We start from the raw sequence: 288358 nt of genomic DNA on the forward strand, positions 1-288358 counted from the left end.
TCTTTTACAAGTTAATAAATTTTTCTTCTATTTTCAAAATGTGGTTCCTTGCTAATTTCTAGATTGATCCATAACTCCTCCATCTGAAGAAACATTAATTCACATCACATTAAAAACCAAACCAGTGACAATCTCAGAAATGATGGTTGGCAAAAGAGATGGAAGTGCAAGAGTAAACAGGCTCTCCGTTGGATTCCTTAAGTTGAAAATACTTGGCTGGTATGAGCTGAAGCATATACCAATAAACAGCATAATTTAATAGATAAATGTTGTGTGGTAATGTTAAGTTTTTTTTTGTTTTTCTGATTCGATTAGGCAATCTTCTCAGAACAAGGAATTTATTGCGAGCCTTATGGACATGCATCTTTCTTTGTCGGTGTACTTTCATGGGGACCATGACGACAGCACTTTCCAGCATATTACAACAAAGTGGATTTATAACAAGGAATTTCACTTTAGTAATGATGATGACATCTTCCAAATCCACGTGTTTCCTACTATCATTGGAAGGTTGCCTAATTTAATCAAGTAGATTTGAAGACGGATTATTTATTGAGGAAGTGTAGTGTTAGATGTTATAGCTAACTTTGAGTACTCCATTTGGACAATTTATTTTTGTTTTGGGTTACTTTTCTTATCAAAGTTATCATTTTGGTTTTTGGTAACTATGCACTGGGATCTACTATGTATGCAAGGGTTAAAACTGATCAATTTTTAGTGTTGACACATGCATTCTTAGAGATGTTTCAATAATAGTGCACTACAATTTCAAATATTGTCAATAATTATGAATAAATAATTATAGGCAATATAATTAAAATATTAATTTGCAAAATATAAACTTAGAAACTTTTTTAAGTTGACATTATTGTTAATTTATAATTTTTTTCTTCAAATTTTATATTATTTGATAAAACATAGCAATTTAGAAACTTTCCATATGAAATTTTTGTAGATAGGTGGATAAAGAATAAAGGGTGCTCCTTCTATATTGGTGATTTTCATCTCGCAAAAATTGGTTGAAAAATTGAATTGAATTTTATTTATGATCAAATAAGTTAAAAAGTGTTACATGTTGTAAGTAAAATTTTTAGATCAATTAATTTTTTATTTGTAAATTGTGTAATACACATTTCTTAATTAAAAAATATATAATTAAAATTTCTTACAATAGAAGATAGTTCTAGAACACTTGAGAAAATAATTAAAATTAACATTGTGATATAGAATTAGATAAATTAATTTAAACAATATTTAGCTTTTTATTTAAAAGAATCAAATTATAATTATGTAACATCAATTTTTTTATTAAATAAATAGTATTACTGAATTAGTATGTATAAATTAATTTTCAATTTAAAATATATCTAATTAAGAATTTCAAATGTAGTGTACATTATATTTATATTTGACTTTTCTTAAATCTTTAATTAATTTAATATCCTTTATGTTCAATTATTATTGTCGATCAAGATCCTTAAAGAGATGAATAATTTAAGTTTTTTTTTTTTGAAAATATATGTACAAATGTTAGTGTTTCTACATCTAAATTTAAATGTGCATTCTAATATTATATTTTGCATTTCACTTGATTTTTTATATTAATTCATCATGAATGATATTAGACTATTATTGACAAATGAAAGAATTCTACAAATTATATATTAAAAATTTGGAACTTTAAAAATAAATATTCTCATTAATATGTAGAAATGTTTTGTATTAATAGAAGTAGCATAACAAGGGTGTTTGTTCTTACAAAAATAGCAAAAAGGTCAATTACAACAATTAAGAACACTGAAGCAACACATTTAGTAACATACCTCAAAAGTAGTTAGCCAATTCACCAACAATGTGGAGAGGAGAAAGAAGGATTGAAGTATGATTACTCCTACATTGAGAGATAACCATCTATGCAATACTACTACTAGAATCACCACCACAAGGGGGATAAATTGGTGGAATATTCTTTGGGAGTTTGTTAGCACGAGTGTTGAAAAGGTTGTGCATCGTTAGCTAAGGGTTGGAGTAGAAGTTGAGTAATAGACTAAGGAGATTCCTCACAACTAGAGGGGGCACCACTAGCAACAAGAGGCTGAGTAGGGTCCATCATGTTTTAGGAGGCCAAATCAACAATATGAGCATCATCTCGAGGCAAGTCCTCATTAACATCATTGGAGAAAATATTAGAGGCCAGGAGAACCATGAGAACCATGTCCTTGAGAACAGGCATAAACATTTCAATGTCAAACAAGATGCTTATAAAGGTAGATAGAATCATGGTAGTGTTAGAAAGTAAAGTCCACCAAGATAACTGAGAGGGTGGGGGATGGGAGGGGTAAACATTTATTAACCTTATTAATTCTTAACCATGTGATCAATATAACTAGCAACCATAAGAAGATACACATACATAATAACACTAGATATGTTAACTAGGGAAACCCTCGATCAAAGGGAAAACCTCGGTGAGGATGGTACACAAAAAATGGTGTACTAATGTAAAAGTTTTTTGTAAGAGGATGGACTCTATTAGGAGTCAATGAAATACATTTAGTACATATCAGTCCCTGTTTGGAGGCTTTGAATCCCTATTAGGAGATTCCAACTCTGCTAAGAGTTGTAGAAGGCATAAGGATGCACTGTCTAAACAACTTTAGGGGCAAGACCATCAAACTAACTATCTAACTGATCTCTATTCCAACTCTACTAGGAGTTGTAGAAGGCAAAAGGATGCATTGTCTAAACAGTTTCAGGGGCAAGACCACTGAACTATCTGTCCAACTGATCTTTGTATTATTCCTTGCAGAATAATAGAAATGAAATAACTCAAACTCCTCTGTCCTCTTAACCAGACCAATCCTCTCATGATCTCAATACCAAGTCTTCTAACTTCACATCCAATAATCCCTTGGATTGCTTACATGCATTTAGCAACTTTGCATATCACTTTTACAATTCACACTTGCACAATCATTCACATCACTTGCTTGCTTCACCACAAGGAAAATAACCTTCCTTTATTCCATATCCTCAAAATAATTCCTTGAGTTGGCCTTGAGGCTTTCCCAATTAATTATAATAGGACCTCATAAAGATATTACAATCATTTTACAATCACACAACACTTATGGCTCACAATCTTTGCAACTTTTCACACGTGTGACCTCTAACCTTGTGCACTTGCTGACATCATCATCAAACTATATATTGTTACTATCTAACTTTTCTCATAGCGATTCTATCCCTGTTAAAAGATACAATCCAAACATCAGAAACCACTTCTCAGGTACTCTGTCTACACATTGTCCTCTGTAATTCTTGAATAACTCTTGCATGTCTTTAACTTTCTGCACTCGCACTTGTCTACTTCATAAGACATAATGTAGAACACATTCTCAACTATGCTTGACCTCAACCTCAATACACGGTCTGTACAACCTCTTTCTTTGTCTAGTACTATGTTAGTTTTTATAGAAATAATGCTATGTTGACATCAATGACAAACATAGTCATGAATGAAACATGTCAATCATGCTAACAATCTCTCTAATGCTTAGGATACTCCCCTAAGGGAATACCATCAATATTCCTGCTAACAATCTCCCCCTTTGTCATTGATTGCAACATAGATGAAAAACATCTAAGTTCCAAGAATACCAAATCCAACTTTGCTATTGATGTTGTTGTTCTCTTATTTTTAAATCATCTTTATCAATCAAAACTGAAACTCAAAGGGACACTTCTCCACCAATGCTTCCTCATTCTTAGGATCAACATTAGTTATTCACACTCTAACTCATAGAAACAACTCTCCATCTGTGCTTTCTCATTCTTACATGCATGGAAACTAGTTGTTCACACTTCTACCTCATTGATATAACTCAATGTTTTTCCCTATTGACATCAATCTATCCATGAACAATTGTCCCCCATACATACATCTCCCACATACTACCATAAGATTTTTTTCATATATAATTCTCTCCCATTGACATCAATGAAAAAGGCTTCATTATGTCAATCATCTGCTCCAATTCTTCAACTAACTCACGTATCCAAAGACATTGTTTCATACTGGCTACCAAGAGTCATTGATGACTTTTCTCATCACAAATACTCCCCAATATAGGAAGCATCAATATTCAGTCCAAATAAATGATAATTTTGTATACCACTAGATTGATGTACTTTTTGCATCATCTATTCAGAAGTAGGTAGGGGCATGACCCCAAGCATACCTCACAATTACTCAAACATATCTTTAGGCAATGACTTCGTAAAGATACCTACAATCTACTCTTTTGTATTAACATATTCCAATCTGATTTCTTTCTCTACAACTTTCTCTCTCAAAACATGATACTTAATGGATATATGCTTAGTCTTAGAACACAACACAAGATTCTTAGACATACTTATTGTACTTGTGTTATCACAATATATGATAATAGGTTCTAAAAATTGTATCCCAATATCCTTCAACATCTTCTTCATCTACATGATTTGATTACAATTGTTTGTTGTTGCTACATACTCTGCTTTTGTTGTACTTTGTGAGATACAATTGTGTTTCTTGCTTAGCAAAGAAACCAATCTTCCTCCAAGAAAAAATGCTCCACCACTAGTGCTTTTTCCATCATCCATATTGCCTGCTCAATTCACATCAATATATGCATACAAAGTAAAATCACTTGATCTGCCATACTATGAACCAAAATTAGGTGCACCCTTCAAATATCTGAATATCCTCTTTACTATTGCATAATGCACTTCTCTAGCATTTGCTTGAAATCTTGCTACTATACCAACTACATTTTCTATATCTGGTTTAGTTTGGGTCATCTATTACAAACCTCCAATCATGGACTTGTGCTTCTTTTGCTCAATTGTGAGTGTCTCATCTTTTCTAGATAATTTGTGACCAATTATCATATGTGTACCAATAGGCTTACAACTTTCCAAGCCAAATATTTTCAATAAGTCTTTCAAATACTTAGTCTGTGATAGGAAGATACCATCACTGTTCTACATAACTGTAGACCTAAGAAATATTTCATCTCACCAATCATACTCATTTTGAATTCATTCTTCATTTCACCAACAAATTTGTCACTTTCTTCATCATTACCTCCAATGATTATGTCATCCACAAATATCACAATAATCAACAATCCATTCTCAATTTCTTTCAAATACATATTACTATCTGCTATACCTTTAGCAGATCCCAATTTTTCCAAATACTTGTCCAATCTCACATACCAGGTTCTAGGTGCTTGCTTAAACCCATACAATGCTCCCTTCAATCTACATACCATGCCATTTTCTTCTCTTAATAGAAATCCTTCAGGCTGCTCAATGTAGACTTCTTCATCAAGTTCTCAATTTAGAAGTGCTAACTTTACACCCATTTGATACACTTTGAACTTCTAACTTGTTGCATAAGCCAAGAACATTCTTACTACTTCAATTCTGGCAATAGGGGAAAATCTCTCTTCATAATCTATACCTTCTTGCTATGAATATCCTCTATATACCAATCTTGCTTTATTTCTCACCTCACCTTGTTCATTCATCTTGTTTTTGAAAACCCACTTAGTTCCTATAACATTCTTGTCTTTGGGTCTAGGAACCAATTCCCATGTCTCATTCTTCACAATTTGATCTAGTTCTTCCTTCATTGCTTGAACCCAATGATCATCCTTGCATGCCTCATCTTCATTTTTTGGTTCAACTTGAGAAATTAAACACAATTCTTAATGTACTTTGTTTCTTGCCATAACTCCTTTTTCTTTGCTTCCACTAGGAACAACTTTAAGAAACCCCTCTTGCAAAAATGCCTAAAATGCTGATGAATCCAATATTTTATGGGGGAGAAAATTTTCATGTGACGACAATTTTTTATTCCATGTAGGGAAATAAGATATTATATGTTGGCAATTTTTTTCTTGCCCTAACAAAAATCATTTTAAAGCGGCGAATCATTTTTTTTCTTGCCAAAAATGAGTTTGTAATGTCAGAGGTGAATTACTTATTTTGTAAGAAAATGAATAATAATGGTCTTGGCTAATCTTTAGTTGTAAACTAAAAAAGTATTTAACCTGTAAGCAAATTTTCCAAGTGTATTGGCTAGTGACCTTTAAGGCTTTATGGTTGCCAAGTGTACTGACTAGTGCACTATCTATTACTAATAACATTAGTGTCACCATTACCAACTTGTGTACCATCACTTTTGCATTGTCAATACATTAGTTTTATTGACCATTGATTAATTAGAGATCAACAACAAAAGATGCATTTTGGGGCTAGTTGCTTGAAAAGACCTAGAGCCGCATGAAATTTTTCAGAATGGAGATACATTGAAAGTTTGGCATAAAATCATTAACTAGAATGTAGTGAACATCATATCAAGATTAAAGTCATAAATGTGGTACTGATAGTTACAATTAATACATTCCATTTAAAGCCAGCTTGGCAGGCACCCCAACTGTCCAACATTAATGTGAGTACATTTCCCACACTTGAAAATGAATAGGAATACAAAAAAAATGATATGAAAGATCACCAAAAATTTAATTTTAAAGAGTCTCTTCAATTCCTCTTTCACTATCATTTCTCAAATTCTTAATTCGGTTTGTAGTGTAGTGCCTCACGTGTTTGCATTTTGTACCTTGTTATGTTTTTGATTCGAGAGCTACTTTGATACTCATGGTGGATGAAATTCGAGATGACATGATGGTCATATGTTATATTTTTATTATAAATAGAATAGATGTTAGATGCTATGTTGTTCAATTTGATCATATCTACATGATGATGCTTATTGATGTGACATGATGCTTTATGATGATATCTGGTTATTTTGTATTTAGACATATACTCTGTTTATGACTATATGAGGGACTTATTGGATTCTGGATACTATGATTTGATGCTACATATATTTACTTTATTCTTTCTTTGAGATTTTTTATGATGCAATGAGTGATGTAAATAGATTATTTTAATATAATTAAATTAATGGTTAATTACGCGATTTAATGCATTTATCACTTCAACTACATTATTATATGCAATTGCACTTGATCGTATTGTTTAGTGTGTATGATTTATATCCTTGGTAGCGACACATGGAGTTAGTGATTTGACTGTTCATACCTAGCCAATGTTGTCCCTGTGTGGCTGACGGATCTCATTTAATCATTTAATTAAACCTTCTAGTGATTTCATAAATCCAAACTTATTTACATTGTGTGATTAGACCCTTGAGCATGTTTGTGCATTTAGAGGTTCGCATTTGTCGCAAAATTTATTAAGGAATATTTCAATTTAATAGTTGATGGGAATTATATATTTGATTTAAGTATTGTAATTCTTGGCAACTTTGCCAAAGTTGAATTCCATTTAATTGGAATTACTCGATTTTGTCTGGGTTGAGAAAGGGCTTTTTTAATCGGCCAGTTAATTTCTTGATATTATATTTCACTTTTAAAAGTGGATATATATTCCAAAAGGGAATTATTTCCTTCACTTCTCACTTGTGGAATAGAAATTTGGAGAGAAAATTCCAAAATCCTCTCAGAAGGTTTTACTATTTTATTCATTGTAGGAGTTACGGGTGTGGGATCATTGTGAAGTTAAGCTCGTTAGATCCGACTCGGGGAGAACTTCGTTTGTCGAAACTTTTGGCAATGGCAACGAAGTGATTATTTTATTGCATGTGTTTCTATTTTAACCCTTTTGGCTGTGAGATATGACCCTCCCATTTTATTTCTTTCGCTTTGTTTTGGAGTCTATTTCTTGTAGTAAACTATTTGGAGGTAGAGAACTAGTGTCCCCCTTCGTTTCTTTATGCTAACTATACTCCATTGGATGCGTATGAGAGTTTGAAGCCTGTTGGGCTTGGGGTTTATGGGTTTCAAGCCATTCTGCTAGCCAATTTTGCATACAGACTCCAAACCCAAATTTTATTTGATAACAGTAACTTTTGTACCCAATGGCATAATGGGTTTTAATTTTATGGTTCTCAACATTTTGATTTTTTCCTCAGTTTGCATGTCACCTAGCTTTCTTAGGTTTTCTTGGCATTGAAGTTGGTTGTGGATTTAGATTATTTGTAGGGATATCTATCCAACTAGAGATGTATTTTATTGCATTGAGAATCATGCCGAATCTGTACTCCCAGCTACGTGCTCAATTGAGTGATTTGATACTTGGTATTTTATTTGTTTCTCCTCCAACCCTTGTTGTTTGTGATCATCATGTAGTTGGTGTGCCCACACACAAGGACATGAGCATGCACTCATCAGGTTCTTGCAAGACCCAAACTCCCGGTTGCTTTCAGTTGATTTATGTTCATTGAGGTTTGGTTGGGAAACTGCATTGCCTATAAGCACTCATCATGTGATAAGCATGAGTATGTAGGGTAGACCAGTGGAGGGGCATCTCTCGTAACCCTAGTTTGTGTTCTAGACAAGGTTAATGTGAAGAAGTTTTTAAATAAGTGATAACTAAATGAATAAATGGGTAATAAAATTAAGATAAAAAAATGTTAAATACATGTACTATTTGATCTAAGGGTATGAGTCTATAATAGTAAAGTATATCATGCAATACTAGAAAGTGTCGTATGGTAATTGCAAGAAGTATCATGCTATAGTGGAAAAGTATTGCCTGGTAGTATTGTATAGTATCGTACGATACTAGAAAGTATCGCTTGATCTCTGTGCAAAAAATTGCTTGGGTAAACAACAGGTATCTCTAGACTTTTTGGTTGAGATTTGAACATTGTTTTGGATACCTTATTGGATTGTGCCTCTTCTTAGGTCTTGACAAGTCAGAGACTATGGGTTTCTTGTTTGTTTAACTTTCATAGTTGGTTATTGAACACACTAATAACTAGTGACGCTTGGAGATTGTTGGTTGCTTGGATTGCTTGGTTAAGTCTTCTGTTGTGATATTTTGATCTATTGAATGTTGATACAATTAAATCCATTCTTGTCACTTTAAAAAAATATTGGCTATTATTTATCCTTGTTCTAAGGACCTCTGGGAGGGGCATTACATCTGGTATCAGAGCCCATGTTGCAACATTGGGATCTCTATGTTATGCTCCCTCTATGATATTATTTTGATTACGCATAAATGGTATCTTATTTTGGCTTATGCTATGATAGTTATGTTTGTTATGTATGACTCTGACTCTTGTCTTGTTGTTCCCTTAGAGATGCATCCTGCACGTAGACCTGGTGGTCAGAGGAATAACCAAAAAAAAATGATGAAGAAAAATACCATGAGGAGGAATGCCAGGATGGGGGGAAGGATAGGGTAATAACAATCAGGTTGTTATTGAGGCATTAGTTCCTTTGTTACAAGATCTTATAGCTCAGTTGAGACCTCGAGTCGAGGATAATAAGATAAATCCATGGATAGAAATAACAATTACATGCAAATATAAACAATAATAGAAAATAATAGATTGCACAGAAGAGAACACAAGACACCAAGATTTAACGTGGTTCACCCAATCCTTAGGCTAAGTCCACCAAACAACAAGTCCAATATTATTATGATCCAATGATTACAATCTAATTACAATCTATAACCCCTTACACCTCAATACCACCCCAAGAAGCAATTTTTGCATCACCCACAATAAAACAATCCCTAACCCTATGCCCTTTTATACAAGTATTTTTTTTGCTTTAGGGTTAAAATTAGTTACAACATATTGGCCATAAAATGCCAATAAAATAGCCCCCCCACCCCCAAAAAAATTCTTGGGGGCTTCGCCCTGAACCCTTAATAGCCATGGCCTAATGATCCTAGTTGTATTGGGGGCTACTGCCCCCAAACCCCTGCTTGGGGCCCAATCCGGTCCCAAACCCTACCAAGGAATTATGGAGTATGTATAGTACTTCCTTGATCAGTCACCACAATCTAGCAATCTCCCACTTGGGGACTGACTAGGCTCCACACTAAACAACAATCTCCCACTTGGAGACTAATCCTGTAGCTATGTCACTACTCCATGAGGCTCCCACTAGATCAAACCACCCTAGACTATGGTGTTCTTTTAGTCATGTTTAGTCTAGAAGACCAAGCGAAGTTGAAGAGAAGTTCAACTTCTCCTTTGTTACTACCTTTGTAAACATATCTACTAGATTGTCATTTGTATGTATCTTGTCTAGCTTTAACTATCCATCATCCAAAATTGACTAAATGAAATGGTATTGCAACTGAATGTGTTTTCTCTTTGAATGTAGAGCATAATTATTTGCAAGAAGAATGACAGTATGAAAATCTATAAACAAATAATAATCCCTTTGAGGGTCTCCCAATTCTTCGAAGAAAAATTGAAGCCATATTATCTCCTTGGCTACCTTTGTAGTAGCAACATACTTTCCCTCTATAATGGATAAAGAATTAACATTTTTTAACCTAGAAACCTAGCTCACGAGTACCCTACCAACAATAAATACATAACCTATAGTGGTCTACCTAGTATCAATATCCCCTACCAAATTTGAATCAACATATCCCTATAAATTAGTAGTAGAGCCCCTAAAGTATAAATACTCACTGGATGTTCCTCTCAAATATTTGAGAATCCATTTGACTACATTTCAATTCTCAGTTCCTGGATGACTCATATACCTACTAATGACTCCCACTGCATGTGCAATATCTAGCCTTGTACATACCATAGCATACATCAAGCTTCCTATAGTTGAAGCATGAGGTACCTTGGACATCTTATCCTCATCTTCTTGTGTCTTGGGACACATCTCCTTAGTCAACTTCAAATGACCAGGTAAAGGTGTTCTGATAGCTTTAACATTTTCTAAAGAGAAATGTTGCAACACCTTTGCAATATAATCAGCCTGAGATAAAGTCAAATTCTTGTTCTTCCTATCTCTGCATATCTTCGTACCAAGGATTTGTTTGGCTGCCCCTAAATTCTTCATAGCAAATGCATGTGTGAACTAGCATTTCAACCCCTTAATGTGATCCATATTAGACCTAGCTAAGAGAATATCATCAACATATAAACATAAATAATGTAGCTATCATCATCCAACCTCTTAAAATAAACACAATGATCTGAATGACACCTAGTATATCCATGCTCATGCAAAAAATTGTCAAATTTTAGATACCATTGCCGAGGTGCTTGCTTCAAGCCATATAAACTTTTCTTTAATCTACACACTAAGTTCTCCTTACCTTTGACCTCAAATCCTTGTGGATGAGCCATACATATCTCTTCATCTAAATCACCATGAAGGAAGGTTGTTTTAACATTAAGCTACTCCAAATGCAGTTCTTCAATAGCCACAATATTTAAAACAATATGGATAGAAGTCATTTTAACAACAAGAGAGAATATCTCATAAAAATCAATGCCTTTTTTCTATGAAAATCCTTTTACAACTAACCTAGCTTTAAATATTTTCTTACCTCCATCCTCTTCTTTTAACATGTAAAACCACTTATTTTGTAAAACCCTTTTACCTGCAAGCAACTTGCATAAATCCCATGTCTTATTTTTTAGCAAAGAGTCTATTTCATCTTTCATTGCAGACTCCCACTAAATCTTAGTATCCACTTGCATAGCTTCATCACAACATTTAGGTTTACCAACATCAGTTAGTAAAATAGAATACAAAGAGGGATAAAATATTTCTAGAGGTCTACTTAGCCTAGTTGACCATCTAATATTCACTGGTGTGTGTGGTATTTGTTTTTGTGGTTGTTGCACATCATCAAGAATTGCTAGAACATCATCTTTTAGAGTATCATCCAACACTACATAATCATCTTCTTTCTTGTCATGTTGTTGCAACAAATATTTTTACAACACTTTCTCATTGAATATGACAACCTTGCTTTTTACAATTTTATGATTTTCAAAATTTGAAAGGCTATAACCAAATTTATCAATGATATATCCAAAAAATACACATTTCTTTGACTTAGCTTGCATCTTGGTTCTATTTTTCAAAATCTATATGAGGAAATACTTCACAATCGAAGGTTTTGAGAAAAGAATAACTCACCTTCTTACCAGTCCATGCTTCATTTGGAATACACAACCCAAAGGAGTAGAGGGACCTCTATTAATCAAATATACAATAGTATTGATAGCCTTCATCTACATGTTTAAGGACAACCCAACATGCAACCTTACACTCCTTGTACACTCCATCATAGTCCTATTCATGTGTTCAGCTAGTCTATTTTCTTATGGAGTCCTTGGAATAGTTTTTTGTCTACAAATACCATTAGTAGAGCAATAATCCTCAAATTCATGACTACAATACTCACCACCATTATCAAATCTAAGACATTTTAATTTCTTACCAGTCTCATTCTCAACCAAGCATTTCCATTTCTTAAAAATTTGAAATACATCAGATTTATGTCTAAGGAAATAAATCATACTTTTCTAATTTCATCATCAATAAATGTAACATAATCATGAGAGCCATCAAGGGAAGATACTTGAGCTAGTCCCCATACATCTGTATGCACAAGCTCTAATTCCTCACTTTTAGTTTCCTTCCCAGTCTTCACAACACTTGCTCTCTTTTATTTTCCATACACATAACTTTCACAGAAATTCATATTAACACATTTTAGACCTATTAAAACTTTATTGAAATGAAGTACTTTCATACCTTTCTCACTCATGTGCCCAAGTTTGTTGTGCCATAATGCTATATCAGAATCTATATTATCTATTTGTTCTCCCTACTCAATTGCAACAACTGTTCCTGAACATTCGTTTTTTCCTAAAACAATTAAAGTAGAAGGAACAATATGACCTGCAAAAAGATATAAGGTGCCTACTTTCACACCTTTCTCTATTACAAGGGAACCTTTTGAAAGCTTCCAATTTTTATCATTACAGGTAACTACACAACGCTAATAATCGAGTTTCCCTATTGAAATTAAATTCCTACTCAGCCTTAGAACATGTCTTACCTCATGTAGTAGCCAATGATTCCAATTCTGCAACTTAATCTTAACTTTTCACTTTCCAACAATCTAATAGAGTTCATTATCGCCCAAATAAACAAGCCCAAAATCCCCTTGAAAATAATCAATGAAATAACCCCTATGAGGTGTAGCATGAAATGAAGCACTAGAATCTAAAACCCATGAATCATCAACACTTTCTAAAGACAGAAGCAAATCATCCTCTTTGGATTTGTTACTTACCACATTTGTCTCTTTATCTCCGTCTTTCTTTTCTCCTTCATTTTTTATTCGAGTCCAACAATCTTTCTTTTTATGCCCTGGTTTTCCACAGTACTAGTAGTCATTTGGTCCTCTCAATTAAGACCTCTTCCCTTTTGACTTTCATCTTGATTTTCCACGATTTTTGGAATTATTTCCTCTCTCACTCATTCTACCTTGACTTTGTGCATTCAAAAAAATTCTAGATGTAGGTCCACTTGAGGTTTTCCTATGAGTTTTCTCACTCAAAATAACATCGATCACATCATCATATTTTAGAGTATTAGATCCAAAAATGGAATTACTCACAACCATTACCAAGCCATTCCAACTTTTAGGCAAAGAGCACAAAATCAAGAGAGCCCTAATTTTGTCATCAAAATTAATACCCACAAAAGATAACTGATTAGTAACCATATTAAACTCATTTAAATGATCTAGAATAGATCCACCTTCTACCATTTTCATATTAAATAAATTCTTCATAAAAAATACCTTGTTTGAAGTGGAGGGGTTTTCATACAATTTTGCCAGGGTTTCCATCAAATCTTCTGTCGTCTTTTCTTTTGTAATATTAAATTCCATTGATGGTGCCAGGCATATTCAAATGCTTCAAAGTGCCTTTCTATCTAAAATATCCTAGTCCTCATTTGTCATAGATCCTTGATTCTTGGTTTTTCCTTCCAATGAATTCCATAAATCATTCTAATAAAGATAGTCTTCCATTTGCATCTTGCATAATTGAAAGTTCTACCCATTAAACTTGTCAACCCTTAGCTTACCCTCGTCTACCAGCACTCCCACTCAACCATGAGACTCCCACTCAATCGTGAAATTTTTCTACAGAGAATAACTAAAAAATAACCTCGCTCTGATACCACCTTTTAGGATAAAACCACATATAGAAATAACAATTACATGAAAATATAAATAATAATAGAAAATAATAGATCACATAGAAGAGAACATAAGACAACAAGATTTAATGTGGTTTACCCAATCCTTGGGCTACATCCACCAAACAACTAGACCAATATTATTACGATCCAGTGATTTCAACTTGATTACAATCTGTAATCCCTTATAGCTCAATACTGCTGCAAGAAGCAATTTTTGCATCATCCACAATAAAACAATCCCTAACTCTAAGCACTTTTATACAAGTATTTTTTTTTCTTTAGGGTTAAAATTAGTTACAACATATTGGCCATAAAATGTCAATAAAATAGCCCCCCAATTTTTTTTTTGCTTCCACCGAGGAATTATGGAGTATGTACAATACTTCCTTGATCAATCACCATAATCTAATAGAGGAAATTGACATGATCTTTTCCAGGAGGAGGGATCTCACCATAGAGACTCCCAAATGTTAGAGCATGGAGGTGGAGAAGCGCATGGCAATGAATGTGAGTATTCTTGCACACCACCTGGTGGTGAAGGTTACCTTAGCAGAGGCCATGGTTCTGATGATGGAGATTCCATCCAAATGGATATGATGAGAGACCTTCAGAGGTCTAAACTACTATTGTTTGATGGCCTAGAAGGAGGTCTCAAGGTTGAGACGCGATTACTGGAAATGGGATGTTACTTCTCATTACATCCTTATGAAAGAAACATGAATGCCCATTGTGTGATTTCATAATTGAGAGACCATGGATATGTATGGTGGGATATGGAGAGTGAGAAGCTCCTGATCAATATAAAAAATCTCGCCTTAGAGATCTTTGAGGAGAGGTTTAGGGAGGAATTTCTTTCTCCAAAATACCTAGAGGCTTCAGCTGATGAGTTCCATGACCTCAAATAGGGGAACATGTTAGGGGAATAGTATGAGAGGTGGTTCTTTAGGCTAAGAAAGTACTCAAGCTACCATTATGATGAGGTGCTCCTTACATAACATTTTTTTAGAGGTCTGAGAGACTCTATTATTGGTGATGTCTGTCTTCACCAACCTAGGACACTTGCATTCTCTATAGAGAGGAAAGAATTATTGTAAGCAGTGTGGCTAGGGGGTTCAATGTTAGATTAGACTCTTAGATCCATCGTACACAATCCATAGGATAGAGTGTACCACCCCCTTAGACATAGTCCATAGGGTAGGGCCAAGCCTAGTTAGCACCTTCTCAAGGTGGTCGTAATCACCAAGGTCGACAATGTTGTCCATATCAGCCTAAGGGTGGATAGAGTTCAGGTACCACAAGAGGAAAGGGGCATGAGAAAAGTAGAGGTCAACAGTATTAGCAAAGTCATCCATCTCAAGGTAATCAACAGGGCTCTAGTAGAGGGGGTGCACCATATTTTAGTACTTCCCAGGGAGGATGTGGATCTGGTTCCAATTTCATAGGAGCATGTTTTTCTTGTGGTCATCTTTACCATAAGTTAGGGAAGTTCCCTCTAAAGAAATCTTCAAGACCTAGTAGAGGTGTGGCCATGTCTGAATGTACTGTGGGTGATACCTACAGATCCCACCAAGTTTTTGTGATAGTTGAAAATTGTCAAGCTGAGCACCAGTGTACCATAGTAAAGGTTATAGGTATGTTGCATGGTAATTCCTTTATAGTATTAATGGATTCAAGTGCATCAAATTATTTTAATTCACCTTTCCTTCTTCAACAATGTGGGTTAGTGCTTGCACAATAGGTTGATAGGTGGCAAGTTGAGCTAGCTATAGGTTCTAAGGTGATTGTGGATTTTGTAGTTAGTGGCTGTGTGTTGGACTTGGGCACCTTCACCACCATAATTGATGTTCATATCCCACTCTTAGGGTCTTATGAAATTGTGTTGGGTATGGATTGGTTAGCTGCCCATCAAGTGAATATAGATTGCCAACATAAGTTGGTACAATATGTGGATGACACATGTCGACAGGTGGAGCTTGTAGGGGTCTAGAGACCAGTTTCACTTCAGTTGACCTTAGTTAAGCAACTAAAGTGGAGTGTGCAACATGGATGTCAAATGTTTGTGGTCACTATTAGTGAACTCAATGAGGCTAAGAGCCATGAGGTGATGCTGGATGATCACCCACTCCTTCATGAGTATGGATACATATTCTCTGATGAGATAATGGGTATGCTATTGGAACATGACATTGACTTTCGTATTGATCCCATTCCAAGAGCATAGCCTATTTCACAAGCTCATTATCATATGACTACTCAGTAGTTGATTGAGCTTAGATTATAGTTGAAGGAATTATTGGCCAAGGGTAACATTCATCCTAGTGTATCCCCATGGGGTACACCAATCATCTTTTCAAAGAAGAAAGATGGGTCATTACATTTATGCATTGATTACCAACAACTAAGTAAGGTGACGATGAAGAATCGATATCCCTTGCCTATGATTGATGAGTTTTTTGACCAGATGAAGGGAGCAAGAGTGTTCTCAAAAATTGATCTTAAGTTAGGATACCATCGACTTTCGATTCATGAGGCTAACATTCATTAGATAGCTTTTCATATGTGCTATGGGTATTATGAATTTATGGTTGTACCCTTTGGGTTAACTAATGCACCATTGGTGTTTGTGATTTTGATGAATGGAGTATTTTTCATGTACCTTGATTGATGTGTCCTAATTTTCTAAGATGACATATTGATCTATTCCAAGACTATCGAAGAGCATGAGGTCCATTTATGCTAGGTGCTATTGTGCTTATGAGACCATTAGTTGTATGGAAACCTAGCTAAATGTGGATTCTTCTAGTTGGAGGTGAAGTATTTGGGGCATATGATCATAGGTGAAGGTATTGCAATGGATTTGGAGAAAATCTGAGCTATCATGAATTGATTGACACCCACTAATGTTTCTGAGGTTTTTAGTTTCATGGGGTTGGCAGGTTACTACTATCAATTTTTGAAGGACTTCTCACGAGTGGCTCATCCTATCACTTCTCTTCAGTAGAAAGAGAAGAAACATGTTTGGTTAGATCAATACAAGTTAACATTTAAGGCTCTAAAGTAGCAATTGACTGATATGCCAATCCTTGTTATGTCTAATCCTGTAGGTAACTTTATGGTTTGCATAGATGTATTGTTGGAGGGTGTGGGTGTAGTGTTGATGCAAGATGGTCATGTGATAGCATATGATTCTATAAAACTCAAGGACCATGAGCTTAACTACCCCACTCATGATGTGGAATTTGCAGCAATTGTGCATGAACTTGTGCACTAGAGACATTTCCTTTTGGGATAGAGGTTTGAGCTGCATAGTGATCGTCGTAGCTTGTAGTATATCTTTACTCAACCAAAGATGAATGCACAAAAACATCATTGGATGGAGTTTCTGTGTGAATATGATTTTGATGTCCGCTACATCAAAGGGAAAGAGAATGTCATTGCAGATGCCTTGAGTAGGAGATGACATGAGATATCCATTTTTTCATTGGGAGTAGATTTATGGGGCCGCATCTTGGAGGTATTACCTAGTGACATATGGTATCAGGAAGTAAGGTTAGAAATTGAGTCTAGATGTACCCTTGAGGGGAGGTTTGCAGGTTATTCCTTAGAGTTTGGTGGACTGTTATGATGCTTGGGGCACATTTATGTCCCAACGTCTAGTGATGTTGGAAGCACATCATACACCATATTCTGTACATTTCAGCATTAAGAAGATGCATTCCTACCTTAGAAAATTGTACTTTTGGGTAGGGATGAGGTGCAATGTTTCTAATTTTGTTGCTTGATGTCTTGAGTGCAAGAGAGTGAAGGTAGAGCATTAGCATCTGACAAGCCTTTTGCAGCCACAAACCATTCTAGAGTGGAAGTGGGATGCTATATCTATTGATTTTATCATAGGGTTGCCTATGTCATCATAAAAAAATGATTGTATCATGGTGACGGTGAAAAATTTGTCCAAGGTAGCACATTTTTTTCCCATGAGAGCATCCTACACAACTTCTTCTGTAGCACATATTTTCTTGGAGAACATTGTTTGATTGCACAAAATCCCTCATTAGATTATATCAGATAGAGATCCAAAGATTATGTCATCACTGTGGATATATCTCTAGTATGCTTTAGGCACACAACTCAATTTTGGTTCAACATATCACCCAGAGATTGATGGTCAAACAAAATGAGTGAACTAGGTTCTGGAAGACATGATTCACATGTATGTGATGGATAGGTAGGTGAAGTGGGAGGACTATATGTACCTTGTTAATTTTTACTATAATAACGGTTACCATAGTTCTCTTGGCATGCCACCTTTTCAAGTTTTGTTTGGTAGACCATGTCATACCCCTTTGAGTTGGGATTATTTGGAGGACCAAGTAATTTTAGGTCCAAAGATGCTTCAAGATATGGAGCAATGTGTTGTTCATATTAGAGAGAATTTGGTTACTTCTCAAGACAGAAAGAAGAAATACAAATGCCCATAGGTTGGACCATCACTTTTCAATTGGTGACCAAGTGTTTTTGAGAGTACATCCACAAACGAGCCCCATCCGTTATGGGAAAGGCTCTAAGATGGCACCATGTTTTGTCAAAAAATTTGAGATCCTTGAGAAAATTAGTCCTATTGCTTATTGACTAGTATTGCCACCTAGCCTATTGTGTATCCATGATGTTATCCATATTTATGTTTTGAGGTAGTATATTTTTGATGTGATCCATGTAATTTATTGTGATGCTTTGTAGGTTGAGGATAGGAAAATTTCTTTAGAGCCCATTCGTATCCTTCAGCATTAGAGGCTCACCCTCAGAGGTTGGGATCTAGAGAAGGTAAGGTCCATTGGATCCAAATAATGAGACTTTTGGTACTTGGAAAGATGCTACATGGTCGAGAGATTTGTACCCTTATCTTTTTGCAGGCTTCTAGGAGTAATCCTATGCCTAGTGGGGGAAGATGTAGTGCCTCCTATGTTTGCATTCTGTACCTTGCTATATTTTGAATTTGAGAGATACTTTGATACTCATGTTGGATGACATTTCAAAATGACCTAATGGTCAGATACTATATTTTGATTTCCAGTATCATAGATGTTAGTGTAGAACAAGAATTAGTATGCAAAGAACATTAACAAATAAAGTAAACATTCACAAACCAAAAACTAAATTCACATATATGCTTAGACAAAGAAAGAGAACAAGAAGTGCAAACCTCACAAGAGAAAACACTCCATGCTTTCTTGATTCTGTAGATGTGTCCTTTTGCTGTGGATGTATGCTCAAGATGCTCAAAAGCTGCTTCAATGGAGATGGGTAATGGCAAATTGGTAGCTTTGTGAGCTCTCAATTTGGCATTATAAGGGTATGGTTGATGGCTTTGGTTCTCAAAATAGCATGGTAACTTTAGTTCAAAGATTGCTGATGAAATGGCTTGGGATGGGATTCAATTTATAGGCTAAGGGGTAGAGGGATGGAGGGCTTAGATGCAAGGATGGATGAAGGCTTAAGGAGGGCTAGGATGCACTCAAAGGAGAGCACATGGATTGTGCTTGTTTAGCACCAATGAGAAGGTGACACTTGTCACAAGGAGGATGAGTGTGAGAGGGTAGGGTAAAGGGTTGGTTAAAGTCATGATGAGTGGGGTTGAGTATGTAAGAGGAATGTAAGAGGAATGAGTGTGGAAGAGGGAAGAGTGTGGAAGATGGGTGTAAGCGTCATGAGTGGGCTTGTAAGAGTCTTTTATGTTTTGTAAGAGCACTCATGACTTAGTGGTTGGGTTTTTTGAGGGGAGACTTTGGTTTGGATTAGGAAAGTCTTAAACTTGTTTAAGGAATGTGACAACATTAGGGGGTGGATTAGGCTTGGGTTTAGGATTAGATTAGGGATGTTAGAGATGTGCAAGTGGATGGCATTAATGAGGGTGGGTGAGTTAGTGGCTAAGCTTGGTTAGTATGGGTGGATGGGGTGGATTAGGCTAAATGGAGGATTAGAGATAGGTTAGGGGTTTTTGAATTTGAGGATTTCATTTATCAAATAGATTTATTTAATAAATGGGGATTTTTGGAATTAGATAGGAGAAAAGGATTTAATTGATAAATAATAGATTATTTGATTTATCAATTAGGTCTATAGATGATTAATTAAATTAATCAACTAGGGGATGACAAAGGATTAATTAAATAGAAATTTAATTAATAATGCCTTTTTAGAGATGGCTAAATTAGATTACCAAAGCAATGTAATCAAATTTAGGTGTCTACAATTAGATGCTATGCTGTTTAGTTTGATGATATATGCATGATGATGCTTATTGATGTGACATGATGCTTTATGATGATATCTGGTTAGTTTGTATTCATACATATATTCTATTTATGATAATATGATGGACTTATTGGATTCTAGATACTATGATTTGATGCTATGTATATTTACTTCATTCTTTCTTTGATATGTTTAATGATGTAGTGAGTGATGTAAATAGATTATTTTGATGTAATTAAATAAATGGTTAATTATGTGATTTAATGCATTTATCACTTTGGCTATATTAGTATATGCAATTGCACTTATTCGTGTTGTTTAGTGTGGAGGATTGATATCCTCGACAGTGGCATAGGGAGTTAGTGATTTGGCTATTCATACCCAGCCAATGTCATCCTGTATGGTCAACATATCCCATTTAATTGTTTAATTAAACTCTCTAGTGATTTAATAAATCTAGACTTATTTGCATTATATGATTATACCCATAAACATGTCTGTGCATTTAGAGGTTTAAATTTGTCATGAAATTTATTAAGGAATATTTCAATTTAATAGTTTATGGGAATTTTATATTTGATTTAAATATTTTAATTCTTGATAGCTTTGCCGAATTCGAATTCCATTTAATTGTAATTATCTAATTTTGTCTAGGTTGAGAAAGGGTTATTTTAGTGGGCCAGTTAATTTCCAAATATTATATTTCACTTTTACAAGTGGATATATATTCCAAAACGGAATTATTCCCCTCACTTCTCACTTTTGGAATTGAAATTTGGAGAGAAAATTCCAATATTTGGAGAGCATATAGACTCTAAACCCAATTTTTATTTGATATTATTTGCTTTTGTACCTAATGGCATAATGGGTTTTAATTTTGTGGCTTTTGCCTCGATTTACATGTTGCCTAGCTTTCTTGGGTTTTCTTGGAACTAAAGTTGGTCATGGATTCAGATTATCCATAGGGATATCTATTTGACCCAAGATGTATTTTATTTCATTGGGATTCATGTGAAATTGATACTCCCATCTACGTGCTCAGTTGGGTGATTTGATACTTGGTATTTAATTTGTTTCTCATCGAGCCCTTATTTTTTATGATCACTATGTTGTTGGTGTGCCCACACATGACCACATGAACATGCACTTGTCGAGTTGTTGTGAGACTCAAACCCCTAGTTTCTTTCAATTGATTTATGTTCATTAGGGTTGGGTTGGAAAATTGCATTCCCTATGGGCACTCGTCATCTGATGAGCATTGGTATGTAGGATAGACCAATAGAGAGGCTTCTCTTGTAACCTCGGGTCATGTACCCAACAAGGTTAATGTGAATAATTTTCTAAATAAGTGATAACTAAATGAATAAACGGGTAATAAAACTAAGATAATAAAATTTTAAATACTTGTACAATTTGATCTGAGGGTATGAGTCTATATGATTTGATCTGAGGACACAATATGATGGCTTCCCAAGGGAGTGTTTCTATACAATGTTTAGCTTGGGCTCCATGATGCCAAGCAATCTACTCTCCACCAAATTCCCTACATAGTAGACTCATAGAGTGTCTAACAAGGACCTATTGTATTGTATTCTCTCATGATCTAGGTTTTAGTCCTCTGTACTATTTGGTGTGAGCATTAGCCATGGATGACTATTTTGTATCTGTTTGAGTTCGGATCACTATCTCCATTAGCATGATGGGAGTGGGCCTACAGTTTCCATGTGATCGGGAGGCATAACTACCTTTACCACAGCTAGGGACTAATGTACAGAGTTGGCCTTCCTCCATGTTCAGTTCTGGAGTTAGATGCTCACATGGTTCTCTGCATTTATTGGAGTACGGTTCCATGTGGTTTATGTTATTTTAGTTTATTGAGATAGTTGATTTATGCACATGTATATTCACTAAAATGTTTGATTCTGCATGATTATGTTAGATGTTAGAATTTATTGATCTCCTTATGTTTCCAAGTGTTTACTCCTCGAATATTGTGGATCTGGTACTCCCTAGTTTGGAGGTTCTAACTCTTTCCCCCTTCTCATTTTTCATCAGGTTGTTTCTTTGCTAACCTAGGTGACATAATTTCAACATTGGGTGATACTTAAAAAGTATCACATGAGAAAAGAAGTATCGTGCAATACTGGAAAGTATTGCACAAAAGTAGTGAGTTCTATTGTACGACATTGGTAAAGTATCACATGGTAACAATAAAGTATATTGTGTGATAATGGAAAGTATTACATGGTAGTTGTAAGAAGTATTACACAATACTGGAAAAGTATCACTTGGTAGTATTGTACAGTATCATACAATATTGGAAACTATCACTTGATTTATGTGCAAAATCCTTCTCGAGTAAACATAAGGTATCTCCATACTTTTCAGTTGAGATTTGAAGGATGTTTTGGATACCCTACTAGGTTGCACCTCTTCCCATGAGGTCTTGAAAACTCAAAGACTATGGGTTTCTTGTTTGTTTAACTTTCATAGTTGGTTATTGAATGCCTTAATAAGTAGTGACACTTGGAGATCGTTGGTTTCATGGATTGCTTGGTCAAGTCTTCCATTGGGATCTTTTGATCAGTTGCATGTTCATGTCATTAAATTCATGCTTGTCTCTTTAAAAAAAAATTGGTTATTATTTATCTTTGTTCCAAGGATATCTGGGCAGGGCATTACATCTAGATTTTCTTATTTTATAGAGTTGCATAGTTTCTTAGGTTTGTAATTGCCATGGATACACCAATTCAGTTGAAATGCACCACAATGGGCCTACAAAATTCCTTTTTGGACATGATACTTGAGGATGTCCTAGCAATAGTTTGCAAGGAAGATGCCATAGGTCCCTTTTTATGCTATTCATGGTCCTCGCCTATGAATTCTTGAGAAATGAGAAGAGGTACCACGTGTCCACATATATTATCTCCCACTTCCTCGCATCTCTTCTTGACCACAAATGAAATCAAGTAGACATTTTGATGCTTTTGCGTAATATTTTTAAGGAAACATTTTAAAAAGATGATGTCAAAATTCTTGTATTGGCTGAGTAGGTATTGGGGTCAGGCATTGGCATCCATTTTGTAGATAGAAAATAAACCTTGTGTTGGGAGCAAGGCATAAGGAGCATTATACAAAAGCATCCCTTCTTGCTCGACATGAATAAACACTAGTAGACTCATCATCAGAAGTGGACGCAGCTTGGGAGAGACTTTTTGCAGAAGTGGTTTTTGTTGGACAACGTTAGCGACACTAACTTCACATGGTTGCATGAGATCAGTGACATTATCATATCCAAGAAATTCCTCATGGAGGGCTTGAATACCTTTTTGATTGAAGGCTTCAAGTCCTCAACTTTCTCTCTATTCCCTATTCCATGTTCCTTGTTCCTCGTTTCCTATTTCCTTGACCCTTTCCCTTTGGGAAAAAAATGTTTTAAAGAGATATTTTTTTGAAAAAATAATAAATTATAAGTAGTTACTTCAAATTGGGCCTTGCCCTTGAATCCAAAGTATGAAATAGTAAATTCAGGTTGATTTAATTAGCTATTTTGGATATCTATTTTATGAATATGAACATTGTACAATCTCAAATATAATCAATGAAAAAAAATAGTTTTTGGCTTCTCAATTCGTTATTTCTGTTAGTCTGCAACTTTGTTTTTGGCTTCTCAATGCACTATTCAAATGTTAGTTTGCAACTCCGTTATAAAAAAATAACTATTACAAAGTTAGAAATAGAAAAAGAGTTTCAACAATCCCTTTATGGTTTCATATTTGATTCATTATTTATAGTAAATAATTATTCAATTGAAAATTATCCAATGAAAAGTTGTAATATGTATAATGTATATGTATGGCCTGTAAATTTCAAAACCTATAAATTTTGATAATATATGAACACAGGGGCTAGGGTCATGCAAGTTATATAATAATAATAATTAGTTATTGTAATTTGTGTTTTTGTAGTTAATAGTTATAATAGTGTTAATTATAATTAATTTATTTAAAAATATTAAATAAATACAAAAATAGTTAGTTAAAGATAAACTTATGATCCATGTTGTAGGGTAAAACTGAGGTTCAATTTGATGGTATATTTTATAGATATGAATGAATAAAAAATACCCTAAGAATGTCAATCCAAGATTCATAAACTCGTGAGAGATATAACGACTGTTTGCTCAAGGGATGAAAATAATAAATCAAGAGGTTTATGAATGCAAATTACTGCTTACTAATAAATTAAACTATCCAAATTACCACATATCTAATATTACTACTACAAATGGTTCTAATCTAAAGTTTAGGTTCTCATTAACACACTTCTAAACAATTAATCATCAAGCACAATGTTTTTATGAATGCTATTGCAAAGCTTTGTCTGATTAAGAGTTGAAATCTACTTTGATTGTGACAGGAGATTTAGTGGCAAAAGGAGGTTGTTTACAACAAACTAGTTCTAGGTACAAAATGAGATAGGAAGTATGATAAATGGTGATGGGAGGTTGTTCAATAAATGAATGGATGCATTAGGAAGAATGTAGTAGAAATTATTCTATAATAGATAAGGGTTTGGTATTTTATGCAGCAATAGAATAATGATATATAACAAGTTGAATAGATAAAAATGATGCAACCAATTACTTCATTGGACAATTAAATACTTGATTAAAAATAACAAGCATTCCATGGATTTTAATTAAAAAACATATATGCAATAAACTTCCTAATAGGTACATACAATCAATCAATAAAGAAATGTACACATTCGATTCAATCTGGAATAAACTTCAAACACAGATAAGCAATCAATATGTAAAAGCATACAACGCAATACAACTTGAAATAATCTCACCAAGCTTCCCAAGAGGGGGCCCTTCCTTTGGTCCATGTGGTGAGAATTGTTCTAATGCCGACTGCTAAAAAGACTTCACTTTTTTTAATGCCAAGAATTTTAGAGATAGTTTAAACAAAGTCTTTCATATATCATATGCATATTGTCTTACAATCTTAATATTTGTTTATATAGATTCCCATTTGTTTAACTAACTAATAAATGAGCTTTTAATGGCCGATGACCTTTACCCTAACTATGCATAAGCAACAATTTGGTTTGGCCCCTGGCCTTAAGTCTTTAACAAAATATAACCAATCATGAAGTCTTTATCCATTCTATTCAATCATTTACAAAATGATTTACTCAAAATGAAATAACAAAACAACAACTCCCAGCTATTCATTGCTTCACGTGATTAGTCCATGTTCATCCGTCCATTATTTGTAGTTCCTGTAGCAGAATAAATCAAGATGTATCATTATTTCTGCATTAACCATCCACTCTTCAGGAAATATTTCATACCTTAAAAATTTATTTAATGCATTATATTCATTAATGATTAATGTCATACTAAGGATTAGGATAGACAATTTATTTAATACAAGTATGTATGACATTAATCATACATGAATATAATCATTAATGAATATAATCATTAATATTCATACATGAATATTAGTATGACATTAATCATTAATGAATATAATGCATTAAATAAATATAGAAGATTAACAAGAACACCATATCATAAGTGTAACATAAGGTGGAAATGGTGGGCAAATACATACTTGTAGCATCCTTCATAGGTGATGTAATTGATCAAGAATTTAGCAACAACATCCCATGACACTGGTAGAGATTTTTGTGCCACTCTTTGCCCTTGGACATTCTCAACCGACTCATCCCACTGAAGAAACTACTTCTTATGGGTCTTTAAATCTGTAACCCTTAATGATAGATTGGGAAAGAAATGATCACCAATTTGGGGTAGTTGGTGACCTTTGCAATAGTCTGCAAATTCACAGGAAATTGTAGTCCTTGAACCATAGCATTAGCTCCTTGAAATCTCATAGCAAACTCTGTAGCTATGGTAGTATCAAACCCACAGAGACATTCAAACAACTTCATCCATCCACAATGGGAAAAGATTTTTAATGCTTCTTCATCAACATTCAACTTATCCAATGAGTTTGGTTCAAAATGAAGGTGTTTACCCCCTATGGTGACAAGCGAAAAAGTTCAAAGAAAATTTAACATAGTGGGAAACATGAAGGCAAGCAATAGTGAAAATGATAGGAAGTGCAAATGGTTCAGCAAAAAAAATAGAATAAATGGGGATGGTACCATCAAAAGCGATAATTATGGCAAAGTGATCTCAATTAATATTAGGACCCCAAAAAAAGGACTTGTAAACGAAATGACTTAGCACAAAACCCATAAATGATAATAATGGCAAGGGGATCATAATTAATATTGTGACCCAAAAGGACTCATTGATTCTAAACAAGTTTAATATGAAGAAGTGCTTCTTGACATAACTCATTAAGGGGGTGGAGTTGTGTTATGTGTTCCTTTTGAGCATTAGAGAGACTCAATCCGAGTTTAAGTACAGTTCAAAGATTCTTAATCTCAAACTCAATAGGAAGTACAACATTCTTACCATAAACCATTTCATAAGGGATCAAGCTAGTGGTGGTCTTCCACGTGGTGCGATAGGCCCACACAACTTCAGGAAGCTATGTGGCCCAATCACGCTTATGAAGTGCAAAAATTTTAGTAAGAATATTATCTAGTTCTTTATTAGTTACTTTGACTTGTCCATTGACTTGAGGATTATAAGATGACAATTTTCTGTGGAAAATATCATATTCTTTGATTAATGCAGCAATAAGGTCTGAAGTGAACTAGGGTTCTTGATTAATAGTGATCTCACGGGGAACACCAAAGTGAGTAAAGATCTTAGAATATAGGAATTCAAAAACTTTGGTATCTTGAGCATGCTTAAGCACAACCACCTCAACCCATTTTGTGACATAGTTTGTACAAACAAGAATATATTCCTTGTTTTTAGAAGGTGGGTTGATAGGTCCAATGAAATTGAGACCCCATTTTTCAAAAGATTCAATAGAGAGCTGAGGGTGAAGTGGCATTTCATCTGATTGTGTAGGATGACCCATGCACTGACACTAGTCACAATGTTGAACATAATTCTTGCAATCCTTATGGAGCATAGGCCAATAATAACCTATAATAAGAATCTTTTGAGTAGTTTGTTGAGCAACAAAGTGTTTGCCACAAGGTTTAGTGTGATAGGCATAGAGAATATCAAAGACATCTTCCTCAGGAATACATCAACGCATGATGTTATCGATGCCAATATAGAATAAAAGACCATTGATCCAAGTATATTGTCCATTGAGGCCCACCAACTTATAGTGCTCACAAGGAGAGAAGTGTGGCAGAAAATTGCATGTAACCAAATAATTAGCAATGTCATCATACCATGGACTTTTGGTAGAAATTACAAAGAGGTGTTAACCAGGGAATGAATCATCAAGAGGAACAACTTCATTATCAGGTTGCTGTAACTGAGACAAGAAATCTAAAACCACATTTTCTCGACTAGGCTTATCAAGTATAGTAACATCAAATTCTTGTAACAAAAGCAACCACCTAATAACCCTACCAGTTACTTTAGGTTTATTCATCAAAAATTTAATTTCTAAGTGATCAGTATGAACAAACACTTTATAACTAGTAATGTAGTGCCAAAATTTATTACTAGCATAAACAATACCTAAAAATTCTTTTTTAGTTACCGTATAATTTACCTTAGCACCAGTGAAGTTCTTGCTAACATAGTAGATTGAATAGAAGAGGTTGTCTTCCTTTTTCCAAGTAATTCTCCCATTGAAAAATTAGAAGCATTGATGTGAATATGGAATGGTAATTCCCAATTAGGACCTCTAAGAATAGGAGTAGTTACCAGCTTGGTCTTAATAGTTTCAAAGGATTCTTGACACTTAGGGGTTCTAGTGAAAATAACATCTTTAACTAATAGAGAAAACAAAGGAGAATCAATCTTACAAAAGTTTTGAATAAATCTCCTGTAATACCCAACATGACCAAGGAAACTTCATTCATCTTTTTGGGTTGAAGGTATGGGGAGGTCTTGAATTATTTGGACCTTTTTGGGATCAACTTGTATACCTTTTGAGGAGATCAAGTGACCTAAAACAATTCCCTCTATCATCAACATATGACATTTCTCATGGCTTAGAGACAAATTAGTGTTGATACATCACTTAAGCACTTTCTTTAAGTTATCTTTAGCTTCATCAAAGGTATTTCCACGAATAGTAAAATCATCCATATAAACTTCTACACAATCATTAACTAGATCAGAAAAGATGCTTAATACTACACGTTGGAATGTAGCAGGGGCATTACATAACCCAAAAGGGAGAACATTGTATGTGAAGGTTCCCTATGGACAAGTAAAGGTAGTCTTGTCCTGATCTTCTAGGGTGATATGGATTTGATTGTACCCAATGAATCCATTGAAGAAAGAGAAGAATCATTTTCTTGCAAGTATATCCAAAACTTGATCAATAAAGGGTAATGGAAAATGATCCTTCTTAGTTGCCTTATTTAAAGCTCGATAATCAACACAAATAATCCACTTACCATTTTTATTTGGAACAAAAACCAAAGGAGATACCCACCTACTATCTAAAATTGGATAAATGAAACCAACATTCAAGAGTTTTTGGAGTTCTTCTTTGATGATATCACGTAAAGTAGAATTGAGTCTGCATTGTGATTGTCGGACTAGGCAACTTCCTTCTTCTATGTAAATGTGATGGGTAAAAGTATCAGGATGAATAGCTCACATGTCTTGATATTCCCATGCAAATGCATCTATATGTTCTTTAAGCACACTTATGAGATCTTTAACCTGAGCTAGTGTTAACTGTGGATTAATATTGATGGTAGGCCCAGATAGAATCTCCATTGGTTCTGACAAAGTAGGAGCGCTAAGGAGGGGCCTTGATGATGTTTCCAATTTTTCTAAAGACAATAATAGACTATACAAACATTGATGTGGCAAAAGTTGATGTAATGTGAGGAAGTATTAAATAGACTGAGGATTTCCAACTAAAGAAAAATTCCCAAAAGGATGGTCAATAGTAGCATGAGAATGGAAAACCATAGTTTCTAGGATATCATTAGATTCATACCTATTTTAAAGGAAGTTTACTAAAATGGCCTCATCAGTTGGGTCTTTGTTGTGGTGTCCAAACACATGCCCCATTCCTCAATAGGAATGGGGACCCCCTACTTTTTTCGACTCATAGACTCATAGTTCGAGAGTCGGGAGAAGAAATTTGATTATAGTTAGAGTGTTAGGAAATTAGAAAAACAATTTTTTTTTTATAAAATTAGAATAAAAAATTTAAAAATAAATAAATAAACAAATAAATATATAAAAGAGCCAATGTACAAGCGTGCACGCTCGGGCAGAATATGCGCCGAGGCGCGCCACGCATCTGGCCTGGCGCAGGGGGCCTATAAAACCCCCTTCCCTCCTTGACGTTTCATACTTTTTCTTTGTTTTGTTTTGACTCCAGTGGCATTTTCAACCAATAACACAAGGTAAGCCCAACGCAATTTGCACCCATGCCCACCATAATTTCTTCTGTGTGATGTAACCTAGGCCCACACGTGCCTTGTCTTCTACAGCTGCTCACGCTTTTGCGCTGCATGCCTTATCTTGACCAATCACACGCTTTCACACTATGTGCCTTATCATTTGTCGACGCCACTCTAAACCTTATTTGTGCGCTTGTGCATCACTACCGGTGCCGCATGCTGCACATCCAAAGCACCATGTGTGCCTGACAATGGTGCTACGTGCCTCCTATTTCTGGCATCGCATGCCTCATAAAAATTGTTGCATGCTTCCTCTAAGCATGGTGCCGTGCACCCTCCAATTGTGTTGTGCCGCAATGTGCATTGACAACTTGTGTCGCGCACTCGAACAAATCAACACCTCGTTCTCACAACCTTTCCATTGCCCACATCCTGTTAGCACTACGTGCACCTAGCCTCAGCACCGTCGTGTGCCCCATGAGTACAAGGCACCATGCACCATAAACCTTTTGCCATGCATGCTCATCTCGCCTCTACCCATGGCACCAAAACCTCTGCAGTGCCCTCGTACCCTCACATATTTTAATTTTCAAAAAAAATTAAAAAAAATTAAAAAAACAATTTTTTTTTTATAAAATTTTAAAAAATAAAATAAAATAAAATACCTAAAGGGGAGATTTTTTTTTCCTTCATGCATATTTTAGTTTAATAGTTTTTACTTCTTATCTTTTGACAAATAAACATTTTCCTCATTATGTGTAGGTGATTAAATGGCATCCACATCTGGAGTAGCATCCAAACCGGTAGTCTTCAAGTTCCAAGGCATACCATTCAAATCAAGATTTCACGATGATTATGCCAAGATCCGAGATACTGATTTAGAGCACACTAACTTAGGGGAATTCTTGAAAACCTATAATAAACCAACCAAGAGATTAGATCTGGTATCCTCCTTGATACGTTCTGGGTTGGTGAACACAACATCACATCCCATATTAGTGCAATTAGTAGAACTAGTAATGACATTGGTGCAACATTTTGTTTCTGATGAGAGAGTGGTGAAGAGTGTGATAGGAGAAGTGGTCCTTGATCTTCAACCTAACAACATTGAGAGGGTATTCCACCTCCCAAGAGAGGATCAATTCATTAGGATCTCCTATGAATCGGCAAAGAGATGGTATAGGGAACATACGAAGCAGGCGACAGATATTATATAGTCATCTTATCTCATTGAGAGACCTCCTCAAGGAAGGATAATAGGCAAATAGATATGACTCGGGGATATATGAAGGAGGATATTGGTTACTCCATCATCGTTTTGAGTAGAGTCATGGGTTTATTTGTAGCAGGTAACCTCAATACCTTCATGATCAACTTTATAGAGACCATCAAAACATCAAAGATACCATTGAACTGGGCCACCACACTAAGTGAAAACTTGTGTGAGCATTTGAGGACGGTGAAGGACAAGAAGAAGTTTTATATGATGTCTTACATAGTATACCTACTTGCAACAAGGGCAACAGATTATCCCAGATTGTATAGAAAGGGCAACATGCAGGATCCCAATGCCTGGCCTTACATAGTCTACCCTCAACTGGTGAAGAAGAAACTATCTACTCAAAGCAAGGAATATAAAATTGTGAATGATGTGTTCATTTTTGCGATCATTATATTCATTGAAGGAGATTATGGAAAGAGGCTATCTGATGAAGCAAAAACATAGATAACAACTCTCGGGGCCTATTTCATTCAGTTTAAGATGTTTACATACCTGCAAGTAGGTGATGCCACTATCAACCCCAAGAAACTCCCCAGATATCTGAGTGACAAGCTGGTGCTATTGGAGATTTCCCGACAGATTGAATCTACATATGAAAGGGTGAAGAGACAAAGAAGACCTTGTTGGACATGGCCTCTCATCATTGGACCATACTAGGTAAAGTAGAAGCAAGATATTCTAACTTCTGAATGGGAATGGGAGAATTATTCCCTTGAGGAGTACAATTCCCCTAGGATACATTTTGATAATGTTGGGAAAGTAGAGAGTATGGCTGGAAAAGAGTTTCATCATGAAGATGCTATTGAAGATCATTGGATGAATGCGAAAAATGACTATGATATTTGCATAAAAGATTATTGTAAGATGACTTTGTATTTGGAAGAGAAGACCCTCAATCTCAATATTCCAAAGAAAATAAGGCAACAAGATTCTAAGGAGCTATTGGACCCCCTGTTCAACTTAGAAAAAATCAGAGAAAGACCCATTATGAATGCATAAGTTGACAGGGAGGAGGGCGATGATATTGATCATTGGGCAAGACATGTGGTTAGAATGATGAAGGAATGGATCAAGCATCCTTTTCCATTTGATCCCATACCTGACACTGCAGTCTTCCATGCTCAAGCCTGACCTGAGAAAGGTAGAGGAAGGAAAGTTACAGTTCCTATTGTTGCGCTCCAATCTCCCATCAGGCCAGAGAGAGTATACCAACTTGACCACCCAGTTGGATACTATCATCCTCTAGAGAGGATAGGAAAGAATAAAAGGAAGAGGACTTCCCTGCAAAGAATTCAAGTAGAACAGGGTGAAGTGCAAGCACCTTCCCAGCAACAAGAAGAAGATGTGCAAGGATTTGAGGATATCATAGCAACTCAAGTCCAGGATAATCCTCCACTGCCTCATTTTGTGCCTTCCCAATCTGAAGAGGAAGAGAGTCAACAAGTTTCTATGCCTCCTCCGCAAGAACAACCAATATCCCTTTTCGCCTCCACAAAACAAAAGAAGATTAAGATCTGAATGAAGAAAAGGCAAAAGGTGACTAAGAGAATGGTTCCTTTTCCTTTTGTTCTTGAAACTATCCCAGAAGAAAAAGAGGAAGAAAAAGATGAGAGAGATGAAGAGGAAGAAGTGCCCTTACAAAGAAGAACTCGACTAGCTAGAGCCATGGAGAAAGAAAGGAGGAGTACCTCGAGCATATCACCATCCACTCAAGCAAGACCCTTACAAGTCTCTTCTTCAGAAGATGAAGTGCAACATTGGGTAGATGAGAAAAGTGAAGAAGGGGACGATGTATTTAAAATGTTTGATTTTGATTTCATGCCTATGGGAACGATGTTAATTGATGGCAAGATTAGGCATACTCCTACAAGCCAATCTCAATAGGAAGGCTAGATGTAGATACCACCCAACACACAAGGTCTCGATCCTACTCACCCATCTTCACCACAAGCTATGGTGGTAGATAAAGGTTTGGTTACTCCTCTGCTTCCAAGATTAGAAGAACACGTTTGAAAGGAACCATCGCAAGAGGAGCAACTAGAACAAAGGGCAACTGATGAAGCATCAAAGGAGGGACAAATAGTCAAATATTCTCAATCAACTCCCCAAGACACTAAGGTGCAAGCTGTTGGATCCACTAAGACTAAGCAAACAGAAGGAGAGCCCTCACAGATAGAAACAACTCTGAGAAGGAGTGATAAGGAAAATAAAGTTGTAGAACATACTCCCTCATCTTCAATAAGAAGACCTTTGACTAAACATACTCCAAGGTGGCTGCAAAAATAAGTGATAAGAAGCTCCAAACCCAGATTCCATGCCTCAGAGGAAGACATTTATGAGATTGCAGAAATTTTGAATAAACTTGAGTCCTTGGCATGTGAGGCAATACCATTGGCATTTGTTACAAGTACACAGAATAGCCCGGAGTTGTTTGCATAGGTATTTTTTCCTCCTAGAGATACAAACATAGAAAGCCTTGGTCTGAAGGATTATGGATTGAAAAATGTCATGTTGGGAAAACCCACACAGGATGCATCCCGATTAATGGTGACCATGGGAATTAAGGAAATCATGAAGAACATGGGGGAGGATGAGATGGAAATCCAAGCACTTCAAAGGCAAGTTGAGATCCTAAAGCGATATTTGGCCAAAGTCATTGGTCCTCTTGATCCTGAGTGCCCTAAGGAGACTTTGAATACTGCTCTTAGAGAAGGGGGAGTAGTCCATATGGATCCATTTTTGAGATCCTGTCAGCAATGGCAGGAGAGTTTTGAGGAAAAAGGAGTCATGATTATCATAGAAAACCTAAAGATGCTACATGCTACACAAGAAAATGTGAATAAAATGGTGGTCATTTTGAAGCAAGACTTCAACATTATTGACGAAGTACGAGCCTGGAGCAAAGATTTACAAACTCTACAAGCCATAAAAGGAAAAAGGTACCGAGTTTTGATTGATGTATATACGGGAGATGAATTAGATATGATTGATGACTAGATAAAAAAGATAGCAGATAGAAATAAGGTAATGGAAACATTGCATGATGAAATTCATCAGCTCAATGATCAGGCTCGAGACCAAATTTTGGAAGCAGAGAGGCACTATAGTGATGCCTGTTTGGATATTTTTGAAGATGAGGAATGCGAGAGATTGCTACCTGTAGATATAGTAGTGGAGAATTTCAAGAAGATTTTTGTGGAAGTTGATGATGAGGAGGACATCCGACAAGCCTTCAAAACTGAGGAAGCATTGTTAGAATTGGATACCAAACTTGGGGATTTTGGAGATATTTGAATTGAGGTAGACAATTATAGATGAAAGGTCAAGGACAAATATGAGGCTTTGGATTTTTTGGATGTGGCCAAAATCACTAAGATTATAGAGAAATTCAAGGGCAAACATCCAAACATACCTTTGGGATAAAGAAGAACAAAACCTAGATGCCAAAATTTTAGTTTTGACACTTAGTGAAATTTTGAGATTTTGACCCTGTCAAGGTCCATAACTTCGTAGGTACATTGGTCCACAACTTTGCAGCTCTGGAATTCTAGAGGTATGCTGACAGTTAACTACTAGTTCCAAAAATGGAGCTTTCCATGCATCAAAAATGCATTTTGATGACAGTTTAACTCTGACTAATGCCTTGTGAAGGATCAGTGTCTAATTTTGGCATCTCCAGACACTTCCACTTCAACTCAGAGCTTTCACATGCTTTTCTCTCATAATTTCTTTGTTTTTTGACATGTAAAGGCTCATGCATCTGATTAATGAATATAAAATGGATGTAGTCCTACTAAGCACCAGTTAGAAAGGTAGTTTGTATATAATTAGTTTGTTTTATTAGTTTTAAAGCATCTTATTGCATGAAGATATCTCTCACTCTCAACACAAATTGAGGAGATGATTTCTTATAAATACCTTATTGTAATATGTAATTAGGGCAGTCGTTATTTTTCAATAAGATTATGCTTTTGGTGCTCGCATAACTTAATGTGTCATTATTTTGTGAATTTTGTTCATGAGCCAAAGGTTCATTATGTTGTTTTTGGTTGTGAAATCTTTTAGTTCTAGTGTTTGCTATATATTTATGAATTCTACTAATGTATCGAGCTCGAGGAGAAATCACCAAATTGTGCCTGTATAATTCTTTGTCTCGCATGAGCGCACTTTTTGTGGCCTTGCGATTTGATCAAGAGTGAAACATCATTCAGTTATTGAAAGTTCCCATCGATGATTGCATCAATGGAATCTAGGAAGCGTTGCTCCTATTGTCATTGGTTACCTACCGATTTTTCAAATGCTTAACTTGCAACATGTTGTTTTCTATAGTTTATGTCTGTTAGGATTTCAATTTCAAGTTATTTTCTTTTAGTTCTTGTTATTTTATTTATTAATCACCCTTGTTAGAATAGGATTTCATACTAGTTGCACGATTATATTGCATTAAAAAAAAAACATAAAATATAAAAAACATAGTTTTTTTTTAGTGTTATTTTGAAACAACATGCATATTCTTCATTTCTTCCAAAGTTAGAACAAACCAGCAAAGGCCTCCTTGTGAACAATTACATTTATCTTTAATTGAGCATATCTTAGTGTGTCATAAGACAACCCAGAACCTTGGAGTTGATTCACAAAGATCGACTTTTCAAGAAGAGGAATTTGCAAGAATTCCTGCCATTTAGCATTGTGTAAAACGACAACTCAACATAAGTGGCGCTAGAAGGAGGGCCAACTTTTTTGATATTCAGGATAAGAGAAATTTTTTGCCAAAGTTTCAAAATTCTTCACTTTCTTGCAAATTTAGAATTTTTTTGAGTCTGTCAGAAATTTAGGTCCACAGATTCGTAGGTCTGCAGCTACGCAGATCTGCAGGTCCATAGCTACGCAGCTCCACAGATCCGCAGATCCATAGCTCCATAGAATTTTGTGGTGTGTTTCTTTTTGTGAGAAAATGTGCTTTTGTAGAAGTGTGCTTTTTCCAGCATTGATGCAAATTGGAGGATTTTGATCCAGAGTCCCCATTTTAGCGAGCGTTAAGATCCTCACCAACTACACATGAATTCTTTGAACTTACCCATTTTCACAAAACACATAGTGATAAAGGAATCTGGCGAATCCAATGACTTCCTTTTGATCTTTCATCATCTTCTATAGTTGCACCACCACAACCACCACTGCTAGGTCTGCCAAATCCTCCAATGGCCTTTTTTGCAAATGTTGTAGACTCACCCATCAACTTGAGAGGTGCACTTCATGACCTTCCCAAGAATCCTGAGAAGTTTTTCCCAAGGTTCATTTATGGAGAAGCACGAATTGATGAAGATCACATCAAAGTACTCAAAGAAATTTGCAATCGAAAGCAGATTGCCAATGAGGATGTGGTTCTTCATTTATTCCCTTACTCTTTAGGGGAAATTGCCTTCAGTTGGTACGTTAATCTGCCACCTAGATGCATTGGAGATTGGGACACCTTCAAAGAATTGTTTTTAGAACAATTCAAAACTTTCATCAATCCGGCTGTGATACATCAACATGTCATATTTATCAAAAAGGACCTAGCCGAGAAAGTTTCATGCTTTAACCATCGCTTTCATATGGCATACCGCAAGTTAGAAATGCCATACACTATACCAAAACTAGCTACTATCCAGATTTATTTTAATGCGATGGACCATCTTACAAATATCTTTCTAAGAAGACTTCCTACAACAAATATTGATACATTGGATAAAGACTTCACGGAAGTGATCACCTTCACCAAACAAGCCAATCCTAATGGAGGACAATTGATACTTCCCGCACAAGCTATTATAACAACATCGACATACCCAGCCGTGACACCCATGGTGCCTAGCCAATTCATACCCATGAATCTAGTTCCACTACAATAGATGCCCACTCCACAAAATCTGACTTTGACATATCCAGGATATGAACCCCTGAAAGCTGCTTTCTTTGAACAAAAGATAGTAGCTCCAGCTAAGGTAGACAACAGTTTTGCCTCCGAGTTGGGCTAGATGAAAAAGACTATGTCACAAATGAATAATGAGCTGACTTGCTTAAGGTTGTCACAAGGAAAAAATAACAACTTTCAAAGAAATAATGTTGGTCCTTACAAAAACAACAATTACAATCAGAATTACAACTAGAATTTTCCTAGAAATAGTAACAATATAGGAAACAATAATGGGGGAAACAACTTTAACAATGGCTTCCAAAGATAGAACTGACAGTGGAACACGCATCTGAATAATGGAAGCATTCCTGCAGATAACAAAAACAACAATGTTCAATATGCTGATATCAATCAATATGATGACAGTCAAAATACCCCAAACAGTAATGGTTCATGCTATAATGGAAATCAAGACATGATTCATAATCAACAAGAAAATGATAATGTCCCTCTTATGCAGTTTAATGCTATGCTATTAGATTCTTACAAGTCCACATAGAACACATCGGTTGGACAACCAACTAGTGAGGAATTCTCTTTTCCATTTAGCCAAGAACTAGATATTCAACATGATGAGATGTTAGCTTTTTGCAATAATAATCAAAACACCTACAATTTGTGAAACATAAAAGAACCTTTGACAGATGGGATTCCTCCAAGACTACAACTGACTCCTCCCAATCTGTGAGCGAGTAATAATCCGGTGCTAGTCAGGCCCCCATATAGAGGACAACTAAATCTGAATCAAATAACGCTTCCTAGAATCTTGAAAAATCTAGCATGGTCTATTGAGAAATATAATGTAGTAGAAGATTTGAAATGAACTAAGACCAACATATCTATGTTTGACATGTTGCAAAACTGTCCTCAACAATGGGAAGCATTAATGAAGACCTTGGATGATACAAAGGTACCTCAAAACACAAATACTATTTCTCAAAAAGTAGTACCTCAATAGGTCAACACTTCAAAAGCAATGCTGACTATGTTTAAGGACAAGGTTGAGGTGCCTCCATTTCTACTAAGTATCAAAATATATGGGAAAAATCTTCACAATTGCCTAATCGATTCAGGAGCCTCGTGTAATGTGATGCCACTATCGATAGCACAAAGGTTGGGAGTAAATCCCTAGCCTTCCAATCGAATAGTAATACAACTAGATAAGAATGAGGTGAAAGTGATTGATGTGCTGAAAGATGTCCACATATAGTTGATAGTCAACCCTAGGATTCAAGATGGTATTGATATACATGTGGTTGATATACCTAAGATGTATGGATTACTACTAAGCAGGGAATGGACAAAATGCCTAAGAGGATGGTTCTCTACAAACTTCACTCAGTTATGGTTACCGTGGAAAGGGTTGAACAACCAAATCAAGATAGATGCAGAACCAAAGTTGAAAACTATGATTACTTAATTTAATGCTCCTAATGAAGTAGCATTCTTGCAATCAGATCTAGGTTCTTATAAAGTGATGGCTTTCTCAACCAAAATATCGGATGATCAAAAGTCCAAGGTTTCATTTCTAAGGCAAGAAGTTGTAATGTAGTTTGTAGACAACATGGTGGCTAATCTACAATGTTTAGGAGAGGAAGCTAACCCTACTATCCTACTTCTCCCAGGATTTTGTCAATTGCATAAAGTTAGCCATTCAGAGTTCAAATTTTCATCATGCTAAGAAGAAGTTGCTAAGGTACTGACACAAATGATGGAAGCCAAGAATGATAACATGCTAAAAGATGAACCCACGAAAGATTAAGCCCCTGTAAATCTGTTGAAAAAATTGAAGAAGAAATCAAAGACTTGAATGCATCATACAGTGATACCTCTTTAGATGGTGGAGGTTTGTCTTCTCCTCCACTAGGGATGATCAAAATGAAAAGGATAAGATGGTACATGAAAGGGAAAGGATGGAATTTAGCAGTTGTTCATCCAATAGCCAAGGTGGATGAAATCAAGGAATTGATAGGGGAAATCAAAGATAAGCAAGAAAAACATGCACTCCAGTATCAAAGAGTGACAATGGAAAATCAATAAGTCCACCCTGAGAAAGATTAAAGTGGGTACCTAAGAGAAAATATTTTCAAGCCCAAGTAGAGGAGAAGATGAGAAAAAATAAACACAAAGTTAGAAAACCAAAGGAATGCCCGATATGGACACTTCACTTTGATGGTTCCAGATGCAAATCAGGAGCTGGCACGGGTATTGAGTTGGTCAATCCTAAAGGTAAGTCTTTCTATGCTGCATATTGATTATTGTTCAGATGCAATAATAATGCTACAAAATACGAAGCATTGATTTGGGGACTCCTTTTCACTTTGGAAATGGGGGTTAAAGCTCTCATCATCGAGGGAGATTCTCAGTTAGTGGTGAGACAAGTAAAATCGTTATACTCCTACAATGATAAGAGGCTACTCACATACAAGAAAAGAGTATGGGATTTAATGGATGATTTTGAAGCTTTGAAAGTGAGATCTATTCTGAGAAGGAAAAACATGGTAGCAGATGCTCTAGCTATTTCAACTAGCACCTTACAACTAGTCAAAAGAACCAAATTGAAAATATTTTTTAGTTGAATTGATTGTTGTTCCATCCATTTCAAATAATATCATGGACTTCCAAGTCTTTTAGGATGATCAACATATACTCAAATTTATCATGAGCAGTGGCCACTTTAAAGGGAAAGACATTGATGACATGTCAGATGACAAACTTGAGAATGATGAAATCGAAGATGAGGATGAGATTCTAAATTTAAAGACTGACACTATTCCTAAGGGGATGGTTGAGTTGGAGCACATTTTTGACCATGACGAATCAACACTTAATAAGAGAACAACCAAAGAAAAAGGAATAGAGGAATGCGACTCATACAATTTGGGCACTGAAGGTGATCCTAAAATGGTAAGGGTCAAGAAAGCATGCACTCAACAAGAAAGAGAAGATATGCTTAAATTATTCTCAGAGTATAAAGATGTCATTGCATGGAGCTATGAAGAGTTAAAAACTTATGATCCCAAGATTATGACACATGACATTTTGTTGAAACCAGATGCAAAGCCTTTTTGTCAAAGGAAAAGACCTGTCAATCCTATCATCGAACCATTGGTAATGAAAGAAGTTCAAAAAATTCTCGACGCCAAGATCATTTTCCCTATTCGTCATTCCACATGGGTGGCCAATTTGGTACTTGTATGGAAGAAGACTAGAGAAATTTGTCTTTGTGTTGACTTTCACAACCTCAAACTAGCATCTCAAAAGGAAAATCATCCTTTACCTTCACTATATGAGGTCCTACAAATCGTAAATGGTTCAAAAATGATGTGCTTCTTGGATGGATACTCAGGATAATATTAGATAATGGTTAACGAAGAAGACAGACTAAAGACAACATTCACAACTAAATGGGGAACTTTCGCCTACAGAAGAATGCCTTTTGGGCTGATTAATGTAGGGGATACATTTTAATGAGCCATGGATGAAGCTTTTAAGGGATTGATAAATAGATGTATAGTCATCTATATGGATGACTTGATAGTCTTTTCAAAAGATCGAAGCACTCACATTGCAAATTTGAAACAAGTATTCAATAGATGTCACAAGTATGACATATCTCTCAATCCTAAGAAGTGTTCCTCTGGAGTCACTAAAGGAAAGCTCTTGGGTCACATCATTTCTAAAGAAGGGATCTCCATTGATCTTGATAGAATCAAATCTATTCTAAATCTATCACCTCCCCACAGTTCAAGTCTTTCTTTGGGGAGATTAATTTTTTCTGAAAGTTCATAAGTGGATTTGCAGAAATAGTCCATCCCCTCAACAAATTAATCAAAAAGGGGGCTAAGACAGAATGGTTTCCAAAAATTAAGAATTCATTCAAGGATATCAAAGTGGCCATTTCTATGGCCCTAGCACTAGTTAGTCCAAATTATGGGTTACCTTTCAAAATATATTCTTTTGCCTCAGAACATTCATGTGTTGGGATCCTTACACAAAAGAAAGAAAAGGAAGATGAAAGGCCCATTTCTTTTATGAGTTGTCCTCTTAAAATGCTTAGTTGAAATACTCTAACCTTGATAAACAATCCTTTACGTTAATCAAGGCAGTGAAGAAGTTTTGTCACTATATACTCAGAAGTAAAGTGTATGCAATAGTACCTAATCTAGCAGTAAAGATGCTTTTGATGCAAAATGAGCTTGGTGAAAGGAGAGGCAAATGGATGGCAATACTTCAAGAATTTTATCTAGAGATTCAACCTATGTGATTGGTTTGAGGACAAGGATTGTCTAAAATGATAGCTAACAACCAGGATGGAAATAAAAAGGAATTCAAGTTTGACAATGAAACTAATGACAAAGATCAAATGAAAAGGATTGTAATATCTCAAGTTGACATTGACCAGGGTGTGGTGAGAGATATTTGGTACTAAGACATCATTTATTACCTCCTATAGAATCAGTATCCCAGTTGGATGAATAGCTCGCAGCGTAGAGGACTCAAAATGAAATGTGAGTCTTATATGCTATGTGATAGAAAGTTGTACAAAAGGAATTATGAAGGGATATATATGAAGTTCTTAGGTTGTGAGGAAGCCAAGGAAGTCTTAGAACATTTTCAAAACAAGTATGGTACAGGACATGGTTTGACAAAAGCAACTGCTCACATGATTCTAAGATCAGGCTATTTTTGACCCTTGATATTTAAAGTCACCTTCGAGCATGTATGTTCTTGCCATATTTTTTAGACCAGTTCCAATAGAGAAAGGAATCCAGTGATGCCTTTACAGCTTGTATTTGAGATATGCCCCTTCGCAAAGTGGGGGCTAGATTTTATTGGTCCAGTCAACCCACCATCATCAATGGGACACACATTCATTCTCACAGCCATAGATTATTGTACGAGATGGACGAAAGTAGACACCTTCAGGAATTGTACTGCTAAGGTGGTGACTAACTTCTTAGAGGAACATATTGTCACTAGGTTCGAGATGCCATTTTCCTTGGTATGCGATAATGGGTCTACTGTTGCATTAGCATTCTTGACCTAATGGGCTTTTGAAAATCAAGTCATTATCAAGTTTTCTTCGAATTACTAGCCACAGGGAAATGGGGTAACAAAATCCACAAATAAGAACTTGATTACGGTTATAAAATGATTGTTGGAGGAAAACCCTAGAGATTGGCATACGAAACTTAAATATGCTCTATGGATAGATCGAGTAAGGATCAAGAATGCTTTGGGAACTTCTCCATACTTGCTTGTCTACAGAAAAGAACTAGTATATCCACTCAACGTTAGAGTTCTTGTTTTGAAGTTCATGAGTGGATATGCTCAAGATGCTGACAAAGTACAGATCAGACTGATGAATCTTTTAGAAATGGATGAGAAGCAGACAGCTGCACTAGAACACATGGATAAACATCAAGCTATCATCAAGAGGTGGTTGGACAAGAGGGCCACAATAAAATCCTTCAACATTTTTGACCTTATTCTACTTTGGGATAAGGCAAAAGAAAAACTGGGTAGCCATACCAAGTTTCAACACTTGTGGATGGGCCTGTATTAGATTGTGGAAATTCTTGATGAAAATACTTTTAGGCTAAGTTCCTTACAGGGGGAATTTCTACCTTTGCCCGTAAATGGGAAATTTCTAAAACATTATTTTGAAGCCTAAAAAAAAAAAAAAAAAATTTAGTTAGATTTTATTTCTGCATCTAGGTTAGATTTTCATTCCTACAAGTTTGTTTATTCCTGCAAGTGTGTTCCCTTTCAGTTGTGTGTTTTCTTTAGTTGTGTATTTGCTTTAGTTGTGTGTTTTCTTTCAATTGTGTCTTTTGTTTTCAAAGTTGTGTCAGTCTTAGGGGGTAAGGTGTACTTGATATTTTTCTCAAGATTTTACTAACCACTCTTTGGTTTCCAATTTTTAGGAAGAGGTATTTCTTTGTCAGAATATTTGGACGATTGTGTATATTATACCAACCGAGCAATGGACATTTCTTATGGAAATAAGCAATTTTCAATCAGGAAATTAGAACTCTAGACCAGCAAGTTCTCAACACTTTGAAAATTTTAAAATTTGATCATTTTTGGTGTTGTTGAATTCAAGTCAAAGATGACGAGAGATGATCCAAACTTCAAATGGTTCAAATAGGAGGAGTCTCCTTGAAAGGTTCCTAAGATCATTGATTGGTGTGAGAGTTTCTAAAAAGTTCTAAAAGAAGAATGCAAGGGATGTTCACAAGAGATCAAATCCAAGAAATGACACTGATGTCCTAACTACATAGTCTAAGTGTAGTCAAGATACATAAGATAAAAAAAAAAAGAGAATACGGTGTTAAGATTGAAAGATTTCAAAGATCTGAAATGGTTAAAGATACATTCTCAAAATAGAGTATCTTATATTTAAACTATTGCTCCATCAAAAGTAACATTATGAATGACATGGAGCAATTATTCAAATTGCCAAAAAATTAAAAGAACGTGACATTCCACCAAGAGCCCTCAAACTGATTCTCTCATCTGGTCAAGTGATTGATTAGATCCCAAATGAATGAGCTAAGAGAAGTGGACAATTTTTTTCAAGTTATCAGAAAACTTTGGTAAACTACATCCTAAAACATTAAAGGGAATTAATACACATTGCACACACTAAGCTTGAAGATTTCAAGTTCTAAAATTTTGACAGTGAAGTCATTCAAAATAAGCTCGAGATGTTCAAAGTTTGGTTGGTTTTTTGACACATATTGGAGATATGTTTGTTGATGAAAAAATTCCTTCATCATTTCTTCCTTTTTTGGGGGCTATTTGTTGTGGTGTCCACAACACACACCCCATTCCTTAATAGGAATGGGGACCCCCTACTTTTTTTGACTCCTGGACTCATAGTTCGAGAGTTGAGAGAAGAAATTTGATTATAGTTAGAGTGTTAATGTCAAAAAATTAGAAAAACACTATTTTTTAAAATAAAATTAGAAAAAACAAAAAAAATGAAAATAATAAATAAATAAATAAATATATATATAAAAAGAGCCAATACGCAGGCGCGTACACGAGCATAATGTGCGGCTTGGTGCAGGGGGCCTATAAACCCCCTTCCCTCCTCGATGTTTCATACTTTTTCTTTTTTTTTTTTGACTCCAATGGTGTTTTCAACCAACTACACAAGGTAAGCCCAGGACAATTTGTGCTCACGCCCACCACAATTTCTTGTGTGTAGCGTAACCTGTACCCACACGTGCCTTTTTCTTCTAGGGCCGCTCATGCTTTTGTGTTGTACGCCTTATCTTGACTGGCCACATGCTTTTGCATTGCATGCCTTGTCATTTGCTGACACCACTCTAAACCTTATCTGTGCACTCGTGTGCCACTATCGGTGCCGTGCACTACACATCCAAAGCACCTTGCGCTCCTGATAATGGCACTGTGTGCCTCTTATTTCTTGTGTTGTGTGCCTCATAAAACTTGATGTGTGCTTCCTATGAGCACAGTGTCATGTTCCCTCCAATCGCACTGCATCACCATGCGCCCCAACAACTTGTGTCACATGCCCAAACAAATCGGCGCTGCGTATTTGCAACCTTTCCATCGCCCACGTCCTATTAGCACCGTGCGCACTCAACACCACCTTGTGCCCCATGAGTACACAGGCCATGCGCCACAAATCTTTTTCCATGCGTGCCCATCTCGCCTTCGCCCATGGTGCTCTGCGCTTGCGACACCAAAACCTCCGTAGGGCCCTCGTACCCTCGAACATATTTTAATTTTCAAAAAAAAAAATTTTAAAAAATTTTAAATTTTAAAAAATAAAAAATAATAAAATACCTAAAGGGGACATTTTTTTTTCCTTTATGCATATTTTAGTTTAATAGTTTTTACTTCTTATCTTTCGACTAATAAACATTTTCCTCATTGTCTGCAAGTGATTAAATGGCATCCACATCTAGAGTAGCACCAAAATTGGTAGTCTTCAAGTTCCAAGGCGTACCATCCAAATCAAGATTTCATGATGATTATGCCGAGATCCGAGATATTGATTTAGGGCACACTGACTTAGGAGAATTCCTAAAAACCTTTAATAAACCAATCAAGAGATTAGATCTGGTATCCTCCTTGATACATTCCAGGTTGGTGAATGCATCACATCCCATATCAGTGCAATCAACAGAACTAGTAATGACATTGGCACAACATTTTGTTTCTAATGAGAGAGTGGTGAAAAGTGTGACATGAGAAGTGGTCCTTGATCTTTGACCCAACAACATTGAGAGGGTCTTCCACCTCCTAAGAGTGGATCAATTCATTAGGCTCTCCTACGAATTAGTAGAGAGATGGTATAGGGAACATATAAAGCAGGTGACATATATTATACAATCATCTTATCTCATTGAGAGACCTCCTCAAGGAAGGATAACATGCAAAGTGGATATAACTCGGGGATATATGAAGGAGGATATTGGTTGCTCTGTCATCCTTTTGAGTAGAGTCATGGGTTTATCTGCAGCAGGTCACTTCAATACCTTCACGATCAACTTTATTAAGACCATCAAAACATCAAAGATACCATTGGACTGGGCCACCACACTAAGTGAAAACTTGTGTGAGCAATTAAGGATGGTGAAGGACAAGAAGAAGTTTTATATGATGTCTTACATAGTATACTTGCTTGTAACAAGGGCAACAAATTATCCTAGATTGTATAGAAAGGGCAACATGTAGGATCCCAATGCCTGGCCTTACATAGTCTACCCTCAACTGGTGAAGAAGAAACTATCTGCTCAAAGCAAGGAATATAGAATCGTGAATAATGTGTTCATTTTTGCGATCATTTGATTCATTGAAGGAGATTATGGAAAGAGGCTATCTGATGAAGAAAAAGCACAAATAACAACTCTCAGGGCCTATTTCATTCAGTTTAAGATATTTACATACCTACGGGAAGGTGGTGCCACTATCAACCCCAAGAAACTCCCCAGATATTTGAGTGAGAAGCTGGTGCTATTGGAGATTTTCTGATAGATTAAATCTACATATGAAAGGGTTAAGAGACAAAGAAGACCTTATTGGACATGGCCTCTCATCATTGGACCATACTAGGAAAAGTGGAAGCAAGACATTCTAACTTTTGAATGGGAATGGGAGAATTATCCCCTTGAGGAGTACAATTCCCCTAGGATGCATTTTGATAATGTTAGGAAAGTAGAGAGTATGGCTGGAAAAGAGTTTCATCATGAAGATGCTATTGAAGATCATTGGATGAATGTGAAAAATGACTACGATATCTGCATACGAGATTATTGTAGGATGACTTTGTATCTGGCAGAGAAGATGCTCAATCTCAATATTCCAAAGGAAATAAGGCAACAAGATTCTAAGGAGGTATTGGACCCCTGTTCAACTTAGACAAAATTAGAGAAAGACACATTATGAATGCATAAGTTGACAGGAAGAAGGACAATGATATTGATCATCGAGATAGACATGTGGTTAGAATGATGAAGGAATGGATCAAGCAACCTTTTCCACTTGATCTCATATGTGACACTATAGTCTTCCATGCTCAAGCCCGCCCTGGGAAAGGTAGAGGAAGGAAAGTTACAATTCCTACTTTTACGCTCCAATCTCCCATCAGGCTAGAGATAGTTTACCAACTTGACCACCTAGTTGGATACTATCATCCTCTAGAGAGGACAGGAATGAATAAAAGGAAGAGGACTTCCCCATAAAGAATTCAAGTAGAACAGGGTGAAGTGCAAGCACCTTCCCAGCAACAAGAAGAAGATGTGCAAGGATTTGAGGATATCGAAACAACTCAAGTCCAAGATAATCCTCCACTACCTCCTTTTGTGCCTTCCCAATCTGAAGAGGAAGAGAGTCAACAAGTTTCTATGCCTCCTCCACAAGAACAACCAGTATCTCCTTTTGCCTCCACAAAACAAAAGAAGATTAAGATCTGAATGAAGAAAAGGTAAAAGGTGACTAAGAGAATGGTGCCTTTTCCTTCTGTTCCTGAAACCATCCTAGAAGAAGAAGAGGAAGAAGAAGAGGACATAGATGAAGAGGAAGAAGTGCCCTTACAAAGAAGAACTCAACTAGCTAGAGCCATGGAGAAAGAAAGGAGGAGTACCTTGAGCATATCACCATCCACTCAGGAAAGACCCTTACAAGCCTCTTCTTCAGAAGATGAAATGTAATAGTGGGTAGATGAGAAAAATGATGAAGGGGACGATGTATTTAAAATGTCTGATTTTGACTTCATGCCTATGGGAATGATGTTAATTGATGGCAATATTAGGCATACTCCTACAAGCCAATCTCAACAAGAAGGCTGGATTCAAATACCACTTGACACACAAGGTCCCGATCCTTCTCACCCATCTTCACCACAAGCTATGCTGGTAGATAAAGGTTTAGTTACTCCTCTGTTTCCAAGATTATAAGAACAAGTTCAAAAGGAACTATCACAAGAGGAGCAACTAGAACAAAGGGCAATAGATGACGCATCAAAGGAGGGAACAATAGTTAAATATTCTCAATCACTTCCCCAAGACACTAAGGTGCAAGCTTCCAGATCCATTGAGACTGAGCAAATAGAAGGACAACCCTCATAGATAGAAACAACTCCAAGGAGGAGTGATAACGTGAAGAAATTTGTAAAACATACTCCTTGATCTTAAATAAGAAGACCTCCGACTGAACACACTCCAATGTGGCTGCAAAAGTAAGTGATAAGAAGCTCCAAACCCAGATTCCAAGCCTTGTAGAAAGACATTTATGATATTGTGGAAATTTTGACTAAACTTGAGTCCCCGACATGTGAGGTAATACCATTGGCATTTGTTAGAAGTACATGAAATAGCTCAGAGTTGCTTGCATAGGTAGCTATTCCTCTTGGAGATACAAATGTAGAAAGCCTTGATCCGAAGGATTATGGATTTAAAAATGTCATGTTGGGAAAACCAACACAGGATGCATCCCAATTAATGGTGACCATGGGAATTAATTAAATCATGAAGAACATGGGGGAGTATGAGATGGAAATCTAAGCACTTTGAAGGCAAGTTGAGATCCTAAAGGGATATTTGGCCGAAGTCGTTGGTCCTCTTGATCCTGAGCGCCCTGAGGAGACCTTGAATACTGCTCTTAGAGAAGGGGGAGTAGTCCATATGGATCCATTTTTAAGAGCCTATCAACAATGGCAGGAGAGTTTTGAGGAAAAATGAGTCATGATTATCACACCAAACCTAAAGATGCTGCACGCTACATAAGAAAATGGGAATAAAATGGTGGCAATTTTGAAGTAGGACTTCAACATTATTGATGAAGTACAAGCCTTGAGCAAAGATTTATAGACTCTACAAGCCATAAAGGGACAAAGGTACCAAGTTTTGATTGATGTATATATAGGAGATGAATTAGATATGATTGATGACTGGATAGAAAAGATAGAAGATAGCAATAAGGTAATGGAAACATTACATGATGAAATTCATTGGCTCAACGATCAGGCTCGAGATCAAATTTTGGAAGCAGAGAGGCACTATAGTGATGCCTGTTTCGATATTTTTGAAGATGAGAAATGCGAGAGATTGCTACCTGTATATATAGTAGTGGAGAATTTTAAGAAGATTTTTATGGAAGTTGATGATGAGGAGGACATCTGACATGCCTTCAAAACTGAGGAAGCATTGTTAGAATTGGATACTAAACTTGGGGATTTTTCTGATACCTGAATTGAGGTAGACAATTATAGATGAAAGGTTAAGGAAAAATATGAGGCTTTGGATTTTTTGGATGCAACCAAAATTATTGAGATTATAGATAAATTCAAGGGCAAACATCCAAACATACGTTTGGGATGAAGAAGAACAAAACCTAGATGCCAGAATTTTAGTTTTGACACTTAGTGAAATTTTGAGATTTTGACCCTATCAAGGTCCACAACTATGTAGCTCTGTAGGTTTGCAGCTTCGCAGCTTTGTAATTTCAGAGGTGCGCCGCTACTTAACTGCTAGTTCCAAAAATAGAGCTTTCCATGCATCAGAAACACATTCTGACGATAGTTTAACTTTGAATAACACCCTATGAAGGATCAACTTCTAATTTTGGCATCTCCAGACACTTCCACTTTGACTCGGAGCTTTCACATGCTTTTCTATCATTTTTTTTTTTTTTTTTGACATGTAAAGGCTCATGCATCTGATTAATGAATATAAAATGGATGGAGTCCTACTAAGCACCAATTAGATAGGTAGTTTGTATATAATTAGTTTGTTTTATTGGTTTAAAAGCATCTTATTGCATGAAGATATCTCTCACTCTCAAAAAAAATTGAGGAGATGACTTCTTATAAATACCCTATTGTAATATGTAATTAGGGCCACCTTTATTTTTCAATAAGATTATGCTTTTGGTGCTCGCATTTGGAGTGTAGTTATTCTTGCCTGAATGTGTCATTGTTTTGTGAACTTTGTTCATGAGATTGTGATTGAGCCAAAGGTTTATTGTGTTGTTTTTGGTTGTACAATCTTTTAGTTTTGGTGTTTGCTACAGATTTACAAATTTTGCTAACATACCGAGCTCAAGGAGAAATCACCAAATTGTGGCTGCATAATTCTGTCTCGCATGAGCACACTTTTCGTGGCCTTGTAATTTGATCAAGAGTGAAATATCATTCAGTTATTGAAAGTTCCCATCGATGATTGCATCAATGAAATCTAGGAAGCACTGCTCCTATTTTCATTGGTTACCTACCGGTTTCTTCGAAAGATTAACTCGCAGCGTGTTGTTTTCTATAGTTTATGGCCGTTAGGATTTCAATTTCAAGTTATTTGCTTTCAAATTCAAGTTATTGACTTTTAGTTCTAGTTATTTTATTTATTAACCCCCTTGTTAGAATAGGATTTCATACTAGTTGCACGATTAGATTGCATTAAAAGAAAAATAGAAAATACAAAAACATAGCTTTTTTTCTAGTGTTATTTTGAAACGACTTGCATATTCTTCATTTCTTTCAAAGTTAGAATGAACCAAAAAAGGCCTCCTTGTGAACAATCACATTTATCTTCAATTGAGCAAATTTTAGTGCATCGTAAGACAACCCGAAACCTTGGAGTTGATTCACAAAGATTGGCTTTTCAAGAGAGGAATTCACAAAAATTCTTGCCATTTAGCATCATGTAAAATGATAGCTCAACAGTCTTCAAAATATTGTACTTTCTTGATGGTAAGGATTAGAACATAGTCATCAAAATCACTACCAACCCATGTTGGGTCTTTGGTGTCTAATAGTGGTTGAGCAGGAGGATATAAGGTCAACTCTTTTGTTTGTTCACCATTGGAAATAATCATGTTACCTAACCAAAAATTAATGTGGGCATTGGCTGCTACTAATCAAGGTCTTCCAAGAATGAGAGGATATCCCCCCTACTTAGCTTTGGGCTTTAGGATCATAAAATTAGTTGGATAATCCCAACTATCAATGGAAAGAATGACATCTTCTATAACCCCTCTAGTTTGACTAAGGATCGATCAACCATTTGAAGTACCATAGGAGTAGGTCTAAGTCCATCCAAGGATAATTTTATTTTTGTTTCATTGGTCATTATGTTTATAGTATAACCTAAATCTACAAGTGTATTAGGAATAACAATTGTACCAATACTTGCCTGGATGACAGGACTACCAGGATCTGCATATTTTGGAATGCTGACATTTCCCAACATTAAGTCTGCTAATTGTCCAATAACTTGGATAGTCTTCGGATCCTTCTTTTTCTTTGATCAAGTACTTAATTCCCATATCTTCTTATTGTAAACTAGAACACCCTTAAGAGCTTGTAAAAGAATATTTTTGATGTTAACATTGCACAATTTATTTAAAATATCAAATTCTAAGTGTGTTGGGTATTTAGGCTCTGGTTTAGGAATGAACTAGTTAGGAAACAAAGGCTCTTTTTCTAACTCTTCTTTAGGTTCATCATGGACCTCTGTAATAGTAGGTCCTTTTAGTGCCTTCCCAAATCTAAGGTGTACACCATCCAACTCAACCATGTTAACAAGATGGGTAGGAAAATTAACCATCTCACTATGATAAAGCAGTTGAGGGGGCTAATTGTTAGGATTTGGATTTGGTTGAGTTGGCATGAATGTAGGTTTAGGTAGTTATGGTGGATTTGAAGAAGATGGAGGTATGGGGGAAATAAATTGTTGAGGTAGTTGGTAGGGGCTTATCAGTGGTGGTGGAGGAAATGATTGTTGTGGAAGATAACGTTATATATAAGGTTGTGGCCTCCATGCTTGATGCTATGGTTGTGTATTAGGTTGAAACTTTTGGGACCATTGCTAATAAGGTTAGGGTTGTTGATGACCTCCAACCATAGAACTTGGTTAGAGAATTTCTGAGGTGGTTTGGAAAAATATTCACTGGAGAACCCTCTAGGTAAAAATTGGTGTCATGGAGCTATATAGTAAATTGGTTCTTTGGTATATTCCATAGGAATCATCCCTTTAGGGAAGGGTTGTAGCATCTAAGCCTTGCTAGCTTTCTCAAGTGATGCTACATGAGTTCAATTATAAGGAAAATCTTCTAGTCCATGCTTCTTATGACAAGTTGGGCAATATACTGCCAAGGTCTTTTTAGCTTCCTCATGTTTCCTGTGAGAATACAAAATGTTAATTTATTTTCCCATATGATATAATAAGTTAGTTTTAAGATATTCAAGTAAATTACCAATTTCATGCTTGGAGATACCTGATGCATTACCCATAGTGGAAAACTTACTTGAGTTCTCGTGAATAGATTGATGAGACCATGAATAGTTCCTATATATATCACAAATATCTTGAAAGGAAATTTTAGAAATATCACATTTACCATTAAAATTTAAGGCATCCATGGTTTCATCATGAATCCCTCTTAAGAAAAGAATCTTGATGGTGTCTAAAGTTAAATCATGACGCCTTAAGCATTGTAAGCTAAAGGCATAACATTTCAAGAAGTCTTCAACTAAATCTTCTTCTCATTGAGTCATGCCAAAGATTTCATCCCATACTTCCTTGGTCTTACAGTACTCCTGATATTTTGCTAGAAAATAATATTTCATTTGGTTCCATGTTCTAATGACCCTAAGACTCATAAACCATCATAATGCAACATCTTTCAAGGTAGTTGGAAAGAGCTTGAGTTTTGTGCATCACTTTGATAATCATAACTATTAAAAAGGACATCAAATTCAAATAAGAACATATCAAGATCCTCAGAGCTTGACCCTCTAAATATGGGAAGTGTTGAGTGAGGGATATTTTTTATAGGGGCATTATCCTTAGGAAGTTGAATAGGAAACTCAAATGTTGTATTGTGTTGAACAATTGCATTCCCATTGTTTCTAGCATCATTTCTTCCTACATTATTAGTTTTGATATTGTTAGCCATGACTTATTCCAAAAATTTGGTTGCCCAAGGTGTATAATATGTTTTAAAGGGTTGTTCCAAAGATTTTGGAGGCTTACTACACTTAATTTTGTATGACTTTGTGAATTGTTCAGAAATTTTAGAAGTTGTAGTAGGAGAGGTGAATTGAGAAGATGGTTGGATTCTAACTTCATTCTTTGGTTTGATTTCAATGGTTGATGTATTTTTCTCTTTTTGTGGTTTTTGAATTTTTGAACTACCTATTGATTCTTTCTTAACAAATCTACCTTGACTATTTGTAAGCCTATTCATGCATCTAAATGATTTATTGCAGTAGAAACCAAAGGAATTATCCTAAGCAAGGTCGACAATTGCTCAAGACTTCTTAAGGGCTCACTATTCCTATCTTGACCTATTATAATTTCACACCTTTAATATCTCTCCCCGACAATAGTGCCAAAAATGTAGGGTAAAATTGAGGTTCAATTTGATGGTATATTTATAGATATGATTGAATCAAAAATACCCTAAGAGTGTCAATTTGGGATTCATAAACTCATGAGAGATATAACAACTATTTGCTCAAGGGATGAAAATAATAAATCAAGAGGTTTATGAATGCAAATTACTACTTGCTAATAAATTAAACTATCCCAATTACCACACATCTAAGATTATACCGCAAAAGGATTCTAATCTAAAGTTTAGGTTCTCATTAACACACTTCTAAAAAATTAATCATCAAGCATAATGTTTTTATTAATGCTATTACAAAGATTTGTCTGATTAAGACTTGATTTGATTAAGAGTTGAAATCTACTTTGATTGCAATAGGAGATTTAGTGGCGGCAGGAGGTTGCTTACAACAAACTGGTTCTAGGTACAGAGTGCAACAAGAAGTATTATAAATTGTGACAAGAGGTTGTTCAATAAATGAATGGATATGGTAGGAAGAATGAAATAGAAAGTATTCTATAATAGATGAGGGTTTGGTATTTTATGTAGTAGTAGAATAATGATAAATAGCAAGGTGAACAAATAAAAATGTTGCAACCAATTACTTCATCAGACAATTAAATCCTTGATTAACAACAACAATCATTTCATGGATCTTACTTAATTAACAAATATATATGCAATAAAATTCCTAATAGGTACAAACAATCAGTCAATATACAAATTCACACATTCAATTTAGTCTAGAATAAACTTCAAACATAGATAACCAATCAATATGTAAAAGCACACAACATAACACAACTTGAAATAATCTCACCAAGCTTCCCGAGAGGGGGCCCTCCCACTAGTCTATGTGGTGAGAAATGTTTTAATGCCAACTACTACAGAGACTTCACTTTTATTAATGCCAAGAATTTCAGAGATAGTTTAAACAGAGTCTTTCATATATCATATGCATATCATCTTACAATCTTAACATTTGTTTATATAGATTCCCATTTGTTTAACTAACTAATAAATGAGCTTTTAATTACTGATGGCTTTTACCCTAAATATGCATAAGCAATAACTTGGTTTGGCCACTAGCCTTTAGTCTTTAACAAAATATAACCGATTATGAAGTCTTTAACAAAATATAACCGATCATGAAGTCTTTAACCATTTTGTTCAATCATTTACATAATGATTTACTCAAAATGAAATAACAAAACAATGGCTCCCGGCTATTCATTGCTTCACATGATTAGTCCATGTTCATCCATCCATTATCTGTAGTATTTGTACTAGAGTAAATCAAGAAGTATCATTATTTTTGCATTAACCATCCACTCTTCAGGAAATATTTAATACTTTAAAAATTTATGAAATGCATTATATTCTTTAATGATTAATGGAATAATAGGGATTAGGATAGGCTTAAAGCAAGGCAAAAATGTAAAAAGAATGTACAAAAACAAAGCACATTTGCACACCCATCACATGTAACATCATGAATCATGATTCACAATCATGCAATTTAAATTGTATAAATTATATTGAAATTTGATTTGGAAATAAAAAGTTCAAATTATAACTTATATATAAATATTCATATAAAATATAAAATATTAATTTATTAGTTCATTACTTCCTATTTTCAAATCTAAATTTATTTAGATATCATGATTATTATAATATTTTAATCATATTTTGAATTAAATAAAGAAGGCCATGATTATTAAAATTTAAATTAAGTTATTATTATCAAGACAAGCAATTTAGTAACTATTGATTATAGCTGATTGTCTGGACAGGTATATTGGGAAGATGGTTTTGAGAGGGGAAATTCAAGGCGTGAGGCATACTTCTCATCTGCTTATTTATTCTCATGATGAATTTGTGGATGAGACTATTTTCTTAGGAAAAGTTGATGTAAGGGAGGCTAGAAGTCCTAAAAAGCTCTAAATTTTTATTCTACTCTCACTTGGTAGTTGGTAAATTGGGATAAGAGCTCTCTCTTTTTTATCAAGACTCTTGATCATAGACAAAGGAAAATTGCTAAATATTCTTGGGTGTTCTATTGGTTCTTTACCGAGTACTTACCTAGGCCTACCTTTGTGGCTTAGTCCTTTTGAAACCATTTGGGAGGATCTAGTTAAGAAATTCAATAAGAAATTACCTGGATGGAAAGGTAACATGCTAAGTTAAGAAAGTAAAGTAATTATTCTCAAAGCTTGTCTTGAAACTTATGATCTGAGTCTTTTAGGATTCTAGCTAAATTTGCAGGTGCAATTGATAAAATTCAAAGGAATTTTTTATGGTCTAGAATTGAGGAACAAAAGAGATCAGCTCTAATAGCCTAGGAAAAGGTCTTTAAACCTAAGATGGAAGGAGGATTGGTCATCAGATCAATCATAAGTATGAATAAAGCTTTTTTGTCCAAAAAAGGGTGGAGAGTGTATCATGATGATAAGGAATGGAGTTCTAGTTGGAAACAGAAGAATCTTTATAATGCTCCCTTTATTTCTGATCTTTTATCCTACCCTATTATCCATAGTTCTACTGTGATTTGGGGTGCTATCCAAGGTGCCAAACATATATTGGATAAAGGTTATAAGTGGAAAGTTGGTAATAGATGTAAAATAAGATTTTGGGGAGATGAGTGGCTCTTGGATCACCCTTTAGTTGATGATTTTGTGGATATGATTTTAATAGAAAGATGTAAACAAGTTTATGGAGAATATGTCGAGAATTATTGGTCTAGTAATGGTTGGGTTAACGTTACTTAGATTAATCAAAGTTCTTAGAACATCCAAATTTCTCTTAATACTTGTAGCCTTGATCCCAATCAGGAGGATTTAATTGTGTGGGGGATTGAATCTAGTGGATACTTCAAGGTCTCTTCTGTGTTTAAAACCGAGGATACAGTCAATTCCCCTATGTGGGCTAAAGCTTGGATTAAGGGTCTCATCCCTAAAATTAATATTTTCTTCTGGACTTTGCTTCAAAATAAAAATTTAACCCTGGATTATTTGCAAAAAGAGGTATCTATTTGGTGAATAGATGTTGTCTTTGTAAGATGGATTTGGAAGATGGGAATCACCATTTTTTGAATTGTAGATATAACCAACATGTTTGGAGATACCTCCTTCAATATTGGAATACTTGGTGGGTTTAGCCTAAATATTAATGAATTCTTTTAGAATTGGATTTTTCCTATTAAGGGAGCTAAAATTGGATTTCTATGGAAGATCTCTCTTCCCCATCTTTGCTGGGTTATTTGGAAAGAAAGGAACCATATGATTTTTAGAAATAAGGAAACTCCTGAGTGTGTTGTGGGTCAAATTATCATCGGAGCCATTAAAGAGAATTTTAGATCTCAGAACAAAAATAGTGATGAAGTCCAAATTAGAAATCCTATGAATGGTATGGGAACTAATACTAAATAGGATGACTAAAGACAATATGTGAAATGGAGATCTCCTCCTTTGGGTTGGTTGAAAGCTAATTTTGATGGATCAGCTGTGAGGCCTCGCCCCGACCCTTCGTAGCTTTAGATGTTACTTTATCTTTTTGTTACTCACGACTCGAGATGTCGAGACATTATCTGATGCTTAGAACATATTATACTATATTATTTCATGTTGTGTGATGTTACTTTTAGATACATTTGATGATTGTCATTTAATGTTTCATGTATATGTATGTTGATGAAATCAGTAAATGTAGGATTAAGACTTTGATTTAAGAGATTTTAAATGATTAAGAATTAAGTAGGATGAAGAAACCCTTATTGATGTATGTTTTAATTTATGTGAATTTTTGAATACGTATACATTTATGTACATGTGATTTTACGGGACTACTGATGTGTGCAATGAGTGTGCAAATATTTTAGCCGAAGAAACTGATGGAGGAACCAAACTGATCCCTATGTGTTAATTTTGGAAACCTTGTTGTTCGTAATTCACGTATTTGTATTGTGAGATGTATGTATGTATCTTCTTTGTTTAGTGAATGTTAATATTCGTAATTACGTTCTTTTAGTGTCACTTGACACTCGTAAATTGTTTATGTGCTTCAGTGTGCTGTTTAGGGTTAGCTGTGTACCCTTTGGACCTAAGTTAGTTTTAGTTAGTGTATCCTTGCTAATTTGGTTCTTAATCGAGTTAGTCACCCTTAATCCAGTTTAGTGCTTAATCTGCATTTTAGAGTTGTTAATTGGTCCTAATTTATTTCCTAGCCTTTGTGTGGCTCTAAACCTATTCATAAGGCTTTAAAACATGAGATAATTATACCCAAGGGGTATGGGTATGGGTTAGGGGTCTTTTCCAACCCCTAAGTCCCTTTTGTTGATTTTGGAGATCACTCAAAAAGTCTCTTTTTGCCTTTGTGCGAAAATTGACCATGGTTATCTTGAGTTACCTTACCTCATCTCCACTTAGGGTTTAACCATAGTGTAGGTTGAGTTAGGAGTTTCTAGAATGGCAAGTGGGTGGGAGTAGTTATTGCTCCTTTTGGGTGGTTGAGTTGGAGGCTTATTTAGAGGCCTTCCTTGGACTAGTGGGTGGTTACCCAATCTCTACATTTAGAGAGGAGTTCTTGAAGATTGAAGCAAGGAGAAGGAAACTCTACTCAAACTTGTTCATTGCCATTACCTCTTTGTGAAGGTTGGATTTCTCATCTCCCTTGTTCAGATTTCATTCTTGTTTCATGCTTATGCTACCTTGCTGTTGTTTCAATGTTTGTATGTTTGTGGGTATGTTGGGAAGATTTGAAAACTATGTTATTTTGGTTGTTTTCCTTTCATGTTTATGGTTGCAATTTTGAGATTTTTTTTTTTCTTGCATGGGTGTTTTGGTATTACTCACCCTTGGAGAGGGCAGAAGTGACCAATTTTGGGAAAGGTCTGTTTAGTCGGACTCCATCTAGTGTAGAGTCTCTTCTCAGGATGAGGAGAGGGAGAAAGGGTAGGGTGTTATGGGCCCCTACCTGTCAGCACAAACCTTGTATGATTCTGGTATGTTGAAATGGAAGAATGGAAGTTCTTGGTATATAGCCCCGATTGGGCATCTGTTGGTGTTGTACTTGACTTCTCCTAGTTGGAAGAATCCACCTTTCCCTAGTTTTGATTCATTGTGAATCCTATTGTGTAAACCATGTATGATTATGCATGTTTGATTTTCTCTTAGTTATGCTTTGTTGTCACCCGATCAGATATTTGTTTCCTCCACGGTTCTAGAAATGAGTTGCAAAAAAGCATTATATATCCCTTGATTTTGATCATGAAGGAAATTTGATTAAATTGTTGAAATTTGGGATTGGGATCCTATTGTAAATTGTATTTTAAACTTAGTTGTAATGGCAACGAAGCCGGGTTTTCTTCCTGATTCTTTCCCGGCTGAGCCTTTGAATCAGGTTAGCCAATAAAATTGATGTTGAGTATAATTGCTTGTCTTGTGATTTAATCGTAAATTTTAAATTAGATGGATGCACATCAAATTAGGATGGTATTGATGTTGATTAATTTGGAAAAATTTCACATATGTTGAAAATGGAAATTTATGATCATGCATGTAGATTCAATTTTTTTAATTATCAGAATCAAACGATAAATTACATTATTGAAATTAATGCAAAATTTAAATCCTTGGTATGTTAAGGTTAGTACAAGTCCTTATAGATTTGCTTTAAAAAGGAAATTTATGACAAAGGTCGAATTATTTCAATCCAAGTTTTATAGAAGAACAAATGATTTTTGGTTGATGATTCAATTTAAGTTGTTTGAGATATCAGTAAATCTATGTTTTAAATCCTAAAAATAAAAATAAAAATAAAAAAAAGAGGAGAAAAATTATACATTGTTTTAAAATCCAAACTTAGAAAAATAAAGCTTAAATTTTTTTTTTCCAAGAGCAAAATGCTCTCTGGATTTTGCATGGAAGAAGAAATAAGTTTATTTGTGTAACATAGAATATTCTCTGTGATTCCTTATTTTTGAATTTAAATTTGAAATTAATCATCAATGAATTAAATATGAATAACTAAAATAACTTAATAATGATCTCTAAATATCCTAAATATCTATTGACTACCCATAAAACTTTTTAACATAAATGCCTGATCTCCCTCCTTGGACGTCAGTTTGGAAGGAGGGTTTAAAAAAATGTGTTTTAATCTTGCAAAGTCAATATTTGCTGCCACTTGGTGACGTCACCATACCTCCACCCTGTCTTGATTTGCGCTAGCCCTCTTGTCATGGTAAATGTTGGGTTTGTGATAGATTTGTTTAAAAGTTTTTTTATTCCCATCTTTTGTCTCACCATCACCTTGCATAGGGAAGGACCTGCGCCTGATATCCTTAGGCAGGGCACTGTACTAATGGCAGCACTTGAAAATTGCATAGGGGTTTGGGGTTTGGTAGGTCGATGTGACCGATGGGTGGATGGGATATGGAGTGGGAGTTAAGTTAGGGGAGTAGAGTTAGAAGTTAGTATAGGTGTTAGGTATTATGTTAGAGTTAGGTTAGTATGTTAGTTACTCTTTTTTTTATATAGACTTAATTACATAGTTTTAGTGGTAAGTTGTTTGTTTTATATTTAGTTTAGTTTGTTCATATTAGTAGTTGTTAATTTTATTGTGATTAGTTAGTTCAAAATGTTATTATTTTGTTAGTATAGTATTGCTAAAATGATTAGTTTATTTTAGAAATTAGTTTAATGCATCTATGTTATAGGTTAGTTAATAGTTTAGTTGGAAATGTATTTTAAGTTATTAGTATAATTTGTAGATTTATAATGTAATATGTAGTTAAGTTTCATAGATTTAGTTGATATTTAAATTAGTATTATTAGTTAGAAAATGTTCTATTTAAGTTATTTGAATTTTTACAGTTATTTTATGAAGAAAAGTTTTAAAAACAAAAAAATTGTTTAGATGGGTTACTTTTATTAAGTATTAAATTTAGTTTGTTTGGTTTTTTCAATTCTTCAATTTTAGATTTAGTTAATTAGTTTTAAGTTAAAATTAATTTACTAGTTAGTTAATTTAATATATGACAAGTTAAGATTCACAACTATAACATTTAATTTTATTATTTAGTGTCTTAATATGTTCTAAATTAAAATTCATGCACGCAATCTTAGTATAAATTAGATAATGATAAAATAGTTGGTAGATGTATTATTAAGTCTGGCAAGTGATTAGTCGATAAATATTAATTTATTTAGTACGTTCTTTTATTAATTTAATATCAAAAGATTAGATTAGAAGTTTGCGAGAAATGTTAATATTGATTGTTTAAAGTTTTATCATAATTATGTAAATTGAGTTTTGATGACTATTAGTTATAATTAAATGTATGATTGATTAACTAAAAAAAAAAATTAAGATAGTATTCAATTGGAGTTAGTTTAGTTTTAAATCAATTTAATTGTTTTACTATCTTATAAAGTTTTAAATTAATGATTGGTTAATTAATTGACTTTATTAAAATGATAATTAGAATGATTGCTTTAAAAATTATAGCAAATAGTGTTTTAGTTTTGTTAAAATATTGAAAAAATAAATTTGTGTGTGTTTTGCCCTTGTAGTTTTGGGCATGACATCAGCCAAAGGGAATCTTGGAAGAGTAGGACATGGTGGAGTTTTGAGAGACCATTATATTAGAGTGGTGGATGTTGTTGCTATTCCTATTGGTCATTCTACTAGTTATAAAGCTGAGGCTACTGCGGCTCTATATACTGCAAGGTTGGTAGTGGAATTTGGATATAGGAATTTATGGCTGGAAGAGGATTATCTTAATATTATCAAGATGCTAAATAAAAAGAGTAGGGCCACATGGAGTATTGATGATAGCATTATGGAAAGTAGAGATCTTATTAAAAAAATTGACAAAGTTATTATAACCCATATATTTTGTGAAGGCAATAAAGTTGCTAATTGGATTGCGAAGAAAGTAGTTTATAGGGATGCAAAAATGACTTGACATGATTACCTCAGTAAGGAGAGAGTTAGTGGTGACTATTAATAATGATATGACTAATGCTATTGAAGGAAAGATTATCTAGGATTAAGCAATTTATTATTATAAGTGATGGTTTTGTTGTGGATTGTTTGTGTATCTCAAGGAAGTACTATTGTGTCATCATTAAAAGGACTTGGCATGTTTTAAGGGTTAAATATTTTCTTGAGATTAAGCATACCTTGTTCTTAGTTGATGTTACTATTTCTTAGAAAAATTGTAGAGTAGGCTAAGTGATGGGTGGAGAGATGAGGAAATAAGAGCCGACGACCTACCAGGAGTGGAAAGAGAAATCTGTAGTGTGGCAAATACTATCCAAGGGAAAAGTGATGAAGCATCTCTATCATTGGGTACTTCTTTAGGAACTGGACTGAAGAAAGGGTTACTATGCATGGAGTTACAATGAATTTGATAGAGGAATTAATTATAGAGATCATTAGTGTTCCTATAGGGGGGCTAAAATTCAAAAAGAAAATAAATATTTTGAATGCAACATTCAAGAAATTTCCAAAAAATGATGGTGAGGAGTAAAGGCTAGTGAAGAGAGAGGATTTCTATGACCTGGACCAACTCAAGGTTATATGGAAAGATGTCTTGTGTTGCATTCATGAATACTTCATACTAGATGGAAGATCTAAAAGGGTACATAATTTCATTTCATATTTTTAAACCATTTTTGGTATAAAGATAGGATGTCTTTCCCTTTTTATTTGAAGTTCTATCTAATTCATTGTCTCCAAGCCCATAAGAGGAAGGAATCTAGACCAGTGCTCCATGAGGGGCTTATTTTATTAATTGAAAATTAGTATAAAAATAATGCAGTAAAACCCTCTCCTATTATAGAGAAGAAGCATAAATCTCTTGGTAGTGAGTCTCATCAAAAGATGAGTGCTAAGAGAATTGAGGTTAAAATTGAGGAGGGTTTTAGTGATAGAAAGGGTTCTAAGATGGAGATTAAGAGAGAGAAAAAGAAGAAAATTATTAAGGAAGATACCAAATCTGAGAAAATTGGAGATGAAGAGGATAACATGGAAAAGAGGGAATTGAGCTCTAATCTAGATGGGTAGTCTAGAAGTAGGGGTATTTCTATGGTTAAGAATGAGGGGGAAAGTAGTAAACATAGGAATGTGGAGTAAAAAGCCATCTTTGAAGCCTTAGAGTAGAATGAGGAGAACTAAAGTGATCAACCTACACCCACAAAAAATGATATTTCTAATGTTAAGAGTTTGAAGGATATAGAAACTAAGAGGAATGATGAAGGCAAAGCCCTTGTCACTAAAGATCAATGCCTAAATAAAGAGAATCAGAAGGAGATAATGGAACAAAAGGGTATAAATTCTATGAATTAACTCCATCTCAAGGAAACCTAAGAAATTACCAATGACTCTGGTAAAAAGTCTGGTGATGAGACTAGAGATGAAACTAATTTGGTGAAGCTATCTTTCCTTCACAAATCGAAGTTGAAAGTGAATGCTTCCCTCCAAGTTGACTCTTGGCTCTATAACAAAATAACTCTACTAAAGAAAAAAATGGATGACATGTAGAAAGAATTTGAAGAAGAAACAAGTAAGAGAACCCAAATGGAAAATGTTATTGTAGTGCCATTACAACAATAGAAATCTTATTGTCTTAGGTTTACACTTTAAAATTTATTAAATTAGGGCTTTAAGAATAATTTTGTGTAATAATTAGTAGTAGGTATGGACAAAACAAAGTAAAAAACCTCTAGTATAAGTGTAAGAAAAAAGGAAAATAAATACATTATAGAACTTAGCCAAGTGCTAAAAACCCTAGGTTTCATTGATGAATGCCATGATACGTCTGATCTTGTTATACACTGAGATTTGGGAATCATGGGAATTAGACATTCATTTTTTAGTTAGTTCAAAGATCCACATATGGGGAGAAATTATTTCAAATTAAAAAAAAGTATTGGCACATATACAAATAAACTAATTGCTTTGGTTAGTGGATTAACAAACCTCATTGTACCTAAAGTATTCCCTTGCCCTAAAATTGTAATGCTATGCACTCTGAATTATGATGAAAATAGAATGGAAATTGTAAACCAAAACACTCAGGAGGAAATTTTATCCATAACTAAGAGTGATTTTTTCACTCTATTAGACCTAGGCTAGGGTGTAAAGCATAAAGCTTTAACAAGTGCATTGAGTTGGATAAATTCGCACATCCTTATGACAAACTAGATAGAGTTTTTCAAGATTCATATATTAAGGGTTTAATAAACTTAGAGTCATCTATTGATCATACTAGTATCAGTGTTACACTAGACATAGATCATAAGGTTCCTTATCAATATGATATTTTTGTGCTATGGGTTCAAAATACTATTTTTTTGTTATCATTTTGTTTAGAATTGGATAGTAACTTTGAGGTGGGGGCTAGTGTTCTTGAAATGATTTGTAATATCCATTGTCCAAGCCAATCAGTTGAGAAGGTAGAAGTAAGATATAATTATGTTCGGGACATTGTTGAATCTATGCAAGAATAATTACTAATGATGAAATAATGTACAACTATAGGAAAGATGAAGACATTTAGGTTCACAATTTACTTGTGCTGCCTTCTTTTAGGAAAGCATGGCCCAATATTTAAGACTGAGAACAACAAGCTTGATATTGAGGTCTATAAGTTTGATGAGAAAACCTAGAAGAAATCAGAGACTCCAAGTCTGGTATATGAGTGGATAGATAAGATGAGGATGACTAGTAACTATAATAACTAAAACCATTTTTTAGACTTCTTTTTGGCACCTATTTACCAAAAAATTACATGCACTTCAATTCTTAGATTTTTTGTGTCTTGTAACGATTGCATTAACTGGGAACTCAAATTCCTTTGTGGAAGATAACACTGTGTTAAGGTTTTACAGTTTAGTGGTTGAACTGTGCAAACTTCCAATGCATGTTACATAAATGGTTTTTGCATTGGAATATGTATGATAGATGGAGAGTGCAGATGAAATTTTCATTGGACAACAAAAGAAAATTATATTTCCTTCCTTAGCTTTCACAATTGGAGGCCTCACATTTGAGAGAAAGGCTTTCAAAGTGACAAATGAATTGGTAATTTTTTAAGCTTTGATTTTTTCAATCACTAGAATTCTGATCCAATGAACATAATAGCAATAAGACTTATTTTGAATGTTAACTCTTCATGCAAATATCAACATCAAGAGATGCCATTAATAGAAAAGTTTAAATACATGGATTCATGGGATGATGTTAAGAAAGAGATGGAGAAACATGCAACAAAGAATGATATTTCAAGGCAAAAATTGTCATCCCAAATTAAAACATTGCACATATTAGAGTCACACAAATCAAAGCCTATGACATACTTAAATTTCTACAAGAAAGCATCTCAACCATCTAAGAGTTCTATGTTGAAAGCAATTAAAGAGACATGCAGATCTAAATACTAGTGTCAAACCAAAATGAATGATTTTTGGAAATGAGGGATAATTTGGGTGAACCAAAGACCTTAGCATATTTTGAGGAAATTGATGAGGATGAACTTTCTAGCAATTATTGGAATAAAGAGTATCCATCTATAGTATATCAATTTGGCACTTGCAATGGTAGTGATAGTCAAAGACATAAGGACTTTGAGTCTAATGAAGACATTCAAGGCACTTAGGATTCTAGGTCAACCAAGCATGTTGTTGAGCTTCAAATGAGTGATTCTATTAAACAAACATATACTAAAGTGGATACTATGATATAAACCATGGATTATGTGTTAGGATAAACCACGGACAGAAATAAAAACTACATGCAAATATAACCAATAACAGAAAATAATAGAACACACAGAAATGAACACAAGGCACCAAGATTTAACGTGGTTCACCCAATCCCTAGGCTACGTCCACCAAACAGCAAGTTCGATCTTATTACAATCCAGTGATTACAACCTGATTACAATCCATAATCCCTTACAACTCAATACCGCCGCAAGAACCAATTTCGTATCACCACACATAAAAAATACCCAACCCTAAGCCCTTTTTTTATACAAGTATTAAACCGCTTTAGGGTTATAACATGTCGGCCATATGTAGGCCATAATATGTCAGCTACCATGTCGGCTACTTCCCAAAATTTTTTTTTTTGCCCCGAACCCCACTATTTATGAAGTATGTACAGTACTTTCCTGATCAGTCACCACAATCTAACAATCTCCCACTTGGGGACTGATCAAGGTCCACACTAAACAACAATCTCCCACTTGGAGATTGATGCTGTAGCAATACAACTACTGCATGGGGCTCCCGCTGGATCAAACCACCCTGGACTTTGCTGTTCTTTTATTCACATTTAGTCTAAAAGACCAACTGAAGCTGAAGAGGAGTTCATCTTCTCCCTTGTTACAACCTTTGTCAACATATCTGCTGGATTTTCATTGGTATGTATCTTCTCCAGCTTTAACTATCCATCCTCCAAAACTGACCGAATGAAATGGTACCGCAACTGTATGTGTTTGGTCTTAGAATGCAGAGCTGAATTCTTAGCAAGATGAATGGCACTCTGACTATCTGTGAACAAATAATTATCCTTCTGAGGATGTCCCAATTCTTCCAAGAAGAATTGAAGCCATATCATCTCTTTGGCTGCCTCTGTAGCAGCACCATACTCTGCCTCTGTAGTGGAGAGAGAATTAATCTTCTGTAGCCTAGAAACCCAGCTCATGGCTGCCCCACCAACAGTAAAGACATAACCTATAGTACTCCACCTGGTATCAATATCCCCAGCCAAATCTGAGTCAACATAGCCCTGTAAATCAGTAGTAGAGCCCCCAAAGTGTAAACACTTATTGGATGTTCCTCTCAAATAACTGAGAATCCACTTGACAACATTCCAATACTCAAATCCTGGATGACTCATATACCTGCTAATGACTCCCACTGCATGTGCAATATCTGGCCTAGTGCATACCATAGCATACATCAAACTTCCTACAGCTGAAGCATAGGGTACCTTGGACATCTTATCCTCCTCTTCCTGTGTCTTGGGACACATCTCCTTAGTCAATTTCAAATGACCAGGTAAAGGTGTGCTGACAACTTTAGCATTCTCCATAGAGAAACGTTGCAACACCTTCTCAACATAATCAGCTTGAGATAGCGTCAATGTTCTATTCTTCCTATCTCTACAAATCTTCATACCAAGGATTTGTTTTTCTGCCCCCAAATCCTTCATAGCAAATGCATGTGCTAATTGGCGTTTCAGCCCCTTAATATGATCCATGTTAGACCCAACTATAAGCATATCATCAACATATAAACATAAAATAATGTAGCTATCATCATCCAACCTCTTAAAATAAACATAGTAATCTGAATGACACCTATTATATCCATGCTCATGCATAAACCTATCAAATTTCAGATACCATTTCCGAGGTGCTTGCTTCAAGCCATATAAACTTTTCTTCAATTTGCACACTAAGTTCTCCTTACCTTTGACCTCAAAACCCTGTGGCTGAGCCATATATATTTCTTCATCCAAATCACCATGAAGAAAGGTTGTTTTAACATCCATCTTCTCTAAATGCAAATCTTCAGTAGCCACAAGACTTAAAACAGTACGAATAGAAGTCATTTTAACAACAGGAGAAAATATCTCATCAAAATCAATTCCCTTTTTCTGTGAAAATGCTTTTACAACTAACCTGGCCTTAAATCTTTTCTTACCTCCTTCCTCTTCTTTCAACCTGTAAACCCATTTATTCTATAAAGCCTTTTTACCTGCAGGCAACTTGCACAAATCCCATGTCTTATTTTTCAGCAAAGAGTCCATTTCATCTTTCATTGCAGACTCCCACTAAATCTTAGTATCCACCTGCACAGCTTCATCATAACTTTTAGGTTCACCAGTATTAGTAAGTAAAATAGAATACAAAGAGGGAGAAAACCTTTTTGGAGGTCTAATTGGCCTTGTTGACCGTCTAACATTCACTGGTGTGTGTGGTATTTGTTGTTGCAGTTTTTGCACATCATGAGGAATGGCTGGAACATCAGCTTTTGGAGTATCATCCAGCACTACATAATCATCTTCTATCTTCTCATGTTGCTGCAACAGATCTTTGTACAACACTTTTTCATTGAATATGACATCCCGACTTCTTATAATTTTATGATTTTCAAAATCCCAAATCCTATAGCCAAATTCATTAATGCCATATCCAACAAAGACGCATTTCTTTGATTTAGCTTCTAGCTTGGTTCTATTTTCAAAGTCTATATGAGCAAAAGCTTCACAACCGAAGGTCTTGAGAAAAGAATAACTCACCTTCTTACCAGTCCATGCTTCCTCTGGAATACCACAGCCCAAAGGAGTAGAGGGTCCTCTATTAATAAAATATACTATAGTATTGACAGCCTCCACCCACATGTGTAAGGGCAACCCAGCATGCAACCTCATGCTCCTTGCGCGCTCCATTATAGTCCTGTTCATGCGTTCAGCCACTCCATTTTCCTGTGGAGTCCTTGGAATAGTTTTTTGTCTATGAATACCATTAATGGAGCAATAATCTTCAAATTCATGACTGCAATACTCACCACCATTATCAGATCTGAGACATTTTAATTTCTTACCAGTCTCATTTTCAACCAAGCATTTCCATTTCTTAAAAGTTTGAAATACATCAGATTTCTATCTAAGGAAATAAACCCATACTTTTCTAGTTGCATCATCAATAAATGCAACATAATAATGAGAGCCACCAAGGGAAGATACCTGAGCTAGTCCCCATAAATCTGTATGCACAAGCTCTAATTTCTCCTTTTTGTTTTCCTTCCCAGTCTTTACAAAACTCACTCTCTTTTGTTTTCCATACACACAACTTTCACAGAAATCCATATTCACACATTTTAGACCTGGTAAAACTTTCCTTCAATGAAGTACTTTCATACCTTTCTCACTCATGTGCCCAAGTCTATTGTGCCACAATGTTGTATCAGAATCTACAGCAGCTATTTGTTCTCGCTGCTCAACTGCAGTAATTGTTCCTGAATATTCATTTTTTCTCTGAAACAATCAAAGGAGAAGGAACAATATGACCTGTACAAAGATATAAGGTGCCTAATTTCACACCTTTTGCTACTACAAGGGAACCTTTTGAAACCTTCCAATTTTTATCATTAAAAGTAACTACACAACCCTCATCACCGAGTTGCCCTGCTGAAATTAAATTCCTACTGAGCTTTGGAACATGTCTTACCTCATGTAGTAGCCAATGATTCCCATTCTGCAACTTAATCTTAATTTTTCCCTTTCCAACAATCTGACAGGGTTCATTATCCCCCAAATAAACAAGCCTAAAATCCCCTTGGACATAATCAATGAAATAACCTCTATGAGGTGTAGCATGAAAAGAAGCACCAGAATCTAAAACCCATGAATCATCAACACTCTCTAAAGATAGAAGCAAAGCATCCTCTTCCGATTTGTTACTTACCACATTTGCCTCTTTGTCTCCATCTGATTTATCTCCTTCATTTTTCTTTCGAGTCCAGTAATCTTTCTTTTTGTGCCCTGGTTTCCCACAGTACCAACAATCATTTGGTCCTCTCGATTGAGACCTCCTCCCCTTTGACTTTCCTCTTGATTTCCCATGATTTCTAGAGTTACTTCCTCTTTCAGTCATTTTGCCCCTGCTTTGTGCATTTAAAGCACTTCTTGATGTAGATCCACCTGAGGATTTTCTATGAGTTTCCTCACTTAAAATAACACCGATCACATCATCATATTTTAGGGTACTAGATCCAAGAACAGAATTACTCACCGCCATTACCAAGCCATTCCAGCTTTCAGGCAAAGAACAAAAAATCAAGAGAGCCCTAATTTCTTCATCAAAATTGATACCCACAGAAGATAATTGACTAGTAATAGTATTAAACTCATTTAAATGATCTACAATAGATCCACCTTCTGCCATTTTCATATTAAATAAATGCTTCATGAGAAATACCTTATTTGAAGCAGAGGGCTTTTCATACAGCGTCGCTAGGGTTTTCATCAAATCTTCTGTCGTCTTTGCTTTTTTAATATTAAATGCCACCGATGGTGCCAAGCATAACCGAATGCTTTCGAGTGCCTTTCTATCCAAAAGATCCCATTCAGCCTCTAACATAGTTCCCTGATTCTTGGCTTTTCCTTCCAATGGCTTCCATAAATCCTTCTGATATAAATAGTCTTCCATTTGCATCTTCCATAACTGGAAGTTCTGCCCATTAAACCTGTCAACCCTCAACTTACCCTCATCTGCCATTGCTCCCACTCAACTGTGAGACTCCCACTTAACCATGAGACTTTCCTGCAGAGGATAACTGAAAGACAACCTTGCTCTGATACCAATTGTAGGGCCCATTTTTTGTTGCACCAAAAGCCATGACTGTTAGCGAACATGGAACACCATACCAATTGTTAGGATAAACCACGGACAGAAATAAAAACTACATGCAAATATAACCAATAACAGAAAATAATAGAACACACAGAAATGAACACAAGGCACCAAGATTTAACGTGGTTCACCCAATCCCTAGGCTACGTCCACCAAACAACAAGTTTGATCTTATTACAATCCAGTGATTACAACCTGATTACAATCTGTAATCCCTTACAGCTCAATACCGCTGCAAGAACCAATTTTGTATCACCACACATAAAAAATACCCAACCCTAAGCCCTTTTTTTATACAAGTATTAAACCGCTTTAGGGTTATAACATGTCGGCCATATGTCGGCCATAATATGTCGGCTACCATGTCGGCTACTTCCCAAAAAAAAATTTTCTTCGTATGTACAGTACTTTCCTGATTAGTCACCACAATCTAACATTATGTAGGTATAGGCCCCATTGGTGCAAGTGGTGAAGGGATTTGGAATCCAGTTGTAGTACTAGAGCCACCAAAAAATGGAAGTAAATGCGTCATTGGAATTTTGATGAGATTGAAGATGATTCACCTAGAAAGGGAAAAAATATTATACTTCTAGTTTTGAAGGTCATCCCAACACAAAATTTGTTAAACCTTCAAATCTAGTTGAAGTGTATCCCACTAGCATTATCACGGTTGAACCTTGTGCAAAATAGAAAAAAGTTACAAAAATTACAACACAAGAAATGTTAGTGGTTACTTCACCAATGTATGCACTAGTAGCTTTTGGAAAAAATCCAGAAAATAATCCTAAAACACCATGATTTGGAATGGGTCATCTTCAGGTTGTTGGCAATCCTCAAAATACAATTGTAGGTGGAATAAGTATAACTAGAGTTAGAGGAGAATACAACAATACAACTGATAATTCACCTTTCAAACACTTAGTTGTGTTAGAAAACCCAAATATTAGTTTAAATGACTTTGCAACAAAGTTTTATTAGACAAGAAAAATAAATAGGCAAATTATGAAGATGTTGAAAAGTGATGCAGTTGTTGAACAAGTACTAGTATATTTCCAACATATGATCCAAATACCGAAATGATGAACTTCATGACTATTATGCTCTTAGCTAGAGGTAATAATCCATCAAAAAATCTAATAAATCAAAATGATGAACAAGTTACCAGTCTTCAAATGGATTTCTCAAAAGTGAAAAAATTGACAAAATCAATATATCAAAAGAGAGCAACAAAATGGTCTACTCTACACGTTTGAAAGCAATGTCAAAAATTGATGCAATTGCTGAACATTAAGGATCTAATAGTAATAGTATATTTCCTAATCCAAACACTGAAATGATGAACTTCATGACTATTATGCCCTTAGCTAGAGGTACTAATCCACTAGAGAATCTAATAAATCACAACGATGAACAAGTTGTCAGCCTTCAAATGAATTTATCAAAAGCGAAAAAATTGACAAAATCAATATATCAAAAAAGAGAAACAAAATTTTCTACTTTACACTTTTGAAAGCATAGAGGGAAAACAAAAGGCTTGCAAAGAAAATAGAAAAGTTATAGGAAGACCCTGATAATGTGAAGGCCAAGGAGAAAGTAGCATAGAATAGGTTCAAAGAATTGCAAAATAGGATAAAGAAATCTTCTTCTACAAAGGAAATTGTCCAACAAGAAAAGATGAATGAACAACTAAAATATCTAACTAAAGAATTAGATGAATGCAAAAAAAGATTTGAGAATGAAAAAACCTTTACTAAATAGTTGTTCAAGTTTGTAGAGAATAGTGCACAGGTAAAAAATAAATTGAAAATTGACCTAAACTCTATTGTCAACGAAAATTATTATTTAAAGATTCAATTAGAGAATGAAATAAAAAAGTACTCTACTAAAAATATAAATTGTAATTTAAATATGGCATTGGAGAATGAAAAAAAAAATGAGGAGTCTAATGCAAGGATAATTTATAATTTGCAGAAGGAATTGAGGAATGAGAAGAAAAAAGAGGAGTCTAGTGCAAACACAATCCATAATTATTAGAAGCAATTGGAGAATATGAAGAAAAAAGAGGAGTCAACTGCAAAGAAAATCCTTGATTTGAAGAAGGAATTTGAGAATGTGAAGACAACAGAGTGTAGTGCAAACATAACCCACCATATGAAGAAGGAATTGGAGAATGTGAAGAAAAAAGAGGAGTCAACTACAAAGAAAATCCTTGATTTGAAGAAGGAATTGGAGAACATGAAGAAAGAGGATTCTACTCATATTGCAAATGCACTCCATGATTTGAAGAAGGAATTGGACAATGCAAAGAAAAAAGAGGAGTCTACTGCAAAGGAAATCCATGATTTGAAAAGGGAACTCAAGGATGAGAAGAAAAAAGAGGTAACTACTACAAAGGCAATCTAAGATTTGAAGAAGTAATTAGAGGATGATAGGAAAAGAACAACTAATTGGCAAGGGAAAGTAGAGGAAATCCAGAAAAATAGTTAAATGAAGATGTTTGAAATGAAAAAAAATATGGAGAATGCAATTGCACAAAATATAACTACATCTTCCAAAGATCATCATGTCAAGGATAGTATAGTAAACATGGTTAAGCTTATTGAACAAGAAAATTGGGAGAAATTAATGTAAAACAATAGTAACTTGCTTGAATGAATTGATTAAAATAGCAATATTAGAGATGTCTTTAAAAATGTAAAAACAAATGGCGAGGATAAAAAAAAGTATCTTCACCAGTTCCTTAGAAAATATTGCAAAATAAAATTTGAATAAAGTAAAAAGATCCAATGAGAGGGATTTAGCAAACCAAGGAATAAACATCCACTATGATGCCTCTGTAATGGCCTTAACTAACTGTCAAAATTGTAAAAAATTAATGGAAATAAATGAAGCTATGAAATATGCTTCCAAAGACTTGATGAAGATGAATCCCATCATACTTCACTTTCTAAATGTTGGATTACCAAATCTAGCTGCCTCATATAAAAAATTCATTGGAAAATAAGATTACATGGAACAATTACACAACTTCATGAACTCTAATTTAGGCAACTTGCCTAAGGAAATCACTCCAAAAAGAATTATAATTTGCATGAAACCACTATGCAGTTATAGATAAATTATTCCTCAATTCATATAAAAATATCGCTTCGAAGTACTCATTTTTGATGAGGTTATAGCTACTTATGTGCAACCTAAAAAAAATAAAGCTTCCAAATGATGCAGAATGGAGCGCCCTAAAGAACATCCTTGGAGTTAGGTCATCTACTCAATCTATTAGTGTTAGTCATAACACTAACAAATAACAACTTAGTAAGTGATAATAGAATAATTTTTCTGTTACTTGTTGATCTTTAATTTTAAATTTTGGATTAACATATTTGTTTAATGTTAATTGTTACAGGAATCAAGAACTAGCCTATCAGGATAGTTGGACAACCAGGACTACTAATATTACCTAGAGTAGATGGAATTTTTTTCCCTACTCCTTGAAAAAATGTATAATTGGAAATGTGCCAGTGTGATTGTACGCACATAATGTAGTACTAATCTAGTTCTATATACAATTACAAACTAATGTGCAACTATTGTTGCTCCCTTGTATCTGCAAAAGGGAATTTATGGTCACTGTAGTACCTCTCGTGTTTGTAGTATGTACCTTGTTATCTTTTGATATGATAGATACTTGTTATTAAGGTTATTTTTATATTTGAGATGACTTGATGGTTCAATGTTATACTTTGATTTTAGTATCATAGATGTTAGATTACTATGTTGTTTAGTTGATCATATCTACATGATGATGCTTTTTTTGAGATGACAATATGTTTTATGATGATATCCGGTTATTTGGTATTTGGACATATCATTTGATTATGTTTTTATGTTAGATTTGATGCTATCATTATTTACTTCATTCTTTTTTTGTGATGCTTTATGTGGAAGTGGGTGATGTAAATGGATTATTTCAGTATAATTAAATAAATGGTTAAATTAGGTCATTCAATGCATTTCTTGATTCGACTATGTTATTATATGCAATTGCACTTGATCATGTGTTTTATTGTGTAGGATTTATATCCCTAATAGTGGTACATGGAGTTAGTGATTCAACTATTCATAGTTAACCATTTTCGTCCTTGTATAGTTCACGTATTTTAGATAAATTGTTTAAATTAAACCCTCTAGAAATTTAATAAACCTAGAATCATTTGCATTATGTGATTAGACTTGTGGGCATGTCTATGCATTTAGAGGTTGGCATTTGTTTAAGGGAAATTTGGGCTTTATCTTATTTAATTTAATTCCCAACAACTTTGCTGTACATGAATTCCAATTACTTGGAATATCATATTTTTGTTTGGGTGGATTTAGGGTTTAACTAGGTGACCTCATTATTTTCCCTAATCCATTATTCAGTCAAAAAGTGAATAAGTATCCAAAAAGAAATTTTATTCCTCACTTGTCACTCTCTCAAATAAGAGAATTGATAGCAATTTCCAAATCTTCTTCTATAAGATTGCATTTATGTTCACTGTAGGAGCTACAATCATGGGATTGTTGTGAGATCAGTCTAATTGGATCCAGCTTGGGGAGACCTTAGATTGCCATGATTTTTGACAACTTCTGTTGGATATTTATTTTTTTATTTAGAATCCTATTTTTGCCCTTTTGGTAGTTAGGTAGGGCTCTCCCATTTTCCTATTTCAGCTCTATTTTAGCTTCCATTTTGGTAGCTGTATGTTAGGATGTTTAGAACTAGTGTTCTCCTCCATTTCTGATTGCTATCTCTACCTAGTTGGTAAGGTATGAGCATTTCCCTAATTTTCAGGATAAGGGTTTGTGGTTTCACACCATTATGCTGGTCATTTTTGTATATGGTTTTCACACATAATTTTTATTGGATCTCTATGGCTCATTCATCCATGGGTTGAAAGGGTTTTATTTTTGTTAATTTTTGTTAATTTTAAGTTTTTGAGGTTTTTGCCTCAATTTTTATGCCACCCAATTTTCTCAGGTTCTCTTGGCATGGTGGTGGTCATAGATTTGGATTATCTATAGGATGTTGATATAACCACTATTGCACTTTTATGATACATTGGGATGTGTGTCATATCCATGCTCTCAAGCTTATTTTTAGTACCTAGATTTGACTCAAGGACACTTAATTGTGACCACCTAGAGCTAACCCAAGCACATGATGTGGTGTACTTTTTGGGGAGGTTTTGATTCCACATGACTCTAGCTTGGGCTACTTGATGCTAAGAAACTTACCCTCCATCAAGTACCTAAATAGTTGACCCATAGAGTGTTTGACCATGACCTATTGTACTTGTATTATCTCATGATCTTGGTTTCAGTTCTCTTTACTATCTAGCATGAGTGTTAGCCATGGACATTTTCTTTATGTGTGTTTGCAGTTTGATCACTATCTCCATCAACATGGTGGGAGTGGGCCTATGGGTTTTGTTCACCATTTTTTTCCCTCCTTCCAAAATCTATTTTTCAAGGTGGCAACCATGTCATGTTGGTTGATCATTATTTACCATGCAAGCCAATGGGATACGAAAAACTCTTTTGATTTTTCATTTTGGTCTTAAGTCTCTTAAGACCTTCATTTTTAAGGAACAATTCTAAGCTACAACGATGTGATCATTCCTTTTGCAAGGTCACAGGTAGTTAACGAGTAACTATTAGTTAAGTTGCAATGATGTGAAAATAGTCACTTAAATCATTAGTACACGATCGTAGGTCAAGATTTGTAAAAAAGACCTCGAGCCCACAATCTTCCCCATCGGCAGATCTTCTAGATCAACAACCAATATATTCTCACAATATAAAGTTGCAAGGTTTTTAACCAATTCAAGAATATGATATGTTGATAAATGGACAAGGTGGGACCAAATTCAGTATGTGGGCCACATAATGAAGGACATGTCAGAAGGGTCACAGAGGGGTAGTGCTTGATTGGTTGAGGGTGCTAACTATGTCAGGGTTCTTCAGTCATATCTTTGTCATCAGATCTTGGTACATCAACAATGATCTCTTTCTTACTTTCCAAAGTTACATGATGTTTATTAAAAGTGAGAAAATGACAAGCTGACACCTAGCTTCATGGGCCCCTCTCTAGTATCTAAGAAATGTAAATCTATGATTTTTTGCAGTCATCAGATTAGATGCATAGTTGAGGGTTGCCTCTTTCTTGCTTTATGGATATGCATGAAGTTTAATCAAAGTGAGATAGTGACACAATAACACATGGAAATGGTGGGGCTAGGTGTGGGGAGACTCCTTCATCGTATAGTCATAGCAGGTTAAGGGTTAACAAGAGTTAGAGTTGTGAAGTAGTAAAGCACCCTTATCACATTGTCGCTGAGTTAGTATCAAGGTTAATAGATCAAATCATGACCGTATGAAAAGGCAACATATGTAGTAAAGGTAGCATTAATCATGGGGTCACAAATTTAATGCTATGTTTAGTTTTAGTTGTAAAGGGGTGATAAGTAAGACATAATTGTCTTCACACCATCACACAGTTAGAAGACTATTAAGTCTAAACTGTGGTGACAATGCAAAGAGCTAATTACACATTGTTCATAGGGTCACAAAAGTTAAAGGAATACAATGAAGGTAAGCTGTGAAGTAGTGATAAACATAAAATAAAGTGATAAGTAGAAGATAATTTCCACAACAAGTAAAATTGTGATATTGAGAGATGGATTCATGTTGAATCACCACTCATGAAATATGGGTCAACGAGTTTGACTCAAAAATCACATAGTTAAATCCTGATAGCAATATCACAATTTGACTTGCTATGGAAAATATCTTCTACTTATCAATTGATGAGCTTAAGGGCTTTCTAATTAATGGTTCATAAGGCATAACACTTGGTGAAGGTTTTGCAAATGGGGTTGCAAGCTTTGGGTTTAACTATGGAGGAAACTAAGCCATAGTTAAGTGCACTCAGGTTGGAGTAGTACTGGGATGGGTGACCTCCTGGGAAGTCCTGGTGCTTCACCCCTATGAGCAGCACCTAGATCCAATGAGTGCTAAGTGTTTCATTTATTCTCATGAGAGATGGATTCATGTTGAATCACTACTCATGAAATATGGGTCAATGAGTTTGACTCAAAAATCACACAGTTAAATCCTAATAGCAATATCACAATAAAATAAAGTCTCAAAACAAGGTGATGAGCATGGGTCAATAGATAGTTGAATGTCTAAACAAGGTGGAAAAATGCTTTAGTATTATTAGGCTACGTGGTAGGTTTGACAATCAAATTCATGACATATGTAATCCAGGGCATCAAAAATAATCTCAAAGATAGCTCTTTAATGGAAAGCGAATTCCTTGATCATATAAAACTAATTTTTGATTATCTCCATGCATGTTTGATACAAAGGACACCCCATCACAACTCTGAGTTGGCTTTCTTAGCTAGCTATATAGTTATGACCATCATTTCTATCTCTTTGAGGTCAAAATTGGTATGAAAGACATGATTTTCTACACAGGACACACACCTGATCAAGTCTTCCTTGGTTTAACAATGATTTTTCTCTACAAAATTTAATGGCAATAGTTGACTTTGGCTTCTAATAGAAGTTTTACTAGTTATGCTTGAACTATAAAATCAAGTTTTGTAACCTTTCCAAGGATCGGTCCTTTCTCTGATTCTATAATAGTAGTATTCTATGCTTTGTTACTATAATTCCCCTTTTTCTATGAATGAATATAATTCTCAATTGTATTTCCTTCTTCCATTAATATATCATGCAACATCTTTTTCCTTATATTGATATATTGCTTTCATTCTTTGGTTATATGTTGTGTGTATTTGTCTTTGAATGATATAGAGTGAAGTCCCTTCCTTATACCATTTGATTGATGTTTGATCAAGGTATGATTGTTGAATCAAAACTAACATAGAATCTATGTATCTGAGGATTATATTGATGAACTGTGCTTCCTTGGGAAGGATAATATTGAACAATACTATTTGGTGTATCAACCCTCTTAGATTAGAATAGGTAGTTTTCTTTCATGCATTCCTTCTCCCTTTTTCTCTCAAGAAATAGTTAGGTGCACCTTGATAGTAAGTAAGTTAGCCTTCTCTAGAGACTCAATCTCTAATTACAAAGTTCCATACTTTTGAGATTTTTTCCATGTTACACAAGGTTTCCTTTATGTAAAAACTCTAGGAAAGAGTGGAAACTTTCATGTCCACAGATTTTGGCATGGTTGGTGGGACTCATATTGAAGCATTCTTAAGTCTACTAGTTCACTAGTGTCAATGTGAAGAACTTAGAATTCATGTTGAGGAGTAGTGTCGATTCTTAGAATTCCAAGCCTTTAAGAGGCTCATATTCAAGCACTTGGTGACTCTACTCTACTTTTACATCTTGGTTACAAACCAGAATTGTTGTGATTCATGCCCAAAGCTCAAACAAGGGCATCTTCTAGAGGCACTTTTCAATATATTAAGATTTCATTTTCTAATCCTAGAAGGAAAAGAAATAGATTATCTCTATCACCAGTTAGGAGTTCAACAATAACACATACACCCGTAAGATCTCTCTCTACTCCTCCCATTGATAGGTCACAACCTAGAGTACCATTTGGCCATTTAAATAGATCATTAATTCACATGGCATAGCCTAGAGCCCATGCTTTTGCAACCTTCAATAGTGGGAATCATCTCATTCTAGCTTAGAGACATGATATCATAGTTTCTGTTCTCAAAAGCCTACCTAATTTTACTGGCAAGATCTCTATTTCTCCTATAGAGCACATTAAAGACATCTCAAATATCTATAATATACATGGTATTGTAGAAGATGATATTTCTATTAGGCTTCTAGCTTTATCTTTGAAAGGAAAATCCTTACAATGATAGAGAGGGTTACCTCATAACTCAATTAATAACTAGAATGAGCTAGGAGAAAGATCGTGTAAATACTTTGAAGACAACAGTGATCACCTATCACTCTTAGAGAAGCTAACTACCATTGAAAGAGCACCCAATGAGTATATGATAGACTTTAATTATAGATTTTAGAAGACATGGGATAGAATACCTACTATAGTGAAGCCTACTCCTGGTAATGCCTTTCTATGCTACCTTAGAGCTCTTAAAAGTGATATTGCTACTACAATGCAAACTATGGGAGGGGACACCTTGTTAGCTTCTTATGAAATTGCCACAAGGATAGAGAATAACCTAATTCAAGGAGGGAAATTAGCTCCAATGCCTTCTATGCCTTTCTTTCTAGACATGCTTAATTTTCAACCTACAGTAGCCCCCATTCTTGCCACTTCCACATGTCAACCTCTTGCTATTATCCCTTCAATTTCTACATCTTCAAATGGGATGGATGAAATTTTAAAGTTATGATGTAGTCCATGATGAAAAATATGGATAAAATCAAGGATCATAACTCTGATATGGATAAGAGATTTTAGGATTAAAATGTAGTGTGCCAAAAATGAACAACAAGTTGGTGACTTTAGAAAGGAAACAAGCTCAAAATGTTAGACCCTCCCAGTGTCATTATCAAGGCCCCATATATAATAGAATACCAAATCAAGGATAGGGTTATTCTCCATACAATCAAAATAGACCTATTAGTAATACCCCTATTGCAAATGCAAACACAAATCCAAATAGGGCATTAGTCACCTAGAATAACCTTTCTCAAGAGCAAGACTTTTTTCCTTCTTGCAACTATTCCTATGGGTATTGGATGTGTCAAAGAGAAGAATCATCTTAGGCATTGGTCATATAGGATCAAGTAGTGAAAAAAAATGTAGTACTCATCAATTGACTGATGCTTCTAAGATACAACATCAAGGTGATTAATATTTTATGAACCATTAACTAGAGGAGCATTGTCATACCAATCATGATGCCATAGCTCACAATACCATAAGAAAAAGAAGAGCTATTGAGGATGCCACACTTCTTTCTCCAAATCAAGATTCAACTTCATGTTGTTCTTCTCACATACCTATGATGAATGCACAACCAAATGTTGCACCCCAATAGAGGCAAGATAAAGGCAACAAGAAGTCTACTAAACCTTAGACTACTCACTTTTAATCATCGGTCCCTATAGCTCCCAAGGCTCCAACCAAAGCAATAAGTACTCTCAAAATTGTAGATTAAATGAAGAGGACTATTGTTAATATCTCCATATGGGATGCTATTGTCGCTATACCATCACAGAAGAAGCTACTGGAATAAGAGTTAGAAGGTATATGATAGGAGGATAAGTCAGCGAGAGAGGAAAGTGAAACAATCCTGGTGCAACCAAAAAAAGAAGGAGAAACAAGTAATAAAAATAGAGCTCATCCTTTTTATGTCTCTTTAATCATAGGGGACAAGCTATTCCATAATTGCATGATTGATTTTGGGGCAAGTAGCTTTGTAATGGCTAGGTTTATAGCTAACCTCCTTGGTATAAAATATGAGTCAATGGTTAGGGATGTGCTCCAATTGGATGGTAGCTCTGTCAAAATAGTAGAAATCTTAAAAAATGCAGAAATGGAATTGCATGCTTGTCCTAGTTGTACTGTCACACAAGACATATCAGTAGTTGATGTCAAGACACATTTTTCCATCTACCTTTCTATGGATTTCTCTAAAAAAATAGGTGGCTATATTGCATCTGACTAATCTTACATGTTCTTTAGAACAAGGTATGGAACAAAAGCTTTCGTAAGGCTAGAGCCTCTAGTTGTCAATCATATATAGACCTATACTCCTAGCCCCATAAACATGAATTGCAAAATTTGGGAGGAAGATTAAGGATGCATAGCCCATGATCATATCCCTTCCTTAGCAAAGGTACCTAATTATATTTAGATGAATGGGCCACTGCTTATCAATTTGACCAAATACAGGAAGCTAGGGAGACAGGTCTTGGAACCTATTGCATATTTGAGGAAAATGTCCCTATTCCCAATCTTATGAAAAAAGAAAAAAGAAAATAAAAGTAGATTGTGGAATATGTTCTTTGATGGCTCAAGAAAAAAAATGGTTTAGGTGTTGGTGTCATGCTCATTTACATTGAATTGGAGAAGTACTATTTTTTTATAGACTACTATTCAACTGCACCAATAATGTGGCAGAGTATGAAGCTTAGATCCAAGGTCTCCAACTTGCACTAAGAAGATGTATCAAGCTCTTGAAGGTATTTGGGGATAGTGAGTTAGTTTTTAATCAAATTAGAAATCAGAATGTCACAAAGAACAACCTTCTCAAATCATACAAGCACAGAGTATGGGATCTACTTGAAGGCTTTCAAGCTTTCAATATTTAGAGTGTCCCAAGAAATAAAAATAAACATGCTAATAGGCTTGCAACCATTGGTGATCATTATGATATACTAGAGCATGTTGCTGATGAAAAGAAGTAATAAATCAAAATTATTGCTTGTTGTCCCAGACAATTGCACAAATTGGAAAGTGTTTGATTCTAATTTGCAAATTGTCAATTTCTTGCAAAATGAAGCAAAATTCTCTGCTACAAACTAGTCCAAGCTACAAAGCTAGTATGGGGACCAAATCATGAACCTTAGCTCTAACAAATTTCCTAAAGGTCTAATCACTTTGGAGGTCATTTTCAACTCTAATGATCAAGCAAGAGGCAAAGGTTCAAACTTGACTACAAAGAAGGATGACTACATACCTATTACTATTTTGGAAGGACTCTCAAATTGGGAAAGGTATGCACTAATATTGAACAAGAAGTCTTCATTAAATTATGTTGAGAATTTAGATGTTACTACTTATACATATGAAGACTTAAATGGTTTTGACCATGATGCTAAGCCTATTAGGCAGAAACAAAGGCCAATTAACCCCAAGGTTGTACCATTAATGAGAAGGGAAATATCAAAGCTCATAGAGGCTAACATTGTTTTCCCTATCAAGTACTCATCATGGGTGGCTAATCTTGTTCTTGTTGGGAAGAAAAGTGGAGAAATTAGATTATGTGTAGATTTTAGGGAATTTAATAAGGATTCCCTTAAAGATCACCATTCACTTCCTTCTACAAAATTTTTTTTATCCAAGGCTAGTGGTTTAGAAAGATTTTTTTTCTTAGATGGCTTTTTAGGCTACAATTACATGTTAGTCTAGGCATTAGATAGATATAAGATAGCATTCACTACCAAGTGGAGTACCTATGCTTATTGTAAAATGCCATTTGGACTAACCAATGCAGGTGCTACATTTTATAAGACAATGGAAATGACCTTCAAATGTGTGTTGGAAAATTTTTGTGCTAGTTTACCTTGATGATATAACTATCTTCTTAAAACATGTAGGAAATCATTTTGATCATTTGAGACAAGTATTTATCAGATGCAAAAAGTATGGTGTGTCCCTGAATCCCAAGAAGTGTGTGTTTTCCATGGATTAAGGAAAGATCCTAGGACACATTATGTTAAGAAATGGGATAACAATAGATCAAAGAGGGTATAAGTAACTCTCTCTCTCTCTCTCTCTCTCTCTCTCTCTCTCTCTCTCTCTCTCTCTCTCTCTCTCTCTCTCTCTCTCCTCCCTCCCCCACTTCCCATCCATAAGAAGGGATTATAGAGCTTCCTTGGTAGGTTCAACTTCGTAAGAAGGTTCATCCCTAAACTTGCCTCCATGGTGAAACCTCTCACAACTATGTTGAAAAAGAACCTAATGTTCACTTAGACCAAAGAAAGGAAGGCTAGTTTTGAAGAGATTAAGAAATCAAGTGCATCATCCCCCACTCTTCTCCACCCAAATTTTGATATAGATTTCATCATTTACTCTCTTGGAGGAGAATCAAGCATTTCAATTGTCCTCACACAATTGACTGATGAGAATTTGGAATAATGCATTACTTTCTTTAGTGAGGGGCTTAAGGATTATGAAGGCAAATACAACTATGTAGAGAAGAAAGTCCTTGTTGTTTTAAGGGCTCTAAAAAAGTCCAGACATCTTTTTTCTCATAAAAAGATCTAGCTTTTGGTCTAACACACAAGTGTGAAGTAGTTCCTACTAAATAAGGATATTAACAAAAGGTAGTTGGATGGATTTCTAGAGTTGTGGAATATGACATTGATATCAAGATCACCAAGCTTGTCAGAGGCAAGAGGCTATGAAAATAGATGGCTTCATATTTTCAAACATTTGAAGAGGCTACCCTCTTAATTCAAGGTGAGAAATCAGTGGTGAATAAAGATCAGATTGATTGGTTGCATGACATGACTACCTTCTTGATAGAAGGGAGATATCCCCAAGGTCTAGATAGAGCCAAGAGAAGACAATTTAGATTGCAAGATGTCCCTTATGTCTTGGTGGATGGAATATTATTTAGAAAGGATTTTAATGGAGTCCTATTTAGATGTATATAGATCGATCAAATTAGCAAGTTACTAAAAGAGTTCCATGATGGCCCTATTGGTGGTCATTTCTCAGCCAGAATTATGAAAATGAAGATAATAAGGGTTGGCTATATTTGGCTAACCTTGTTTAATGATTTCCATAAGTGTGTGAAGAAATATGAGAAATGTGCTTTCTTCTCAAGAAAGCAAAGATTGGCTGCCCTTCCTCTCCATCCCATCCAAGTTGACTAACCTTTTACTCAATGGATTTTGGATTTTATCAGTCTAGTAAACTCACCCTCCAGTGCTGGTCACAAATGGATTCTAGTAGCCACAGATTATTTTACAAGATGGACAGAGGTAGTGGCTTTGAAGGATGTAACAAAAGCCTTTGTGGTTTAATTCCTTGATGGAATTGTAACTAGATTTGGTGTTCTATCAACTATCATATCAGATAATGCCAAATATTTTTTTGGAGGTCATATATGCTCTTGGTCTCTAGAACATGGGATATATTTGATCACTTTCTCAAATTATTATCCCCAAGGGAATGACTAGGGTGAATCCTCCAATAAGAACCTCATCAAAATCATGAAGAGAAAAATTGAAGATAATTAGAGGTGTTGTTATTCAAAGCTAAGAAGCACCCTTTGGGCTGACTGAATTACACCCAAGAGAGAAATTGGGAACTCACCCTTCATGCTAGTATATGAAAGGGAATCTAGGATTCCTATTTCAATGGAGCTCGCCTCTCTTGATTTAGGTCATCAATTCAATCTAGAGGAAAATGACCCCATGACAATTAGGTTAGCAAAACTAATTGAATTAGAAGAGAAGAGACAACAAGCTATGCATACACTTGAGGTTTGTTAGCAACAAGTGAAAAGAAGTTTTGACAAAAGGGCTACAACTAGAGTTTTTAGAGAAGGAAACCTTGTTCTAAAATGGGATATAGATAGAGATAAACCTGGTAGACACTCCAAATTTGATGCTATGTGGAGTGGACCTTATGTTATTACTAGTTGTAAATAAGCTAACACTTTCTAGCTATCCAAGCCTAATGGTGATATTCTACCAATTCCAATTAATGGAATTAACCTTAAAATTTTCTTCTAAAGGAAGGTTAAGGTTTTCTATAAATAGTAGAGTAGTCTCTCATTTTCAATAAGTGCATAGGCACAAGATTCCTTGTAGGAGATAGTGAAGTTTTGAAATTTTGTAGTTTCAGAGAAGATGCAATTTTTTGTGAGAATGCAAGCAGAATGTAAGGTTAATTTTTTGGTGACTCTAGCCCAATAGATTTCTTAAAATGACTGATCTCATACTTATCAAGAAAGAATCCCCTCTAAGTTGCCAAAAATGTTCACCATTTTTGCCCCTCCTTCCAAAATACAGTTTTCAAGGTGGTAGCCATGTTCATATTCATTGAACTATTCATTATTTACCATGCAAGCCAATGGGATATGAAAAATTGTTTGGAGTTTTCTTTTTAGTCCTAAATCTCTTAAGACCTTCATTTTGAAGGAACAATTCTGAGCTACAACGATGCAATCATTCCTTTTATAAGGTCACGTGTGGTTAAGGAGTAATTGTCAATTAAGTTGTAATGATGTGATAATAGTCACCTAAATTGTCAGTTTATGATCACAAGTCAAGATTTGCAAAAAAAACAAAAATACTTCAGGCCCACAATCTTCTCAACCATTAGATCTTCCAAATCAACAACAATCTATTCTCACAATATAACGTTGAAATTTTTTAGCCAATGCAAGAATACAACATGCTGATATGTGGACAAGGTGAGACCAAATTTAGTATGTGGAACACATAAACAAGGACATGTTAGAAGGGTGACAAAGGGGCAGTGCCTAATTGGTTGAGGGTGTAGACTATGTCAGGGTTCTTCAATCATATCACTACTATCAGATCTTGGTACATCAATGAAAGTTGCTTTTTCACTTTCTAAAGTTACATGATGTTTAATGAAAGTGAGAAAATGACAAGCTAAGACCTAGTTTCATGGGCCCCGCTCTGGTTTCCAAGAAATGTAAATCTATATTTTTTTACAGTTGTTAGATCATATGTAAATTGGGGATTACCACTCTCTCACTTTATGGAGATGCACAAAGTTTAATCAAAGTGTGGTAGCAACATAGTGACATGTAGAAATGACAAGGCTAGGTGCATGGAGATTCGTTCATCACACAATCATAAGAGGTTAAGGGTTAACTAGAGTTAGAGCTATGAAGCATCAAAGCACCCTTTTCACGTTGTTGTTAAGTTAGCATCAATGGTAACAGATCAAGTCATGATTGTGTGAAAAGGAAACATATGCAGTAAAGGTAGCATCAATCATGGAGTTGCAAATATTTGATGCTATGTTTAGTTTTAGCTATAAAGGGGTGACAAGTAAGACATAACTATCTTAGCACCATCACATGGTTAGAAGACTGTTAAGTCTAAACCATGACAATGAGATTAATAGATAATTATACATTGCTCATAGGGTCACAACAATTAAGAGAATACAATGAAAGTAAGTTATGAAGCAATGATTAGCATAAAATGCAGTCACAAAACAATGTGATGAGCATGGGTCAATAGGAAGTTGAATGTCTAAACAAGGTGCCAAAATTATTTAGTGTTATTTGGCCACATGATAGGTTTGATGGTCAAATTGATGACATATCTGATCTAGTGCATTGAAAACACTCTCTAAGGTAGCTCTATAATGGAAAACTAATTCCTTGATCATCTGCAACTACTTTTTGATGATCTTATTGCTTGTTTGATACAAAGGACACTTCATCACCAATCTAATTTAGCTTTGTTAGCTAGCTATGTAGTTATGACCATTGTTTTTGTCTCTTTGAGTTCAAAAATGGTATGAAAGACATGATTTTATGCATATGAACATGCACCCAATCAAGTCTTCTTTGGTTCAACAATGATTGTTCTCTACAAAATTTAATGGTAGTAGTTGCTTTGGCTTCCAATAGAAGTTTTCTTAGTTATGCTTAAACTATTAAAGAAAGTTTTGTAACCTTTCCAATGGTTGGTCTTTTCTTTGATTCTATAGTAGTAGTATTTTATGCTCTATTACTATAATTTTCCTTTTTCTTGTGAATGAATATTATTCTTAATTGTATCTCCTTCTTCCATTAATATATCATGCAACATCTTTTTCCTTATATTGATGTATTGCATTCATTGTTTGATTATATGCTATGTCTATTTGTCTTTAAATGATATAGAGTGAAGTCCCTTCATTATACCATTTCATTGATTTCTAATCTATGCATGATTGTTGAGTCAAAGCTAAGATAGGATCTATGTATCTGAGGATTATATTGATGATCTTGCTTTCTTTGGTAGGGATAAGATTGAACAATACTATTTGGTGTACCACTCCTCTTAGATTAGATTAGGTAGTTTTTTTTCATGCATTCCTTCTTCCTTTTCCTCTCAATAAATATTTAGGTTCACCTTGATAGTAATAAAGTTGGCCTTCTCTAGAGACTCAATCTCTAATTGCAAAGTCCCACACTTTCAAGATTGTTTCCATGTTACATGAGGTTTTCTTTAGGTAAAAAATTTAGACAAGGGTGCAAAATTTTGTGTCAACAGATTCCACATGGTTGGGAGGCATAGATATCTATGCCAAAACTAGGGACTAGTGTACAATGATGGTCTATTTATAGTTGTGATCGATGCTTGATGTTTCACTTGGTATATCCAGGTTTCCAGAGTATGTTTCCTTCTGTTTTATGCTTTAATTGGAATGATTGGATATCATGTTTAGATGATCTTAGTTTCATTGATTTATTCCTTTATAATGATTTTTATCATATGGTTAGATTATGTGATTCACTATTAGTTGGAGTATCTATGCTTTGTTGGAGTATTTTTGGGTTTTTGTGTTGCTTGGAGATTTGTTGGTTGCCTGGATTGGTTGGTTAAGTCTTCCATTGCAATCTTATGATCGGTTACATGTTGATGTTATTTAATTCCATGCTATAAATTTTTTTTTTTTTATTTATCCTTATTCCAAGGATCTCTGGGTGGGGCATTACTTTCATTGACTCATTTGCGAAGGGTTTAAATATTCTACTTCTCTAGGCTCTATATTTGTATAATTGTTTGTAATTGTGAAATGTGTTATGTTATGTATTATGTTATATGCTGATTTATAAATTATAATACAATTTTTTAAAGAAATTTTATTCTTTAAAATGCATTATGTTACAATTTATTAAAGAAACTAGAATAATTGAAAATATAAAAATATCTAAAAACTAGAACAAATGAAAATCTCAAGTTCAACATGTATATAAAACTAGAATCAATGAAAATCTCAACATGTTTGAAAAATACAATCAATGAAAACCTCAACATGTTTAAAAAATAAAATTAAGCATCTATAATAGGACAGTTAAGGGTATAAATTAACTTCTAAAAACATAATTAATTAGTAGATAGAGTCTTAAGTATTGGTAAGACTAGAGATGATAAATTAATTTGAATTAAAATTGGTAAGACCAGAGTTGCTAGCATGCTACTTAACTCATAAAGAACTTGAGAAGCTACTATATTTGCCACTCTAGTTGGACTAGTTCAACATCACTATCATCAAAATCCTCCTCATTTATTTCATATAATATTTGATTGTTTGTTGTGTTTTCTTGACATTTATTTCTCCAAATGTTGAGAGCCTTATCATAAGGGAAATTGTCTACCTCATACCTTGAATTATAGAACCTCAAAAAATAATCCAAATTTTGTCTAATTTGTTTCTAACCTTTGACTTTAGGAAGCCCAAAGTACTAAAAACTCTCTCATCCTCCACTGAACCCAATATCATTGTCAAACATAAATCAGTAAGCTTGAAATATTCTGGTATTGACTCTCTCAACTAATTGCTTTGACCAAGGTTTCTCTAAAGCTTTGTTACTGCTCCCTCTTCATTTGGATTCTTCATAAGATCATATTGTTCCCTCATTATGTTTGCGAAAGAATATGATTGATCTCTTAGTCGAGATTCATCTAAAATTCCATTTAGAGTTACTCCATTCATTACTTTATTTTTGCAGTAATACTTAATCAAACTCATCATCCTTGTTTGAAAATCACTCAGACAGTTTAGAGACCAATATTGAGGAAATACAATAGAGATTTATTTGAGCATTTTCTTTGGAGGGAATTCGTATCTAATTTGTGATGAAAGATTGTAGAAAATCTCAAGTTCAACATGTATAAAAAACTAGAATCAATGAAAATCTCAACATCTATAAAAACTAGAATCAAAATGAAAATCTCAACATGTGTAGACTCTAAAAACTAGTTTCAATGAAAATCTCAACATGTAATATCAACATGTCTTAAAAAAAATAAGCATCTATAATAGGATAGTTAAGGGTATAAATTAACTTCTAAAAACATAACTAATTAGTAGATAGAGTCTTATATATTGGTAAGACTAGAGCACGTAAATAAATTTGAATTAAAATTGGTAAGACCAGAGCTTGCTACTTGACACACAAAGAACTTGATAAGATGCTATAGTTGCCACTTTGGTTGGACTAGCTCAACATCACTATCATTTGAATTCTCCTCATTTATTTCAAATAACATTTGATTGTTCATTGTGTTTTCTTGATATTTATTTCTCCAAATATTGGGAGCCTTATCAATAACATTGTCAAACATAAATCAGTAAGCTTAAAATATTTTGGTATTGACTCTCTGAATTGATTACTCTGACTAAGGTTTTTACAAAGCTTTGTTACTACTCCCTTTTCATATGGATTCTCCATAAGATCATATTGTTCCCTCATTATGTTTGAAAAAGAATATGATTGATCTCTTAGTTGAGATTCATCTAAAATTCCATTTAGAGTTACTCCATTGACTACTTTATTTTTGCAAAAATACTTAATCAAACTCATCATCCTTGTTTCAAAATCACTCAAATAGTTTAGAGACCAATATTGAGGAAAAATAATAGACATTTCTTTGAGCATTTCCTTTGGAGGGAATTTGTATCTAATTTGTGATGAAAGATTGTAGAAAATCTCAAGTTCAACATTTATAAAAAACTAGAATCAATGAAAATATCAACATGTTTAAAAAATATAATCAATAAAAATCTCAACATGTATAAAAAATAGAATCAATGAAAATCTCAACATGTAATATCAACATGTTTAAAAAAACTTAAGCATCTATAATAGTATAGTTAAGGGTATAAATTAACTTCTAAAAACATAATTAATTATTAGATAGAGTCTTAAATATTGGAGAGACTAGAGCACATAAATTAATTTGAATTAAAATTGGTAAGACCAGAGCTACTATCCCGCTCTTGGCTCACAATGAACTTGAGAACCTACTATAGTTGCCACTCCGGTTGGACTAGCTCAACATCACTATCATTAGAATCCTCATTTATTTCATATAACATTTGATTTTTTTTTTGTGTTTTCTTGACATTTGTTTCTCCAAATGTTGAGAGCCTTATCATAAGAGAAACTATCTACCTCATACCTTGAATTATAGAGCCTCAAACAATTATCACAATTTTTGTCTATTTTTTTTCTAACCTTTGACTTCAGGAAGCCCAAAGTACTAAAAACTCTCTCATCCTCCACTAAACCCAATATCATTATCAAACATAAATCGGTAAGCTTGAAATATTTTGATATTGACTCTCTCAACTGATTGCTCTGGACAAGGTTTTTCCAAAGCTTTATTATTGCTTCCTCTTCATTTGGATTCTCTATAAGATCATATTGTTCCCTCATTATATTTGCAAAAGAATATGATTGATCTCTTAGTCAAGATTCATCTAAAATTCCATTTAGAGTTACTCCATTCATTACTTTATTTTTGCAAAAAATACTTAATCAAAGTCATCATCCTTGTTTAAAAATCACTTAGATAATTTAGAGACCATTATTAAGGAAAAAAAAATAGACATTTCTCTGAGCATTTTGTTTGGAGGGAATTTGTATCTAATTTTTGATGAAAGATTGTAAAAAAATAACTTGAAAAATTCAAGCATAGAGTCAACGATCTTCTTGAAGTCTTCACTTTTAATATGTGAAAGTATCTTCTTTGGTTCTGATTCTACTTCACTTCTTAATTCATTGGGGTTGGACTCAGGGCCGACACAAGCATAGTACTGCATTGGTATTTCAACTCCATGTACCCTAGCACATACCTCTTTGGTTGCACTAATTGTTCAAATATGCAATTTCTATCCACTTTGAAAACTTTGATTCATCTAATCAATCTAGAGTATCCAAGCTATTGCAATGCCATTTTATGTAGTTTATTATATTCTATAATGTACATAGCTCTTTGTTGAATATTTTTCATAATATTTCTCATGAGATCGTAGCATGGGGAGAATAGTTTCTAAAGTTAAGAGTATCTTAACATTATTTAGACTTGAATATAGCTAAGGGAATTGGTCTCACACATAGTGGATTAGTCTAAGAAATGACAAATATTCATAGAATGCTCAATGCATTGGTCCATCGACCAAAGAGATCTATCTAGTATCATTGTCTTTAAGAAGCTTCCTCCAATAAATAACTTCTTGAGAAAAGTGTTGAAATTTCTAGACTCATTTTGGACTTCGACAAAAGTATTGGAAAATCTCTTTGATTAAAGATTCCACTTTACGAACACAACCAAAATCGTTGATAATTTTAAAATCTAGATTCATTTGATGGGCCATGTAGTGAATGAGAATAATATAGGGTACCAAATCATTTTGGATCTTTTGGCAAAGACCATCTTTATGACCTTACATAACTAAAGCTCCATCAGCTCCAACACACACCAAATTTTTGGTAATCTCCATGTTATCCATACCTCCACAATTAATTAGAGTACTCTTTAATAAATCATATAAATTTTTGGTTGTCACACCACAATTCAATTTAGCAATAGATAGTAGAAAGGGTTGATGACATAGATCATTTATAGTATAAATATGCATGCACACCCAAGAAGTATTATCAATTTTTGTAACTTCATTGAGAGATAATGCAATGAAATTTGACTATTTTATTTTTGCCTTCACATCTTCTTTTTCAAATTGTACAAGACAACTAGCCTATTCCCATCCATTTTTTACTGGCCAATGACTGTTTGGATAGTTTTGAAATTATAAAAAGCACAATAAACTAGTATTTGAAGGGTAATCTCTCATAGAAAACCCTCTACTCAAAATATAAAAGATGACACTTAACTGAACAACTTTTCCTATATTTTTCACTTCCATTGGTTTCCCAAGGAAATCTTCAATAGAACCTTTTACTATAGAATGCTTCTCCATTAATTTCTCATGTAACTCATATAATTTGGAATTCTATATATAAAGATAGTTGTCCTTCATTTTCTAAGTTAGCAGAGATTTTTCAACCCCATCTATAGTTTCCTTTTCGTAAACTTTATCGACATGCTTTTATATGGTATCAAGTTTAAGTTGCAACCTCTTCTCCTTCTTTGTTATCTCTATGCAAATATTACATCTTCATTCTATAAGAGGCTCACCATCAATCAAATTGGACACTGGTTCAATGGATCAAAACTTTTCCACCAATTCTAATTGAAAATTCCTTTTGGATAGACCCCAACGAGATCAAATTTTTTTTTAATTCCAATTTTCTTTTCCCCTTCTTTGCACAAACATCATTTATGGAATCACTTTTGGTTTTCTCACCCAAGTCTATAATATCATTTTGTGACTCCCTACTCAAGGGAACTTCCTCAAATCATGTTCAAGTTTATCCTTGGCTAAGATATTAGGTTCACCAACTTGAATTTCTTCAAAATAGTTTCCAGCTTGTGATGAATCTCCTTTTTCAATATGCACTAGAGATGTAAGTTGTGAATCTTGTGGGTTTCCAAAATTTCCACCACCAAAATATGCAGATAAGGTTTTGCATTTTGGTGGCCTCCCTTGGCTTTCAAGGATCCTACCGAAACCCCTCTTGTTTGACATTGCAAATTAATAAAGACCATTAAAAAAAATCAACTTTTTGAACAAAAGAGTCAAAGACTGTGATAGTAGATTACTTAAACTACATATAATAACAATAATATGATTCATTTGCATAAAAAGTACTACTATAGTCTACATTACTACTCAATAATATTTGAAAACCTATCTGAGCATGTGAGATATCTAATGGACGATAAATAATAACCAATATCGCATAAAAAAAAATGAAAAGTTACTTTCCTTTTATGAAAACCATGGTCTATGAGTCACGACTGCTCAATGGGAAATGATCTTAGTAGAATGAAGATTTGGTAACAATAAGAAAAGACAGTCCCTAGACTAGAAAAGAGCAAAATTGTGTAGAATAATAGTATCTTATGAATGTATATATACCAAACTAGGTTGGTGAATTGTGCAAAAATGTCAAATGTAGGAAAAGTGTACTTTCCTATGTAAACCCAAAATATAAAATAGTTGGCTAAATAGGGTTGGTGGTTGACACACATTGGGAAAATGGTAGGCGACACCCAATCCAAGGGAAAATTATTTGTTTATATTAATGGAAAAATAATGTTGTCCAATAAGAAAACAACATGTAAAGGATGGAGAAAATTTTAAAATAATTGTATCCCAAACATATATTACAATGGTAATTGGACCAAGATTTTTGACCAATCATGTGAAAACTAATGGGCAACTAGCAAGAGATTTGGACCCAAATCTTGTAAGTTTTTGGCGATATGGTTGACCAAATTTACATGCTCTATTTTCCAAATGATGATCAACTGATGAGATGGGATTTTCAAATGGCAAAGGTTTTCCACTAACATAATCTATGGCTTCTCATAATCTGATTAGTAGGGTGGTTCTTTGTCAAATTCATGTTAGATGTAGGTGTTATTGTTTCAACTCTTACTTCTTCTCTAGCTTCAAATCTTGGTTCTTCTCTCAATTCAATAACTTGAACATCATTCTACAAATTATTATTACTATCAAAGAAAACTTCAATAGTTTATGTAATATGCTTAAGATTAGCTTCTTCTTCACTAGAACTATAATTCAACATTCTTTCTTTAACTCCAAACTTTTCATCCACTTTTACATTTGTGCACTCAACAATAGTCTTAGTCATTTGATTAAAACAACTTTAATGTTTTATTTTCAATGAATAACCAAGGAACATACCTTCATCACTTCTTGCATTAAACTTGCCAATATCATCATCTCTCTTTATGTAACACTTTCAAAAATTGTGAAATACTTCACTGAGGGTGCATGTCCAAACCAAAATTAATAGTGAGTTTTATTTGTACCTTTTCTAATCTTTAATCTATTCATAGTGTATACTTCTATATTGTCTACTTATCTCCAAAATATCTTTGATACATCATTCTCAAACATCATGACTCTTGTTGCTTCTATTACGAACCTATTTCTTCTTTTAGAAATCATTTTGTTCAGGGATCTTAGGTGCTAATAGATGTCTCTTGATGCCATTCACTTCACAAAAAGTGTTAAACTTATTCGAGGTAAAATATCCACCTCTATTTGATCTTAAACATTTTATGTTTTCTCTAGATTCATTCTTAACTTTGTTCTTGAATAACTTAAACTTTTCAAATGCCTTAGACTTTTCTTTAAGAAATGCTACCCACATCATCCTAGTGAAATCATCAACAAACATCATGAAATACCTTTCACCATAGAATCCTCTTATTTTAGTAGGATCACTCAAATCTCTATAAAGAATCTCAATTTTTTTTGTGGTAGTGAACTTCTTTCTAGGAAAGGAAACTTTCTTCCACTTAGCCATAACACATTCTTTGCACACAACATTAGTAGGCTCTAAAATTTTAGGCAAATATATGACAAAAAATGTACTATTTTCCTTCACAATATTATCAAAGTTTACATAAAAAATCTTCTATTGCATAACCAACTATTATCCACCTTTACAACCAAACATGTCATCTTTGTAGGGTATAATTGAAAAAAAAAACCTCTAGATCTTGTACCAATGCCAATCAACTTACAATCTTTATCCTTGATAATGCATGCCTTCTATATGAATTGTAAATGATATCCTTTATCAACCAACTGTCTAACACTCAGTAGGTTATTCTTTAATCCATAAAAAAAAATACATCATTAGTGTTAGTATTTCCATCAAGAGTAATAGATCCTATTCCCTTGATATGACAAGCTGCATTGCTACCAACTCAGACAATTCATCCATCATGACTACTGAACTTAAAAAATTTATTCATGTCACCAGTCATATGATGTGAGAAACCACTATCTATGATCCAATCGGCTTTCTTTTATAGATACAAATCCTATCTCATCACCACTTTCACTTTGAACTCTTTCACCATATTCATCATCTTCATTTTCATACAAATAGTCTCTAGGCCTTCTAGACTTGAAATTCTTCTTATAATTTTCTCTCTTTTAGGACACTTAGAAGTATTGAAAATAATTATGCAATTGTATGTTATCTTTGATGTTACACAAAATGTCAAGCCTTACCAAGAAAGTAGTTCGTGGTAATTTTTCTTGTTGAAATTTTGACCAACCTATAGGTTGGTCAAAATTTCAACCAATACATTTGTGAAAAAAATTTAATTTTTTCTAGCTATGATTTGTCATTGTTGGTCAAAATTCCCACCAATGTGTGATCAATTTTTCTTAGAATTGGTGGAGATTTTGACCAATTCTTGGTAGAAAACTATCAAGAGTTGGTCAAAATTTCTATCGATGTTTGGTCGAATTTGTTTATAATTGGTGGAAATTTTGACCAAGTCCTAGTAGAAAACTATCAAGAATTGGTCAAAATTTCAACCAATATTTGGTCGAAAATATTTTATAATTGGTGGAAATTTTGATCAATTCTTAGTAGAAAACTATCAAGAATTGGTCAAAATTTCCACCAATGTTTGATCAATTTTTTTATACTATATCAAACAATTATTTCTTATCCAAGCCATTTAATTTGAAACCTTTTAAATCTTTGCAAAGATAAAATTGGAGTAGGAAAATTTTTCTTCTCAAAGGTGTCCTCTGATTGTAAAGCATCCATTCCATTATCTATTCAACAAACAAGACATATCTAGTTCAACAGATAATGAAATGGATGCTTTACAATTAGAGGACATCTTTGAGAAGAAAAATTCTCCTGCTCCAACTTTATCTTTATAGAGATTTAAAAGGTTTCAAATTAAATGGCTTGGATAAGAAACAATTGCTTGATAGAACATGGAACAAATGGACATTTATGCATAGGGTGCCATCAATTATGTGAGCGACGCTGTCAAATTTTTTGGGGTCAAAACCACCAATTAATATAAGGTTTCTAATCTCCACGAGGTCAAAATTGTGTTTGTAAGGGCTGTGGAGAGGCAATTTCTTTATTGTCTGCTTGATCACTGATTAAATTGCACCACAAACTAACAATCTTCATCTTTGTTGTGGGCTCCTATCCCCTATGTGAGATTTCATCCATTTTATGAGCACGAATCAATATTTCAAAAATGTTAGAAATTTTGAATGCACATTAAACAACATAAAGTATTAAAGACTAAAGAGAGTAAGCATAAAGATGCATACATTAATTTGTTCATGTAAAACCCTTATGGGTAAAAAACCACAACATACAAGAGCTTTTTATTAACCAAAATGAAAAATGGGCACCAACAACCTAGAATATAAATACGAGAACCAACCCAAATGCAGAACTTAATACCACTTTTCAAAACATTCTCAACGTTTTAGATAACACCCCTTTTTTATCAAAAATAACAAAAAAAAAGAATGCTACATTGCAAATATCATCTTCAATGACAACATCTCAACTGCAATGAAATACACAACATCAAATAATATCTATCACATAGCTCATTCATTTCTCCTTTAATGTATATGTTCACCTCCTAGTCTACAGTAAACTTCTTATCTCTGTATATCTACTCTTACTACATCATATGCTTGACTCAACTCATTTACAAGAATAAAACAACTATATTATCCAAGAGCTAGATATATAGAAGACTTGTACCCAAATGGATACTCATTCAGTACACACATGATAAGAAGAATCATAGTTAGCCAAATCTTGAGCTCCTCACGCACACTCCAAGAACTGATATGACTCTCTTTATGCAAAGCTTCAACAACCCTCTCAGTACTTCTTGTGTACTCTTCACCTCACACACCAAAGCTTCAACATGCCCACATTTTCTTCCAACATATTTCCATTGAGTATAATAAATATCCATAGAAGCACATCTTCCATAAATCAACTCTCCAGTATGCATTTCTCATATATACTAGCTACCATTAGACTAGTATGCGAACAAAATATAGTAAAAACCTTAAAAATAGGTGTGTTCATGGATAACATATGTATAATGAAAAGAATATTAGACAAACTAATATTATATACATAATGTGTTTGTTTTGATTGCATGCAAAGCAAAAATATAGTCCACAAAAAAGAGTTTTTAATGATTTATCGTACAAGATAGATGCTAATCTTAAGTCGCATTATCCCTTCACTAGAAGACTCAATACCAATAATAGCGAAGAAGGCCTGAAAAAAAAGAATCCGATGACCTATACACATAAAAGATGGCTCTTTTTTTAAATTAACATATTTTGTGAAATAGACAACTCTACTACATGATATGTTTTGGAAACTATCTCCCTATAATTGCATACCAATATAAGCCAAAAAGACTTGAAATAGACAACCAAATGGACTACAAATGTCGGTACATGGTACTTGGGAAGCAATTTCTTTCCCTCATCACATCACTAACCAATCAGATGAATGTTTCCTTTATAATCATTATATCTTTCCATACACCTACTTAAGACTCCAAATCAATAGACTAAATCTTTGAAACTCATGTGGTATGCATTGATTTGGCTAATCTAAAGGTTTCAAAGTACTTCAAGGCCTTGATGTCTGAGATGTTCTCTTATGAAAACAATGGATGTGAAAGGAGTATACATTTTCGCAAGAAGATAACAACAATATTATTATTCAACATCCAAGTTGTATAGTACTTTAATTTCACTCTAATAGAAATGATCTTTAATGAGGACTTTTTTTTTCTCTAAAAGTACTACCTCATTTGATGCCAAAGTGCTACTAAATTCAGCAATTTTTTGAAGAATACCATCAAATTGTGTCATATCAAAAGACAACATTCCTCTCTGCAAGAGAATAAAATTAGTCAAAGCTAACTATAAAAGAATAGGAATATAAATGCATAACCCAATAATTTTTTTTTCTAAAAAGAGAAAAAAAGGAAACACATATAAAGCAAGTGTGTGTTATAATAGTTTATCATTTATCAAGATGCATGTTAGTGCATATGAAAAAACCATCAAGTAGAAATGATTATTTCATTAAAATCATACCCAAAAACTTTGATTGTGAAAAAAAAGTAATTATAGACACAATATACAATATTTCCATTCATTTATTATTGATGAGTTTCAATAGAAGCTAAGAAGCCCATAACCAACATGGTTAACAAAAAAGGAAAAAACAAAATTTGCACACTACAAAATTGAAATACTGGGAGGCAAATGCATTGTTGGCCAAGTGGGAAATAGCCCAAAAACATTTGAAATTTAATAGGCAACATCTCAAAAGCTAAATGAGATAATGATATCTATAATAGAACTTCCTAAAAGAAAAACAATTCCAATAAATGACACATTTGTGTAATTCCCATTCATCTCTCTAAAAGTTTAGATAAGGGAAGAGCAAGATGCTACCAATAAAAAAAAACATTTGCATTCAAGCCAAGAATACCCACAATTAGATTTTAAAATGCTTGGCAAGGCTAACAAAGAAGTTTACATGAGCACATTCTCAAGAAACAAGACTATAGTAAGATATGTAGACATTCTATAGCAACAACCAAGATTAGTTATATTTATGTGGAAACATCAATTAAGCAAGATTCTTTCAATAAGAAGGGACCAATGTAATATCAAATGACAGTTAGGAATGGAAGCTAAGAGAGCACCAATTTTTAAATATCATTATCAATTGAAGAATTGTTTCATTACTAAAAGAACTTCCACTAGATTCAATTTTATAGGAAATCAACAACCATCAATAGATTCACTCAAATAAATACCAAGTAAGAAACACATCCATTACCTTTGCAATATGCTTGAAAATATACTTTTGAGTCTGACCTACTAGATCATCAGATTTTAAAATGTTTGGCAAGGCTAACAAAGATATTTACATGAGCACATTCTCAAGCAAGAAATTTTTTTGGGAAATCTTGAATGATGAATCTTAGGCTTTAGCAACTAGATCCTGGGAATAATCTACACATTTTTAAGGTCTATTTGGATGCTTTTTTGCAATGGTTTCGATCTAAATACCTTTGAGTGTTGGGAATTGCATAGATTTCTAGGTGGCTATATTACTGATAATTCATACTATATAAGGCAAGAAGATTAAATATTCCTTCAAAATTAGCACAAGACAGAAGATTCAGCCCCAACCCTTCTAAACATGTTCTTGGTCTAGAATTATACCTAATGGAAACTAGTGGACTAAACAACCAAGAAGACATTACCAGTGAACCAAAGCCTAATTAACATACATTTAGTCTAGTGTCCTTATTCAACTAGCCAAAATGTGGAGTTCAAAAAATTCCACCACAACTCACTCTTGCTGCATTCATTAGCCCCAATTCATCCAAAATGGAAATTATTCTTTAACAAAGGAAAATTTGGCTATATGACAATAGATGTGTGTTATCAATGGTGTAGGTGTGGAATTAATGGATGAGGCTTAAGTTACTTATTTGTAGCATCTTGCTCTAGATTTGGAAGCATATTTGTTTTGATGCAGATGTTGGTGCCCTATGGATGTGTGCAGAAAGTGAATCCATCTGGATGAACTCAAACTTCTATCCTAGAATTAGTATCATGCATGTTCACAAAAATAATCCAAAAAGAGGTTTCACCTCACATACTTTTTGGTTTAAAGCTATTTTGAAAATGCGAAGTATAGATATTAACATCTTTGAATATATGTATGGCAATGAGATGATAGTACCAGAGTCCCCAATAGTTATTTGGAGCTGATGACCATCCAAATCTTCAAACAAATGATCTCGTTGAAGAAATAACATAAAATTTATTCACAATCTCAAAAGCATAGTAAACAGTTGCACTAAAGAAACAAAGTTTCTCTATGATTACAACAAAATACTTACACCACCCTTGATAGAGTTTTTAAAATATATGCGTTAATATAATCATAGATTTATTGGATTGTTTCCACCAGTAATCTTTAATGTGCACATTTCTGTGTTCACCATAAATGGCATTCAAATTACAATACTATAATGATAGTTGATGAAAAAAATAATCAAACAGACAACAAAAGTCTACAGAGAGATTGGTGAATAGCATATGCTAGTAATGAAAAGGTTTCACAAGCATACAGAAACCATCCACAGTATAGACAAACTAACTTGAATGCAAACCTACAGTACACTAGATGTATATTCCAGAATGGTGAATTTAGGAATGTTAGATTCGAGATAAGGACATCAGTTGAATCTACCACCTCGACAAGGTGAAGGTGGGTATAACCTAGAGTATGATTATGGTACCAATCCCACCAAATAGACCCCTACCCATCAATAGTACCATTGTCACCTATGAAAATGAATATGTGAAGCAAAATATAAGTATAATAAACTAACCAAATGCATATAAAAAATTTGAACTAATGGGCTCCACAACCATCTAATAGTAGCACATTTTGATAGTTGACTTCTCATTCTAAGCAAGAGGGTAATTTTTTATTTATTTAAATTTTTAAAATAGGGGTAAACACTTTGACCTAGAGCTATGAACTAGTGAGGCCACAAATGGGGGACCTCATCCCCATTAGATTTGAAACTTGATGGCAAGGATAAAAAATCAAAAACTTAACCATCATAACATGCCACTATTGGTAGCAAGAGGGTAAATTAAGCATCAATAAAGATAAGATTTCATGATCTAGAATTTAAGATCATGCTATAGAAAGTACATCCCCACTTGTTATTACAACATCTATCAAATCGAATGTAGTTATAAGGGCACTATGAAATCAAAACCATATAAAATGAACATGAATTATGTTCAAGTAAAGACCATTCTATTGAATTCTATAAACATATATGCAAACCTAGAAAGGTATTTAAAATTAGATACAAAAGTAACAAATAGAACTAAACATACCCCAAAAATGTTATCAAATGAAGGCTACCTTTAAACATCACATACTCACATGCTACTTTCTCTACTATTGTCTTTGAATAGAAATACCAATTCTAAGCACCAAAAGAGATAGAGGAGAAATTAGTTTAATAAAGTTGGAATATGGAGATAAGTTTACAAGTCTTTCCATGGTATACAAAAACAAAGTAAATGGGTTACCTTGGTTTGGATGTGGTAATGAAGGATGCTCCAGTAGTCCTCATCCACTATAGTTTGTGGATTTCTTACGAGGTTGAGGTTGTTTAGAGAAACTATCAAATGACTACTGCAAACTAGAACACTAAGGAGGGCTATAATTCCCTAATTACAAAATAGCTAAGACCAAAGACATACATCAATTTAAAATAAGGATTTTTGGTGGCTTGTGGATTGCAACACCATCTATTGTCATATGGGAGTTATGGTAGGAGAGAAATAGACACATTTAAAAAAATAAAAGGGTAGGATAGGAACAACTTACCAACAAGATGGAGGCTGCCATTATCAAGATTTTGGATAATAAAATATTGAAAATGCAAAAAGTGGCAGAAAAGATGACTTATTGGGATGAGAAGATGAGAGGTAGATGGATTTGGGTTTTGTGATTCCTTGGTATGTTAGTTTGAGCTCCACTTGGTTTCGAGAATATTATAATATTTTGTACTTAACAAGGCCAACCACATGAAGATGGAAGCTCATCTGGCCTCACCCCCCTCCCCCTAACATCAATCTAAATTACCCATTATCATCTAAATACATACTTCATTCATTGATTCATCCATTTATGAACTATAACATTCAATCAATACAATCACATAACATTCATTAATATGATGTAAAATTAAAATATAGAATACTAACATTCATTAATATGATATAATACTTGCAGGTAAACAAAAATAGGGGTGAGTCAAGGTTTGAATGTTTGAGTCAAGTAGTTGATGACTACTTCTTATGATTGGCAGGTCAAAATGTCATGAATTTTCTCTATGTTAATGTAAGAAGGAAACCCTAGTGATCTATCATAAAGAATAAAAATGAGTGAATGGGCACTTGACATCTACAAAAAGTATTGCATAATGAGTTGGCTGGAAATGTTGCATGGTCTGTTGCAAAGATTTGAATTACACTACATTGAGTTATCTTGTACCACATCAAGTTGCAAAGGTCTAGTTCTCAAAACTTCAAAATCAAAGTGTGTCTTAGAATCAAGGATGACTATGTACGTAGCTGATGTTGATCTGATCCTTGTTCCATTCTACCAATTAGAGGAAGCCATGTACATGACCATGCAAATGCCTTTTAATATTCATTGTAATGTGATGTTTTAATAGTTAATTGAGAGGTAGTTTTCATTAGTTTTTTTTTGGATCTGCCAATTATAGCAACTTTCCAAAAAAAATCATGTTGAATACGTGGAATGTTATCAACCAAAATAATATTTGGTAATCATTCATTTAGTAGGAAAGAACAATTTGTTTACAAGGCTGCAACCTTTATGACACAATGAATTATTGTGCTATTGAAAATATTATGAGTCTCTCAAATACTAAAATGTAATCAATCTTGGAGAATTTGAATTATATATATATATATATATATATATATTCAGTGTTATGTTTTCTATAACTATTTGAGCTTATCATGCATTTTATATTGCATTTTCAAAATCTACATAGAATTTGATGTCACTTTTCCAATTGATGAGATCTTTGAGTTAAACCTGCATCTTCCCTCAGCTTCCTCTCCTCCATCAATATAGCACAAATTAAATGGACTCCAAGCTTCGAAGGGAAATTCACACTAAACTTTAAATGGAACTGCAAGATGCAACTCATGACATTTGAGTGTTGGTAGTGTTATCAGGGATGACCACAATACAATAATAAAGGCAACTTCCAAGAAACTCCCACCTAGAACAAACCATAAAAGAGAGGCAAATACTCTTCTTTGTGTTCTCCTCCTTTTGGATAAATCATGTATCATTCAAAAGATTTATACTGAAAGATATTGATTATTATCATCCTTTGTATGCACAAAAGGCATTCAACAAGTTGGAGGCTTAATAACATTATGGGAAAATCTTAGGATATTTAAGGCAACTTTCCCAAATAAACTATTGCCCATTGCTACATGAAGATAACAAACTGGTAGACCTTTTATCTAATATTGGTATCGATGAGAGAGGATCTAATTACTAATGAAAGCATGTAGCATTAGTCTCACTAAATTCTTTTCCATTCACTAAGTCTGAGTTTAGATGGTTAACATTCTTAGAGACAATATGGGGGCATCAAGGCAACATTAAAGGCATTGATTAGAAAGATGGTGAATATAGAGAACTTTGTTAAGGATTTAGGTGACAAGCTAGCTAAAGCCACTAAGGCCATCAAGTTCCTATGACATTGGGTTGACTGGTCAAGTTAGAGAATGGAGAAAATACCACCTGCTTCTTTAGTTTAGATAGCATAATTACAACATAGAAACTTTTGTTACTTATTAGTTACGAAAGATACGAACTCAACCTCTCCAATACACATGGACATACAACAAACAAAATTACTCACTTTGATTGCCTAAACTGGCATCAATTTTGAATTAATAAGACCCAATATGCTGCATGGAGTTTGAAGAAAAATATGAGTCCTTCCATTTGATTCTCAATAGTTTACATTATGAAACCAAAGAAGACTTCATCCTCTTTGAATTTATGAACATTCCTTCTTTAACATTTAGACCAGTAAGGTACTTCTATATGAGAGTGGCAATACAATTCATCTAATCTTCTAGTAAGGTCCATGAAAATTGAATGTAATGCTTTGGAGTACCTTGTTATCTCGACTATTTTGTTTCCTTTTCTTCAAATAGACAAAGAAAAACTAAAAAGTCTCAAAGATTATCTTCCTTTGAGTTCGGATCAAGTCTTACCACTCAAGTTGCTATTGTATTAAGAACATTTAGTTCATCTTTGCCACCATGTATTACTTATTTAGAAGCATTTAGGAGCGAATTGCAGATTGTCACACCATTAGAAACAGTGAAAAACAACCAGTTTTGGCCCAAAAACTCTATAAATTTTTCATTATTAAAATTTTCCATCAAATTCACACTAGGATTGGCCAACGCTAGATAAAACCCATATAAGCTCAACTAAGTAGAATATTGTCTTATATAAGGGCATACTTCTCCTATGAAAACATTGTCTCTTTTAAAAAAAACTTATTTACCAACTTTAAAATCAATTGTATGTTTCTAATGTAATTCCATGAACCTTGTAACATTAATATATAAATTAAAGTTAAAAATAAATATGATTTTTCATCTAAAGATGCTCGTTATCAAGGACCATCTTAAGCTCTTGCAACATTCTAATTCCATCAAAGTCAATGTTGGCCATAGCTTCAAGAATGAAAATAGAGGAGTGCATCATTTAAATGTAGTTTAAACTCAATGTGCCATAATTCAAAGTATGTAGATTTTATTAGATCATTTGAAATCCCCATCAATAGGTAGATCGTGCTAAAAAAGTTAACATATGTTCATATGAACTATTTAAACATGTTTTGATTTGTGCAAGTAGATCATTTAGAATTATAGATAATGGTAGATGAAGCTTAAAATGTTAATATAATTTCATATGAACTACTTAAAAAAGTCAATTAAATCTGACCCACGTGAGACTAAATATCAAATTGGGGAATTGATTCATCTAAAGGCAACCTCTTTCATGGGGTGATAACAAATAATGAGATTTATGTAAGTAGAAGAAATGGGTGGATTTCACAACTTACAGGACATATCCAAAATAACATACTATAAAATATCTTCTTTAACTTGAAGATCCTTTTCATCCTCTATCCATCTCATCAGCCTATGTTCAATGGTAGATCATGGCATGTAAATATGTGTGATATGGCCATTTTTTCTATAAATATACTTTATGAAGATGGAATGTGTAGGATCATTTACTATACTTTATTGGAAACTTGTGGTTGTAAATCATTACTATGAATGATTCAAAAATTACTTAAAACAAATTAATTCTTGAAGATGTTATTTACAATGTTTGATTGATAAATAGATAACTGACCTTTCTCTTAAGTAGTTTGAGTTGGAAAAATATATTGGAGAATCTATGTGTAGAATGATAATTCCTAGAACTCTTATGTCATCTGTATACTACTCAGTAGCTCTATATATTATGGTGTTTGGGATATTTCCAAGAGCTATAGTACGAGGCCTTGAAATGGTCATTATCAATATCAGTATAGAAATGACAACCTGCAATGAAAGGATGTAAAATTTGTTGAGTAAAGCAAGAACTTCATTAATTATTTTACTAGTTTATTTTAAGAGGTACTAAATTCAAAAATAATACTATAAAAAAAATGTAATGTATACTTCTTTTTTCATGGATCCCTTGCAATGAAATAATAAGAATTATCAATGTACCATTGTGATAAGACCTATCTCAATATCTCCAAAGGCCACTCCAAAAAAAGCTCCCATGCAGATTAAGAAATCAAATTTGTCCACCTACTAGAGATGATAACTGCAGGGATATCAATTAATCCAAGCATGGCTGAAATTATAATGGAAGAAAGGATTACAAGGGGAGTGTAGTGAAAGAGTGGAGCCAAGAATAGGAGAGTTAACATCACTCCAATGGCCATCACAATGTTTGGTACAACTGCCTTGTAGTCAGCATTGAAGTTTATAGCTGACCTTGAAAAGACACCTGAACAAACCTCATGTATAGTAAAGCAAGGCTATTCAATACTAAAAACACAAAAAATTTAGTGCCATACTAAGTTCAAAACCTAAAGCTTTAGGAGTCCAAACAAATAAGAAGCCCAAATACATGAGGTAGCAAGAAAAATATGGACCTATAATGTTCATCATGCCAATGGTAATCATCTTCTTATTGCCATCAATATGGTAGTTCTTAATGAGCCCAAAACTTCTACCAATTGCTATTCCTTCCTATTTTTTATGTCACCCAGATCAGCCTAAATGAATAATCAATTGTATGTAAATATAATAAGAGAGGAGTAATGGTTATACTGAGTGTGACAAGCCCACTTATCAGTCCTGTCATTACTACAATCTTCAAATATTTTCCATAAAAGACAAAATCATTGATAGTCGTTGGATTTAACCCACTTTTCAAATGACCAACCTACTCAAGCCAGATAAAAATATTAGATGTGGCCCAGCACATCAAAACCATTTTGTTAATATTTAACTAGAAATGGAATATTAGTATTGTCACAAAAATTAGGGTGGTTGTTGCATCAAAAGATCGATGCTCGATAATAGATTCCTTAGACATGAGTTTCTCCTCTTAAATGACCAGAAAAGATGGCAAAATTATTATTAATAACCATATGTAGTCTCAAAGTGGTTCATTGGGAAGACTATCAAAGGTAAAACCACTATAATGGAGTAGTCAACAAGACGTCGTGAAGGACTGCTAGAGCACAATACAAAAAGAATACACCATACAATTGAGGAGTGATGGAGGTGAAAGGAATAGAGATTCAAAGCTATGAGCAAAAAAATGAAGAGCCCCATCATTTTTTTCAATCAAGGCCATAGCTAAGAAACAAATTTTCTTGAGAACAAGATGGATCAAGTGAACAACATGACAAAACACTAATTTGTGAATGCTAGAGGAGCAACAATTTGGAGGGCAGCACAAAAATAATGTTTATGACAGTCATATCTCAAAATGAGGATCACCTATAGGCCAAATAATTAGAGGCAAAGAGGGTCATTATATGATATTCATCTCAACAAAAGCTTGACCTATAGGGCCAAATAGTCATAAAGGTGGAAAATATTATCAAATGATGATAATGGTGACCATCTAATCAGTACTAGTACATGAAATCTATAAGGAGTAGTCATTATGCTTATAATACCATGAAACACTATAGAAAAATAAGTGATAGAGTTTTGTAATATGACGCATCGATGTACAATAGTGGCAAGCACTACAATTGAGTGTTAATGAAGGAGATCATTCAATAGGTAGATAACAACCTACTGAGGTTTTGTATGAGCTTTGACAAGGTAAAAGAGAATAATCAAATGAAATCCTTCAAAAAGAGGATTTGTGACAATGGATGTTTAGGGCATGTGGCAGACTTACAAGTAGTGGTGCCATTGAGAGTGCATAGTATATGACTAAATGCTAATATAAGAAAGAGTTGTTTTTTAATACCTACAAGTTAGGTTTTTTCTATAATGAAGTTGAGCAAAATCTTCTAAGGATAATTTTAGGATGCAAATATCAAGACTCAGGAAAAAAGCATGTGATAAAAGTCCTAGTAATAGTAGAGATTGTAGAACCTCCAGATAATCACCATGAAGAACATATTACAAACCATAAAGAGTGATTTAGTTACAGGTCAAAGAATTATATAATAAAATGAAGATATTTGACATGCCTAGTTGACATGTGACAACTAAGAATATGATATATGAAGCTATCATGAGAAACAACCTTGAAGGAGACATTGAACTAATAAGGGTGATAGTCATGGTCTTATATCTTTGTTTGGCCTTTTCTAAAGATTAATGACAGTGCAAAGAATATACCAAACCAACAAAAAACAATGCTAGAGCTAATCATATAAATAAGATCTCCCTTGAAAATTAGATAGTTAATGCTTATATGACCATAAATTAAGCAGAAGATATGCTTATAGAATTATGTTCAAACCTTCACACTATAGTATTTCTAGCTTTCATACATTCTTCTGTCATTCAGCCATATTAGGACCATAAATGGAGAAATAAAAATTATTGAGGAGACCAAAAATAGAGTAAAAATGCAAAACACTGATGCTTTGATCAAGGAGGGTAACCTTATTGATGTAGCTATATTCATATTTATAAGAGGTGTGTAACTAAAGTGGAGCAATTTGACACAAATCTAGGTCACCAACATTAGTGTTATACTCTCATAACACATATAAATATATACAAATCAAAAGCAAAGCAAAGAAACAATTGGAACTCTATAATGGGCCTCCCTATTCTACACTAAGTAATACAAGTTCTCTATATGATTATATGTCATCAAGTTGGATACAATTTTTTTTAAAGAACTTTGTATAGATCTTAACAGATCACAATTCTCAAAATACAAAAGGAAGAAAACACTTAAGGTACTATTTAAAAAAACCCAACATCTAGTTCTTCATTCAATCAAAGAAAAGTCTCTTTCAAATAGCTACCAACATCTTCCAAATGAAAAAATTGATATCAAGTCTCAAAGAGAGTTTAATCGTTACGATTTTGACCTGTTATAGATATAGATGTTTATTTGCCCTTTGCCAATCTAGGGTTACTATCCTGCTGATTTCCAAATGTCTATGCCAAGGAAAAGATGTAGCTTCCTGAATAGGTGATCACCAGCATTTGACCTTTAGATAGACCATATTTAGTTCCCACAGAGTATATTGATCAACACTCTATTTCTTTCCACAATATCACAATTTCCCACAGTGAATTGCTCTACTGTCCTGACTTACCTACTATAAAATGAAAAAAAGGGTTTCACCCTGATAAAAATTTTAATATATGTACAAATGTAACATTAAAAAAGGAAAACACATGAGATTTATAGGTCAATAATGAAATATTTTACCTATCTGATTCATCGCATTACATAAAAGGAAGGCCTAGTTACCTCTATGCCCCTCACTCTACCTTGTTTGATTACCCCTGTGCCCCATCTGCCTGTTCATGAATCAAGTACAAAACCATGGAAGAATACAGCTAGGGCATAGAAAATAAAAAGGGGATCCTAGGCCTTATATGATGACCCTTTCTACTACTATCATAAAACTAGATGATCATGTAGCCTCAATCTTTGCCATTAGAGACATAGTAGACAATGAGTTCTTGTGCATATTTTCCAATAGCACCAATAGAGAGTGAGATACAAATCATAGTTATGGCTTGAAATCTTACATTGCAAAAGATTAAAGAATTTTGGGGTTCAAAAAAGGAACTAGCACGAGCAAAAATGGTTGAAATCACCATAGCTAATTTGAAATCCTGAGAGCTAATATGAAATCACCAAAGTTTAGTATGGGCAACCCCAATGAACCCATCACTTAGCCCTAGAAGGATTATGTTGGATGGATGGATATCTATCCAAGTCAATGGGTCATACTTTTGGATCTAGTTCGAGGAACATTTGGCTATGAAGACTACACGAATATGAATCTAGCTATGAAGACCATGCAAAAAGGAGTCTAGCTATGAAGACCATGCAAATGAGAATTTGGCTATAAAGACCACATGAATAGGAGTCTGGCTATGAAGACCATGCAAATAGGAATCAAAGGGCAACTCAATAATCTAGCTCAATGGTGATCCATAATCCATAATTTGGTAGCTAATCTAAAATCACCAAAGTTCATAAATGAATTTTTTTTATTAAACTCATGAAATGTGTGCTTGAGCATCTTTATCAAAAATTTTTTGGTCAAAACTCTATTATGACCCAAGTTGGTCAAAATTTCAACCAACTTGGAAAACCTTTAGATATTTTCAAGTTGGACAAACTAAAGTTGGTCAAAATTTTGACCAAAGTGGGAAAATAATTTTTTTCGACCAACATGGGAATGAAAACAAAAAAAAAGGAGGATTCATAGCTTTGGTTGAAAAAATTGGTGGAAAAATAGGTGCAAATGTACTAGTATTGGGCATTGAAGACAAATTCTTGTGTATGCTAAGTATTCTAGTTATAACCAAGTTTAGAGTTAGTTCTTACTGAGATCACTTGGGCATCGAAGGTAGATCATGTGTTGACTAAGCTCACTTAGTTACCAAAGGAAAGTTGGCATAGATCCTATGTTGATTGAGCTCAATTGGTTACCAAAGGAAAATTAGTTCAGAATTAGTATTGACTGAGTTGGTTTAGGTAATAAAGAGTTTCTTTGAGTTGACCGAGAACTCAATTCTAAATTATCTGATTAACATCATATTGAGTTTGATAGATTTATTGGTTAATGCTAGTCAACTTAAGGAATGAATATTGCTTGATTAAAAGTATATTCAAGCTGACTTGAAAAGATTATTCATGTAAGTATAAGGTCAAGTTGAGGACTAAAGAGTGTAAAGCATGGGACAAAAGAAGATGAATTAAGGAAGAAAATTGGAAGGACATCTGCAAGAGGACAGAGTATTCGAGTTGAGCAAGATGTAAAGAGCATTCTGATCAAAGAGGATCAAGTATTCAAGATAGAACAAAGATTTGAAATAAGAAAAGATAGTTGCATAAGCAATTAGGTCAATTCACTTTTACTCTCTAATAATTCTAGCAGTGAATCAAATCTCCTAATAGAGTTAGCCTAACAGCTATTTGGTAAATCCTCTAACAAGGTGGAATTTCTAGATTGAAGTGTCTAAAGACCTATAACAAGGCCACTCCTAATAGGGTAAATTAAATCCTCTAACATGGTCACATCTAATAGTGTGTTTCATAATATTTAATAGGGTTGGCTCCTAATAGGGCTCACTTCATAAGAGTGAAAAATAGTAACTAGTTGCAATTGGTGTTTTTCCTAAATTGGGTTTCCATGTTAAATCTTGGTGTCACATGTATTCATGTTATTTGCTTTATGTTTCTACAACTAAGTTAGTTAAGGTTAATTTCATTTAATATCTTAAGATTTGCATGTTTAGTGCTAATAAAGTGACAATAATATATTAAATGTTAACCAAGTTACAACAAAATATTCAGTGTTAACTAAGTTACAACAAGTTATTGGTTTTATATTCTATTTGTTAGAAATAGGGATTACTGAGAGGGGGTGTGAATCAAAAATCTAAAAACTTTAGTCACCAACTAGATATTATTTCTTACTTTAAACCATACATAACAAAGCAATAAAGTAATGCTAAACAATAATAGTAACCATGCACAAGGATAACTCATAACACCATATTTCTTTAACTAGGGAAACCCTGGCCAAGGGAAAATCTCGATGGGAATGATACCCACTGGATAATATATTGATATATAAGTTCCTTGCTAGAGGATGGACCTTGTTAGGATTCAATGAGAAAATTTAGTATAAGGAGTCCCTATTAGGACACTTTGAATCCTTGTTAGGAGATTTTGACCCTATTAGGCAACCCTGTTAGGAGTTGTAGTACAGTAGATGCAAGATAAGCCCACTGCCTAAACATGCATTTTCAATTAAAAGAAGAGCTCACTACCCAAAAAAAATCAAACTATTGGAATATAGGTACTATAAATTCTTCCTTGATTGATCTCTAGTCTTCAAATTGATCTCGGATCACAAAATAGCTTTCACAAAACTTCGCATACAATTTCTCAACATCACAATTAGTATATATGATCACCATTTCTCATTGGAAGATGTCCTTTGCATAAATACCATGCCTTTAAAAAAATTACTACTAGGTTAGCTAAGACCATAATACATTTTTTAACTTAAGTAAACATATAGGATGTTGGCCCTAATTGGACAAGTAATTATTTTGTAAACAAAATAATCCTTTCCTTCAATTCCACTATCTCATTTCACTAAAACACAAATATCTCTTTTTTGTATAGTCCATACTAGCTTTTAAGTTTATACATGTCATCACCAACATGTATACTATCTCCATCTAACTTTGCTAATCATAATATGACATCAGCAACAAGTTATAAACAAAACAATACACTATTGTATACTAAATTCCATACTTAGACAATTTTCTAATTACCAAAAGCTAAGTATATTTATTTCCAAGGTAGATTGTAAGCATGTCATCATGTGTTTCCATAAATTACAACAATTACATATCTTCATTAGCCAATTGTCAACAATCTCCCCCTTTGGCATTGACGACAACAAAATAGGGAAAATTAGCAAGGTAACAAAAACTACATAACCAATTTAGTAATATTGCATCTATTACATTTTCCCATCTTTCCATATGCTCCCCCTACAATATAATTTACACTTTTATCTTTTCTTTACTTGATTTACAATTTTCACATTGTATCTCTCCCCCTTTGACATCAATGACAAAGGTCAAAATGTCAAAATCTGTCCAAAAATTGTCCATCTGTTGTCAAAAATGTTGGTGCTTCTACCTTAGGTTGGTAGAATCTTCATGCAATCATCAAAATTTTCATTCAAACTATCAATACCTTTAGTCCATGTCTCCATGGTGGATTCAATAGAGGTGAGAATTTCACATAAAGCATATGATGCAATCTCAATTGCATTAAGGTCTAAATACAAAAGGTTAGAATAAGTGTCCTTGGCCTTGACACATTCCTCCAACTATTTCTCAATAAGAGATATTTTTAGAGCAATTTACTCTTTGAAATCTGACATCCTCTTCAAAATTTGTCCCTTCTAAAGTTCCATTTTCTTGATATCATTGTGAATATTGGCCAATTGTCCTTCAAAATCATCAACTTTACAAGATGGATGTTGTATCTAGCTAGATAGAACCTCTAGCTCACTCATCTTTCCTCCTATCTAACTGTCAATGTCCTTAGTTAGTTTATAAGATATGGTACACTTAATGTACAATATCTTACCATCCTGTTGACACTTCTAAAGTTCCTTGATACAAGTATCAAGACTTATCAAATCATTCTTAATATTTTGATAGATGGTACTAAAGAAGTTAGCATCATGTGAAATATGTGCCTTTTCTTTTGCAACACTTAAAAAATTAGTAAATTCTTCATCAAATGACTTTAGCACTACCTATGCCCTTTGTTCTAGACCTACTTTTATGTGTTTCATAGCTAGAGTACTATCTAGTCTATCAGTAACCTCCATCAAGGTTTTCTGTAGGATCTTTACTGTTATATTCTTCTGAATAAGCTTTGATAAGGATGAGATTAAATCAGTTTGATCATCATCATCAGTTGCTAAGTTGGCAATTGAAAGCAAAGTAGATAAACTAGAAGGTTTAGTGTCATCCTCCCTTTGCTTCTTGGCTGCCTCTTTTTCTCTTCTCTTTTCTTCTTCTTTCTTTTCTTTTTCTTTTCTCTCATTTTTTGTCTTCTCTTCCTCTTCCAGTCTCTTCTTCTTTTCTTCTTTTGTTTTATTTCTTATTTCTTCTTCTTCTATTCTTTTGTTTTCCTCCTCTTCCTTTCTTTTCTTCTTATCCTCAACCAATTTCTACTTGGCCTTTTCTACTTTCTTCTTTTCTTCTTCAAGTAACCTCTTTTCCTCTTCAGTTTGTCTTAGTTTGTCATCAATATCCTTAGCATTAGGTTCATTCTATTTGGAACCTTCAAATGGATTAGTATCATCAATGTTAATGGTAACATTGGCCTGATCTATCTATATAGCATCACCTCTCAATGACACTTCCAAGGTTCTAGGTGCTGGTGGAGATGTTGCCTTAGATTTTGTAAACATCTAACTTATTGATGTTGCAATATCACTTCTTAATTTATATTTTTCACCCACCATAAATAAAAATGGTCTTACTTTATTTCTCAAGTAAGGTGCAAGATTAATCAATAATCTCTTAATATCTTCTTTGTCATCAACCTTGCAAATAAATTCTTAGCATAGACTTCAGAAGTTCTAAATCTTCTTCTCTTGTTGGTGCCTTTTTTCAATAAGTCTATCATAAAATTTCTAGTTTACTATGCCCTCAATATCCTTCAATTTTAGATTATTTGTTATAGTGTATCTCACAATAGAGATATCAATCTAATCTTTTTCAAAATTGTTATATAATTCATTAAATTTGTTCATCTAAACAAAGTTAACCTCACTAGCAATAGTTGAGTTAATCTTTTCTATCTTTGGCTTCCATGGTTGCCAAGCTTTTCTTGCTAACTACTTTGTTACTTTATCTACTAGTTTGATTCCTTGTTCTTCTTCTTCTTCATCACTAGATTCAATAATTGTCAACAATGTCTTTTGCCTCTTGCCTACTCCAGTGGCTTTTTGCTTGACCCTTTTTGTCCTTGTGGCCACTGCTTCCACTAACCTCTCAAATTTTCTCTTTGGCTCATTAGGTTGCACATCTGACACTACTACACACAGAATGCTCTATTTCAAAGATTTTTCTGTAACAGCTACTAAAGAATGTTGCACATTTAGTATTCCTTTTTTCATGGTTTTCATGACTACCTCAGACACACTCTCAGTCATACTGACCTCTAACAAAGCTTTCTTCATAATTGACTCTATCTTCTTATGTGATGCCTTCTCCAATGATGCCTAATGAGATGACTAGGTAATCTCATTATAGGTTCCAAATCTGTATTTTGTTTTATCCTTGTTTGATTTCAACAATAAATCAATACAACCAACTGCTATATCATCATTCAATTCATAAACCAAGGGATCAAGAAATTGTTCCTAAGGTTCTACTGCTTGAATATAAGTATAATTTGTATCAACCATAATACAAATGTCTTCTTTAAATCTATCTATAATTGTAGGTGCAATTTTGAATCTCTATCTCATTTCATTCTTAAATGTCTTCATTATCAAGTTCCAACTATCCAATATCTTGTTTGGAGGATGTTTTCTACATACTTATGTGATCTTCTCCATTGTACATCTATTACTACTCATTATATCTATGACTGATAAATATGAAAATATTTTAAGCACATAAAAGAATATGTGATTGATTAGTGATTGAAATCTAAACACACTATTCTTAGTCCTCTTGGTCTTTTCTAGGTTCTCAAGTAATTGTATTCTCAGAATTTCACTAAGATTTATGTGTTCCTTCTCTACACATATCTTATATGTTGCATAGATGAATCCAAAAAATAATTCATCAATATTTGAGCTTGCACATACAAAGTAGGAAATGATTCTACTTAGGAATCTTACATCATATTTTTTAATGGTGTTGATCACCATGGCCTTTCCATTATACATTGCTTTGGTATAACTCTCAACTTTCTTCTTGACCATTTTCTCACCTATAGGTGCACTACCTTGTTTACTAAGACTAGTTACCTCATGAATAAGGTCGACAAAAATATCAATTACACTGTCTCGCATCCATAGTATCCCATCATGTATCCTACTTAATATGATCTATGTCTAGTCATCTATGTCCAATTCATTGTATAAATAATATTGTAATAGGTATAGTTCCTTCAAATGTTCAAATCTGGGCTTCACAGTCATGTCATGATTGAAAACTAATTCCATATCCTTGTTCATGTATTCACTCCCAATAGATTCAAATTTACTATTAATATAACTTCTTACATCTTCCAAAAATACTACATTGTTTGGAGTAATATATAATGTTGAGTTAGGGTTCCCTTCTGTAGGTTTCATGGGAACAACCTTTAGCTTAGGTCAGTCCTCATTCTCAACATTGTGTACTATTGACATATCCATGATTCTATCAAATATTAACTTTTACAGAAAAAAATTACAATTTTTTTTTATAAAATACCTCTTTCCAAAAATAGAGTTCTCTTCGAAATCACCTTGATAAGTCACTTCTAAGTGCTCTTCACTTTGGATGTATTTACAATGAAGTAAAAATAAACTCTATACTCCATTTATTCCATCAAATTGAACTTGCATTAATTGCATATTTTACAAACATGAAAAAGTTGTCAATTACATTATATAATCAATAACTACTCAAGATCATCTATTCGATCTTCAAATGCCACTTGAGGTTTACTATAGCCTCCTTTCATCATGATAATGCTCCTCAAGATTTTGCTTTATTAAATTCTCTAGAAAAACATAGTTTTCATCTTTTGCTACAGAATTAACCTTTTCTGTAATACCAATAACTCTTAATTCCTTCATAACTTGTTTAGATAAGGTCCAAATTACAAGTGAGCTTAGGTACCACCTAATCTTAATCGGATACACCTTTCCCCAAATTTGCTAAATTTTGGTGCTATGAGCAAGCTTAAGTCAACTGGATTGAATCAAACTCGATAACTGACTTCGATCTATCTGTATCATCATCATCTAGCTTTTCTTTTGAGATATCTAATCCTTTTACAAATGCCTCATTGATTTCTTCTCAAAGTTCACTTACTACATTTCTTTGTTCCTCATTGTCTTTGTTAGTTCTGGATATCCTTTCATGGTTCCTTCTATCATTTTTGACGTTCTTTCCATTATTTCTTCTATTTCTAAAGTTTCTTCCATTGTTCCTTCTATCTCCAATTTTTTTGTCCATTCTACAATACTTTGATGTATGTCCAAAGTTGTTGCATAACTGACATACTAGTGCCCTACTTTTAGGATACTACTAATCATCAAGTGCATGAAAATTCCAAGCAATGTGTCCTAAGTTGTTACACTAATGACACATGATCTATCTATAGGGTTAGTATTTCTAGACATTCTACTATTCCTTCTATTATTATCATACCTAGGTTTCCTAAAATCAATTTCTTTATGACCCATACCATGAAAATTATCACAATAGAAGTCCTTAACATGATTAAATTACTTATTTATACAATCTCTTTTCATATGACCTATTCCATTACATGAAAAATACTTAGCTCTAGTTTCATACCTAGTTTCCTTAGGAGATTCCACTTGCTTTGGTTCATCCAAAATTTCAACTTGCTTGTCTTGTCAAACTTCTTTAGATTTATCAGAAGATTGACTAGATTCAATATTATCATCATATTTATCTTTTTCTTTCAGATTTGATCTAATCTTAGGTTTCTTTGTAGACATATTAATTAGATAACCAAGACTAGTCTTATCATAAATAGGTCTTTGTATTTTCATTGAATCATCACTCTTTTTGCTGCTAGAATAAAGCTTCTCAAGATACTACTTGCATCGAGTTCATTCACCTTTCACAATAGTATTGTACTTATGAAGCTCTTCATGGTCTTCTTTCAATGTTTCAAATTCAATTTTTTTTTGGCTAGACTTTCTCTAAGATCTGCTTTCTTAGTCTTGAAATTATATTCAACTTTTCTAGTATTATTTCTTAAAGTCAAGTTTAGATTTGTAATCTTTAATTCATGCTTCAAGATCTTGTATTCTATCTTTAGATTTGAATAATCATCATCAATAGTTCCAGATTCAGTAGACTCAGGCTTGAATTTGAGATGTTCAATCTTTTCCTTTAATTTTCCAATGTATACTTTAGAGTCTTCATATCTACCCTTTAGCTTATCTCTTTCTTTAGTAAGGAGATCAATTTATTCAAGAGCTTCTATAAGGTTCTTAATTAGTTTTTCCATATCCATAGGGATCTTATTCAAGCTATTAAGCCTCTTCAAAGTAATTATTCTCTAATACCAATTGTTAGAAATAGGGATTACTGAGAGGGTGGGTAAATTAGTAATCTACAAACTTTAGTCACCAACTAGATATTATTTCTTACTTCAAAGCATACATAACAAAGTAATAAAGCAATGTTGAACAATAATAGTAACCATGCACAATGATAACTCATAACACCATACTTTGTTAACTAGGGAAACCCTAGCCAAGGGAAAACTCTATTGGGGATGATACCCACTAGATAATATACTAATATATAAGTTCCATGTTAGAGGATGGAGCCTATTAGGAGTCAATGACAAAATCTAGTGTAAGGAGTCCCTATTAGGAGACTTTGAATTCTTATTAGGAGATTCCAACCCCATTAGGAATTGTAGTACAGTAGATGCAAGATGAGCTCACTGCCTAAACATGTATTTCCAATTATAAGAAGAGCTCACTACCCAAACAAGTAATCAAAATTCTATAATATAGGTATTGCAACTTCTTCTTTGATTGATCTCTAATATTTAGCTCAATCTTGGATCACAATATAGCTTTCAGGAAACTTGTCATGCAATTGCTTTCACAAGAGTTTGCATACAATTGCTCAACATCAAAATTAGCACATATGATCACCACTTCTCATCACAAGATGTCCTTTGCATAAATGCCATGCATTTACACAAATGTTTGCTAGGTCAGCTAAGACCATAATACATTTTTCAACTTAGATTGAACATCTAGGATGTCAACCTTAATTGGACAAGTAAATATTTTGTAAACAAAACAATCCTTTCCTTCAGTTTTGTTGTCTTGTTTTGCTAAAACATGAATATCTCTTTTTCATACAGTCCATACTGACTTCTAAGGTTATACATGTCATCACCAACATGTATACTATCTCCATCTAACTTTTCTAGTCATAATATGACATCAACAACAAGTTATAAACAAAACAATACACTATTGTATACCAAATTCTATACTTAGACAATTTTCTGATTACCAAAAGCTAAGTATCTTTATTTTTAAGGTTTCCTATAAGCATGTACATCATGTGTTTCCATAAATGACAACAATTATATAACTCCATTAGCCAATTGTCAATAGTTCACCCCTCCCCTCTCAATTACTCCTTTCCATTTCTAACAATTGGTATCAAAGCATTTGGAGCTTACAGATAAGGTTTTTGGACCTAGGCTAAAGATCAAGATGCCTTACAAAATAGAGATTCCTAAGAAAATAGAGATAACTTCCAAGCATGGCAGGAACTCATGAAGCTAGATTTGGCAACCATTGGAGACACATGCCTGAAATATATGGATAAAAAATATGTGGCACCTACTAGACCTTTTTCTGTGGATCAAATTATGGAAAATAATGATCATAACATGATGATGATTGAAATTTCCTCTACTCTCAGCTATGCTAAATTTAATGAAGTCAAAGATTATCCTACACTCATGAAATGTGGAATAAGCTGAAAGATATCCATGGAGGAGATGACAATGTGAAGAGAGCTAAGGCATAAATTCTAAGAGTTCAATTTGAAACAAAGATGAGAGAGGATGAAAACATTACACAATATAGTGAAAGAATCAAAGCAAGTGTAAGTGCAATCAAAGCCTTGGGAGGGAAAATATATGATGTGACATTAATTGGCAAGGTACTCAAAACTCTTTTTCTTGTTTATGTAATTAGAGTGTTAGCTATTCAAGAGATGAGATGTGATCCTAAAAATGATATAACTATGGATGCACTAGTAGGAAGGTTGATAGCCTTCAAATTAGATAACTTTGATAATTATGTTCCTAACTTTGGTGGCACTGAGTCTACATTTTAAGCTAAACTATCACTCAAAAGGAAAGGTGGAAAATCTAAAAGAAAAAAAGCTAACAACGAAGATGAAAATAATTTTGATGATGACCTTGAAGTCTTTGAAGCTCTATTGCAAGAAGATTCCTTAAAGGAAAAGGAAATTAAAAAGGTAAAATACCTCTTATCCATTTTTCTTGTGAAGAAGTTGGTCACATTGCTGTAAGGTGTCCAAACAAAGAAGGTAAAGAAAAAAAGAAGCATGAAAAGTTCAAAGGAAAGAAAGATTTCAAAAGCTATAAAGACTACAAGGATAAAGGTAAGAAATCTTGCTACATGGCTAAAGACTCTGATAACAGTAATGAAGATGAAATGGTTTACATTGCTGTAAAAGATTAATCAGATGATGAAAATGATAAGATGACTCTCATTTCTCATATTAACAAAAATGACACATGGATTATTGATAGTGGTTATTCTCACCACATGATTGGTGATAAATCTAAGCACTTAGAACACTATGATGGTGGGAGTGTTAGATTTGGAAATGATGAAACTTGTTATGTAAAAGGAAAAAGTTGCATTACATCGACTGATGAACTCAGGTGTGACAATTCTTACTATGTTGAAGGACTGAAACACAATCTTCTTAGTGTGGCATAGTTGAACAACATTGGATTCAAGATAGAATCCATGAATGGAAAGGCCAAGCTGCTAGGTGGGAAAGGAAATCTAGTTGGGACTAGCAATCAAACAAAATGTAATCTATTCTATCTAGATCTAACTAAAAGTTCATGTTTCATAGCTCAAGTAGAGGAAATTTGGTTATGGCATAAAAGGTTATGTCATGTGAATTTTGATAATGTGGTCAACATAAGAAAGAAAAAAAGAGTGAGAGGCATTCCTAGTCTGAAGAAATCGGATATGGTCATGTGCAAAAATTGCCAAATTGGAAATATGGGAAAGAAAAGTTTTTTAAAGAAAGAATTATCATTCTAAAGAAGTTCTAGAGCTAGTTCATACATATTTTTGTGGAAATATTGGAATAAAAATATATTGTGGAGATAAGTACTTTATATTATTTGTTCATGATTATTCCAAGATGATGACAGTTATGTACCTAAAAGATAAATCTTAAGCATTTCAACAATTCAAGTGGTATCTAGCTAGAGTGGAGAAAGAAATAGGAAAGAAACTAAAGTTTCTAAGGTCAGATAGAGGAGGAGAACTCATCTCAAATGAATTCGATAAATTCTACAATGAAAGAGGAATTAAAAGACGAGTATCTACACCTAGTACACCTAAGGAAAATGGCATAGAAGAAAGAAGAAGAAAATTCATTATGGATTTTGTAGGGACATTGATAATAGAGAAAAATGTTGCAATCAAATACAAGAACAAAGCAATCAACACAACAATTCATACCTTGAATTGAGTTCAGCTGAAGAAGGAATCATATCAAACACCTTATGAATTATGGTATGGCTATAAACCTATTGTCTATTATTTCAAAGTATTTGGAAGAAAATATTCTATCTTGAAAGAATCTAGGAAAGAAAAATTTGATATGAAAAGTGATGAAGGAATATTCTTGGGATACTCCAACAAGAGAAAAGCATATAAGTTGTTAGAAATAGATAATATTGGGGGGGGGGGGGGGGGTTGGGTGGTGGGGAGAATCAATATTCTACAAAATTTTTCCCACAAATGAATATTGTTAATTACTATATAACTTGCAATATGAAATTAAACCAACAATGCTAAACAATAAATATAACCATACACATAGAGAACTCATAACACCATTATTTGTTAACTAGGGAAACCTTGGCGGGGATGATACCCACTAGATGATTCACTAAGAAATAAGATCCTATTAAGGATATTGAACTTGTTAGGAGTTTGTGAAGTACATATAGTGTCTTGAGTCCTTGTTAGAGGACTAGGCCTTGTTTGAAGCATCAACCTTGTTAGGAGTTGGTAGAACAATTACAATGTATGCAAGAAGAGCCCATTGCCCTAACATGCAATTTTACAATTCAATTCCTTCACAAGATAGGTATACATACAATACTTGCTTTGCTTCTATAACTTGCACTTTCTCTAATCTTACATCAGATTTTGCATCACAAAAGGCTCATAGATAGTTCTCATAATAGTTTGCATGTCACATCTAATCACACAAATTTCTCTTTATCTATGTAAGATAAGATCTTTACTTATACCTTGCACAATCACAAATCTCTGCACTATCGACCTTCATTTCTTGACACACTTGACATAATATAAAATAACTTATGGAATAATATCCACATAGTCAGCTCAACAGAACTTAATAATTATTTTGTAACCAAAATAATTCCTAAATCTGTACAACTATATTTATTGCCATGCTTTGTTCTGCACTATTAAATACCTGCACTATTAACCTTACTATAACTTGCATTGTACTATCCATACATGCACACTAGTACACATCATCATGATAGTGTCACAAACCTTTCCTTGACTACGCATAAGCTAACTCTTTGTGTATTGTCCATACTCTTAAAATCTATTCTTTGAATTGCTGCAAATTGTCTAATAGTAGACAATTATCTATCTTTAAATGCATAAATGAAAACCATCAAGACACCTAACTAACCATATTTCCAACATAAGTGTCTCAATCTTACTACTCACAAAGTCATAGAAACTGCACATGTGAAAATTGATGTGTTTGTAGAAAAGAGTGAAGAACAAAGCATAAAAGAACCTACAAACTATAGAAGGTTTGTTTACTTTGAACCTGATACTATACCTAAGATTTAAGAAAATATAATTCGAAATCAGCAATCTTCACCACCCGAGTCCCCTAAATCTCTAGTTCAACTTGAGTTGCAGCTAATGCAAACTAAGTCATGGTCAGAAGGACCCAAGATTCGACAAGTGCAAACCAAGTCATAGTCTGAAGGACCTTAGTCACAGATAGTGGGACTCAAGCATGATTCAAAAGATCATTTTGAGCATGCTAAACCAAGCGAATTTAGAAAAAAGGTACTTGTTAGACATGTTAGAAGTCATCACGCACCTAAGAAAATTATTGGAGATTAGTCAAAAGCACAATGAGAAGGAACCAATTAAAAGGTACATGTTTTCTTACTAAATTTGAACCTAAACTATAAAAGATGCATTATAAAATGAAAGCCAATTTTTGTAATGAATGAAAAGATTGATTAGACTGAAAGGAACAAAACTTGGACTCTTGTTCCTAGACACAAGGACAAAAATGTAATTGGCACAAAATGGGTATTCAGAAAAAAGTTGAATGAGAATGGAGAAGTTTCAAGAAATAAAGCAGGGTTAGTTTGAAAAGGTTATTCTCAAGAAGAAGGTATTGATTATGGAGAGAATTTTTTTCCTATTGCAAGACTAGAAGGTGTTAGAACACTACTTTCTTATGCTTCTCATAAAGGATTCAAAGCATATTAGATGGATGTGAGTTCAACATTCTTGAATGGAATCCTAGAAGAAGAAGTCTACATTGAGAAATCTAAAGGTTTCATATATCCTAATGAAAGAGATATGGTTTATAGACTACACAAAGCTTTATATGGTCCCAACAAGCCCCTAGAACCTGGTATGAAAGATTGCATAGTCATCTAGTAAAAATTGGTTTTCAAACAACAAATGACAACAATGGTCTATACATCAAGGAAGGACCATATAAGAAGATAGTGCTAGTAGAAATATTTGTAGATGATACATTATTCACTCGACATGATGATTTATGCAAATATTTTTATAAGGAAATTAGTAAAGAATTTGAAATGTCAATGTTTGGAGAGAATTAAATATTTGTTGGATTGTAGATTCAATAGTATCTACATTACTAAATCAAAGTACATCAAGGACATATTGAAAAAATTTGAAATGGAAGATTCCAAACTATTTGGAACACCTATGTCTACTAGGCATAAGCTTTCAAAAAATGATGATTCCAAAGAGGTAGATCAGACTACATACATATCAATGATTAGAAAACTTTAGTATGTGGTACACACAAGACTTGATATTGCATTAGCAGTTGGTATGGTGGAAAGATTCTCTGCTAATATTACGGAAAATAATATGATGGAAATTAAAATAATTATGAGGTATCTAAAAGGTACTAAAGATTATGGTCTATGGTATAAGAAAGGAGGCAACTTTGAATTGAAAGCCTTCACTAATGCTGATTGGGCAGGAAGTATTTATAACAAGAAAAGCACTAGTGGTAAGCATTCTTTCCTGGAAAGAGGCTAGCTTCTTAGACAAGTAAAAAACATAATGGCATCTCTTAGTCTACAATACAAGTAGAATATGTTGCAACGGTAGTTAATTTTTCCAACATCATTTGGTTCAAGAAAATCTTGTTAGGTATGAAGGAAGAAATCAAGCATCCAATAGTTATCTTCTGTGATAACGCCAGTGCAAGTAACATTTCTAAGAATCCATTAGTGTATACCAAGACTAAACACATTGCAATAAAATTTCGTTTTCTAAGAGAATTAGTGCAAGAAAAGGAGGTGAGATTGGAATATCTAAATACAAAAGAACAAATTGCAGACATATTCACCAAGTCATTTCCTAAGGATGCATTTTTGTATCTAAGAGGTGTAGACACCTAAATCTGATTACACCACTAGGTAATCTAATTTAGTCATCTTCTAGGACATTATTGATTAAATATTTTATATTTAATTAATTTACCATCATCCCTTAGTTAATTAATTAATTTAATTTACTATAGTAAAATTGATAAAATCAAATGATAACTCAAAATCAATTTATCAATTCAATCCATATTCCTCTATTAAATTAAATAAAGATAGAGATCTATTTAATTTAAAGCCACATCCCTACTTATTAAATAAAATATTTAATAAATCAATTCCAAAACCTTAAACCAATCCTAAAAACCTATTATTTCCCTAAGCCAATCCATTCACCCATACTAACCTCACTTAGCCAACTAACTAATCCATCCCATCGAAGCTAAGCCACTTACCTCCTAACTCCAATCATAAGCTAAGCCTAAATCCCCCCTAAAAATGTGCACAACCTTAAGCATGGGTTAAGACTTTCTAAACCAAGCCAAAGTCAAAAGTATCCCTATCCTCTCACATTCTTATCCAAGAGAAATAATGGCTCTTACATGCCATAAATGCCCTTAAATGCCTCTTACATCCTTCTTCTACACTCCTCCTCCCTCATAATTCCCTTTGACCCCTAATTTTGACCACCCAATCCTCTTGTGACACTTGTCACAAGGCTAGAGCTTTGAAGAAGCACAATCCATGTGCTCTCCCTTCCTTGCATCCTAGCCCTTCCTCTCCTTTTCTCCATCCTCACATCCTGACCCTCCATCTCACCACCCCTTAGCCTATAAACTGAGCCCTTCCCCTCTCACAAATCATTGAACTTCCATGAAAACTTATAATGCCCCATTAACCAATACAACATAGCCATTTACGCCCTTACCATGTTAAAATCCTTCCACACCTCCATTATTGAATCCCTCATCCATCTCCATGCTTGATCACTTACCACTTGAAGGATTAGCATATTTGAGCATATATCCCTCATCATTGGACACATCAACATACAATTGAATGGTATTTTGTGTCAATTATTTTCTATTCCATTATGTTCATGTTAGTTTTATATTTTCTCTTTTATCTTAAATTAATCAAAGAATGAACATAGTTTTATTCCCCTATTTTGAAATGGTAAATTGAAGATAATAGTATTGTTATCATAGGTTCAAGAGAAATCCCTTTTTGTGTTTTCTTGCAAGTTATTCTTTTCATTTCTATAGTTGGTTTCCTATTGATGTCAGTTTAGTTTTAGTTAGCATAAAGTGTTGAATCATTAAGCTTTGTAGGTTCATAAGATGTGTGAACCAATAGACTTAACTGATCTTAAAATACCAACTCTTTGCTAAGTTAGTCCCTATTTAGGCCTAGCCTAGTTTGCCTTTCCTATTCTTGGGATAAGAACACACTCTATTTTAGATTTAGAAGCAAACATAATTCATTGCAAATCATTATGCAATAGGGAGTTGTACCTAAGAATTTAGAGGGAAGTTAGTCATTTCATAACAAATTTCCAACTGTTTTAATTAGATGTTGTTCACAAATTTGGGCATTTAAGAGTCAAATTGAAAGGACAATCTATTTAGCAACAAGTTTTAGCTTCATTTTTATCCTTTTTCCATTATCATAGCTTTAGGTTTATTTTTATCCTTTTCCATTTTCATAGTTTTAGGTTCATTCTCATTATCATAGTTTTAGGTTCATTTTTAATCCTTTTTCATCATCATAGTTTATGTTCATTTTTATCCTTTTCCACCATCATAGTTTTGGGTCCATTCTTCCATCATCATAGTTTGTTTGTTCATTTTAGTTATCATTTTCATCATCATAGTTTTAGATTCATTTTACTCATCCTTTTTATCATCATAGTTTTGTAGGTTCATCTTAGTTTTATCCATTTTACATCATCACAATCATTTCATCAGTTAGATTCTTTTTATCATACATCACATAGAAAGCATCATATCTTGCATAACATGTCAATCTATCTCATACATCCATCCACATGCATCCCATAAAAAAGCAAAATAGTATAGTAAAAAATCACATGGCACAGTACTCGGTGCATACATATCCCACCCCAAAGAATGCTCATATATATGTATATGTATATATATATGTGTGTGTGTGTGTGTATATATATATATATACATATATGTATCTATATATATATACATTTATATATATACACACACACACATATATATATATACATATACATATATATATATATATATATACATATACATATAGATATCTATATACATATACATACATACATATATACATATACATATACATATACATATACATATACATATACATATATATACATACATATATATATATACATACATATATATATATATATATACATATATATATATACATACATATATACATATATATATATATATATACATACATACATATATATATATATATACATATATATATATATACATATATATATATATATATATACATATATATATATATATATATATATATATATCTTTCATCCTCAAAGAATAAAGAATGCATCACCCATCCTTAAAAAAATACAAAAGTCCATCATAGTCTAATTAAGTGTCCATATTGTACAGCTATCCATACAAATACATCTACATCTGTGCCCATAAAAATACATCCAAAATTTTGTACATCATAAAAAATGAAGCATATCACTGCTCCTCCTCATCCACATCCATCACCTCCTCACCTTGAGCCTCATGTGGATCTCTCCTTACACCAGCTACTAGTGGTAGTGGTGGAGGTGGCCTCATCCTCCCTTTGCTAGTGCTCAAACTCTCTGCCTCATCCCTCCTCCCATCAATCCCCCTATCTCATCTTTGGATCCACCCTATCTTGCAACTATGCCCAATGTGCTAAGACCCATCAGTCCTTTGTGAGCCTCCAATGCTCCATCCATTCTCCCCCCCTCACTATATGCATGTCTATGTTCCGCCTATGCCCAACCATGTTGGTTGTCTATAATGCTCTATCTATTTTGTTAGCACCACTGCATGTTATCTGCCTCCATAGAATCATGTCCTCTCCTATAGATCCTCTACCTCCCCCCTCAACCACCTCAGCTCCTCTAATCCTCCCCCCACCATCATTTTTTCCCTCAGCATGGCCACCTCTCTCACTAGCTTATTCCTCTCCTCCTAGATGATCTCCATCTTACCTTCCGACCTCTACCTCTCCACCACCATGATTTCTAGCATACCCTCCAACTACATTATCTCTAGCCATAATGTCCTTGGCTCGATCCCTACTCAATCTATGTGTCCTTGAGCTATATCACACTCATGCTGGAATTGATTATGCTCAACTTTAAGTTGGTCTCTCTCATGTTGAGTATCCTATAGCTAGCTAGTGGCATCATGTGCCTCCTACAGGGACATGTATCTCCCCACCAATCCATCATCCCCTACACTTGATGATGATCCTCCCCCTCCTCCACCTATTGGCCACTAGGCCCCCTCTCTTCTCTCTCCTTGTTGCCTTCTCACCTCCTCCTATATGCCCTCTACTCTCTTCGGTTGTGGCCTCACATCCTGCTATCTCCCCTCCTCCTCTACCTCCCTTTGCCTCTACGTTTATGGCATCTCCCCCTAGACCATAGCCTATGTCCATTGTCTTAGGCCTCTAGCCTCAACTCTCCCACCTCATAGCTTGATCAATCTCTCATGCCACTCCTACTATTCTAATCACCTATGCCTAACCTGTTGGCTTAGAGTGCTCAAACCCATCCCTATACTCCTATGTAGAGCCAACATTTGCCACCCCACCAAACCAATCCCAAGATTGAAGTGCTAAGCCTTTCCATGCCTGTAACAACCCCTCCCTTTATAGAGTTGGCCTAGTCACCACCTCTCTTGTAACCCTCTGATACTAGACAAGCTCCCCTAATACTATTTGAAGCCATCCAAACTGTCATAACACCCTATCTAGAAGATACAACTCAACAATGTACTCCCATCAAAAAAAATAAAGCAAGCTGAAATGGTGTAAGGCAACTGCTACCTCTCCTTTGTCCATTGCCCAAGACCCATATATGAACTCCATATCATGACCTGTATCTTGTCCAACTAGACTTGCTAGTAGTCAACCTTCTTTGTATGGTAATAAGTGAGAGGTCACCCCAACTATATACCATAGGCTCCTCTAGTTGCTTGTCTCTTCATTCAATCGGCTTGAAATCCATAATGTACTCCCCCGTCCACACCTATAGAAGAGTAGGGAAGCCCATGCTCCTCTCTTGGTGGTGACCTGCACCCTAGTACACTATTTGATGTAGGTCCCTATATAGCTCCACTAGCATCAATGAGCCCCGTGTAGTAGGGACACCATCATTAATGATTTACATGATTGTCAGTTAGTTCCAAAGTAACACATGTACCACCTATATCTAGGGTGATATACCCTGACACTAGCCCACACAAATAAAAATATATCCCTTGCTCCATAGCCACCTGATCCAAATTATCATCTAAAGCAAGCTGGCCCCTCCAAATATGAAACTTGACTCTAAGCTCCACCACTTGTCACACAACCACCTCTCATATGATCTCCCTAGTTTCCACCACCAACGTGCTCTATACTAGTAGCTAAGAGATCATGTATACATACTCTATGGTGATAGTCATTTCACCTATCTATAGATGCAATGTCCATGTCTCACTGTGCCAGTGCTCACATAACATTGTCACCATATCCATATATGTATGTGTATAGGGTAATCTAGCTAGATATCTTAGCCTAATGGCATCAATTCTTTCCCAGTTTATCAGTGTAAATTTCTCCCCAATATGAAGCTTTGCAGCATGTCACTTTTGTGACACCAAGTTATCTAATGATTACTACATCTATTGACTACTACATTAAGCAAAGAAAAACTCATGTCATTCCTCTATTAATATTACAAAATTGTCTACCATTGTTTCCTCCCCCCTTTTCCCACCATTTTCCCACATTCCTACAAGGAGTTTGCATTCCCCTAAACCATCTTTCCCCTAGCAATCTTGTTTTTGCATTTTTTAGTGAGATCAATCCTTAACCTTTTTCTAAAGCCCACCCTAACCCTAAGCTATGCTCTCACTGCCAAACCCACACCCCCACATTTCTATAGCTATAGATCACTGTGTGAATGCATCCTGTCCTTTCCCTTTCTTGGTCAATTTTTCCTCATTCTTGCATTGAATCTTTCCTAAACCACCATTTCCTACAAAACCACATTCCCACTACTAGGAATGTGTTCCTTCTTTCTAGATTGCTATTCTACAAAATATTCCAACCAAAATCACATTCTCGTGATAACTGCCAACCAAATTTGTATTCCCACAAAAATAGCTTACAACCCTCATTTTAACCCTTCCCTTTATACTTTCTTGTGGGATTGCTTTCTTTTAGATCTTGACTGTGATCCCACTAGAATCGTGCCTTCAGGAACACTTTTTCTAAGATTTTGCGATTTCTATAAAATAAAATGCAAAAACAAAAAGCAAATTTTTTAGCACCTATCGATCAATCTGGTGTCTATTGTGCAAATAATCATTTATATCCCTCTTAGACCCCCTTATAGGCACCCTATGGTGCCCTATTTCCCTCTATGACCCCTCTAATGACCACCTTTTCTTCCAACTCTATTACTTTTTACAAGTTAATCAATTTTAACACCTTTTTTGTCCTTTTGTGTCCTCTTGGTCACCTTGGTTTGTTGCACCTTTTTCAAGAAGTCATTGAGCCTCATTTTTTCTCCCTACTACCTTCTTGATGGGGCATCACATAGTCCATTCTCTCCTCTTCTACTTGAGATTGGGGAAACCATGTTGCTTTAAAAATATTCTTTGCATCATTTATATTCAAACTTCTTTGAAATAGTGTTGTCCCAATACTATGTCAAAGAGGGGTAAAATGTAGACACCTAAATCTGATTACACCACTAGATGATCTTACTTAGTCATATTCTAGGACATTATTAATTAAATATTTTATATTTAATTAATTTATCATTATCCCTTAGTTAATTAATTCATTTAATTGACTATAGTCCAATTGATAAGATCAAATGATAACCCAAAATCAATTAAATCCCTATTCCTCTATTAAATTAAATATTAAAAAAAATCTATTTAATTTGAAACCACATCTTAAATTATTAAATAAAATATTTAATAAATCAATTCCAAAACTCTAAACCAATCCTACAAACTTATTATTACCCTAAGCCAACTCATTCACCCATACTAACCTTACTTAGCAAACTAACTAACTCATCCCAACAAAAGCTAAGCCACACACCTCCTAACCCCCATCCTAAGCTAAGCCTAAATCCCCCCTAAACATGTGCACAACCTTAAGCATGTATTAAGACTTTCTAACCCTAGCCAAAGTTAAAAGTCTCCCCTATCCTTTCACATTCTTATCTAAGAGTATTAATGGATCTTGCATGTCATAAATGCCCTTAAATGCCTCTTATGTCCTTCTTCCACACTCCTCCTCCCTCATACTTTCCTTTGATCCTAAACTTTGACCACCCAATCCCCTTATGACAATTGTCAAAAGGCTAGAACTTTGGAGAAGTACAATCCATGCATCCTAGCCCTTCCTCACCTTTTCTACACGCTCACATCTTGGCCCTCCATCTCACAACTCCTTAGCCTATAAATTGAGCGCTTCCCCTCTCACAAATCATTCAACTTCCATGCAAACTTATATTGCCCCATTAACCACTACAACATAGCCATTTACACCCTTGCCATGTTAAAATCCTTCCACACCTCCATGATTGAATCCCTCGTCCATCTCCACACTTGATCACTTAACACTTGAATCTTGAGCATATCTGAGCATGCATCCCTCATTTCTTGACACATTAAAATCATCTTACCATACACTTAATGAGCTTACCATTTTTAATTTTCCTTCCTCCACAGTGTCTCCTTTTTTCATATTATAAAGTTTTATTTTTTATTTAGTTGTGAATGCTAATTTACTTCTTGATGTTCTTAGTATACCAAATATTCATAGCACTACATTTTGGCATGCCCAATGGGACCCTGCATTTAGGTCATTTTGATTATATTTTGCACCTATTTTTGATAATTAATCACACTAAAATGATGTTTTTTCTCTTATGTGTGTTAGATTTTTTTATTTTTTTTGTAGGTGCATAAATTTCAATCTAGGAAATGCGCTCCCAACCATCTCACAAATTTTCAACCAACTCACTTTCAACACACTTCATTTTTATGACTCCAACGCTGTAGGATCGTGCGAAACAAACCTATGGGATTGCAAACCCTCAAATGCAAGATCACATTTATCATGATTCCCATCTATTATGTGGTAATTAAAACTTTCCCCATCCTTCTCGTTGTTGAATTTTTTGGTGGGAATGCCTTTTATTGCTAGCAGGCTCACTAGAAAAACCTGTGAGATTGCTTGGCCAAAAAATAGTTAACCCAGAAAACCTATTTTAAACTTCCCCTTTGAACTCGTGGTTTCATTTGTTAGCAAAAACATATTTTAATATTCTTGAGATCACTCTTTTTTAGGATCACTCCATAAGTAAATTTCTTGCGGCTCACTTTTGCTTTGTTTTCAACAATTTCCACATCACCATCCCTCAATTTTTGGCTGCATTCCCACACTGCAAGATCACAGGTTGACTCCTGTGGGTTTGTTGGTTTTATTAACTTGTTCAATTTTCCTCTTTCCTCATAGGGGGATAGCTTGCAAGTACCTTGCTAGGATTTTGATTGTTGACTATTTTATAGGATTTCTTTGTTTAGGTGTCAAAAATCAAATCTTGAACACTATAATGATAAAATTTAAACATTTTAATGGAATTAATGTTTAAATAATTAAAAATCAAATATTGTGTGCATTAAAAATGAATTAAAAGGGTTTTTCATGTAATGCATGCTTAAATAGTTTTAAAAAAAAAATCTTTAATGTCAAGGTCTTAAAATGAACGAATGTGATGAACTTTCAATTTAAGTGTTAATAAACATTGTGGGTAAACACTTCAGATTTTGGGCTTAAAACAAACATCACACAATCTAAGATTCCTTAGAGTAAAATTGTCCTTATTCCCATCTCTTTCAAAGTTTTCACTCACTCAATTTCTTTTGTTGATGTGGTTTATTATGTTGACCATCGTTGTAAGTTTGAAATGAACCTTGTATACTAAATCACAAGTGTTTCCAAAGTAATCACTAGGATACACTAAAAACTTTCAAAATAGAATGAATCAAGTGCCTTATGTGTCTTGAGATTGTGTCCTTTAGCACATCTTTGACTTCTCTATTTTTTTAAATTAGGACCATTTAAATATGTAACACATGTACCAAACTTTATTAGCAAGATCATTCACAACAACGTAGGATTTCTTCTAGCAAGTTCATCATCCTCTAGAAAGCGTATCCCCTTTGGATAGAAGCTCAAACCAGAAAATAATTTTGTTAGTATATAGATGAGGGGAAGAGTAAACCTTCTTGCTCCATCAGGAAGTTTTGGGTGGTATGTTTCGGGGGGTAGCCTAAGGTGGGAAAAATTTCCTACAATTTTAGTATTGTCTATAATAGATTCTTAAGTGGATCACATACTTAACAACTGAGTGGCTAACTCCATAGACCTAATTATGAATCAATTTAGTAGCTACCCTTATATCCTTAGTGTATTACTCAAGGTGTAAGAGAATATAAGTCTTCTCTAAAGTTACCTAACATATGTGTTTTCCCTAGTAAAGGCATAAGGCTACTTGGATTTCATCTCCAAAAGTCATTGTCCTTGTTGAAGGGGGCTTCTATTTGTCATACCTTGAAGGATCATTGACATGTAAGTTTGTCAATCAACTCACCTCTTTTATTAGAGGGAAATATCACACTAGATAAAGAAAACATCAAGATGGGTATCTCTCGGTAGGCCTAATGAGTAGTTCATTGAAACCAAAGTGACCTCAAGGAAAAATAGTGTGTTTGAATTGTCTTATTTGTGTAAAGGACCTGTGAAATTTTTTTTTTGGAACATATATAGTCTTATGGTTACTATCAAAATCCTTTTTATAAAGAGTTCATTTTTCTATCTCTCTCAAAGTTACTTTGTCCTTTGAGAGATTATTTGCACACAAAACACCATATCCAATTATCAAAATGAGTCTTATCCTCAAGGTATTTCAAAAAGAGTTGTTAGCAAGTCTATTCACAACAACTTTCAGCAAGTCAATTTTACTTAACCTATTCTAAAATGAATTTTGTTATGCCATCCTTTGATAAAGATCACTTCATCCACACTCAAAACCATCAATCTTTAGACCAAATTTACTTTCACTATCTCAAGAAGATTGTTGGAAAGTCTATTCACAAAAATCCTAGGCCTAGTTTGTTCTATTTTACTCCTTATAGTTAAACTAAAGCCATTTTTGTCCTTTGAAAAACACTATTTCTTAGACCTATTTTGTTATCTAAAAGATCTATGTTGTCTAACCTGAAGTAAAAGGTATACTTACTATAGTCACTACCTTAACCCATGATTGTGATAAACCTATTAATAATACCTTATGTTAGACCAACCAAAACTAAGCTCAAAAGGGTCAAGCTTCCACAAACAATAGTTTATAGAGAGTTAGAAGCAGAAAGCAAAAAGTATGCTCCTAATCCAAGACTCACTAAGTTAGATTAGATTGAGAAATAAGGTGTTGAAGTTTCTCTTCAAATTGAGTGGGATCAAAAAATTTAGAACATAACCCTATGATGTGGAGTCAATCAAAGCCTTATCAACTATACTAGATATACCCATGTTGATTAGGATATTCTCCTTCCACATGCACTTCACAATTATCATATCATAGATTAGGCATCTAGCATAGATTTAGGTCTCCTTATAGGTCTTTATCCTACTTAGGCATTTTATAGATCCATCATCTTTAGGTCATGCTTTAGGAATCCAACCCCATCCAAATCAAACATCATAGATCACAATCCTACATCATCTCCACGATACTTAAGCATTTCATGTCACTTTGTTGAGAATTGTCTACCCTACATCCTACATCCATCACACTATCTCAATTATCCCTCAAACAAAGAATTGTTTAGGGAAAATTATATTTGTCTCATCTATCCCTCATCACCTTGAGAAAAAGGTTGGGCTCCACACTTGATCATCATTTATCTTCCAAAAGGTCACAATTCTATCTTAGATTTGGCATCACCATCATGTCTTGAGCAGACGTCTAGGGAAAAACATCCCCTCTCTTGCTTTGGCATCACATCACTCATCCTTAGGCTTCATAGAAAACATATCATTAGACATAAGTTCCTTCCTACACATCTATCATACATCTTTGTGCATCCTAGAAAATACTTAACATGATAGTTATTATATCCCTAGAGTATTTTCAAAAAATCATTCACCCATATATCATTGTATTCATTGTTCTACCATCTTTCACTTCATCCTTAGGAACATCATCATTTCATGCCACTTACCAAACATCTCGCCAAAAATAAAAGGAAGAAGAAAGACATGGATCCTAGTCTTAGCTATAGTTCAAGTAGTGCACAACCATACCCACCAGTATCTACAATCACACATGATCCATCACTACATAATCCTAAGGAAACCATCCCTTCACTAGACATAGAGGCCTTTATGAATCAACCCGGGCATGCAACTATTATCAACACCATCATAGATCAGAATAGGGAAACCATCATGGCCAAACTTATTAAGAGATAATGTTGGTGCCTTCAACTTTGGAAGACCTCCACCTTTCAACATAACTGATCCTAGACATCCTTTATTTAGACAACTACCAGTACCTATCAATCAACACAACCAGAACCCATAGATCCAAATATATTGTCAACCCAACTTGGTGCTCAAATCTCATAGAGAAATCAACACACCATAGCACAATATTTATTCTACACCACATTCATGCATACACCTATTGTGTCTATAAACACCACCACCTTCACTAATCCATCTATTTCTATCTCATTTAGTAGTACGACATCCTCCACTTCCACTTGATATGCATCTACTAATGCTATAGTCTATCCCTCTTAGTAGAACAACCAATCTTCATCTCATTATACCATATGAATGCCATCCTTGGGGTCGAAAAATCCACCTTTTATCCCATGGGCTATGAGTAGTAATCCATTTGCTACCAATCATAACACTGCCACCTCATTTTCACTAGGTCCTTGTAATTTCATGCAATCACAGGGTCCACCTACCAACCTTTTCACTAGCAATCCATTCATGCCTAATTACCAAATGCTGCCACCATTTTCTATTAACCCCACACCTACCATCATGAATTATTTTTCTATGCCATCTCTAGGAAGCAACCAAATCATACCACACCAATCAGTACTAGTGCTAGGTGAATTCCCTAACACTAACTCTTTGGCTCCATATAATTCCTAGTTGCCACCTCAGCCAAGCACTCAATCCAAAACTATAAAACCACTCTATCCACCACCTCCACCCTTCCAAAAAATTCCACTATAGTCATCACATGTTCAAACTTCTATGCAAAATCCTTGGCTAGACAAATATTCCCATGCCTATCCTCCACTACAAAAATTCCCTATCAAAGCTACATTCAACAAGCACAACAATATGTTCAGTCACCATTCCAACAACCCATCACTCTAATCCCAATAGTAGTGAAATTCACATTTAATCCACTGCAATATATGGACCAAATTTGCCTACCTTCACCTACATAATCAAATACATACCCTCTGTCAGGGGCACTAGGATTGGGGCTACCAATCATAACTTCTATCAACCCTAAATGGGAAGAGATGAAAAGTTCCCTAAAAACACTCAAGGATGGAACTAAGTCCAAGACCTTCAAGTTTAAAAATGATGGTCCATGTCTGTTTGACAAGAGTAAAATAATGATGCCTTTTCTGAAATAGTTTGAAATCACATGGATCGGCAAAGATACTAATTGTGCTTTGGGGTATGTGACAGAACCATTCAAGAGTGGGGCCTCCTAATTTTTTTTGGCAAAATTCGTATGAGGAATATGTCATTATAAGACACCTCTTGGCTTATAATTAATCATAGAACCAAACAAGGTGATAACTATAATTAATCAAAAAACTATCCCTTGGCCTACTTGGACTATGGAAATATAATCAGTTGCATATCTCAGATAGAGCCTTCTACAAATGTCATAAATATCAAAGGCCTAGAGAATCAATGTGTTGTTACCACAATAAGAACTCATCTCAACATAGTTAGGCCATCTATACCTACCCCATCAAGACCACCCCTATTAGGGCCATAGTATAACATCTTTGAACACCTTGGAAATATGCCAACTCAAATCTCCATTTTCGATCTCTTGCACACAAACCCACTTTACCAAGAGATCCTTGATAGTGTTTTGTCATTCGTCTACATCATGCACATTGTCCTTTAAAACTTCAAACATCCCAACTATTGAGCTAGATTATATACTTCCACTTCACATAGCTATCATGGTTTGTGAATTTTTTGTCAAATGAGTCATGATAAATAATGGATCAACCATGAATCTATGTACTTTAAAGTTCATCAAACAAGAAGGATTCATTGAGGTAGATATCCTAAATGAAGTCATCACTATCAAGGCATATGACAATTTGGACGGGACCACTAAAGGAACTACCCTGCTACCTATCAAAGTTGGCCCTACCACTCAAGAAACAATCTATCATGTGGTTGATCTTAAACTACCATATAACATCCTCCTTATTTGATGATGGATTCATACCATGAAGGTTGTTCCATCCACATATCATCAATGTGTTAAATTCTTTCATAATGGTACTAAGATAACCATCCACATTGATCATGAACCCTTTGCTTATTTCAATGTGGTAGATGCCTCATATAATAACCATTGCCTCAAAATCAAGATTGGCAACACCATGGTTAGCTCCTCTAATACTTTACATAATCTAGATACCTAATAGCCTCTACTCTTTCCATGGTTAAGATCAACTACCAAGGTTGTGGAGAGTAGATTATTTTAGATGCCTTTGTTATTGGTACTCTACCACTCAATCCACGTACTCGAGGGCACCCAACTTATCAAGGGCCAAAGCCAGACATGAATCCTTAGATCAAACAACTTAGACCCACCACATTTGTTACAAATGGGATCCTAAATGGAGAGGAAACCACCCCTAATATTAGTACATGGCTATATAGATAACCACCGCCAAAAGGTAAAGAGCTTCTTGACTACTTCAAACAAAAATACCCACACTCCCATCACCTTGCTACCAAACAATGGGATTATCAAAAAGGTGGCCTAGGATATAAAGAGTTAGGCACTAGACATCCTATAGAGGAATACAAGGAAGAGAAAAAGAAAAGGTATCGGCTATAGACTCCCCATAACTAGGAGCACCACAAAAGATGGTCATGCTTTTTTAAATATTCAAAAAAATCTCATTGAGGTCAAAGACATCCTTGAGGAATTTGAAAAGAAGGCCTCTGATGAAATTTTCCTTGACAAACTTATCCTAGGAGCCTCTGTGCTCTATGAACTTTCTATTGATCTCATAGACTTACCACTCACTCGTCCTGAACTCATTAATTGGAACCAACCAAGTATTATATGTGTCCACAAATTCTCCATGAAGCATGTGCTCCTCAGATTCATGGGAGTTGAAACACCATACAAGAAACAACCTCCATAGTCAACTTATGTCTTCAAGTTGGATCCAAAAGGTTGCTTCAGGGAGGAGGAAATATCTAGTCACAAAAATGATCAAAGGAAAGACAACATAATGCAAAAAAGAAAAGAAAAAGTATCCCCTAGTGAAAACTCTCCTAGAGCACTATTAGATCAGTCAAAAAATGAAATTAAAATTAAGGATGTATCCAATGGTGAAAAACTTTTTGAGGCACCTGAGGATGGATATTTTACCTTCCCCCACAAGACCACAGGCCTATTCATCAATTCTAATAGAGGAAACTAGACCAGTCAATATCAATCTAATAGAGACACCAAAAAACACATACATTGCAACATCTTTATCCAAACAAGAAAATCTTCTCATTGAGGTGCTTTTAGAAAATATTGGTCACTTTGCATGGTCCTATCAAGATATGCTAATGTTGGACCCTAAGTTAGTGGAACACCACTTGGCCATAGATGCAAAGGCTAAACCAATAATGCAAAAATTATGTAAGATGTATCCCAAAGTTTCCCTACTGGTCAAAGTAGAGTTAGAACAATTGCTAGATGTGAAGATCATTCATCCAATCAACTACTTAGATTGGATCTCTAACATGGTACCTATCACTAAGCCTTCTCATGATATTATGATTTGCATAGACTTTAGAGACCTCAATAAGGCTTGTCCAAAGGGTAATTTCCCATTGCCAAATATAGACATGATTGTTAATCTCACCACATGCCATGAGCTCTTATCACTCATGGATGGTTTCTTTGGGTACAATAAGATCTAGATAGTAAAATTAGATCAACATAAGACAACATTTACCATCCCTTAGGGGACCTTTTGTTATAACATGATGTTGTTTGGGTTAAAAAAGGTCATGGCAACCTATCACTAAGTCATGACAGTCATCTTTCATGTCCTCATCCACAAAACTCTTGAGGATTTTGTGGATGATATTTTAGTCAAATATCTTAAAACCCTTGATCACTTATCTCACCTCAAGGAAGGGTTTGATTAATTGGCCAAGTACCGTCTCATACTAAGCCCCAAGACATGTGTCTTTGCTATCACATCTAGAAAGCTCCTAGGGTTCATTGTATCAAGGCATGGTATTTAGATTAACCCTAAAGAGGTCAAGGTCTTCATGGATATGTCTCCTCCCAAGACACTTAGCCAAATTTTCTCTCTCTAGGGGAAGCTACAATTAATCAGAAGATTCATTTCACAAATAGCAAATAAGTGTCAACCATTTATACACTTGCTCAAAAAGGACCAAAACCTCAGGTGAGATCCTATTTGCTACCGTAGCTTTGAACTAATCAAGCAATACTTGGCTAATCCACCTATCCTAGTTCTGCAAATTGTAAAAAGACCACTCATATTGTACATCATAGCTACCTGAATAGTTCTAGGTGCACTTCTAGCATAGCTTGATGATAAAGGAAAAGAGAGGTCTATTTACTACATCAATTACACTCTAGTTGGGTACGAGCTTAGTTATATACCATGGAAAAAGCTTTCTTAGCTATGATTTTCACCACTCAAAAGCTTCCTCATTACATGCTATGTCATACTATGAAACTAATCTCCAAAATTGATCCTTTGAAATATATGTTATCATGCATAGTACTCACAAGATGCCTAGCCAAATGGGTCATGCTCCTCAATGAATTCAACATCCAATATGTTGACAAAAAAACCATCAAGGTCAAGCTATAGCAAACCACTTGGCTAATATTCCCTTGGTTACTGATCAACCTCTCATTATGGAGTTCGGAGATAAACATCTCTACCTAATAGAAGAGCAATGATCTTGGAAACTATACTTTGATGGATCTTACATATCCCCTGGTTCTAGAGCTGGTAAATTGTTGGTCAGTCCTCAAGGTAAGTACATTAATCCCTAAGTCTTTCAAACTCCAGTTCTAGTGCACCAACAACATCTTAGAGTATGAAGCTCTTATTTCAAAGCTCAAAATAGTAGTTGAGTAGAATATCACAGATCTATAGGCCTTTAGAGATTCACAACTATTATCAAGAAAGTCCTTGATGAGTATCAAACCAAGGATGATAAACTTCAACCATACAAAGAATTGGTAGATTAGCTAAAGCAACACTTTACTCAAATCCAATTTACACAAGTGCCCAAATTGAAAAACAAGGTTGTAGATGCCATGGTAACTATTGGCTCACTCTTGGAGATCCCTTGAAAAGCTACATAGTATGAATCCTTAGTCAAGAAGCTACACAAGCCCACATACGAGAATGATAAATCAACACAAGTATGCATCTTGGTTGGTCCCCAATCCCCATGGTACCATGAAATCATGCTTACCTACTAAATGGTATCATATCTCCCCATCTCATAAGTACTCAAAGCTAGAAACTCATTCACAGAGCATCCCATTACATTATCATAGTCGATACCCTATATTGTTGTGGTTATCATATAACTCTCTCATAGTGCTTAGATCAAAATGAGGCTATAATGGCTCTCAAAAAGGTACACACTAGACCTTGTGGTGTTCACATGAGCGGTATAGTCCTAGCTAAGAAAATACTTAGAGCTAGATATTATTGGCCTACTCTAGACCATGATGCTTACAACTTTGTCAAAAAGTTTCTACCCTTTCAACAACATGCAAATTTGATTCAAGCCCTAGCTCAAAATCTTCAACCTATTGCACTATCGTAGCCATTTGTATGATGGTGGTTTGACCTTATTGGTGTTATAGCACCTCTCTCTTTAGAAAGACACAAATGGATAATCACTACAACTGATTATTTCACGAAGTGGTTAGAATTAGTCCAACTTATCACTACCATAGGAGTTCAAATTTCCAAATTCATCTTGTATCATATTATATGTCATTTTGGTATCCTGACTACTATTTTCACCAACCATGGAGGTAACTTTGAGAACATCAATATGGAAGAGTTGTGCACTTTCCTTCACCTCCATTATTATTTTTCTAGCCCCTACTTTCCACAAGTTAACGGTTAGGATGAGGCATCGAACCAAACCTTAAAATCCCAAAGAAAGTTGTCAATGATTCTGACCACGATTGGTATTTACAAAGCAACCTTTCCCTATGGGCTTATCCCACTCCATTCCATACATCCACAGGCACAACCCCATACTCCTTGGTCTATGGTGTTGAAGTAGTAATGTAGTGCCTCTCATGTTTGTAGTTTGTACCTTGTTATAATTTGTTCTAAGAGATACTTGTTACTCATGTTATTTTTTATATTTGAGATGAATTGATCATGAGATGTTATACTTTGACTTCCACTATCATAGATGTTAGATTACTATGTTATTCAATTGACAATATCTCCATGATGAGGCCTTTTTAGATGACAATATGTTTTATGATGATTTGATTATCCTAAATTTGGACATATCTTTTGATTATGTTTTGGTGTTGAATTTGATGCTATGGTTATTTGCTTCATTCTTTCTTTGTCATGCTTTATGTGAAAGTGAGTGATGTAAATGGATTATTTTAGTGCAATTATATAAATTGTTAAATTAGGTTATTTAATGCATTTATTGCTTCAGCTATGTTATTATATATAGTTGCACTTGATCGTGTGTTTTAGTGTGTAGGATTTATGTCCTTGGCAATGGCACATATATTCAGTGGTTCATATTTAACCAATGTTGATGTATCCTATTTAATTTTTTAAATTAAACCCTCTGGTGATTTAATAAATCCAAACTCATTTACATTGTGTGATTAGACCCATGAGCATGTCTGTGCATTTAGAGGTTCACATTTATCGTGAAATTTTTTAACAAATTCTAAGATTTTAGTTTAAGGGAATTCTATGCTTTATTTAATTTAATTTAATTTTTGGTAGCTTTACCATTGATGAAGTCCAATTACTTGGAATAGCCTATTTTTGTTTGGGTTGTTTTAGGGTTTAACTAGGTGATCTGGTTAATTAACCTAATCCATTATTCACTCAAAAAGTGAATAAGTATCTAAAAAAAGAATTTTATTTCTCACTTCTTACTTTCTAAAATAAGAAATTTGAGAGCAAATTCTAAATCCTCTTCTATAGGGTTGTGTTTCTGTTTGTTGTAGGAGCTATAGGCATGGGATTGTTGTGAGATCAGTCTTGTTGGATCTGGCTCCCTTGGATTGCCATGATTTTTGGCAACTTCTACAGGATTTTAATTTTATTGTTTAGATTCCCATTTTTTTCCTTTTGGCTATTAGTTAGGGCTCTCTCGTTTTCCTATTTCAACTTTATTTATGCTTCAATTTTTGGTATTTGTTTGTTAGGAGGTTGAGAACTAGTGTTTCCCTCAAAATCTAATTGTTAGCTCTACCCAATTGGTCAAGTATGAGCATTTCCTTGATTTTAGAGATAGGGATTTAGGGTTTGCACTATTATTCTGGTCATTTTTGCATACAGTGTCTAAACCCAATTTTTATTAGATTTCTATGGCTCATTCTTAATGGGTTGAATGAGTTTTATTTTTGTTGATTTTTGTCAATGTTAGGTTTTTTAGGTTTTTGCCTCAATTTATGTGCTACCCAATTTTCTCAAGTTTTCTTAGCATAGTGTTGGTTGTGGATTTGGATTATTTGTTGGATGTTAATTTGACCACTATTGTATTTTTATGTTGCATTGGGATGCATGTCGCATCTGTACTCTTGAGCTTATTTTTGGTCAAGTGTTATTTTGCTTGTATTCTCATCCATCCCTCATTTTTATGATCTTCATATAGTTGGCGTGCCCACGCATGAGCATGTGCATGTGCATTTTTTAGGTTCTTGTGAGGTCTGATCTCCCAATTGTTATTGGTGGATTTTACATTCAGGTTGGGTTGGGAATATGCATTACCTATAGGAACTCATCATGTAATGAGCATGGGTATGTAGGGTAGCAGCATGGAGGGGCTCCTCTCAAACCTTGGTGACTACTTCCTAGGTTGGAATGAAGAAGTTTTTAATTAAGTGATAACCAAATAAATTATTGGGTAATAAATCTAAGATAACTAAAAAATTGAGCACAGGGAGTTGATCCAAGGATATAGTGCAAGATGCTTCCTGGGGAGTTTATTCCACACAATACTTAGCTTGGGCTCCTTGATGCCAAGAAACTTACCCTCCATTGAGTCCCTACATAGTTGACCCATAGAGTGTCTGACCAGGACCTATTATACTTACATTGTCTCATGATCTTGCTTTCAATCTTATTTACTATTTGGTGTGATTTTTAGCCATGAACATTTGTTTTATGTGTGGTTGTGGTTAGATCACTATCTCCATCAACATATCAATAGTGGACCTATGAGTTCCATGTAGTTGAGAGGCACAGCTACCTATACCACTACTCAAATTGGTGTATAGAGATGGTCTATTTCCAGCTAAGACTGATGCTGGATGTTTCACTTGGTATATTTGGGTTTTTGGACTATGTTTCCTTGTGATTTATGCTTTAATTAGAATGCTTGGATATCATGTTTAGATGATGATATTTTCCTTTATTATGATTTTATCATATGGTTGATGATGTGATTTACTTTTAGTTGGAGTATCTATGCTTTGTTGGATTAGCATGTTAGATCTTCATGCTCTTATGTTGTTATTATGTTGTAGTAGTAACACCCTCATAAGATAGCTCTAAACATCTAGTTGGTAGTTTTGGATGTTACTCTTAGGAGATGGCTAGGGCCCTTGAGATCTCATGATGATATTACAATTGGGAGGAACCAAGCACGAGTTTAGTTTTTTATGTTTTCTTCATATGATGTTGATTTATGAATCATGTATGTACATTGTGATGTTATTTTTGCATATTCCTTCATATGTTGTTATGGATCAGATAGTTAGATGATTTTTTCTTCTTTTTGTTTAGTGTCATGTTATTTTTGTGATTGAGTGTTCAAACCTTGATTTTGTGGATTTGGTACTCGCTGGTGTAGAGGTACCAATTCTTTTCTTTCCCTTTGAATGTTTGTTAGAATGTTTCCTTGCATCCATGGGTGACAGTGTTTTCGCATTGGGTGATATTGATAAAGTATCGCATGCCTTAGAGAGTTAGGTCATACAATATTGTTAAGTATTACATGATAGTTATAAGTTCTATTGTACAATACTAGAAGATTATCACATGACTATATCAAACTCTATTGTGAATTCCCTAAAAGTATCACAAGATAGTTATGTTAAATATCATATGATACTAGACAAGTATCGCATGGCTCTATGAAATTTACCTAGCTATAGTGAGAAATATCCCATGGCTAGTGAAAAGTGTTGCATGAGTTTGTGAGAAAACTTGCACTGGTGACCAACGGACAATTTTCAACTTGACTAGAACTTTTTAAGAGGTGACTTGGCTAGCCTTTATGCAGTTCTCAGACTCTAGTGTTTGAATTTTCAAATTTGGGGTCTCTTGGATTTGAAAGTGTTTTATGACCTTGGTAACATTGTTGTTTTTTCATTTTAGTTTCACTTGGAGATTCATTGGAATCTTGGATCGGTTGGTTAAGTCTTTTTTTGTGATCTTATGATCAGTTTCATGTTGATGTTGTTTAATTCTATGGTTTTAAAAAAAAAGGCTTTTATTTATCCTTGTTCCAAGGATCTCCAAGTGGGGAATTACAAGTACTTCCTATTGAAGTTAAACTCCCATCCTTGCTCATTTCTTTGCAAGGAAGAATATTAGATGAGGATGTTTAAGTAAGAAAGGAAACATTGGTAGAGAAAAAAAAATTGTCTTCTCCTTGATAGGTTTTCAACCCATGAAGATAGTTTCCCAAATTCCAAACAAAATCAAGCTAATGATCAAGTTATATTCATAATTTGTGTATAAAACATCTCAAAATGATAATAGAGAGAACCTAGCCCTTATGGAAAATAAATAATGATTAGAATCTGACTTAGTGGACATTCTTAATAGAGTACTCTAATGGTAACTTCCTAAAACTTAAAGGAAAATGGGAAAGTAAGTTATGGGGATATAGAAAGTTACTGTTGAACCCAACATAATAGTGAAAATACCCTTAGATTCTTGTTAAACCCTCACATTTACTATTTCAACAAATCTCTCCTTCAATTCATTCATGTTATGTGAATTATGAAGATCAATGGATGAATTGAGGCTCCCATATATATGAAAACACAAATAGTTGAACAAACTACTTCTCTTTCTTTGAATTGCTATTTTGTTAATGTGCATAACATTCAAAAATTTAGTAATTGTTGCATTAGCCATTCCTTTCACTTTCTCATTTTAAATCTCTCTCAAAGTCATGGCAACTAGGTTGACTAGAATCAAATTCCAACTACATTATTTCATAGACAACTCTCTTTATTTCTATGACATGGAGGATTTTCAAAAGAAAGTGAGGTCTAACCGGATTCACCCCATCACTGAGAAACTCCAAGATGTGGGTTGGTTGAGGCAGCTAGTTTTTCTATTCCAATTCAAGCCCTAGAGTTAATCTATGAATTTAAACATCATTACAACTTAGAGACAAGGCAGATTGTGCTACTAGATGAAACAATGTTGATTTTAATCAACAAGAAAAATTATGGTGAATTACCTTGAGTACTGGAGTGGGAAGAATTCTCAAAATTTACCTTCAAAGGAATTGTTTCTAAGTTCTCCACAAAGAAGATGATCTCAAGGAAATAAATCATATAGATATGGTTCCAAAAACCACAAAGTGCTAACACTAAGGTTTCTAAGACCTTGTTTGGGACCAACCTCAAACCAAAGATTATTGATATCTTATTTCATGTACATAGGTTGAAAGGTGGGGTAGAAGCTTTGAATTTTTTTGAGCAGTATTTCTTTTTAGTGCAAGTCATTTTCTTTGACACCCAATATATTGATTGGGCCCAAGAGGTAAGAAAAAATTTGTCCAATGCTCTCTGTGCTACAAAATTTTACAACACATTCTATGTGTCCTCTTTTCTCATCTATATGTTAGCCTCATTGTAACTATGGCCAATGGCTAAGTCTCCTCAGAGTGGAGAATTTTCCTAATGTTGTGAAGTCTTATGAATTTTATCCATGTTTACATTTGGAAAATAACTATGTAGAGTATGCAAAAGTTAATGATGTATTTAATATGAATATTTTTAGGGAGCTATAGGGATTTATAGAAAGGAGATTTAGTCTTGAAGCAATGGCAACCATCATCCAATTCTCATCCTTTTCTTATTTATACCTTGCAACTTTTGATGGTTTCCCCTAGAAGTTACCAAGATATCCTAGTAATATGCTCATGTCGATCAAGATTGTGTGGCAAGCCATTCAAGTGAATTTGTTGAGTGGGAGCTTGAAGAAGAAAGAGTATGAATTCCCCATGAAGGTGGAGGCTTTTAGCTATGATACCCAACTTGACGCAAAGAACATGTCGAAGGTATTTGAGATGAAGTATAAGTTGGACATGTATTAAGTCCTAAGACCTATGTTCAACCTGAATGGTTGTGCAAAGGATGTTTTTCAAATTGGGAGTATAATTAAGTATATTACCACCATAGAGGATTACTGGGCTGATTACATGAATGAGTTTGAGAGCTGTGATTGAGCCTTCACAAGATTAATAGTCAATCAGGCAAAAATGTACAACATTAACATTGATTTAGAAGGAGTAGAGGATGATGGCTAGAACATGTATATAAAAACTTACTTGACAAAGCTTAGAGGCACTCCAATAAGCTCAAAATCTTATGAAGACTCTAGGGAAGAGCTAGATATAATGATGGCTTGAATCTACAAGAGGACTAGAAAAATGCGACGAATGGACCATAGCTAGAAGGAGTCAAAGCAAAGGAACATCTACTCAAGCTTCCCCAAAAGCTCCAGTGACTTCCTCCTCCTAGGCTGGCACATCATGTGAAACCTTGGCTATTACCCAAGGGCCAATGAAATCATTAGACGGAGGTGATAAACCTCCCAAAAAAAGCATTCCCCTAGCTAGAACTTGTCAAGATGACTCTTTACTTGTGATCAGAACTCTAACAGAAGCCAAGAAGAAGAAGGTAGAGGAATTAATGTAGTAACACTTGCTCTCTCACCACATAACAATTTGATTCCATCTATGAGTGCACTACTACTCCTTCCAAGTAGTACCCAAGTACAAATAGTAGATCTTGGAGATGGTGGAAGCAATGAGAGTGAGTCTATTGAGTTTGATGAAGCAATAAAGAAGACTGCAAAGGTAGAAAAGGGCCTAGAATCTTCAAAGCTCATCTCGCAAGCCCCAAAGAATCTTTTCTTTTAAACCAAAAAAAAAACTAACCTAGGTCAATAGAAATATGTTTAGTATAGATACACTTGGGACTACATCCAAGGTGATCAACATAGAGTCATGGTTGAATGACACCTTGGATAGAAAAAGGAAGAGGAGAGAGTAAGGATTTCCTAATAAAGAGACTTTATCTAGCTAACCACTCTAGATTAGTACTGGTCAAACTCAAAAAGAAGAAGACCTCATCAATTCTTGGACAAGATCTTGACATAGGGCATCTGACGATGGAAATTACCAAACCCACTAAAGAGAGAAGAATCAAAGATATGTTTGTGGATGATTTTGCCCTACATTCTATGGATCTTAAGGAGGTCAAAAATGACACCAAGGTTAGCCTATGGAAGTCAAAAAATGATGTGATAGAAGAACAACATGAAAGCCTTAAATTATCAAAAGTTAGAATGAAGGAAAAAATTCATGAACTTAATGGCTTTATTAGGCAATTAGTCACCCCATTAGCAAGCATCTTCAGAATTTCAATTACCAGTGATCCTACTACCACTAATGTTCAAGCACTCATCTCCTAGCTATAAGAAGACAAAAATTTTAGGTAGATTGATAGAGAATGGAGTGGGAAACTCAAGTTACAAGGACTTGCTATTATAGAGTAGATCAACAATGCAATACTGAGGCTCAAAACAAAGAAGAACAATATTTTAGCCAATTGAGTCACCCTGGTAGTAGAGAAGGTTAAGAGTGAAGATTGTATTTCTTTACTTAAGATGATTATCCATATGAAGGCTGAAGAGGCTATGGAAGTAAATATTTTTCCTTTGGGAGATGAGCCTCTATTTGAGTGGCTCTAGAGCATGAAATTCAAGTCTAAGATGATCCTAGTGGTAGAGGAAGGACTTAAAGAAATAGAAGCCAAAGTGAAAAAGGATCAAGACAAAGACTATGAACTCTTAAGAGGTCTACATATAGATTCCCAGGCTAGTGGACAAGGAAAGGGGATTATTGTAGTGGCTATCATGTAAAAGAACTTCTCCAGTTATATAGATGGCTTGAAAGAGATATATTTTGATCACTGGAACAAAATTTTTGAGCTCCAAAAACTTGGTGGGTGTGTACATGTGACTATGGAGGAGATACATGAGTGGTTAAATGCCATCAAAGATTTAGCCAAAGAGCATTCCAAATGGCTCTTCACATAGAAAAATGTCCATGTTCATGGACATGAAGAATTGATTCCAATCATTGTCACCACTAAGGCCTATAAGGAAAAGTTTGAAAAGGAAAAGAAGGTGAAGTGATTCATATCTTTCCCTCTCATATTTTGATGTAATGATTGTAATAGACAAATTGGCTCCTTGACATTTGTCAATTTTGAGGAGATGAACCAATGTGAGTCCCATTTTGTAATGGTCATCTCAAAATCCTATATGTATTGAATTGAAACATTAATAAAATGTCGGTTAATTTTTGGTGCAAAATACTTGATGTTATAGAGACAATTGAATGGTATTTTGTGATTTTCTATTTTATTTTTTAATGTTAGTTTTGTGTTTTCTCTTTTGTCTAAAGTGAATCAAGGAATGAGCAGATTTTTATTCCCCTATTTTGAAACAATAAATTGAAGATAATAGTATTGTTATCATAGGTTCAAGAGAAATCCACTCTGTGTTTTCTTTCAAGTCAGTCTTTTCATCTCTATAGTTATTTTCCTACTAATATTAGTTTATTTTTAGTTAGCATACATTTTTTAATCATCAACATTTGTGGGTTCATAAGATGTGTGAACCCATAGACTTGACTAATCTTAAAATACCAACTCTTGCCTAAGTTAGTCCCAGTCTAGGCCTAGCTTGGTTTACCTTTCCTATTCTTGGGTTAAGAACACACCCAATTTTAGATTTAGAATATGCAATAAGGAGTTATACCTAAGAATTAAAAGGGAAATTAGTCATTTCATAACAGCTTTCCAACTAGTGTAATCAGATGTTGTTCACAAATTTGGGCATTTAAGAGTTAAATCAAAAGGACAATCTATTTACCAACAAGTTTTAGCTTCATTTTTATCCTTTTCCATTATCATATCTTTAGGTTTATTTTTATCATTTTCCATTATCATAATTTTAGGTTCATTCTCGTTATCATAGTTTTAGGTTCATTTTTCTTTTCCATCATCATAGTTTTAAGTTCATTTTTATCCTTTTCCACCATCATAGTTTTGGGTCCATTCTTCCATCATCATAGTTTTTAGGTTCATTTTTATCCTTTTCCATCATCATATTTTGTTCATTCATTTTAGTTATCACTTTCATCATCATAGTTTTAGATTCATTTTGCTCATCCTTTCTATCATCATAGTTTTGTAGGTTCACCTTAGTTTTATCCATTTTACATCATCACAATCATTTCATCAATTAGATTCTTTTTATCATACATCACATAGAAAGCATCACATCTTGCATCAAAAGACATCAGTAACATCATGCATATCATACATCACACATAGAAATCTCACATCCAGCATAACATGTCAGTCCATCTCATACATCCATCCACATGCATCCCATCAAAAATCAAAATAGAATAGTAAACAAAATCACATTGCACAATATTTGATACATACATATCCCACCCCAAAGAATACATACATACATACATATATATTTATATATATCCTCAAAGAATAAGGAATGCATTAACCATCCCTAAAAATACAAAAGTTCATCATAGTCCAATCTAGTGTCCATATAGTACAACTATCCATACAAAAACATATTGGTCTATGCCCATAAAAATACATCCAAAATATTGTACATCATAAAAAATGCAGCATATAGCTACTCCTCCTCATCCTCATCTATCACCTCCTTTCCTTGAGCCTCATGTGGATCTCTCCCTGTACCTGCTACTAGTGGTGGTGGTGGAGATGGCCTCATCCTCCCTCTGTTAGTGCCTAAACTCTCTACCTCATCCCTCCTCCCACCAATCCCCCTATCTCATATTTGGCTTTGACCTATATTGTGGCTATGCCCTATGTGCTAAGACCCACTAGTCCTCTCTGAGGCCCTAGTGCTCCATCCATTCTCCCCACCTCCCTACATGCATGTGTGTTTTCCACCTGTGCCCAACCATGTTGGTCATTTATAATGCTCTATTTGGTCTATTGGCACTGTTGCATGGCATCTCCCTCTATAGAATCATATCCTCTCATGTAGATCATCTACCTCCCCCCTCATCTGCCTTAGCTCCTCTAATCCTCCCCCCACCATGATTTGTACCCTTAACATGGCCACCTCTCACTAGCTTATTCCTCTCCTCCTAGATAATATCCATCCTACCCTCTAGCTTCTACCTCTCCACCACCATGATCTTCACCCTGCCCTCCAACTATCCTATCTCTAGTTGCAATGTCCTAAGCTAGATCCTTGCTTGATTTACTTTTCCTTAAGCTATATTACACTCATGTTGGAATTGATCCTACTCAACTCTAAGCTGGTCTCTTTCCTATTGAGTATTCTACGGGTGGCTAGTGGTATCTTGTGCCTACTACATGGATGCATATCTCCCCACCAATCCATCATCCCCTACACTTGATGATGATCCTCACCCTCCTCCACTCACTGGCCCCTAGGCCACCTCACCTCTCTCTCCCTTTGCGCTTCTCACCTCCTCGTATATGCCCTCTCCTCTCTCTAGCTATGGTCTCATATCCTCCTATCTTCCCTCCTCCTCTACCTCCCTTTTCCTCTGCCTTTGTGGTACTACTCCTAGACCATATCCTCTATCTATTTTCTTAGGCCTCTAGCCTCATATCTCCCTTGCCTCATCACTTGAGCAATCTCCCCTACCATTATCACTACTCTAATCACTTGTGCCTAACCTACTAGCCTTGGGTGTTCAAACCCATCCCTATACTCCTACATAGAGCCAATGTCTGCAACCCCACCAAACTAATCCCAATATTGAGGTGCTAAGTTTCACCATGCCTACAAAAACCCCTCCCTCTATAGAGTTGGCCCAAATAGAGTCATCGCCTCTCTTGTAACCCTCTCATACTAGATAGGCTCCCCTAGTGCCACCTATGACCATCTAAATTATCATAACACCCTATCTGGTCGATACAGCTTGACAATGTACTCCTAGCAACAAAAAATAAAGCAAGGTGAAATGATATAAGGCAACTACTACCTCTCCTCCACCCATGGCCCGAGACCCATATATGACTTGCATATCATAGCCTGTATCCCATCCATCTAGACTTACCATTAAGCAACCTCCTCTATATGGTGATAAATGAGAGGATCACCCTAGCTATATACCATAGGCTCCTCTGGCTAATTGTCTCTCTGCCCAATTGGCTTCAAAGCCACAATGTGCTCCCATGCCCACATCTATAGAAGAGTAGGGAAGCCCATGTTCCTCCCTTGGTGGTGTCCTACACCCTAGTATACTATTTAATGCAGGTCCCTGTATAGCTCCACTAGCATCAATGAGCCCCATGCAACAAGGACTCCATCATCAAAAATCTACATGGTCATCGGTATCAGTGACAAAGTAACACCTATACTGCCTATGTCTAGGGCAATATACCCCAACACTAGCCTGCACACATAAAAATATAACTACCACTCCATAGCCACTTGATCCAAATGCTCATCTAAAAAAAACTAGCCCCCCTAGATATGAAACTCGACTTAGAGCTCCAACAATTGTCACACAACCACCTCTCATGTGATCTCCCTAGTCACCACCACTAGTGTGCCCCACACTAGCAGTTAGAAGATCATGTATACATACTCTATGGTGACAATCATCTTGTCTATCGACAAATGAAAATTTAATGTCTCACTATGTTAGTGCTCACATAACATTGTCACCATATCTATATATGTATGTATATGGAGTAATCTGGCTAGATATCTTAGCCCAATGACATCAATTCTCATCTAGTACATTGGTGTAAATTGCTCTCCAATATGAAGCTCCATAGTGCATCACTTTTGTGAGACCAAGGCATCTAGTGATCATTGCATCTAGTGACCACTACATCAAGAAAATCAACACTCATGTCATTCCTCTATTAATATTCCCAAAATGTCTACCATTGTTCCCCCCCCCCTTCTCCACAATTTTCCCACATCCCCACAAGGTGTTTGTATACTTGCAAACCATCTTTCCCCTAGCATTCCCATAGTTGCATTTTTCAGCAAGATCACTCCTTAACATTTTTCTAAATCCCACCCTAATCATAACCCATGTTCTAGCTCCCAAACCTATACCCCCACATTCATGCAGCTACAGATCATTGGGAAAATGCATCTTGTCCTTTTCCTTTCCTGATCAAATTTTCCTCATTCATGCATTGACTCTTTCCTAAACCACCCTTTCCTATGAGACTGCATTCCCACTATCAGGAATGTGTACTAGCTTTCTAGATTGCTATCCTATAGAATATTCCAACCAAAATCATATTCTCATGATAATTGCCAACCAAAGTTGCATTCCCACAAAAATAGCTTATGACCCTCATTTTAACTCTTCCCTCTCTACTTTCTTGTAGGGTCACTTTCCCCTGGATCCCAACTACAATCCTACTGAAACCATTCCTTCAAGAACACTTTTTCTAAATTTTGGCATTGCTATAAAATAAAATGCAAAAAACACAAAGCAATTTTTTAAGCATGTATCGATCAGTCTGGTATTCGTCGTGAAAATAACCATTTTTACCCCTCCTAAGCCCCCTTATAGGCCCCCTATGATGCCCTATTTCCCTCTATGACACCTCCAACAACTCCCTTTCCTGTTAGCCCTTTTAGTTTTTGCAAGTTAATTGCAATGTTAACACCTTTTTCATCCTTTTGTGTCCTTCTGCTCGCCCTAGTTTGCTACACCTTTTTCAAGAAGTCATCGAGCCTCATTTTTTCTCTCCACTACCTCCTTGATGTGGCATCACATCATCCATTCTCTCCTCTTCTACTTGATACTGGGGAAACCATGTTGCTTTAAAAATATTATTTGCATCGTTTATATTCGAACTTCTTTGAAATAGTGTTGTCCCAACACTATGTCAAAGAGGGGTAAAATGTAGACACCTAAATCTGATTACACCACTAGGTAATCTTATTTAGTCATGTTCTAGGACATTATTAATTAAATATTTAATATTTAATTAATTTATTGTCATCCTCTAGTTTATTTATTTATTTAATTGACTACAATCCAATTGATAAAATCAAATGATAACCCAAAATCAATTTATAAATTAAATCTCTATTCCTCTATTAAATTAAATAAAGACAAAATTCTATTTAATTTAAATTCACATCCTTTCTTATTAAATAAAATATTTAATAAATCAATTCCAACACTCTAAACCAATCCTAAAAACCTATTATTACCCTAAGCCAACCTATTCACCCATACTAACCTCACTTATCAAACTAACTAACCCATCCCATCAAAGATAAGCCGCTTACTTCCTAACCCCCATCCTAAGCTAAGCCTAAATCCCTCCTAAACATGTGCACAACCTTAAGCATGGGTTAATACTTTCTAACCCTAGCCAAGTCAAAAGTCTCCCCTATCCTTTCACATTGTTATCCAAGAGCATTAATGGTTCTTACATGCCTTAAATGCCTCTTACATCTTTCTTCCACACTCCTCCTCCCTCATAATTTCCTTTAACCCCTAACTTTTATCACCCAATTGCCTTATGACACTTGTCACAAGGCTACAACTTTGAAGAAGCACAATCCATGTGCTCTCCATTCCTTGCATCCTACCCCTTCCTCACCTTTTCTCCACCTTCACATCCTGACCCTCTTTCTCACCACCCTTTAGCCTATAAATTGAGTCCTTCCCTTCTCACAAACCATTTAACTTCCACCCAAACTTATTATTCCCCATAAACCACTACAACATAGCCATTTACATCCTTACCATGTTAAAATCCTTCCACACCTCCATGCTTGATCACTTACCACTTGAAGCTTGAGCATATCTAAACATATAAGTCAACTTTCCTCTGCAATATTTCCTTTCATCCTATCATAAAGTTTTGCTTGTTATTTAGTTGTGAATGTTAGTTTAATTCTTGATGTTCTTAACATACCAAATATTCATAGCACTAGAAAGAGGTAAGCTATGGGTCATCTTCCTATATAAAGCTCACTAATAATATTTTAGTTGTGCATCAACCAAGTATTTTAAGATCAAACAAGTTGATGTAGTATTGTTAGTGCAAATTGCATATGAATGAGTACATTGTGTACATGAAAAAAACATTGATTGTTCTATTTTGAATGAGATGTCAAAGAGGAAGATTTTGTTATCATATTAGAGAAATTTTATATTAGTAAAGAAAGAGAGTTTTTTGTCAGAGGGAGAAATTGTAGTCAGAGACCATAAAATCATTACAAAGGAAGAGATTGATGTCAAAAGGAGTTATCACTAATAGGTGGAGTTCTCATTGATGAGAATCATAATGAAACTAAGGATATTACCCTTACATCTATTTTTCCTCTAAAATCTCATTGTACTATGACATGGTGTGTTTCCATCAATGCCAAAGAGGGAGATTGTTGAAAACAATTATGCAATTGTATGTTGTCTTTGATGTTACAAAAAATTTCAAGACTTACTAAGAAAGTCAGTGATTTTCAAGCTCACTCAGGCATTGAAGATAGTTTCCTATGGATGCCCAACATTCCAATTATAACCAAGTTCAGAGTTAGTTCTAACCGATCTTACTTGGACATCGAAGGCAAATCTTGTGTTGACTAAGCTCACTTGGTTACCAAAGGAAAGTTGGCATAGATCATATGTTGATTGAGTTCACTCGGTTACCAAAGGAAAATTAGTTTAGAATCAGTATTGACTGAGTTGGTTTTGTTAATAAAGAGTTTCTCTAAGTTGACTAAGTACTCAATTCTATTTAAGTTAATAGACAACATATTGAGTCTAATAGATTTATTGGTTAATGTTAGTCAACTTAAGGGATGCAAATTGTTTGACTAAAAGTATATTAAAGATGACTTGACAAGATTATTCATATAATTATAAGGTCAACTTAAGGATTAAAGACTGTAAAGTATGGGACAAAAGAAGATAAATTAAGGAAGAAAATTGGAAGGATATTTGCAAGAGGACAGAGTATCTGAGTTGACCGAGTTGTAAAGAATATTCTAATCAAAGAGGATCAAGTATTCAAGCTAGAAAAAGGATTTGAAATTAGTAAAGAAATTTGCATCAGTAATCAGGTCAAGTCATTGTTACTCTCTAATAATTGTAGCAGTGAATCAAATCTCCTAACAGAGTTAGCATAACAGTTATTCGATAAATCCTCTAATAAGGTGATATTTCTAGATTAAGTGTCTAAAGACCTCTAACAAGGTCACTCTTAATAGGGTGAATTAAATCCTCTAAAAGGGTCGCACCTAATAATGTGTTTTGTAAACTTCATAAGGTTGGCTCCTAATAGGGCTCACTTTAGAAGAGTGAAAACCAATAACTAGTTGCAATTGGTGGTTTCCCCAAATTGGGTTTCCACATTAAATCTTGGTGTCTCATGTGCTCATTTTATTTTCTTTATGTTTCAAAAGCTAAGTAAGGGTAATCACATTTAATATCATAAGATCTGCATGTCTAGTGCTAACTAAGTGACAATAATATATTCAATGTTAATCAAGTCACAACAGAATATTTAGTGTTAACTGAGTTACAACAATTTATTAGTTTTATATTGTGTTGACATCTTAAAGGAACTTTTGGATTTTTTTGTGGTAACTAATTTACCCCTACCGTCTCAGTTACTCCTTTCTATTTCCAACAAGAGGAATAATGACCAAAGTCATTGCATGTCCAAAATTTAAAGATACTCTTACCATCTGGTTCTCTCCTTACATGATGGCTAATTCATTCTTCAATTCTTCCATCCTCCTCATATCTAGATCTACTACTACTAACATAGTCTCCACTAGTGTGTGCACTTCTTGTCAAGGAAGGGTTAACACTTACTACACTAAAATCTATTTCTACTCTTAGTAATTTTCCTAATTGCTTCAAGTTTATTTTTTATACTTCCAATCTTCTAAGTAGAATTTCTCTAGTAAACTTCTTAGTACAAGGTATCATTTTCTCAAACATCCATGTTGTCTATCTGTATAGTGGTGTCAAAGTTTTCAAGGTCTTCCAAATAATCTCATATTCATCTTTAGATCCATTGTAAGACTTAATTCCCACAACAATCTTAGTATCCTACCAACATAGCTTCTTATAGATTTATCTTCCAGCATCTTAGCATCCTGAAACAAACATATCCAATTCTATAATCTAATTCTCTAGCATTTACATCACCTCCAAATATATATTCTAAAGCTTTCCAAATTTCATGAGATATTTCTAAGGATTTTACCTAAATATTCATTCACAGGAAGAGTTGATAATAATTCTTCTCTAGCAAGCATATTGCATATAAAAAGATATCTCTTGGCCTTACTACAATCTTCAAGTTTTATTTCATCTACTATATTCTTTCCATTCTTTGTTATCATCCAATACCCTTGAGCCATACATAGAAAATAAGTCTTCATCTTCTCTTTCGAGTTGTCATAGTTAACTCCATCAAATTCAGGACTTTCTTTTCTAAAGTGACCTGCCATTGATCTACTTAAGCTATTAAGATTTTCTTCTAGGGACCTGATGCTCTGATACCAATTTTTAGAAAGTAAAGTCCACAAATATAACTGAGGGGGGAAGAGGGGTGAACTAACTATCTAACTATTAAAACATTTATCAACCTTATTAATTCTAAACTATGTGATCAATACAACCAAAAACCATAAGAAGATACACATACACAATAACACCAGATATGTTAACTAGGGGAACCCTTGATTAGAGGGAAAACCCCATGGGGATGGTATCCACAAAATGATGTACTAATATAAAATTTCCTTATAAGAGGATGGACTCTATCAAGAGCAGGGGAAATACATTCACTACATATCAATCCCTATTAGGAGACTTTGAGTTCCTATTAGGAGACTTTGAATTTCAGTTAGGAGACTTTGAATTCTTTTTAGGAGATTCCAACCATGTTAGGAGTTGTGCTAACCCTATTAGGAGTTGTAGAAGGAAGAAGGACCCACTATGCAAATAGCTTCAGCTGAAAGACCACTGAAATCACTATCCAACTAATCTCTTTATTATTCCTTCCAAAATAATAGAAATTAAATAACTCAAACTCCTATGTCCTCTTGGCTTAACCAATCCTCTTCTGACCTCAATACCATATCTTCTAACTTCACATCCAATAATCCCTTGGATTGCTTACACATATTTACCAACTTCACATATCACTTGTACAATTTGCACTTACACAATCATTCACATCACATGCTTAGGTCACCATAAGTAAAATAACCTTCCTTTATACCATATCCTCAAAATAATTCCTTGATTAATCCTTGAGGATTTCCCAATTAATTATAATAGGACCTCATTAAGATATTACAAACATTTTACAATCACACAACACTATCAACTCACATTCTTTACAACTTTTCACATGTGCAACCTCTGACCTTGTGCACTCACTGACATCATCATTGGGATATATATTGTTACTATCTAACTTGACTCATCATTATTCTATCCTTATTAAAAGATACAATCCAAACATTAGAAATCACTTCTTATGTACTCTATCTACACACTATCCTATGTAATTCTTGAACAACCCTTGCATGTCTTCAACTTTCTACATGCACACTTGTCTACTTAATGAGGACATAATGTAGAACACATCCTTAACTAAGCCTGACATCATCCTCAGTACATATTTTGTACGACCTCTTTCTTTTTCTTCTACTCTACCACTCTTTATAGAAATAATGTTATGTTAGCATCAATGACAAACATAGTCATGAATGCAACATGTTAATCATGCTAACAATCTCTTCAATGCTTAGGATACTCCCCCAAGTGAATATCATCAGCATTCATGCTCATATATAGTTGTGGCATCATCCACCTTTAAGAAACTAACAATAGAGTTATTAATGACCTCAAAAGAAGAGTTCTGCAAAAAATGAAGGGTTGAAGGAGGTTGTCTAAGATTTGGTTGAAAGAGAGTGAGTTCACCAATCCCATAACTTACTCAATGCTAAATCTTGATCATTAGAAGAAGTAAAAATAGAAATAAAAAATTTTCTTGCATAAGGAAAAAATCAATGTTACTATAAATTAGAGGTCTTTAAGAATCCAACACCAATCAATAAAGGTTCAACAAAGAAGGAAAGAAACCAAAAAATCAGCAACCAACTCACAAAATTCTCTTTGGCAACATAAGAAGAGCTTCATGCTCAAATAGAAGGGGGGTCTCTTCATTTACAACCTTATTAGACCTAAGTGTAGGTCTCTCAAAAGATTTTGCAGTCAGCTCTACATCCCCCCAAATCACCCTCACCACTAGTGTTGGAAAATAAACCATGAAAAGGGAGGTCTTGGCATAGGTAAGAGGTTAATATTTCACCATTAGAGGGAGATAATCAGTAGTTCTATAAACATAAGAAAATATTTATCCACCAATAGAAAAAAAAAAGTTTTTGAGGAGAGGGGTGACCTCCTCATTTAGAACCTTAGTAGACTTAGGAGTAGGTCCTTCAAAGTATTTTCTAGTGCAAACTACATCATCGAAAGCCCCCTCATCACTATTTGCAAAACAAGAGAAACCCCTCAAGCAAACCCTGAATTGAGGTGGAGAAAAGGAATTTAATAGTGGAGTAGACTTCATCTTGGTGAACACTATTGTAGAGGGATCAAAAATTTATATTGCAAGAGAGAAAAAATTGGTAGAATCCCCCATCCCAGGAGCAACATTTATACCCAACAAGTAGGAATAAGGCATCATATCAGTGTGCACAATTATAAAGTAAGTGTAAAGAGTTGTTGATCGACATGGAACTATTGGAACCATCACTTGAATAATTCCAAATTAGATAAACTATTACTTTTAAATTTAAATGAAATGTACTATGCTGAAACATAAAAGTCAAAGTGCAATTTTGGAGATTATGGTTCCATTATACTTGAGAGTGGTTGTGTTGTTTCTTATTCTATTATTTTCCTATTCTTGGTTCAGTGTTGGTAATTTCATTGCTAAATATTCCCTAGTCTAAGGCAAGGCTATAGATTTTAAATAAATATTTTCAAAGGTAAGAGAAGTTATGTTATTATTTCATCCTATTTTTGAGGATGATGTTTGGTGCCTTAGAGTGTTTGGTGCTTGATTATCATTGATCATTTGACTTTAAGGTTTGAAAACTACCAACACTAATTTCTTTGTATTTAATGTAAACACTAATATTGTTAGAAAGTGGGTCTTAAGGAAATATGATCTTCATCGTCATAATTTCCTTTTCTTGTGAGAATTATTTTCAAACTCTTGCTAATAGACCCTTGTTATGTGCAAAAAAAGGCTTTAATTCTACAATGTGAGATATACTTGATCATATTTTGGTTCCCATATCCAATGTTTGTATTTGAATTAAGTTTATAAATGTGAGATGAGGAGGTTTTGATTGGCATTTCTAATTATTTAAGTCAAATCATGACTATTGCTATGGATGCAAAAGCTAAGTCAAGTTTTCTCTTTGTTGATATTTGAGATTTATTAACAATGGAAACACACTCTTATCTTTAGTTGACAAATCTTCAGAATTGAATAATTGAAATAAAATATTGTGGTGGAAGATTCTAATTTTTTTTATCAAGTATTCCAAAGTATATCATACTTATGTATCTTGTAAACCCAAAATTGATTTGAAAAACTCTTGGATAAAGAAGGTTTCTTGTCCATATCAAGATGTAGATTTGGGGGCTCAAGAATGTTAGATAATGCCATCAATTATAAGTAATATTTTCAAGAAATTAATGTCTAGTAAATTATAATTGTGTGCTTGGGTTTTGTGCTCCCTCCCCACCCCCCTCATTAGGCCTTTACAAAAAATGTTGACGAAGGGTGTGTTGTTAATCCCACAAACACATAACAAAAATAAAGACACAACAACAATTTTTGAATATAGCATATGGGATTCTTATTATCTTCAAATGTATAGAATTATAGATTTCAAAAATACAATATGCAAAGTTGTATGTGCACTTTCTTTACAATATTCAAGACAAAGCTAGAAACTACAACCTATAACTATCCTAGATAGTCCCATGGGCCTTCCTTATATAGTCAATTTTCTACCACTTGGAAAGGTTCTAAACATTTACTCCTAACCCTTGAGTTCGATCGACCCCAAAATAATTATTATTTTCAAAATTATTACATAGAATCAGCTCAAAATAATTACAAATTATAATTTTACGTAGCCCAACTTTTGTAGGCCATAACTTTCAAATCATAGCTCCAATTGGCTATTATAACTACTTTTTGAAAATGACAACTTCTATTTTAGATCTACAATTCCTTAACAATGTAGGGTCATTAAGCCTTCAAAATTGAGCTCAAAGATTTTATACCCAAAAATATCAATAACTTTTGTAATAAATATGGTATGACAATGAAGCTCAACTGACAAGCTGATATTGCTAAGATGAACCTCCATCTATGAAATCAAAACATTTTGAGCTCATATGAACAACTTCCTAAAAATAGTAAGTTTCTACAACTAATTTTTTTGCATTGAAACATGCTTATTAAATGACAAAAACAAATATTTTTGGGTGGTGCAAGATTGTCCTTACACCCAGGATGGTCTTGCATCAAATATTTTGAGAAATTTGAGGTTCACGATCCTTAATGGTTGTGGTTTTTCTCTTATTCCCCCTTATTACTAGTGATAATGCTTCTAAAGAATTATTATTTTCAGTATTTTTGGTTTGATAGTATTGTTAGTAAATTTAGCTTAGAAGGGCTTTATTTATGGTTATATGGATAGAAATATAGATAGAAAGCAATGCTTGTTGGAATCATTTGGCTCTAACCTTTCATGATTTGATGCTTTGTATCTCCTTTCTTAGCTACATTGGTCCATTTAGCTGATTAGTTCCCCCATTTATGTTGGGCTTGATCTTTGAGTTATGAGACATGTTCCATTTCTTATTAGTCATTAGATGGTTGATTTTTTTTATTTGTCAATTTTTTGTCGAACTTCAATGTCTTATATGATTCAAATTATTTATGAAAGTTTGGACTATTTTAAAAATTCACATATACAATATAATTAAACCAGAACAAGATAAATTAATTTGGAGTCTTTGTATCATGGTTCTTTGCTTGTAGACTTCTGATTTGGTGAGAAACACTTCAAATGAGAGAAAATGAGAAGATTTTTTGAAGTTAAGAATAATATTTGTATTATGAGTTTCTATTTTCTCAACATGGCCTTTTATATTTAAATTTGGACTTTCTTAGTTTCCTACTAGAAAAGATTTTATATAGATTGCCTATAAAGTGTAAAAATAATTATTTTAGCTTTTTATTTATATTTTTAGATTGGTGACTTTTAAATTATTCTCAATTAAATTCTTATTTCAACTGTAATATTTTATAGTTTATTTTATCTTTATTTTTTATATTCAATTGTAATAATGTATAGATGATTTATTTATTATTTTATTTATCACTTTTTATAATTATAGAGGTGAATAGTTTGTATCTTTAATTACTATTTGATATTGGTGTTACAAGTATATAATCTTATTATAAGAATTTATTTGACTTGGCACATTTATTGATATTGTATTTAATCTTATCTTAAAAATATAATTTGATTCATGTTCATATTGTATATGAGCAATGTTAGTATGCTAATAGAAACCAAATTTAAATAAAGCTTCTACAAACTAAAAAAAAATCATAAACTTCAAGATAGACTAAGATGAACTCTCAATTAAGAATATGAGCCATTAATGGGCTCTCTCAATGAGAAGCTCTCTTGTTGAGTGGCTTTGTCTAAATAGATAGGATGTATGCTCAAGCTTATGCTTCAAAAAGGGCTTCAAATGGAGTTGAAATTTGGGTGTGAGTGTATGGTTTTGATGTAAAATGGCTTCTCAAAATGGCATTATGACTTTACTTCATGGATTGTGTTATTTTTCAAAGGGGAAGGATCCAATTTATAAGCAAGAGGCTTGAGGGATTGAGGGCTAAGATGCAAGGATGGAAAAAAGCTCATGGAGGGCTCAGATTGCATGAGAAGAGAGCACATGGATTGTGCTTCCTTATAGCCAATCAAGGAGTGACACATGTCACATGGTGAGAGGATGGAGGAAAGGGGAAGGATGAGTCAACAAAGGAGGCTCAAGGGATAAAATCTTCATAAAGACCCTCATAATGACTTGTAAGAGCAATAAAAGGGCTTGTAAGAGTCATTTATGACCTAGTGGACTTCATAAAGTTTTATGGTTGAGATATTTTGAGGGTGATGAGAGCAATTTCGACTTGGACTTGATTAGGAAGGTTTTAAGCTTGTTTAGGCTTGTGCAAATGATTAGAGGATGGATTAGAATGGTTTAGGATTAGCTTAGGGATAGGCAAGTGGATGGCATTTAATGAGGGTGGGTGAAGGAGGAGATATTTGTTAACTTTGGCTTGGGTTAGTAAGTTTTAACCCATGTTTAGGGAATGTGACAAGGTTAGGAGGTGATTAGGATTAGGTTTAAAGACATCTTCTAGAAGAGTCTAGACTTTGGATGAGGATAAAGACTTTCTAGAATAGTCTAGAATTTCCTAAGATGAGGATGAAGACTTTCTAGAAGAGTCTAGAACTTCTTAGGATGAGGATAAATTAGATTTTTAGAAAATAAATAAAGTTTTATTTATTTCAAGGGTTTGGGTTGAGGAGATATTTATTAAAACTTTTTAAATAAACATGAGGATTAATATTTAATCTTAATTAAATATTTTGAGTTGGGATTAGGGGTAGGAAATGATGGGATTAGCCTTTAATCGAAATTAAAGAAGGATTAGAAGATTTTGGAAGAGGTTATTGGTCATAAGGAAATTGGCCAAGTTTTGGGCAAAAAATTTTTTTTTTTTTTATTTTAGGATTTTTGGTCAATTTATTAATTAAATAATTAATAAATAAGGAAATAATGTTTAAATAAGATTTAAACATTTTTGGGAGGGATTCCTTAATTAAATATTTTTAATTAAGATAAAGGGATTTAATGGCATAAAAATAAATTAATTAATTAAATAATTAATTAATTAATTAATGATGATGTCATCAGGAATTTTTTAGAAAATAAAAATACTTTATTTTCTAAAGGTTTTTTAGGTGTCTACACATATTACTTTTAGCTTTTGTACTAGTATTTTATATACTTAAATTAGGATCATAGAGGTGATCTTAACCTAGTTTAGAGCTTCACATGTGGGTTAAAGCCTCCCAATTTGGATTCAACATTTAATTTAAACATCAGTAAATTAGTCCACCATTATAGCTACTTGCCAATTTATGAGCTAGAAAAGTTTAAATATGCATTTAGGTCTTTAAGAAATAGCATGTCTAGGTCATTCTAAATATCATTGTTATCTAAAAATATTATTCTCATTATGAGAAGAGGTCACATACCAATCACATCTCTATAATAGATTTTCTTTTCATTACTCATCTTATTTCTACAAATTATTTTTTATTAGATATCAAACCTTGATTCTTACACCCCGTCTAGAATACACCCTTTTATTACTCTTAATCTATTGCATTTCCTAATTTACACTTTTTGTCTACTTAGCCATTTATTTCATATGCTTCTTAGTGGGTCTCCAATTTATCAAAATTTTGTCAACACTATCAACCATGCATTCATATAAGTCTCAAATCCTATATGACAAGTACCATTGTGATTCTTAGCACCACTAAATTTTATTTGGATCACGATCATGCAAAGCTCTAGATTTGTGATTCTTAAGATTTAGGCTATAGTATTTACTTTTCCTTATATGAATTTTTATATTATCAGAGTTTACATTTTGATGTTTAACTTCAAAAGTATCCAGTTTAAATTGATTTTGAGTAATGATTTAAAAAATATCATCAAATATTGAATCTCTAAGATTTAGCTTAAGGTTTTTTTTATAATTGTGATATCTCACCATATTTTACTTTTTAGCATTTTGATCCATGGATTGATGAATTTAATTATTTTATGCTTTAATATTTTATTTTTTACCTTTTCTTGTATCTTGTATATAAATTTGGAGTTTTTTAAGACATCATAGTATCATCTCATTCACATGAATTTGATTCCACCATTTATTAAAATGTGTTCTTCAAATATATCAATGAACTACATGTTGGAAATGATAGGTGATGAGAATTGTGGAGGGGGGGAAGAGGGGGAATTAGTACTAAAAATATTTACCTATTCAAATTGTTAACCATAAGCTTTAACATATATTCTTTAATTTTCAGCAAACCTTTCTACCTATCAACAATGTGCATGAAATGTAAAGTAAATGCAATGAACAATAAAAAAATTATTGCACTTGCATAACACCAACATTTTTGGTCCTACAAAAACTCTTGGTTAAAGGGAGAAGCTACACTAGGGATGACACCCACAACTCTTCACTGTAGTAGAAACATTTTTGTCATGTTAGGAGCTACAAGTGTCACCTTCTAAGTGATTCACCTTGTTAGAAGTGAATGATGCATTTTTAGATGTATCTAGAAGTCCTATTATAGACTACCTTGTTAAAGGATTTTATCCCACTATTGCAATGTTCACCCTATTAAGGAATTAACATTTAGTCTTGTTAAGAACTACCTTGCTTATAGGATTGTGATAACTTGTTGAGAACTATTAGCAAAAAAATAAGAAAATTGACCTATAATTGCCTTTCTCATAGGTTGATCAGATCCTTTATGTATTATTTTTGACCATACTACACTCCTATAACTTCTCTGAGATCAACTCTTCTATCACTCTTTGATTGAACAATAACTTTTCATAACATCTTACTTTTATCACTCATTCTTCATGATACTTAACTCTTTTTAATCTTTCCTTAACTTCAAGTTTAAAACCTAATTAGGGTTTTAGTTCCCTTTAAAAAATTCTTTATAATCCATCAACAACTCAAACATTCTAGAATCTTTAACCACGTCAGCTAGATCTGACTCTTTCTATCATTCCCTTGATAGAATACTTCATTTTTACTTGCTAAAGTATGTCTCAAATTCATCACTTAGATCCATTCACCAATACCCATAAACTATTTTAATTGGATCTTTAATCTTTATAAAGAATTTTCCTTTTTGTCCATATTTAGTGAATTTGACTCCACCATTTAATTGATTTCTCAAAACTATTTATCAGTCTCTTCTTCATTATCTGATCACTTAATAGTTCACCTTTTTACCTATTCTCTTATTCACCTATTTTCCTATTTTCCTATTCAGTGACATTTCCTATTCACCACTTATCTTCTTGGTTTATGGATAACAAAACATTTTCCTTTACCACTTCACCTATTGACTTGTCCTTCTTACTAAGAGCAATAGAACAATTACCTCAAATAAAACAAGGAGACCCATTTCCAAATATTATTGTTCCTCTATTGAATTCTTCCATTGTAATTTAATTGTTCTTATCAATAGTCATATGTGTATATGTGAAAAGGTGGCCTAGGATATTTCACCTACACTTCAACATGGTCATTAAATGTGGATTCATCCTGGAATAAACATGGAGTTGTTTATCCAAGAGGCCTGGCAATGCGACCTGTTGCCTTCTAACTAGAAGGATTTTTCCTATTGTGCTCTCAAAACAAGGAGCAAGCAACCAAACCTTTCTAGAATGAAGGATTTGATGCAAAATATGAGCATGCAATTAATCTATATGAAGTGCAAGTGTTAATCTAGAAAACAAAATATATTAAGCTAAATGTATGCATTCTTATTCTAAAATGGCATTAAAGTATTTAAGCAAATATGAAAGCTAGAATGCATAATTATTTTGATAGCAATTCAATACAATCAAATTCCAACCTCTATAATGAGGGATTAGCGATCCCTTAAATAGAATCCAAGAATTGATCAACGATCAAGATCAATTTGAATGGATGGTTAAGATTATAGAGAAGATTTAGTTAAAATGGAAACTTCCTTGTGCAAGTGAAGTTGATTGTTTCAAATCTGAGTGTGATGAGTAGTTAACTTAGCTTTTTATGAGTGTAAGAACAAGTTAACTAGATTAATTCCAATTTCAAGAGATAGTTCACTCAAATTTTCCATTTTGGAACTAAAGAGAAGATTTTGAAGATATTATTCAATTTAATAAAGTGAGATATGACCTCATAAATGCATTTTCCATTTAATTGAATAATCTCATTCAATTGATTAAAGTGAGCATAAATATTAAATTAAATACTTTTAATTCCTTAGTACATTAGCCTTAGGATATAATTTAATTTAATTAAAGTACAAACACTTTAATTTAAATTAAATCTTAATCAATAGGTTTAATGTGACTAATTTGAATCAATACTTAGGAATTAACTAGGTAGCCTAATTAATGTAGATTTAGGGTTTTTTGCATTTGACAATTAAGTCAAGTAACAAAAATTAGAATAAGAATTGCATAGTAAAATAGGACTTTAGAATTGATCAAAATAGACCAGAATTGGTTAACATGGCAATGAGCCAATTTTGGGGTATTACAATATGATGTGTGCATCCACTATCAATGATACAATCATCATTATTGTTCATGCTTAAAATTGATGCATTTTCTTCAGTGTCTTCAGCATCACTTATAGTGGAATCTTATTTCATTGTAAGAAATAGTATCTCTTTATCATTGTCATTTCTATCATAATCATGATCATCACTATCATCATCTTTAGTTATGTATCATACCTTCTTTGTTTTTTCCTTAATCTCTTGAAAATATTGAGTCTATCTTTTTCTTCATTCTCATTTTTATTCTCCTTCTCCTTCTTGTCTTTGTCAATGCACCTATGAGAAAAGTGACATATTTGTCTATAAATGTGATCAGATTTCCATAATCCATAATATTTATGGTACTTAGTTTCTAGATTAGATTGTGTAAAGATTTTTTCCATCAACATTTCGAATCATACTATGTGATCCATCATCAAGATGAGAGAGCAAGAGATGTAAAACATTTTTCCATCAACATTTTGAATTGCACTACATGATCCATCATCAGGATGAGAGAGAAAGATGTGTAAAACATTGTTTTACATCTCTTTCTCTCTCATCCTGATGATGGATCACGTAGAGTGATTTGAAATGTTGATGGCAAAAATATTTACACAATATAATCTAGAAACTAAGTACCATAAATATTTGTCTATAGTTACAGAAAGAAATAGGGCTCTTTCCTTTGTATATTCCTTTTTATTTGGGAAATTTCTTAGATATTAAAGGCTTACATTATTTAAACTCCTTATGTTAAGCCAAAATATAACCATATAAGCAATAGAATTTCCTTTTCTAGAGCAACCAATGTTTAGGGAAGCTTGAAAAACAATTTAAACTGAAGGTAGACTATTATCAAAAATTACTTAACTCAAATGAAGTCAACTTTCCAACTAATGAATCCAACGTAAATTTAGTAGGACTAACTGACCTTAACTCTTGAATGACACAAACTCTAATTGCATATCTAGGTGTATAAGTTCTTAGGATTTTAATTACAACTTCATCATCTTCAAGGTTTCGTCTAGCTCCTCTTATAACATAAACAATATCTTTCAACCTTGTACTATACTAAGAATTGTTTTCACCATCCTACATACTCCTTTCATCATATTTATCTTTAAGATTCTCAACCATAGTTTTCAATACATGTTCATCACCTCTATGTACCTTCAACAATTTGTTGTATTTACTTAGCATTGTCCATTCCCTTTAAATAAACATACTTTACATCTTTTAAAGTACTTGCAATCTCTATCATCACTTAGTTATAAACCATTGATTATCTTTTGTTATCTGTATTAAGGGTCCTAGTAGGTGGTGTATACTTTGTAGTGAGATACCCAACAACAATATCTAAAATTTTTGATAAGTGTAGCTCCATCCTACTCACCCATGTGTCAAAGGTGTTATTATTTATTAACGTGGGCATGCCCTTCCTCAACATATTGAGACCCTTAATCTTAGTTTTTTAGCTTCCTAAATCAAGGAACTAGGGTTTGATACCAGTTATAGTTATAGGATTGATTACTAAGAGGAGGGGTTAATCAGTAATCACCAACCTAATACAATTTTAGGCCAAATTAAAATTATCAATTTGATTAACCTTTAAACTCTTAAAATTTCTTATCACTAGAATAGGAAAATAAACTTTAAAGTAACATGCAAGACATGAAAAACATCCAGACAATGATAGCACCAAATATATCTCATGGAAATCCAATTAGGGTGAAAACTACAATGTGATAATGATGCTCATAAATTATGTACTATTCTGGAACATGCTTCATTAGGAGAATACTTAGTTAAGAGTTACAACATTTTTAAGTGCTACCTAATTAAGGGATTTCCCTGAAGGCCTATTATATTATTATAACCTATTAGGAGAAACCTTGTTAGAGGATTTTAAACACTCTTTTGAGAATGTCACCTAGTTGGAGGATTTTACAAAAATCTATTAGGATCACTAGATTAAGTGGTATTTTTGCTACAATGATTAGAGAGTAATAGATAATAAATGATTTGTAATTTGTACTAAATGTGCTAGATCAGATCCAATGAAGCTTTGTAACTAAAAAAATACCATACTCAATCCTTTGGCTTGATTTCACTTAATATTGTATCTTCCTTTGTGATCATAACCTTCTCCAAATTCCCATTCCACATGCAACCAACAATCCACCTTTATTTTTCTTTCCTTAATTACAATTCTCTTTGGTCACAAACCTTAAACCTAAATCCAACAATCAATATTTAGCCAGATGAATCTAACCGTTCATTCTTTTATTTCCTCTAACCACATTGGATTACATTCTCTCTTCATCTTGGAAATCATTCTAATTCCATTAATCCTTTTGACCTTGTAGAAACTTCTCAATGAATATTCCTCAAATGTATTATGTCAATCTATGTGTCATAAATTCCTTCCTTAAATCACACAACAACGTTAGTTGTCTAATTTAAATTACTAATCCACCATGAATCTTTACTAACCATTCTTAATTCACTAATAAGCCCTCTTTGTTTACCTATTCACTTGTTTGTTCCCTTTTACATATTCATCTAATTCAAATGTTCACTTTCATGTTTCCAGTAAGACCATGTTTACCTATTTACCTTTTTTAGTCAACATTACTTCCAACTAATCAAATCACCTTTATTTGTAAATATTATATAGTACTATCATAACCATATCATCTTAACATCATCATGAATCATATCAAACAATAGATTTAAGTAATTCCTTACATATTTGAATAAACATTTAAATCATTTAATTTTTCATCATTGAGTATCTCAACTATTACCTTATTTGATTCTTATCCTTACAATTTAATCCATCACATAAATGGGCACTATCATAAAGTTAGCATCACAACACATTACCTAAAATTCTTGAATGATAACAACACTTAACTAATTTTGTAACTCACTCTTTTATCCAATGAATATTGTTGAGATTAGATTGAAAATATCATTGTTGAGAGAGATTGTTGAACTAGATTGAAAGAGGGATATTGTTGAAGAAGACTATGTGTTTCAATCATTGTTTTTTCACTGATGTCAAACCTGCTATTTTTTGGTAAGACAACTACTTATAAGATTCAAGTACTATCACTTATTTGATTGATGAAGAGGATTTGATCAAAAGATATAGAAATAGCACCTAGAGGAAAGGTTGAGTTATGATTATGTAATGAAGTACAAGAATTAGTTAAGACAGTGATGACATGATGTATTGGTAATCTACTTAAGGTTACAAAGGCTGGTTACACTAAGAAAGTTTAGAAGAACAAGTTGCACAAAGTTTGTCTTATAAGGTTGACCAAGTGGATAGTAGGTGTCAATCAAAGTTAGTGCAAGCTGAGTAGAAAATTAGTAGGACCTAAGTAAAAGTTCATTCTAGTGTATGTTGAGAAAGATAGTGGATGTTGAGTAAATTTTAGTTGATGTTGAGCATCAGTAAATTTTAGTTCATGCTAAGTAATTTCACAGTGGATGTCAATAAATGCAGTATGTGTCGAGCATTAGAAGCTTGAGAATGCAAAGCTATTGTATTATTTAAAAGATCATGGATTTGATGAATCTAGGGTGATAGGTTTGTTTTCTTGGATTGTGTGAACCAAGTGGAAGATAAGGTTGATGAGTTGGTGGCACAAAAATTCAAGGTAAACCATTTTTAGAAAAATTCAAAGTGGATTCTAGGAGAAGTTTCTAGAAGAGATATGAGATATGGGGTAGATACATTGTATCCTACCTAATCCATCCAAACCCTAAATTAGATGATGGAGAATGAGAGACAAAATATCTTAATTTCTTATTTATAGGAATGGTTGGTCATGAAGACATGTTTTCATGTACAATAACCTAAGGAAGACAAGGAGTCAAGGGTTTTTCTTTATCAAGTGACCTAAGAGAAGAATCTATAATGGCATTTTAAGAAAGAAGGCTTAAGGAGATGAATTCTTGAAGGGTGAACAAGCTATCAAAGCTATATGTTAGATTATGGTGACTAATCAGGAAAGTACTATACATACTTATGGGCCATGGCCGACATGGTAGCTGACATATTATGGACGACATATGGCTGACATGTTGTAACCCTAAAATGAATAAAATACTTGTATAAAAGGGTTTAGGGTTAGGTATTTTCATTATGATGTGATGCAAAATTGGTTCTTGCAGCGGTATTGAGCTGTAAGGGATTACAGATTGTAATCAGGTTGTAATCACTAGATTGTAATAAGATCAAACTTGTTGTTTGGTGGACATAGCCCAGGGATTGGGTGAACCACGTTAAATCTAGGTGCCTTGTGTTTATTTTTGTGTGATCTATTATTTTCTGTTATTAATTATATTTGCATATAGTTTTTTATTTCTGTCTATGGTTTATCCTAACAAGTGGTATCAAAGTGAGGTTGTCTTTTAGTTATCCTCTGCAGGAAAGTCTCACAGTTGAGTGGGAGTCTCACGGTTGAGTGGGAGCAATGGCAGATGAGGGTAAGTTGAGGGTTGATAGGTTTAATGGGAAGAACTTCCAGTTATGGAAGATGCAAATGGAAGACTATCTTTATCAAAAGGATTTATGGAAGTCGTTGGAAGGCAAAGCCAAGAATTAGGGAATTATTTCAGAGGCTGAATGGGATCTTTTGGATAGAAAGGCACTCGGTAGCATTCAGTTATGCCTAGCACCATTGATGGCATTTAATATTACAAAAGCAAAGACAACAGAAGATTTGATGAAAACCCTAGCAACTCTGTATGAAAATCCCTTCGCTTCAAACAAGGTATTTCTCATGAAGCGTTTATTTAATATAAAAATGGCAGAAGGTGGATCTATTGCAGATCATTTAAATGAGTTTAATACTATTGCTAATCAATTATCTTCTATGGGTATCAATTTTGATGAAGAAATTGGGGCTCTCTTGATTTTGTGTTCTTTGCCTGAAAGCTAGATTGGCATGGTAATGGCTGTGAGTAATTTTGTTCCTGGATCTAGTACCCTAAAATATGATGATGTGATTGGTGTTATTTTAAGTGAGGAAACTCGTAGAAAATCCTCAGGTGGATCTACATCAGGAAGTTTTTTGAATGCACAAAGCAAGGGCAGAACAACTGAGAGAGGAAATAACTCTGGAAATCATGGGAAATGAAGAGGAAAGTCAAAGGGGAAGAGGTCTCAATCGAGAGGACCGAATGACTGTTGGTACTGTGGTAAACTAGGTCATAAAAAGAAAGATTGCTGGAATCGAAAGAAAAATGAAGGAGATAAATCAGATGGAGACAAGGAGGCAAATGTGGTAAGTAACAAATCTAAAAAGGATGCTTTGCTTCTGTCTTTAGAAAGTGTTGATGATTCATGGGTTTTAGAGTCTGGTGCTTCATTTCATGCTACACCTCATAGAGGTTATTTCATTAATTATGTCCAAGGGGATTTTGGGCTTGTTTATTTGGGGGATAATGAACCCTGTCAAATTGTTGGAAAGGGAAAAATAAGATTAAGTTGCAGAATGAGAATCATTGGCTACTACATGAGGTAAGACATGTTCCAAAACTAAGTATGATTTTAATTTCAGTAGGGCAACTCGGTGATGAGGGTTGTGTAGTTACTTTTAATGATAAAAATTGGAAGGTTTCAAAATGTTCCCTTTTAGTAGCAAAAGTTGTGAAAGTAGGCACCTTATATCTTTGTACAGGTCATGTTGTTTCTTCTACTCTGATTGTTTCAGAGAAAAATGAATGTTCAGGAACAATTGCTGTAGTTGAGCAAGGAGAACAAATAGTTGTTGTAGATTCTGATACAACGTTGTGGCACAATAGACCTGGGCACATGAGTGAGAAAGGTATGAAAGTACTTCATTCAAAGAAAGTTTTACCAGGTCTAAAATGTGTTAATATGGATTTCTATGAAAGTTGTGTGTATGGAAAACAAAAGAGAGTGAGTTTTGTAAAGACTGGGAAGGAAAACAAAAAGGAAAAATTAGAGCTTGTGCATACAGATGTATGGGGACCAGCTCAGGTATCTTCCCTTGGTGGCTTTCATTATTATGTTACATTTTTTGATGACGCAACTAGAAAAGTATGGGTTTATTTCCTTAGACAGAAATATAATGTATTTCAAACTTTTAAGAAATGGAAATGCTTGGTTGAAAATGAGACTGGTAAGAAATTAAAATGTCTTAGATTTGATAATGGTGGTGAGTATTACAGTCATCAATTTGAAGATTATTACTCCACTAATGGTATTCATAGACAAAAAACTATTCCAAAGACTCCACAGAAAAATGGAGTGGTTGAATGCATGAATAGGACTATAATGGAACACACAAGGAGCATGAGGTTGCATGTTGGGTTGCCCTTACACATGTGGGCAGAGGCTGTCAATACCATAGTATATTTGATTAATAGAGGTCCCTCTACTCCTTTGGGCTATAGTATTCCAAAGGAAGCATGGACTGGTAAGAAGGTGAGTTATTCTTTTCTCAAGACCTTCGGTTGTGAAGCTTTTGCTCATATAGACTCTGAAAATAGAACCAAACTAGAAGCTAAATCAAAGAAATGTGTCTTTTTTGGATATGGCATTAATGAATTTAGTTATAGGCTTTAGAATTTTGAAAATCATAAAATTATAAGAAGTCGAGATGTCATATTCAATGAAAAAGTGTTGTACAAAGATCTATTGCAGCAACATGAGAAGAAAGAAGATGATTATGTAGTGTTGGATGATACTCCAAAAGTTGATGTTCCAGCCATTCCTCATGATGTGCAACAACCGCAACAACAAATACCACACACACCAGTGAATGTTCAATGGTCAACAAGGCACATTAGAGCTCCACAAAGGTTTTCTCCCTCTTTGTATTCTATTCTACTTACTAATGCTAGTGAACTTGAAAGTTATGATGAAGTTGTGCAGGTGGATACTAAGATTCAATGGGAGTCTACAATGAAAGATGAAATGGACTCTTTGATAAAAAATAAGACATGGGATTTGTGCAAGTTACTTGCAGGTAAAAAGGCTTTATAGAATAAGTGCATTTATAGGTTGAAAGAAGAGGAAGGAGGTAAGAAAATATTTAAGGCTAGGTTAGTTGTAAAAGGTTTTGCACAGAAAAAAGGAATTGATTTTGATGAGATATTTTCTCCTGTTGTTAAAATGACTTCTATCCATACTATTTTAAGTCTTGTGGCTACTGAAGATTTGCATTTAGAGTAGCTGGATGTTAAAATAGCCTTTCTTCATGGTGATTTGGATGAAGAAATATATATGGCTCAGCCACAAGGTTTTGAGGTCAAAGGTAAGGAGAACTTAGTGTGCAAATTGAAGAAAAGTTTATATGGCTTGAAGCAAGCACCTCAACAATGGTATCTAAAATTTGACAGTTTTATGCATGAGCATGGATATAACAGGTGTCATTCAGATTACTATGTTTATTTTAAGAGGTTGGATGATGATAGCTACATTATTTTATGTTTATATGTTGATGATATGCTTGCAGCTGGGTCTAACATGGATCATATTAAGGGGCTAAAATGCCAGTTAGCACATGCATTTTCTATGAAGGATTTGGGGGCAGCAAAACAAATCCTTGGTATGAAAATTTGTAGAGATAGGAAGAATAGAACATTGATGCTATCTCAGGCTGATTATGTTGAGAAGGTGTTGCAACATTTCTCTATGGAGAATGCTAAAGTTTTCAGCACACCTTTACTTGGTCATTTGAAATTGACTAAGGAGATGTGTCCCAAGACACAGGAAGAGGAGGATAAGATGTCCAAGGTACCCTATGCTTTAGCTGTAGGAAGCCTGATGTATGCTACAACATGATGCCTTTTTGCCTAAAGAATGCTGGGGCTACCTATCAAAGAGCTATGACAACCATTTTTCATGATCTCATCCATAGCATTTTGGAGGATTATGTGGATGATATCTTGGTCAAGTCTCATACCTTCATGGATCATCTTGCTGACCTGGAGAAAGTCTTTGATAGGTTAGCCAAATACCATCTCATGCTGAATCCCAAGAAATGTGTCTTTGGGGTCACATCTGGCAAGCTTCTAGGCTTCATAGTTTCTAAACGAGGTATAGAGATCGACCCTAAGAAGGTCAAGGCTATCTTAGACATGCCTCCTCCCCAGACATTGTGACAGCTTCGCTCTCTTCAAGGAAAGCTCCAATCTGTTTGGCACTTCATCTCCCAGCTTGCAGATAAGTGTACACCATTTTCACATTTACTGAAGAAGGATGAGAACTTCAAGTGGGATCCTTCATGTCAGCGCAGCTTCAACCATCTCAAGCAGTATCTCATCAATCCCCCTATCTTGGTTCCACCAGTTCCTAGTCGTCCCCTGATTTTGTACATATCAGCAACACCTACTGCTCTAGGGGCACTTCTAGCACAGCTTGATGACTATAACAAAGAAAGAGCCATCTACTACATCAATAGAACCCTAGTTGGTTATGAACTCAATTACACTCCTATGGAAAAAGCTTGTTTGGCAGTTGTTTTCTCAACTCAAAAGCTTCGCCATTACATGCTAAGTCATACCATCCAACTAGTCTCCAAGATTGACCCTCTCAAGTATATGCTCTCTAGAACAACACTTACAGGCCGTTTGGCCAAATGGGTTATGCTCCTTAGTGAATTTGACATCCAGTATGTGGATAGAAAGGCAATCAAAGGGCAAGCTATAGCAGATCACCTAGTTGATGCACCTCTAATAGATGCTTATCCATTGATCACAGAATTTCTAGATGAGCATATCTGTCTAATTGAAGAACAACCCCCATGGAAACTTTATTTTGATGGCTCATACACATCTCATGGATCAGGGGTAGGAATATTGTTGGTCACACCTCAAGGAGATTACATTCCAAAATCCTTCAAGCTACAATTCCCTAGCACCAACAATATAGCTGAATATGAGGCCCTCATAGCAGGATTAAAGATAGTTGCAGAATGGAACATTGTTGAGCTACAAATCTTTGGTGATTCTCAGCTCATCATCAAGCAAGCCCTAAATGAATATCAAACCAAAGATGAAAAGCTATTACCCTACAAAGAGCTAGTTGATTAGCTAACCCAACATTTTACAAAGCTTCAGTTTACACAAGTGCCTCGAATACAGAACAAAGCAGCAAATGCTATGGCTACTATAGGCTTGCTCTTGGAAATTCCCCAAGCAGCTACACAGTATGAGTTTTTAGTGGAGTAGCTCCTCACACACACCTATGCGAATGAGGATTCAAACCGTGTTTGTATCTTGGTTGGTCCCCAATCCCCTTGGTACCATGAGATTCACGCTTACCTTAACGATGGTATCATATCCCCTCACCTCACACGTACCCAATGCCAGAACCTCATCCGAAAATCATCCTGCTATGTTATCATAGCCAATACCCTATATTGTCGGGGTTATCACGATACTCTCTCTCGATGTTTAGACCAAAATGAGGCCGCGATGGTGTTAAAGGAAGTACACTCTAGACTTTGCAGTGCCCACACGAGTGGTATTGTCCTAGCGCGACAAATCCTTAGAGCAGGCTACTATTGGCCTACCATTAAAGAAGACTCCTGTGACTTTGTCAGAAAGTGTCTCCCATGTCAGCAACATGCAAATCTTGTGCACGCTCCAGCACAGGATCTACAGCCTATTGAACCACCTTGGCCTTTCGCTTGTTGGGGCCTTGATCTAGTTGGAACTATCACACCCCTCTCATCTGATGGACATAAATGGATAATAACAGCTACAGACTATTTCACTAAATGGGTGGAAGCAGTCCCCCTAGTCTCAGCTACAGGAGTTCAGGTCTCCAAGTTCATCTTGTACCACATTGTTTGCCACTTCGGTATCCCATCCACCATCTTCACCGACCACGGAGGTAACTTTGAAAATCTCAACATGGAAGAATTATGCACTTCCCTCTGCATCCATCACCACTTTTCTAGCCCATATTTCCCACAAGGTAACGGCCAGGCAGAGGCAACTAACAAAACCCTCCTCAAAATCCTAAAGAAAGTTGTCAATGATTCCGGCCGTGATTGGCACCTACAAATAAATCTAGCCCTATGGGCCTATCAAACTTCCTTCCATACATCCACAGGCACAACTCCATACTCCCTAGTCTATGGTGTCGAAGCGGTACTACCTATACAGGTTGAACTTCCCTCCTTGCAAATATCTTTGCAAGGGCAAATATCAGATGAAGAATATAGAGTAGCTCAACTCACCCAGCTAGATATCTTAGACGAGAAGCGAAAACAAGCCTAGGATCATCTCACAGTCTATCAAACTCGTCTCAAAAAAAATTTCAACAAGAAGGTGCTTCTACGACACTTTCAGCCAGGTGACATGGTCCTCAAAGAAAACATGAAATTCCAAGTAGATCGAGAAAAGAAAGGCAAGTTTGAACCTACATGGCTTGGTCCTTATGTTATCACTGCTTCCTTTGGCTCCGGAGCTTATCAGCTATCTACACCAGAAGGAGAACTCTTGAATGATCCTACTAACATCATTCATCTCAAGAAGTTTTATGCTTGAAGATCCTTGGTATACCCAGTTTTTGAAAAATACAAAAGAAAAACAATAGTAAAGAGAAATAAGCGTCCAATGGTGAAAACTTGGCAATTCAAGCACCTTGGATAGGTACCTTGGTGAAAACCTAGTAATTCAGGCACCTTGTGTACTAAAGACTAATCTATTATCTATCACTATCCTATCCCTCATCCATTCACCCACCATCCCATAAGACACACTTGCTTGTTCCCTTGGTGTTCCAACCAAATATCCAAAATCTGATGAAGCTTGTAAATACCTCCTGTACAGCTTGTAAATCTTGTACCAAAGCTTGTATTATACCTTTTAAATCTTGTACCATACCTTGTCTATCCGAATCTTGTCCAAGGTTTGTACCATATTCCAGCCTATAAATAATCCTGTATCCTAGCTTGTATACTATCACGTGCACACACAAAACCCCATTTTCACTTAAGCTTTTCGCAAACCATGTACCTATCCACCTATCACCTATTATAGAAATCCCATCCTTCACAAACATTTCCATCTCACAAAAACCAAAACATGAACAAACTTGTACATTTGTAACATATCTTGGTCCATCAGCTTGTACATCCTCTTTAGCTTAGTACGATTGTATATATCCAGCGTTCGTGTCAGTTCGTCCTTGATCAGCATCTTGCACCCATCACACATCTTGGTTAGCTATTCCAACGTATCCTTTAGCTAGATTTCCTGTCACCAAAGTGTTATCTTTCTTAGTTCAGCTTGCTAGACACAGCACTCATCCAAATCCACCAGCTTCGGTGCTCTCTGATAGGTCCTTGCAGGATATAGCTTTCCTCATGTCTGATCTTGGTCCGTTAGTACCTTGTCCTACCCATCTCATTGGCAAACGGCTCTCTTTTGGATTTTCACTTTCTTTTGATTTGGGATCTTCCCTTTTGGGTCTTGAAGTATCTTTTCCAAGAAATCTCTTTGTTCCCTCCTCAAGGTTGCCACGATCTTCCATATCATGGTATGCTGCGAATGGGGCAATTAGAGCGTAAGGTCTTGATCAAGTCTTTCGTTTGTTTTTCTTTTTTGCTTGTGGGTTCTCCAGTGTCGTTTTTGCGCTGCTTCCTCTAGGATTCATGTGTGATGCTGGGGCAATCCTTGTGTGTTTGTTTTGAGTTAGTTTGTCAGTCCTTTGGACGGTTGGTGAAAAGGCCTTGATGTTCTTGGTAACCTTGGCAATTAACCAATAGTCCTATAGCAAATCTAGTGCTCAACTACATGGTGGTACTTCTCTTTGAAGTATCCCCCCGCTCAAAAAGCTTCAATGGTTTTCCTTCATCTCCATTATCCCCCATCTATATCTAGCATCCGTCTCTCCTACCCCAGCTGATGCATCAGTATCTCTTTGAATCACTCATCACTCTTAGCTTTAGGGATCCACAATCCTAGTCTTAGGGATCCACCAATCCAAATCAACCCACCAAGCCTCATCTTTCGAGATCCACAATCCTAGTCCTAGGGATCTCCGAAACCCATCTTCCGCCAATCTAACTCTTTGAAATCCTATTGCATCAGCTTTATAATCCCCTCATCCATCTCCCTATCCTGGATTCTTTTTTATAGCGCTCCGCTCCTTCATCCTCTGCAATCCCTGAGATCTTAAGCTTGCTTCCTCTTGTGCCTCTGATTCTCCCTTTATCATTCTCCCGTAGTGAGAGTTTGAGCTAATTCAGCCCCTTCTCTTTGCCAATCTTAGTTTCCTTGCTCATTCGAGATTCTTGTACTTTTCAAGAATCCATCGAGCCTCACTTTCTCTCCTCGCTACCTTCTTGAGGGGGCATCTCATAGTCCATTCTCTCCTCTTCTGCTCTAGCCTTGGGCATCTTATTTTCTTATCTTTGATGCCATGCCACTTGCGGCATCACATCAAAGAGGGGCAAAATGTAGACACCTAAAAATCCTTTAAAAAATAAAGTATTTTTATTTTTTGAAAAAATACCTGATGACATCATCATTTATTAATTAATTAATTAATTAATTTTTATGCCATTAAATCCCTTTATCTTAATTAAAAATATTTAATTAAGGAATCCCTCCCAAAAATGTTTAAATCTTATTTAAAAATTATTTCCTTATTTATTAATTATTTAATTAATAAATTGACCAAAAATCCTAAAATAAATTAAAAAAATATTTTTTGCCCAAAACTTGGCCAATTTCCTTAAGACCACTAACCTCTTCCAAAATCTTCTAATCCTTCTTTAATTTTGATTAAAGGCTAATCCCATCATTTCCTACCCCTAATCCCAACTCAAAATATTTAATTAAGATTAAATATTAATCTTCATGTTTATTAAAAAAGTTTTAATAAATATCTCCTCAACCCAAACCCTTGAAATAAATAAAACTTTATTTATTTCCTAAAAATCTAATTTATCCTCATCCTAAGAAGTTCTAGACTCTTCTAGAAAGTCTTCATCCTCATCCTAGGAAATTTTAGACTATTCTAGAAAGTCTTTATCCTCATCCAAAGTCTAGACTCTTCTAGAAGATGTCTTTAAACCTAATCCTAATCCCCTCCTAACCTTGTCACATTCCCTAAACATGGGTTAAAACTTACTAACCCAAGCCAAAGTTAACAAATATCTCCTCCTGCGCCCACCCTCATTAAATGCCATCCACTTGCCTATCCCTAAGCTAATCCTAAACCATCCTAATCCATCCTCTAATCATTTTCGCAAGCCTAAACAAGCTTAAAACCTTCCTAATCAAGTCCAAGTCGAAATTTCTCTCATCACCGTCAAAATATCTCAACCATAAAACTTTATGAAGTCCACTAGGTCATAAATGACTCTTACAAGCCCTTTTATTTCTCTTACAAGTCATTATGAGGGTCTTTATGAAGATTTTATCCCTTGAGCCTCCTTTGTTGACTCATCCTTCCCCTTTCCTCCATCCTCTCACCATGTGACATGTGTCACTCCTTGATTGGTTGTAAGGAAGCACAATCCATGTGCTCTCCTCTCATGCAATCTGAGCCCTCCATGAGCTTTTTCCCATCCTTGCATCTTAGCCCTCAATCCCTCAAGCCTCTTGCCTATAAATTGGATCCTTCCCCTTTGCAAAATAACACAATCCATGAAGTAAATTCATAATGCCATTTTGAGAAGCCATTTTACATCAAAACCATACACTCACACCCAAATTCCAACTCCATTTGAAGCCCTTTTTGAAGCATAAGCTTGAGCATACATCCTATCTATTTAGACAAAGCCACTCAACAAGAGAGCTTCTCATTGAGAGAGTCCATTAATGGCTCATATTCTCAATTGAGAGTTCATCTTAGTCTATCTTGAAGTTTATGAATTTTGTTTAGTTTGTAGAAGCTTTATTTAAATTTAGTTTCTATTAGCATACTAACATTGCTCATATACAATATTGAGTTGTAAGGGATTACAGATTGTAATCAGGTTGTAATCATTGGATTGTAATAAGATCAGACTTGTTGTTTGGTGGACGTAGCCCAGGGATTGGGTGAACCACGTTAAATCTTGGTGCCTTGTGTTTATTTTTGTGTGATCTATTATTTTTTGTTATTAATTATATTTTCATATAGTTTTTTATTTATGTTCGTGGTTTATCCTAACACTATAAAGTATGAAGGCCAAAAAAAATTAAGGACTGAATAGAGATCTATAATCTACAAATGAAGTTGTAAGTTGTATTAGATCAAAGCCTCACTGTGTTAGTCTAGGGTAAATCCATTGGATTAAGGTTGACCTAAAAATCATTTGTAAATATTTTAATCAAGTCACATTCCAAGTGAATTGTCTAAAGTCCTCTAACAAGGATCTCTCCTAATAGGGTAATTGAAATCCTTTAACAGGGCCACATTTAATAGTGTGTATTGTAACCTTTAACAGGGTTGGCCTTTCACAAGGCATCACTTAAGAAGAGTGAAAAGAGTATCATGTTACTGATGGTTTTTCCCAAATTGGGTTTCCACGTAAATAATTGTGTCAAGTGTGTTGATGGATCTATTATGTTTCATGCTTTACATTTCTACAAGTTTATTTGACAATAACCGACAAGTTTTAAGTGATTGCATAATATTATGGGTGGATGCATGAGTAAAAATATTTTATGGGTTCACTAAGCTATGAAAAGTATTATTTAAATAGCTAGACCTTGGATAATTAATTCACCCCCCCCCCCCCCAAGTTATTCTAAAATATTCCAACAAATATATGGTAACATGTTAGAACACTTAGTCAAATATCTTAACATTAATAAGAAAAATATGATTGATTGTCTCATCACCAAATCATGTATCAGTTTTCACCAACTCTTCATCAACAATATCCAAAAAATATCATTTAAATAACTATACCAATCAACATAATCATTAACCAATTATTCTAATATTATTCATTACCTTGGATTCACTAGCCAAATGGTAATTTGACTTATCAATACCAACAGTCTTCTACTCAAAGAAATTAGTATTATAGGAGTCATAACTAGGGTAATTGATTTCTAGTGAAGGGATAATGTTTTGGAAAATAGACACATGATTAAGTAGGAGCATTTGATTATTCATTAATTGATTTCTTGTGGCTCCATTTCTTAAGGCATAAAAAGTGTTAAAATAATCTCTACCTTGAGGATCCATTTGTCACATAAATGTAACAACTTCATTATAGAACTTTTCTAGGGTATTAATGTCTCCAGGTGGAATCAATGTCATTAAAATGGACTTCAATGGATCAAGGACTTTGAGATAAACTTGGATAGAAGCTACCTTAGGTATAGTATTAGGGACCTCAAGCTTCTAGTGAAACTTGTGGAAGTGATGGTCAAATATTGTAATAATCTCCTATAGTTCATTTGTGGTAGTAATAAATTGGTGATGATCCACATGAAGCTTGAATTGGTCAAGGAATTTGGTTTCAAAGTATAGCCAAGTTGAGATGGACATTTGTAGAAAATTAATATACCACTTACATGAGAGCTCTCCCAAGGTGTATAGAAACAACTGGATTACTATATCTTGATGTGCAATCTCCTTGTAATTGCATATTTCCTTGAGTGTTCTCTTCTACTATTGAAGATTCTCCAAACATTAAGTGAGGAAAAAAATTCTCAAGATTATGGGGCAAATTGTGGAGATGTATATGTCAACTTATTTAGGAAAGGTGAGTTACTAAGAGGGGGTGTGAATCAACATCCTTAAAAAACCTCATACTCTCTGAAATATGATTAGCCCTTATGATTTCTAAACTTGGTTAATCATGGATATTCATGACTTTATAAACTAAAATGACAGTAAACATATCTTATCTACTTCATCATAGGCACATAAACATAAAATTTTGAATCAACACACATGATATAGATATTTAAGTCATGAAGATACCCTTGGTTAGAGGGAAAACTATAACAGGGTTGGCATCTATAAATCCTTCACTAATGTAGCAAGAGGTTGCCTACTAGAGATAAAAAAAAGTTGTCACTTCTAGCAACTTACTCTGTTAGGAGTAATTCAATAGGATCTATCAAAATTCACCTTTCTCAAGAATTTTGCAACACTTATACAATGTGTGAACTCAATTAAGAGATTTACAACAAAGACTATTAGGTCTACCTTGTTAAATGACTTTTCTTCTACAATCATAAGAAAGTAACAATAAATTGATCTAATTGAGCATAATTCAATTTGATATATAGATCTCTATTATTCTCAATATATCACCTCATATGATTGGTATATCCAATCCTTCCTATTTTTTTTCATGGTACTATGCTCTGTAGTAGATTCACCTCTTCATTCCCTCAACATAGCAATAGAAACAAAAAAACTTAAATTGTTTTCCATAGGTCTTTATTAAGATATATTTTACCTCTTCAATACATGACCTAATTAGGGTTTAAGAAACTTTTGGAGTATGGATATAATCAAGATTAACAATCTAAATTCATCCTTATTATCTCATTCATCTTCCTTTTATTGGATTAGTTTATATAATTCCTAGGGATCATCATTATTCATATCTCTCTTCCCAATAAATCTTATCAAATATTCTTCTTGATCTTGAAAACAAAAATATTCAACTTGGTAGAATTGAAATAATTTGAATCTTGTGACATTGCAAAATTATATATTCTTCATGTACAACCTGGTAAACTCCCTTTTCTTACTTGGTATAGATATTATCATTTGGTATCAACATGATTCAATAATTATTGACTTTAATACTTAAGCCTTTTCTTGGTGTAGACATATCTTCTTAGTGTATATAGTACTCAATTACAATTGTTCCATACTTATACTTGTGTTCTCCCTTTACTAGATCATTACCTTGTGGCTCAATAATAATGTTCACTAACCACTATCTCCAATACTCATCGACTAAAATTTTTCCACTAATGACAACATTTGATGTATATAGGAGTAAAATTATCCCTATTTGGCATTAGTGGAAAAATACTCTATATAATAGCTCAAACAATGACTTAGTGAAAATTTTCTTAGTTCTCCCCCTAAATATATACTTCTTCCTCATCATGTACTCTTCCTTGGTATATACCTTGTGTTTTGCAAAACCTTTTTCAAAACCATTCTGTACAATAATTTAACCTTATATCTTTCCTTATTAACATACATATATGCATATACATATATTTCCCATACATGTGCTTTCCCTTTTTTTGACACTGGTACAAAAAATTAAACTCAAAAAAAAAAAAAAATTATACATAAAATACACTCACAATTTATCAAGTCTTCTTTAGATTTTCTAGGGTGGAGTTCCAATTATTCTTCAATACTTTTATTATTTTTATCCCCACATGTAATTTAGTAGCAAGATCTAATATACGATCTCTAATAGATAGATTAGGTGTAACAATTGAATCTTTGGCTTTATTTACATGCTTTTGCATGGCCTCAATATGAGGTAATATAAAATCTTGCATTTCATTTAGTGTTTCCCTTATCTTTCCTTCTTCCACTCCCAATTCATACTAGACCCCTCTAAAGAGTTCCACTCAAGAACAATGAACATTTTAAGAACATGAGTAAGAAGTCAGACCATCTACACTCTTCTTCAAATATTTCTCGATCTTCTATAACTTTTCTTTAATCTCTTTTGTAATGTGAGGATTATTACACAACTTCTAAAAGAATGCAATTACCTTTTGTATGAGAGGCTCCATCTCACTAATTAGTATGGAAAGTTCCACCTATTAAATAGTGAGTGTTTGGGTAACCTTCTCCATTATTTTATGTTCAAACTTATTTTATGCTCTCTCCATTAGCTTTTCCTATGAATCAATATTAGGAGCATTCACTTCTTCCACTAACATTGCCAATTTTTCTAACATGGGAGATTTCTCCTCCAAGGTTGTATCAAGAAAATTTTGTAGCAAGATGTCTTTGACATCACTCAATACCTATTTTTTCTCCATTTCTTTCATCTCTAAATCTTGATAGTCCTTCCTAAAACATAAATCTCCATACTCTATCAAAGCCTTAGGGTCTATAAAATGGGGGCCACACTTGGGAATGATAATAAATTCATTTAAATTTTTTCTTCTTCATCATAATTATCTTCTTCTTCTTCTTGTCCTTAGATGATGTAGAGATGGTGCTCGGTGATACCTTAGGTGGAATTGGAGCCTTATTCTCCTTATTTGACTTTATTGGCTCATTTTCTTTCTTCTTTCCTTTCTCTTTCTTCTTCTTAGGGTCTACATGTTGAACATTTTGTTCATGTAGAATGTGAGGTTGATCCTCAGTTGATTTTGATTATTCCTTCTTCCATTCACTTTGTAAACTTTTCTCAAGTTGAGCTTGATGTCCTTGCTCCTTTATTCCATCATTCAGAGGTCCTTAAGCTTATGGAATATTACTTGTGCTAATAGTATAATTATCTATTGTATTCATGTTTGACTCACCTTCTTTATGTCTTGTTCCCTCATTTCCATATGTATTTTTCTAAGCATCCTTATTTCCTTCTTCTTGATTGAGTTGGCCTTGTTTCTCAATTTGATGGGTATCTAGATAGTATCTGCATCTATATGGATATTCATAACAAATTTTTTTGAAGAATAATATACATTAGTATTTACATTTGTTGTCATAGGTGGTGTTTTTGGCCATTCATAAGCTTTGATTTTTTCAATAGCTAGTGCATATCTTTGTATATGCATAGTGGTTGACTTGTTAAGTGTATGATCTTCAAGGCTCTGCTTGGTGGTGGTCATCACATCTTGATCCTTATTTAATTCGTCATTTGGATCCTCTCTTGTAAGATATTTAATTGTAACATTATCAGCTATATCATTCAACATATTATGGACATCATCAACATCTTGAACATAAATATTTCATATTCATCATTTTCACGCTTGAATGGCCTCCTCGGTGTCTTTGATGTTAAATATTTATTTTCACACACTTTCTTCTTCTATATCTAGAATTTTAAATCTTCCTATTAAGACCTATAGTGCTCTTTGTGCATGAATCTCTTCTAATATTTTAGCATAGTTTCACTCAATTCTAGCACTATTAGGTTTGGGATTGCAATAAAAAGAGTGTTTTCTCTCATCTAGAACTTAGTATTCAAGAAATGCCACCATCTTATAATAATTTTATTATATAACTCCTCGAGAATCATATCACCAATCTCAATAGGTGCATATTTGAATTTGTATATCATGTCAATTAGTACATCTTCAAGTTTCAATTTATCTTCATCACTTAATGAGAGATAATTAAAATGAATAAATGCTACCAATCATTTGGTTCCCCTTATTGATTCAACAATTTTAGCCTTCTGACTTCTAGCCACTCTAAACTAGATGATATCATCATATTCAGTTTTATCATTATCTTCCTCAATAATCAATTTATTTCTTCTCCATTTTTCCTTTTCTAATTTTTTTTTTGTTTATTATTATGAAGGTTTTATTATTTTTGCAACTCCTTTCCTTGTAGGTGGGGTGGAAAGTATAGCAACTCTAGTCCTAGAGCAAGTGGCCTTAGGACTTTGAGGTGTAGCTATTAGTTTTATTTTCTCCTTCTTGCTCTTTTATACATCCATCTTAATTTATTTACCTCTAACTTATTCACTAACATCTTCTCCTTTTCCCTTAGTTAATATTAAAACCAAATTCTTAAGTCCTTCACTGAGTGCTCCTTCTAGATTATGAATCATTTTTCTTCTTTTCTTTCTATCCTAGGAGCCAATATCTCAATATTTATTCTCTTTTTTCCTTTCTCATATGTACCAAAAGACATATCCTTCCTATTCATAGGCTCATTTAATAAGGCTTCAATTTCTTTAGTGGCTCAATCAATGTTAATTTCATATTCAAATGGGTTCTAACCAAGCAACCCTCAGTTCAACATCTTGTATCAAAGTGGTATTCACATCAACTAGAAAACATATATCATCTCTATATCTCTCAACCAATTTTGGAGGTATTCTAAACCTTTGATGCGTGATCTCCTTAAACTCATTAAAATAACCATACATTGCACTTTCTAAATCTTCTCCTAATCTTTCAATATACTCATTTATCTAATAAACAACTAACATTTTGACATGCCAATTTACATTACCAATAGTAGGGAATTAATTTTTCAAGTAAAAGAACATACATACCAATAAATAATTATACTTGTAGGTCTTGGTCTTTTATACCCAAATATTCTTCATGTTTGCATCAAATTGTTTCAATAGTAGCTCGGCTAGGTCTAGCTTGGAACCCTTCTTCACTATCTTGTAAGAAAGATCCATCGTTTCACATGGAATGCTATTTGGTTAGCTATATTGGTAGATTTTGTAGGCCATGATATAGGTTCTAAATGTTGTCTTAGAATTTATTATAGAAGAAAATTTTAAACCTCTAACATCTCATATAACACTAGTGTGATCTTTTATCTCCTTTCTCAGTATGACCCTAGTTTATTTGACATCGTTGGTGACTAGATAACATGTAACAATATGGTTTATTTCCTTAGTAATTTTAACAAACTCATCAAGCCAGAATATTGATTTGTGTACTCTACTCAACACTGTCCTTGTCCATTCTATCTTGAAAACCTTTAGAAAATGAAGAACGTTGGCCAAACCCTTTGCCTCCAAATGCTTATGCTCATCCTTGAGGTGAGCATCCACACATAATTGATTGTAAGTTTTTTGTAATTTATAATCACCAACTTTGTAAATCCCCTGGTGCAAGAACACATGGATGTCATGAACCAGTAAAACCCTCATGGGATTGATGATAGTGCACCAACTTCATCAATTTGGGTAACAACTCCAGGATGTAACTTGTACTTTGGTTCCTCACAATCCTCATAAAAAATCAACTTAACTTTTCAAACATTAGAACTCTTTTTCGAGGCAGTGTCAAATACCAATACTAAAACAAAAGAACTAGGGTTTTGAAAAACATAAAAAAATAATTTAGTTAGCACACTTCTCTACCAAATCCTCTTGTATAATGAAAATTACTTTCAAAATAACTCTTTAGCTCTAAAATCAAAAGGCACAACAATAGCTCAAATTTTCTTTGCAAACTCATAAACACGAGGTGAAAAATGATGTCTTTGAGCACTAATTTATAAGTAAAATTTCTTTATGTTTTAGGTAGGGCATAATAAATACTCTATAGTACATACTTGGCCTACACACTGACTTACAAACTTTCCACTTGATCTCCATGCAACACTCGATTGAGCAATACTTCACTAACCAATTTGGGTTACTCACAATTTATTCTAACTATACTACATGCTCAGTTATTCCTTAGCTTCTATAGAGTATCATATCTAGTATAATTCACTAAATTCACTAACTTTCTTCTTTCCATGAGTTGTCTTGATGTATCTTGTATTAGGTTGATATGGACTTCATTTTTAGATTACAAGGAATTGATGTAAGATATAACAATATTAATGCAATTTATGTACCTTTTTCTATGATTTATTTGGGGTTAGTGGATGCACCTAATCCATTGGATGAGGTGTTACCTACTGTAACATTTGATGTTCCACTTTTCTCTATCTTATTTCTTTATTTCTTACCAATCTAATTGCAAATCTCATCAATATCAACTTTTCTCTTGCCTTCGGTATCTTCTTCATTAGGTATTGATGCTCAATATCTACAGTCTCTACTTAAATGACTAACCTTATGCCAATAAAACATTTAATTCTAGTATTTCTCCAATTTCAAAGTCTTCCTCCAAAGTGTAACTTCATTCCATTTTCTATAATGTAACCATATCTTCCACATGCTATGCATGAAATCCTTGTATTGTAATCCCAATTAACGGTGTCACTTTGCTTGCTTGTTACCCAGTTGGAATTTTTCTCTGGTCTACAATATTGTGACTTGTGTCCATACTTGTAACATGTGTAATAGTAACCATTAAACTCATTTTTCTTGGGAGACTAATTTAACTTGGATATACATTCATATTCTTTATGACCATATTTATTACAATTATAACAATAACCATCAAATTTAGGAGTAACATTAATCTTACTAACCTTTCTTCTACAGATAGTTGTGTGTCCAAGTTTTCCAAAATGACATCATGTACCCTTCTTTGGCTTTTTATTTGCATAGACATTCCTTTGTTATGATTGCTTTGATGAATCTCATTTCTCATTTGTAGATTGTTCAATAAATCCTAGTCAAGTAGTGTCTCTCAATGCGCCCTATTCTCTCAATGTTCATCCATTTTCCTCATGCTTTATTCTAATATTTTCATCCTTCATTTGTATCTTTCTTTATGTTTAGTTCATTTCTTAAATTTTCATTCTCAGATCTTAACTCAATAATTGCTTCCATCTTTCTTCCAATCTCATTATTGGCACCGAGTAGTTGATTTATCAAATCATAATGGTTTTGGGTCAGTCTCTTGTAGTGATCTATCCCTTATCATATTTAACCATTATTTTCTCACCTTATACTTATCTCTCTCTTTTTTATATATCTCACACATCCTTATAGACTGTGTTTCTTGTTCTCTCTTTAATGATTTCATCTACTCAGTTAGGGTTCAATTCTTCTCCATTAGATCTAATATAGCAACTTTAGATTCATCAGACATATTTCCATTAGAGAGTTCCTCAATCACTTCTACTTGATATGTTATGTCATTCATTTAATGTGTCAATTTCTTCCTTCTATTTAATGAATGTTTTATCTTTTATTTCTATACCATCTTAAATTGTAAGCACTCCAATTTAATGAAGGTTGGGAACCTATTTAATGTGAGATCATCAATCTCCATCTTTCTTTCATTTCTTCTTACATTTTTTGTTATTTCTTCTAGGTGGAATTGGGGTAAAACCTAACTTATCCTCTTTAAGCTCCTATTTTCATGGAGATAAGCACAAGATAGGATATAGTTCCCCTAGGTCCTTCCTTTTCATCCACCTTTCCACTTGGAATCTACTCCTGGTAGTAAAATGAGATTTCTTCAAAATTTGGACACGATTTTGGGATTTTGAGACTTGTTATGGGGTCCCTAGATTGTCCTTAGGGTTTGTGCACCTAACAATTAGGGGTGCAATGTGCTCCTGGTGAGACCCTATTTTTCTCCCCCCTCTTCGAGTCCCGTGTTCTAGGATGTCTATGTGTTAATTTATAGGAAAATTGACATGTGGTAGTTACTCAAATTTGATCTCTTTATAACCCTTCCATTTGCTCCATTTTCCATATCACGATATCCACAATTGACAAACCTCATATGCAAGCATTCATAAGTTGAAGAACTCAAGTTTTTATGTCCTCTAAGAATTAAAGGAATTCAAGCATTCCCCCATTGAAGATCAAGATTATACACTCAAGTTATTTAAGGAGTTTATGCTAGATCTTCTATTATATTTTTTGACAATCAAGATCTCCATTCATACATTTGAGATTTTTTTTTGCATCTTACATATCCATTCTTTTCATATATAAAAAGATGGATTCTAATCACATACATCCAAGAAGGTTTTGGTTTCACTTTAATTTCATTTTGAGGGTTTTTGAAGATTGATTCAAAGCTATTGCATCCACATACTTGATTACATTCCAAATTGAAGAGAATATTCATAAATTTACATTACTTCATGTTATATCTATCACTACTACTTGCTAGAATTATATTTCATTCATTTCAATTCAAGGTTAATTACTAAACTAGGGTTTCACTATGACAAACCCCCCTCCCCCAACAATAAATTAAAAATTCCTTTATTTCACAGGTTTCAAATCTTGAATCAACAAATAGGTTACAAAATTGGATACCCTTTTTGTCTTTCTTTAGAACTTCAAAATAAGGATCAATGTCTCTCACAGTCAATCAGGGTCTTATGCACCCCTAATGCACTAGTTCGCCCCTGATAGATTGTCAAAATATTTCTAGGTATTGTCCACCTCATAGATTTTAACCTAGATCTTAGGTTACAACTACTTCCTACATTATTTGACAACATATTCTTAGGTTTGTTTCCTGCATGGTATTATCTTATCCCTTCTATTTTAATACTTACTATTGCAATGTTACTTTCATTACATGTATCTTTATGTAAATCCTCTTAAGGTAGGGGTGAGAGGGAAGTAAATCTAAGTCACTAATTTCTCTATCCATTAGGCTTTGTATTGATACTCCTCCTTGTGTCAATCAAACCTAATCAAAATGGGTAGATCTTGGTAAACCCCCTTCTCATTTATGTAGGGTAGGATTGCATGCATTTTCATTCCTCTACACTTTCATTGCATTGATCTAACCTAGGGTAATCCTTAGTTCCAACTTCTAATTTGCAATCATCTTATCAAGCTCATATCTTTCCATCTCTTGGATCTTTCCTCTAGAGTGGTAGAACTCCTTAACAAGAGAACTCACTCTAATACCAACTTTTGGATTATCTAAGAAGGAAAGATGTTGAGAGGGGGGGGGGGAGTGAATCAGTATCCTTACAAAATTTATACTCTTTGAAATTTGATTATTCCTTATGATTTATAAACTTATTTAATCATGCATATTAATGACTTCATAAGTTGAAATAAAAGTAAATATATCTAATCTACTTCATCATAGGCACATAAACACAAACCATTGAATCAACATACATGAAACAAAGATTGTGGTCATGTAGAACCCTTGGTTGGAGGAAAAATTGCAATGGGGATGACACCCACAAATTATTTAATATTACAAAAAGATGTTTCTTGTTAGGGCCTACAAAATTTGTCATTTCTAGTGACTTACTCTATTAGGATTAGTACAATATGATCTATCAAAACTTGCCTTTTTCAAGGATTTTGCAACACTTAGACAATGTGTGGCCTTAGTTAAGAGATTTACAAAAATGACTATTGGGTCTACCTTGTTAGAGGATTTTTTCTACTACAATGGTAAGATAGTAACAATGAATTGATCTAATTGAGTACAACTTACTTTTCTATCCAAATCTCTCTTATGATCAACACTATATCACCTCCTATGAGTGATGTATCCAATCATTTCTTAGTTGTTTCATGGTACTCTATTGCAATAAATTTATGTCTTCATCCCATCAACATATCCCCTTCTCAACATTTCATATTATTTCTTCTATTGTGCAAGTTATTGCATTACAAGTGGTGTTAGAGCATGATTTTGGCAACATAGAGGCAAGATTTTTTCTCAACATTGGGGTGATTTTGGGAAGAGCATAACTTTCAGATTTTAGCAAAATTTTCAAAAAAATTTAAAGGGTTTTTTAATATTATATTTAAAAAGCTATAGTCCAAAATTTAGAGGAATTGGAGCAAATTTGAACAAATTATTATACAATTACTATTTCTACATAATTTATTGAGATCTACATATCTCTCACATCCTGCCAAATTGGAGTATAAATTGTATTGGGTTTTTGAAACACAATAGAGGAGTCTAAATTTCAAAGCTTGGATAAATTGAAGCAAAAATAAGTAAGTTATTACAAAATTAGGAAAATTTTCTTTCAAGGCAGCAAACTTGCCCATTTTTGGGGGTTTTTCCTAGGTAAGGGTATCTTGGCCCTAGTAAGTTATGATAAAAAAAAATGAGAATTATTATTTCATTTGTGTGATTTATTTTTAAAATATTGGTTTCTATCATGACAGGGCCTCCAACAAGAGGCAAAAAGAATGCTACCACACTAGGGAAATCTTCTGATCAAAATTGGGAAACAACAAATGATAGTAATCCCAATGAGGAAATAAGTAAGTTCAAAGAAGAGGTAAAGAGGGATATGTGTGACCTATGAGGAGATATATCAGATATACAAAGCATGTTAAGCACTTATATGAATGAAACAAGAAAGGAGTTGTCAAGCAATTAAGGTAAAACCTTCAAGTCAACTAATAACAACACAAATATTAATACTCCAATGGGATCTAGGAGTTTTTTTTCCAAAGGTGGATATGCACAAATTTGATGGAAAGGATACTCTAACATGGATAAATCAAATGGAGAATTTTTTTGAGATTCATATAACCCCATATGGACAAAAGGTCATGATGGCTTCCTTATATCTAGAACCATATCAATTCATTTGGTATCATTGGCTTTGTACTCATAGGAGGAAAAAGGGTCTCACCATATCATGGTCAATTTTATAGAAGAACTCCAAGCACAATATAGCAATATTGTGATAGAAAACTTCTTTAGCCAACTTGCTAAGCTTCAATAGATAGGATCAGTTAAGTATTATATTCAAAAATTCCAAAATCTATCCTCAAGAGTGTATATAATTGTAGAGGAAAAATTGAATGATTTATTCTTGGGTGGTCTCAAGGATCACATTCAACATGATGTACGCATGTTTAGTCCTAGCTTAGTAAATGAGTCATTTATATTGGCACGTAGGGTAGAGGAGAAGTTCTTGATTCCTAGAAAGTAGGGGACTAATGTGACAAGAGAAAAAGGTTATTCAACACCTTATCTTCCCCAACCTTCTAGGTTGACTCCACAAAAAATTGAGGAGAAAAGAGCAAAAGGATTGTGTTTCAATTGTGAGAAAAAATATAGTCAAGGACATAAATGTAGTGAAAATAAATTGTTCTATATTGAAGTTCCAAGTGAAGAAGAAGAGGATGAGGCTATATTAGAGGAGGATAAGAATTCAAGTGAGGAATCACATGATTCTCAGCTAATCATTTCTTGTCATGCACTTTTAAGTTTTAGTACACCACAAACTCTCAAGGTAGTGGGTTTCTTAAAGAAACAGAAAGTAATAGTGTTGATCAACTTAGGTAGTACTCTTAATTTCATCAAAAAAAAGTTGGCAACTCTTCTAAATTAATTTATATATCTAGCCCCAAAGTTTTAGGTTTTGATTGCAAATGGGGGCACACTTAGTTGTTCAAGGAAGTGTCATAGCATCAAATTATCCATGGGAGATTATCAACTTGATACCCCAATGTATGTGATATCCATGGGTGCAAAAGATATCATTTTGGGAGTACAATGGATTACTACATTGGGAACAATTGAGATGAACTTCCAAAAACTATTCATGTGATTTCAATCAAAAGGAAAGGTAGTGGAGCTAAGGGGTTGAAGGAAAAATCCCCATAGATGGCAAGCTCTCATCAAATGCAAAAGTTTCTTAAGAAAATATCAGATGGATTTGTGGCCCAACTATGTTCTTACCTACAAATTGAGGTTGTTAATAAATTTTTGGAAGCATACATATGTTGTTTAACTTTAGAAAAATAATCTCAATGGGTAGATTGGCTACTTCTTACATAATTGTGGTACAATACTTCTTTTCATAGCTCATCAAAAATGTCTCCATTTTTTGCACTTTATGGATATCATCCTCCTTCCATCACATCATCATTAAAGGTGTTTCCAAGATCTCAAGTAGTAGAGGACCACTTGCTTTGTAAGCAACAACTACTTCCAGTACTCATGGAGAATTTAGCTATGGCATGGAATCGAATGAAACAACAAGCAGACCAACATCATAGTGAAAGAAATTTTTAGATTGGGGACTAGGTCTTCTTGAGATTGTAGCCTTATAAACAAATCTCAATGAAGCAACAAAAAAAGAATAATAAGTTGACTCCAAGATTGTAAGAATTTGACATAGGGAAAAATTCACCTAAGACCAAGGAACTCAAACACAAGCACAACAGTAGACCAAAGAGAGTATGATCAGAATGATGATATAATATTCATTCAATATGGATTGAAAGTACACTAGGAGTGCCTGTGTATAAAGGCCTCTAGAAAGCTTCTAGAATGCATAGAAGTCAGCAACATGGTAAGTCATACAACTAGGCACATGTCAACTAGATATGGTTTATCCTCCATTAAGCACAGAAGTAAGTGTGATGATGAGAGGATAAGCCTACAAAGGTGTAGCATAAAAAATAATGTTGTAGACAACATGTACTAAAATGGGAGTGTGAATAATTGTATTTTCTATATGGAAACTCAGTCAATGATGCAAACTCTTGTATTGTAGACACCATGTGTTGAATTAGAGTTGCTTACTCCAGTATTGTCAACATGAAAACTCATGAGAGTATGCAAACTCCTAATTATCTCACCTAAATAAATAATAAAATAACACAATATAATAAAATAATTCATTAACCTAAGTAAACTTAAGTAACGTGAAAATAGTAAATACTTATTTACACCAACACCCCCCCTTAAGTGCAACTTAGGAGAATGCACTTAAGCTTATGAAAGCTAAAATGAAATGCAAGATGGGTCCTAACTACTAGGCCATGTTAGGTACTCATGTACATAATGAAATTCAATCTCTCATAAAGCAGAGAAAGAGGGAAAACCTCATGGGAAAAACTCTCCCCCAAAAAGAGAGATAAAAAAACTAGATGCATGTATGGATGGAGTAATCAAGACCCCCCCATTATTACATACATCAAATATATACAATAGAGAAATGTGAGAAGAAAACTATCCCAAAAGAGGAAAAGGTCCCCCCCACAAGGGAGAAGAAGAAGAGAGACAAGATAGTCTCCCCCCCAAATGAAGAGTGTCGAGTAGTGATAGCCGCTTCGATGTAGAAGTTCATCCAAGAAAGTTGAATAGTGTTCCTCCCCTTTGGAAGAAACAATACCATAGATACAAATGAGATAATTCCACTGTGTGTGGAAAGATGATGCAGGGGACTCCCCTTAATACCACAAACTCATAATAGAAACAAAGAAACAATAGTAAATGTGAGAACAAAATATCAACTTCTTATTATTGCTGAAAATATGGAATTAAAGAATTCTCAATTACAATATGCTAACCCAAATGGGTGCCTTCATTATAGAAATCTACAAGATAGTGTTGCAAATTATCACCCCATAGCTATCCTAGACAATCTTTGGGCCATTCTTAAATAAGCAATTTTATGCCGCCTAAGAAGGTTCTAGATGTTGGAGTTCTTTATTGTAAAGAACATATCACTTGGATTTAAACCTAATACTAGGAAACAAAGACAAGGAGAAGCCTAAGGATGAGCTAAATCATATATTTAGCAAGGCTAAATCTCAATTCTTAGCGAACATTAACAGTGTCAATAGGACTCACTTCACTTTAGGCTTTGCTAAGCCAAGGCGGGAAAACCTAAGGGATTTATCATATTAACTTGATACTTTTCTTCTACAAGACTATCCCCTATAGGAGAAATGGTCAATATCTTTCTATAATTTGTTGACAAACTTCCTGATTGTAATAGCTAATTACAACCAAAGAAAGTAACAACAAATAAGCAATCACCAACACTTTTATCTCTTCAATACTTTATAAAAGGGAAATTGATTTGTTGTTGTGATTGCTATGTAAAAAGGTGAATCAACAATGTACTCTTGAACTTTAGAATGGACCAATGCTTTATCCAGTGGGATATAGAGTTAGACATTAGTAGTTTTAGACCTTTTTTAATCAACTTGTGATTGAAAATGTCAACATTAAACTTTTAGTTTCATTTTGATTCTCATCCTTTCCATAAACCCAAAACCTTATCAATTATAGAAAGCAATTACCTGATTCTTTAAATCAACAGCAATCAATAAGAGACATACAACCTTTTGGATTGCATTAAACTAAAGAGAAACTTATCTATTCAGTCCCAAATCTATATCTATGAAAAAGAGACAAAAATTCAAAGATAATAATATTTAATGATAAATCCTTCAATTTAAGTCTTAACACTGCAAATAAAATTCATAGTATGACACAGAGATAAAACCATTGGTCCCAAATATTTATTTTGTATTCAAGTATGCATACATGTGAACTCATTCAGATTATTATAGAACAAAATGGATGGACTGCAAAATAATACATGACACATATAAAAATTCTACAGACAACCAACCTCTACTTCTCATCTTGGGAATCCATATATAGGATTGCAACAAGCTATAGATGAGAGGAGGATACATGTCAAAATTTTAATGGAAAACAAAAAACTTTGGAATATGGGAACCACAAATTTTACAAAACAATCTCCCAATAGATCAATCAAAAAGATAAGTAGTTGAGATGACAAGAAAGCATTAATGTTGAATCTTTGATCCTTTCTTCTCCATGTACTCTATCTACTCTATTTGCAAAATATCTCAGCTACCTCCTTGCTAAACTGATTGAGTATCAATTCTCATCCCTCTTGGTTGTGATGACTTGTCCTCCTCAGTATCTTCTATCTGAATCAGGGCATCAGCAGTATCCTTGATTGGCATTGATGTTCCTTGTCCCTCTTCTCTCTGAGCTAGAGCCATCCTATGCTCTACTTGTGCTAGTTGTTCTTTGAGAGATGTGATTTCATCTTCAAGTTCCTAAAATTTGGCCTCTAGCTCAACAATTTTTTCTTTATACACATGGCTGCACCCAAATCCTACTAGTCGAGAAGCTTGTTATTCATTTCATGAAATTATATTTCTATCAAAATAAGATCCTATGATATTATGAAAAAGGTAGCTAAACAGACCTTTCAAACATCATTTTATTGCAACACTAGCTTTCTGATCTTACGAACACACTTTGACAAAATCTTGTTGACCAGTCAAACACAAAGGAAAAACCCCTTTATGATCTTATGACAAGGGGCCCATTATAATATCTTAAGGCTTTAATCCTTACCTTATGATCATATGATTACAACCTTAGCGTAGGATCATAGGCCTTTAAACTTGATCTCTCAATGCTACGAATTGGCATAACATCGCATACTTCTGGCTTTGGCATTCTGATCCCATGACAACCTAATTATTTGTAGCATCAGCATCAACTTTATCTCCTTCTATGATCACATGACAAGAAGCTTCGTAGCATCATAAATTACTTTTTTTTAACCTAAGATCATACAATTGCAGTTAAGCTCACCTCTTCTTAACATTGTAGGGGATCCCATTTTCTTTTATGATGCTACGCCAAACTTGAAACCTCCATATCATGTCATCGGTGGCTTATCAATTTTCTTGTGCAATCCTATAATTAGGCCCTAGTCATGACATCGAAGATCCTCCTTCATAACCTTGAGACCTTATGATGAAGTATTCATCGTAAGATTGGAGACCATAATTTTCTACCCAACTTAAACCTTTTCTGGTCCCACTAATTCTGACATCAAACATACCTAGCACTCGTACACTAGCTCTGTCTAATTAGGAAGAAGACACCTATCCAAAAACTCATCACTTTATTCACCTTTATGATCTTACGATAACATAGTATTGTGCCATCATGACGCCTTCTTTATTCCTTTTATGATCCCACAAAAAACACCTTGTCATAAGATCATAGCTGCCCCTTTTACTACTCATGATACCATGATAAACCATTCATCTTAACATCAGAGAAGACAAAATGAAAACATGTAAACATTATACGATCATACAATATAAAGGATATTGTATGATTGGGGGAACTCAAAATTGTGTCCATGATAAAATGACACAATAACAATCGTAAGATCAAAAAAGGCTAAAGCCCTTTATTACGATACTTCGCTAACCCTCCATCATAACATCATAAGAAACAATGTATTTAAAGAAAAGAAAACCCATCATTCAAATGGAATAGGGTTAGGGATAAAAAATGATGGAGACCGTGCAAATTTTCTAGGGTTAAACTGTGAATGGAAATAATATAATCATAACCCTATCAAATCATTTAAATGTTTTCACCACAAAATTTAAAATTTTATCATTAGTGGAAGAAGGAGCTATCACTAGATTCTTAAACTTAATACCTAGGAGCAATGATGGGTGTGCAAATTCCTTTGTTTTTGTACATTCTTTATACATTTTTGCCTTGTCTTAAGCCTGTCCTAACTCCTATTATGCCATTAATCACTAAAGAATATAATGTATTTAATAAAGTCTTAAGGTTTGAAATATTTCTTGAAGAGTGGATGGTTAGTGCATAAATATTGATACATTTTGACTCATTCTACTATAGGAACTAAGGATGTAAGAGTATGGAGCTAGCCATTTAGTTGGAGGTGCAGTTTGAAAGCTGTAATTTTGCTATGTTATTTTGGGCAAGTAGTTTTGAATGTTTAAACAGATCAGTTTTGGGCTATATGTTATCTTGGCCAAGTTGTTTTGTAATCTGTTATGTGTGGCTAGTGGCCAAAACAAATCATTATCTATGTTTAGGGATCAGGCCATCAGCCATTCTAGTTTAGTTATTAATATGGTCAAACATTTTAAGCCTATATAAGAAAATGTTAATCAAAAGACAATGTAGACATGATATATGAAAACACTATCTTTATATTATCTCCAAAGTTTTAATAAGAGCATGGTGTTTTAGTAGCAATTAGTTTTAGAACATCTCTCACCTTGCGAACCAAAGGAGGGCCCCCTCTGGGGAAACTTGGTTAGATTACTTTAGTTTGTTTTGTGAGTATTTAAGCATTGATTGATTTTGTGTGTTCTCTATAGATTGAATTGACTGAGTTCATTTATAAGAAGTTTATCACATATATGTTTGTTAATTAAATCTATACAATGCTTGTTGTTGTTAATCAAGGATTCAATTGTCTGATGAAGTAATTGGTTGTGACATTCTTATGAAGTAATTATCTGCTATATGTTATTCTGTTGCTGCATAAATCTATTATAGAATATTGTCCACTGCATTCTGCCTACCTCATCCATCCATTTATTGAACCATAATACTCATAATAATATCTATTGCATTCTTCCTACCACATCCATCTAGTTATTTCACCATAATGCTCATAATACTCATAACTTCCTATCACTATTCATAATACTTGTTGTCACCACTTATCATACTTCCTACCACACTCTGTATTTAGAACCAGTTTATTGTAAACAACCTCCTACCACAGCTAAATCTTTTGTCACAATCTAAGTAGATTACAACTCTTAATCAAACCAACTTTTAATCAAACAAAACCTTGTAATAGCATTCATAAAGACATTGTGTTTAATTGTTAGAGGTGTGTTAATAGGAATCCAACTTTAGATTATAATCCATTTGCAAAAGTAATCTTAGATGTGTGGTAATTTGGATAGTTCAATTTATTAGCAAGTAGTAATTTGCATTCATAAACCGCTTGATTTATTATTTTCACCCCTTGAGAAAATAGCTATTATATCTCTCACAAGTTTATTGTTGATTTGATCATATACCATCAAGTTGAACCTCAGTTTTACCCAACATTTTTGGTGTTGTTGCTAGGGAGAGATATTAAAGGTATGAAATTATAATAGGTCAAGATAGGAACAGTGAGCCCTTGAGAAGTATCGAGCAATTGGCGACCTTGCTTAGGATAGTACCTTTGATTTCCACTACAGTAAATCATTTAGGTGCATGAATAGGCTTAGAGATAGTCTAGGTAGATTTGTTAAGAAAGAATCAGTAGGTAGTTCAAAAATTCAAAACCCACAAAAAGAGAAAAATCCATCAACTATTGAAATCAAACCAAGTAACGAAGTTAAAAGTTAGCCATCTTCTCAATCTGCCTTTCCTACTACACCTTTTGAAATTTTTGACGAATTCCCAAAGTCATACAAAATTAGGTGTAGTAAGCCTCCAAAATCTTTAGAACAACCCTTTAAAACATATTTTACACCTTGGGCAACCAAATGCTAGAAGTAATAGAAATGCAATTGTTCAACACAACATGACCTTTGAGTTTCCTATTTAGCCTCCTTAGGATGATGCCCCTATGAAAAAAATCCCTCATTTAGCACTTCCCATATTTAGAGGGTCAACCTCTAAGGATCTTAAAGCTGACTTATTAAATCATATAGGCAAACAAATTGACACGTTGTATTCTCATAGGAAATGTAAGGAAGCTAAAAAGGTATTGGCAATATATTGTCTAACTTGTCATAAGAAGCATGAATAGAAAGATTACCCTTATAATCAAACTCATGTAGCATCACTCAAGGAAGCTAGTAAGATTTTGATGCTATGACCTCTTCCTAAAGGGGTGATTCCTATGGAATATACTAAAGAGTCAGTCTACTATATGGCTCCATGATGCTACATTTTACCTAGAGGGTTCTACAGTGAATATCTTTCCAGACCACCTCAGCAATTTTCTCACCAAGGTCCATGGTATGGAGGTTATCAACAACCCAAACCTTATCAGCAATGGCCTCAAAGTTTTCAACCTAGTACACAACCATGGCATCAAACATGGAGGTTGCAACCTTCATATCCACCTTCACAATCATTGTATCTACCTTCACAACCTTATACGCAACCCTATCTTCCACAATAGTCCTTTCCTCCACCACCACTAATGAGCCCCTATCAACAACCTCAACAATTTCTTCCTCCCATAAGTCCATCTTCTTCAAATTCACCACAACTACCTAAACCCACATCCATGCCAACTCAACCAAATCCAAACCCTAATAGTAATCCTCCTCAACCACTCTATCATAGTGAGGTGGATAATTTTCCTACCTACCCTATTAACATGGTTGAGTTGGATGGTGTGCACCATAGATCTAGGAAGACTCTTAAAGTACCTACTATCATAGAGGTCCTAGATGAACTTGAAGAGGAGTTAGAAAAAGAACCTCCCTTTCCCAATCAATTCATTCATAAGCTAGAGCTTAAAGAACCAACATATTATTAGTTTGATATTTTAAATGAATTACACAATGTTAACATCAAAATTCCTCTTTTGCAAGCTCTTAAGGATGTGCCAATATGCAATAAGATGATACAAGAATTATGTACCCGACAATAGAAAAAGAAGGATCCAAAAACTATTGAAGTTATTGGACAACTAGTAGAACTAATGTTGGGAAATATCAACATTCCAAAATATGTAGATCTTGGTAGTCCTGTCATCTAGGTAAGTATTGGTACAATTGTTATTCCTAACACACTTGTGGATTTAGGTGTTGCTATAAATGTAATGATAAATGAAACAAAAATAAAATTATCCTTAGAGGGACTTAGACCTACTCCCATAGTGCTTCAAATGGTTGATCGATCCTTAGTCAGACTAGAAGGGGTTATAGAAGATGTCATTCTTTCCATTGATAGTTGGGATTATCCAATTGATTTTATGATCCTTAAGCCCAAAGCTAAGTTGGGGGGATATCCTCTCATTCTTGGAAGACCTTGGTTAGCAATAGCCAATGCTCACATTAATTGTTAGTCAAGTAACATGATTATTTCTAATGGTGAGAAAACAAAAGAGTTAAACCTTATATCCTCCTACTCAACCATTATTGGACACTAAAGACCCAAGATGGGTCAATAGTGATTCAGACGATTATGTTCTAGTTCTTACCATTGGGCAAGTATAGTATTTTGAAGACCCAACTGATGAGGCCATCTTAGTAAACTTTCTTCAGAATAGCTATGAGTCTAATGATATCCTAGAAACTATGGTTTTCCCCTCTCATGCAACTATTGACTATCATTTTGGGAATTTTTCTTTAGATGGAAATCCTTGATCTATTCAACACTTCCTTGTGTTACATCAACTTCTGCCACATCAATGTTTTTATAGCCCATTATTGTCCTTAGAAAAACCAAAAACATCATCAGAACCTATGTAGATCCTACCTGAGCGTACCCTCAATATTAATCCACAGTTAACACTAGCTTAGGTTAAGGATCTCATAAGTATGCTTAAAGAACATAAAGATGCATTTGCATGGGAGTATCAAGACATGTGAGGTATTCATCCTAACACTTGTACCCATCACATTTACATTGAAGAAGGAAGTCACCCAGTTTGACAATTGCAACGTAGACTCAATCCTGCCTTGCGTGATATTGTCAAAGAAGAACTCCAAAAACTCTTGAATGTTGGTTTCATTTATCCAATTTTGGATAGTAGGTGGGTATATCCTTTTTTGTTCCAAAGAAAAATGGTAACTGGCGTATTTGTGTCAATTATCGAGCTTTAAATAAGGCTACTAAGAAGGATCATTTTCCATTACCCTTTATTGATCAAGTCTTGGATACTCTTGCAGGGAAGTGATTCTTCTCCTTGGATGGATTTAGTAGGTACAATCAGATCCGCATTATCCCAGAAGATTAGGAAATAACTACCTTACATGTCCATGGGGACCTTTGCATACAATGTTCTTCCTTTTGGGTTATGTAATGCCCCTGTGACATTCCAATGCACAGTATTAAGCATCTTTGTTGATCTAGTTAATGATTGTGTAGAAGTTTAAATGGATCCAAATAATTCAAGACCTCCCCACACCTTCAACACAAAAAGATTTTCAAAGTTTCCTTGGTCATGTCAGATATTACAAGACATTTATTCAAAACTTCAGTAAGATTGCTTCTCCTTTGTTTGATTTGTTAGCTAAAGATGTTGTTTTCACTTGGACCCCTAAATGTTAAGAAGCCTTTGAAACCATTAAGACCAAGCTATAACTAATCCTATTCTTAGAGGCCCTAATTGGGAATTACCATTCCATATTCACACTGATGCTTTTGACTTTTCAATGGGAGCAATACTTGGACAAAAGGAAGACAACCTCTTCTATTCAATCTACTATGTTAGCAAGAACTTCACTAGTGTTGAGGTAAACTATATGGTAATCAAAAAATATTTTTTAGCTATTGTTTATGCTATTAATAAATTTTAGCACTATATTAATGGTTATAAGGTATTTGTTCATACTGATCACTTAGCAATTTGATTTTTGATGAATAAACCTATAGTAACTGGTAGGGTTATTAGGTGGATGCTTTTATTACAAGAATTTGATGTCACTATACTCGATAAGCTTGGTCAAGAAAATGCAGTTGTAGATTTCTTGTCCTGATTATAGCAGTCTAATAATGACGTTGTTCTTCTTGATGATTCATTCCCTGATGAACACCTCTTTGCTATTTCTATCAAAAGTCCATGGTATGCTGACATTGCCAACTATTTGGTTACATGCAAGTTTCCACCACATTTCTCTCCTCATGAGCATCAAAAGCTAGTGGGCCTGAGTGGACAGTATACTTGGATCAATGGTCTTCTATTTTGTACTGGCATTGATAATATTATGTGGCAATGTATTCCTAAGGAAGATGTCTTTGATATTCTTTGTGCCTATCATACTGAACCTTGTGGTGGAAACTTTGTTGCTCAATTGACTGCTCAAAAGATCCTGACTGTAGGTTATTGTTGGCCTTTGCTCAATAAGGATTGCAAGCATTATGTTCAAAATTGTGACCAATGCCAGTACATGGATCATCCTACATGATTAGATGAAATGCCACTTCACCCTCAACTCTCTATTAAACCTTTTGAAAAATGGAGTCTCAATTTCATTGGACCTATCAACCCACCCTCCAAAAACAAGGAATATATTTTTATTTGACCAGATTATGTCACAAGGTGGGTTGAGGTGGTTGCGCTTAAGCATGCTCGAGATACCAAAGTTGTTAAATTCCTATATTCTAACATCTTCACTCGCTTTGGTGTTCTACATGAAATTACTACTGATCAAGGACCTCAACTCACTTCAGACCTCATTGCTGCATTAATCAAAGAATATGAGATTCATTGTAGGAGATCATCACCTTATCATCCTCAAGTGAATGGACAAGTCAAGGTAACTAATTGGGAACTAGAGAATATTCTCGATAAATTGTTGCACTTCATAAGCATGATTGGGCCACATGACTTCCTAAAGATGTATGGGCCTATCATACTACATGGAAGACCACCACTAGTCTAACCCCTTATAAATTGGTTTATGGTAAGAAGGTTGTACTTCTTATTGAGTTTGAGATTAAGACTCTTTGAACTACCCTTTAGCTTAGATTGAGTCTCTCTGATGCTCAAAAGGAATGCCTAACACAACTCCACTCCCTTGATGAGTTATGTCAAGAAGAACTTCTTCATACTAAACTTGTTCAAAATCAATGAGCATTGTGGCATGAAAAACACATTTTTCAATGTTCTTTCTAGCCTGGTGATTGGGCACTTCTATACAACTCTTGATTCCAGGATTTTAAAGGTAAGTTTCATACAAGATTTACAAAATTGAGCATGTATATGAAAATGGTGCAATTCATCTCTACATTGTGGACTCTAAACATCATAAGCTCCTCATTAATGGTCATCAATTAAAGCTATATAAAAAGCCTCTCTTGAAAGAAGCTTTCTGTTTGGAACTTTCCAAGGAACTCACCATGGTTCCCTTTGGTCTCATTCAACATTGCTAGAATATATCTATATAATTATATATATATATATTTTTTTTTCAAATTTTTTATTTTTTTTAAAAAAATTTAAAATTTTTAATTTTTAATTTTTTTAAATGATCCAACAATGAAAACCAGTCTCTGGCATTGTTGGCCAACTACTTGTTGAAAACTGGGTAATCCAACAACTTGTAGTTGTCAAACTATCTAGTAGTGAAAATTGGTTTGCCAATGCTTCCAGGTGACACTTGACTAAAAATTGATTTGTTGGCAGTCTGGTGATGTACATAAATTAAAAGAGAGAGAGAAAGCACTAAAAAAAGACCTCTAGCAATACACTCTAATGGCTCTGATAGGAAGTCTCTTTGTTCCTATTGCCCTTCTCTTATCATCCCTTACTCGTGGACCTCCTGTTGCTCTACATCTTCCAATGGACTACACTACCACGTGTCTCTATGCTTTGATGAGCATTTCTTTGCAAAATATTTTTTATATCGGATATTATTTACTCCTCATGTGCCTAGTGTCTCTTTCCTTGGGGTTGGTGGCACTTTCCTTCATGAGCGATCTTCTTGGATTTGTTGACTTCTTCGAATCTTCCTTCCTTGTTGTCACCATGTCAAGAAGTATTCTCTTACCTTATGCTTTATTTCATGTATTGTATTTCTTTGTTGATTACTTGGCATGATCAGGATGGATTAGTTTCTTAAGTCAGGGGGTTTTGTGCCAAGTCGTCATTTCCATGTAATCTCATAAGTCATTTTGGTTCATTATTTCCATGATATTAATTACACGCTCCTTTCCATTATTAAGCATTTGTGGGTTCTGCACTAGGTCACTTCTACACAATTCCTTTTTTCCCTAAAAATTAATTAAGCTTACCTTGTCATTATTACTAATTTTGATGGTATCATCCTCATTTACTCTATTCTCTATTGCTAAAACCGTTTCATACTTCTTATCATTTTTGCCATTACTTTTTTCTTGTTTCCTATTGTGTTAAACTTGTTCAAACTTTGTCACTTGTTATCATGGGAGGAAAACATCTTTGCTTTGAACTAGATTCCTTAGATAAGTTAAAAGTTGATGAGGAAGCCTTGAAAATTTTTGCTCATGCTGGATGGACAAATTTCTTTGAATGTGTGTGTGGATTTGAGGTGACCATAGCTGCAGAGTTTGCTACGGGATTTCAGCGAACCCATGCTACAATTTGGGGACTACAATTTCTTATGAATTTGTAGAGTATTGCAAAGGTCATTGGTCTACCCCAAAGTGGTGACCATTTCTTTCCTAATCCATCATCAAGGGTTACAAATTTAAAGCCCCATAAAAAGTAGTTTCTTCAGCGAGGTGAATTGGTCAAGAATGTCCAAGGGTAAGGAGTAGCATGGAATTTTTTACCAGAGCCATGGAATGTTGTTACAAAATTTTTGATTCATTATATCACTTGTGAAGGATGCTACAAGTATGTATTTTCTCACCATTTCTACCTCATCTTACATTTACGATATGGTGTTCTTGTTAATCTTCCATATTACCTCTTTTTCTCTTTGAAGTAGTCTTGTGACCAATATAATTGGGGTCATGTTGATTCCTTGGCTCACCATGGGTTAATGAAGCTCGTTATTGACCATAATCTTCATTTAGCTCAACTTGTTCTAGAATGGGATACTTCTATTAACTAAACCCATATAGAAGACCCTTAACTTCTTGCCATAGATAATACCCTTAAATCCAGCCCTTCTAAGAAGCAGTGTTTGAAACTTCTAAGCCTACTAAAAGAAAAAGCCCTAAAACCCAAAAGGAAAATTGGTAGTGAAATCCAAAAACCTAGCCCACATCTTATGGTTACTCAACAAAAGAAGCATACCCCTAAAGGCTATAGAGATTAGCTAAAATAGTAGGGTCTATATGTGACATGGAAATTTTGGGTACAAAAGAACCAAAGATAAAGAATTCCCAGCTTTTAAGGAGGCTGAGAAGCCAGCAGCGTAGGAACAAAAAGCAAAAACAACAAAAAGAAGACCTTACTGATCATTTCATTTTAGAAGAAGAAGAAACCCCTGAACAAAGAGATGAGGAAGAAATGTAAGACCATGAGAATATTACTCAATTGAGCGAAAAAATTTGGCAAAGAAATTGGGGAAGAGACTCCACCATGTAACATGAATATTCAAATTAATGAAGAAGAGGGTGTTATAGAAAATTAGCAAGAGAATCTTGAAATTAAAAACTTATAGGAAGATGTTCATCAAATAATTGAGGTATGCCCTATTTCTCATGAGGGAAGTATTCAAAAAGATAAGGATGTAATGAAGGAACATCCAACCACTAATATTGATATGGTTCTTTACCAAGATACACAAAATGAGCACCTCATGAATCTACCCTTGCAATGGTTAATGTCAGTAGTAGTACACCCCTTGTCATCCTTACAATTCATAATGGTTTTAATCTAGTTGCTACAGGAATGGGTCAACTTCATGGAGTTCTTGACACAAAATAGGGTATGTCACTTTTCTCTAATGCACAATTATGGAAAATTGTCACTCAACTCCAACAATCCAATTAGCAGCTACAGTTGCAATTGCAAGCACTTGTTTCTCAAAAGCCACTTCTACAACTAGATTTGAAGAGAATACAAAGATATTGAATGTCAAGCCTATTGGATCCAACCAATTACCTCATTTGCATGAGGACATGCAAAGCCTTTAAGCTAGGGGGAATGATGGGTGTGCAAATTGCTTTGTTTTGTACATTCTTTATACATTTTTGCCTTGTCTTAAGCCTATCCTAACCCTTATTATGCCATTAATAAAGTCTTAAGGTTTGAAATATTTCATGAAGAGTGGATGGTTAGTGCATAAATATTGATACATTTTGACTCATTCTACTATAGGAACTAAGGATGCGAGAGTATGGAGCTAGCCATTTAGTTGGAGGAGCAGTTTGAAAGCTGTAATTTTGCTATGTTATTTTTGGCAAGTAGTTCTAAATGTTTAAATAGATCAATTTTGGGTTGTATGTTATCTTGGCCAAGTTGATTTCTAATCTTTTTATGTGTGGCCAGCAGCTAAAACAAATCATTATCTATGTTTAGGGATCAGGCCATCGGCCATTCTAGTTTAGTTATTAATATGGTCAAACATTTTAAGCCTATATAAGAAAATGTTAATCAAAAGACAATATAGACATGATATATGAAAACACTCTATTTATATTATCTTCAAATTTTTAATAAGAGCACAGTGTTTCAGTTGCAGTTGGTTTTAGAACATCTCTCACCTTGTGAACCATAGGAGGGCCCCCTCTCAAGAAACTTGGAGAGATTACTTTAGTTTGTTTTGTGAGTATTTCAGCATTGGTTGATTTTGTGTGTTCTCTATAGATTGAATTGACTGAGTGCATTTATAAGAAGTTTATCACATATATGTTTGTTAATTAAATCTATACAATGCTTGTTGTTCTTAATCGAGGATTCAATTGCCTGATGAAGTAATTGGTTGTGACATTCTTATGAAGTAATTGTTTGCTATATATTATTTTGTTGCTGCATAAATCTATTACAGAATATTGTCTGCTACATTCTTCCTACCTCATCCATCCAATTATTAAACCATAATACTCATAATATAATCTGTTGCATTCTTCCTACTACATCCATCTAGTTATTGAACCATAATACTCATAATACTCATAAATCTATGTCATTATTCATAATACTATCTATCACCACTTATCATACTTCCTACCACACTCTATATTTAGAACCATTTTTTTGTAAACAACCTCCTATCACCACTAAATCTTCTGTCGCAATCTAAGTAGATTACAACTCTTAATCAAACCAACTTTTAATCAAACAAAACTTTACAATAGCATTCATAAAGACATTGTGTTTAAATTTTAGAGGTCTATTAATAGGAATCCAAACTTTAGATTATAATCCATTTGCAGAAGTAATCTTAGATGTGTGGTAATTTGGACAGTTCAATTTATTAGCAAGTAGTAATTTGCATTCATAAACCTCTTGATTTATTATTTTCACCCCTTGAGCAAACAACCATTATATCTCTCACGAGTTTACAAATCCTAGGTTGACATTCATTGTTGATTCGATCATATACCATCAAGTTGAACCTCAATTTTACCCAGCAGTCGACAGACCCTAACAATACACATAGAGTTGGGCAAATACATCTTTAACAAATTATTTTAGAAATTTTAGTAGCCAAACTTTTGAAGGCCATAACTCATGAACCATTTCTCTGATTGGCTATTACAACCACTTTTCATAAATGCTAGCTCCTGATCTACAGGATCAATATAGTGTTAGTGCCCTTCTATCGATTTTTTAGACCTAATCTAGGCACTCTAAGGCCTCCAACGGTGAGCCTAAAGATTTTTTTGCAAATTTTTCCACTAAAAATCTGCAATAACTTCTCTAATACTAATGGTTGAGCAATGAGATTTTTATGTTAGGCTTACAACTCTAAAATGAACCTTCCTATAGAAAATGAGATTATTCTGAGCTCGTAATGACAAACTTACTAAAAATAGCAAGTTCCCATAAATAGTAACCACCCTATCTACTAGTCCTTATTAAAATAGAAACGGCTGAAAACAAAATATTTTTGGGTGATGCAAGATTGCCCTTACACCCAGGATACTTCTACATCAAACACCTGGGGTAATTTGAGAAGTGAACCTATCATGTCTCAGGTGTTTAGAGGAAAACCATGATGGTTGACCTTCACCTTTGCTAGCCATGATGAATCCTCAACTGGTCTCCCTTTCAATTTGACCAAATATTCCTCATAAGTTTTGTTTATGGTACTTTTTTCAATATGACTATCTAGTATCTCCTCAATCTCCTTTGTAGCTAAATTAGCTACTAGGATGCTCCACTGTGCTTCTACAACTCCATCTCCATCACCTCCTTCATAATACTCTGTCAAATCTAAAATATTAAATACTGGTGAAATATTCAATTTAGTAGCTCCACCTCATATGCATTTGCAAAATCATGCCTCTTCACTATCTTGCACAGTCCAAACTTCTTCATCTTCAGCTTATTATATGTACCTACCAGAAAACACTCCTTTCTCAAATGAACAAATTGTGGTGATGTCTTTTCTGTGTCCTTTGATTTTTTATTCTTCCACTTCTTATTCTTGCTCTTTCCTTTATTTGAAGATTGACCAGTTGAATTTGAGAACCCTCATTATTTTCTACCAATGCCTTAGACTTAGGTGAATTGAGGATCCCCATTGATTTCAACTTCTTTTCTTCTTTATCCAACAGTTCAACATCATGATCAAAAGAGACTTCCTAATAGGTAGACCCTAATGTAGTCTTTGAGGTGTTATAATTAGAAACAAATGTAGAGTAATTAGATGGTAGGTTATTATGAATGAGATAGATTAATCTATCATCTTTAGTAGGAATCCCACAATCATCAAGCTTCATTCTTAAATCATTCACCTTTATTATAAAATCCTATATGGAATAAAATGTCTTTGGATCTAAGGAGACAAGCTCATCTTTAATTTTGAAAATATCTTCCTTAGACACTTTACCATATAGGTTTTGGAGGGTATCCCAAGCTTCCTTGGATGTACAAGACTTCTGAATCTGATATATGATCTTCTCTTTAACCACCAAACAAATATCACCTAGGGATTTCCTATCCATTATTTTCTAATTAGTGATTTCATTGGCAACTACTTGATCACTTGTTGATTTAGGAAGGGTACCATCTACATATTGAGAAACTCCTTTATGCATTAAGTGACACTACATTTTAATGGACCATGTAGCATAGTTACGTGGAGTTAATTTTAGAAACTTAAAATTTTCCATGATGCAAAAAATGAAAGAAAAAATAGTAGAAAAAGATGAAGATGACACCAAGAACACCCCCTCTTTTTCAATCAATCAAGAACCCCCCACCCAAAAAGATGTTTTTGGTACTTTATATATAGTGTGATTACAATAGCCACTTGCCAATTTTGGCCTCAGTGTAGTTCTAATTTTTCTTTTTACAACCTCTTTATGGAGTTCAAAACTAGAACATTACAATGTATCTCACCTATACAACAATTTTGAAGATATATCAATGTATTTCAATGCAGAAAAGGACCTAATTCTGAAAGTGACACTTTTTTCCACACAACCCTATTATCTGATTGTAGATCTAGAAAGTAGACAAAAAATAATGCACTTTCAAAAAAATGGAACCTTTTCCGTGTCTAGATGAGCCTGTACAGAGCATTTGAAGTTGCAAAATGTATGATTACATAGGTACAGTCACCAAAAGATGCAATTTTTCATAAATATGTGCATCAAAACTAGAAAAGAGATACACCGCTAAAAAATTTTAAAAATTCTACCCAAAAAAAAAAATTTGCACTTGATTTGGGTCTAAAGGACTGAGATATGGCCTCCCGAAGTCAAATTACAAAATCAAAAATCAATCCGGAGAGGGGTTGTATCAGAAAAAGATGAGGTTAAATTTGATGGTTATATGGCCATTGTAGTAGTTCAAATTTTCCCCTATATTACATTTATATGGCCATCAAATTTAGGCTCATGAACTTGATTATGTCAACATACCCGAGCCCTATTGATGGAGACACAACCCAAGAATAGAATGGACACAATAGGAAAGGGAAAACTTTATTAACTATGAAAATATGCTAATACACTCAGTGTGGAGAGAATAGACTCCAAAAAATGCCCTATGGGCTTACAATAGTATAAATCTGGAGATAATTTCTTCTTCCAATACCTTCTCTCAAACTCCACTCTGAATTGCCTTTTACAATGCCAGAAATGTTCTTAAATAGACCCCAAAGGGTTAAGAATTAGGAATACACTCTAGAAAGTGCTAGTTGGCATCCACTTCCAAAATAGAAGGCTCCAAAATTTTCTTTAGAAGTCAGTGCCAAATTAGAAGAATCCAGAAATGGTAGCCGAACTTTCGGGAGGCATAACTTTTGAACCGTAGCTCTAATTGATGAACCGTTTACATTTCTGAAAATCTCTCAAAGTGTTCTATAGCCTAATGGGTAGCTTTTCTTTTCCCCTATTTTTTAGGCCTGTACAGGATCATTTAGTGCCTCGAACCTAACTTTGAAGCATTCTTAGGAGGTCTCCAGAAACTAAAAAATTGTGATAACTTTCAAACCGTGCAGCCTTTTGACCTGGTTCTTTTTCTGGAATGTTCTAAATTACAATTTTAATCATCCCTCCAATTTACACCTTCTAACTCACCATAATTATGACTCAATTACATAGTCCTATTTTTTTGGCATTTACATGTATCCCAAGGTGTTTTAAAACTCTAACTCAAAACACTAATAGTGGAACTGTGAGAGTTGGAACCTTTATTTGACCCAAATGGGTATCCAAAAATGAAAACACATGAAACAAAAACTATGTCTAGGTATATTTTTTTGGGTGACACAGGATTGCCCTTGTACCTCTGGATACTCCTGCATCACACACCCAAGGTAGATTGAAAAGTGACCCTCTCACTTTATGGATGGTAGAGGAAATCCCAAATGGGAAACCTCAGCTACTAATATCCAAGTTGAGTCCTCTATCGAATGTCCTTTCCACTTAACCAGGTACTCTTCATACTTCCTATTTCTGGTACTCCTACCCACACGACTATCTAGAATCTCTTCTATCTCCTCCTTCTTAGAAGTAGGAATTTGACATGGCTCTAGCATCAACCCCTCATCTACACCATCATTATGATACTATGTTAAGTTTGCAATGTTGAAGATAGGAAAAATGTGAATTCCATCTGGCAACTCCACCTCATATGCATTTCCTGAGTCATGTTTCTTCAAAATTTTGTAGGGGCCAAATTTCTTCATCTTCAACTTGTTGTAAGTACCTATTGGAAATATTTCCTTTTTCAAGTGTACCATGACTAGATCCCCTACTTGAAACTCCTTATGTCTTCTCCTTTGATCAGCCCTAGCTTTGTATTGTTGATTCATCTTGATAATGTGTGCCTAGACCTCCTCATGTAGGTGTTTGATATGTTCAACGAATTTTTCTACTTCAACACTTGTCCTCTCCCCTTGCTCCATCTTCCTCAATTCTAGTGTATTCCTTGGGCTACTTCCATATAGAATTTGGAATGGTGATCTACCAGTACTCCTATTTATAGAGTTATTATAAGAAAATTCTACTTGTGGTAGAATCAAATCCCATCCCTTGGGCTTATCCCCAACTAAACATCTCAGCAAATTATCCAAACTTCTATTTACCTCTTCTGTCTGGCTGTCAGTCTATGGGTGATGTGTGGAACTAAATTTCAAGTCCATTCTCAACTTCTTCCACAATGTTCTCTAGAAATACCCCACAAATTTAGTATCTCTATCAGAATCTATACTCCTTGGGAGACCATGTAGTCTCACCACCTCTCTGAAAAACAAGTCTATAATATGGACGGCATCATGAGTTTTGTGGCATGGAATGAAATGTGCCATTTTGGAGAACCTATCAACCACCACAAATACTAAGTCATTATCCCTTTGTGTCCTTGGAAATCCAAGAACAAAATCCATACTTATGTCCTCCCATGGCTTTGATGGAATAAGTAATGGCTAATATAATCCAATATTGTGACCCTTGGCCACTTGAAAAACCTAAAAACTCTATACAAACTTCTTCACATCCTATGAAATTTGAGGCCAAAAATAACGTTCTCTAAGAATGGAAATAGTCTTATCTCGACCAAAATATCTTGTCATCCCTCCACTATGTTTCTCCTTAATCAGATTTTCCCTCATGGAACTCCTTGGAATGCACAATTGACTGCCCTTGAACAACATACCATCTGGAATCAAATAGTCTAACCACTTGGTTCTTTCTATAGCAATAGGTTCTTTACAAGCTTTCCATAGTTCAGTAAAATTAGGATCCTCAGGGTACAAATTCTTGAGTTCATCAAACCCAACTACTTCAACTTGCATTACTGTAAGCAACAACTGCCTCCTACTCAATGCATTTGCAACCCTATTAGACTTTCCACTTCTATGCCTCAACACAAATGTATAGCTCTGCAAGAACTCTACCCACTTCATATGCCTCTGGTTCAATTTACCTTGGCTATTTAGGTATTGTAATGCCTGGTGATCAGTATATAAAACAAATTCCTTTGGAAATAAATAATGCCTCCATTTCTTTAAGGCTTGAACTATTGCATAGAACTCTTGATCATAAATAGAATACTTCTTCTTCGCATCATTCAATTTTTCATTAAAATATGCAATAGGCTTACCTTCTTGGCTCAATATAGCCCCAATAGCACTACCACTAGCATCACAATCCACCTGGAAAACTTTACTAAAATTAGGAAGTGTCAACACAGGTTGTTATGTCACCTTCTTCTTCAGCAATTCAAAACTTCTTGCTGCTACCACAGTCCATTTGAACTCTTTTCTATCCCCTCTTATTGTGTTAGTTAGGGGTGCACATATGCCACTAAAATTCTTAATGAACTTCCTATAAAAATTAACCAGACCATGAAATGATCTCACCTCAGTAGTAGACCTTGGAGTATTCCATTCCAAGATGGCTTTTACCTTCTTTGGATCCATTTTGAGACCTTCAGGTGATACAACAAACCCAAGTAGACTAACTCTTTTTTTGCAAAGCTATACTTCTTCAGATTAATTAATAGTTTCTCTTCCCTCAACATTTCAAGGACACTATGAATATGCAATAAATGTTCTTCCAAAGTCTTGCTAAAAATTAAAATATCATCCAAATAAATAATAACAAATTTTCCCAAGAACTTCTTAAGTACCTTATTCATAAGTTGCATGAAGGTGCTTGGGGCATTCGTCAATCCAAAGGGCATGACTAGCCACTCATAAAGACCCTCCTTGGTCTTGAAGGCCATTTTTCACTCATCTCCTTCTCATATCCATATCTAGTGATAGCCTCTCTTGAGATCTATCTTTGTAAAGTACTGAGCTCCACTCAAGCAGTCCATAAGATCATCGATTCTTAGAAAAGGAAATTGATACTTGATGGTTATCCTATTTATATCTCAAGAGTCTATACACATTCTCCACTCTCCATCCTTCTTTGGTGCTAGTATTATAGGTACTACACATGGACTTAGGCTCTCTTGAATCAAACCCTTCCTAACTAGCTCCTAAACCTGTCTGTTTAGCTCCTCAGTTTTAGTAGGAGTCATCCTATGAGTAGCCTTGTTAGGAAAACTAGCTCTAGGGATTAAATCTATCTGATGACTAATTTTCCTTACTAGTGGCAATCCTTCTGGAACATTATCAGAGATGATATCTCCAAACTCACTTTATAAATGTAAAACTTCAAGTGGTATTTCACTACTACCTTCCTTATCTTTTCTAGGAATCAAAGCATAACACATACGTTGATGTTTCATGCCATCCAAAAACTTTCTTCCATCAACAAGACATATCCTATCACTATTGCATACCTTTTCACCTTCCTTTTTCATGGGCTTTAGTTTGTGGTGAACTTCATCCTTTGTTAGAGAGTATGTGTTTGCATGACCATCATGTACTACATGCCTATCAAACTACCATGGTCTTCCCAACAATAGATGGAAAACATCCATTGGAATAATATCACAGAGAAATTCATCATGGTAACTCCTAATTTTGAACTTCACTAAACATTGTTCACTTACCAGGACCTTATGATCATCCTTCACCCAAGAAATCCAATAGGGTTGGGGGTGTTTCTCCCTCTTGAGCTTCAGCTTAGAGACCATCTCTTTTGACACCAAGTTATCAGTGCTACCACCATCAATGATCACATCACAACATTTATCCTCACACTTAAACCTGGTATGAAATAGACTCATCCTTTGTCCTATTTTAATCTCACCATTTAGTAGGACCCTTTCATTTACTAAAGTTTCTCCTCTTTCTGCATCTTTTGAATGTGATGATTGTGCATCCTCATCCACATGAGCAACCCTAGCTTGGCCTTCAGCTCTCCTATCTATCCTTCCTTGTCGTTGAGGGCATTCAAAGGCATGGTAACCTTGTTCATTGTAATGGAAATAGGTACCATGGAAACCTCCTCTTCCTAAACCTTGTCCACATCATCTACCTCTTCCTCTCTGATCTCCAAAGTTTTGATCATGGGAGCGGTTGAAATCCTTATTCCTCGGGTTCCTACTAGTACCCACATCTTCATTTTTCTTTTGGGTCTCATTTCAGCCTCTAGATGACCTACCACTACCCCTTCCTCCTTGACTGCACCCTCTTTGTCTCCCTTCAAACCTTTTATTTAGCTTCTCTTCAACTCATAGGAAAAATTGGTATGCCTCTTCAACACTGGTCATTCATACCAGACTTAATTCCTCCTGGATGCTAGGTCGCAACCCATTGATATAATGAGCAACCTTCTCCTTATTTTCTTCTACATGCCCTACTCTAATCATAAGTTGGTAAAACTCCTCTATATATTTTTGGACTGATTTTCCTACTTTCTTTAACACATGCATCTTCTTAAACAAATCAAGCTCGTAGTCAATAGAAATGAACTGCTTCTTTAGTTTGTCCACCATGCGATCCCACCTTGTAATCTTCTCCTTTCCTCTTCTATTTCTTTCCAATTGAACCTCTTGCCACTAGATTTTGGCATGGCCTTTCAGTTTGGCCTTTGAAAACTTAACTCTATCTGGATCCTTGATATCCTCATACTCAAAGTACTCCTCAAGTTCATTGATCCAGTCAATCAACTCATCCAGTTTCAGATTTCTTGAAAATACACCCACATGAATTATAGGTCTTTTTCCAAACTTAGTAATGGCCCTAAAAAGCCTCTCCTCTTTCTAATTTAGAACTTCCCCTTCAACTTCCCCTTTTGGTCCAATGTCTTCTTCTTCATTGTCATCCTCACTTTCGTCACCTTCGGCAACATTTGTTCCTCTACGGAGCTCCTCCTACAATGCTTGAACCTACCTTTGGAGGGCTCTAACCTCCTTAGGATTAATAGCTCTAGCCCTTCCACCATGCTCTCTTCATGGAGGCATCTTCTTAACTCAAACCCACAACCACACAGTCCTGGTACAAACTACCTCATAGTCAGCACTCTATCTACACACTCAGAAAAATGGCTCTGATACCACTTGATGGAGACACAACCCAAGAACATAATGGACACAATAGGAAAGGAAAAACATTATTAGGTATGAAAATATTCTAATACACTCAATGTGGAGAGAGTAGACTCCAAAACAGGCCCTATGGGCTTACAATAGTATAAATCTAGAGATAATTTCTTCTTCTAGTACCTTCTCTCAAACTCCACTCTGAATTGCCTTTTACAATGCCAGAAATGTTCTTAAATAGACCCAAAGGGTTAAGGATTAGGAATAGACTCTAGAAAGTGCTAGTTGGCATCCAATGCCAAAATGGAAGGCTCCAGAATTTTACTTAGAAGTCAATGCCAAATTAGAAGAAGCCAGAAATGGTAACCGAACTTTCAGGAGGCATAACTTTTGAACCGTAGCTCTGATTGACGAACCGTTTACATTTTTGAAGAGCTCTTGAAGCATTCTATAGACTTATGGATAAATTTTCTTGTACCCTATTTTTTAGGCCTATATGGGGTCATTTAGTGCCTCAAACCTAAATTTGAAGCATTCTTAGGAGGTCTCTAGAAACTAAAAAATTGTGATAACTTTCAAACCATGCATCCTTTTGACCTTATTCTTTTTTTGGGATGTTCTAAATTACAATTTTAATCATCCCTCCAATTTACACCTTCTAACTCACCATAATTATGGCTCAATTACATAGTCATATTTTTTTAGCATTTACATGCATCCTAAGGTGCTTAAAAACTCTAACCCAAAACACTAATAGTGGAACTGTGAGAGTTGAAACCTTTGTTTGACCCAAATGGGTATCCAAAAATGAAAACACAAGATTGCCCTTATACCTCTGGATGCTCCTGCATCACCTGTGATGACATTAGCATGACATCAATATGATGTCAGCATGCATAGAATTGTACAGACCATACAAAATTTGTAGACATAGTAATATAGTTGTGTGTTGATTCAGATGTCCACATGTTTGCTAACTAGGATTTTGCTAATGTGTCCATCCAGTTGGCATAGTGTGGCAATGCTATCAGTCCATGTGGCATCTAACTGTATTCTACTTTTCTATCAGAGTATGAAATGGTCCATGGATAGGTGGGCATTGATGTGGGCACTGCAAAGATGTTGTGTGGTAGCCAAAATGTTGTCGTCATGGTATTGAATAGCCCCATTGGATTTAGTTTTACAGGAGCCAGAGCTGTTGGTTTAATCACACATCACTTGTGGGATAGACCTCAAAGTCATATAAAATAACTAGTTTGTAGGTTTTAATACAAAGCCGTCAGGAAAGGGGCCTTGGCCACCAGTGTATTCGATGGGGTTGATGGCCAAACTATGTACTCACTAGAATTATGTGGTCGGTGAGAGATAAATGCCACCACTAGATAGGTATTAAAGCCTATCAATTAATTAGTAATATTCTATAGAAATAAATATGAATATTCATTGTAGGGCTAGGGTGTCACTACCTAGTTCTTCAAAAAAAATCTCTGCAAGCCTGACTGGGCAAAAAAAAAATTGAGAATTTTGACAAAAATTGCAGAAAACTACTGATGAAAAAGCAAAGAAATTCAAATTCAAATATGAATAATAAATTAATAGATCAAATAAATGACCATACCCAAGTTTCAAATCGGGCCTTCGGGTGCTAGTTTGGAAAACAAAATTTCCTCACAATTGACTTTAGCCCAGCATAGGTGAATTTATAGCTGATTTTCACTGAATCAACATTTTGAATGTGATGACAAGGTCCAATTTTGCTCTAGACGCTCCCAATTTCTATAGATTCTCTAGATTTGGGTTGAGGTGTTGAAGTAACAATGGCCTCCAATGGCTATGTGAAGAGAATATCCTTGAGCTCTGATACCATGTAATAATTTTCCTTAGGGAAAAATTCACCCAAGACCAAGGAACTCAAAAACAAGCACAATAATAGACCAAAGAGAGTATGATCAAAATGATGATATAATATTCATTCAATATGGATTGAAAGCACACTAGGAGTGCCTGTATATAAAGGCTTTTGGAAAGATTCTAGAATGCATAGAAGTCAGCAACATGATAAGTCATATAACTAGGCATGTGTCCACCAGATAGGTGTTATCCTCCATTAAGCATGAAAGTAAGTGTGATGATGAGAGGATAAGCCTACAAAGGCATAGCATTCAAAATAATGTTGTAGGCAACATGTGCTAAAATGGGAGTGTGAATAACTATGTATTCTACATGACAACTTAGCTAATGATACAAACTCCAATGTTGTAGACATCATGTGTTGAATTAGAGTTTCTTACTCTAGTGTTGTCAACATGAAAACTCATTAGAGTACACAAACTCCTAAGTGTCTCACCTAAATAAATAATAAAATAATGCATTAACCTAAGTAAACTAAAGTAAAGTTTATATAGTAAATACTTATTTACACCAACAAAGATATTATGGACCATACCAAATCATGAAAAATCTTGGTAGTGTTTTCTACAAGCTTGAGTTGCCACCAACAACAAAGATACATCTTATTTTGCATGTTTCTTGTTTGAATAAGGTAATTGGGCACAATATTCATACTGGCATAGTACTAGCAGAGCTTGATGAAGAAGGAAGAATAATTTTGGAACCAAAGAGAATTCTTCAAACACGCACAAAGAAGCTGAGAAATAGAACTCTCACTGAGTATCTCATTCAATGGAAGCACTTACTAGTTGAAGAGGCCACATGGGAGGATGAGGAGTTCATTCGAAATAATCCACACTTGGTTAGCATTGAGGACAATACCTATTTCAAGAGAGGGGACATGTTACACCCTTAATATTGGTGTATATACGGTTATGAATATTCCATTTATGGTTGTCTTCATCCTTAATTAAGTCATGTTATCATTATTATATTATTATTTAGGTAGGTAAGTCAACCTAGGTTTTATGTAGGCTTGTGTGTATTCAACCTAAGCATAACAAGGTATGTATAGGAGGTTGTGATTCTTATCTCAAGATCATATTGTGAAGTGTGTTCTTATTGAAGATATTTGGAGGTTTCCCCCTCAAAGTGGCCTATTACTCTTGGCTATTATCAAGTATTTATATAAAATTTCATATTATTTTTTCTATTGTGCAAGTTATTTCATTACATGTTTAATGTTGATCTTTGTACACTAGTAAAGAAGGCCTTTAGATGTGTTATGGGTGATGGAATATTTTGACTAGTGAGGACTTCAATAGTAGAAGATGATGATGTTTGCATAGATGAACAATGTTTGCAAAAATAGAGTTCTAGGGAATAAAATTAGAATAGATAGATATCTAGTCATAGGTGGTCAATGTTCCATTTTAGCAGTGCACCCCCCCCCCCAACCCAACCCCCATCCCCCCGCACCCCATTTTGTTCCAATATTCTCATCCTCATGAAACACCCTAGAGATAGTCATGTCCCACATTCTGATGAATTATTCATAAAATTCCATGCAAGCATAAAAAGGGATACATAAAAAAATTGGTTTATATATTTCCTCCACTTTTATCCCTAAGTCTTTAAATTATTCATATTATATGTCAATATCCTTATGATTATTTCAAATTGTGATGATGTGAAATCCTTTCAATCACCTTGTCACTCTAGTTTGTGATCTAACTATTGTAAGGGATGTGAGGATGCAAAACAATCAAGATAATAGTCATTGTGGCTTTGTACTTGTTTGGGTTAACTATTAAGTTAAGGTCACAAAGGAGTGATTCAATGGAAATTGCATCATTGTAGTAGGTTTCTGGCTAAATATTTTAAGTTGTGAAGGTATAAAAGTCAACAACATCATTCAAGATTTAGCATTTTAAGTACATCACAAGGAGTTAAGAGTGGGACCTGATGGTGTTCACATAGTATTGGATAGGTGCCAACATTCTAGGAGATCTTAATGGATCAAAGGAAGAAATATCTCAAAGGCTTGCAACTACTCATGACTGTTGATTTGGAAGTAGATCAATGCTTGTCATATTCTCACTTTCTAAAGTTGCATGAAGGATAGCCAAAATGAGAAAGTGAGTGTTTGATAAATGGATAGGGTGGGACCAGACTTAGCTATAGGCCACAAAAATGGTGTCTTAGGAAAAGTTGACAAATGTTGATCTTAGATTGGTTTTGACAAGTGAGTATCTATACAATTAAGTCATTTACTTTGTTCATGTCAAACAAGTAACATTTGTTGAGTACAACATGTATAAGTTAGAGAAAGCTAAGTCAAAAGTGAGTGTTGAATCACTCAAGTACCGAGTAGAAAGTATATGCCAAGTGATTCAAGAGCCAAGAAAATAGTGCATGTCAAGTCATTCTAATGCCTAATGACAGTAATGAAATTAGTATGTGTTGAGCATCAAGGACTTTAGATGCTAAGTAACACAATTTTGTCATAGTTGTTTGTATTGGTACAAACTACTATGTGAACCATTTTTGAGCTGACTTACAGATTGAATTATGATATTTTGGTGATAAGGATGAATCTTAAATTGGAATCCTTATGCATTAATGCATCCAATTAGGTAAAATTAAGGTTTAAGTGGAAATATCAGTGAATCACAACCATTGATTCATACCTAATTGTAAGTCACCTAGGTCTTCTTAAGGAAGACAAACCCTAAACATTCCAAGAGCATGAAAGGGAATGAATGAATGATCAAGGAGAATTTTGCATGCACAAACCAGGGCATTCATGGTGACTAAGGTATTATGTTTTGAATTATATTGAACAATTAGTTAAAGGAGAATAGAGGAAGGAAACAGTGAATAGCAGAGATGACATCTAATAAAAAAAGATCAAGTACATAGTAGGATAGAGGTGATCTATCATCAAGCATAAGAGTGCTAATCATAGGATCAATATTGAGATATTCTAACAGGTGAATCAATTAAATCTCTTAATAGAGTAGTCCTAATAGTCTATATTAAAATCCTCTAACAAGGTGCTTACTTAATTGTGAGTTGAAGTCCTTTAACAAGACACACTTTTAACAAGGTAAGACCTAACAGTCTTTTTAAGCCTTTAACAGGGTAGACCTTTCACAGGGCAGAACATGATTCATGATTAAACATTATAACTTTTAATTGGATACACTTTATTATTGTAGTAGTGAAGATTTGTGGGTGTCATCCCCACCCCAGTTTTACCTTCTCATTGAAAGGTTTCTAGGTAATCATATCTTGTGTCATATGTGTGAATGCATACTTGTTTACATGCTTTAAATGTACATTCTTTACATGATATTTCAATTTACTTATTGAATATGTGAGATGGATGTGTGGTGAATATATTATGGGTCAAAGTTTGAAGCACTAATTCACCCACCCACCCCCCCTGCCCCACCCCAACCCTCTCAAAACTTTACCTTTCCTATTGTAATTCCAACAACAGATTGGCATGTTCTAGTTGGTCAAAGGTGTTGACTATGAAAAAGAACTTTAGTTATATGGGAACTATCAAATCTTTTTAGATTGATGGATTTCATATTCTCTCTTTTCAAATTTGAATGAAGTTTAGCTAAAGTGAGAAAGCAATGAGATGACACATGTCCTAAAATTCATGCAGTTACATAGACTCCAATTTCTAAGTTGTGAAGGTGTGAAAGATAGTAGCAATTAAGATAAATGGTTATTGCATCATCATAAATGGTTAGGAGTAATTTGAGGTTAAGGAGGCAAAGCAACGAAAGCATGTTGTCACAGCTTCATAGGATTAAGCATTGAATACATTTAAAATAGAAATAAAAGGCCAAAATAGTCAAGCTAACAGTCATCACAGCATCAAACAGTTAAGCTAGAAAAAAGTATTTTAAGTTGCAAAACTATGAAGAGCATCTGGTAGTTAAAAGAAATAACTATTGCATCATTGCAATGGTTTAAATTAAAGTGAAAGTTAAGTTGTGAATGTGTGAAAGAGTAATCAAGACAGTTAAGGTATGAGTAGTCACAGTATTGCATGGAGTTAATGCTAACCTCTAATTTAAGCAGAAAAGTGATGAAATTCTTTGATTGCACTTTCACAAAGCTATATAAAAGATGAGTGATGTAGTGATGAGAGCAATAAATGGTTAATGTTGTTTCGCAATGGTTAGTAAAAGGAAGTAGTAAGTGGCTACAATAAAGTGATTAGCATTTGAAAGAAGTTTTCATAGCCTCACTGGTCAACATTGTCAATGAAGAGATAAAGTTAAGAGGGTGTGAAGGTGAACAAAATGGATAAATTTTTAAGCTACAAGGGTGTGACAATCAATCAGGATGCAAAACAATTAAGATAACAGTCATCGCAGCTTTACAAGGTTTCAGTGATAGTTAAGTTCTTAGGTTGCAAAGCTATGAACAATGATAGTATTCATCCAAGATAGTGATCGCAATGTTGTATAGTTAAATCAAGCTTTATATCTAGTAGTTGTGAAGAGGTGACAAGGTTATGTAAAGGTCTTTGCAATGTTGCAAGTAAGAGAAATGTTAAGTTCTAAACCATTGCAAAGATGTGAGAAGTTAGTTTGATGGTAATCATTGGATCGCAATAGTTAGTTAATTGAAGCAAAAAATAGCTACAAATTAGTGATAAAGCATAGAATGAAGATGTCACATTTTTACAAAGCCTAGGCAATCAAGAAGGAAATCGTAGTGACAAAAAGGAAGTGCATCATCATAGGCTTGACATGGTAGTTATAAAAATAGGTTGATCTAGCAGAACACTTCAAAGATATAAGGCCATATGGTGAGGTTGATTGTTGAATTCAATTGAATTTATGACAAAGCTAACCTAGTGTTGTTGTGAACACTATCAAAATAGCTCATTGATGGCAAAAAATCCTTTGATCACTTGCAACCATCTTTTTGGTGTTCTCGATGCCTGATAAATACAAATTTCATTATGCTACCACCATGGTTATCCATCTATCGGCTAGAGCAATTATGGTCATCACTTTTGTCTCTTCATATCCTAATTTTGCATGTAAAGATCATAATTTTTAGTGTTGAGATGTGCATCCAATCATATCTTTCTCTTATCATTAGTTATTGCTCTTATGCAACTTAACTCGGTGGTTGAGTTTAGGGTTTCAGTGAGATATTTGAGTTTTTCCTAAACTCTAAAAAAGGTAGTTGTAAATATTTTTTAAGGGTTATTCTTTATTCTGTTATGTTTACTTGCAATAGCCTTGTGCTTTGCAACTATATTCCTTGCCTTCCATTAATGAAATAGTTGGTTTCTTACATATTCTTTCCATTCATTATTTTGTGCATGTATCTAGCCTCTCCTTGAATGTTTCTTTTATGTTTCTCTTGATTCTACATGTTGTGTTTAATCTGCTAATAAGGGTTTTATTGTGAATATTTCTTCCTTTCAATGTTTTTATTATTTTCTAACCTTCTTGTGATCCTTTGGGAGTAGAATAGAGTTAGGATCTATGTATTTGGTATTTTCAATGATGTATTGTTCATATAAGGGAAAAGTTGTAACCATTTCAATTAGGTGCATCATCACCTTTCCCTTTCAGCAATTTACTTTAATGCATCTTCTTCTCCCTTTCCCCATCCTAATTGTAAGGAAATTAGCATTCTCCAAAGACTCAATCCCACAGTTCAAGTCCCCCAGCTTGGAGATCATTTCCACATATCACAAGGTTTTCTTTAGGTTAAACTTTAGGCAAGGGTGAAAACTTTTGTTTGCAACAACATTTTTTGGCATGCTCGATGGGATAGATTTAGATTCGTACATCTATTGGTTAGCCAATTTGAAGATCCATTCACTAAGAAATTGGGTGTTTACTTAGTACCATCAGCCTTTAGAAGCATTCATCTAACACCATGGAGACTTTATGCATCTACTAGTTTCAACAGACCAAGTGTTTCTATGTTTCTTTAAGATTTCTATGAAGGTATTTTCTTAAATTCTTTATCATGGATCCCCTTCATAGAGATTCCTCCCATTTTCCTCCATATGATCACCAGGAGGCCAATTTTACCCCAAAAATTCATATTATTTTTTTCCATGAATGTGTTGAGATTTCCCCCTCCAAGTACATATTACTCCAAGAATTCCAAGAGCGGAAAGAGAGGAAGAAAAAATCAAGCCCATATGTTGATTCTTCCTTAGGTCTAGTCTCCCCTACAACGTCGAATGATCAGCCTACTCAATTTCCCATAGAACCTTATAATGATCCCAAAGACAAGTTAGAGAGCTCTACAACTATATAGATGGTTTGTACCTTGGTTTTTCTAACTTGGGAAATATTTTTGAAGAAATTCAAGATCCTTATTAATTTTTAAGTAGTGGAAAATTTTCTTTCATGATGCTCCTTGTGTGTTCATGGTTGGAGATGATGCGTAGTGACTTGGAGATGTGGGAAAATGATCCTCATATTTGTAGCATGGTAGAGGAGATCTATGATATTTTAAATGAGGCTCTCTTCCATTTGTAGGAGAGGGAGAGACAAATAAAGAAGTTTGAGGAGGAGGAAAAGTTCAAACTTTCCCAAATGCAAGAAGCTAAAGTGAAAGATCCCCCAAGGTGGAAGTTTACTAGCTTCTCACAAGGTAGCCTTCCTCATATTTATATTTCAAGATTCCATAAAGCTCTAGTCCAAACTCCCCCACATGTCAATGATGGTGAGCTCCAAAATGACTATTGCCCCATCTTTTTTGTTCATAAAGAAGTGGATATGTCTTTTCCCACATCATAGATAAAAAATGAGCAGCCACAAATTGAAGAACATGTGTTGTAATATGAGGTTGAGGAAGAAGAAAATTAGGATGAAATCCTTATCCTTGAGGAGGAACACATTAATGTGCATGAGGCTACACCCTATCCCACATGTAATGTCACAATAGAGAAGGCCATCCAAAAAGAAGTGTTTCTTTCTTCTTCAAGCCATCATAGAGATTTTTGTGACATGGGGACATCAAAGTGGATGGGGGAATATGATTTCTATGAGCTTGAGGCCTTGTGCCTATCTAAAAAGTCATCTTCCCCATATGAGGAACATTTTTTTGCAACAGATAGCCCTTCATGATATGGAGGATGGAAAGGAGGATCCCAATGATAGCTCTATCCTAAAGGATGAATATGTTGATAGGCATGAGGTTTCCTCTCAACCTATGCATGTTATTGAAACTATAATGGAGGAGATCGATGATGATGATGATCTTTGGATGATTTTGATGCTATCTACTCTTTCATAGATATCAAATCTTTAGTTGCTATATATGAAGACCATGTTCTTCAACAACAACAAGATGAGAGTGCATTACCATCCATACCATCATATCTAGCCCTTGCTAGCCAAGAGGATTCAAAGGTTATAGAGCATAACCAAGTGGTCAAGGATGATTCCTCTAACCCTATCCATCAAGAGGATGCCCTATTAGGCATCTAACTCTACAACAAGACACCAAGTTTCCTTAGTCATGCTTGCCTCAAAGCATGAAAAATATTTTCACCAAAAGGAGCAGGTTGATCTTTCTCAAGACTAAGGTGTCCCAATGTTGGAAGGTTTCATTGTTTTCATCAATGGGAAGGTGCTTCAAGTTGCAGTAGCATGCTTGTCATGCTTTCTACTATTTTTAGTTGCCCGCATGCATGAAGGAAGAAATATGTTGGTGAAGAAGGGTAGCAACTTCAAAAAATGAATTAATGGGTTTGTTTGACTTTCCATGTCAGTAAATTTTTGTAAATAATAGATTAGGTGTTTTTTTATTTTCAAGAAGTGCACAAGCCCGGGTTATTTCTCTCTGAAATAGCAGGTTTCAAATTTTTGTTGGTTGTATAGGTTGCAATTTTTTCTGGTTGTTTGTAGAGTAGGGATCATTATTTGTGACTCTATAGCCCAATGGATTGCTTAAGGCCACTAATCCTATGCTTAAAAAGAAATCATCCCCTTTGATTCACCAAAAATGTGTTAGAAATGCTTTAGAATAACTAAGAGGGGAGGTGAATTATTTATTCAAGGTCCAAATGTCCTATTCAAACTTTTCACTAAGTATAGTAAACCCATTCAACCATTCATTCATCCATGCTTTAGCTTATCTAATTAGAAAGTTACTATAAATCAACATGCAAACATAACACATAAGAAATCAACACATGACACAATGATTTACATGGAAACCCAATTTGGGAAAAAACACTAGTAACATGCTACTCAATTCTCACTCTTCTAAACTGATGCCATGTGAAAGGCCTACCCTATTAAAGGCTTACAACACACTATTAAATGTAACCTTGTTAGAGGATTTATGCCTAGTTAGAGGACTTTAGAACATTCACTTGGAATGTCACCCTGTTAAAGGATTTACAAATGGCTATTAGGCCAACCTAAGTCCATAGGATTTTTAGATCTAATATAATTGCTAGAGAGTATTAGAAAATCTTGACCTGATTACAACATACAACTTATCTTGGAGATCTCAGATCACTTCTCAGCTCATACCCTTGCCTGGACTTTAATCTTTGCAACTCTTAACAGCTTGCCCTCCTTTCAAGCTTAGTCTCCTTGAGTCTTCATGCTCAATGTAATAGTGCAATCATCTCTTCATCACCACTCATAGAAGTAGAGCCTCTATGCTCTTCCTTCTCCTAGATGTCTCCCCCTTGACACCCTTTCGACCACTTTGCAAGCTTGGCTCTTTTGCAGCAACAATATCAATAGCTCTTTACTTCTTGGTCTATGACTCCTTAAATAGAAGTCTTGGAGTTTATTTTCCCACTTGATTCTTCCATTCTTTAATTTTGCATGGATTAGGTATGATTCATTGCATCTAACCCATATTCTATTTTCTCTAGAAACTTCTTGAATAATCCCTTAGAATTTGCCCAAAAATGGTTTACATAGGATTTTGTGCCACCAACTCATCATCCTTATCTTCCAACTCATTCACAAAATTCATTGTAACCATTATGTCAGCTCAGATTAGGCAAATCTTCATCATTTGAAATAATGCAGTAGCTAGGCACTATTGAAATACTGGTGCTCAACACATACTATGTTACTCGACACCCTCTGCATTTTTCCAGATGCTCAACACCTAAAGATCACTTGGCAGAAACTAATAATTTTTTGATGCCTAGCACTTAATCTTCACTCAACACCTAAAGATCACTTGGCACACACTAGAATTTTTTGTTACTCAGCTCCAATTGGAAATTTTCTCAGCTTCAACTAACTTGCTTGGCACCCACTAAAGATCTTATTTTAAGCTTTGCAATCAACCTTGTTACAACTTCTTCCTCTAATGTTTCTAAGTGTGACCAAATTGTGTATCTTTGAGTGTGTTATCAATACATCATTTAACCATTGTCTTAACTGATCCTTGCACTTCATTACAATATTATAACTCAACCTTTCCCTTAGGTTCTCTTGTTACATCTTGTTGACCAAATCCTCTTCATCAATCAACTAAGCGATAGTACTTAGATAATATAAGCAAATGTGATTCCTATAAATAGCAAGTTTGACATCAATGAAAAAACAATGATTGAAAACATTCTCTACCTTCTTTCTTTGCAACAATCTCCCTCTTTGATCTTCACAATGAGCTTTTCAATTAGATTTCTAACAATCTCCCTCTTTGGCATTGATGGCAAACCAAACTGATCAACCATCAGATTGAACTATTCAACCACAAACTAACTAGGTTAGAATAGTAAGTCAAATGCCAAAAAGTAATTGTAGCTTCATATCTCCTTCTACTATTATGATTTCTTTATTTCAACTTCTCCCTCTTTGTTGTTGCCTCCTTTTTCTTTATCTTTTCTCCCTTTTTATTGCTCATCTTCTACTGTTCTGATTATTTCTCTTTTACCTTCTCATCTTCATTTGATCAGTATCTCACATCTTCTCCCCCATACTATTGATTAGTTTCTGTTTCACTTCTCCTTTTTTATCCTTTTCGTGATCCTTCTCCTATTGATTAGTTTCAAACATCTTCTCCCTCTTTGACAACAATTCCAAAGACATATTAGCATCTTTAATATGCAAGTGTAGCTTTGCAGGTTCATTCAATTTCTCCCTCTATCACCTTGCTTGTGACTAGTTTGGAGCTTCAGCACTTCTATTACTTTAGGCATGAATCCCAAAGTAAACATCCTCTGCATCAATGTGTAATGTCTTTATCAATCAGCTCATTTGATGCAGTGCATACTTGTTTTTTCTTCAAGTAGCCTTGGCTAGGGGTATCACCCCTAACTTGCCTCTAAGATACTAGAAAAAATCTTTAGGTAGTGCCTTTGTAAAGATATTGGTAATCTTTTCCTTTGAGCTAACATATTCCATCTTCACTTGTTTATCTCCCACCAACTCTCTTACATAGTGATACTTGATTGCAATATGCTTGGTTTTAGCATGCATTACAGGATTCTTTGATATATTGATAGCACTTGTATTATCACAATAAAGTATCACAAGCTCAATTACTTCTTCCTTCATACCATCCAATAAATTTTTGATCCATAAAATATTGGTGCAGTTTATAGAAGTTGCCACATATTCAACTTCAACAGTGGACTGTGAGGTGCAGCTTTGCTTTTTGCTAGTCCATGTAATCAACCTTTTCCTAAGAAAGGTGCACCTCCACTAGTTCTTTTTCTATCATCAATGTTACCTCCCCAATTTGGATCAATGTAGGCTCTTAGTTCAAATTTTTCACTCCTCTTGTAGTACAAACCAAAGTCATTAGTTTCTTTCAAGTATCTCAATATTCTCTTCATTTCCAGTAAGTGATTTTCTTAATAGCTAATGCAATGTTTGGTCTACTATGTACAACATATTGTAGCTTACCAATCATTGACCTATACAATGTCTGATTTACTTCAGCAAATTCATCAATCTTAGATAATTTATGGCATGTTGCCATTGGTGTGCTAACTAGTTTTGATTCTTCCAACCCAAATGTCTTGAGTACTTCCTTGATGTATTTGGATTGAGTCACAAATATGCCATGCTTCAATTGATGTACTTGTAATCCAACAAAGAATTTGATTTCTCCAAACATTGATATCTCAAATTCATGCTTCATTTGATTAGCAAAATATTTGCATAAAAAATATTTTCCTCCAAATATTATATCATCAACAAATATTTCTAATATCAAAATGTCTTTACCTTCTTTAGCTTTGATGTCCAAGTTGTTGTTGTCATCTGTTCTCTCAAATCCAATCTTCACAAGATATTTTTGCAGTCTCTCATACCATGCTCTAGGTGCGTGCTTCAATCCATAAAGTGCTTTGTATAGTTTGAAGACCATATCCTTGTTCTTTTCATCAACAAATCCCTCTAGTTTTTCTATGTAGACTTCTTCTTCTAGTATACCATTTAGAAAAGCAGACTTAACATCCATTTGGTAGACTTTGAAACCTTTGTATACAGCATATGCAAGTAATGTTCTTACTCCTTCCATTCTTGCAAAAAGGGCAAATGTTTCCCTGTAATCCAATCCTTCTTCTTGTGAATAGCCTTTGCAAACTAGTATGGCTTTGTTTCTTGTTATCTCACTATTTTTATCAAGTTTTTTTTTGAACAACCATTTGGTGCCAATCACATTCGTGCTAGCTAGTCTAGGAACTAGAGACCATGTTTTTTTCTTCTCAATTTGATCTATCTCTTCTTCCATGGCTTTATACTAGTCATCATCTTGTAGTGCATCTTTCACTATTTTAGGTTCAACCTTTCTTAGTAGACATGACTCACTCCTAAGTCTATTCCTTGTCATTGGTCTAGCATCCTTGTCACCAATAATTTGATCTGTAGGGTGATGTCTTCTCACATACTTAGCTAATCTTGGTTATGTCCTTCTTTCCATATTTGATCCTTTAGCTTCAGAGTCCTTTTGTTCTTCTTCATCAAGTACTTCATCATTCCTTTTCGATGTACTATTTTAAGAATCAGAATGTGTATTTTCTACATTCTATAGCTCAGCTTTTGAATGCAGCTCAGCATTCATAGGCTAAGACTCGGTAGATACTGAGGTTTTTTGCTAACTCCCAACTTGATTTGCAACATTTTCTTCAACAGTCATTCCTTTATAAAAGTATACAAAGGATCTATAATCCTCTGATTGCTTAGACTCATCAACCTAAACTTTTGCATGTTCATCAAAGTTTACATTTTCACTTTCCACAATCTTGTTAGTGTTAATATTTAGACGCTTATATGCTTTACTTCTAATGGAGTATCCAAGGAATATGCCTTCATCATTTGTTGCATCAAACTTTCCATTTCTAGTGTCTTTGAGAATATAGCATATGCAACCAAATACTTTGAAATTTTTAACATTAGGTGAGTGACCATACCATAGTTCAAAAGGTGTTGCATTTTTACCTTTCTTGACTTGAACTCTATTCAGTGTGTAGACTACAATACTTACAGCTTCTCTTCAGTATTTTACTGCAACATTTTTCTTCATCATCAAGGTTCTAGCATAGTCAATCACTGATCCATTCCACCTTTTAGCAATACCATTCTATGGTGGAGTTCTTGGTGTTGATGTTTTCCTTTTTATACCTTTTTTATAGTAAAATATTTCAAATTCTTTTGATGTAAACTCACCTCCTTTGTCTGACCTTAGGCATTTCAAGTTCTTTCCTATTTCTTTCTCAACTCTAGCCAAATACCAATTAAACATTTGAAAAGCATCAGACTTTTTCTTTAAAAACATGGCAGTCATCATCTTGGAATAATCATCTACAAATAGCATTATGTATTTGTCTCCTAGGTAGCTTTGTACTTCTATTGGACCACATAAGTCTATATGGACTAGTTCTAGTACTTCACTAGAGGTGTATGTTTTTCTTTTGAAACTAGACTTGGTCATCTTCCCTAGTTGACATTGTTTGCACATTGTGCTTTTAGGTTTCTTCAACTTGGGCAACCCTCTGACCTTTTTCTTCTTGCTGATGCTGATAAAATTATCAAAGTTAACATGACATGGCCTTTTATGCCACAACCACACATCATCAATTCTAACAACAAGACATATTGGATTTTCCATATCTAGGTAAAAAAAATTGCTCCTAGTTTGTTCACCTTTTCCTATCAGATTCTTATCAATGTCATAGATCTTGGCAGTTTTATTTCCAAATTCAACTTTGAAACCTATATTGCCCAACTGTGCTACACTTAGCAAGTTGTAGTTCAATCCTTCAACATAGTATGCATTATCACATGATATCTTTTATGTGAGCTTAATAGAACCTTTTCCTTTGATTTGACATGGGGCATCATTACTAAATCTAACATTATTTCCATCATATTGAGTAAAGGTAATGAACTTACTTTTATCTCCTGTCATGTGATATGAACATCCACTGTCTATGATCCACTTCATATTTTTCTAATTCATCCTTCATGGCCACATAGACTATTTCATCATCATTCTCATCAGAATCTTCTTCAACAATGTAGCATCTCTTGCCTTTTTCTTTATAATCCTTGCTATCATCTTCTCTCTTGTTCTTGTGCTTGTTTTCTTCATTGTAATTCTTCTTCTGTGGACATCTTGCAGCAATATGACCAACTTCATTGCAATTGAAGCATATAATCAAGAGCTTACCTTTGAATTTACCTTTTCCTCTATGAAATCTCCTAGCCAGTAGTGCTTCTAACTATTCCACATCTTCCTCATCTATGTTGCTATCACTAGATGCATGTTTTCCTTTTCTTCTCTTCCTACTTGATGTTTCCTCCTTAGTGTATTTTATTATCATATTTTCCTTGAAAGTAGATTCAAGGTTCTTATGTCTATAGTTATCAAAATTGGATAGCTCAAATGCAGTAAGTCTTCCCACTATTCCTTCAAAGGTTAGTGTGTTCCCTTGTACACACCTTAACTCTTAGATGGCTAAAACTCTAATAGCATAGATAGGGAGTAGAGTTTTTAAGTATTTTCTGATGGCTATTTCTTCTTCCAATTGACCACCTAGACTTCTTATTGCACTTACCACTTCTTTCATTCCTGCAGCATATTGGGCAGCATTTTCACCTTCCTCCATTTTCATGTCATCAAACTTTCCTCTTAGGCTTTCTCTTTTTTCTCTCTAGACATTTTGATCTTCTCCATAGATTTTTTATAAGGTTTGCCACAGCTTGAATGCAGTGTCATAGTCTTTGATGTCATCAAATTCTACATAGTTAAGTGCAGAGGCAATTTCCAACATTGCTTGGTTGTGCTCCTTTTTGTTCAAATCATCAGTAGTCATAGGTCCTGCTAGAGTTACATTGTTTGTTCCAATTGAGGTTTGTTCATAGTCACCTATTGATCCAAAGTGAAATTTCATCAGACTCTACCATGTAGGAAAGTTGTCTTTGTTGAGCTTAGGAACTTCTCTCTTAGACATCTTGATCTTCATGCTTCTAGTAACATGAAACTAAATCAGCAGATGGCTCTAATACCAATTGTTAGAAATGCTTTAGAATAACTGAGAGTTGGGTGGGGGGGGGTGTGAATCAGTTATTCAAGGTCCAAATGTCCTATTCAAGTGAACCCATATTCAACCATTCATTCATCCATGCTTTAACTTATCTAATCAACAAGTTGCTGTAAATCAACATGCAAGCATAACACATAATAAATCAACACATGAAACAATGATTTACGTGGAAATCCAATTTGGGAAAAACCACCAGTAACATGCTACTCAATTCTCACTCTTCTGAAGTGATGCCTTATGAAAGGCCTGCCCTGTTAAATTCTTACAACACACTATTAAATGTAACCTTATTAGAGGATTTATCCACCTTGTTAGAAGTGGTCCTGGTTAGAGTATTTTAGAACATTCACTTGGAATGTCACCCTATTAAAGGATTGAAAAATGGATGTTAGGCCAACCTAAGTCCATAGGATTTTCAAATCTAATACAATTGCTAGAGAGTATTAGAAAATTTTGACCTGATTACAACATACAACTTATCTTATAGATCTCAGATCACTTCTCAGCCCATACCCTTGCCTGGTCGTTAATCTCTACAACTCTTAATAGCTTGCCCTCCTTTCAAGCTTAGTCTCCTTGATTCTTCATGCTCAATGTACCAATGCAATCATCTCTTCATGACCATTCATAGAATTAGAGCCTCTATGCTCTTCCTTCTCCTAGATGTCTCCCCTTGACACCCTTTCAACCAATTTGTAGGCTTGGCTCTTTTGCAGCAATAGTATCAGCAGCTCTTTGCTTCTTTTTCTATGACTCCTTAAATAGAAGTATTGGAGTTCCTTTTCCCGCTCAATTCTTCCATTGTTTAATTTCAATTCACATGGATTAGGTAGGATTCATTGCATCTAACCCATATTATGTTTCCTTTAGAAACTTCTTGAATAATCCCTTAGAATTCACCCAAAAATGATTTACATAGGATTCTGTGCCACCAACTCATCATCCTTATCTTCCAACTCATTCACAAAATTCAATGCAACCATTATGTCAAATCAAATTAGGAAAATCTTCATCATTTGAAATAATGCAGTAGCTCAGCACTATTGAAATACTAGTGCTCAGCACATACTATGTTACTCGGCACCCTCTGCATTTTTCCTGATGCTCGACATCCAAAGATCACTCAGTACCAACTAATAATTTTTTGATGCTCGACACTTGAATATCACTAGACACACACTAGAATTTCTTGTTACTTGGCTCTAACTAGGAATTTTCTCGGCTTCAACTAACTTGCTCGACACCACTAAACATCTTAGTTTAAGCTTTGTAATCAACCTTGTTACAACTTCTTCCTCTAATATTTCTAAGTTTGACCAACCTCTATATCTTTGAGTGTGTTGTCAATACATCATTTAACCATTGTCTTAACTATTCCTTGCACTTCATTATAGTATTATAACTCAACCTTTCCCTTAGGTTCTCTTGTTACATCTTGTTGACCAAATCCTCTTCATCAATCAACTAAGTGATAGTACTTGGATCATATAAGAAAATTTCATTCCTAAAAATAGTAGGTTTGATATCAATGACAAAATAATGATTGAAAACATTCTCTACCTTCTTTCTTTGCAAAAATCTCCCTCTTTGATCTTCACAATGAGCTTTTCAATCAAATTTCCAACAAAATGTAGCCATTTTAGTCCCCTCCCCCCCCCCCACCTTTAGTTCCAATGTTTCTACCCTCATGAAACACCCTAGAGATAGTCATGTCCACATTCTAATGGATTATTCATAAAATTCCATGCAAGCATAAAAGGGATATGTAAAAACTTTGGTTATATGTTATTTTCTCTTATATCCCTAAGTATTTAAACTCTTCATATATGATATCAATATCCTTATGAGTATTCAAGTTGTGATGGTAAAAAATCCTTTCAATCACCTTGTTGCTCTAGTTTGTGATCCAACTATTGTAAGGGATGTGAGGATGAGAAATAGTAAAGATAATAATCATCATGGCTTTATAAATATTGGGGCTAACTGTTAAGTTAAGGTCACAAAGGAGCAATTTAATGTAAATCATGTGATTGTAGAAGGTTTCTGACTAAATTTTTGAAGTTGCAAAGGTGAAAAAGTTAATAGGTTCAGTCAAGATTTAAGGTTTTTATTACATTGCAAGGAGTTAAGAGTGGGGCCCATTGGTGGTATTGTAACATTGAATAGGTGTCAACATTCTAGGAGATCTCAATGGATTGAAGGAATAAATGTCTCAAAGGCTTGCGATCAATCACAGTCATTGATCTTGAAGCAAATCAGTACTCATTGTATTCTCACTTTCTAAAGTTATGTGAAGGATAGCCAAAGTGATAAAGAGAGTGTTTGACATGTGGAGAGGGTGGGACCAAACTCAACCATGGGCTACAAAAAGGGTGTGTCAGGGCAAGTTGACAAAGTGGCATGTTTTGGTTGGTCAAAGGTGTTGACTATGATAAATAACTTCAATTATATAGGAACTATCAGATATTATAAGATAGATGGCTATCATATTCTTGCTTTTCAAAATTTCTTGAATTTTAGACAAAGTGAGAAAATGATGACATGAAACATTTCCTAAGAGTCATGCAGTCAAATTTTGAACCATCGCATGATCACAAATGGTCAGATAGACTCCAGTTTGTAAGTTGCAAAGGTACAAAAGATAGCAACAATTAAGATAAATGGTTATAAAATCATTGAAAAAAGTTAGGAGTAACCCAAGGTTAAGGTGGTGAAGCAGCAAAAGCATGTTGTCACAACTTCATAGGGTTAAGCATTGAATACATTTTAGGTTGTGACGTAGTGATAAAGGGCCAAAATAGTCATATTGACAATCATCAAAGCATCACACGGTTAAGCCAAAAGAAAATATTTTAAGTTACAAAACTATGAAGAGCATCTAGTATTTAAAAGAAATGGTCATCACATCATTGCAAGGGTTTAAATTGAAGTGAAAGTTAAGTTGTGAATGTGTGAAAAAGTAATCAAGATAGTTAAGGTCTGAGAAATTGTAGCATTGCATGGAGTTAATGTTAACCTATGGTTTAAGTAGGGAAGTGATGAAATGCTTCAATTGCACTTTTGTAGGGTTAAAATATGAGTTAATGTTTCAAGTTGTGATGTAACGATGAGAATAGTAAATGGTTATCATTATTTCATAGTCGTTAATGAAAGGAAGTAATAAGCGGCTTTGACATAGCAATCAACAGTTGAAATAATTTTTTCTGGCCTCGCCGGTCAATATGGTCAATAAAGAGATAAAGTTGTAAGGGTGCAAAGGTGAACAAAGTAGATAAATTTTTAAGTTGCAAAGGTGTAACAAGCAATCAAGATGTAAAATAGTCATCACCGCTTTGCAAGGTTTTAGTGATAGTTAAGTTCTTAGGTTGTAAAGCCATGAACAATGATAGCAATGATCCAAGATAGTGATCACAATATTGCATCATTAAAGTAAGCTTTATTTATGGTGGTTGCAAAGAGGCAAAATGATTAATGTAAAGGTCTTCACAACATTGCAAGTAATAGAAATGTTAATTTATAAACTACCACAAAGTTGTGAGAAGTCAGTTTGATGGCCATTGCTAGATCATAGCAATTAGTTAACTAAAGTGATAAACAGCTATGAAGTAGGGATAAAGCATATAATGAAAAGGTCAGAGTTTCACAAAGCCTAGGCGATCAAGAAGGATACCATAGTGAAGTAGTGACAAAGAGGAAGAATATCATCATAGGCTTGACATAGAAATTAGAAAAAGTGGATGATCTTGTTAAATGCTTCAAAGATATAAGGCCACATGGTGAGGTTGACTATTGAATTCAATTGACTTGATGACGCAGCTAAGCTGGCATTGTTGTAAACACTATTCAAGTGGCTCATTGATAGTGAACAAATCCTTTGATTTCCTACAACCATCTTTTTGGTGTTCTTGACACCTAATAAATTCATATTTCGTTCTATTACCACCATGGTTATCCATCTACTAGCTAGAGTAGTTATGTGCATCACCCCCTCAAGCAATAGTTAGGTGCATCCTAATTGTAATGAAGTCAACCTTCTCTAGAGGCTCAATCTTTCAATTCAAGTCCCATGGCTTGGAGATTATTTTCATGCTTCACATGGTTGCCTTTAGGTCAAACTTCAAGAAAGAGTGCAAACTATTTTGACAATAGTCACCTTGCATTTCAAGATTGATGAGAGTGGGTAAGTTCTAGAAACTTTTCCTTCTTAGGTGAAGACCTTACTACAAATGCAATCATTGAAGAAATATTTAAAAGGTGAATGATATTTCATAATTCATAAACTCATTATCTATATAAAATGTATGTGCACATGTGAATCAATCCTAACACACTAACAAAAATTTCCCTCCAATTTGTCACAACAAATAAATTGCAGCATTAATAAACTCTAGAAATTTTAATAATCGTAGACATTAATTACAATAAACAATAATCTCTATCGTAATAATAAAAAAGTAATGCAAATTCATGAAAGTGTAATATTCAAGAAGGAATCACCACAAAATAAATAAGATTACCAATTGTACATAATCATTGCAAAAAATACTAGCCTCGTTACATTGTACAATTGTGCTTAAATAGAGAAACATCCTCAAAATTGAGTTTTTTTGAGGTAGGGTTACTCTCATGCAAAAAAAAAAAGGAAAATTATGAAATTACATTAAAAAAATTATGTATAAATAGATCCTAAATAGTTTCTAACTATCATACAATTATTTTTATATATTTATTATGTTCATGGGACCATTACATGGATAGAAAATGAAGGAGAGGAGAGAAGAAGATGAAACTCCATCCAGAACTAGTCTTCAAGGGGCACTTTAATCTTCAATTCTTAAATATCACTCCATTATAGTGTACAACATTATCTCTTATCTATAACTCATAAATAACTCCACATGATTTTATCTCAGCTCAAAACTCAAATAGCAGCCTTCTATTCATAACTAGTAGTGAAAAATGCAAAAATGCAATGCTAACCGAAATCGATTGGAACCTATCTCCATGTCCAAAAACTTAGATGAAAATTTCTCATAAGTTTTGTCCACATTTTTTTTTTTTTGATGTCTAAAATTTATAAGGTCCAAAATTCTTCAATAAACAAAAATTGAGAAGTCCAAAAATTGCAAAAACTAATAAGTCCAAAAAGTGCAAAATTGATTCTGTGTATTCTTCCTTATTACTATGGAAGGACCCTTAGATAAATTGACTTAAGTTTTTATATAATCCCCATTACATTGAAGGGAGATATCATATCTAAGGTGTGAAGCTTCTTTTATTATTTCTTCTAGACATTTTTAACATCTTGTCAAATGCTTCTTTTTTTATATCTTTGACTTCTAAAAAACATTTGAAGAAACCCCTTTGCACCTATTCTTATAATAGATTCTGAAATTTTGCTTCCATATTTGACAAAGGTTTGACCTCATCTCTTACTAGTCATGAGCCTAGTCCAAAAAAAAAATTTCACCTTCTACTATGTCTATGAGTTTGGCCTTATCCTCAAAAATAGAATGGGGTAGCCACAAAATTGTTTCTATACACTCATATCTCAAAAATGTAAAAAATGTATCAATGTTGTACACAAGTATCAATGAAAGAATGTTGATGAATACCATTTTTAGCTTTCTTTTCTAGTATAGCCTTTAATGTAACCTTTAGTTTAGAAAGGTCAATGGGACCTTCTATATTTTATAAGAAAAACTTTATGAACCTCATTTTGTTAGCATGAATTTTTATGGTAGTCCTTTGGGGGAGTATCCTAAGCATTGCTAGAGAAATTGAGGAGATTGACATGTTGAATTCATGACTATTTTTTTCATTAATGTCAACATAGCATTGTTTCTATAAAGACTAGCAGAGAAGAAGAAAGATAACAAGGCCACACAGACTATGAATTAATGATGTAGTGAAGTATACTTGAGGATATGTTCTACATTGTGTTGTGATGAAGTGGACAACTATGTGTGTAGAGAATCAATGACATGAAAGAGTTATTCAAGCATCATAGAGGATAATGTGCAAATAGAGTACGTAAGAAGTGGTTTATGATATTTTGATTGTATCTCCTAAGAGGGATAGAATTTTAATGAGTGAAGTTAGATAGTAATGGTAGACATATTGATGATGACATCAACAAGTATGCAAGGTTAGAGGTCACACATGTGAGAAGTTGTATTTACTGTGAGAAAATAGTGTTTTCGAATTACGAAAAGATTTAAATGTTTTATAATATCTAAATGAGGTCCTATTATAATTAATTGGGAAAGCCTCAAGGCTAAGTCAAAGAATTTTTTTGAGGGTATGGTATAAAAGAAGGTTATTTTCCTTGTGATGAAGTGTGGATTTTTTGAAGTATGCAAGTGTGAGTAAGTTGTTCAAGTGCAAATTGTGTAAGTAACATGTGAAGTTAGAAAATGTGTAAGTGGTCAAAGGGATCAATTTGATGTGAGTTCAAAGATTTAGTATTGAGGTCTGAAGAGGTTTTGTCCATTCAAGAGGATGGAAAAGGTGTTCAATTTATTTTACATTAAATTATTCTTAAGGAATAATACAAAGATCAATTTGATACTGAGTTCATTGGTCTTTCACCTAAAGCTATTTGGACAGTGGTTTGTCTGCCTTCTATAACTCCTAACAGGGTTAGCACAACTCCTTACAGGGACTAATTGTAGACACCTAAATTTGATTACACTGCTTTAGTAATCCTATTTAGTTATCTCTAAAGGCATCATTAATTAAATTTTTATTTAATTAATCATTTTCCATCCCTAGTTGATTAATTTAATTAATCATCTATAGTCCTAATTGATAAATCAAATAACCTATTATTTATCAATTAAATCCTATTCTTCTATCTAATTCCAAAAACCCCCATTTATTAAATAAATCTATTTGATAAATAAAATTTTCAAATCTAAAAACCCCTAACTTATCCCTAATCCTCCATTTAGCCTAATCCACCCCATCCACCCATACTAACCTAGCTTAGCCACTAACTCACCCAACCTCATTAATGTCATCCACTTGCACATCTCTAACATCTCTAATCTAATCCTAAACCCAAGCCTAATCCACCCCCTAATGTTGTCACAATCCTTAAACAATTTTAAGACTTTCCTAATCCAAACCAAAGTCTCCAGTCAAAAATCCCAACCACCAAGTCATGAGTGCTCTTACAAACCATAAAAGACTCTTACAAGCCCACTCATGACTCTTACACCCATCTTCCACACTCTTCCCTCTTCCACACTCATTCCTCTTACATCTCTCTTACATACTCAACCCCACTCATCATGCCTTTAACCAACCCTTTACCCTACCCTCTCACACTCATCCTCCTTGTGACAAGTGTCACCTTCCCATTGGTGCTAAACAAGCACAATCCATGTGCTCCCTTTTGAGTGCATCCTAGCCCTCCTTAAGCTTTTATCTTTCCTTCCATCTTAGCCCTCCATCCCTCAAGCCCTTAGCCTATAAATTGAATCCCCTCCCAAGCCATTTCATCAAAATCTTTGAGCTAAAGTTACCATGCTATTTTGAGAACCAAAGCCATCAATCTTACCCTTATAATGCCAAATTGAGAGCTCACAAAGCTACCAATTTTTCATTACCCACCTCCATTGAAGCAGCTTTTGAGCATCTTGAGCATACATCCACATCAAAAGGACACATCTACAGAATCAAGAAAGCATGGAGTGTTTTCTCTTGTGAGGTTTGCACTTTTTGTTTTGCTTTTCTTTGTCTAAACATATATGTGAATTTAGTTTTTGGTTTGTGAATGTTTACTTTATTTGTTAATGTTCTTTGCATACTAAATCTTGTTCTACACTAATATGTACTCAAAGTATTTTATTGGCTCATACTAGAGTACTCCATCCTCTTACAAAGAAATTTTAGATTAGTACATTATTTTGTGGGTACCATCCCCACCTAGGTTTTCCCTCTTTTCAAGGGTTTCTCTAGTTATAATATCTAGTGTTATTGTGTATGTGTATCTTCTTATGGTTGTTGATTATATTATTCTCATTCCTAAGGTTTCATAAGGTTACTAAAAATTATATTGATCGGGTAACTAATTCAACCCCCCCACCCCCCAAACCCTAGTTATCTTGGTGGATTTTACTTTCTAACAATTGGTATCAGAGTATCAGGTCCTTGAAGGAAAAGCTTAACAGCTTAAGGAGATCAATGATGGCTCATTTCAAAAAAGGAAGTCCCAAGTTTGATGGAATTCAATATGACAAATAGAAAGAAAAGATGCAGAATTTTTTTCTATGTATAGCCCTAGGATATTAGCTAATGATGAAGAATGGAAAGACAATTGTGGAAGAAAGTAAACTTGAGGGATGTGGTGAAGTTGAAAGAGATCTATTTATCTACAATATTATTTTTCAAAGAAGCAATATTGTCATCTCTTCTTGAGAATTAATATAGTCAGGTAAAATCCTTAGAAACATCTCATAAAATTTGAATAGCTTTGGAATCTACTTTTGAAAGTGATGTGCTGTTGGAAATAGAGATGGAGGAACTAAGAGGGGAGGGGTGAATCAGTTACCACAAAAAATAAATCCACGGATCCTTAGATGTCTTAAAATATAGCTACTAACAATCTCACAAATAAATCTGAAACTTGATAGATGTTCTGATAACTTATTTAGCATTTAAAGTGATAACATGCATGCATAAAGAAATAACATGAACAAAAGAGAAACCAGATTTAACGTGGAAACCCAATTTGGAAAAAACCACCAAGTAACTAGTTACCAATTTTCACTCTTCTGAAGTGAGCCCTTTTAGGAGCCAACCCTATTAAAGGTTACAAAACACACTATTAGGTGTGACCCTGTTAGAGGATTTGATCACCTTGTTAGAAGTGGCCTTGTCAGAGGTCTTTAAAACAATTCAACTGAATTGTCACCTTGTTAGAGGATTTACAAAATGGCTGTCAAACCAACTCTATTAAGAGATTTGAATCAATATTACAATGATTAGAAAGAAACAATGAAGTGATCTAAAATATATGCAACTTATCTTTGCTGAATATAGATCTCTGTTCTACTTCACTAGATCCTCACTGATTGAATGCAACTTTGCAGCTTCATAGGGATATCTAATCCTTCCTCAACATTTGCTCATATATTTTCTTATTTGCACCTTTATGCATCCACACACTTCTTCTTCTTCTTGAATTCACAACTTGACCTTTCATATATACCTTACAGATTGTCAAGTTTGCTCAATTACAAGTTACAACAACTGAAAAACATAAATCAGTCGACTGCATAAAACAATTAAACTTAATTCTTTAGAACAATAAAAAATTTCACTACCCAACCCAGCTTGATGACCACTACTCAGAATGGTTTCCCCAGTGTTAACCAAATGGATCTTGGTAAACACTACAAACCTTGTAACTTCCTTCGGAGACCGAGTTAACTCGATAAATACTGACCTTCCTTTGTTTACCGAGTGAGCTCGGTAAAAGCTAATTTTTCTTCGCTTACCGAGTGAGCTCGGTAAAAGATAACTTTTTCACTTACCGAGTGAGCTCAGTAGACATTGACTTTCCCTTTGTTAACCTTGGGAGCTCAGTTAACATTAACTTTCTGCTACAAAATTCTTTGATGCCCAAGTGAGCTTGGTAAGAGCTAACTTTTTGTGTAATGTTCAGGAACGCTTGGTAGTCACTATAAATTGCTTTGCTAACCATCTGAGCTCGGTAGACTCTGTCTGATGGCTGATATGACATTTGTGTAACATCAAAGACAATACACAATTAACAATTGTATCCAACAATCTCCCTCTTTGGCATTGATGGCAACACAACATGTCATAGCAGAAATGAAATTTGAAAACAAGTCTTTCACTTATATGGCAACACAACATGTCAATATAACAATTCTCCCTCTAAGATAGAAAAATCTCCCTCTTACAGTAATCTCCTTCTGTGAAGAAATTGCATAGAAAACTTTTTTGAAAAAATTTCAGAGAGATATGACAGTAATAAACTCTCCCTCTTTGACAACACATGCCAAAGACAACTCAAACTCAAATGAATTTCAGTGTACCTTTAGTACTAATTCATATGCAATGTTTCCTGGTTATGCTGCATCAACTGATAGATCTTCAATCTGGTATAAGTTGATGCATCACTAAAACTTTATTTTAGTGAACTTCAGATAGGGGAGTGACCCCTAACTTACCTCTTAGATACAAGAATGCATCCTTAGGTAATGGTTTTGTGAATATGTTAGCAATTTGGTCCTTTGTATGAATATATTCCAATCTAATCTCCTTATCTTGCACCAATTCTCTAACAAAATGATATTTTATTGCAATATGCTTAGTTTTGGAATGCATCACTGGATTCTTAGATATGTTCATTGCACTTGTATTATCACAGAACATAACAATTGCTTCTTTGATTTCCATCTTCATGCCTTCCAACAACTGTTTAAACCAAACAATGTTAGAACAATTTACTGTTGTAGCAACATACTCTACCTCTATTGTTGATTGAGATGTACAATTATGTTTTTGCTTGTCCAAGAAACCAATCTTTTTCCAAGAAAGAATGCACCTCCACTTGTACTTTTTTTGTCATCAAAGTTTCCTGCCCAATTAGCATTAGTAAACACTTTCAAATCCAAATTTCCTCCAAACTTATACCATAACCCATACTCGTCAATTCCTTTCAAATATCTCATTATTCTTTTGATTGCCATCGTTTTATTTTCTCTTGATTTTGCTGAAAATCTTGCTACAATACCAACTACAAGGGAAATATCTGGCCTAGTATGAACTACATACTGCAACTTTCCAATCATAGATCTATACAATGTTTGCTCTACTTCTTTTGATTCATCTTCCTTGGTAAGTTTTAATCCGGTACACATAGGAGTCCCAACTAGTCTACAATCTTCCATTCCAAACTTTTTCAATATCTCCTTGATGTACTTTGATTGAGTGATGTAGATACCACTTTTATTCTATTGAATTTGAAGACCAACAAAGAATTTGATCTCACCAAACATAGACATTTCAAATTCCTTGTTCATTTGTTCTAAGAATTCTTTGCACAGATCATCATTCCCTATGAAAACAGTATCATCTACAAATATTTTTGCCAAGACAATCTTATTATCTGGTCCTTCTTTAATATACAAGCTACTGTTATCATTAGTTCTTTGAAAACCAATCTGAATAAGATAGTTATGCAATCTTTCATACCATGCTCTAGGGGCTTGTTTTAGACCGTACAATGTCTTGTGTAATTTGCAAACCATGTTCTTCTTTTCTGGGTCAACAAAACTTTTAGGTTGTTCAATGTAAACCTCTTCATCTAGTATACCATTGAGGAATGTTGATTTGACATTCATCTGATAAACTTTGAATCCCTTGTGAGCAGCATATGCTAGTAAGGTTCTGACTCCTTCCAATCTTGCAATAGGAGCAAAAGTTTCTCCATAGTCTATTCCTTCTTCTTGAGCATATCCTTTGCATACTAGTCTAGCTTTGTTTCTTGATACCTTACCATCTTCATCCAACTTGTTTCTGAATACCCACTTAGTTCCAATCACATTTTTGTCTTTAGGTCTAGATACAAGAGTCCATGTCTTGTTTTTCTCTATTTTCTCTATTTATTAATTCATAGCTTCAATCCAACTATCATTTTCCAATGCATCTTTGATGTTTCTAGGTTCAAAATCAGCAAGTAAACAAGTACCTTTTAGCTTATTTCTTGTCAAGGTTCCTTCAGATTTATCTCCAATGATCTGATCTGCTGAATGATGTCTCCTAACATACTTAGCTAATACAAGTTCCTTGCCTTTTGAATGGATTTCATTATTATCTTCTTGCATTTCAATTTCAGGCTCTATCTATTCTGGCTCGGTAGATATTTGCTCGGTACATACTTTCTCAGTAGATACTAAATTTAACTCAGTTTGTTGTGGCTTAGTTTGAACTTCCTGTAACTGAGTTACAGATGACTTGGGAGTAGAAGTTTCCTAATTCTCTGATGTAATTGGTACTGTATCAGGTTCACTGAAGACAAACCTTTTATAATCTTTTGGTTTCCTTTTGCTTTCTTCTTCAGTCCTTTCTACAAACTCATCAATTTTCACATGTGCACTTTCTATGACTTTGTGAGTGGACAAGTTCAAACATCTATATGCCTTACTTTTGCATGAGTATCCAAAGAATATAACTTCATCACCTTTTACATCAAATTTTCCTTTTTTAGATTCTTTCAAAATGTAACATTTACTTCCAAATACTTTAAGGTAACTTACATTAGGTTTATAGCCATACCATAACTCATAGGGGGTTTTGAATGAGTCTTTCTTCAGCTGTACTCGGTTCAAGGTATAGACTGCAATGTTGATAGCTTCCTTCCAGTATTTGATGGCAATGTTCTTTTCAATCAATAAAGTTGTTGCACAATCCATGATGGATTTGTTTCTTCTTTCAGCTATTCCATTTTGCTGGGGTGTTCCAGGGGCTGATACCTGTCTTTTGATTCCTCTTTCAATTCAAAAGTTATTGAATTCATGTGAGATGAATTCTCCACCTCTATCTAATCTCAAGCATTGTAATCTTTTCCCTGTTTCCTTTTCTACTCTGGCCAAATACCATTTAAACTTTTCAAATGCCTCTGATTTATTTCTTAGATACATGACTGTCATCATTCTTGAGTAATCATCAACAAAAAGAATGAAGAACTTTTCTCCAGTATAGCTTTCAATTCCAATGGGTCCACATAAATCAGTATGCACAATTTCTAATATATCTTCAGACTGATAGTTTTTACTTTTAAAACTACTGTTTCCCATCTTTCCAATCTGACAATTTTTGCATAAATCAACCTCAGGTTTCTTTATGTTGGGAATGCCTCTTACTTTCCTGAATTTTCTTATTTTTACCAAATTATCAAAGTTTATATGACTCAACCTTTTATTCCATAACCAACTTTCTTCAACTTGAGCAATGAAACATGAACATTCACCTAGTTCAAGATAGAACAAATTACCTTTAGTTTGAGTGTCTGATCCAATCAGCTTTCCTTTCCCATCCAACAGTCTTACTTTACCATGCATGAATTCTACTTTGATTCCATTATTGAGTAGTTGTGCCACACTTAACAGATTATGCTTTACTCCTTCTACCCAATAGGCATTATCACATATAAGTTCTTTGGTTAGAGGGATTCTTCCTCTTCCTTTTATACAACAAGGTTCATTATTACCAAATCTTACACTGCCACCATCATACTCTTCAAAGTATTCAAACTTAATTTTGTCACCAGTCATGTGATGAAAACAACCACTATCTATGATCCATGTATCATTTTTTCTCATATGAGAAATGAGTTCCATTTCTTCATCGTTATCAGATTCATCTTTCATAGCAATATAGACAATCTAATATTCTTCTTCATCATTAGAATCATTAGAATCTTTAGCCATAAAACATGTTTTCTTACCTTTGTCCTTGAATGGTTTGAAATCTTTCTTGCCATTCCATCTGTGATCTTTCTTCTCATCTTTATTTTGCTTGTTTGGACACCTAGCAGCAATATGACCAACTTCTTCACATGAAAAATAGATTAGAGGTACTTTACCTTTGTATTTTCCTTTGCCTTTAGAATACTTCCTTACTAAAAGGGCTTCAATTACTTCAAGATCACTTTCTGAACTTTGGTCTGATTCATCTTCACTTTCTGACTGAGATTTCTTTTTGCCTTTCTCCTTGAGTGAAAGTTTGGCTTCAAATGTTGATTTAATGTTCTTGGAAGTTGGAACATAGTTATCAAAGTTGTCCAGTTCAAATGCAGTCAATCTTCCAACTATAGCCTCTAGATTTATCTTATGATTTTCTTCACATCTTCTTTCTTGAATTGCAAAAACTTTGATTGCATAAATGGGGAGTAGAGTTCTGAGAACTTTACTTATAATTGTCTCTTCACTGATATCTCCTCTAGAAGCTTTGATTGCACTGACACATGCTTTAACTCTTTCAACATATTTTGCAATGTTTTCATCCTCTCTCATCCTCATTTGATCAAATTGTCCTCTCAGACTTTCTGCTTTGGCTTTTCTAACATTATCATCTCCTCCATAGATCTCTTTCAGCTTTTCCCACATTTCAAAGGTAGATTTATAGTCCTTGATATCATCAAATTCTTCATAACTCAGAGCAGATGCTATATCTATCATCATAATGTTGTGAGTCTTATTTTCAGCAATATCATTGACAGATAGTGTACCAGCTGGTTCTGCATATTTTTCATCAAGGTACTTTAGTCCTATATCACTAATGGATGCTAGGTGAAGTCTCATTAGTCCTTGCCATGCTAAGAAGTTATTTCTGTTAAGTCTTGGGATTTCCTTTTTGTAAGACATCCTGATCTTTGGCTTAGATCCTTGAAATCTTAACCTGCAAGCACCAAAAGCTCTGATACCAATTGTTGGAAATAGAGATGGAGTAACTAAGAGGGGAGGGGTGAATCATTTACCACAAAAAATAAATCCACAGATCCTTAGATGTCTTAAAATATAGCTACTAACAATCTCACAAATAAATTTGAAACTTGATAGATGTTCTGATAACTTATTTAGCATTTAAAGTGATAACATGTATGCATAAAGAAATAACATGAACACAAGAGACACCAGATTAATGTGGAAACCCAATTTGGGAAAAACTACCAAGTAACTAGTTACCAATTTTCACTCTTTTGAAGTGAGTCCTGTTAGGAGCCAACCCTGTTAAAGGTTACAAAACACACTGTTAGGTGTGATCCTGTTAGAGGATTTGATCACCTTGTTAGAAGTGGCCTTGTCAGAGGTCTTTAAAACAATTCAACTGAATTGTCACCTTGTTAGAGGCTTTACAAAATGGTTGTCAAACCAACTCTATTAAGAGATTTGAATCACTGTTACAATGATTAGAAAGCAACAATGAAGTGATCTGAAATATATGCAACATATCTTTGCTAAATATAGATCTCTGTTCTACTTCACTAGATCCTCACTGATCGAATGCAACTTTGCAGCTTCATAGTGATATCTAATCCTTCCTCAACATTCGCTCATATATTTTCTTATTCGCACCTTTATGCATCCACACACTTCTTCTTCTTCTTGAATTCACAACTTGACCTTTCATATATACCTTACAGATTGTCAAGTTGGCTCAATTACAAGTTACAACAACTGAAAAACATAAATCAGTCGGCTGCATAAAAAAATTAAACTTAATTCTTTAGAACAATAAAATTCTTCACTACCCGACCCAACTCGGTGACCACTGCTCAGAATGGTTTCCCCAGTGTTAACCAAATGGAGCTTGGTAAACACTACAAACCTGGCAACTTCCTTCAGAGACTGAGTTAACTCAGTAAATACTGACCTTCCTTTTTTTACCGAGTGAGCTCGATAAAATCTAATTTTTCTTCGCTTACCAAGTGAGCTCGGTAAAAGCTAACTTTCCTTCGCTTACCGAGTGAGCTTGGTAAAAGATAAATTTTCTTTTCTTACCGAGTGAGCTTAGTAAAAGATAACTTTTCTTCACTTACCGAGTGAGTTAGGTAGACATTGACTTTCCCTTTGTTAACCTTGGGAGCTCTGTTAACATTAACTTTCTGCTACAAAATTCTTTGATGCCTGAGTGAGCTTGGTAAGAGCTAACTTTTTGTGTAACGTTCAAGAACACTCGGTAGTCACTATAAATTGCTTTGCTAACCATCTAAGCTCAATAGACTCTGTCTGATGGCTGATATGACATTTGTGTAACATCAAAGACAATACACAATTAACAATTGTATCCAACATGTGCATGCTAAGAGAATTAGATTATAGGAATGGACATGTTTGTTTCAAGATGCTAAGATGATGGAAGATGAATCTGTAACAAGCAATATTGGTAGAATATCATAAGTTTTTGTAGGAGTTAAGTCTTGAAATGGATCTAAAGATGAAGATGAGATTATATGGAAGATTTTGAAAACCTTGACACCACCATTCAAGAAGACAATGAAAATGATTGAGCAAGTGATACCTTGCACTAAGAAGTTCACTAGAGAGACTCTTCTTGGAAGATTGGTAGTAACATAAGTTGTCTTGAAGTAATCTAGTGATTTTCTTAGAGTGGAAATAACATTTAGTATATTAAGTGTACACCCTTCCTTTTCAAGAAGTGCAAGCACTAGTGGAGACTATACTAACAGCAATAGATATAGATTTGAGGAGGATAGAAGAATTGAAGGATTTTCCCTTCTTGTAAGGAGAGAATTAGATAGTAAAAGAATATTTAAATGTTCAACATGCAATGAATTTTGTCATAATGCTTCTAAGTGTCCTAAAAGAGAGAGAAAAGTATAAGAATAATTTTAATTCTAGAAGGCCTAGAGATTTTCTGTATGCAAATGAAGATGATGAATCTGATAAAAGAGTTCAGAGTGAAAGTGATGATGAGTTAGTATTTGTAGCTATAAAAGAAGAAGTCATAGAAGAGAAAGTCCTAGCTTTGTAGGTTGAAAAGAAATTTGATTGGATCATAGATAGTGGTTGTTCATATCATATGACTAGTGACATGAATAAACTTGTTAAGTTCAGTAGTCATGATAAAGGGATTGTCAGAGTTGGTAACAATGCAGCTTGTCATATCAAGTTGATAGGATCTATTACTCTTAATGGAAAGACTAGCATAGATGATGTCTACTTTTTTGATGGATCAAATCATAACCTATTGAGTGTTGGATAGTTGGTTGATAAGGGATATCAGTTATAATTCATAGAGAAGACATGCATTATCAAGGATAAGGATGGTAATTTTATTGGCATTGGTATCCTACAAAGATGACATGTTTGGTTATAAAAGTGGATAAAAATTGATTGTGGAATAGAAATTTTTTTCATATAAACTTTGATAATATTTTGAAAGCTAGTAGTACATTTGTTTTCAAAGATTTACCTAAAATTGTGAAGCCTATTAATGGTGTGTGCAAGGAATGTGTTATATATGGCTAAGTAGAAGAAAACTTCATTTCCTACCAAGAAGTTCTCTATATTAGTAGAATTGGAGATTGTTCATACAGATTTGAGTGGTCCTACTAGGACAAGAGGATGTTATGGTGAAAGGAACTTCATGATTTTTGTTGATGACTTTACAAGGATGGTGAGGGTAGTGTTCCTTAAAGAAAAGTTTGAGGCATTTGAGATATTTAAGTTGTTTAAGAATATAGTTGAGAATGAATCTGGAGTGAAGATTAAATGTTTAAGATTAGATAGAGGTGGAGAATTTACCTTAAATGAGTTTGACACCTTTTGTGAAGTAAATGACATTAAGAGATAGCTATCAATACCTACAACTCCTGAGAAAAATGGAATTGTTGAAAGAAGAAATGGATTTGTAATAGAGGCAACTAGAGATATGATGTTTGAGAATGATATATCAAAGATATTTTGAAGAGAAGTGGTCAATATAATAGTATACACAATTAACATATTATAGATCAAAAAAGCTATGAACAAGATAACTTATGAACTTTGGTTTGGACAAAGTGTTTCATAATTTTTGGAAGTAAACATTATATCAAGAGGAATGATGACATTGGTAAGTTTGATGAAAGAAGCAATGAAGATATGTTCATTAGTTATTAATTGGAAATAAAATCTTATAGATGTTTTAATTAGAGAAATAAAACTATTATTGAGTGGGAAAATGTGAAAGTGGATGAAAATTTTGGAGTGAAAGAAAGAATGTTGGATTATAATTTTGATGAAAAAGAAGCTAATCCTAAGCCTCCCATAGAAAATGTTGAAACTTTCTTTGAGACTAACAATGATTTGAAGAATGATGTTCAATTTGTTGAATAGAGAGAAGAGCCAAGATCTGAACCTAGAGAAGAAGTAAAAATTGATTTAGTAATGCCTACACCTAATAGGAATTTGACAAAGAACCACCATGCTAATTAGATTATTGGAAGAAAATAAAAAGGAGTTATATCAAGAAATGGAGAACATGAAGAATTTTTTAGGATTAACCATGGACATAAATAAAATTTATATGCAAATAAAACCAATGTTAGAAAATAATAAATTGCACAAAAGAGAACACAAGGCACAAGGATTTATTGTGGTTCACCCAATCCCTAGGCTATGTTAACCAACAATTCCAATATTATTATTATCCAACGATTACAATCCACAATCCTTTATAGCTCAATACCACTGTGAGAAGCTACAATATCATCATACATTATGAAGTCCCTAGCCCTAAGACATTTTATACAAGCTTTCACCGCTTACAAAATTAGGGCTAGAATAAGTCATCCAATAGAAAAATGGTAGCCCCTTGACCCTATCTTGAGGGGATTTCCCCCAAACCCCCATAGAAATAATCTTGGGGGAAACTTCACTAAATAAACATCCAAGTCTGATCAGGCACCACATCACAATAATCTCCCACTTGGAGACTAATCAAACTCCACAACAATATTGTCCCACTTGGACGCTAATCATAGAACTGCTAAACTTGTTACTCCCACTAGAATATCAAACCACCTTAGACTCTACTATTATTTTATTCTATTTAGTTTAGAAGACTAACCAAAGCTAAAGAGGAATTCAGCTTCTCCCATGTGCATGCCTTTGTAAACATATCTATTAAATTATCATCTATATGTATCTTCTCTAGCTTTAACTGTCCATCACCATAAACTAATTGAATGAAATGGTATACAAACTATATGTATTTTTTTTTGATGTAGATCATAATAATTTGCAAGATGAATGACACTCCAACTATCTGTGAACAAATAATTACTCTTCTATGGTTGTCCCAATTCTTTCATGAACAAATATTATCTCCTTGGATGCCTCTGTAGTAGAGCAACATACTCTATCTCTGTAGTGGATAAATAATTCACCTTCTATAACTAAGAAACCCATCCCACTATTGCCCCACCAACAGTAAATACATAACATGTACTACTTCGTGTGGTATCAATATCCACTACAAAATATGAGTGAACATAGCCCTATAAATCAATAGTAGAGACCCTAAAATATTAGAATCTATTTGACTAAATTTTAATGCTCAATCCCTAGATGACCCATATACCTACTAACAACTCCCACTGCATGTGCAATATATAGTCTAGTACATACCATAGCATACATTAAGCTTCCTACAATTGAAGCATAAGGTACCTTGAACATCATATCCTCCTCTTCTTGTGTCTTTGGACACATCTCCTTAGTCAACTTCAAATAATTAGGTAATGGTTTGTTGACAGCTTTAGCATTCTCCATAGAGAAATGTTGCAACACCTTCACAATATTTTCAACCTGAGATAAAGTCAATTTTCTATATTTCCCATCTCTACAAATCTTAATACCAAGGATTTATTTTGTTGCCCCCAAATCCTTCATAGAAAATGAATGTGCTAATTATTCTTTTAACCCCTTAATGTGATCCATTTGAGACCTATCTATAACCATATCATCAACATCTAAACATAAAAGAATGTAGTTGTCCTTATCAAAAATAAACACAATGGTCAGAATGAAAATGAGTGTAACCATGCTCATGTATAAAGATGTCAAATTTAAGATACCATTATCAAGATGCTTGCTTCAAGACATATAAACTTTTCTTTAATCCACACACTAAGCTCTCCATACCTTTGATCTCAAATCCCTATGATTGTGTGATGTAATGCAAGGTAGTTAGCTTGCTTAGTCCTTAGCTTCTCAAGGACTTGCTCAAGATTTATCCTAGCCTATTATGGTTCCCTTTAATTTCCTAATATCTAGAGGATCTCTATCCTATCCTCTAACTACTCACTACCTAATTACACCAATAATTTTAGCTTTTTCCTTCACCAAATGCCTTTACAAGTTGGCTTGCCAACTTTCTTTCATAGTTCTTCCTAGTCATTTTCTCAATTACATGGAGTGAGGGGCTCTTAAATGAGATGTTATACTTATCCTAGGCTTATGGACACAAATCTCACAAGTTTTCTTCATGTTCTTTGCATCTACATCAAAACTTCCAAAAACATGCCTAATAGAATTAGCCCTCCTACTTGGGTTTTTGACCTTAACTCCAAATTTCACTGAATAATGTGGAAAAAAATCATGGATTCAAATACCCTTTTGGAAAACCTAAATACCTGAAACCAATTTGTATGCCTATAATCAAGGGTTTCACAATATGAATGACATGGCTAACTAGGGTCTATTTATTCCCTTAACAAAACTTGTTTTGAAACCTTCTCCCTTGGAAAATAGTAATACCACCAACCCCTTTTCCTTCTTCAACTCTTGGTTTGAATTATCTCTCACATTCAAACCTCCAAAACCTTCCTGCAAATGCTATGATTGCCTAACCAAGTAATTGCGACTTGCCTAGGGCATCACATGAAAAATAGCTATGCATCTTATTAGGGGCCAATAGTTCATATAAGATATGTACAATGGCTCCATATCCATTTACCTTAAGATTGTGATGAATTCATGGTAGGAATTCATGGAGGAGCCATTTTTGTGAAAACTGCCAAAACTAACCAACACATAGAGTTTTCACAAAAGGTTTTCAAAACCCAAAAAAATAAACTTCTATGACCTATTAATATGAAACAAAAAGGATTGTACAAGCATGAACTACACTCAACTAAAGAAAAAACTCCACTTCAATCCATTATTGTGATCATTCAAACTAAAACATGTAAAACTGTCAAAATTGGGGTGGAATTCATAGTGTTTAATGACAACAATTTCATCTTATAATATCCAACCCTTGGAATGGATAATTTTGTGGTTTTTATAAGTCTACCAAGAGGTTTCATATATTTATGGTAACCATCAACCTCAAAACCATGACATATGCAATTCTTGCTCAAATATTGTCAAGTAACTTTTCAAAGTTGTTGACAACTTTTGCATTTTTGCAATTTTTAAACACCTATCACTTGGAACCTTCCAAGTAGGTCCAAAATGGTTCATTTATTATTTTTATACATGATCTAACCTTTAGATCATCAATCCATAGGTTTTTTACCACTTTTCCCTATTTTACAATTTTGTCAATATTTGACATCTTTCTCATTTCTACCTCCAAATGATATGTAGGATCTCCAATCCATACAATGGGATGTAGAAACATCATGGAGGAAAAGATATATTAAAAACCACATCTTAGTCATGCTTTATGGTCCTAGACCCATAACCCCTAACACAAGCACTACTAAACAAGCAACCAAAAGCTTCTAGAATAGAAAACTTCACCTAGGAACAAACTAAAACAAAGAGATGACCTTGAAATGTCCAAACATACACTTGTGACTTGGCTAGAGTTAGTATGCCAAAATAAAACTAGATGCCTAGAAACCAAAACAAGGAGCTTTAACTAGGTGCTCCTACAGCATACTCCCCCAAACAAAAAGAAGTTAATCCATCTGTGGATTGAGCAGGTTGAAGTCAATGCCCAACTTCTTGAAGTCTTATTCTTTTATCCAAGTAGCATCAACATCATCCTTGCCAATCTATTTTATTAGATGTTCCATGTAGCCCTTATTCCTAGTCTTCTTATAGACCCTTGAATCTAGGATGTTATCTACTACCAAAGGTGGAGTAGGAGTGAGATTTAGATCTTCTACATCTTCTGTAACCTCTTAAAGGTTTTGATCAACATCTTGAATAGGTCATTTGTATGAAATCAAGTCTACAACATTGTAGATAGGTGACAACCCTATGTGTTCAGGGAGCTCAAATTATAGGCATTATTACCATACTTTGAAAGTATTTTACAAGGACCTAAGCTTCTCATTTGTAGCTTGTGTGGTACCCATTTTTCCAACCTTTCTTTGTTTAGGTACACCATCACAAGATCCTCTATTTGAAACTGAACATGTCTTTTTTATGCATCCACCTTTTTGTTTTAGTTTTTCAGGATTTCCATCTAGTGTCTTCCTCACATTTTCATGGAATTCCCTTATGGATTGGGTAAAGTCCTCAACATAACCACTACTTGGTGCTCCATCCTTCAACTCTCTCAACTAGAATATCACTCTAGGATGAAAACCATTAAAAACTTCAAAAGGACTCTTCCTAGTTGATATGTTCATTGTGTTACTGTATGCATATTTAGTCTTTCCAATGAGTTGGTCCCATGTATGACCATCCTTATTTTTGATACACCTTATCAAGTTACCAAGACTCCTATTTATTACCTCTATTTGGCCATTTGTCTATGGGTGATAGGTAGAGCCAAAAGATAAGTTAGTTCCAAGCCTTCTCCATAGTGTCTTTCGAAAGTGGCTCGTGAATTTTGTGTCCCTGTCTAAAAAAATGCTCATATGTAGTCCATGGATCCTAACCACCTCTCTAAAAAATAAGTGAGCAATCTAACAAGCATCATGTATAGTCTTACAATGGACAAAATGGCTCATCTTACTAATTTTATCCACAATCACATAAATTCTATCATACCCCTACCTTTTCTTTGGTAAGCCAACTACAAAATCTATACTTATGCATTCCCATGGTTTGCTAGGGATTGGAAGTGGTTTATAAAGACCAACATTGGGAGATAATCCCTTTGCCTTTTGACACACTATACAACTTTCCACATACTGTCTAATATCTCTAGTCATCCTAGCCCAAAAATAGAATCTAATGACTAAATCTTGAGTCTTATTGACTCCAAAATGACCACTAAGTTCCACATTGTACTTTTCTTGGATCAAATTATCCCTCATTGACCCTCTAGGAATGTAGAGTTGACTACCCTTAAGCAATAAATCATTCTAAAATGTATAATAAAAAAACATGACATGAAAGTTGTTTTTGAACTCCTTCCATACCTTATAGATTTGAGAAAAATCTTCATCATCAGCATATAGGTCTTCAAAGCTTTAAATTCCTATGATTTGTAGTTGAAATTCTTGGGCAATGAGTAGTCTTCTACTCAATGCATCAACTACCTTATTTTGCACCCCCTTCTTATGTTTGATGGTAAATGTGTAGGCTTGTAAGTGTTCTACCCATTTCATATTCTTGTTGTTTAGTTTGTCTTGGGATTTAAGGAAATTAAGAGCTTGGTTGTCTGAGTATACAAAAATTTTCTTTGGAAGAAAATAGTGCCTCCACTTCCATAGAGCCTGGACTAGAGCATACAACTCTAAAGCATAGGAAGAGTACTTCCTCTTTGCATTATTGAGCTTCTCACTATGAAAAGCCACTTGCCTTTCTTCTTGGCTTAGAATAGCCCAAATAGCCACATTACTGGCATCACACTCCACTTGGAAAAGCTTCTCAAAGGTAGGGAGTACTAGTGTAGACAATTCTACTATCTTCTTTTTGAGTATCTCAAAACCATGATCAGCTTGTAGGGTCCAATGAAACTGTGTCTTCATACCTCCCTTGATTGTATCTAGCATAGGATCACATATGCGACTAAAATTTTTGATAAACTTCCTATAATATTATGCTAAATCATGGAGCTTCTCACATCTAATGCAATCTTGGGAGTATGCCAAATTAGAATACCATCCACCTTGTCTTGATCCATTTTGAGGTTACCTTGAGATAAAACAAAACCAAGATAAACTAGCTCCTATTTAATGAAGTCACACTTCTTCAAATTTATCATTATCTTTTCTTCATGCAATTTCTTAAAAATAATTTTCAAATTCTTGATATGCTCCTCTTTAGTTTTTCTAGAAATTAAGATATCATCTAAATAGACAACAACAAACTTACCAATGTAATCTGCCAAAACCTCATTCACCAACCTCATAAAAGTAGATGGAGTATTGGATAAACCAAATGGAATCACAAGCCATTCATAAAAACCTTTTATAGTTTTGAAGTTTGTTTTCCACTCATCCCCTTCATTAATTATGATTTGGTGGTAGCCACTTTTCAGGTCTATCTTGATGTAATATTTTGCTCCTCCTATAGATCTTCAATTCTAGGTATTGGGAATCTATACCTAATGGTGATTCTATTAATGGATCTAGAATCAATACAAAGTCTCAAAGTTCCTCCTTTCTTGGGTGCTAAAATAGTAGAGACTACACATGGGCTAATGTTTTTCCTAGTTAGGCCTTGGTCTAGGAGCTCTTGGATTTCCTTGGAAATTTCCTCATTTTGTTGAGAGGTCATTTTATAGGTAGATTTATTGTGAAGGGTAGCTCTTGGGATAAAATCTATTTGGTGGCTAACAAGTCTCTTAAGAGGTAGGGTGTTAGGTTTTCCATCACTAACAATGGCTTTGTACTCTTCAAGAAATTATTGTACTTCCCTTGGTATCTCTATTTTCTTGACAACAGCTTCATCTTTAGGTTTCAAAACCAATGCAAACCCAACTCCATCTCCTTCCTCTAGGTTCTTTAAGAACTCTTTCTCACCAACCATGAGCACACTTGGACTTGAGGTCTTTATTTCACCTTCTTCTATCAAAGACTAAATTTTAAAAATCATGTCTTCCTTCTTGAATGAGAAAGCATTTTTGGTTCCATCATGTATAGCTTGGTTATCAAATTGCCATGGCCTTCCAAGTAGACGGTGGCATGCATCCATGGGAATAATATCACATAGAACTATATTATTGTATCTTCCTATGGTGAACTCTACCCATGCTTTCTCTCCCCCAAGAATATGCTGTCCTTTATTGAGCCACGTGACCTTATATGGGTTGGCATGAGGGATTATTTATAGCATTATCTTGTTGACTACCTCTTCACTAATCATGTTATTAGTTGAGCCTAAGTCAATGATGACTCTACACATCTTCTCCATGATTTTTCATCTAATCCTAAAGAGTACCCTTCTTTGAATTGGTTGTGTTGGTACTCAAATTTGCATTCCTGATTTGAGTAATTTTGTAAGCTTTTGAGTCATTTCTGAGCCCCTATAAGTGTATTTAATGCATGTGTACCCAGCTATCCTTTTGAGGTGTAAGAGGTGTTTTATGTTTCTAACACCTTTCATTCAAAATATCCATGGAAGATAAATTTCCATTCCGAGTCATTTTGTGAAGTTTCATTTTGAGCAATGTTCAAATATGCATTTTTGCTTGTGTCAAACAACGACAGGAAGCCTAGTTTGCATTTGAATATCTTGCACCTGGTTGTGTTTCATGACTCACTTCTTTGGGATTGTTTACTAAACATATCAAATAACTTATATTTCAAATTTTAAGTCATTTCAATATGTTTTGGCTAGGTTTTGTATCCCTCAGAATTAGTTGTTTATCGTTGTCATGCTGGTGTAAATTGTTCAAAATTATGAAGGCCCTATTTGACCAGTTGTAACTTTGACCCTGTTGACCAAAATGAGAAAATTCCTTTTACGCCACATTCTAGAGGTCAAACACTTATTATGTTTTAGGTTTGAGCTTATGATGAATCTGTTTTATCAATTTTTGTAATGTGATTCCATGTGCAATTTGTAAAGTTTTAATGGTGTCATAAAGTGCAGATTGATTGGTACCCCTATTTGGGATGTCATACTCTAAATTTGTGATTGTTTCAACCAAATGGATTGTACCACTATGTTCTACTCTAATAATTATTTTTAGTGTGTGAGTTTGCAAGTCTTGATGAATCTATCTGCACACTTTCCCAAGTCCATTCCATTTGTGAAAATCATAGTTCTGCCATTGTTTCCATACCTGCAAATCCAAGTACCCCACTTTGAATGTTTTCCAATTGTACCCTATTATTTATCATGAGAAAAAATCCTAGAATTATACTCTCCTCATAACAATGAACCATTGCCCCAATTTTTTTTCCACCAAGTGTCAATTTGACCTATTTTCAAAACCAAAACTTAATGCATTTTATGGTTTTCTGACATGTTTTCTTGCAGGCAGTTTCTATGGAGCAACTTTGATGATCAATATCTTTTAATTCTGAATTCATCATGAGGTGAGATCTAACAAGGTAAGATAATGTGGAATAGAGAATCAATATGTCCAATTTCAGAGTTCAGTCAGGTAATTTGGTCAGTTTTTAAGGCCAATCAGAAGACCCCTTGGCATGAAATTGAAAAGTTGCAGAAAGAGGTAGAATGAGTGCTAAATGATAAATCAGCTATCAAATTATATTTTAATCAATATAGTAGGCTTAGTAGATCAATTTTAAAGGCCAAGCATTTCAATTTGAAAAAAAATTAGCCAAACCTAGTTTGGTGCCCAACCGATTCCATCAAATCAATATAAATTTTGTGGAATCCTAAAGGTGTCTTGAGTTTTAAAATGACTTTGATTTGTAAAGAGGTGATATGGGTTAAGAATTACAATCGTTATGAGAAAAATTGCAGGCAGTGATTGACTTAAAATTTACGTATGTTGTTTCCTACTAACTATGTAGTATACAGAAAAGATCTAGTGATCCTCATGTAAATGATATTTTAAACCTTATGGTGACATATCCTTCTTTATGTATTGCTTACATTGGCAAGGCAAAAGAGAGGGAGAAAGACAAAACTCAAAAGTTTTACTATTTTATTCTCGTGAAAGCATGTAACAATCTTGACCAATATCATGACCCCTTATTACAAGGGAGAAATTTTATATTCAATGCAAGAACTTAAAAAAGAAAATAAAGATGGGAATTCAGAATATGAAGGCTTTGATATGATTAAACATAAGGCTCTTGCCTACAATAAATGATGAAATGATCAATGGCATAGCTTAGTGAAGCGAGATGTTTCCCTATGATATACTAGTTGAACATGGTTTTTATCCTTCACTTTTAACCAATCATTCCAGTCAACAATAGTGTTGTGAAATAACTCTCTTGAGCACATAGGATGTGAAACTAAGGAGGAGATTTTTGTGGCATGAATTACAACTTAAAACAAATGATTTTAGTGAGAGGGAAAGAAAAATGTCCACGATAGGGGAGGACCAGTTTCAAATGTTTGGAAAAATTGCACAGCAAGAGAAGATGCTAAGGGATGGGAGATGCCATTTCCAATTGAAGGAAATTTTGAGAGCATACTTGTCATTGCAAAGGGCTTGTGTAAGCTAATTTCCTTGAATATTGATCCCCTTGGAGAACTAAACAATTGACTCCTCTTCATGTGGCCTCTTCTAAATTCATAAAGATGTCACTGAAGTCAATGTAGAGTGACCTTGATGTGCTTAAGCCAAATTAGTAGTGGGCATTTAACCCATGGTGACAGAAAGTCTCCCCATTCAAAGAAATGCTCAAATACAAACTGTAGAAACTGCATCCATTTCACTGATATAGCTTCTGATATTTCAAACGACCCTGTTCTCCTACATGTAGAGTGTCCATTCTTTATTTTGAAACCAAACCACTTCTCTGAAAGGAAGTCCATGCACATCCAATTACCAATTCATTCCTACAAGTAGCTCATCCTCCTCAGTTTCATATCCATATTGGTTTCATGTGCATATTCATATCAAGGTCTAGAAAGAGTTGTGAAAAGAAGATCCAACCCCTTGTGCATCTCCTTGGAATTTAAAGAGATCCAAAGCTCCATTGCCATCCAAATAAAATTTGACCAAGCCACCTAGCTTCCATCTGCATTCAAAGGAGAATAGTGTGATGTTTTCTTTCAAGGGAAAATAGGAGATACATCAATGTGTTGGTTGTGTTGGAAATATTCTTAAAGGCTAAGTTACTGAAAGGGGAGGGGTGAATTAGTAACTTCTAAAACTTTAATCCAATTAGCACTTAATCCAATATGAATATTCTAATCTAGCTCCATGCATGAGAAATTGAAAACATGAAAGTATGCATAACACTTTGACACAAAGATTTGGTGACCCAGAAACCTTCCAAACAAAAAGTAAAACTGGGGTGGGGATGATACCCTCAAGCTTTAGTACTGCAGTATAAAGTTGGCCTATTAAGGCTTACAATGATCGCTTCTAATTACCTACCCTATTAGGAGTAATAAGGACTGCTAGGTCCACCTTCTTAAAGGATTTACAAACATACAATGAAGTATGCACTCAATAAAGAGATTTTTATAAGACTGTTAGGTCTACCTTGTTAAAGGATTTGACTAATCCACCTATTAGGATGAAGTAGTAACTGATCTCTGATCTACAACTTGGTTTGCTAAATGAAATTCCTCTAAGTGTACAAATCACCTTGCTATGATAGATGAATCTTTTATGCTCCTTTTACTATTGTAGCCTTTGTAATTTGCACTTCTTCTCTTCTATGGTGATCACATTACTTCCTTATTGATTCCATACATTCATTGGATTGATACAATACATTACATATATACTAATTCAATTATACAATTACAAAGTCAACCATAATACAAGTTTACACAAATAATAAAAAGTTGGATCAAATGTAGACACTCAAGTTCTAAAGACTGAATCAATGAGGTTCTGATACCTGGCATCCACTATCAATGCTTAGCATCATGATGCACTCAGTAGACGTAGAAGCATGGTCTATACTAATCACTTCCAAGTAGTCTTGAACTTGGTCTGCACTGGTAACTTGGTGAATATTGTAAACCTTGTCATATAAACTGAATCACTTGTTTACCGTTGCATAGCTCAATAAACACTATCTCCTCGAGCTTAGTATAAACTGAGTCACTTGGTTAACACTAAGTAGCTTGGTTAACACTACACTCACATCACATCAACTATGAACTCAATAACCATTACACAACTCATTTTGCATTGGTAAACTTGGCATACATTGAGATGCTTGATTTACACTATTGATCTTCACAATAACTGTAACTACTCAGTTTACACTAGAATTTGTCCAAAGGATTTGATAGCAACTATAGAACTTGGTGACGATTGAAATGCTTGGTAAATATTGTTAACTATGCAATAAGCTTGGTAGATACTTACAAACTAAATAAGTGTATGTCACTAATAACAAACTTGAATGATATGTCAACAATCTCCCCCTTTGGCATTAGTGACAAAAACACTTATTAGCCAAAAACGAATTCAAAAAGTTCCTGAATATCTTTATCCATCACCATGTGATTCTTAGCTTGGAAGAGTATACTATTTTTGAGAATTTTCAAAATTGGTTTTGTAAGATATATTTCTGTACATGGTAAGGCTCCTATACAGTATATTGTACATCTAAATACATTCTTCTTTGAATCATTATTTGCATTTATCTCACATCTATCTCCCCCATTGCCTTTTCAGCTTATGTGCCAATTCTTACATCTTTCTCCCCCATAACTCATCATTTCTATATCTTCTCCCCCTATATCTTCTCCCCCTTTTTGACAATAATGCCAAAGATTTATTCTATATATTTGCATGTTAATGCAAAAATGAGACAAAAAGTCTAAATGTACCTTGAGTATGATAGCCAAAGTTTTGTCCCAATTATCTTGTAAGACCTTACATGTGTGTAGTGCAATCTATACTTCTACTGACAACTCATCATATGGTCTACTATGGATAAGTTGTTGTCATGGATGAGGTTTTTTGCATGTGCAATATGCTTTTGTAGTGTATCCATGTTAAGGAGAATCATGTTTTGAATATATGTCAATGTAGATCTGATTCTTGCTTCTTCTCTAAGCAATTCTATCTGAATATCTGTCAAAATTCTAATCTTATTGAAATGAGCAGAGCTTGATCTTGTGTCAAGCTACAACTACTGAGTGCTCACCTTGAGATCTTCATCAATCTTGGACAATTAGTCCTTTATTTCCTTAGTGAAATTTGAAACATCACATAAATTACCAAAAAATAATGATACATTAGTACAAGAGGTTTCCAGAGAGCCCAAAATTGTAGATAATTCTAATTGATAAATGGAAATTTGTTGAGAAATGTGCTCTAACACCTTTTTTCAATCTTTTTCTCTGCCTTTTGTAATAATCTATCATGTCCATCTGAATCTTCAGTGAACTTCTGGACTGCCTCTGCTAGCTAAAACAAAATTGGTTGAGATCAATCAACCTCTATACCTATAGCCTCTGCCAAAATATTCTTGGCATCCTCAATGATTTTAAATTCTTTGTCTTTTTCTTCTCTTAGCCTTTGTTGTTTGGTTTTCTTTTGGAGAAGTTAACCAAATGTCTGCATTTGATCTAGATTGAATTTGGGAATGTCCCAATTTTGGATCATTATATCCTCATCAAGGTTTATTTCCTCCTCCTTTTCTTTTCCTTGGCCAAAAAATTTTGTGCTCAGTTGAGGCTTGGTCTCAAGTTTCCTTACACTTATTTCTTGCTTACTAGGAATAGAAACAATAGTAGAAATAATAGGACTAGCCACAAAAATTGATGTTGCACTTATTATAGAAATACCTATAGTATCCAAAATTGATGTATCCAAAATTGATGTGTCCAAAACTGATGTATCCAACATGGTAGAAGAAGGAAGAGTTTCCAACTCGGTAGATGAAGTGGGGGTCAGTTTAGTCAATGATGTGTTGAGTTGAGCTGGTGCAAAGATTGATTGAATGTTAGTGTTATCAGTGGTAGTCACAATCAATCCTGTTGAGGTTGTCTCTATGCTAGATGCTGTCACTATTTTTCTTGGAGAGTGAGGGAGTGAGGAAATATCTATAGCAGCAATCTTAACTAGGTCATTTTCCTCATTATCTTGCATTTTCTCCTCAGTAGCCTCTTGCTCCTATTCCTCTTCATCATCAATGTTATGAAAATGTGTTGTCTCTTCAACATTTTCCTCTTCATATTTTTCTTCTTTATCATCATCATCATCATATTTCACTTCAACAATAAAATTACTCAATTTATGAAGATGATATACATTCTTCCATGTATTTGTTGCATTCCTTACAACATGCTCAATATCTTTCATCAGAACCAGACAAGTGTTGAATTTCAGAGTTAATTTCTCCTCATTTTTCTTTAGAGATTCCTTAACCTCCTTATCTATTAGGCTTGGAATAAGCTACCTCAGGGTTTTCTCATAGATTTCTTTTATATTTTTCATGGAAAATTCCCATCTTGGCTTAATCTTATCCATCAAAATGTTATGAATCTGAGAAGTAAGCTAGTCAGGTGAGTATTTCCACTTACCCATTTTGTCCATCATCAAATATTAAATTTTCTTTCATTCTTCCTTGGTCCTAATTTCATACTTTAATGCTTTAAAATTTGTTATACCAAGCCCTTCTTGTAGTTCTTTTAATCTATCTTGGAAGGTGGGTGGAGGTTTTCTGAACATTATATATCCTCCTTCCTTATCATCTTTCTTCTTTGAGGATCTTCTAGTAAACACAATAGTGGATGGCTTGGAAGGCTTGATAATGATTACCTTGCCCTTCTTCTTCAGTGGTTCCTCTTCCTCTAATTCTTACTCATCCTCTGCTTCTTCATCTTCAACTTTTCCCTCAATCAAAAAAAGAGTAGAACTAGTTTTCAACTTGGCAATTCTTTTCTTGCCTTTGTTTACTGCATGAGGGAGCTTGATCTCCAGTTCTATCATGGCTTTGGCTTCATCATATATACCAAAATGTGTAGCCTTGAGATCAACTAGTTCATTTACAAGTGTCTTAATTATATCCTTAGTTTCATCTATATTAACCTCATATCCAAGAGGTTTCACCCATGCAATTCTAGGCCTGACTACCTAAATGTATACCTTATCTCTATCTACCATGAAACACACATCATCCTTGTAATATTCAACTAATTTCCTTGGAGTCCTAAATCTATTATTCATTTTCTCTTTAAATTCACTATTATAATTCTCTCCCATCTCAGCAATGTACTCATTAATTTGGTAGAGAACTAGCACATCTTTTCTCCATACAACTAAACCTTTTGAAGGGAAGAATTTCTAAACACAAAAGAATAAACAAGTCAACAAAGAGCCAAATTTACATGGGTTGTTCTTTAACGTCCTAAAGCTCTCAATTTTCTTGTTGAATTGTTTCAATAGTATCTCGGCAAGGTCAAGAGAAAGATTATTCTTCACTACCTTGTATACAAGGTCAATTGCTTGACATAGCACACTATACAACTAGCTTGAACTATAGATCTTGTGTGCAATGATATGTATACCAAAATTTAATTCCATGTTAGTGACACTACTTATCTTCATGCCCCTACCATCCCATTCTGCTAGGGTTTTCTTCTCTAGTTCAGCTCAACCTAGGGTTTTGGTCATTTTAGCTTTACCAACATTGAGAGACCAGTGATTCTATGAATCATCATCTTTAGGATTAAAACTAGTTGTTCCAACCATAATTGTCCATTGTGCACCTGACTAAGAATAAACCTAATCCATTTCACTTGGAATTCATAGGGCATGTGAGGAATATGGGTTAACCCTTTTGTCTCCAGGTGTTGATGCTCAGGTTTCAAAATGCCATTTACACACAACTATTCTAGGGCTTCATCCATTTCCAAATTACCAATATCTTGAATCATGAATTTAAAATGAGAATGAATTTCATTAATCAATAGTACCTTTGGAGGGATTTGCAACTTCACTCCACTTGGATCTAGGGTTTTAGTGCTGGCAAGAGTGAGCTTGAAGTCTAGAGCTTTCTATTCTATACCATGAACTAGCATGTCTGAACCTAGCTTTGCCTTGCTACTATTGGATGCCATCTTCACTTAGTAGGTTTTGAGAGAATTTCAAAATCCTTCGCTAAAAATTTTCTCAAATCACTCGGATGCTCTTGAAGATCACTCTACACAATTTTCTCTCAAAAATTCACGATGAAAATGACTTCAATTTCATTCCTTTTATCAAGTTTCACTATAAATGCTTGGTACAAATGGTAGATCAAATTCACAAATTGTCATCTACTTCCTTGCATTGATTACTCGATAAATTCTTCCATCATTCAGTAACCATATGAAATTTAGTTACTCCTAACCTCGCTTGGTAGAGCCTGTGACCCAACCTCACTCGGTAAGGAAAGTAACTCGATAGTAACTAGTACCCTTTTACTCAATGATCCATTTGTATCTTGAATAAAAATATGGATCTTTTTTCCTTTCAACTAGAACTTATTTGGATGTCTTCTTTGGTAGCCTAGTCCTAGTTCTCCTTTGATAAATCAAGTGGAAATTGTGGAGCCACCTAATTCTTGAGTGACTTGTTCATCATTGTTTGGACTTGCATTCTCGGTAGACTTTGGAACCCATTGTTGTCTCATCTATTTTTGGATGTTATCAGCCTTTGCCTTCTTTCCATCTTCAATTCTACTAGTATTCATATAGTTCTTGGCAAGATGACCAAGTTTTATACAAATGAAACATCTTTTAGTAGTATCTCTTTTCCTCAAATGATTTTTTACACAATTCATTCCAATATGTCCAAATTCTCCATAGTAATGACATCTACACCAGGTGTTTTAGTCCCAACCAAATATAGCTTTCACAATTTGTTCTACTGGATTTAATATCTTGCTTTTGCATTCTGATGATTTGTGTCCATGCTTCTTACATTTGTGACATTTTCCTTCAAATCTTGGTTTCTCTTTGCATTCATTTACACTATGACCACTTTGATTGCAATTGTAACGTTTTCCATTGAATTTTGCTTCACCATTGCTCCAAAATTCGTTTGATGTATGACCTATCTTACCACAGTGATTGCAAGTAGGTCTTTGATTCTTTTGAGCTCCTTTCTTGGATGATTCTCCTTCTTTTGTATATCCATTTCCTACTTTTCCTTTTTGTTTACAGAGATTTAGCTCATTCAATTTATTCATGTATGTTTGGGATTTCATCATCCTTTCATTGATTTTTCTTTCAGAGTTTAGGTGATTTTGTAATCTTTCATTTTTATATCTTAGGTTCATCATTTCTTCATTTGCATTGGAGAGTTGATCAATGAAGTCTTCTTGCTGAAGGGATAGGTGTTGGATTTCATTGTTCTTTCCTTCTATCTCTTCTCTTATCTTATTTTTCTCTTCCATGACTTCACATAGCCTTATTGATTAAATTTCTTGCTCTCTTCTTAGTTTTCTTACTTCTTCTTATAGAGAACCATTCTTTTCTAGGAGTTCTTTGATTGCTTCATTTGCTTCATCTAGATTGCTTGAACGAAAGTCTTCAACTTTCTTCAATGTAGAGGTGATCATTCATTTGAATTGCAAGATATTTTCTTCTTTTTAGGGATTGAGAGAGTTGCTCCTTTTCTTTCTTGAGTTGGACAATATCCATTTCCAAATCTAGCTTCTCATTATCAATAGCCTTGTCAAGTCTAAATATCTCCATGGCCTTGATCTTTTCTCAAGCTGTCAAACTTTTCTGTGAGAACCACAAAGCTCTGATACCAATTGTTGGAAATATTCTTAAAGGGTAAGTTAATGAGAGGGGAGGGTTGAATCAGTAACTTCTAAAACTTCTAAAACTTTAATCCAATTAGCACTTAATCCAATATGAATATTTTGATCGAGTTGCATGCATGAGAAACTGAAAACATGAAAGCATAATAACACTTTGACACAAAGATTTGGTGACCCAAAAACCTTCCAAATAGAAAGTAAAAATAGGTTGGGGATGATACCCACAAGCTTTAGTATTGTAGTATAAAATTGGCCTATTAAGGCTTACATTGATCGCTTCTAATGATCTGCCCTAATAGGAGCAATAAGGACTGCTAGGTCCACCTTGTTAAAGGATTTACAAACATATAGTGAAGCATGCACTCAGTAAAGATATTTTCATAAGACTCTTAGGTCTGCCTTGTTAAAGAATTTGACTGATCCACCTATTAGGATGAAGTAGTTGTTGATCTCTAATCTACAACTTAGTTTGCTGAATAAGATTCCTCTAAGTGTACAAATCACCTTGTTGTGATAGATGAATCTTTCATGCTCCTTATACTGTTGCAGACTTTGTAATTTGCACTTTTGATCTTCTATGATGATCACATTACTTCCTTATTGATTCCATACATTTATTGAATTTGAGATAATACATTACATATATACCAATCCAATTATACAATTACAAAGTCAGACACAATACAAGTTTACACAAATATTACAAAGTCGGCTCAAATGTAGACACTCAGGTTTTGAAGACTGACTCGGTGAGGTTCTGATACTCAACATTCACTATCAATGCTTGGCATCATCATGTACTCGATAGATGTAGAAGCTTGGTCCATATTGATCACTTCCAAGTAGTCTTGAACTCGGTCTACACTGGTGACTTAGTGAATACTGTGAAACTCATCATATAAATTGAATCACTTATTTACCACTGCATAGCTCAGTAGACACTATCTCCTTGAGCTCAATATAAACTGAGTCACTTGGTTAACACTAAGTAGCTTGGTTGACACTACACTCACATCACATCAACTATGAACTTGGTAACCACTGCACAGCTCAGTTTGCACTGGTAAACTCGGCATACACTAAGATGCTCAGTTTACACTATTGATCTTCACAATAACTGTAACTGCTTGGTTTACACTAGAATTTGTCCAAAGGACTCGATAGCAACTATAGAACTTGGTGACAACTAAAATGCTTGGTAAACACTAGTAACTGTACAATAAGATCAATAAATACTTACAAACTAAATAAGTGTATGTCACTAATAACAAACTTGACTGATATGTCAACAAGTTGAAGGTGCAAAGAAATTTTTAGTTGAAATCAAATATCCCACATCGACTAGATAAGAGAGCATTTTTTTTTTGAAGTACTATGTTACTAACCATTCATAGTGTCTAAAAGACACAAGGAATTTTGGAAGCCCAGCCTTGCATGGGGCCCACATGTTGATAGCCAGTTGGTGAAATGTGATGTAATAATGATGAAGCCAACCATATTTTGACTAAAATCATAGGAGCCCAAACTACATGTAGGAGGATGATGTCACCATGGATGTGTGACACGAGACCATGGATTCATAGCACAAACCACGCAGTTAGGCAATAATCATGTGATGGCACGACAAGGTCAGAGCTAACCACCTTGCCACTTCACAAGCAGTAAATGTTAGATTGAAAAACTACCTCATCGATGTTAAATGGTCTATTTCTCATGGTCATCTGGCTTAACCATCATTAAGCCAAGGAGCTCTGAAGGTGTGAAATGCTTATTTTTCCAATTTGCAAGGGTTAAGGATAAATCAGGAGTTAAGCCCACGATGGAGTAAGGAGCTAAAAAGTGGCAAGGTTGTTGATAAGGCAATGGTGAGGTGGTGGTGATGTAGCATGAGTCTAGCTAATGAAAAGCTACCAAGTTACGCCTAGTTGGCCATCAACTAAGGTTGACCTAGAATTAGATAAAGGGGTAAAATATGAGATTAAGGATAATTATATTTTTATTATTTTCCCTTCAAAATTTTGAACATGCAAGCCATGGATTGAAATATTTAAATGATTTTCAAGATATTCAATTGTTTTGACAATATGAATTTTTAAATTTTTCAATTTTAATCTCTGAACATGAAATGGGGCCTAGATTTTCAAACAAGCACCAGAGGGGAAATTTGTATCAAAATATGTAATGTAGTATACCATTGGAACTAGGAGAAGATGAGCTTTTCGAATATGGGGTCAAAAATTGTACAGGTATTCACCAGTACAAGATATAAGCAATTTTTTTATTTCTGAGGCTTTCTCAACAGGAGTAGAATTCATCATTAAGCATCAAAAGCAATTGGAAGGCAAGTGTAAAAAAATTTTGGCTCTAGAATTGGGAGGAAAATCACTTTGAGAGTTTCTCTTTGCCTCTAGAAGTCATCTAACGAGTGTTTTTTCCATTGTTGTAAAATCAAATCTGGTGTCTTTTCAGTTGCATCTTCTCAATCATTCTGAAGATATTTTTCATGCATTCAACAAATAACAAAAGAAATATCTTTTTTGCAGGTATAGAGAGAGAGTAGAGATATTTTCTTCATCAATAGATGGAGGTTTTCTAAGTGGACAAATGCCAGCATCTGTTCTATTCTGAAATTGCTTCCTTTCTATATAGTCTCTTCTTTTCTCTTTCTCTAGGGTTGGTTGTAGTTTGTTTGTGATACCACAAGGTTGGATCTAGAGTTGTATTTCCACCATTTTTTAGTATTCTCTCTTGTATGGATAGTAGTAATAAAGTTGATATAGATAGTTCTGGTCTATTTAGTGGTTCTATGAGTTATTTGTATGCATCTTGAATGTATAGTTTCAAATAAATGAACAATCTTGAATGTATAGTTTCAAATAAATGAACAATAAACTTCTTAGTTTCTTTCTAATTCTTGTCTCCTATCTTTGTAATTTACAATTTTTTTTGGTATAAGGACAAAGAACTTAAACCCTTTTGCATCCCCTTAAGGTTGTATGTTTTGTTGTTGGAACAAAGAGCCAGGTAAATGTTTGATATATTTGATAGGGTTGTTGGTTATTTAGGAAAGATATTTCATGAGAATGAGGTATTTATGAACATTGGTGTCTAATTCACAAAGTGATAGGATAGATCTAATATCTTGATGTATGAAATATGTCATTGGTATCATAGATATATGTGGGTGATTTATGGAACATCCTAATAGATAAGGCAATGATTAGCTATAGGATCAACATGTTTCCTACTATTGCATATTTGGGATCTGTTGAAATCAAATTTGTAATCATCCATTTCCCTTTATGTTTAAGAGTTGAAAGAATGCCCTCATTCAGCTTGTGGATTTCATAAGATTTACAATTTGCTAGTGCACATCTTTTTTATTGCATAAGTATAGGAGAAATAAGGGTTTTATCTACTTTGTCTAGATTTAGTTGTATGCTTTTGACACTGGTACCATATAAAGAATCTATAGGTTCACTTGCCTAGGTTTTGTAGAGCTTGAAGAAGAAGTAGTATAGCCATATAGTTGGCCCTAGTGTCTGAATAGGTATGTTGAAGATGGGAATTAGTTACCCCTAGATATATTTGTTCGTATCACTAGGTTATTCAAAAGTTGTTAATTCAAGAGCCAACAAGTTCTTCCTTTATGGGTTTCTTAATAAATTTCATCTTAATCATTAGGCTTTCCCCTTCTTCTAACTCTAGGGTTACCTCAGGGGGTTTGTTACTGCTACTAGATTCTTCTTGCACATAGTTGACCCTTTTTGTCTTTCCTTGGGAATTTGAGTCTTTTTTAGGGAACCTATATGTAGGGTGTCCTAACTAATTGTAATGATATCACTTCATGGTGTAAAAGTGGGATCATCTCCCTTGTTTTTTGCTCCTTCCTCTCCAACTAGTGTTAGAGCCTCTAACTCTTTTGAAGCTCCCTCTTTCTAAACTTCATTCTTGTTGTCTCCTTGTGGTCTAGAATTTGGTCTTCTTCCACCATAGCCTCTTTGACCTCTTCCACCTTTGCCCTTACCTCTACCTCTAAATTTAGATTTTTCCTTCTTCTTGTTATCCTCTTCCACTTTTAGAGCAAGCTGGAAGCATTTATGAACTATTGTAGGAGTCCATAGGCTAATCTCTTCTTGTATGTTCCATTTTAAGCTTCCTAAGTACTTGGCCAATTTGATAGTTTCATCTTCTTGTACTCTTGATCTCAAAAACAACTTTTGAAACTCTTTGGTATAAGTTTCCACATCTATGTCTTTTTTTTTTTTTTTTACTTTGTCTCTTCTTGTGTAATTGAACCTCATAGTCTTTGGGTAAGTATTGTTCCTTCACCTTTGTAACCATGGCTTTCCATTTTGCTTCTTTCCCACTTTTTCCCTCTCTTCTCAAAGGTATTTCCACCATGTTAGGGTTGATCCCCTTAGCCTAGATTTAACTACCTTAACTATTTGTGCTTCAGTTACACCTTCACACTCAAAGTGGTTCTCCATCCCTTTAATCCACTCAATTACAAGTATAGTATCCATCTTCCCACTAAACAAAGGAATCCCTTTTAGGGATCTTCCACCTAATGCCTTGATGGCCTTTAGGAATGGCTCTTCATCTATTGGAGGGTCTAGTTCAGGGATAATAACTTCTTCATCAATTTTCTATTTACCTTCATTGTTGCTTTCACCTTCTTGGTCTTTATTTCTAGCTACCTCAGAAACTTATTCCAATTTAGTTTTCATTTTTTCTAGGGCTTCTTTAAGGATTGTGTTCTCTCCTTTTTTCTCACCCATTTCTTTATCCAACTCTACATTAGTCACCGTGATTGTTTCTCCAACTAATTCTTCAGCGTGAAACATCTAACCAAAAACCCAAATCTTCTTGCTTTGATACCACTCTCATGTAATGCAAGGTAGTTAGCTTTCTTAGTCATTAGCTTCTCAAGGACTTTCTCAGGATTTATCTTAGCCTATTAGGGTTCCCTTTAATTCCTTAATCTCTAGAGGATATCTATCCTATCCTCTAACTACTTGTATGTGAGAAATGTGGGCCTTGATCTTTACACGCACTTCAACATGATCATTATATGTAGAATCATCTCAGAATGAACATTGAGTTCTTCATCTGAAGAAACTTGAAAAACTAGTCTATTGCCTTCTAACTAGAATGATTATGTTATTGCTCTTAGATCAAGAAGCTAGCAACCAAACATATAGAATGAAGGATTTTGTAAGACTAAATGAGATGCAATATTAAGGCTAAATGTATGCAATTAATCTAGAAATAAAAGAGAAAGAAAATTATACTAAATGTATGCATTTTAAAAATAGAATGAGATTATTATTTTAGAATAACAATGCTATGAATATAAATGCTCAAGTGATTATTTCAGCATAAGTTTGATACTATCAATTATCAACCTCTATAATGAGGAATTAAAGGCTTCTTAAATAAAATTCCAGAACTTGATCGATGGCCAAGATCAATTTGAATGAATAGTCAAGATTGGAAATGAGATTCAGTTAGAGTAGAAACTTCCTTGTGCAAAATGAAGTTAATTGATTCACTTCTAACTTTGAGAAAGATTTAACTGAATTAATTCCATTTCCAATTCCAGTTCACTCAAAGTTTCCATTCCTAAACTGAAGAGAGAATTTGGAGAGTATAGTTAATTTAACAAAATTGAGTATGACCTCATAAATGCATAATCTTAATTAATTGAATAATTAAATTCAATAAAGTAAAGCGAGGATATATCCGAAATCAAATACATGTAATTCCCTTGTACATTAGCTAAAAGGAAATTTTAATTTAATTAAGGTATGAAGACTTATAATTAAATTAAACTTAATTAATAGGTTGAATGTAGCTAATTTGAGTCAATATTTACTAATTAAATAAAGAGTGTAATCAATACAGGTTAGGGATTTTTTGCATTTGACACTTAGGTCAAGTAGCAATTATTAGAATCAAAATTGCCTAGTAAAATAGAACATAGGATTTGATTAAATAGACCAGAATTGGTTTAGCATGGCAATGTGCCAATTTTGGGGTATTATGTTTGCCCCTCTTTGAATAAATGTGCAAGCAACAAGTTGATTCAAAGAAATTAGAAGTATGAATTATAGATCAAGAAATGAGATTGGTTCTAAAATTGATGACTTAGAGACATATTGATAAGCTTTTTAAGGTTATCTCCAAAATGAAGCTCGACCTTATGGGATCCAAATAGAACACCTAGATACTAAGATTGATAATCTTTTTAAGGTTATCTCCAGAATGAAGCTTAACCTTAGGGAATCTAGATAGAACACCTAGATACTAAGATTGATAGAATAAAGATTATCAAACTTCATAGAATTGTTCCTAGAACAAAACTCAATTCAAAGGAGTTGGGGTTAGACTATCCTGATATCTATCCATCAGAAGATGACAAGATTAATCACAATTTGTAGAATTATCCCAGAATGAGGCTTAATCCTTAAGAGTCAGGATTAGACTATTCTAGTACCTATCTATTAAATAGTGATTAAAAGCAAGAACTTACAATCATCTCCAGAATGGAGCCTAATTCCTAGCAAGAGTTAGAATTATCTCCAGAATGAAGCTTAACCCTTAGCAAGAATTTGGAATTATCTCCAAAATAGAGCTTAATCCCCAAGAGTCCAGATAGAATATCTAAGTATTGGTCCATAAAAGATAACAAGACCTATCATGAGTTGTAAAATCATCCCCAGAATGAGGCTAGATCCTCAGGAGTTGGGGTTAGAGTATCCAGATACCTATCCATCAAACTCTAACAAGAATTGATATAAGTGTGATCAACTAATCAAAGGATGAGATAGATAACATATGATGCTAGATAGAGGGGAACAAGATGCCCTGAGTGATGAGATGCCCCTAGTGATTAGGACATAAGATTCAGATTGAGTTGAAGCCAGCTTTGAAAGATTTAATTATGTAATCATCCTACCTCCTTCGGGAGTGAAATCAAAAGATGACACACCAAAATAGTGATGCAGAGAAATATATTGGGAGATACTGAAGAAATCTAAGGTTTGGAAAAATATAGAACAAATCAGAAGAGTTTGAAGAAAATTTGGAGTCAATTCAAAGTTTTATATATATGCATATTCTCAGGGCCCAAGATTTTATATACACTATTTATATTGGATCCATTCCCATTTCCCTTAAGGCCATGAAGAATCCACAATAGGAACTCATGGAGGAGCTATTTTTGTGAAAACTGCCAAGACTAAACCAACACACAAAGTTTTCACAAAAGATTTTCAAAACACAAAGAAATGAACTTCTATGACCTAGTAATCTAAAACAAAAATGATTTTACAAGCATGAACTATATTAAACCAAAGCAAAAACTTGAACTTCAATCCATTATTGTGATCATTCAAACTAAGATATGTAAAATTATCAAAACTGGGGTAGAATTCATAGTGTTTAAACACAAAACTTTCCACTTACAATCTCCAACCCTTGGAATAGGTAATTTCATAGTTTTTATAAGTCTACCAAGAGGTTTTAGACAGTTATGGCAACCATCAACCTCAAAACCACAACATATGCAATTCTTGCTCAAATGTTGTCAAGCAACTTTTCAAAGTTGCTAACAACTTTTGCATTTCTACAATTTTTTAACACCTATCACTTGGAACTTCCCAGTTAGGTCCAACATGGTTCATTTATGATGTCTAGGTATGATCTAGCCTTTAGAGCATCAATCTACAGGTTTTTGACCACTTTTCCCTATTTGACAACTTTATCAATATTTGACATCTTTTTGACATATTTATCATTTCTAGCTCAAAATGATATCATGTAGGGTCTCCAATCCATACAATGGGATGTAAAAATATCATGGAGGAAAAGATAGGTTAAAAACCACATCTTCCTCATAGTTTATGGTCCTAGACCCATAACCCCTAACACAAGAAACACCAAACAAGAAAACCAAAATCTCCTAGAATGGAAAACTTAACCTAAGAAAAAACTCAAACAAAGAGATGACCTTGAAAGGTCCAAACTCACACTCCTGACTTGGCTAGAGTTACTGCACACCAAAATCATACTAGACACCTAGAAACCAAAACAAGGAGCTTTGACTAGTTTCTCCTACACCACTGTGACATATATCTCTTAATCCAAATCACCATGAAGAAATGTTGTTTTAACATCAAGCTACTCCAAATGAAAATCTCCAGAAGCTACAATACTTAGAATAGTATGAATAGAAGTCATTTTAACAAGAGAATAAAATATTTCATCAAAATCAATGCCCTTTTTCTATGCAAATCCTTTTACTACTAACCTAGCTTTAAATCTTTTCTTACCTCCATCCTCTTCTTTCAACCTTTAAACCCATTTATTCCAAGTAAAACTCTTTTACCTACAGGCAACTTGCATAAGTCCCATGTCTAATTTTTTAGCAAGGAATCCATTTCATCTTTCATTGCAAACTCCCACTAAATCTTTGTAGCCACCTACACAGCTTCATCTAAACATTCAAGTTTATCAACATCTATTAATAAAATAGAATAAAAAGAGGGATAAAATCTTTGTGGGGGTCTATTTAGCCTTGTTGATCATCTAACATTCACTAGGGTGTATGGTATTTATTTTTGTTGTTGTTGTAGAGCATTAGGGACTGTTGGAACATCATCTTTTGGAGTATCATCCAACACTACATAATCATTTTATTTCTTCTCATGTTGTTGCAAGAGATATGTGTACAACAGTTTCTCATTGAATATGATATCCTTGCTTCTTACAATTTTATGATTTTCAAACCAAAGCCTATAACAAAATTCATCAATGTCATATCCAACAAATAGACATTTCTTTTACTTAGCTTCCATCTTTGTTCTATTTTCAAAATCAATATGTGAAAATACTTCACTACCAAAGGTTTTGAGAAAAGAATAACTCACCTTCTTACCAGTCTATTCTGCCTCTGAAATACCACAACCCAAAGGAGTAGAGAGACCTCTATTAATCAAATATACAATAATCTTGACAACCTTTTCCCACATGTTTAAGGATAGCCCAACATGCAACCTCATGCTCCTTGCATGCTCCATTATTGTCCTGTTCATGCGTTCAGCCACTCCATTTTCTTGTGGAGTCCTTGAAACATTTTTCTATCTATGAATACCATTATTGGAGTAATCATATTCAAATTCATAACTACAATACTACCACCATTATCAAGATATTAGAGATTTTAATCTCATATCAATCTCATTTTCAACAAGGCATTTTGATTTCTTAAAAGTTTGAAATATATCTAATTTTTGTCTAAGAAAATAAGCCCATACTTTTCTAGTTGCATCATCAATGAATATAACATAATAATGAGATATACCAAGGGAAGATACCTAAGTTGGTCCCCATGCATCTGTATGCACAAGCTCTAATTTCTCATTTTTCTTTTTCTTCCCAGTTTTCACAAAACTCGCTTTCTTTTGTTTTCCATACACACAACTTTCACAAAAATCCATATTGATGCATTTCATACCTAGTAAAACTTTCTTTGAATGAATTAATTTCATATCTTTCTCACTCATATGCCCAAGTCTGTAGTTCCAAAATATTGTATCAAAATCTACAATCTCTATTTGTTCTCCCTACTCAACTGCAACAACTATTCCTGAACATTCATTTTTCTCTGAAATAATTAAAGTAGACGGAACAATATGACATGTACAATGATATAAGGTGCCTACTATCACACCTTTTGAAACCTTCCAATTTTTATCTTTAAAAGTAACTACACAACCCTCATCACCGAGTTTCCCTGCTGAAATTGAGTTCCTACTTAGCCTTGGAACATATCTTACCTTACTTAGTAGCCAATGATTCCCATTCTACAACTTCATCTTAACTTTTCCCTTTCTAACAATCTAATAGCGTTCACTATCCCCTAAATTATCTCTATGGGGTGTAGCATAAAATGAAGCTCTGGAATCTAAATCCCAAGAATCATCAACACTTTCTAAGGAAAGAAGCAAAGCATCCTCTTCAGATTTGTTACTTGTCACATTTTCCTCCTTGTTCCCATCTTGTTTGTCTCCTTCATTATTATTTCAAGTCCTTCAATACTTCTTCTTATGCCCTAGTATTCTATAGTACCAAAAATATTGGTCCTCTTGATTGAGACCTCTTCCCCTTTAATTTTTCTTTTCATTTCCCACGATTTCTAGAATTATTTCTTCTCTCACTCATTCTACCCCTACTTTGTGTGTTCAAAGCACTTCCTGATGTAGATCAACCTAAGGTTTTCCTACAAGTTTCCTCACATAGAATAACACTAATCACATCATCAAATTTTAGGGTATTAGATCCAAAAATAGAATTATCCATAGCCATTACCAAGCCATTCCAGCTATTGAGCAAAGAACACAAAATCAAGAGAGCTCTAATTTCTTCATCAAAATTGACATTCACAAAAGATAAATGACTAGTAACTATATTAAACTCATTTAAATGATTTGTAACAGATCTACCTTCCATCTTCAAATTAAGTAAACACTTCATGACAAATATCTTGTTTGAAGCGGAGGGCTTTTCATATAGTTTCAATAGGGTTTTCATCGACTCTTCTGTCGTCTTCACTTTTGTAATGTTAAATATCACTAATGGTGCCAACAATAATTGAATACTTCCAAGAGCCTTTTTTTTTGAAATCTCCTAGTCTTCCTCTGTCATAGTTCCCTATTTCTTAGCTTTTCCTTACAGTGGCTTCCATAAATCCTTCTAATAAAGATAGTCCTCTAATTGCATTTTCATATTCAAAGTTCTTCCCATTAAATTTATCAACTTCATCTTACCCTCATCTTCCATTGCTCAGACTCAACTGTAAGTCTCCCTCTCAACTATGAGACCTTCCTATAGAGGATAGCTATAAAAAAATGACGAAAATCTAGACTAATAAAAATGATGACAACCTGAGCTAAAAAAATGAAAATTTTCTGGCTCTGATACCACTTGATAGGATTAACCATAGATAGAAATAACAATTGCATGCAAATATAACCAATATTAGAAAATAATAAGTTGCACTTAAGAGAACACAAGACGTAAGGATTTAACGTGGTTCATCCAATCCCAGACTACATCTACCAACAACAAGTCCAATATTATTATTATCAAGTTATTATAATTTGTAATCCCTTACAACTCAATACCACTGCAAGAAGCTACAATATCATCATACATTATGAAATTTCTAATCCTAAGCTATTTTATACAAGATTTTGTTGCTTACAACATTACAGCTAGAATAAGACATCCAATAGAAAAATAGCAGCTGACGCTTTTTACAATAGTAATTCTTGGGGGTGCTACCTCCAAACCCCTGTAGAAATAATATGAGGGGAAATTGCATTGAATAAACCTCTGAGTCTGATTAATCTCCACATCACAATAGAATTGTGCTTGATTTCTTAAGTGGAACCAAAGAGTGCAAATGAGGCATGTGAGGATGATTATTGGATTCAAGAAATGAATGAAGTACTATATCATATTGCAAAGAATGAGACATGGGAATTGGATCCTAGACCCAAAGATAAGAATTTTAGAGGAACTAAATGGGTTTTCAAAGACAAGATGAATGAACAAGGCGAGGTTGTGAGAAATAAGGGAAGATTGGTATGTAAAGGATAGTCATAGCAAGAAAATATAAACTATGATGAAACACCTACCTATGTTACCAGAATTGAAGCAGTAAGAATGTTCTTATTGTTCCCCCCCCCCCCAACCCAACCTTTTCATTAGGCATTTTCTTAGGTTTTATTAATTGGTTTTCTTACAGTTCTTTTTAGTTCTTGTTTTTGGTTCTCTTTGGTCTTGGTGCTTCCTGTTTAGTTTTTTTTACCCCATTTGTTTTTTTTTTTCTTTATATTTTTTTATATTTTCTAGCTTTAGGGTGTGTGCAATCCCTCTTTTCTTGGTCCCTTTATTTTGTGTCTTTGCATAAATCTACAAATTACATTATTTTACATCTCTTTCTCTCTCATGCTAATGATGGATCATGTACTATGATTTGAAATGTTGATGGTAAAAATCTCTACACAATCTAATCCAGAAGCTAAGCACCATAACTATCATAGATTATGGAAATTTGATCTGATTAAAAGAATGTTCTTGGCTTATGCAACAAGTAATAAGTTCAAATTCTATCAAGTGGATGTGAAATCATCATTTCTAGATGGAGAACTTGATGATGAATTTTACATTCAGTAGCCTAAAGGATTTCCTTTGGCAATAGAAGAAGACATGGTATGTATATTGAAGAAAGGATTTTATGGACTAAAGCAAGCACCTAGAACCTAGTATGTGAGGTTGGACAAGAATTGGGAAAAGTTATGATTTGTTAAAGGTACTGTAGATATTAATTTATATTTGAAAGAAATTCAAGATGGGTTATTGGTTATTGTGATATTTGTGGATGACATAATCTTTGGATGTAATGATGAAATTTTTGGAAATAACAATGGGAAGGGGGTGGGGGGGTGAATTGACACTTAAAACTTTTTCCTCTAAAATATGTCACCAACATCCATCTCATAACTTAACATGTAAACTAAAATAACATAACATGCATCACATCCATAGCATAAAGTAAATAATACATAACATAGTAAATTGGTTATCCAGAAACCCTCCAATGAGAAGGTAAAATTAAGGTGGGGATGACACCCACAAATCTTCACTACTACAGTTGTAAACTATGGTCTATTATGGCTTGAATGTGTTTGGTCATAATCTATGATCTACCCTGTGAAAGGTTTGCCCTATTAAGGGCTTACAAAGACTATTAGGTCTCACCTTGTTAGAGGATTTGAACGTACAATAAAGCAAGCATTTGGTTAAAAGATTTATAAAAGCCTGTTAGGACTACTCGGTTAATAGATTTGATCTATATCACCAATTAAAATGATTAAGCACCATGATCCTTTGGTTAGTACCTCTCTTCTTGATGTATGATCTTGTCCTTAGTGATTAAATGTTGATTCTCCTGATTAGATATGTCTTCTCTGTCCTTTAACTTCTATACTCTATTATACTCAAATTGATTCTTCAATGAAGAGCTCTGTTATAGCCATCTCAGCCACCATGAATGCTCTCTCTATAGTTAGCATTCATGTATTCACACACAAATGTAGACTCTTTAGGGTTTTCCTTGTAATAAGCATTGGTGGGAATGGATTAGGTAAGAATCAATGGTTGTGGTTGATCCATATTATTTTCGTAAGCTTCCTTTTTTTGATTGGTTGCATGTATTGCATAGGGGTTTGCAATATACCTCCAGACTTATCTTTCATAATTGTAAAATATGATTATGTCGGCCCAAAAATGGTGTACATAGAAGTTTGTGCCATTACAAATAACTATGTCAAAAATTGTTCACTCGACATCTGAAGACTCTAATGCTTGGCCTTCACTATGCTCCTAATGTTGTAACTCATCTTCTGAATAGCTTGGCACTCTCTGTTTACTTGGCACCTAAATCACTCAACATGTATAGTCTACTCAGAAGACTATAGTCATCTCAAGTGGAACCAAAGAGTGCAAATGAGGCATGCAAGTATGATCATTGGATTCAAGAAATGAAGGAAGAACTAGATCATATTGTGAAGAATGAAACATGAAAATTGGATCCTGGACCTAAAGATAAGAATGTTAGAGGAACTAAATGGGTTTTCAAAAAAAAGATGAATGAACAAGGCAAGGTTGTAAGAAATAAAGAAAGATTGGTATGTAAAGGATATTCATAGCAAGCAGGTATAGACTATGAAGAAACATTTTCCTCTGTTGTCATAATTGAAGTAGTAAGAATGTTCTTGGCTTGTGCAACAAGTAATTTAAGTTCAAATTATATCAAATGGATGTGAAATCATCATTTTTGGATGGAGAATTCGATGAAGAAGTTTACATTGAGTAGCCTAAAGAATTTCCTTTGACAATAGAAGGAGACATGGTATGCAAATTGAAGAAAGAATTGTATGGACTAAAGTAAGCACCTAAAACTTGGTATGCAAGGTTGGAAAAGTATTCAAAAAAGTTGAGATTTTTTAAAGGTACTACAGATAGTCAAATTTATATTTGAAAGAAATCCAAGACGGGTTATTGGTTATTGTGATATTTGTTGATGACATAATCTTTGGAGGTAATGATGAAGCAAGTGAAAAATTTGTTGATGAAATGAAGAAATAATTTGAGATGAGTATAATTAGTGAGATGAAATATTTCTTAGGTCTATGGATTATGCATAACAGTGATGGTATTTTCTTCGAGGATCACAGACTAAGTATTTGAAAAACTTATTGAAAATATTTGGCCCTAAAAAATCTAAGCTTTTTGTTACACCTATGATAACTTGTCACAAGTTATCTAGCAAAGATGAGACACCTATAGTTGAGAAAAAGAAGTGTAGATCCATGATTGGAGGTTTGCAATATCTAACTCATAGTAGACTAGATATAGAAAATGTAGTTGGTATAGTTGCAAGATTTCCAACATATCCTAAAGAATCACATTATCCGGCAGTAAAGAAAAAATTTAGATATTTGAAGGGTACACATGAATTTGGCTTGTGATATGAAAGATCAAGTGAATTTACTTTGTGTTCATAAACTAATGCAAATTGGGCAAGTACTATGGATGATAGAAAGAGTACTGGTGGTGGAGCATTCTTTCTTGGAGGAAGATTGGTTTCTTGGCTAAGTAAGAAACAAGACTATATCTCATAGAGTACAACATAAGTAGAGTATGTAGCAGCAACAAACAATTGCAATCACATCTTCTGGATGAAATAGATGCTAAAGGATATTGGAATATGTTTTTTAGAACCTATTATTATACATTGTGATAACATGAGTACAGTAAGTATGTCTAGGAATCCTATGTTATATTCTAGGACTAAGCATATATCAATTAAGAATCATTATATGCAAGAGAAAGTTGTACAGAAAGAAATTCAATTAGAGTATGTGAATACAAAAGAGTATATTAAAGACATTTTTATGAAACCTTTTCCTAAAGATACATTTGAGTATTTGTGAGGTATGCTTGGGGTTATGCCCCTACCTACTTTTGAGTAGATGATGCAAAAAGTTCATCAGTCTAATGGTACAAAGCACTATTGTTTATCTGAACTGAATGTTGATGCTTCCTATATGGGGGAGTATCTGTGATGGGTAGAATCATCAAGGACTCTTGGCAGTCAGTATGAAATAGTGTCTTTGGATATTTGAGCTAGATAAATATTTTAAGCAATTGATTGGCATAATGATTTTTTTCATTGATGTCAATGGGGGAGAGATTGTATGAAAACATCTTCTGAAAGTATGTGGGAGATGTATATGGAGAAGATAATGTATGGGGAGAAATATTCATGACACACTAAGTGCTTATATACATATATGTATGTGTGTGTGTGTGTGTGTGTGTACACACACACACACACACACACACACACATATTTGTATATGTATATATATGTGTATGTATATATATGTGTGTATCTATGTATATATATACATATGTGTGTGTATATGTATATGTATATGTATATGTATATGTATGTATGTAGGTAGGTATGTATGTATGTATCTTTGTGTAATATTTTCAAATTTCCTTTTGATGATTAAACTCATAGCTACATAATAATAAATGAACAATGATTGATCAATATTAATCTAAATTGATCAAACATTATCAATCTGTGCAATATATTATAAATGTTAATTGCTTTGATGTAGATCACTTGTGTTAAGCAGTTACCCTTGATACAAATTGATTTTATTAAGTGATTACTAGTAATGCATCACTTGTGATTAAGCAAGTGACTAGTGTAGATCACATATGATAGGGACAACTATCATATTGAAATAGTGCTCATTTGTTTGTAAAGATTTTGAAGAGACATGCCACATATAGGGATGTATTCCTATGCGGCTTAAGCCAGGTAGAGACATGTTCCTTTCTACAATATATAAAAATACAGAGATCATTTCTATTAAAAAATGTTGGTCTAAAAATCTGGTGCCATTAAATTATAAAGATCTTCATCTATTGTATACAAATTATATTGCTTACCTTATGTTTGCAGGAGTCACTATGATACTTGCATATTACATTCAAGGAGAATTCTAAGATATAAGTTGTTCAAGATACTCATACCAACTTGCAAGGAAGCATCATTCAGTTCTATCAGCAAAGAGTCTCTACGTTATGCATGCATATTGAAAGGAGAAAAAAATACTAAACCCGATCTTTTCTCAGCTCTAACATCTTGTGCAAGTTTATTAATTGGTATTGAGAGTTTATCTTTTATTCTTCTAAATTGTGTGTTGTATCAAATGTGTTTATGGGTTTTGTATCATGAAAGTTGTTTATTTTGCATCATTTCATTAGTTATGATTAGTGTGAGGTTTTTGGGAGGGTGGAATAGAGTCAAGCCAAGTGTAGGTTAGATTTTGTTTATATTCTAAGAGTTTCTCTTTTATTCTTCTAAATTGTATGTTGTATCAAATGTGCTAATGGTTATTGCATTATGAAAGTTGTTTCTTTTGCATAATTTCATCGGTTATGGTATGTAGGAAGGTAGACTAGAGTCCAGGTAGGTATGGGTTACATTTTATTGATATATGTGTATTATAAGGAGATATAGTAACCAATATTCAATTTGGTGCATCACTACATTTCCATTTCTACATTTTATTTTCATGCAATACTTCTCCCTTTTCCTAAAAAATGAAGTTAGGTGTGTTTTATTGTAAGGAAGTTAACCCTCTTCAGATATTTATCCTCAAAATGCAAGTCCCACACTTTGAGGTCGTATCCATGTTACACAAAGTTTCCTAGAGATAGCACATCAAGAAAGTGTGAAAATATTTGTGTTAATAAAAACTTCAGTAGTATAATTATTTAAACCAATAACATCTTAATTATATATGAATAATATTAACTATCAGTCATCATTATTTTGACTTATTATTATTGTTTATTATTCAAACCTCACAGTATATAAAAGTTAATGTTGTAGCTTCAGTTGAATTGAATTGATATAGAGATAATCCTTCTATGGTTATTGGATAAACATCTTTATTTTTTTATGAATCATCATTAGACAATTCTCATGAGTGTGTGTGTGTGTGTGTGTGTGTGTGTTTAACTAAGTGTGTGTGTGCGTGTGTGTGTGTGTGTGTGTGTGTGTGTGTGCGCGGGTGTATATATATATACATACATGTATATATATTTGTGTGTGTGTATATAAGGTATGTGTGTGTGTGTACATATATATGTGTGTGTGTGTATCTACATATGTATATGTATGTATATGTATGTATATGTATATATATGTATATATGTGTGTATGTGTGTGTGTATGTGTGTATAAATATATGTATGTATTTATGTCTGTATGTTTGTGTAATATTTTAAAATTGTCTATTGTTGATTAAACCCATAGCTACATAATAATAAATGAATAATGATTGATCAATGTTAATCTAAATGAATCAAACGTTATCAATCTGTGCAATATATTATAAATGTTGATTGCTTTGATGTAGATCGCTCGTATTAAGCAGTGACCCTTGATGCAAATCGATTTTATTAAGTGATTACTATTAATCCATCACCTGTGATTAAGCAACTAGTGCAGATTACATATGATAGGGACAATTGTCATATTGAAATGGTGTGCATTTGTTTGTAAGGATTGTGAAGAGGCATGTCACATATAGGGATGTACTCATGTGGCTTAAGCCACATAGAGACATGTCTTTCTACAATATATAAAAATATAGAAATCATTTCTATTGAAAAATAGAGATCTGAAAATCTAGTGCCACTAGATTACAAAGATCTTCGTCTCTTGTATACAAGTTATATTGCTTACTTTATGTTTGCAGGAGTCACTATGGTACTTGCAGATTACATTCAAGGAGAATTCTAAGATACAAGTTGTTCAAGATACTCATACCAACCTGCAAGGAAGCATCATTCAGTTCTATCAACAAGGAGTCTCTATATTGTGCACACATATTGAAAGGAGGGAAAAAAAATACTAAACCCGATCCTTCCTCAATATGGTACCAGAGCAAGATTTGAACTTGGTATGTAAGTTGAAGGGAACGAAAGATATTTATAATAAATGCAAGTACCATTATGTTTGTTATAACAATAAATGCAGAGATATGAACAATAATTGATATAACTGGAGAAATGAATTCCTTTGCTAAAACAGAGAGCATAGAATTAGAAAGGGAAATTTATATTTCGCATTTGATCAGAGATGATCAAAGTGGAACTACGGAGCTTTCATTAACTGGCTAATCGACTTCCTCTACCAATTTGTAAATTTCAAAAGTTAGATTAAGCGGCTGATTTTTTAGAGCTTTGGGCAATAATGGATGTAAGGGACTTTTAACGTTTGGTACTATGTGGGGCACAACAGCAAATTTGATTACTTGTTTCTTCACTTCAAATTTTGTGCCGATGGAATGCTTCGTTATGCAAAACATTCAAACTCAGATATTCTCCAAAGGCGTCCATTATGCTTCCTTTCAAATGATTTTCCTCTAGCTAAATCTAAACGAAGCTCTTGATGCAGCAATGGATGGACAGCCCTCTAAATGCAAATAAACAGGAATTTATGTCAAATGTTGTGAATTAAAAATCCCATGGATTACACACACAAATAAAACATGTGAAAGTGTAGAGAAAGATGTCTCGAGGGGATTTTGTCTCACAGATTCTCACATAATCAGTGATCAATATGTTGCACACGATATAGATTTGCTGAAAAGATTGACAGACTACATTCTTACGAAACATATCGTTGGTTGATGGATGAAATCATTGTCGTGTCTAGAGAGGACATCACATTAATTGAACTGTGGAAGCTATGATCGTTTATAAACATTGGTTGATGTGGTAATGTTATTTACCCACAAAGGAAATAAGGAGGATGGTGAGCATAACGTGGAAAAACATCAATTACGACAATAATGTAGGTTAGAGATTTCACCTTAGGGCAAGGAGTTAAGAGACACAAGAACCATTTTAAGGGAGTGAATAATTAGAGAGGAGTGATATCCCTATTGGAGAAGAGATATATTGGCAGCGCTTCACCATATTGAACCCGCCCCTTCTAATTAATATTCTCATTATATTAAAGAGTAAGCATCAATATCTCATTTAATGAATAGTTGCATAAGCTGCAAAGATGACAACGTATTATTAGTCTTAATTTTATAAGGAATAATACTTTGTATTGTGGGGCTATTATTAAATATAAGTGGTGATAATTATATTCTCAAGAGGTGAGGTGAGATATATGTCGTAAGAGGCGTTGACTTTTTTCATCCACATCATCATGTGCAAAGAGGAGCCAGTATTGGCGTCATTGATATTGTGCATCAATTTCCATCAGAATCAATAAAAAAAAAGAAAAAATAGCATGATCATCAATAATCTTATAATAGGTGAAATATAGAAACTTTTTTATCTAAAGCTACAGAAATTAAACGATATGCATAGAAATAAATTCTTTGAGCATTCCTTTAAAACTTCCAAGAAGATTCTTAAAGATGACCTAAAGAAAGAATCACTTTCTTTGTCACATTATATTATTTGGACAAATAGATAAGAGTTTTTGAATGTTATCAAGGATGTAAGGTGTGAGGTCAAGATTATGAAGGGCCAACGTCAATGTCAACCAAAGTTCTAGTTCATGAATTCTTTATATGATGGATAACATTAATTACAATTAGAATGGACAAAATATCCAAATCACAGGGATATGGCTGCCAAAGCATTTGAACTACCTTTGGATCTCTCCTTAACAAACAAAGCTTGGAGTATGAGTCACAAATACATTCATGCGGCATGGACATTCTCAATCAAGATATTGGTATACGGTGAATGGGTTTAGAGAATTGGCAATACAAAATTGTTGTTATTGGTTAGCTTAATGAATGTTTGGACCTTCATTGGATGAAAGGATCAAACCATAACTTGAAAGAAGACTAATAGTTATGAAGAAGAACGAAACAATTACATCAAGAAGGATGGTGATGAACATTTCCTCCTAAATAATGTGTTAAGTATTTTTTTATGTGTTAGAGCTAGTTGCATTGCTTTTTCCTTGATTTTTGAGAATATATTTGCAGGAAAAGAAAAATGGTGCATTAGGAATGTTTCTCATTTGTATGTGAATTGTGCCAAATGATAAGAGTGTCTTGGAAAAAGATATCTTCCATGATTAAGACCCTATTAGCAGAGTATCCTTCCATGACAGAGGGGGCAACTAGAGGATTTTCTAAAATTGATTGTTGAGGATCTTGATCATATTAGTTTAGAGAGGGCAGCTCATGTCAAGTTGGTTTCTCAAGTGATTAGGAAGCTAGATAGAAGTTAGAGGACTATGATTCATGGGATGAAGTTTCATGTATGTAGGTTGAAAGGCATTTATGCGAATATCTAGAATATAACATTCCTAGATAAATGGATACTTGTTGAACCAAGGAGAATGGTGTGACTTACTACCAGGAGGTCAAAAGGTTGACATTAGATCCAGATGGAGTCTAACACTTCATTAGAGATAGCCTTGGACGAGGAGGTCAAAATATTGATACCACATTCAGAGGGAGTCTAACAGTTTATCATAAGAAATCTTAGACAACATATTGCTATTGGTTTAATGAGTTCTTCTTTGAGGGAAAAGTTCGATGTGAAACTCCTTGTAATGCTTCTTCTCTGTGAGAGAGAAGTTTGACTTAAAAGCCCTTGTTCCACCCTCTAGAATTATCCATGGTGGACTCACCCTATGATATGGTCCATGGTGGATATCATGTGAGATACTAAATGATTATGTAGAAACATCATGAGAGGTGACAATCTTTCATTGATGTTCTGATAATGGTTGCTAGTGTAAGGTGATATTCTTAACAATAGCTTTACCAAATATCATGATGGATATCATTGAGTTGATGTCTCTAGAGATCATGATAGTGCATATCTCATAGATAACTAGTAAAAAATGTATTGAGATATGGCATAGTGTATACTATGAGATCTAGTATTGGAGACACCATGTGCACATATTTTATGATAACATTAAATAGTAAATTCTCAAGAATATCATATTTGAGATAATATCACTCTCTCTATTGCTTGAAAGTAAAGTGTGATGATTTAACAACAATCTACCCTAGCTAAGAGGAGGGGTTAATGTTGTAGCTTCAGTCGGATTGAATTGATCTAGATAATCCTTCTATGGTTTTTGGATAAGCATCTTCAATTTTTATTGATCATCATTAGATAATTCTCATGTATATACATATATATCTGACTGTGTGAATGTGTGAGTGTGTGTGTGCGTGAGTGCCAATTGCTTGGGAGTAGATCGCTTGTGTTAAGTGATTACCCTAGATGCAAATCACTTGTATTAAGTGATTACTATTAATGTAGATCACTTGTGATTAAGCAACTAATTCAAATCACATATGATAGGGACAACAATCATATTAAAAAAATGTTTATTTGTTTGTGTTAAGGACTATGAAGAGACATGTCACATGTAGGGTCATCACCCTATGTGGCTTAAGCCACAGGATACGTGCACCAAGTTGTGGTGTCAAAAGGGGGGTATAAGTGGACACCTTTTTTCCTAGAATCAGCAATTTTTGAACTTCAACAAGAATTTGAAGATAGTTACGCTCAAAATTTTAAGATATGACAAAAACAAAAGTCGTAGTCCTTTGAATCTAGTTTCTAAACTACTAAATTTTTTTTCAAAATGATTTAGTTTTAGGTCCCCAAAAAAGGGGGCCACAAAAAGTGGGACTGTTTATTCCAAAAAAACATAACACAATACAAAGTGTGGCCCCCC

At 34.2% G+C, this 288358-nt stretch overlaps 1 pseudogene; it reads right to left on the reverse strand.

Moving 5' to 3' along the window:
• Nucleotides 1–102826: 102826 nt before the first annotated feature.
• Nucleotides 102827–231737, reverse strand: LOC149563905 (sulfate transporter 3.1-like; annotated as a pseudogene).
• Between the last annotated feature and the right edge of the window lie 56621 nt (nucleotides 231738–288358).

The sequence above is a fragment of the Cupressus sempervirens genome, chromosome 4 (genome assembly GCF_028749045.1).
Source record: "Cupressus sempervirens isolate cs-2001-9-10 chromosome 4, ASM2874904v1, whole genome shotgun sequence".
NCBI classification, from domain to species: Eukaryota; Viridiplantae; Streptophyta; class Pinopsida; order Cupressales; family Cupressaceae; genus Cupressus; species Cupressus sempervirens.